The sequence below is a fragment of the Tachypleus tridentatus genome, chromosome 10 (genome assembly GCF_004210375.1).
Source record: "Tachypleus tridentatus isolate NWPU-2018 chromosome 10, ASM421037v1, whole genome shotgun sequence".
Lineage (NCBI taxonomy): Eukaryota > Metazoa > Arthropoda > Merostomata > Xiphosura > Limulidae > Tachypleus > Tachypleus tridentatus.
This window is the reverse complement of record NC_134834.1, coordinates 140,142,453-140,430,810: the sequence shown is the minus strand read 5'-3', so window position 1 is coordinate 140,430,810 and position 288,358 is coordinate 140,142,453. Positions and strand designations below refer to the sequence as shown.

Genomic DNA, 288,358 nt, shown 5'->3' with positions numbered 1-288,358 from the left:
TAAAGTAATACTATTCTTAGACCTTGTAATTATCACATTTTCAGCCCATAGGAGCACTGTAAATCTTTGTAATTGAAAACTGTAATAATTAAATTTAGATGCTAGAAATCAAATGAACCTTAGTAACAATGCATATATAGAATTTTAACAATAGCTTTCATCTTTCTTAGGCACGTGTAATATACTTACTAAACCTATCTGCCTTTGTAAAATGTATGAAACAAATACATAAACATTAGTTAAAATCTGTATTCAACACTGGTGACACTTTGTCGAAGTATGATGTCGTATCTACGTCGATACACTTATTTCGCCTTCTGGTGGGGTGGCTGGCAACAATTTCCCTAACTACTGCTTCCTGACGTTATTTAATCCTCCTTTTTGGATGTAACAAACTGAAAGTTTGTTTAGACTAGTCCACTGCACTTACAATTACCTTATATGCTTGGTGTACAATGGAAACTGTCAGCATTATATTTGAAATTGCATGCCTATCTATTCCTAAGGTTTTAGCTCTTTCTCAATAGATATGAAGATATTGACCTTCTTACTGTGTGGAACCTTTTAATGAGTCGTGAAAAAAGCCAGTTGGTTAAAGTAACGTTAATCCCGAAATAGTTCATTATCTAAAGTTCAGGTTAAAGGTTTTACACTATTGTAAATCCATGTATTTTAAGCCTACCTACTAAAATTACAATAATTTCCTGACTAAAAGGCAGACTATATATTTTTTATAGATTTATTTACATAATTAAGAATAAAAACGTTAATCATAATTTACTTTCTGTCAGTTTGATTTATTTTTTTAAGATAAGTGATTTCATATCTACCATTAAGTTGTAATGAACACAAAAATTACATATATCTTAAAACAAACAAAAACATCAGATGTAATTTCATTGTATAATGTGTACTTATGATTGTGTACGCTTTTCCTGAAACTGGCTTGTGTTGAAACACTGAAAAACAAACAGTGCCATAAGTTGTTGTTGCACTAATGGAAAGCAAACAAAAGACCAGCAGATCAATAGGCCGGAACTTAATCCACTGATACACTCAGCTCATGGAAGGAATGTTCTAAAGTTGTGTGGTACATGCAAGATGTTCATATTTCACCAATACACATCTGTTTGTCAGGTGTTTTACAACATGCTTTATAGCAAAGTTTAATTACGAAGTAAAACACAAGATAAGAACGAAATCTATATTGTTTAAAGTGGTAAAAATTAAGCATAAACTTATAACAACCTGTTAAAAATTGTTTTATTTAGAAACAAAAAAAAACGTTTATCACCTTAATGTTAATGCATCACCCTGTAAACCGGAGATCGCAACTTCAAGAAGCAAACTATGAACCATAGCTGTTGTTAATTTTGCCCAGAGTATCAGTGGGTATGTGTAATTATTAACCTAGTAGTTGCTTTTTAAACTTCCAAGAGATGCTTTAAGACGTAGCAGTAATATAATGTTTAGTTCAACTTAGATGTAAATATTTTCTTTTAAGATTCGGCTTATATATTACAAGTATACTCAGTATCTAGGGTTTAAAAGTGTTTGTGAAATATTTTAAAACACTGATTGCATATACTACATAGCCATAGTCATGAGGGACATGGTAATTATTGGACAATCATTAATGTTTTATTTCCTCATAAGTATAATAAAAAACAAAAATATATATTTCTTAAAACAAAAAGAAAGGAAAACCATCAAATGTAATTTAATTACGTAGTGTGTATCTATGATTGTGTATGCCTTTTCTGAAATTGGCTAATAGTTCAAAAGTTAACAAATAAAACGAAAATTATAGACAAATCTCAGTCGCATTATCCCTCTCACAAAAACCATCATAAACTCTTCAGCGAGTTGTTCTGCTGTTATTGCGGATTCGTTTATCTAACACTTGTTTTGAAACCGGTTTCATCCATGACCACATAGTTTATACAACTGATATTTTAATTTTTTAGTTTTAGATCCAGATGTCCACAAGTTAGAATTCAGCAGTTTCAGGTTAAATAGTAAAGGTTTTCATAAGTTTTGTTTGGCTTGCAATAGTCTTTCAGTATTTTCTCCAGGTATTATTCCGAAGCTTCAACTATTTGAAGCAATATGATGCTAAGTCAAGAAAATAAAACTTCAAGAATAATGAGGAGCATTTTGTCTTATAAATACTTAGAACATTTTAATAATATGTCTGTTTTTGAAGATGAAAGATCCACCTTTCGAAAGCGCTCAGATTATAGGGTTTTTATTTCATTAATAAATATCTATATAGAATGCTCAAGTGTGATTGTCATTAAAAATTGTGTATATTTTAGTGTAGTACTCTTACAAAGCTTACTATGAAAACTCAAGAAAAACAATTACTAAATAAAATATGAGCAAAATGCCAGTATTAATGTCATAAAAGTTTATTTCTAACAGATAACGTATTGATATTTTTGACGTGAACAACATTGTCTGATACATAAATCCTAAGCGACAAGCCCAAAGACTTATAGGGTTCATATCTAGTAATTTCTTAATTTTGAGCTCTTGATCAAGTGGAAATAAATCTGTAAAAAAATTTGTCCAGCTTTGAATAAAATAAATGGATTCATTGTCACCGTCGACTGAAAGTAAGGAGCACTTTCAGTGGCATCTTGAGGTGAACCGTGCATTTCGCAGCCCGGCACTTCAAGAACCTCACAGGTGCTCTGTGTGACTGCTCAGTTTGAGACGTTAGGAAATATCGGGAGAACATTCTGCATTGATGGAGCCGTGTACTGAATACAAGCATCTCCACGAGGGAATGTAGGTTTAGGGAAGATGGAGATTATATGATATACCTTCGTCGCACAATCATCATCGTCGGAAAAGTTATTACTCGGTAATATCCTTGTGTCAACCACACAGTGGACGGGGCTGTATTCTCTTGGAATCATACAGTAGCTAGATCAACCTGAAATAATTCTATAATTATTTCTATAAATTCTATGAATTCTATAATTCATAAAGCGTTTTCACAACTTCTGGTTAAAGCAAGCTATCTTATACAGGTAAAAACTAAAAGTTGACCCTTTATTGAAATAACTGATCTGGAGCACCACTATTATTAAGGCCATGGAAAGTTATAAAACAAAATTGGTAGTTATTATAGCGCTGTTAATGATTTTTCAGTCACATACTGGTAATATCTTACGAGGTTCGGCCATTTTAGAAGGTTTAAGTTAGTTTTAAATATGCCTAATTAGCTAAGAACGCTAAATTATCATAAGAATAATAATAAACAGTATATATTAAATAAATAAATAATAATAATAAATGAATAAAATAAATACACGTATTAAATATTGTAATCGTTAATTTAATGCAACTAACATTAAAATAATAATAGACCAGAATATGTTTACAAGAGCCATATAATATTTACTTCGTTCATATTCCTGGTCCCTTGAGAATCGTGAAACTATTATGTGTCTCCTGATCAATGAACGATCGCACTAACGACAGTGAAGTTTCATACAGCTTAACGCCCAGATAAATTACTACAACGCAAACAGTGACGTTTGAGTGTAAACATAATTAGGCAGTATAACTTCTATTTAACACGTTACAGTGCCTAAAGTAACCTTATGCAGGTAGCAGAAACAAATGTTTGTTTCGTAACAAAACTCACCAATCGATCTGGAATGATATGAATTATCTTAAGCTGTAACTTATTGTGAAATTTCAGTGAGACATTAGTAACATTTTGTTCATAGATGTACTGGAAAAAATATCTAAAAACAAACAAACAAACAAAACATTCATACGAAATCCACAAGGAAAAAACAACATGCTTGAGGTAATATCGTTCTCTACAACTTTTGTATTGGCACATCTTACTGATTGTGTCAATGATAGCATTTTGAAAAGGGTGCTCTGACAACACTGTTGTTAATTGCATTTGGCGTTTTCAAGCCAGTTATTGAATACACTTAGCAAGAATAAAGTATCTTAAGATTTAATTCTTATTTCAACGATAATGAAATATTTCAAAAGATTAAAAGGTTCACTACAATTTACGCTCTCTCGTCCCCTGTGGTTCAGCAATCCCCTCAGGCAGACAACTGTGTAGCTTTGCATCAGAAATAAACAACACTCTCTTTAAAAACGGTTTATGTTTTAGGCATTTCTAAAAACTTCAAACATTAGTGGTCACTATATGTTAATTATTTTGGAAATTAATGTTATAGTTTTCAGGCGTTTTTCATGTTAGGTTTCATCTTGGCCCGGCATGGCCAAGTGGGTTAAGGCGTTCGACTCGTAATATGAGGATGGTCGGTTCAATTCCCCGTCTCACCAAACATGTTTGTCCTTTCAGCCGTAGGGGCGTTATAATGTGATGATCAATCCCACCATTTGTTGGTAAAAGAGTAGTCCAAGAGTCCAAGAGTTGGCGGTGGGTGGTAATGACTAGCTGCCTTCTCTCTAGTCTTACATTGGTAAATTAGGTACGGCTAGCGCAGATAGCCCTCGTGTAGCTTTACGCGAAATTCAAAACCAAATACCCTATGTTAACATATTTTCTATATTCCAAACCTATTTCACAATAACAAGACGTTTATTCTGTTGACGACATTATTCGTATTTTAGGCGATACTCCTATGTTGGAAACATGTACATCGATGAAAAGCCATTGTCTCTAGGCGAAACTTCATGAGTTGAACAACTGTCGGCTTCTACCATGAGTAAAATGGATCAGATGTGATTAATATTTAGTAGTATAATAAAATAATATCATGCCTGGCAATTAAGTGAAATATGGAACAAGTCTTGTTTATTCTTAAAATATGAGGCCTTTAATTCGGAATATTCTTAATGAAGTCGAGTAGAATAAACTTGAAATTGAAAATTGTAGAACTCTGAAAACTGTAAAGACTGATGCTTGTCTTAAGAATTGTTTACATATTTAAAATTTTCTTTATATTGAAGTAATAATGGTGTTGTTATTTATTTTAAACTATTACTGTAGGAATCTGATCACAGTTTATGATGTTTGAACCAAGTGAGAATCGTTTGGTTGAAAATGTAGACTCAACTCTGTGATGTTTTATGGTGATGTTTCGATATTTTAAATCAGTCGTTCTCTAATAGTGAATGTCAGTCACTGAACGACCATGAAAAATACTTACGAGAGACCTGGTCTAAGTCAGAGCAACATTCGAAGAATCAATAATACGGATTTTTCAAATTTCCTTGAAAAAAGTTTTTTTTTTAAAGAGAGAACTTTCATATGTAAGGAAAGAAAATAGATAAATAAATTATTAAGAAATGTGTGTTTTCAACATTTTTCAGCAAAATATTTCATAATTTTTCGTGGTAACAAAATCTTTGTTAACCTGAAGTGGGTTTCTCGTCATTTCGCTCGCTCGAGTGACGCTTGTGACAATAACAATTTAGAATTAATATGTACGTCATGGATCTGGATCTTCGTTACAATATTCAGCCCTAAAAACTATCATTTATAATAACTATTAGTAATAACTGTTATTATAAATTGTATTGTTTTTGTTTATTTGTACATTGTAATATATTTGTATTAAAACAGAAAACCGCGTGTATCAATCTTGTTGGCAAATAACAAATTTGATATAGATTAACAGTTAATGAATTTCTAGATTCAAATTTTCGGCTATTTGAAATAGTAATAAGCTAATATAAGTAATATAAATCGGAGACCAGTAGGAAATAAATAGTAATACGTAACAGCAGATATTATCATAATGATTTACTGGATCATTCAGAAACTAATGGCTAAGTATAAATAGACTTACACTCTCCGCTTCTTCAGTATGAGCTACACGAAGTTTAGCTGTTTATGTGTACCATCTGATACCTCATCGAATTGTACATCAAAAGATTTGAGGATTTAATATTTCTGGGACAGATTAAATGTTGACATCCCAATATTTTGGATTTTATCTTGATTTATTATTAATCAGAACTTTTTCCTTTGCTAAAAAAAAGATACAGATTCGTGATTCAAATGTACCAATATTTCATATTCCCACTTACAAACTTAAAGTATTGTGTGTTCAGTGATAATGATGTGAAATCCATGATTATAAGTGTAATCTTAAACACCAACCAGACTCTATACTAAATTGTTTCATTTGTTTAACGACCCCGGACTTAAAGTACTATTTAAAATGTCATTAGTAGTTTTTTCATTAGTCCTGAATTGTGGAATTAATATACAAGTCATTCGTTGACTTTGAGGGTTTTTCTACCCTTCTTCTTTAAACAGTTTTAGAGCAGATATGGGCCATTTTGAACAAAATGTGACAATTAAGACTAAATGCTTTTTTCTGTCTTCTCTGGCATCAAACTTTATATTTTAGGAAAAAGTTGTTTAATGTTCTTTGGTCATATCAAAGAAAACACTGGATTTAAATGTGACAAAAATATCCACCGTTACCTAGCAAAAGTGGAGACTACAGTAAAAAAGTTGTACAGTCTCATAAATGGCTTAAATGGTGGAAGTGTATTTTATGTGACTGTTAGAAAAATTATTTCAGGTTTCTGAAAAAGGATTCATATTTGTAGTTTAGCTCTTGTTAGATAATTTATCCAAGAAAGATATATGGCACATATTTCTTAAATGAATGTGTCTTTACCGTTAGCATGGGCAATGTTTCCCAAGGAATGTTTACCAACATCCACAGAGATGGCAGCACTTTAACTCATGCGAAGGATCAGCCATATTGGCTCCAAAATCAAACAGGATTTAGAAGTGCACAAGAATCTGTCTGGTAAGTTGCTAAGGTAAAGTTGTCTCATAAATACAATGTCTTTAATGTTACTGCCAAAACATGTATGAAAACATATAGAATCATTGTAACATATATATATAATGAACATTTGTTATTTCCTCAATTACAAGAGAAATGTAGATGCCTCATGGCAAAAGGTCATTTAAATATATCTTTAATGGTGTCTTTACCATTACTAGGGTTTGTCTTTACCGTTACTTTTGTGAATTAACGGTAAAGATGAGATGGTAACAGTATAGACATCTTAAACTTTGAAGTTAAATACTGAATTAATTTTCCCAAACTTAAATGTTTATGATTCTTATTAATATCATATCAATTTCAATAATGGGTAATCTTGACTTATTAATTCTTAATTATAGTTAATATCACGTGGACAGGCCTGTTTTTTGTTCCTAAATAGAGGTTTCTAAATCCGGTATCTGGATGTTACCCCATAAGGTCAGTTTCCCCAACAGTTATTGGCATGTCTTTTGGTCGGGTGGGAGAAATGTTTGGGTCTGGTTGGAAAAAATCTCAACAGCTCCATTTTTCTAATCCATTTAAAGTTTTGTAAGCTTCAGAAATAGCCTCTCTCTTTCCATCTACTGAAAAATACTTCAACCCACTTATAAGCTGAGGTGAAATAGGCATTTAATTCATTATTCACCGACAAATAGTGTACACGGTGAACAAAGTGAAAATACTGCTGTGTTTTCTATTCCAGTGATTCAAGATGCCTAAATCAAAAGCAAAAAACGATGAGAGCTATGCGGGCTAGAAGGAAGGAAGATAGTGAAGCATATGCTGTTTGTCTAGCAAAATAGAGAGAGAGGTAAATTAAAATTGTAGATTGGTCCTGAGAATGGTTTTGCCGAAACTGAAAAATCGCAATGTTTCTTTGGCTGATTATACAATATGATGAACATAGTAAGTTGGATTTAAACTGTTTTGAAACAGATCTATTGGCCAAGATTGCCCAATACCCTATCAATAAAACTGGTACCATCAACCATTGTACAGTGGGGCCTCATTAATTCATAGTAAGAGGGTTCCAAAACACAGCATTTTAGGTGAAGCATATTTTACAGTTTTACAACCTAGAAATTGTTTGAAAAGTTGTAGTGAAATTAGTCAAAACATGTCAACTTTTACATCTATATGTGCACACTGGCGCCCATATGTAGAGTGCTTGTATGTGTGAATACTTATATATAAAACACAATGAATTAACAGATTTCAAGCCCATGTTAGCCATTTTGTGTGTATTTGATTGTTTACAATTTTTCAATCATACAAGCAGTCGACAATCAGGTTGCTGCATGCTGGCAAATATGGTGGCTTTCATGGAACAATCTACTTGTAAAGTTTTGGTATCAGAAGCAAAAACCATAAGAAGAAGTCCCATAAATTATTTAAGCGTAAATTAATGAGGTCTCTCTGTAATTGTGTTATTTTCTTTTTTTATAGCCATACGACTTGGGCTGAATTGGTAAGTTTGGTAGAGTGTACATGCACAGTTATTATTCTGTCATCAGTGTTAAATACATTTCAAACATCATATTTCAGGTATCAGCAATGGAAGGCTGAAGGGAAAATAAAAACTATACATAATCTCAGTAAAAGAGAACAGCAGGCTCAACGGCGTATATGGAAACAGGAGAAAAAAGACAATGGGCAGCTGTACAAGTAGAACCAGAGCCTCAGCCAGATTTTTAAGTCTCTGACCTAACACCTCCTGAATCTCCTTAAAGTCCTGAGCGTCCTCCATTTCATCAAAAAGTAGCGGGAAGAAAGAAGCTACAGAGAGAGACAAAGCGTGCTTACAGAAAAATCAGGAGCCAGGAGGAAACAATTAAAAACTTCAGGAATGAACTGAAAAAAATGAAAAGAAAAACAAGAAATTATTACAACAGCAAACAAATATACCTAAGGACAAAACAGGTCTGAACACCAGTGGTACAAATGCTTAGGATGCAGATCCATCACCAGGAAAAAAGGCAAGATTAATGGTTAGATTTGGCAATATGAAAGATATTTAAAAGCAACTGACATTTGGCTTTGCACTCTCAGATGAAATAAAACAAAATCTCGAGGACAATGCAATGGCTAGAAAAAAGAAGAGGTCATTTCGAGATGTAGTTAAAGGACAGTTTCTAAAGAAATATAGATTGATGAAGAAAGCTGAAACAGACCTGGCCATCTCAAGGAGACAACTAAAGAATAAACAGAATGAGATCAACAGAACACTGGGAATGGATTAGGATGGAATGCTAAACTAGCTTCCAATAGCAGTGTGAAAACTAGTGAATTACTTTTATCACAGGGATGATGTTAGCAGACCTGCTTCTGGGAAGAAAGAAACTATTACTCGGAAAAAAAGAAAAGAGACTCAGGTACTATGGTAACGAATTGTGTATTCTTTATCTTTACCGCATAATATTTAAACAATTATTGTTACGCTCACAAGTGTCAATACTCTTTTCTAAACGAATTTTCAACGGCATTATGGTCTGTAAGTGTTTTAGAACCAGTTTTCTTTAACATTTACACATTAATTCCATACTTCTCTAAGATGACTAATGTTTTAGAAAAAAAATCCATGATTATAGTATATGGTTTAATTAGATTAAATGTATACATATGTCAATGTTTCTTATATCAAAATGACGTCAAAATTATTCTTTGTTATTGCTTACTCACGGCTCCTTGGCTCAGTTGAGGTCATGAATCCACCAACAAACATCTACTGGTATCGAGATTTCAAAATAGGGACAATAGTTTGCCAATGTAGTTGTTCAGTTTAGAAAATAGCTGATATTCTATTCTAAACTTAATTCAACTAGAAAGCAAGTACATTTTGATTATTTACGTTCGACAAAAATTAGTAAAAATTGTTTAAGCTTGGAATTCGAAATTTAGAGACGTTGTTTGGTACGCTAACTACAATATTTTTAGTGGTCTTTTGTTACCTTTACTACGTCTTCTCAGTTTGGAGGTAAACCAAAGGCTTCTGTTTGTTCACGTTTAATCAGAGAGGTTGCAAAGGTTTATTATACAAGAATGCTAATGGAAGACCTCTATACATATTTAATTGGGAACTAGACGTACACCGCATTCAATCACTTGTATCGCGTGACAGTTTTTATGTATGAATGATATATATTGAGGTGCCATATTAACATTATCTGCTTACGTTTTAGCATTTTCTTCATATATGTGACACTCGATAGTTTGTAAAAAAATTAATAATGTGAATTGGTAACCTGGCGAAGCTATAACTAATTCATTGTATGAATTTTGTGAAGGGCAAAGGTAAGCATATAACATTAAGAGTGATACCAACAGAAGGTAAAACGAAATAAACTACCCTCATGCAAGAAAAAAAGAAAACTGTGATTGGTCTGTTGGCATTGAATGAAATTTGGAAGTGAATGAATGAAGAAATAATAAAAGGAAAAATGAGGAAAAGAAAAGAGGAATGAGTGGGCGGAGAGCGAGACAGGTGACGGTGGGGTAGTCTCACTCAGGCCAGAGATTTAAAAAAATTGGAGTAAGAAATATTTGCTTGTTATGTATTTTGTTATGGTACATGTATAAAGGTTTATACAACCTCATGTTCTGCGATACTTTGAATAATGAACCGCTGTATAACACAAGTACTTCTTATCAGCTGCCCCTCCACCAGTGGCAAAATCTCAGGATTCAGACCGCTAGAAACCGGGTTTCGATACCGCAGAGTACAGATTGTGTAACTTTGTGGTTAATACCAATCAATCTTATCAAGTGATGAGCAGACAGAAATGTCGAGATACAGTTCATCAAATGATGGCTGGGGCCGGATGCGTTTCGAAATCATCAACACCAAGTATCGAGAAAATACCAATATGGTTTACTTGAATCAAGAAAGTCGTTTTGGATCCTAAGAAAGATGGTGAGGAAGACGGTGAAGTAGGAGGCACTCCATCTTGTTCCCGAAAGGTGACTATTGAATAATGTGGAAAGATAATTTAAATTATTGCTAGTTACGTGAAAGTTGGTAATTACAGTATAGGGGAAGAGATTATTGGCTAGCACGTAGTTGGGATTAGAAAAGCATATCAAGAGAAAGAACTGAAGAAAGAGGTTAATGAGAACAAATTCCTCAAATCAGTTTATAAGGATGATGACCAAAACCGAGATATAAGGAACTTACAAATGAAAACAAACAAGCTAGTGAACGGTTAGATAAGGTGCTGGCAAGACTCAAGAAATTTTTAAGAACGATTATTACACAGACGGATGATAATTATTAAAAAGGATACTTAGGAAGACTATGTAATTGAATATTTGGTTGTGCCAGAGTCCAACACATAGTAAGCAATGTATTTGATACATGACAACTCAGTGTCGGGTCGTATAGGGATTAAAAAAACACAAGGGATTGAATTGAGCAGTATTTTACCTGGTCAGATGTTGCAACTGATGTAATTCAGTGTGTTAAATCATGTCCAACTTGCCAATGACAAAACTCAAAACAGAACATAAATAAAACAGTGCTACACTATTTGAGGAAATTTTAATGAGTATTGTAGGACCTGTTCAACAATGTTTGACATAAGCATCATAAATCAAATAAAAACATATGCAGGAGCTTATATATATATGATGTAGTTGTTTTTCTGAGACTTTGAAGAAGCATTTCGAACATCAAGTTAATGCTATAAAAATATGTAGACAGAAAAATTTTAAGGTTAAGCTAGAAAAGTGTCAGTTTGGTAGATCCAAAGTATTCTACCTAAGACGGCCCGGCATGGCCTAGCGCGTAAGGCGTGCGACTCGTAATCCGAGGGTCGCGGGTTCGCGCCCGAGTCGCGCTAAACATGCTCGCCCTCCCAGCCGTGGGGGTGTATAATGTGACGGTCAATCCCACTATTCGTTGGTAAAAGAGTAGCCCAAGAGTTGGCGGTGGGTGGTGATGACTAGCTGCTTTCCCTCTAATTTTACACTGCTTAATTAAGGGCGGCTAGCACAGATAGCCCTCGAGTAGCTTTGTGCGAAATTCCCAAACAAACAAAACTACATAAGATATATTGTGAGAGTGGCCTAGAAGAGCGAGATGCAACAAGAGTCACTGCCGTCTGCGAAGTTAGCTGTACAGTTACTAAAAGTAATGTAATGTATTTCGTGAGCTTGTTAGGGTATTGTTTCAGTTTCACAGCAATCTTTCAAAAGTAGCAGTCATACTGACAGACGTAACAAGAACAAATCAACCAGAGGTGGTTAGGTGGATAAATGAATATCAGATGTTTTTGAAATACTTAAAAGTACAATGTGTTCAGAAATAATTTTGCGAACCTCAGATCCTACTAACCTATATATCCTTCAAGTTAATGCAAGTGCTCGAGGCCGTTTAAGCCCCGTATGAAATAGAAATCATGTAGCTTATGCCAACAGAAAGTTACTGTTGTGGGAGACAAAGCACTTCATTAGAAAAATGAACGATTAATTTTAATGTGAGATATTCGATACTTTCATCCGTATGTGTATAGACAACGTATCTCTACACAGTCTGATCATAATCCTTTTCAGTGGATAAGTCTTTCTAAACCGAGAAATGACCACTTATATCGTTGAGCATTAGTAAAGCAGTATTATGATCTAAAGGCTTTGTAGTAAAAATGATATAAAAATATTAATGCAGATGCTCTGTCGTTTCTAGATATGAAACACATCCATTGATTATAGGTGTATTTGTAGTGATTTACAGTGTAACCCAAGGTGAAGAAAAGATATAGCCTGGCTCGTTCGATAGACTGAGACTGGAGAGAGTGAAAGGATGGTTTGAATCAGGTTTAGCACTGATTATTTTCTATAAATTATTTGTTATTTTTATATTCCTTCATGTGTTCCTCCCTCAGAACCCTGGGTAGGACATGTATAAAATTCACTCACGAGTGATTAAGGTATCATATTAGCATAGTAAAAATATGTTTAACATATATTTATGACATTCGATAGCTTGTGAAAACTGTAAGAATATGGAGTTGTTACCTTGCAAAGTTTAAACATTTATTGTATGAGAGTTTTGTAACAGGTAAAGTAAGTACCCTATTGAATGACCAGTCAGTGAGCTTTCAGATGCCCCAAAATAAGGTGTGGTATAACAAATCAACAACATTTACGGAATCAGGAGAGATTGCAGTGAATGGATGGTTGACAATGAATGGAATTTGGGGTGGTCTAGTGAGGAATGAAAAAAATGGTAGAAGAAGACAGAATAGAAAGGAGAAGGACAGAGAGGTGATAGTCTTGTTCGGGCAAAAGGTCTAAGGAAATTAGAGATAGAAATAATTGTTTGTTACGTGTTTTATGAGGTTTAGATAAAAAAATTATGTAATCATACGTTCTGCGATTTTTTCACTAGCAAAACATTATAAAACACAACATTTATTTCATTTATGGCTACTTTTCCATAACTAAACTTATATGGGGTTTTAAGTCCATTTTACTTCACCATACAGTAATCATGGTCGTCAATAAATGATGTATTTGTAAAACGTATAACTTTATTTTTTTTCGCAATTTTGCAATTATGGAGTTTCGCCAAGTACCGAAGATTTCAAGTATAATTTTTAAAGGCATTTGCTTGGCGAATCTGTCATTATTACATTAAAAATAATTATATCACCTACAGACTGTGTGTTTTATTGAGTAATAAATTATTTTGTTTTCTTAAGAAAGTTTGTTTGTTTTTTGAATTTCGCACAAAGCTATTCGAGAGCTATCTGCGCTAGCCGTCTCTAATTTAGCAGTGTAAGACTAGAGGGAAGGCAGCTACTCATCACCACCCACCGCCAACTCTTGGGCTACTCTTTTACCAACGAATAGTGGGATTGACCGTCATATTATAACGCGTCCATGGCTGAAAGGGCGAGCATGTTTGGCGCCACGGGGATGCGAACTCGTGACCCTCAGATTAGGAGTCACATGCCTTAACACGCTTGGCAATACCGAGCCGTTCCCAAGAAAGAGAGAAACTACTATAATAAGCCTTTTTTGATACTTCTAAATATACATTAATAATTTATTTGTAAACGCAGTATATTTTATTTCATCATACTGCTAACAAGTAGTTTAGGTATAAGATAATTTATTTTGTATTCCTATTCTAATTTCTATTTAATTATTTATACAATGTTTGCATTTACTAATTCTAAGGTATAGGTTTTTCTGTCACTCTTGTTGATAAGTAAAAATTCCTTATAACTTTATAAAACTGCTATAAATTAAATCGTACACGTTACTGAAATTAGCTTCCTGCTCTTTTAAAAGATTAATAGTAGAATTATGAAGTAAAATAAATGTTAACGGCTCCTCATTTAGCATATCTAATATATCTTCTAAGTTTTCTTAAACCATCCTTTGTGACCTTTAGAGATAGCTTCATTTAAAATTCTTAATTCTTAATGTTATACATTAATATGGTATTTTTTTCATTAATATATGCTTTATTGTCTTCACTTTTGTGTCCTCTTGTTTAGCTGTTCTATGTAAGACTTCTATGTCATTAGATTCCAATGCGATGTCTGAAGCACTAGTTACATACTTGATATTTAAAATATAGAAAAACATGGAAACTATCAATGATTTTAATTGGTAAAATAAAATTAATATTAAATTTTTCAATTCTTCTGAAAATAGTTTAGTGATACAAATATAGCATCACTTCGTGGTAGTAAGAGAGGTACTATATTAAGCAACTAAAAATAACGTATGAACTAAATAGGTCCTTTGAATATTTGCGAAAAGCTACAAAATGGCTATCTGCGATAGGTGTATTTTATTTTGAACTGATATAATTTATATTTTGTACTTATGTCAATGTTACTGATCAAACAGTAGGGAACCAGTCACAAGAACCCAATCACCCGCTATCCACTCTAATACGATGTAATCTTGGGTGCGAGCCACGGACAACCAGATATAAGAATCTCTTCAACTAATCTCCCACGCAGCTGTACTACGGTAAGTTATGTTTATAATCTTAGAAAAGACGTTATTGATCTATTGTTTGATGGGTACTTGTTACAGAAGTAGTGTTCTATGTTGTTGAACGCTGATTTTCTAAGTCGAGCGGCAATGATTTCCAAATTTTGTAGATCATTATTATTTCTGTTTTGTAAAACAAATTTGAGCTGTTGTTTAGATAGTTGAATATCACTGCATTACTTCGTGTTTCCTGTTACTAGTGGAATACAGAGGTCTTAACCTCTGATATTCTTTATAATTCTGCTGAAGCTAGCTGATGGTACTGAAGTTTACAAGTTGGACATATCTAGTAGTGTGTAACATAGAACAATCACATAAAGTCATGGTTATCTTTAAGTAAAATATAGTTCTTAGTTTATTTTGTGTTTTAAAAATAGAATTAAATTATACCTATGGATTTTTGTGTGTAGTAGATTGGAAATCATCGCCGTGAAACATAAAAAAAAAGCTCTCTAATGGAGAACAGGCTTTAGCCACAGGTCAGAGATGATGCGTACTTATTAATTAAGCGCACACCTGTTAAGGTATCTACATCGATTTCGTACAAGTCACAACCTATTTCTAAATAAACAGTCTTGCTGCATTCCACTCCTTTCTACGCAGGATCAACTTCTCCTCTCAGACACAAATCATTTCTACTCATGCTATTTAAGATACACTTTCTTGCAGTTGTTATGTGTTAGATAGATAAATTCTAATCTATTTGAAAGAACTGTGCATGGTAAAACAAACACATTCACGTAGACGTAACTTTATTTAACAAGTGTTACAAACATTTTGTAAATGTGGAACAATATAGAGATGGTAGTGCCAAAAATAATGCAAACAAGAATATAAGGTTGATACGTGACTTTGAACATTAAAATTGAGTATTATACTGTAAAATACACAAGTACAAAATGATTACGAGGTCGATCAATTCGACTGACGTTGTAGCGAGAGTTTATAATAACCAAGACATATTTTCCATGATGACGAGAAACCCTCTTGAAGTAAAAAATATATCTCAGGACGGCTGGTATTGTCACTATTACTAATAAAGCAGAGAACAACGTTTCGACCTTCTTTGTAAAAGTGTTAATACATATACCAGTCGTCCTGAAATATATCAAATACACGTTATGACTCAACTTAGTTTTCTTCTACATAAGTTCTAGGCTATATTGAATCCTACCCTGACATGACCATGATATTATGATAAATGAAGTGGACACAAAAAGTCGGGAATATATAACTTCCAAATGCAGTAATATCAAAGTCAGTTACGCATTTTACAGTGCAACGCTAACTTTTAACATTGAAAGTCATGTATAGCTGTATCATCCCTATATTTTTATTTGCATTCTGTTTTGACACCTATATCCCTACATGATTCTACATGCACAAAGTATATTTTATTACTTGTTTTACGACTTTTTTTTTTCTCTGATTGAAGTTGCCGTATTTTTAATGTATGTAATAAAGCCGAATATTATGTGTATTTTTTTACGTTTTTACTTTATAAATAATACAGGTGTTGACTTCTTAAAGACACTGACTGTGTAGAGTACATAGCATTGAGTATTCTACATGTTACAGTATTCAAATGCTCATTTATTATTGGATGGTAATTCCTGTTTCACCTTGTACATAAGCTTTCTTAAAGAGACACCAAATTGTTTACACTAACATTATGACTACTTTTGTCAAATTATTACGAGTTATTACAACTATGCAATGATATTGTGCAATACACAGAAAAATATATAGTGATTTATGTTTAAAATTAAGTGTTTCGGGGATTCTGGGGTAGAGAAACAAATGAAATGTAGTTACAATCGTCTTTCAAAGTAAAATTCTCTAACGTTGTAGATTTTATAGCATGCATTTTTGTATTATGCCAGTTAAGTACCTTGGTCATCCTTACATTTATAGTCTACTAGGATGAAATTACACGTAAAGTGAACAATAAAGTAAAGTAATTATGTTTATGATAGTGTGCATAGTATGAATAAATTATGAACATTCAGTACGTGACACAGTTTTACGAATTGAAAGAAAGAAAACAACAAAAATGTTACCTATATTAAAGAAAAAATTAGATAAAAGATCTTTATAGCAGTTTATGAAACGAACCGAAACAAAATTATTGCAATGTAAAGAAAATGTGCGTATGAGTATTTCAGATCTAAATAAGTCGAGGAAACCAATAGAAATTGTTTTTAGTCAAATGTTCGTTTTTGTTTCAAATTTCACTCAGGTTAAATATTGTTAGTGTGAAAAAAATTAAATAAAAACAAAAAGCTAAGATAGACAAGATTCGTCACGTGATGACAACGACATTGTGTCATGGTGTAGCGTACTTGTTACATTGAAAAGTTTGACCACACAAAATCACAGATAAGGTAATTTTGAATTGAAAATCAAGTATACAGTCTGGACTCGTCGAAAAAAGGCTTCCTAACCATATGAGATATATAGCGTTTGATCGAGAAAAGTTCCGGACAGGAAAACAGTAAGTGTATTATTTGTATAGATATATACATATAAATAGTTTTAGACGACTTATTTCATCTCACACTATAGTTTTGTTGGTAGAACTATTCTGAGCTTCATTCGCTTATTGTTTTAGTATTAGTGTCTGAAATGTTACTCGTGACTGATTAACAACTTTGTATGTTAAAATGTTTGTTTGTTTATTTCTGAATTTCGCGCAAAGCTACATGAGGGCTATCTGCGTTAGCCGTCCCTAATTTATCAGTGTATGACTAGAGGGAAGGCAGCTAGTCATCACCACCCACCACCCACCGCCAACTTTGGAGCTACTCTTTTACCAACGAATACTGGCGTTGATCGTCACATTTTAACGCCCCCACGGCTGAAAGGGCGAGCATGTTTGGTGTGAGAGAGATTCGAACCCGGGACTTTTAGATTACGAGTTGAGCGCCTTAATCACTTGGCCATGTCCATGCTAAAATTACTTTATTCTATTTACGCATGATATTTTTTCACTACTAGTGCATTCAAAAGATAACTGAAAACCAAGTCAAACGAAAACGTTTGATATAATTATTTTCATTAATAGAACATTAATTTTAGGTTGATAAAAGCGAATTAATCTTCCCTACTATAAATGAATATTACAACAGTTCAGATTACTACACCTTTTTGTTACATTTTCGTGTTAAGCAATATTCAGTTAAAAATTCAATGATTATTAAATTTTAAAACATAATCAGCTTCTGTCAAAATACTAGTGACAAAATTTAACGAATGAAAAAAAACTTTTAAGAAGTTTCACAGCTGCAAACCTAAGCACTTATAACGTTAAAACGTCGGTTTCATTATATTGTGTAGCTTGTACTTAACAACAAAACAAACAAATTATGAGAACTACATGCCTGAGATTAAAATGTCTCGTTAACGCTTGAAGCTAAATGACTTGACAAATCACGTTTAAAGGTTAGAGTCATTAACTTTTAACTAAACAAAACATTCATTAAAACCCTAACTTATCATTGATAAAATCTGCAATTAATCTATAAATTCATCAGTGCTTATTTCTAAGAAAAGGTGTTAACTAGACATTTTATTACGATAATTAAATGTTACTAATTGTCAACAGACGTATTTCTTTATAACAGAGGCAAACGTATGGTTCATTATAAAATAACAACCACAACAAAAATATCTCCAAGATTTACGTAAAAGTACATGTTTCATTAGGTCAGCGATAGGTTTGCTTGTTTGTGTTTATTTTAGAATTTCGCGCAAATGTATACTATGGCTATTTGCACTAGTCGTCCTTAATTTAGCGGCCCGGCATGGCCAAGTGGTTAAGGTACTCGAGTCGTAATCCGAGGGTCGCGGATTCGAATCTCCGTCACACCTAACATGCTCGACCTTTCAGCCGTGATCGCGTTATAATGTGTCGCCTAAGAGTTGGCGGTGGGTGATGATGAGTAGCTGCCTTCCCTCTAGTCTTATACTGCTAAATTAGGGACGGCTAGCGTAGATAGCCCTCATTTAGCTTTGCGCGAAATTCAAAACAAAATCAAACCTTAATTTAACAGTGTTAAACTAGAGGGAAAGCAGCTAGTCATCACTATCCACCGCTAACTTTTGGGCTACTCTTTTACCAACGAATAGTTGGATTGACCTCACATCATAACGCCCCACAGCTGAAAGGGTGAGCATGTTGGTGGGACAGGGATTCGAACCCGCTACTCTCAAATTATGATTGAAGCGCCTTAACTTATTTGGCCATGCCGGAATTCGATAGGTTTACAAACGTACAACACTGAAATCCGGGTTTATAAGCTAGAAAGTTAATTTTCCTGTTTTGTCACGTTAAAACAAATATGTGTTTTAACTGGTTATAAATAGTATATTGTTTCTATGAGGATGAAACTAATAACTTCAGAGTAAAAGAATCAGTTTTCTAATTTAAAAAACGTATTTTTTATAAGTTTAACATCTGTAAATTTCTCGAATGTTGCTAACGTCACGGACATTCAAACCAGAGTTTGGAAAGCCCGGTTTTAATGGCACTCTGGTCGAGGATTCCAGTGTTTGAGACGAGCCATGTCAAGAAAAGGCTGTCTCACCATAAAGTATTACAAAGTCTAAATCAAATTCTCTAATTGTACGATATTCAGAGGGCATGCACTTGATAAACTGCCGTTCTTGGCCTTATGAAGAAAAAAACAAACAAAAATAATAATATTCTGGAACATAAAGAAATAAATATTTATCATCCTAATAATTCTAAACCATTAAAGGATATTAGGATTTTTTTATATTCTATCTATGACAATAAAAAACTATTATAGGTTCATTTTATAAATCCAAAATGTCCATTGGCCAGTCATGAACTCTGATATGTAAATAAGAGTGAAATATAAAACATTTTCAACGAAGATGTTTCAAATGTCTTTACTTTTTTTATCCGTTGCCATAAGATAATGTATCTTCATGCGTTATGATGAAATGATATTTGGGCAATTGTTCACAAATGTATCATTATTTACACTGCAGATAGCTAACTATGAGGTACGCATGCATTTTAAGAGTGATTAGGATCATATCTATGCTCAGTGTCAGGAAAGAAACGTGTATGATGATGTTGACATACATATGTGGGTATGGAACAGTATTGGTTGAAACACTGTCATTTAAGGTTGCGACATGGCACTATGTAAAATATAGAAATGCAGCCTTGCAGATTCTAGTATGGTCGTGTGAAACTCTAGTTGGTAAGAACCTTGTTATGGATGATAACACGTGCCACACCGCGTCTTTATGTAGTTAAAACTTCCTGGAAGAAGAAAGTATTGATTGAACTGAATTAACAGCTCATTCATATAAGTTGTATCTGGCTGAACGTGTATGGGATGTTGTGGGAAAAAGCTTGACAGTCGGTGATTCATCGTCAGTGTTGATGAATTAGAAGGATTTCTGTTGGAAGAGTAGGTCAAGAGTGCATTTTCACTAAATAGGAAAATACCACATCAATGTAGGATTTGCATCATTGTAAATAAGAAGATATCAAATCGTTGTAGGATTTGTATCATTATAAATTAAAAAGGTATCAGATTATTGTAGGATTTGTATCATTGTAAATAGCAAGTTATCAGATCAGTATAGGATTTGTATCATTGTAAATAGCAAGATATCAGATCAGTATAGGATTTGTATCATTGTAAATTGGAAAATACCAGATCAACGTGGTATTTGTATTATTGTAAATAGGAAAATACCAGATAAATGTGGGATTTATATCATTGTAAACAGGAAAATGCCAGATCAATGTAGGATTTGTGTCATTCTACGGTGGACGTCTAGTAAAAACAAACATTTTCCACTCATTTTGAAGCTGCAAAGGTTATCATATGGACTGTAATTGTAGAATATTACTTGTTATCTTTCTGCTTTTCGTTGATGCCATTCAAAAACTTAAATCTGTCACATTAAGTTTAAGTTCAAGTCTAGGTTTATTGTTTGAATTACGGTATATTTACAAATAGTCTTGCCTTAGATAGCAAGTTTCTATTTAGGTTATTGTTGTTAGTTATCAGTGGTCGTTAAATGCATACTTAGATATAAGAAACTACAAAGCTATACGTAATGATATGGTTAAAAGTTAAAGGATTTGGATTTGCACTATGATCAGTTTTCGATAAAGTCTTTTTATATGCAGTTTTTATAGGTTAGAAACACGTCATTGTGTGAAATATAGTTCTGGAATATACGTGTGAGTTTTAAGTAATTGCTTCTTATATTCTGTGATTACTAAAGGACTAATATACTATAAAATGATTATTGTTTGCATTGATTGTTTTTATTACTTACCAGGTTGGATGTTCTCAAATTAAATAATAATATAAACATTTCTATCATTCCTATTTTGCTCTTGAAAGAAACCAACAGCTTGATTTAATTTGTGAATGATTGCACGCAGATATTCACAAACACAACCGAGAGACAACTTCTGGGTTCCTAACTGAACTTTCCCAATATAAGAGTAGCAACTGCAAAAAGATAGGGTCAGACAAGAATAACACAGTTTTAACAACACGATATTTTAACGTAGTTGTGCTTGAGGAAGAAGAAATAAAACGTAAATACAAAAAATAACAATAGAGAAAGTTATCAACGAAAGAACATTACTTGCATTTTTTCTTGTTGTTAAGCACAAAGTTACACAAGGGGATATCTGTACTGTTCTCACCCCAAGTATCGAAAACTGCTTGTCAACACTGGGAGCTTTCAGACTTGCCTCTGAGTTAATGGGGGCATGAGGTGAATCATTGTTTAAACAAGCTGAATTTAAAATACAACAGAATTTACTTTATATCATACAAGTTGATGTAGCCATTCAATGCACAGTAAAACTCTGAGGAATGCCCTTGGGATGTTAGAAATCAACTACCAAACCCTCAATGTCACTGCTAGTGGCCCTAAGTTTGTATGTTCAGTTTGGTTGATATCAAAGTAAAGGAATGAAGGACGTCACACAGACAGATAACTTCCTTCCGAGAAGTGACACATGGTTTGGTGTAACTCCCCAGAACTTTTTAACAGTGCCTTCAATGCAGAGTAGATATTAATAGAATATTTTCTAACGCTAAAGGTCGGATTTTAATACCTTTTGGTAGGAATTGCACAGGTAGGTCTTTGTGTTGCTTTGTACCTAACAGCAAACAAACTAAAAATAAATTAATCTGAAAGTACAATTTTTAGAGAAACTTTATTCTTTTATACATAATCTAAACTCTAGCATTTGGACTTCATTACAAAGAGATAGAAAAATATTAAGCTTTGGTTCAACAGTATCAACAGTTATTTTTTTTTTACACTCTGCCTTTGCCACCTTTACGTTTCATTTCTTTGTAGGGCGAGTAAACACTCTTTGATGTCAGCCCAATTACTTTGTTGATTAGATGGTTCTTTCAGGTCTTAAGCAACTTCCTACACCATATTTTTTGCTTGTAGGTTGGAAAAACGTTCTCTCTGAAAATACTGACTTCTTTGTATAAAAAAAAACGCCTTTCAAATTATTACAGCATTGACGGAAATATTAAAATCATATAGATATTCAATTACAAATTACAAAAGCACAAACGATGATGTTTTTCGTCTATATAACCTACATAGCAAACATAGTTCAACGACAATTTCTTACCCACCTCCTCTGAATATGCGTAAATAATTTTTCTCGGTGGTTCTGGGTTTGAATTTAATGCACATTTGACGATGGAATTCTTCCATGGCTTGATGAATATGGGTTTTAGTGTTATCAATTAGATTCTAAAAAAGAAAAAAAAAGTCATTTAGAGGTTTTTCCTGATAAAGTTTAAAAGGCAAAATTTGTAAATATGTTTTAGTTTTTAATTTGTACCAAACTAATGGAAGTTAAATCTCACCTAATTGTTGTAAACTTGCTTTTTACGGCGACATTTATACTACGTGCACAAAAAATAAATTATTCATTAAATTATTACCGAAATCATTACAAACCAGTTTATGTTCACGCAGTGTAATAGTGTCAAAGAATTTCATTCTCAGAATTGGAGTTAGATATACACCCTTGTGCAAATTAATTGAAACAAATGGTCATTTTACAATATTTTCAGCGTGGCGGCCGGTGTAGGCTCGCTGGACCTGCTGTCATTTTTCTTACACAGACGGCGTCATTAGCTGTGTTTTGCAGTACGGTCGATCCATTTTTGGGATATATGACGAAATTTTGAGAAATATTACGTCATTAGAAATTGCGTAAGAAGAGCAAGGAGACCAGTCAAAAAACAACTTCTTACCAACTCAATGAAGAAAAAACGGTATCAATGGGGTTTGAAATACAAGAATTGGACGCAAGAACAATGGAGGAAGGTGTTATTCAGTGACGAGACTCGTTTCTTCGTACAGGGTCAAAGAAGTCTACATGTTTGCAGATCTCCAGGTGAGAAACTTCGAGAATCTCAGATCAATCAGTTCGTAAAACATCCCTTGAAGAAGATGTTTTGGGGATTTTTCAGCTACTATGGCGTCTGAGGCTTACATATCGTTGAAGGTATGATGCGAGGACCACAGTACATCGAAGTTTTGCAGAGAAGAGTCGTTCCAGAATTAAAAAAGAGATTTCCAGATGGATTTGGCATTTTTCAGCAAAATCTGGCTCCGTGCCACACATGAAAACTTGTGAAGAATTTTATGACTACAACGCGAATAAAGGTGCTGGACTGGCCTGGAAACTCTCCAGACTTAAATCGTATTGAAAATCTTTGGGCAATTTGTAAAGAAAGACTTCGGGGAAAAGACTGTACTACGAAAGATAAGCTAATTGAGACTATAATTGAGGTGTGGTACCGCAATCCAAAAATTAGTAAAGATTGCAGTCAACTCGTGGACTCGATGCCAAAGTGGATTAATGATCTTCTGAAAAATAAAGGCGGTCATATCATGTATTAATTTGTGAGTAATTTTTGGATTCTCAGAAATAAAATGCAAAAAATTGAAAAAATCGTAATTTTCCGGTTTGTTTCAATTAATTTGCACAAGGGTGTATCTCTGGAAATAAATTTAACTTTAAAAATTAAAAATCGAAAACAAAAAACATACGAAAGTAAGATACGTGATTTAAGCTACAAAGATTCAAGTTATTTTGGTTTAATCTTCCTTTTCCCTGACTTGTATACAAGGAAGGCCAGTGCAGAGTTAAAAATTACTCATATATTTAGTTGATTTGTATGCTATAACAGTCTAGCAACAGTCAAACTATAGTTCTACTCCCTTCATTTAATGAGTCTCATCACAGCACGTTTGTCAGCACGCAGTCCAGGTAAAGCAGCGCTTTCTCTTAATCCAAATGCCACTGCGATTTGAATAGATCTTTTACTTTATTATAATATATATCTTTAAACATCAAGTACAACAATATCTGTATAAATATAATATTACCGTCTCTTTTCTATTGTGTGTTCATACAACTATTTCGCAGAATATAGATGGATCTTCATCAAAATTGGTGTGGAGGCTTCTCAGGTCCAAGCGAAAAACATACACATTTTCAGTTATGCATTTTGCGGTTTTCATGGACTTTTTGACATTTTTTACCACTATGTCGCTCTATGTTGATCTTTACTAAATTTGGTATAAAGGGTCATTGTGTCCGTGAGGAGATGGAAACGAATGTTCAATTTTAGGTTTTGTGTTTTGCAGTTTTTATGGGTTTTTTTACTATTATAAAGTAAACAACTTTTAATGCCCTAAGATAATATTTAATTAAACATGATTTCACAAAACATCAGCCTAGGGGGAGGGGCTCGTTTGTTGACGATTTTTACCACTATCTCACATCCTCTGGATGGATATTCTCCAAATTAGGCATTGTGGTTTACCGGGTTTATGGAAATAAATAAATATTCTGTTTTGCATTTTGGTTTTGCGTTTTTCCCAATTACATTTCAGAGAAGCAACTAAGATGTTTCATTAATCATGAGGTTACATAACTTCCGTTCAGAGAAGGGTATCCCAGTTAGTAAATACTGTTAATTTAATACAGTTGCTTCTAATATCATACGCTTGAAGAGTTTGGCGGCAACATCGACATAGGTTTTCCTACCTCTATTACTTTTTCTGATGAATTGTATCCTTTGTTATCCATCTGAATAAATTCACTGTTCTAGCATATAAAAATAAAACAAGTCACTTAATTGTGGATCATTGGTTTACGGTTCTTTTTGAAACCAAAGCCGTTGACCAAGACCAGAAGTGACTTGATCTTGTCAGTCGAAGATATAGAAAAAAATAACAACACAGTTTTGGACAAAAACTAACAATATAGAATAAGGAATAATACAGCTTTAGACTAACAAAACAACGACAATATAGAAAAAGTGATAACACAACTATAGACTGAGGAAATAACAAAAATATAAAAAAATGATACAGCTTTGAACAGAAAAGCAGCAACAATATCAAAAGTAATAACAATTTTGGACAGAAAAACAACAACAATACATAAAAATAATAACAGCCTTAGCCTAAGAAAACAACAACAAAATAGAAAAACTAATAATACAACTTTGGATAGAAAAACAACAACAATACATAAAAATAATAACAGCCTTAGACTAAGAAAACAACAACAAAATAGAAAAACTAATAATACAACTTTGGATAGAAAAACAACAACAATACATAAAAATAATAACAGCCTTAGACTGAGAAAACAACAACAAAATAGAAAAACTAATAATACAACTTTGGATAGAAAAACAACAACGCACACGTTACACACTTTTTGTAGATTGAAACAAAATTTTCATTTGTATCACAGAACGGCTGGTATGGGTATTAACACATTTATTAATAAGGAGAGAACAAAGTTTCGACCTTCCTAGGTCATCTTCAAGTTAAGAAAGGAAGGTCGAAACGCTGTTTTCTCTTTATCAATAAAAGTGTTAATATCCATACCAGCCGTTCTGAGATACATTTTTATTTCAAGTGGGTTTCTCGTCATCAAGAAAATTTACATTCACTTATTTTAAGTACAATACTTTGATTTTTTAACTTGTTTTATTAATTACGATACCTAATGTCCTTGTGACACTGAACACACTCACACCTCCAGTTCCGGATATAGCAAATACCAATTAATAAATAAAGAAATACTATCATTGGTAATCATCAGGAATGTAAGCCAGAATGAAGTTAAAACATATTAAAGAATACGTCACCTTTACTACAATGCTTCCTGATTGGCTCTATTACAACCGTGAGCTAGGTGGGAGGAGAGTAAACGACTCTCTTGTCCAGACTAGTAAATGACTCATGCATTTTTGTACAATAAATTTACAGCTGGTATTTTTATTTCCTTGATTATATGGCTCTTACTTTCTGCACAATATACTATGTCGATTTGACCAACAATATTTAATTAGTTGTACAATGATGCTTCTGTATTAATAATTTCTAACCGTCCCCAATCAACTCCCGAGTGATTTTCGATCCCCGGAAATGTCTCATCGACCACTTTGGAGTATGCCTTAGAGAGATTTGTAGAAGGTGGAGACGGAATATTTCTATAAATTAAAAGGTAATACCGATATTATACTTAAAAATCAGTACTTGCACAGAATTTTCCCAGTTATCCACTAAACTACTACAAATGGATGCATCTCTAACACTCGATATGTTACTGGGAAAATTCTGTACAAGAAGCAAAAATTCCGATAAAAGTGAAAGGTTTGCAGTTTTATTGAACAATAGTTAGGAGCAAAAGATACTAATTTATCAAATGAAGATAACTTTAAAATTAAAAAAAAGATCCTATTAAATCACTTGAAAGTAGAATTCCTTTGAATGAATAAAAAATGGTATCCGTGTAGTGCCCCAGCTAGTGAATAATCTATAACCCTATAATAGTTGAGTCCCAGAATGCAACGTCCTACTGAACATCATAAACCTTAATTGCCCCTTAGACTCATAGCACCTACTTAAGGATCTCCGACAGAAAGTATACCATGAGTTTTTGAAAGACTGTAGCACCCGTTATTGGACTTTATCCTTTCTCATGTGAACAGCGCAGATAATTTTGTTGAACAGTTACACAATAACTCACATCTATTTAATGATCATTATAATTTGTTTACGATGGACGTTGTTCAGCTGTATCGTAGTATTCCAATCGAAAGGGATAAATTGTGTTATGACTATGACTAGAGAAATTGAGATGATTAGACCTTTTAAATATTTTAACAGATTGGTTAGAACGAGCTCTGAGGTTTCTGTTAAATAATAGATATATAAGATTTAACGGGGGCGTTTAGAAACAAATAAGAGGATAGCTATGGGTAATAGGATGGCATTAGTCTTAACTGTATTATTTATGCACACAAATAAACTAAAAACACTTAATTTTTGAAAAAAAGAGGAGGAAATATTGGTCTATCAATCAGGTACAAATTCATAAATGACGTATTTATGAGTGTGAAATACTAATTTAGAGTCTCTTTATAGTTTTATGAGTTATTGAATACCATTTACCCATTCATAAACATTACACTTGTTTATGCCATACCAGGTCAAAATGTACCGTGTCTAAATACTACAATTCATGTCAGGAATGGGGAAATCACTACTGATATTAACAGAAAGCTCTCTCCTAAAGCTCTTTGTTTATATTTCCATTCATATCATTCCTCTTATGTAAAAAGAGGTGTATAACTCCATAGCATTGATAAACGTTGTACTAACAAAGAAATGTAGGTGGAAGCTAGGAAAACATGATTACTCTTTCAATAAAAAAATATCTATCCAAAGGAATTTATACAAAACGCAATAAAAATTTCATAGGCAAAATGAAAAAGGACATGTTCTCTTGAACCGTGTTAATAAAGCAAGCACATTTTAAAGCTCAGGCTACTTTGGTAATTCCAGAGATAAGTGATAATATCACCATAAAACTGAAGTGAAAAATTATAGGATCGGATTTACCCATTAATATAGTACAAAAACCAGACATCTCTTTCAAATCATTAAAAACAAGTTCACCAAAAAAGAAAGAAATATGTTGTAAGAAAATAGCTTTAAAGCTACTAAATAGGGATTACATAATAAACATTATAGTAAGAACATTTTTGAAGTAACTTGTGGCAGATGCTCTAATACGTATAAATATATGAGAAATTTGCCAGTCCGTACATGATAGAATATTTGAACATGTGCGTGACATTCAAAACCTCAGTACGAACAATGCTGCTTCACAAAGTTATGTAAAATAACATGGCTTATCACAAGCAGATAACATCTTATCGGAAGGTACATTCTAAATGTGAATTCAAACAAATTCATATTAAAGATTTAATTGTAAACGTGATTGAATTTTGATTAAAATGGAGTAAAATTCTAAAGAATTTTTCGGTAAAAAGCAAAAATTTTACATTGTTTAAAACTAAACGTATCTAAATATAAGATGGATATGTTTTTCAATATCTTTAAAAACAAAATAAAGAAAGTTCAAGAATAATTTATTTTTACCCCAGTTGATAAAGTTGATTGTCATTTTGGTTTTGTATTTGAAAACTGTATTCACATGTTTTAGTTGATGAAATTAATTCTACAAACAAATTTACAAAGTTAGTACTTTAAATATAAATACATTTAATATTAGCCTAAAGAAAGCCATCAAAAACAGAATATACACATATATTAGTATTGCTCTAACCCTGTCATATTTTATGCAGTTTCGTCCAAAGTTACATCATTGAGGATATCCATAATGGCCCTTCACACAGTTGTTTATTTACGATATAAGAATAAGTCTTTAAGAAGTTTAATATTGCTAAAACGTGTCCTTCATTTTCAGTTGTGTCTCCTTCATCATAACTCCTCTGAACTATGCTTTGGACAATTTTAAGTGTCAACTCATATCCAAGTATTTTGATATATTCCCTGTTTTTTTCCTGAGATAGTCGGTGAGTTTCGTTAATGCGGAAGAATTGTATTGTCCCATAAAGTTTTAATTCTAAATAAGCATTATATTTGCACACTTTATTCAAATGTTTATTGTTTCTTGGAGATTCACTTGTGCATTGTTTCTATGTATTGACCCCTTTAGACACAAAGGCTTTTTTACCTTAACATTTGGCGCCAGTGTTAAAATGACGAGAGATAAAACGGTAAACTTTGACAGTAGTTGTGAAATATTGAAGCTGAAGCTACGAATATTACCTATACCATTCAGGTAAGAATGTTCGCTTGCAAGACTTGGAAAATATAAGGTCTCATTAAGACCAAGTCGAATTGGTCTACTGTTGGCCATTCAGGATGCCAGCTGGATCACTTCTCCAAGAGTTAGCCCAGGCAGTGTTGATTTACTACTACTGCTGCTTAGCTCGTGTAATTCTACAATACTAGTGGGTTCACCCAATATATCTTTATGTTCGTGATCAAAAGTATCGACACTGCCTCTTTGGTTCAATAATCTATTCTTTATCGGATCTTAAGGTACGACTATTTCATCTTCATTTCTTAGGCACCTTTCGCCTGGCCCGCCTGTCTCCTTGATAGATTCAACTTCTTAGTAATCCCGTAATTTACGTGGGTTTTTGTAAAATTTCTTGATATCTACTTTTTCTACAGTAAAACTTGTTGTGTCTATACGAGGGCTGACTGACTGTGTGGGTATTTGGGTATTGATGTTGTTAAATACCCAGGAGGGTCAGGTACATTTGACCTCTTCCTCCCTCCCGAACGATTATAGCGTCTGTCTTTAGGGTTTTTTTTTTAAAGCTTTGGGCCAGAGTAAAAGTATAACATCATACTCAGGTCCATTTCAGGGCTCAGTCCATGCATGGACGAACAAGAAGTTTTTTTTTTCTTCGAAATTTGTGCTTCAGAACTCGTGAGTTTTTGGCCAAACACTCGATCACTGTTCTTCCCCACCCCCCTACTCACCTGACCTTGCTCCTTGAGATATTTTCTTGTTCCCCAAACTCAAAAGACCCTTGAAAGGAAGAAGATTTGAGACGATTCCCGAGATTAAGGCAAATGCGACGAAGGAGCTGGAGGACATTACAAAAGAAGCGTACCAGGACTGTTTCAACAAGTAAAAACACCGTTGCGATAAGTGTGTGCGTTGGGGAGGAGAGTACTTTGAAGAGGTCCCAGACCTGTAACTTCTAAATAAAGTACATTTTGTTTTATGACGCCAGTCCGCGTATTTTTTGAACAGCCCTCGTACATGCATGCAGAATACCAACTTCATGAACAGTTAACAACAGTAAAATGTGTTATTTAGAGATAACTGTAATATTTTGATCCAGAAAAGTGAAAAACAATCTCGCGATAAGTACTGAGACGCAAAGTAAAAGCCCCGAAGAGAACTTGTACACAACAAGCTGGTGATTGTCACAACTGTTTACCGCTAAACCAATCTAAAGCTTTATCAACGTTTTTGAGAATGGCAGGTCTCTTTTTAATCCTTTTACAGGAACCAGTATATTATTTTCATCGCTCAGGCAAAAATAATGTTCTAAGTCTTCAACTTTAATTAATTTGAAGGCTATAAAATTGAAAATCAGACCGCTCTTGCCACCCTCACCTGTCAGTCTTCTCTTTCGGAATTTGCCTTTGGTGTTATTTGACGTTTAATCCTATATTATGTGTAAATAATAGAAAGCAAAATGCTTCGACTTTGAAATGACGTATTATTCTACTTTCTCTTTTTTTAATATACAATGTGCATTTTCGGTTTCAGTTTTACTTTTGGTCCCACGGGAAACATATCAATCAGATTTTCTTAATCTCTAGTCGCGTTTGTGGCATAGTTAGAAAGCCAGAAAAATTGTGATGGTTATGGAACATATTCTGCTTTTCGCAAGTTATTATTCTGTGTTCTTGTGAGCAGTATTTAATTAAATAGATAATTATTTAGTGCATTATACCAAAAGCATAAAAAGTAGGGTTAAAGGGAATATTTATTATTGTAGGATATATTTGGTTAACTTCTAGCACACAAGAAAAAACAACACCCTGCACAACGGATGTGCGCGTGTCATCGTATTATTTTGTTGTACACATTACATTTGATTTAATGTGTAGAAATAAATTTACGGCGTGGCAAATTGAGGGTAATACCCTTCTTACCACATGTAGCTCTGCTATTGTTATAATGATTAATGTATCCCGCAGCCATTGTTTAATTTTTCTTCACTTTATTGGTCCTGAAGTTCATAACTTGCTAAATCAAGTTTCTTGCTGGAATAATGAATTTTTATTAAGTTAGTTCAAGTTCTGACTTGTTTAAATCCCTAGTAAAAGCAACAGTTATTGATGTCTGATTATAATATTTTAAATCTACAGAAACAACCAAGTTAGAATAACGGGTCAGCCGCAAAATGATGTGGTACAAAAATATATCAATGTTATGTAAAAGGGTAAACCCTCTAAAAATGTAAGTCAAAAATTGATAATTTAAGAAAGAAAACACTGGGTATACTTTTTTAAAGTAACTGAAGTAAGCAACAATGTAAATGTACAAAACAAGACGGCTAAGATTCCCCAACTTTTTTTCTTTGACTTACCCAATTTTAATTTTCACTTTACATCTTTATAGGGGTTATCTTTTTATATAACTTGAATTTTTGGGTAAATTCAGATCTTTATATGGTTGTTTTTTGTGAAATGTTTTAATAAGATGAATAAGTGATGAATTTTTGGATTGAGTAATACAGGCAACAATGTATTTAGAGAAAATAAACTACTCTAATTATTTAAAATGACTAGGGTACTAAAAGGAATGCAGCATTACAAATATAATATGTATAATACTAATGTCCTATGAAAAGTATACTTAATTACAATTATGCTTAATCAACTTGGAAAGACTTCACAGTATGACAAAAGATAATTATAAATCGAAATCAATTATTAACTGGAAAGGAAATAAGTATTTTTATTGTTGTTTGCTTTTTTGCAAAACTACAGTTTAAGTGTTTAGCGGTCTGTCAACAAGTAGAATTAAATCTTGGATTTCAGCGTTTAAGTACATAGATTTACCAGTTACCCTCTGAGATAAAGTAAATAGTACGCAGTAGATTAAAATATGAAAGGAAAGATGAGGAAAAGAAATATTATTTGCGAAGGAACTTATTAGTTAAATAATAATTATTAATAAAATCATATTAGAAAAGAAATTTTAAAGATATGCAAATAAAAAATTATTTATTACTGTATAATGTTTTTGCCAGCTATCAAACATCTTTATGGTAATATCTTTCCTCTGACAACATTCCTTCTTAAGTCACGGTCCGGCATGGTCACGTGGTTAAGGCAATCGACTCGTAATCTGGGGGTTGCGGGTTCGAATCTCCATCACACCAAACATACTCGCTCTTTTACTGGTAGGGATGTTATTATGTGACGATCAATCCCACTATGTGTTGGTAAAAAGTGGCCCAAGAGTTGGCGGTGAGTGGTGATGACTAGCTGCTTTCCCTCTAATCTTACATTGCTAAATTAGGGACGGCTATAACAGATAGCCTTCGTGTAGCTTTACGCGAAATTCAAACCAAATTCTAAGTGACTGATATATTTAACTTCTCGAATTGGTGTCCAATTAATATTGTTTCATTTCACATTGTATAAATCACCAGAATGGCTAGGGAACCCAGTAACCTAGTCAGTGTTTTTACAGTAACTTGTTACTGGTTAATAAAATATAGGTTGTGAAAAAAACCTTGTTGTTACTTTCATACATATCAATTTCCAGCAGTGTTTTATTCAGATATAGAGCCCTGTGTACGTTTTTATCGAATTAGGAGTATTTTTCTTGCTTGTAGCTTTGTTTGTTTTTTCTGATATTCCCAAGGCATCTCATCTTCCTAGTCTTAATTATATGTAAGGGAATGCCGCTTCATTCCAAGGTATTTTGTTGGAGCTCTGAACGTCAATGTGAGATTCCTAGGTTATTTGTCACTAGCAGTTGAGATGTAGATGGGCTGCGCTATGTTCGAAGAAGAAAGAAAGTTCGTGAATTAAAATATAAGCGTGAAGATGGTAGTTTATTTTAAATTGTTTTTTTTTATTTTTCGTCGCATTTATTGAATATATATCGTTAGTGAGAGCATGATATCACAGAAGACAAAGTTCAATTAGATCTCGTTTAAACTAGATATAAAATTTGGTTTGAGTAATAATTTGTCAGCATTGAGGTTGCACTTAAAGAAAAAATTGCAATATTAATTGTTCAAAAAATCTGAATAGAGCCAGGAGAAGACTCGAGTAAGATGTTAATTTATATTAATCTTCCACAAGTAAAACGTATTTTACGTCTGTATCAATGAACGAGTTCTAGTAATTTTAAGAATTACAGTATTGAAAGATTTATTGTTTTTTGCTTATTTTTAGTCTTATTTCGTGATTTATTAAATGGACATTTTGATTTAGCACTAGTCGGTTGGCGGTCTGGTATCAGAACGTTCTATGTAACCATTGTACATGCCACAAATATATGTGTGTGTGTTTAAGAATAAGTCGCAATGTTCAGCTTAAAACAACATTTGATCAGACTGTCTGTGAATGAGCTACAAATAACTATTTGGAATATATTGGTATAACTGAAAATGTGATCTATCACAAATTTGATGTGAATCTAATAGTAGTTCTATTAGAAATTATTATGAAAACTAGGGAGTTATGACGAAGTGCGGTTTACACTTTTATAACAATGAAATAGAAGGGTAACTATCCATATGACATAATATATTTATAGAGCACTTTACTTCTACTTTACCAATTTCAGTGAAAATGTTTTTTAAAATAGTAATTATTTATTAGTGGTGTCACATTCCAATGTATCATATAGAAAATAAGTTCTCTCACCATCCCCATTGAAAATTTTTTAATAATAGATTAAATGTAGTTTCATTTACAAAAGAGGAAAATGTTTTGATAAACCTCAATGAAACACTTCAAAGGAGAACTTTCCTCTGAATTTTAGGGATTAAACTCTGTCTTCTATAAATAGAACCTAAATCAGACTTCTGTTTTTGAAGTTCAAACTTGTAGTTTAAAATTGTAACAAGTTTACAAATACAGGCAGCAAATAAATTAGTTCGTACAAAAACGTCTAATGTACTTTGTAAAGTGTCTATGGAGGCTACTAAAGAGTTATCAGAATAACACACATTGGTCGTTTTGGAATTAGGGATACTTTAATGTGATTGTGGCCTGCCATGGCCAAGCGCGTAAGGCGTGCGACTCGTAATCCGAGGGTCGCGGGTTTGTGCCCGCGTCGCGCCAAACATGCTTGCCCTCCCAGCCGTGGGGGCGTTATAATGCGACAGTCAATCCCACTATTCGTTGGTAAAAGAGTAGCCCAAGAGTTGGCGGTGGGTGGTGATGACTAGCTGCCTTCCCTCTAGTCTTACACTGCTAAATTAGGGACGGCTCGGTGCAGTGGGCTAACAACCTACTCACTTAAATACTTGTTGAAGAATCCGCAAGCGATTGCGGCCCTATGTTCCTGGATGGAATCTACTGGTGATAACTAACTAACTAACTAATGTGATTGTCCAACTCACTATTAATTGGTAAAAGTAGCCCAATAGTTGGCAGAAGGTGCTGTTGGTAGGTTGTATTTGCTGTGATTGAAAGTTGGGAGTTGGGGGCGGCGGCATATAGCCATAATAGAATTGCAAACAAACACAAAACATAATAATAATATAACATCAAATTAATTTTTTTTTAATTAAGGAAAAAGCGGATTTTTCACAAAATCCAGACTGAGGATGGGATCCTGAATTTAAAAATTCAGCCATCTGTAAGTGGTATAAACAATTATAATCGCGCTTATTACTTCATTTATTGATATTTTATTTATATTCTTAAGATCCCTGTTGAAGAACTTATAACCCTAAAATTCTAGGCTCGATCCCCGAGGTGAATGCAAAACATAGTCAACTATGTTGACTTGCTCTAAAAGTGACGTATTTTCATAACTATGATATTTAAAGAATAAGTTACCCGTTCTACAGTTTTGAAAAACTAACACAGGGATTCGATTCTTCTCGGTGGATACAGCAGACAATCCGATGTGGCTTTGGTATAAGAAGAACACACACCCTCAAGCATAAAATAGTAAACTATGTTTAGTAATATTATTAAATATATATTTTTTTAAACTTCCGTAGATGATGAAATATAGTCATATTCTTCAGAGTTTTATAATTTCTCTATTCTATGTGTACTGTCATATTTCTAAACTACGAAAATTATTAAATTTACAAGGCAATTAAAGAAGATAATGATTTACCCATTTTAATGCCATAGTCAGAAGTAATGACCATTCTTTTAACATCGTGGATAAACTGGACAGATAGTGTTACCTACGTAAAAATAGACATGTAATATGACGTATTTATATATGCATACAAATGTATATTACTTTATTTGGGTTCCACAACCTAATGTGGCCTCATACTTGATCCAATGCACAAAAGAAATGACACAAATTTTATTTATAAAACTGAAGAGTTTCCACGTTTGTTTCAGACTGAAACCTAAATAATCGTGTGAACAAAAACTATACCAAACAATATTAAACTCTTCCACGCCTACATTGCCTCAACGATGTTACCCGCAGGGACAGCGATACGTTTATGGATTTACAACGCTAAAATCAGCGATTCGATCCTCATAGATTGACACAACAAATAGTCAGATGTGCTTTGCTATAAAAATACAAACAATATAAAACTTTAGTGCAAAGCTCTGTCATTGTTATTTAAACGGAATTGAGTGCTTTATATGTTATGATTTTGAATTTGCTACCCAATGTAAATTTATATATGTTGCAATTATTAGTAGTTGCGTTACTCATATCAATCTGTTTGTATGTTTTGGAATTTTGCGCAAAGCTACACGAGAGCTATCTGCGTCGGCCATCCCTAATTTAGAAGTGTAAGACTAGAGGGAAGGCAGCTAGTCATAACACCCACCGTCAACTCTTGGGCTATTCTTTTACCAACGAGAGGTTGGATTGATCGTCACATTATAATGCCCTCACGGCTGAAAGAGCAAGCATGTTGTTTGTGATGGGTATTCGAATCCGCGACCCTCAGATTACAAATCTAGCACCCTAACCATCTGGCCAATATACGGTCCACTGTTATTACCAGTAAAGTATCCATAAGAAGCTTCAATGCTGAAGCTAAATGACGCATAATGTCGATGAAGACTTTACTTAATTTTACTGACATTATAAAGAGTCATATAACACTAATACACACAACCATGTTACAAAGGACATTTATCTAAAGCTGTCTTTAAACACATTTATACAATTTATTGATTCGAATGACGTTACTCTTGCTTAAACTTTTCTTTTCGGTAACTTTCTGTAGAATGGTATCATCTTTGGCTGCCATGGTAATCGAAACTTTGTCCTTAGAAAATGTTTTACTACCATACAACATGATAGAGTCATTGTCGAAATTATCCAACAAACGATTCTGGGATGGTAGTAACCTTTTAAACTGATTTTCCATACCTGTGCCAAATAAATTAATATACAGTTTATTATGACCATGAAGCAGTGAACGATTCTAAAGTTTTTTTTAAAAAAAAGCATAGGTTGTACTGTATATACTCTTATCTAAGAAACAAAACTATAAACTAAATCTTAGGTTTATCTTACACAATGATTTTGTTTTTAATTTCGCGCAAAGCTACATGAGGACTATCTGCGCTAGCCGTACCTAATTTAGCAGTATAAGACTAGAGGGAAGGCAGCTAGTTATCACCACCAACCACCAACTTTTGGGCTACTCTTTTACCAACGAATAGTGGGATTGACTGTAATATTATAACGCCCTCACGACTGAGAGGGCGAGCATTTTGGTGCGATAAGGATTCGAACCCACGATCCTCGGATTACGAGTCGAACGCCTTAACCCACCTGGCCACGCCGGGCCTCTTACACAATGAGAAAAACATATCTGAAAATTAACTCGAATATCAAACCATTAGTCTTAATTATCTTTTCTTGATTTCAACTTAGAGATATTTTGCCATCTTTACGTTTTACATCCGTGCAATAAACGTTTCCCGCTGGTACAGCGGTAAGTCTACGGATTTACAACGCTAAAATCAAGTGTGCGATTCACCTCAGGGGACTCAGCAGGTAGCCCAATGTGGCTTTCCTATAAGCTAACACTCACTCCCTGCAATGAAACCAAGTTTACTAATTACTTTCTGTTTGTGAGTTTAAGTTAGAATTGTTCTCTTTGTACAATTTAGTTAATAAAGTGAGGTCACCTGAAAAGAGCTTACATTAATAAAGTGTCAAACACTTTCTATAGAACGTTCCAAGATTCAAATAATCAAAGTATGAGTCAACAAGACCTACATTTAAGGATTACATTGCTTCCGTCCTATCCTCTTCCGGTGGCACAGCTTATAATGCTAAAACATGGATTTCAATACTCGCTGTAAATACAGCACAGATAAACAGTTTGAGTAATTTTGTGTTTCAAAACATACATATTTCTGTTTTCTGAGGCATTTGAAAGTTTTTTTCAGAAATGTACTACGACAATAAACATTTATGCATTATTTATTAATGATCTGATCTGAAACACAGTAAAAATAACGTGTTTTCTAGCTTTTCGAAGCATGATTGAAATAAAAGTAAGTTCAATGTATTGAACTTCAATCAAATATGTTTAAGGTAAAATTGTAGAAGTTACTCCAAACTTTATTTATTTTCTCTTGTTAATTACTATTAAGTCATGAAAATCGATACATTCTTAGCTTACATAATAAAACAAAGCTAAAACTCAAAGCTTCCTGTTCATGTGATGGTATATTGTGAAATACATCTTTTGTTTTGTAATCTGTGTGAAAATGTGTGAATGTTCCAACTCGGTAACGATTTTGGATACAATATTTTTTTTACTAACATACCGGGTTTGATATTGTTCCAAAAGATGTACAGGTAGTCATCTCGATCAGATCTGCTGTGTTCGTGCCTGACACCTACAGCATGACCAAGTTCATGAACAACAGTTCCTAAATAGTCACATCCAATGCCCAGAGACAACTTTTGAGAGCCTATTTTTAAATCACCGACATACGAATAACATCTGAAAAATTGAAGAAAAAATAGCTTCAACATTGTATTAGTAAAAACGACAATGCGGCGGTACGTGATTAAAATATTAAAAAAAATGAACAATCATTTTCTTTGTTTGATTATTCCTGCAGAATGTAAACATAAAACTTAATTTATTAAAGGAACAAAACGAATTAGTTTTTCATGAAGACCTCATTTCTAACACAAATATAATTAATTAAATAAAATTCTGAATGTAATCAACCTACAGAAATGTTAGATGCATAATTTAATTTGTTGTTATACATTTTTTATTCTTATTAAGTATAACAACGTAGATATGCAGAAATAATAGGATATTAAAATTCGTATACTTTATATAGCCAGGCTAAATGTTCGAAATGAACCTAAGAGTAATAGTTGATTTTACTCTCCAGCAAACAGGATCTGCGTGCAGGTGATTGTTGTTGGCGCCATTTGCAAAACGTTTTTCATTACTTTGTACTATATTTCTATTAGTTTGTGTTATATTTCTAATTAATATATGAAAGACAGATAATTTCTTCTTCTGTCGGTAAGAAATGTAACTAAACCAATGTTTCTACATTTATAACATTTTATCAGTTTTCTCGAGAAAGTCCTAATTTGAGTTTATGTGTTTTGATATTGTTACAAGTGTGTATAATTTCCTGTAAGTAGTAACTACAGACGAACCTTAACTATGTTGAGGTGGTTGAGCCTACTTTGTTTATCAAACTACTAAAGGATAAGGTGCAAATACAGTTTGTTTACAAACCTTTGTTTAGATAAAATTATTAAAGTGACAACATACTCGTGGAAGGCACAAAAGAATAGCCCGTTGTATAGTTTTGCACAAACAGAGAGAATAGCTAGTATTATTGAAAATTACTAAGTTTAAAAACAGAAATTGCAGAATATGTATGAGCTATAAGCTTATAGAAATAAGTTTAGATTAATAACACTACCTGCTGGCAATAGTAAAAATTACAAATAGCATTCATCTCTAGAACTTAAATTTAGCAACTCCTGTGTTCAAAAATTGAACTACTTAATATAATACTAGCCAAGACTTTAAAGTTCATATAGCTTAGCATTTAGACACATTTTATTTACTTTAGATTGTCATCTCTCGCAGGGACAGCGGTTAATCTATTGATTTACAGCGCTGAAATCAAGGGTTCGATTTCCCTCGTGGATATAGTGGATACCCTGATGTGGCTTTGCTATAAGAAAAAACTAACACACACACAGACACATTAAACAATTCATATATTTTCCACTTTTCCCTTAAAGAAATGCCACCTTTCGAAAGCGCTTCGGTTATAGGGTTTCGTATCTTTCTGGATATTGTCAAAGTCAGTTTTGTAAGTTTATTAAAGGAGGCATGGCCAGGTGGATTAAAGTCTGCGACTCGTAATCTGAGGGTCGCGGGTTCGCATCCCCGTCGCACCAAACATACTTGCCTTTTCAGCCGTGGGGGCGTTATAATGTGACGGTCAATCCCACTATTCGTTGGTAAAAGAGTAGCTTAAGAGTTGGCAATGGATGGTGATAACTAGCTGTCTTCCCTCTAGTCTTACACTGCTAAATTAGGGACGGCTAGCGCAGGTAGCCCTCGAGTAGCTTTGTGCGAAATTCAAAAACAAACAAACAAACAGTTATTAAAGGAAAGGTTAACACAAATCGTTACCACATATGTCCAAAACTGCAATTAAAGCAAAAGAATCAAGTGAAAAATTTCTAGTAGCTTAAATATTCATGTTTTGATAAATTCTATAGATATGATAGTCAATATTGATCTTACCCTTCTCCTTTAAACACTCGAATGTAGTTCAATTCATTTGTTCTCTCCTTGAATCTAATGCAAGTTTTTTCATGATATTGGCTCATAGAACGTAGGATTAAGCCTTCGATCTCCGCTATAGAATAAAATGGTACAAAAAATGAATAACTTCACAAGTTTAGTCGTATAATTCCAATATAAAGAAGATCATGTTTCACTAAAGCAGCACAAAGGAAGAAAGACGGTCACAAACGATTGTAATAATTCTAATATGTTTGATAAAACGATAAATCTGAAATAATATTTTTACACATTTCTAGTTCAAAATCAGTAAAGACGAAATTGAAAGGAATGTGTTATTGGGATAGTTTAATGTGCTGGAAGCAGTTTAGAAGAATTTAATTCAATTAATTCTTTATAGATATGTGTGAAATATTAGACATCCAACTTACACAGTGAGGAGTCAATCATATAAGGTATAACTCCATCTGGCTAGAGCTGGTCGTCATAAGGAAGAGCATTTCTGTTCTGCGAACATAAGTATACATATAACAGAGATATGAGAAAAAAGCAACAAACGATTATCTATTTGCCAGTTGGTTCGTTTGTCTATCTGGGAACTGAAATCCTAACAATAATAAGTTTTTAACTATTAACCAAAGTGATCAATATAAATAAGCCTGTTTGTATTCTTCTTTTGTAATGAATTTCTTTTGTTTTTATAATAACTACCTCAAATACAACCATTACGTAGATAGTGAATTACAGCTGTCCACAAGGGGACGCTGTAGGCTTAAGTGTGGTAGCAATACAAGATGTTAGCTTACCTCAAAACTATCAATTCCCACTATATGTCCTTCAAATAGTTCAGGGTTGAGCATAGGTAGGTCTTCAATGTGAAGGACGTTTAAAAAAATAAATTATACGGTTTCGCATGAAATAAAATATATTTAAAAAAATCGAGATAAACTAATCGAGAGTCTGGGAGAGCTTGGTATGAATTTCAAGAATAAAACTTTGTCGTGAAAGTAACTTAGAGAGAAGTAATTGTTTTTTTCAGGGCGGAGGTTAGATCGTTACATTAAAACCTGCAATTATTTGTTGCTAACGATATCGCAAATAATGATGAAAAGTAAAACTGATTTTTTAGACCAAGAATCTTTATGCGAGAAGCTTAGAATAGCATATAATTTATAAATACAAAACAACATTATTGAATAGTGCGTTACGTAGAAATAATGAGATAAAACCAATATGGATAAAGCATAGGCCAACAAATGCATAAAAATGATATTGGACTTGTTTAACAGGATTTAGATTGGTTTATTTTCAGGCTTATACTTACTGGCTGATGTGATGGCTAATAGGAAACATAGATCAAGTACAGATAGACACATTTTCAGTGACTGTCGAGGCAAGAAGTCATGATCGATCCCTTACATAATGGATTGTATGAAATTTTATGTTTATCTCGTTGCGGATTTTGAATCTTGTCCTTGGCATTGCGTAATGAAAAAATAACAAAACACTTTAGGCTTGCTATATTGGATTAAAACGATTACTGTGCTATTGTAATTTGTACGGTTTCTTTAAAACGGATGTTTGAACAGATGTTTGATTTCGTTACAGTTATCATATTTTGATTTTAGAGAGCCTGATTAATGAGCATTGGAGTTAAACATAGCCACTAATATGTTGAAATGTCTCAACGTTTATCATTCTCGTTGTTAAGTATTAAAAGTAAGAAAAGTTATAGCCACAACATTTAGATTTAACTGACTTTACAATTAAAAATGTATTGCAGATCTTAGGCTTAATATTCGTATAAATCTTACAGATCGTACACTTTACTTATAACTAACTTTAATTAAGTAGAAGTTTGAGGAACTAAACTAGTTTTTAATATGAATTAGTTTAATATTTTAATCTTCACTCATGTGTCAGTTTGTTTGTTTTTTGAATTTCGCGCAAAGTTACTCGAGGGCTATCCGTGCTAGCCGTCCCTAATTTAGCAGTGTAAGACTAGAGGGAAGGCAGCTAGTCATCACCACCCACCGCCAACTCTTGGGCTACTCTTTTACCAACGAATAGTGGGATTGACCGTCACTTTATAACGCCCCCACGGCTGAAAGGGCGAGCATGTTTGGCGCGACGGGGATGCGAACCCGCGACCCTCAGATTACGTCATGTGTCAGTATACGTAGTATATGTTTAACTTATAATCACTAAATATATGTGTTGGAAGCTAGTATATGCGATTAAAATGCAGTATGTGTTATATGATAGGCAATAAAATGGCTTACATGAATTATGTTTATGGAGAAAAGTCTCAAGAGAAAAATCACAAGTAGGACCTACATGATTATTTAGTAATAGTAAACTTTGTCATACCTATATAAAAATCATTCTATACTTAAGTTGTTAATTTTAATAGCATTCTTAATTAGATAGTTGACAGAAGAGTGAGTTTCGAATTCGTATTAATCACAGTGTCTCGATTAATCTGCTTAATTACAAATATCACATAATTTCACACAGACACATACATATATATATATATATATATATATATATTTCAAACTCTTTTCACATAAACCAATTTTTAAAAAATCAAGATTTTGTTTTATAGTAGAAAAAGGATTATTCAGTTAAGACTTACATTATAGCTTCAGGTTGTTTATTTAGTGATTAACATATTAGTAAACGTATATATTTTTATTATGCAATTTTGAAGGGGTTTGACATGACATGTTAGTTTTAGCAGGTCCAAGGTTCGAGTCTCAATATGCAAATGAACACGTTTCACTGTGATGGTGTTATAACTACGATAATCTATCCCACTATTCATTGTAGAGTTGTTTAGTAGGTAGCTAGAGTTTCTGACTGGCTGAGCTCCCTGTACTCAGTAGTTCTAAAATAGGAATATCTGTGCTCGAACCTTAGATATCCAAATAAGTTTTCAAGATCTTATACTTCACTTATAACAAGCCATTTAATTAACTTGTCGCATCAAAATGCGTTTCTGGCAAAACTAATGATACCAAATTTCTGAAACACTGTGTTTTACGTTGTATGTTTGTTTTTTATAAATCGATACATTGTAAGTTTTTAGTCTGAATACATTTTATAAGCGATATACAAACTATTTATGTGACCTGAATATAAAGAAAACATATTCGCATTTTGGAGCAATTTACACTTAAAATTAAATTAACATTTTTTTATTTCTAAACCTAAAACATCAGATTTTTTTTTAAACTATGAGCATATACCAACAAATATTCATTAATGTAATGATTCTTGGTTTTCTAGCTCATTATAATAACAAACAACAGAGATAAGTTTACGCATTTTCTTCAGTAAACGAATTTATATTAAACATTTCTGAGAAAATAGCCAATAAAAAGTGTATAAGCAAAAGAATTATAGAGAAAAACAGTTAAGAATGAATCAGTAAAACATTTAAGGTAGGTACATAAAACTAAAATAATAACGTATTTGATTAAGATATTTTACATACGGCTGTAGACAAAAAAAATTAAAATGTTGTAAACATGTAGCCAGTTGGCAACTGATGGAGGAAGTTATTTGTCAATTACATCAACATTGATGGAAAATTTTGACACTTAAAATATTCTTGAGGAATAACCAAGTTCTGTGTGAAGGCCATAAGAGGACAAAATGAAAAGGGTTTTTAAAACGTGTACCATCATGTAAAATGTTTACATGATAAAATGGATTATTAGTTATGCATCCTATAAAAATTAATGTTTTGTAAGATACAATACACGTTAGGCCACACATATGTAAAATAGACTTGCGCTTGAGAAGAGTCTTCTAGTTAGATGTTTTGAGTTTTTATAATGGGGTCAATATTAAATATTTGCCTATAAACTTGATATTGGACTCTGCAAAACAGGTTATATGATTCAAAGAACAGAATAAAACATTTTATAAGGAAATCAACTGAAGCGATAAATCTGAAGAGATCCTTAACAGAATTGAGAAATAATACGAATAGATCAACAAGAAAATTTAGAAAAAGTCTTTTTCTGTCAAATATGCTTAAAAGGGAAAATATAGTAAACGAAGCCAGGTAGAGATGGAGCAGGGTCTTATAGGGAAGGCTATCTTGTTCAATGGTTATATTTCCAGATTGGTTTAGTAGAATTATTGAAAAACCGAGAGAAAAGCTTTTGATTGGCTTAATCACCACAAGTCAGAACAAAAGTTGGAAGAACCAACCTCCATGTCCCCATCAGGATGCAAAATAGAAAGGAAATGGGATACATGTTTTTCAATTATCTTCTGTGTCATACCCCAAGCAATCTTTGAACTTGTTTAAGAAGAAGAGACGCTAGAAGTAAATTTAGTGTATGAGTTCCCCTAGCTTCAAAAGCTAATTTATTGCGCCTCAACATTTTCTAAAATCCAAGATGGTAGGAAATAATAGAATATCTTCAGAAGATAATCCAGTTCCTATTCTATTCAACATTCTGGTAGGCAAGGCTCCGCTATAGAGAAGGAGTAAAAGGAAATGTGTCATATATTTGAAATAACAAGCAACGATGCATCGAATGACTCATCAGCATATCAGAAGGATAAAGTTGAAAGAACACAGGAAATTACAAATAATTGGCCTTCTTCAGTTTTATCATTATACTTGAGTCAAATGGGCTTGACTCCTGTTATTTCTGTTTAAATTGGTGGGAAATAATCACTACTATACGGATTATCACCCATGCTCCAAAACATGACGAAAGAAGACAAGATAAACAATAAGATCGGTTAATAACGTTAAAATCTGAAAATGAACAAGCTATTATGTCATTACATCAGGTTTGAAGAGAAATATATTATTCAGAAGTAGGTGCCAATTAATATGCACCTTTTATTTTCTCAATATTGCTTTATTTAAGTCTCTAATGATACAAAATGAAAATGTAACATGAACTATACAGTAATAAAGATGTGCGTGATTAATATTCTCTCCAGAGGATAGTAACAGAAATCAAACTTTGATCATACAGTCCATGTAGACGAGATGTCAATATCATCAACACTTTTCTCGTGTTTTTTTTCTACGTTGCCTCTGCTGGGTCAACGGTAAGTCTAAGGATTTATAACGCTAAAATCAGGGATTTGATTCTCCTCAGTGGACACAACAAATAGCTCGACGTAGCTTTGCTCAAAGAAATCGCACGCTTTCCACGTTATTAAAAAGTGAAAAAATGAAGAAAATAATGGAAGAGTTTAATATAATATAATATTTCTTATAGGGAGGTACAAGTGAGTTGAAGAAGTCATGTTGAGACTTTCGTATAATTTCGTATTAAAGCAAAAACCTTGGCAATTCCACTAAACAGAATTATCCATCATTACTTATAAGGTTCTAGGTTGAAACGTTTAGAAGTTGTATGTCCGTGAATAACATTTAATTATTCTTTTCGACAGCTTCAAAGAGATGTTAAGACTACACAATAGTTTTGCAAACAGAACCAAATGGACAGAAGTGACAAACCATGTGGAGTTGCTTACTACTAGAAAAATGAAAGCTGAGATAACGTTACTAGAAAATAGAGACTCTGGAGCTAGTAAAGCTTTCAGATTGGGTGAAGAAGATTCTGATGTGCAACAGATAATGAATGTTTATATCCCAAATGAAATGGTGGAAGTGCAACTCTGCCTCAGAAGCAATATTACTCCATTACATCCTTTTGCTTAGGATATGATTGTGAGAAAGAGAGGAGTAATCATTTACTGCTGACGTTCAGTGATTCAAAATTATACTTCTTGCAATCATGGTCATTCCAGGAACTCTTGAAAAGTCTGATATTTGGAATTTGAGAGATCCAAGAGAATGCATGATATATAAACATTCAAGGCAATTTAAATATCTTAGTTTGAAATTCGCAAAATAATGAGGTAAGAAGTACTTCCCTTGTTGGCTTAAATACTTTATTCTTATGGATAAGAATAAATTTCACAGGTGTGACACTTTGTTCTCACAAATTAAAAGTACTTCACTAAACCAAAAAGATTATATATATGTGTGTGTGACATTACTCTAAAAACGTTTAAGGTGGTGCGAAAAGTATTTAGTCAGGAAATACACCAGAGAGTCTTATAAATAAAAAGACTGTGGATGGTCTTAGGCTTAGTTGTTTCGATTAACAAATTTCCTGATCAAAGATTTTTAACTTATCTAGAGAAGTCAGTAAGTCTTTCTGGATAAACAAAGATGACAATTTTATTCCCACTTCGGTCTGATACGATTAAAAACTATTATGGTCCTACTCAAGATAAAAGGAACTAAAGTTTACATGAATAAAGGATAATATTTTGTATTTGCTGATTTCACTCATTACAGTATTATAAGAGGAAATTGTATTAATGGCTACTGTATGTAAACACACAACATGGGAGGTCCAATGAAAATATAAGTTGACTAGCTACCACAAACAGCTTATTGGCCCTGATAAGACACCCAAGAAACACTTATTTGCTGGAATTCAAGATCAACTAAAAAATCATGCCTATTTTAGGAATGGCTGAGTCGATGTGGACAGCAAACACACACATAAAAGCTAGTAACTTTATCATTAAAAAACGTATTAAAATTAATTTTGAAAATCCTTATTTCTTAAGAAGACATTTGATTTTAAATTATTAAATAACATAAATAACAGTTTTAATAGAAAGCCAGTTAATTAAAACGTCCACCGTTTCAGTGATTAATATTTTGATGAAATTAATTAAGTCAACTGTGTTTTAGCATATTCAGCATATTCATATGTTAACTGTTAAAGTAAATAAATTAATTTCAAATTCTGTGCACATAAGTATTTTGAAATCCAGATACGTCAATAAAGAGTAACATTGGCATGTAATCTTCAACACAGCAAAGAACCATACAAACAGAAAACAATATTCATTACAAAAGATTGAATAAATATAAGCTTAAGATGAATGCAAATAAGGCTTAGATAAAAATATATATTTAGCTTCTAGAATATAAATGTTTTTTATTTATCATATGAATAAACGCATTTTCTGTCTTTTAATTTCTATTATATAAATATGTTTGTACAAAAAACAGTTTCAGGGGACTTTTGAATAACAGAAAGTAATACAACTTTAGTAGTGCTTTACTACATTATGTGTAATGACGAAATTGATCAAATGTGTTTTTCTAATTCGGACTATCTGTTATACATTTTACATTCCAACAAAGGACATGAGAGAGTGGTGTCAAAACGAAAAAAAGTAGAAAATCAAGAATTGACACTAGACTTAGAATATCGAGGAGTTCTTATAGTTGGATCAAATCAAGTGTCCAAGATAAAGGTTTTAAGAGAAAATTAGAGTCAAGGTCTAATACAAATGCCATGAATTACATTTATTAATACAAGTGTGATTTCTTATATTCTGTAGCTTTCCCTTGAATAGCACTCTTAATTCACACATGAGCTAATTTTCGAGATTATATACCCAAAAGCTAAGACACAGATACAGTTAACTTAGGACTGCTGACCAAACAGAACTTTACCACTCATCAAGGCCTTTCGTCTATTCTTAACTGAATAACGAAGTTTACTGTTGTTGTTGATAATGCTCATAGCTGAAAGTACTGGACACGAAACCTAAACCTTTCGATTTGAAGCACAATATATTAACCGTTATCAGTGATGTCGAGAAAACCCACTTGTAGAGAAATATATATGCAAAAACGGCTCGTTTGGGTTGAGAAAATATTTTACATAGAAGAGCGAACAACGTTTCGACCTTCCTCGGTCATCGTCAGGTTCACAAAGAAAGAAAGAGGTAACTGATTGTACGAGAAGTGTAAGTCTTTGTGTTTCTCTCAGTGTATTTGTACTTACCTGTTACCATTATGTCTGAACTAGTTTACCGTACACCACTATTAACAGTACACGCTCACACGATCGTTAAGAAACTAAGAAGTTTAAACCAAAGAATTATCAATAAAAGAAATGACATCTGTTTCATTCAACAATGTAGAAAGGAACAACTAACCCCTAATTTTGTGAAGGCAAAACTTTCAAAAAAATTTAATAAATACACAAACATTATCCAAAATTTACAGAAAAACTAATTAAAGCCACGTTGAACACAAAATACAAAGAACTACATGACTTACAAAAACAAAAAATGAACCTAGACCATCAACTGGCATATTGCATTAAACCAGAGATTTACGGACTTATATAACGAAACATAAACCAAATCAATACAAAGAACGACAGAGACAAAAAGATTTGCCACAACAAAAAACTAGAAAAACTATGATGCAAACAACAGAAAAGACAACAACACGACAAACCGTTGACTAACCTCATAATTAACAGATCCGACCGACAATTAAACACAGACGAGATACATCTACTTAACAAAGGACTCAACTTCGCAATAGCACCGAGGTACATTCCAACCATAGAAATCAAAACATGTTTAGAAGATCTAGCCAGGGGACTTGTGACACGTTCTACAGAAAACAAAAACAAGAAAACAACCAACAGAAAGAAGACAACCTAGATAATTTTATTGACATCCAACAGCCAAACTTCCCAGAAAAAAATTAAAAATTTATATTTTCCAGAAACACCTAAAAACAACATCTTAAACGATTTTTTCAAAGAATTTTCTCACAAAACCATAAACATAATTTCACAAAACAGAAAACTAAAAACAATCTTACAAAAAGAGACATTAATTCCATTAAAAATCTAAAACAAGACAAAAACATAAAAATTCTAAAAGCAGATAAAGGTAACGCTATGGTCATAATGAACACGAATGAATACATCCAAAAAATGAAGAATATCCTATCAGACACGAACAAATTTAAACCAATACACACAAATCTAACAAAGACACACGAGATGCAACTGAACAAAATACTAATAAAAAATGAAAAAAGCCAACACAATTTCACAAACACTTTATCCCTATCTACGTAAAACCGACTCACGCACACCACAAATATACGGCATCCCCAAACCTCATAAACCAGATTGTCCATTACGACCAATAATGTCCACATATGAATCGTTTAATTACAATCTTGGTAAATACATAGCGTGGGCATTCTCCAAATATGTAACATCAGCCAGCTCATTCATCAAAGACTCTTTTAATTTCAAGTCTAATCTAAATCAACTTAATCATAAAGCCTTAATGGCCAGTTTTAATGTTATATCCCTCTTTACAGAAGTTCCAACCACTGAAGCCTGCAAGATAGCCTTAGAACTTTATATCCGAGACCCGAACCCAACTATAGACATTCCCAGCAACCAATTAGCAACCCTCATAGAATTCACCACGATAAAGACAAACTTCATGTTCAACAACCACAACTATATACAAACAAATGGCCTAAGCATGGGCAACCCAGTATCACCAGTTCTAGCCAATATTTTTATGACACAAGTTGAAACACAAGCAATTAACACAGTATTACATCCACCATTTTACTGGTACAGATATGTAAATGACACGGTTGCGGGATTTAGATCTACAGAACACATACTTAATTTTTTCAATCACATTAACTCTATACATCCCAACATTAACTTCACATGTGAACAGGAAGAAAGTAATCAAATATCATTTCTTAACCTCAAAATTACAATTCAATTCAATTCAAAACAGAAATCCACCGAAAAATCACCCATACTAGACTATACATTCCTTGGGACTCAACACATGAAACAAAACAAAAACTCAACATACTAAGAAACCAAATAAACACAGCCATAAAACTATGCTCACCAGATAAAATTAACGATGAATTAGACAAAATAAAACAATACTTCATCAACATCAATAAGTTTCCTCCACAAACCGTAGAAAACATTGTAAGCACACACCTAGACAGAAGGCAAAATCAACCAACAAAAGTAAATATATCTCACGAATCAAAAAATCACGAAACCATATACTGCTGTATACCATATATCCTTGACATCAGCAGACAACTAACATTTGGCAAAAACTAATTACAATATATGACATTCCAATTAATACCAAATTTATTCAAAAACCAAGCACAAAACTGAGGTCTATACTATGTAAAAACTACACTGACAAACACCACACCAACATTATTTATAAAATACAATGTGATTACTGCCACGACTTCTATATTGGAGAAACAAGTAGAAAAATGAAAACCAGATTCAAAGAACATAAAAAGTCACCTTCACACGTTTTCGAACATTGCAAGTCAAATAAACACAACATAACCATAGAAAACACTCAAATACTAAATAAAGAAAGAAACATAAACAAACGCAAAATTAAAGAAGTCTTACTTATACAACAACTTAAACCCAAAATAAACCAATATGAAGGAACGCCTTTATACCTATATTAATATAATAAAATAAATAAAATTATATATTCAAACATCTAACACCGCCCTCTACATTCTGACACTCAGTTACACAACCCCTTCCAAACATATGGTCAGCTTCCGGTCAGTTACCTCTTTCTTTCTTTGTGAACCTGACGATGACCGAGGAAGGTCGAAACGTTGTTTGCTCTTCTATGTAAAATATTTTCTCAACCCAAACGAGCCGTTTTTGCATATATGTTAACCGTTAGGTCAGCCGGACCTAATCCTTCCTCTACATATTCGTATAAATCTACATAGATTTCAAAGAAGTCCTTAATAACTTGGTTTTTATGTTCAACCATCATACTTGGGGTTTGAATGCTAATGTCAATGTTTTATAGTATTCTTCTTATTGATTATACTTGGAGCTGGAATGCTAATATCAATGTTTTATAGCATTATAATTATTGATCATATTTGGAGCTGGAATGCTAATGTCAATGTTTTATAGCATTATGGTTATTAATCATACTTGGAGCTCAAATGCTAATGTCAATGTTTAGTAGTATTCTACTTATTTGTCATACTTGGAGCTGGAATGCTAATAGTTATTATCTTTATTAATTTTTTGACCAGTCACCTTTGCACAGTTGACTACAGACAGCAAGAGGTGGCAAAAATGCGGAACACTCTGGGCTTGAACCCCTACACCTACTCCTTTCATCTTTTATTATAAGCATGTGAAGCCAGCAAAATTGAGGTTACACGGGTAGAGAGTGTACCCCCAATGTAATTTGTGTCTACTTCCGCTGGAATTCCCCAAACCAGAGCACAATACGTGATGATCTTTTCTATGACTGGGGCTCGGGTTCCGGATATTTGTTTTGTGATCTTATTTTTATTTTTAAGGCATATTTTTCGTTTATTATTTACTCATTTTTTATTTTCCATCAATACAAAATTGCATTAAGTTACACTATAGACAAAAGTATGTGGACACCGAATCATCACACCCATATGTGCTTGTTGAACATCTCATTCCAAAACCATGGGCATTAATATTGAGTTGGTCCCTTCCTTTGCTACTACAATAGCCTCCACTCTTTTGGGAAGGCTTTTCACTAGATTTTGGAACAGGAGCATTATTGAGGTCCTGCAGTAATGTCGTTTGAGAAGGTGTTCGATGGGGTTGAGGTCAGGTCTCTGTGCAGGCTAGTGAAGTTCTTCCACACCAACCTCCAAACCATGTCTTTATGGAAGTCGCTTTGGGCACGGGGATATTGTCATAATGAAACAAAAAAGAGCTTTCCCCAAACTGTTACCACAAAGTTGGAAGCACACAATTCTCTAGAATGTCATTGTATGTTGTAGTATTAAGATTTCCCTTCACTGGAACTAAAGATCCTAACACAAACCACGAAAAACAGCCCCTGACCATTATTCCTCTTCCATAAAACTTTACAGTTGGCACTATTCATTCAGGCAGATAGCATTTTCCACGCACCCATCAAACCCAGATTTATCCGTCAGACTGCCATATAGTGAAGCGTGATTCATCATTCTAAAGAATGCGTACTCACAGCTTATTTTAGTTGTGAATTGCAATCTGTAATAATAATGGTTTGTCTTTTATCATGAGAAACAACAAATTCAGTATTTTATCAAGAACTTTTACAGCTTTTGTTTGTTCCTAAAATCTTCAAGGATAGAATATATGCACATTATTTTTGATAAATCTTGGATGAAATCTTTTTCTGTACTAGTATATCAGAAAATTTCGTTAATAGGACGTAATAAGTGTAACTGGGTTGCTTTTTGATTAAACATAGATTGAACAATAAATTTACTCATGCTCGTCACTGCAGATCTCATATACAATCACACATATTTACCATGGTGTAACATGTCACAAGAATGATTAGTTTGATTAAGATCGTCTCTTTCTCTTGCCTAACAATATTTTTTATTCGGTACTTGTAAATTAAGACATTTTTGCAGTGTATTTATTGAAATAATCAATTTAAGCTGATTATTCAGTTGATTTACATTATGTTTAAGTAAATATGAAGATGTAAAATCTGTGTACATAAATCTTGCTATTCTGAACTTGATAAAACACTTATTAGTATTGATTTAATACTAAGATAATCAAATTGATACGTAAACAAAATAGAGGGGCTATTATTACCTTATTCTTCTGAAGAAAATGATTTGTTTAAACATACAAGATTTTAAATTCACAACATTCTGAGAAAGCAATGATTGCACGTCACCTGTACTGATGAAAGGATTTTATATTTATAATAAATATTATCATAAGTTATTGACTGATTTTTTAAAGATATTTATATATTTTTTTTAGCGAGAACAACTTTTTACACTATCGATGTATGTAGCTTTTCAAGTACTTCTCGATAAAATTACACCTTGTCTTATATAAGTTTTAGTAAATTTCATAAATGTTCATTTGTTTTGCCTCTCAAGTTTATCATAATTGGCTAACCTAGACACAAAATTAATTAATCTTTGATCAAGTCAGGCTTTGAGTATACTTGTTCAAAATGTGCTGCATTTCAGATTGAACACGAACTGACAAAACGAAACATAAAATTTGATGTCCTTAATATAAGTGTAAAAGATAATACATCATGTTTAAAAATCTATTCAAAATATCTCAAGACAAGTTCAGTGTTTGTTTGCACAAATGAAAAGATATCACTGATTGAAATAGTAACGTGAGAAAAATTTGTATTCAAATTAATTCAGTATTTTATAAGTTGTTTATTAGTGACACTTGAACATTTGTCAGTACAATTTTTCAGGATATATAATACTTGACAAATATTTACATATATTGAAGAAATATATTTTTTTACGATAGTTGATTATATTCGATTATTAACATGCTTGAACAACTTTGCACTTCAGTTATTGTTACATTGAGTAGTGAGTTAGTATTTTATAAAATAAAATGTTTTTTTGTAAATAGTATATTATTATGTCTTCAATTTTTGTATAAAACTTGAGTTTTATATAAAATAATAAAAATAAAATATTTTTCAAATAATCGTAGAATAATTATTTTACTCCTAAGAAAGAATGATTGTTTATTACTAATTAGAAATTCTAATTCCTTCATGTTCATTTGTTAAAAAAATGTATTTGGAAGACTAATAAATATAAATGCACATAAAGTAAACTTTTTAAATATGCAACAATAGAATTTCTAGTTTGTCTGTAACTTTTGTAGAAAAGAAAGAATTACTTATACTGAACAAATAGTAAAATGAACTTGACGTACATAAGTGGTATGAAAGCTAATTCAGTAGTTTATAAACTAAGATGTTTATGTTGAAGATTTGTTACTAAATGTTTCAAAAAGTCATCAGTATTGTTTAGAATTTGTGATTTTATTTACATGCATTACTTTGAAACATGAACAATAGGTTATGGAGTCTAACTGAATAGAAAGCATATAAAAATGTATGTTAACTGAAACGTTCTATTATCAAATATTAAACTCACATTTTTCTCTATCACCATATCTACTAACTTTTAAGTTCAGTGTATATTGTGAAATAGACTTGGTCAATGATCTCAATATACAGTATTTTAAAGTGTTATCTGCGTGTAAATGGATACTGATTTTAGAGGTTTCAAGTTATGTGCTAGTTTTGAAACATTATTACATGAAGTATTCAAAGTAATAATTAGACTGTAGACTGAACTTGTGACCAAACACTCAATCTAGATTATTATTATTCAAGTGCATAATGAATTCTCATACATTTAGCATGTCTAAGTAGATGATAAAATGGAAATGAATTGACTTTTCGTCATGGAAGTTTATTCTGAGTAATTTACACAGTCTGAACTTTGACCAATTGCTCTAAGATAGAAGAAATGTATATTACTCTTTATAAAGTAAGTTACTCTTGGTGCCTGATAAGTTTGATATAGTATAATAGAATTTCTGATTCGTCAACAAATATATACGTTTGAAAGTGTCATAAACTTAGTTTCATTTTTGGTGTAAAACCTAATATATAAAGAGAAATAGTAAATGTGCTATAAGCGTTTAAGAATAAACGTGAGAAACCTCGAATATTTTAAATTTGAACAATTTAAGTTAAAACTCATTCAATATAGTGTAAATATATTTCAGTGTATTTTATGTCTGGTGTCAGCTTAGCTGTTCTGAAGCTAGTTAAAATGTTTGATTTTAGGTTGAACACATTATAATAAGTCAGAGTGAACTATGTTCATGGTGTTAGTGACCTACAGGTATAAACTAAAATAACGTCTATATGAATCATTACTAGCATTTTGATTAACTTATGAAGAAAGGTTCGATTACGTTTGTTCCTTTAAACCACAAAGATTGATGAATTATAAAGTTAAACACAAGATTCAAATAAACGCCTTTTTCAGGACAAATATATGTGAGTTACAGAAAGAAAAACACCAGAATGATAATGTAAAAGTATGTAAAGTAAATTATTGGATATTATTTGCCTTTTTCAAATGATGTGTGATAAAAACTGACACTGTTTCGTTAAAATAGTTTTACTTGTAAATTTTAAAACATAATAGAAAGTAGACATTGCTGATATGTTGAGATGCATTGATATATTCTACGGTGAGATCATCATTGTGGCCTAGCAACACACCTTCTGATTCGACTTTATGACCCTACTAACGCAAATCTCTAAAAACTACTCACTTCTAAGCATTTTTGTTTAATTTTTATAACTTTAGTATAAATACATGTAAATTTTGATTCATATGATGTTTTATTCAGATCTTATGTAAATGAAAATGTGCAAATTTGCCCATTTTTACATAGAAAATAGGCTAATTTCTAAATTTCATTATCCAGATCACAAAAGCAAAGTTTGAAGGGAATAATGGCCATTTTCTGTACTTTTATAACATAAGGTATTAAGAAATAACACATACTATCCAGGAACAAAATTTGTGTTACATAGTGTTATTAATGCTACTACCGTAATAATTTAAAAATAATATATAACAAAAGATACGAGCGTCAGAGTATAAACATTCGTGAAACAACAACAACAGAAAGGAAAAGAAGTATAATCATATATCCTTAAAGATAAAGTACTACATAAGAAGACTATGAAAATCAAAGTTATTTTCTGATGAAAGGTGGTGAATATGAAACACTGCGACTATATTTTAATTGGAGTTATGATCACGACTCTATAAGGTTACGCGAAACCTGTACTGTTAATAATAGAAACAGATGAGGTAAAAACAAAATTTTCTATAAGTATTATATACCTCAGAATATTTTCTTTAAGGTCAGATAGTGAATTTTGCCAAAACTTATTATTTCGAATACAGTAAGTTATGTATATTAGCACGAGGTGGTTTCAACGGATGTGTAACTATCCGAAAATTACTGTTCAGAAAGGTTAAACCAGCTGAAACGTAGAGAGAGGTTCGAACCAGAAGAAAAACTGGAGATGAGAGTCTGTGCATATGAATCCAAGTTCAAGTTGTTCGGTAACATCTGTACAACATCTATAGTGAAGCCTATTTGTTGATCAATACACAAACATGGCAATACTATTAGACAGGCTCCTACGTAACTCGCTTCAATATTATAAGAAACATATTTATAAAATGTAACTGATAAGCAAATTGTAGAGTTACATAATGCATGATGAACGAAGCCCTAAATTCCTCTTCTCTCTAAACATCATATTTAATAATATTACAAGTGAAACAGTACTGGTTTAACTGAATCCTAGACACAAACGTAGTTTTATTTTAAAAAGGTTTTGTATGTAAAAATAGGATTGCATGTGTATGTATATGATTGCTAAGAATAATTGTATTGTGAACACGGACTAACAGTATGATCATACATAAGTGAAGCTAGTAATAATATACGAGTTAATATTACTTTATGAACTAGACATGGCATAAAAAGGGTATGCTAATTAAAACTATGGACAATAATAAAATTCAACATATTGTAAATAATGTAATAATATAACAAGGATTGTTATCTAGGATTAAGTAAAAGTGTAAACAAAATAGCAATTCCAGAGAAGGAGAAAGAGGTCAACACTGAACCTGACCCTTTCTGGTTCAAAATATGGACGAAATACCGACGAAGAAGAAGACACAATGGATACAAGTTCTAGCATACTAGCATTGTAGCATATATATATATATTATAAACATAAAATTTTCAAACCATAAACCAAAAATGTTAACATGAAATATAAAATATTTTATAAATATACGCCGCAAATGTGAAAGAAAGGGATCCTATCAGTCTGATAGACTGAGTGTATCCCCACCGTAATGTGATTCCCACTTCCGTAGTCACCTTCAAAACCTAGGATACATTTTAGAATCCCACGTTGTAGCTTGTACCCTAGGATCCCTTTTTTTAAAAATGTGCAGCGCATTAAAAAAAAAAATCAAGTTTTGGTTTATGGTTTGAAAATTTTATGGTTATGATATAATTAATCAGAGGTTGGGATTTGCTGTTTTTAAAGTAGTTCTTTCCCATGATTTTGTTTATTCATTTAACTTCATTTAAATATAATTATTAAATTTCGCTAAAATGTATTCAATGTATATGAATTGTCGCTGACTATGTCGTACCTTTCATTGCATTGTTCAAACTTTATGAAGTTAAGTGTAATAGCCTTAACTAGAGATATTAACTTAAACTATAATTTAGCCTAGCAAGCTGGTTATAGTAATTATATTGCTGCTAATGTAATAAAATGTAACTAGAAAAGATGTCTCACATGTCCTGTTTTAAATACGTTTCATCCTATTACAAAAAAGAAAACTGATAGACAGTGTATCTCCACTGCAATGTAAGTTCTACTTCCTCAGTCACCTCAGTCACTATTTATTTTATAAACCCACGTTGTAGTTTGTACCCTATGATCCCTTTTTTAAAAATGTGCAGTTTTTTTTTAAATTAATGTTATGTGTTCTGGTTTATGGCTTGAAAATTTTACGGTTATAATATAATTAATCAGAGGTTGGGATTTGCTGTTTTTAACGCAGTCATTCCTGTTTATTCATTTAACTTCATTTATAGATAATGATTTAATTTCACTAAAATATATATGTTGTAATTCATCAATTACAAGCCAGTAAGAAATGAACATTAGATGACTGTAATATGGAGACATTCAATGCTTTGTAAACTATGCAATTGGTTACTTGAGCCAATCCGTTTATTATGTATGAAATGAGGGAATAATATTATAAAAAAGCGATAAACATAATATTAAAATTTATTAAACACACTCATAGAATAGCTGAAAAGTTTAATTAAGGCGATGTGTGAGATGCATATGTTTCATTTCAAAAAGTTGTTTTCTTCTACTAGTAAAATTGTATTCGCTCTAACTGCGGGTTGTGTTTTAGTCTAGACATATATATGCTCATTGCTATGCATTACGCTTAGATAACTTAGATACGCGGAAGCTATAAATTATCAAACAAATCGTCATGATAATCTCCAACTGCAGCTTAAATTTTACATCTCGAACTCATGTCATCAAATAGTCAATAGATACAGCAAATCATCTTGAACCATATCAGTTAGTCTCTTACAACAGTCACCTCTAAGTCATAGTTTAAAAGATAGCAGCAAGCTCAGTTTCAAACATCGGATCAACAGTCATGGTGATTGCCGATCCTAAATGCCGAATTATAGCCAACTGTGTCTTATTACGAATTTTATAGATACTGCAGATTAAACAGTCATCGTTGACGGTGACTATAAAAAGCGACAAAAACTGTGCAAGCAGGAGATGGTTAAAGAGAGCCAGATATTTTGTAGATATATATAATTTAGAGTATAATTAGTTTCATATAAAGTATGCAGCAGCGGTGGTCCAGGGAATTTAGGGTCATCACAATGGAATGTAGAAGTGTCATGACCCAAACTCGACTAGAAATAGAGGGAGAGTTAGATTAATATAATCACCCTATAAATTGTTAATTATAGTGTTTTCGACCTTGTAGAGAGTGCAGAATATGAGTTGGACTAAAACTGCAACTGGCTTTACTGTGGTCAGCAGAAAGATGGAGATATATCAACTATAAGAAATATCAAAAACGATCATTATTTATGTAAGTATGTTATTATTTCTTATATTTGCAAAATATATATGCATGCATCTATACAACTTGAAAACTTCATACGGCTATCTAGACGTATGACTTTACAACTTAAAAACGTTAAAGCCTGCATGTATTTATACAGATATAAATACTAGACATTATGCATTTCATGTGTATGCGTGCATGCATAAAACTCACATAGTTACAAAATCCGATCCATGCACGATTGCAGTATAATTCAGTTTCCCTCCAATTCAATGTTTACATACTCCCTATGTATAAATATAGTATATAAGTATGGTATATGTGTTTTACAAGTATATAAATAAAATGTTGTATGTTGATCACCATGCATCATAGTAATATTGTGCAAATGGTATCAGGAACAATACCAATCCTGTCTGTTGTTATTGTTTCCCCACAAAGCATTATACACCAACTACATATTTCTTTAAACTAAACAGAATAGAGGTTGTAAAGAAATTCTGAAGCAAGATAACCAGGTTAAAGTGAAAACGCTGTCGCAAAGAAAGAAACAAACAAGCTTAAAGTTGTCAGACACAAGATAAAAAAACACTGGGAATTTAAAAGCTTACAAATGGAAATAGTAAACATGATAAACACACAAGACTGATATACTATAGAATTATTTACTCAAGTAACAAATCCCTGTTTTGACTTCACCAAATGTAATATAGCTAATAGTGTAGCGGTTTTTAAATTCCCAGTTTTTTATTTACTTTGTGACTAAATGTGAAGCTTGTTTGTTTTCTTTTTGACGATATAATTTTTACTTCAAGCTAGTTATCCTTTTACGGCAATTTTTATCATCCCTGTTACCCTTTTTAGATTAAAAATAGTTAATAATCTTGTGTACACTACATGTTCATATATGTTTTTCATTTGTATTATTCCATGCATACTAATTAGAAGAGGAAGTCATTGGGATTTTAATATTTGTATTTGTCAGCTCTTTCTTGTATATAATTAAGGGGTCTTTTTGGCCTTATCATAACTTAAGGAGCGTTGTTTGAAAAAAAAGAAGTACGTATATAGGTGACATAAACGTTTCTATAGAACACGTTTTTGTATTAATGAAAACTTAATACGAATAATGCTTTAGTGTGGAGAGTATTCCTTCAGAGTAATGTGGTTTTTTTTTTGTAAATTTAATTATTAGTATGTCCGTATCTTAATGTAAAATTTTTCTTGCAGGTATTTTATATAGGAGTTGGAATAAATGCCGGAAAAAAGGAAAAAAAAACACCATATCTCTTATTTTGTCAACTTTTCTGAATAATTTGTTTTGTTTTGAATTTTGTGCACACCTACTCGAGGACTAACTGCGCTAGCCGTTAACTAACTGCAGCTAGTAATCATCACCCCTGCCAACTCTTGGGCTACTCTTTCACCAACGAATAGTGGGATGCCCGTCACATTATAACGCCCCTACAGCTGAAAGGGTTAGCATGTTTGGTGTGGCGGGGATTCGAACCCACGACCCTCAGATTACGAATTGAGAGTCGAGCGCCTTAACCACCTGGTCATGCCGGGTCTTTTCTGAATAACGAAGACCATTGTTAGGTATTATAATTTAAAACGTTACGTAGTCAATGTACTACTATTTCAGATAACCGAAAATATGAATTTAGAAGTTAATAACATGTTAATACGTATCAAATTTATGTTATATGTGAACAAGATTGATAAATACATATTTCGTTTTTAACACTAATATATTTTAATGTACATACATTAAAATATTGCAATTTATTATAACGGTTACTACTAATAGTTATTATAAATGGTGGTATATATACAAGAGTTTTGAAACCTCACAGACAATACCGAGTTGTATCTGGTCTAGAACTGAATATTTTATCGATGATCTTGGTCTACGACGAGCAAATTAATTCTAAGTTGATATTGTTACATCTCGCTTAAGCCAGTTAACTTGGTTAGTCTCACGCCGGTTAGAAGTTCACTTTAATAATAATATGTCCGAGGTAATTCACTGAAGTTGAACATTTGGTAATATTCGAAATCTACAACGTTCCTGGTCAAATTCTGTAGTTTTCCGATTGATAGACATTACTCACAATTATAGCTTCCTAGGCCTATAGCGTAGCCTCTTTTCATAATACTCATGCGATTCTCTCGACACTTCAACAATAATGTAGCACGTTTTATTGAACAAATATTGCTGATTCTCACTTTCAAGAATGCTCTACAAATTTGGAGAACAGGCAGGACTTGCGCAGTATTCAGCCACGAATATAAGTCACATGCAAAAACAAACAAACTATACAGAAACAAGCGTAGGCACTAAAATAAATGTACAACAGTAAATCTGTTTCACCATATGAGTGAATGGTATGTGTGATCATAAAGTCTCATCATTGCCAATTTTATTGTGTTATACTCTAATACTGTTAGTTATGTAACATTTTTGTGTGCAGCTTATGTTTATTAAAAAGAGATTTTTTCAAACTTTCGTGTGATTATTTATAATTTTAAAAGTATATCACATTGCATTTGCTCGTAAGTTTCTACACTTTACATATAGAGAGAACAAGAGAGAGAGAAATAAGCAAATACCTAATGAATGTTTTATACGTAGGTTAGTACTGCAAGTTATATTCTTATCAAATAACTGAAGAACTTACACTATCCATGTGAGTTGTAATACAAAGGACAAAAAACATAACTTATAAGCAAGTATATCAATCACATAGATAATTATTAAATAGATAATATATATATACAGCTAAAATAGTGACAGTTAGTTTTCTGCAAAAATTTCGATTAAAATATTATTTTACAGTCTTGTAATAAAATAAATTTAAACCTTTTGATAAAATGTACTGTCAGTGGTTAGGGCAGCAGTTGCTAGGCTTGCCGCCAGTGGGTGACACACTGTGTCGATATTTGGCAATGGTGAAGAGATAGAGACGACGACGTCACAGACATTAGAGACTAAAACGCCATAGTTACAGTATGTGCCACCAGAGAACTAAGATAAGTATAAGAGAGAGAGAGTGATGTCATAGTTCCATGAAATGAAACCAAAGGGTCGCTTTTTAGTATTTTCATGAAGAGAACAAGAAAGCATAATGGTATGAAGTAGATGAATATGACATTATAGCAAAGTCTTAAAACTAATAATTAAACGTAATTTTATAATAATATATTTGAAGTTACACTGTATAAGTAAATCATTAAAAACAATCTCATAAAGCTGACAGTCTCGTAGAGTGGCATATAGGGCTTCTTCTTGGCTGTATCAACTACAAAAAAAAACAACTGGTAATAAAAAAAATGGGTTAAACTTTATTGTTATTGTCAAAAGTGATCGTCTATATATTATCAAACTGCTTTATATAAAAGATTTGAGTAGAATTTTGCTTAAAGCTATTTGAGGGCTAGCTGCACTAGCCATTCCTAGTTTAGCAGTGATAGACTAGAGGAAACTCAGCTAGTCAACGCGAAAATTGTGAGTTGAGTGCTCCACTCACCAAACTATGCCAGGTCTCATTAAAAACACTAGCTTCAATAGTATTCTGTATTTAGGGTAATCATATACCAACCATTACAGTAGAGGGATTAGACTGTGGTTTATAGAAAATAGGAATGCAGCATAATGACATGTGTAGTAGAAAAGTCAAAATCTGTATTATGACTGCTTGTGATTTATCATTTGATCATATAAAAATTATAATGTTACACAAAGAGCAAAGTAGAAAGTTCATATTCAATCCATAAACGTATTACAGTTCTCTGCAGATATGAAGTGATAGACAAAAGAAACATTATTGTCAAAACTCTCTCTGACCAAATTACCTCCACATTACTTAATCAAGATTCATTCCAATTTTTCATAATCCCTCTAATTATAGCAGCTAATAGGTAGCTTCAGGCCTTGTAACTCATCGGAGTTCAGTTCACCTAGAAGACACAGTACAGATATCCTATTGTATAGTTTTGCAGTTATAATAAGTTTTAAAATAATATTTATTTACTTTAAGTTATTAAGAAGAAAATGGTTAAAACGTTGTCCAATAAAGTTTAAACCTTTATACTATAGAAGATATATCAATGATACTTTTAAGTTTTTCAAAATAAATCTGTTGCTTAGGGATTTCAAAATTACTGAATAATCAACATAAAAATTAATTTACGATTGAAAAATATAAAGTTAACAGTCTACACTTTTTTTAGACACTAGGATTGTTAATTTAGTTAATATAAGTAAATATTCACAGGTCAGTATTTTAATTTTGATAGTTTTTTTATCTTTTGAGTTCAAAAACAACCTAATTTATAACTTTATTCATCGAACTTATGACTTCTTTTCATGAAGAAATGTAAGACATAAAGGTTGTTTTTCAAAAAATTAGTTTCCCTATACAGTTAATTTATAGTGTTAATAATAATTATTTTAAAGGTTTGTACGTTCCTAAAACAAAAAAAGTTGAAAATAAAGAAATAGTTTATTGTATTTTATATTTCAGCATTTACTATTAACCTTTCAATAGAAGGTGCCATATAAAAGGCTTGTATAAAAATTGTCTCTGTAGTTGGAGAGGGATAAGTTAGCAAATTGGATAGAAGAGTGATTGTATGGAAAAAGGTAGATGGTTGTTATAAATGGAGTTCAGTCAAACTGCTGTTTTTGATTAACACAAGTGACAAAGATGAAGGAATAGTTGATAAAGTTCTTAAATTTGTGAATGATATTGAGATATTGGGTGTTGCTAGCTGTGAAGATGCTGCTGCTGCTTTACGAAATGATTTAGATCATTTATTGAGTTGGGCAAATAAATGGCAGATTAGTTTTAATTATGGTAGATGCAAGATAATGCATGTGTATTTTCATAATTTGTGTTATAAATATAACTTGTATGTCACTAAAGAAATGGACCCTGGTGTAATAGTCTATTAATTTCTAAAAGTCTGTCAGTTTTTATTATATTTGAACATATTTTGTCGAGCGCCTTCTAAAGACATATAATTTTACATATTTTTCTGTTATCTAATAAAAGATATAACAAATTAACAACATTTTTCAAGAGGATTACTTTTTGTCCGCATCCTGTATATGTCAAACATTCTGAAGTAAATGTATTTTAAATAAAAACGATAAATATGTGTTTATTTATCTTTAATCCTTTTCCACAAGCATGACTTTCTTTTAATGTAAGAATTAAGTTGAAGAGTGTAAAACTAATGTTTAACGAATTTGTATTTTTAAATGTTTCGTACACATAATAATATTTTTTAAACATATATTTTACTGTGTGTCTGGTAATTAAGTTTTGCATCATATTTTTAGGATTACACAGCAAAACAGGTTTTTGAGTGTTCTAGTCAGATGGTTTCTTTGTTTTTTTGAATTTCGCGCAAATGTCTCTAAATTCCTCTGTCTCTAAATGTATTTTGGGACGCATTTGTCACCAGAAAGTTCTTTAGTTTTGCGGTATAATGATAACAATGGAAATACAAATGCATCTCTCTTCCTCCTTGTTGTACTACTTCTCCTGACAAGTCACTGAACTTTTCTTCTTCTCAATTTTCACTTCCATATTATCGATAACAGCAGTAGTGACTCCTGGTTTGGTTTGAATTTTGCGCAAAGCTACACGAGTGCTATCTGCGCTAGCCGTCCCTAATTTAGCAGTGTATGTCTAGAGGGAAGACAGCTAGTCATCACCGCCCACCGCCAACTCTTGGGCTACTCTTTTACCAACGAATAGTGGGATTGACCCTCACATTATAACACCCCCACGGCTGAAAGAGCGAGCATGTTTGGTGCGAGCGGGATTCGAACCCGCGACCCTCGAGTCGAACGCCTTAACACGCTTGGCCATGTCGAGCCCTCTAGTCCAGGGGTTCCCAACCTTTTGGCACTCGCGACTTGAAAATGTAATTGATGAAATAAAATTAATGTTATCCCAAGCTACTTCTAACAAGGCTACGCGACTTCCCTGTCATGGCTTCGCGACCCCCTGGAGGGTCGCGACCCACCGGTTGAGAACCCCTGCTCTTGTCAGATGGACTTTTACAGATAATGTTAGTCTTGTAGTTTCTGGGTGGAGGGCGCTCGCTGCATATTTGTTGCGTTAGTGAAGGGTGTTAAGTTTTAAAGTTGAAGTTGGTTGTCACTGAACATTTTTATTAAATCACGAAATCATTCACACATGTGTAATAGAGTAGAGATCACATAGACAAAAATATTTTTGTTACATAAAAGGTATGTTATTGTATTATGAAGTTTCAACAAATGTATAAGAAATGCAAGTCTAAACACTATTAAAAAAGACTACTTATTTTTTAAGTAAATAAATGTGAGTAAATCAGTTGTTATAAATGAAGCTTTAATACAGCCTACAATTATTAAAAATATATTATCATAAAGCTACTCAATGAGCTGTCTGTGCTTTGCCTACCACAGACGTCTAAACCCTAATTTTAGTGGTATAAGCCTTCAGATTACCGTTGATCTAACGATAGAGCATGTAATATACAGTGAAAAGGATGCATAATGAAACGCAATGTATTAAAAAGGCCTTTGAGTGTAACACCAATGTTTTCACAGAACTCTTTAATGCGTTTTTTATTAACTTTTAGTACTTCATGTTTGTTGAACAGCAGTTTTACGCACCAGTTTGTTCAGAATCTTCGTATCCTTTGTACAACAGCGGAAGGCGTTTCGGTTTCTATGTTGAGGCCTTTATTTGGTCAAGATATCTTCCACTCTTATACACTGAGCAAATGAAGCCCATAAAAACTTTAAATTCAAAATGATGTTACATGTAATTTGGAGTAATGTTTGTTTTGAACTGATTTCGTATTACTAATTCATTAATGAAAACTTTGAAACGTGAACAATTAAAATACCCTTATTTATTATTGTTATAGTGCTTTAGTAAGAAGCATGTAGGTTCATTATGTTAAAAATCGGATTTCGATATTCGCATTGGGCAGAGTATAAGTAGTCCATCGTTTAATTTTGCGCTTAAGAACAAATAAAATCAATGTTTCTAGCAAACATTTCATCGTCACAGTATTGTTCGCTTGTTTGTTTTTGAATTTTGCCCGAAGCTACACGAGGGCGAGGGATATCCGCGCTAGCTATCCTAATTTAGCAGTATAACACAAGAGGGAAGAAAAATAGTCCTCACCACCCGCCGCCATCTCTTTTACCAATTAATAATGGGATTGACCGTCAAGTCGAATAGCCAAACCAGCTTTCCATGCCGGGCCCAGACAGTATAGTAACAAACGATTCTATTCTAGCATAGCACTACCGGCACAGAAAGTGTTTATCAAAAACACTTTTATTTTTGTCATCATAAAATCAGACATATTTAAACAAAATGTATTTGTATCTGAGTCTTTTGGCTTAACTTCACTGATAGAAAAACCAATGCATAATTAAAAAGCATTATTCATTCATAGATTATAAGTTCATTAAAATATTGTAAACTCTTCTTGTAAACATTAAATCACGGCAATAAGCTTAATAGAACCGTAAGCCTAATTTTCGCGTTGTGTAAGTTAACAGAACAAATTGGTATTCGTATATACTTTCAAAGCTATTCATAGAGCTTAAGCCAGGTTCAAATTGTTAATACCTGAGCTTACAAATTCTAATATATACATTAGCTTAAGCCTTCGTTTTTTATTTAATATAAATAAGGCTTTCACCAATAGATGGCAGACGATAATTATTTTATATAATTTAGTATTCTATGTTACAGATTTTTCTATTTCGCTTGATAAAACTATTGGTATCTTTTAATTTGTTATGAAAATATTGAGTACTTAAAAAAAGATACTTAAATTTTTATAGGTACATTTTTGTTGTTCTAATCATACAACGTCTAACATTAATTAATCAGACGTGCAACTTATCAAATTTTAGGTCCTAACCTATTTCCAAAATTAATGAAAATATATTGTTTTTCTTGTCACATTAGGAAAGGACAATTTTATTTGTTTTTTAACGACATATACCTTTAATAAATAACAGCGTGTTTTAGAATCCGTATAGAAAAGGCAGTTTTTGGAACCGAGATTTCAAAACACAAATGCATACCGAGAGGAATCTATATATCTTCTATCTACGTATGACGTGACTATTACATAGAAAAGTATATCGACTCAATTACTGGTTGCATACCTGCTAAGCTCAATTGAAACCTTTAATATAACACAGCTTTTCTAATGTTCGCACTGTAAAGCGGGAATCTATATTGATTCTACCCGATCATCCTTCTGGCGTTAAATTTTCCGCCAATTGCCTTTACGCTTCTAATGTTTCCATAGCAACAAGGGAACCAATGTACGTTGGAGTGGCACGGGTAGAGTGTTCAATAGAATGAGATTGAGGCTCTTTCCTCCTTTCCTACTGAATCAGTCAAACAACAACTTTCGAGCAGACAACTAGCTAACGATATGTTTTACTGAAAATCTTGCGTACTTGCAGTCACCGAGCTAGTCTATATTTTCAGATTTTTATATTTAACATTCTATTTTAAACGTTGGCACTTTTGTTAAAAGGCGACGCAATAAAGTAATGCAGAAACTATTTATAAGAGTAGAACATCATTGATGAACCCAGCTTTTCCATTCTACGCCAGACTTTCGAAGATATAAACTTTCCTTCCCTCGAATTATTTTTCTATCTGTTTACGATGGCATTGAGGCTAAAACTCCAGCAGATAACAGGACTCAGGAGCAAAGGAGAACGATTGGCCAAAGCTACATTTAGAGGTACTTTGAAGAAACTCTTTATTCATTTGGTTGTTTAGTAACAAACCATTAGGAATTATTTGTAATCGAATTTATAATGACTCAAATAAGTACGGTATATAAACGTATTTTCGTGTTCTAGTACTAACCTAAAAATTCAACTTAATGTTGAAAATTGAACGAATGTGTTTGGCTTACAAATAACAAGAATTTTTAGGAGTAAGCCTTTTGAAATTACCCAATAACAACGTATTTTTCAAGTTATATTTGAGAAATTTATTATATTATCTTGTCATTTTATATTCCACTGGGTTATGTTAAGTTTCCAAAATAAGAACTTCTAATTGGTCTTTGTTTCAGCAAGTTTCTAACCTTTCAACAAGTTTTAATAAGAATGTTCAAAATACTAAAGTACAAACAAACCCTTAAGCTACAAATTCTTGCAATTAAAACATGAGGACAAAGAATACGATATAAGTTTTCAATGAAATATGAAAAATTAGCATTTACATCAACTTGATATTGGTTTAAACATTCTACATTATTTCATACCTTTGTTATAAAGCTTAATAAGAGAACCATATTTTTATTAATTCTTGGTTATGTATATTACTGTCAAAACAAACACAAAAGAAAGAGAAAACAAAATGTATATCGACCTGATTTGAAATCCAATATATTGTTTTAACATTTCATAAATAATTCAAAAGAAAAAATTCCCTTGTTGTCTATATAATGAAGGAAACAGATTCTTATTGTTTCAATAAAAAGCAACGAAATTTCCTTGCCTCCTGACAAGCCACAACCGTTGTAGGTGCCGTTGCTTTAGATTTAACTTGAAACATTTTCCTACAGAATGGGTGTAAGATACCGAATTCAATTTATACTGGTTTAAAATTATATGAATAGTGAGACAGATACTAATATCTCCAGAGTTTGACTATTTTCGTGTGATCTAAATTACTTCTGTGCTGTTTTGAGTAATCTGACAGTTACTAATAAAGCCTGATTTACTTTTTATTCGAGCTATGAGAGGATTTAAATGTATTAATAACGTTCACTCTTTACCACTTAAGTTTCTAAAAGACTTGAATACTTTTATTACGTGCTCTTTACGAGCATATCATTAAAAGAGCAAGGAAAGTTCTTAAAATAAACCTGTATAATTTCCAAAAATATTTTGAAAGCACGTACAACATTTCAAGAAGTATCTTTAATGGAATTTTTGCTGTTTTTCAATATTATAATGACAAATAGTTTTGTATACTAGCATTATAAAAGTCACAAAGTCGAAAAGTCGGTTAAAATAAAAGACCTCTTATAATTATTTGGAGTATAAACATAATTTTTTCTAACTTTATTGTAAAACATCTTTGAGGTAAATAATTGTAATTATAGGCAAATGACTAATTACATAAGGTTTTACTGGCTTGAACTTTTTCCATGATCTATAGTAATTCCTGTACGCTGAATCCGAAAATGTATCAATTTGTCTCAATCACGTGTGGTTTTTTCACAAAACATCATATGCACTTTAACATCAGTAAATAATTTTTATTGAAATCAAGTCTCATTTTGTTGCACTTATAATGTTGACAACCACTCGCTATTGATTTCTTTAGATCAGTCGCGAGGTTAGAGTCTTATCGATTGCTCTAGAACCCATGAGAAACACACCACTAGTATATAAACGGTTAACAGGCCTTATGACGTCTCATTTCTGGATAGTAGTTATTTGTGTGTGCACTTTTAGATTATTGATTTTTCTTTTTCGATATTATTTTTGCGTCGATATGGCAACAAGAGGTTGTGTAAATTACCCAAACATATTCTGTTATATTTGTGGTAAATTGGATGTATTTGTAAAAACCTTACGTGATGAAAAAATGCATATTAATTTGTTTCGAAATATGAGTAACTGAATAAAGGAAAGTCAAGTATTAAAACCTAAAAAAACTTTTATGAAATTTAAATTCGTAGGTCTGTGTTATTTAAGCATTTGTGGTGTATTATTCACATGTTATTTCATTGATGAATATAATGTGACATTTTTAATAAGTATATATTCTCTCATTGTAAAGTTACTCCCTGGAGTATTGAGGTAATTTTATTCAACGCATTTATCTTCGGGTACTACTAGTACTTTTATTTAAAGCATCTAACTAAAACAATATTTTTTTCAATGAATTTACTTATGCGTATGTCCTACAATATATTCATTAAACCCATCCAAACTAGAGTATATACAATTGTTCACTGAATGCTATAATATTTTCATTAAATCCGTTTAAAGTCGAGCATTGCGGTTGTTATCTTGGATATAAAAATATCTTTCATTACATAGTTTTAAATCACTATTAGTTTTTTATGTCGAACTCTACGTTCAGTAACAGATCCATGGCCGAATCCCTGGTTGATTTTCGTGTTGTTTCGGTAGTTTTTCGTCCACATTTGAAGTTAGAAAGGAAAATCAGACGCATGCCCCTCTTGTACATGCTGCAAAACTTACTCTGAGTAGAGTTGAAACAAGAGACAATTAAGACACCTTGTAAGCGATAAACATTGGACTAAATCAACCAAACAACGATAAGTTACTCAATATTCAGGTTCTAAATGTCATCGTGAAATTTCCAACATTTATTTCTGGACAATCTAACAGTTACTTATAAAAACGTTAGGGTTATTAATGAAGTGAAGAGACACGGTAGTGTGTCGTGCGGCCAAAACAGCCTGCTGTAATTTCTTGGAGTAAAGCTAGGCACAAGCAAGTCAAGCAGTGCTAACCACCTGGGTGCGATTGGAAGTACGAAAACGTTTGATAAGTGGATTCCACATGTGCTGACTGAAGACCAACAAAATTGGTGTTATGAGACCTGTCAAGGATGACGCTTCAAAAATTGAACGAATTGGGAATCGAGGTTCCCCCTCATCCCTCTTATTCCCCAGACCTTTCTTCTACATATTTTCATTTTTTCAAGCACTTTGACAATTTGTTAGACAATAAACGCTTTCAAACCCAGGTAGCTGCAGAAGAAGCTTGACCATAGAAACTTGGCATAAACAGCATCGTTACACGTTGGCAAAAGTGTGTTGAAACAAATGGTGCTTATTTTGATTAAAGCATGTTGTACAACACTGGTTTATACTTTTTCAAACTTCGCAGTTCAAAAACGACATTTATTTCTGGACACTTAATATATTGATCTTTTAAGTATCCACAATACTTATAAAGCAAGCCTAATATAATTATATCAATAGTCTTATGTTATTCTTCTGTAGATAAAACAATAATTTTGAGTTTGTAAATTGTAACACTTTCAAGAAAAAAAAAGTATTCGCTCTCCACCACCCAGTGGCACAACGTATGTCTGCGGACTCACATCGCTAGAAACCGAGTTTCGATACTCGTGATGGGGAGAGTGCAGACAGCCCATTGTGCAGCTTCATGCTAAATTCTAAACAAACAAATAAATTTCCACTTTAGCTATACATGGTCAATAGCTTTGACATAGTGAGAAAAATATTAGCTTTATTAAAACAAAATCGTTTCATTTACAATAATGTAGTTAAGGTTTCTCAGTGACGTATCTTAATTACATAATAACAGTAGTGTCAGATTTCTCCCACATGTAAATATTTTAACTAATTTGCACAGTTTTTAACAAGCACAACTTTGAAGTTTCAGGTTATGTGTATAGAAGAAGCAGGTAGAGAAAACACAATTTAGAAAAGTACTAAATACACTGCAATAAAAACGCTTCAGTGCTTCCAGTTTTTAAGCCCTTGGTATTTCATATTCTATTTTATTATTGACAATTAATCGTATGTTGAAAATTACATAGCTTTGAATGTGAAATATATCTTTATTAGTTGTAACTTTGTAATATTTTTAATGTATTGAAGATTTACTGTTAAACGTTCTTAGAAAAGGTTTAGCAAGAATAATTAGCAATATTCTACAGTTGATTTGAGCTTCTCCTTCAAGAATGCTCGAGTTTATACGTATTATAGTCTTGGCAATACGGTATAATTATGTTTGATGTGCATTCCATTGATTGATATTACGTAATTGTTCCAGTCCGCATACTGTTGCAAGTTTTAGTACCTCATTGTTTATTCTTTATTTTAGCGTTTTCAAACATAACGACTAATTTAACTTTTTGAAAGCTAAAGTAAAAATTTATGAGGTTGTGTTTCTCATGTATTAAGTGACAAATTTATTCCGTTTTTCACTTTCAAATATAAATTTCTTATATTAGAAAATGCTTGTATTCCAAACAAAATATGTCTTTTTGTAATATTCATTCATAAAATGAGTCAACAATTCATCCTATTACCAGAATCTCGGCGAGTTATGATCTGTTTATGGGTAGTTGAATTAAATCTTGCTTCAAAACCAGAATTTAATAATTAACCAGTTATTCACTTTAGGAAAAAATATATGCAAAGTTAGTTATAACGAATTGTGTGTTGCTGTAGTAACCCAAGTTATTTACTTAGTAAGAATTATGTGGCAGCAATTAAAAAAAAAAAGCATTGTGAGAGCTTTATCTACACAGCGCTAATAGTTATAAAGATTTGTTGGATAACCAAGTTAAAATAGTTCCGATTTTATGGTGCCATCAGGTGAAAAGTAAATCATAGCCAGTTGAGAATGAAAATTAAACATGCACAACACTTTAGACCGAAAGTGAAAAATCGTGTAACCGGAAGTTCTGACATGATTTTTTTATTAAGTCGACTTTTCACAAGTACTCACAAAAGAGTACGTGTACATGCTTTTACAAATATTTTCTATAAGTCTCTTTTCACATAAGTAGATTTTTAGACAGTTAAATTAGGAAAAAAAATCATTTGAGAAACCTATTCAAATATTTATGCTAGTATTGGGTATTACGATTACTTTGAATAACATCAAGTTCTTGCTGTTAAGGTCCGGCATGGCCAGGTTGGTTAAGGCGTGCCACTTGTAATCTGAGGGTCGCGGGTTCGCATCCCCCGTCACATCAAACATGCTCGCCTTTTCAGTCGTGGAGGAGTTATAATGTTACGATCAATCCCTCTATTCGTTAGTAAAAGAGTAGCCCAAGAGTTGGCGGTGGGTGGTGATGACTAGCTGCCTTCCTTCTAGACTTACACTGCTAAATTAGGGACGGCTAACGCAAATAGCCCTCGAGTAGCTTTGCGCGAAATTCAAAAACAAACAAACAAACTTGTTGTTAAATTTACGTTCTAGAGCAGATGGAAATACACGAACGAAAAACGATTTTAAAATGCAATCAATGAGTTTATATAAAAGTGAAATAGATAATTTTGGTCTTCTAGTCATATCAGATATAATATCAACAGAATATATTAAAATGAAAAATATATTGATCAACGTAAGATAAAAAAAGCATATGCACGTACGTTTATGGAAATACGCATAGACACCAGTAACCACTTATAAATGTGGTTGATATATATATACATATTGGTGTAGGAAATACAGAATGACGTACATGTATGTGTGAGTATACCGAAGTATTTACAGTCGTGGATTAGCAAAACTAAGAGTTCTACAGTTAAAACTTGTATATGGCTGTTGTAGAAAATCTATATCACTAAAGATATATTTCATGCATGGACTCGTACACCCATAATTCTTAACTCCAACAATAATTTTTCGTAAGATAAATTAGCTAATTTTCATCAATTGAATCATTATTAAATCCAGCAGTAGTTTTGTTAAAAGGTAAATAAACTGATATATATCAATTAAATAACGTTAATGCCGGTAGTAGTTTTGTTAGAAGGTAAAGACAAACTGATATATATCAATTAAATAATGTTAATGCCGGTAGTAGTTTTGTTAGAAGGTAAAGATAAACTGAATCATTTTTAAACCCAGTTATAGCTTGGAATAAGGTAAATATACTGATTTTCATTATCTAAATCAATTCTTAAATCCAGCAGTGGTTTAGCTAAAAGGAAAACAAACTTTTCTTCATTATTTCATTCTCAAGCCAAACAATAACTTTGTTAGAAGGTAAATAACCTTATCTGCACCGACTGGATAACTCCTAAACCCAGGAATAATTTTGTTAGAAGGTAAATAAACTGATCTTAATTATCTGAAGTATTATCATGTCCAGCAATAATTTTTTAGAAGGTAAGTAAACTGAATTTTACGAAATAAATCATTCTTAAACCCAACAGAAGGTTTGATAGAGGGTAAATAAACTTATTTTTACATCTGAATCATTCTCAAGCCCAGCAGTAGTTTCGACAAAAGATATATAAATTAATCTTGATCATCTAAAATATTGTTAAACCCAGTAATAGTTTTCATAGAAGGTAAAAAAAAACTGTTTGAATGATCCTTTAATCCAGCTATAGTTTTGAGAGAAGGTAAATAACCTGATTTTTACCAACTAAATCATTCTTAAACCCATTAATAGTATCACTAAAATGTATATAAAGTAATCTCCATTATCTGAATCATTCTCAAAGCAAGTATGTTAGAGGGTAGGCAAACTCATCTTTACCATCTAAATCATTCTTAAGCCATTTAATATTGTTTACAGAAGTTAAACCGATCTTTACTAACCAAGTCTCTCTTAAACGCCTCTCCGTTGCAGTTCCATATTTCTTCGGATTTACAATGCCAGAAACCGGGTTTCGAAACCCGTTGTTGGAAGAGAACAGATAATCCATTATGTAGAGATGTTATTAGTTACAAACAATCAGTCATTTTTAAATTCAGGAGTAGTTCTTTTGGAAGGTAAATAAACGAATTTTCTTTAACTTTAACCCAGCAAGGGTTTTGATATAAGGTAAATAAACTGATCTCATATAGTGAATCATTTTTAAAGAAAGATTTAGTTTTGATAGAATACGAATAAACCAATGGTCATTAACTGAAGCCCCTCCAATGGCACAGTGGTATGTCTGCGTACTTATACTGCTAGAAATCAGGTTTCGATACCCGTAGTGGACAGAGCACCCTTTGTGTGGTATTGTGCTTAATAACAACCATGAACAGAATTAGTTGAATTATTCTTCATTCCACCTATAATTCTGGTAGAAGGTGAATAAACTGATATTTACTAACTAAATTTCTTAAACTAAACATAAGTTTTATTAGAAGGTAAATAAACTGATCTGCTACAAATGAATGCTTCTTAAACCGAGTAACAGATTTTTTAGAAGTTTAATAAGCTAGTCTTCATTAACTAAGTTATTCCACTAATAGTTTTGTTGGAAGATAAATAAATTGACCTTTACCCATTAAGTCATTCTCAAACGCCTCCTAATGCGACAGCAGTATGCCTGCGGACTTACAATGCTAGAAATCGGGTTTCCATACCATTTTGGGTTGAGCACAGACAGCCCATTGTGCAGCTTTGTGCTTAGTTACAAACAATCATTCTTAAACCAAAGATTACTTTTGATAGAGGGTAAATAAAATTACCTTAATTAACTGAAACGTTCTTAAACCCAGCAGTAGTTTTTACAGAAGATAAATAAATTGATCTCCCACAACTGACTTGATCAGTTTTAATTCAGGCAGGTAGTTGTAGATAGTATAGATTTGCTAAACTAACTCGATAATTATTTCGCTAGAAGTTATTTAAATTAATATTCATTCTTGAACTCAGTAAAATAAATAAATAAGCTCTTGAAGGAGGAACTCGTATACTAGTTTCACTGAGTAGTATACTATTTCAAAGTTGTACTGCAATATGTAATACCAGTTGGGCAGTTGGGAAAGATTTGAAATTTCGTACGAAATTATTTATTAACTTTGGGATTTTTCTTATTACAGCTTAAGCACTTTAGAGCTTAGCTTCTGTGAAAGTTTATTTAAAAATTATGTAGTACATATACAAATATTCTAACGATCTTTGCTTTTTTATGCATAGAAAGGAAAAGAGAAGTATATTAGGTTCGTAAACTTTAACCTTGCAAAAAAAGGTAATCATTTAAGGAAACAGTTATGTTCAAATCGGAAACGTTTTATCACGTGCTAGAAACACTTCCTCGCACACAGTAATCATAGAGTTCGTACGAAATGATATTCTGACATTTGGAAAACAAAACATCATTTCGCTTATTCAAGAACATTGACAAAACGATACGATCCTGAAGTGGATATTATATTATATTATAATATGTTATACACAAGAATCTCCTCACACATGAGAATAAGTGTATCACCAAACTTACAGCAATTTCCATACATCTGAATAACAACAACAATAAGTTTTTCACCAAATTTACAGCAACATCCATCGGTCTGAATAACAACAATTATAATAAACACTGCCTCATCGTCGAACAAAGAAGAGAATTCAGCAGAAGTTATATCATTTTAACACTCTAACTATCTTTCTGCTAAACACGAAACGAATCACTAGAATAACTAAAAGAAATTTACAGTCGTACTGTTACAGTGACATTGGTACACTACTGTTTTATTGCATTTTTTGTTTGCCTGAAAGGTTACAGAGCTACAAATAATTGTATTTATTGAGGACAGGAAGAACGTTACATGCAATTCCTGTCCTGCTAATTTCTTACAACTAATATCAATCCCTTGTTATGGCGGAAGGGAGAACAATGACGCTGATTCTGTTGTTTTTTATTTCATACGAAGGAGGTAAACAGTTTCAAGGTTTCTATTAAAAAGGCCGAGTAGCTCTTGTTTTTGAATATTACAAGAGAATCACACACACTAATAGTAAAATCTATTTATTTGATAAAGTAAGATGGTTATTTTAAGAGCGATATCTTTCAAAAGTACACTTTTTGCAATTCTTTGACATGTAGTACAAGTTTTCACTGTCTTGTTTTTGTTATTGACAACAAATTTTTCCCAGTTAAATTTGATTTTCCTTCTTTTATTCGTTTAACATCATTAGACAGAGCATTTATAAATGAGGGAAAACTTTATTCTTTTCTAGTCTATCTTAACTTCTAGATGTTTGAAAACAAACCCCGAAACTTAAAAGATGTTATAGAATGATACAAGCAGTTGAAATTAAAATATTTTATATGTGTAAAAATCGGAAGAAATATAATCATAGATAAAACTTAGAAACAAAGTTTCGACGTTATCTGGCTTAAAAGGTGCTAGTTAAACATTATTGAAATTTGTTTAGCTTAATAAACAGTCTCAATTACTCCGGTGTTTTATCCATGTAAGTTTATAAGGCAAAAAAAAAATCAAAATCATATCTCGTGTCGTTTTGACTGTATATATTTTTAGGTCGACAGGTTTTTGTTTGTTTGTGGGTGTATGCGCAAAGCTATACAATGGGCTATCTGCTCTATACTTACCGAAGATATTAAACCCTGATAATTATTGTTATGAGACCACAGATTTACGTCTGAGCCAATGTGTGGTCATCAAATAATTTGTCTGTTTTAACGGATTGAAAAGGAAGTAGATTAACACCACCAGCCTTACGCCTACATTCTTGTACATGTATAAACAGTCATAATGCTAGAGGGCACGATCTCCAGGCGGAAACTGTTAAAATGTAGATACATGTTTATTGAAACATGTTAAGAATGTGAAAAATTACTCTAAATGCTAGAGTTTTTTCTGAATGTCTCGATAATTTATTACACTGGAAGATATCATGCTCAAATTTAGGAAAGTAAGGTAATTATCATGTGATCATGACTAGGAAAAAAACATTACCTGATTTATTTTAAAAAAATGTTTTGTAGAAGTCGTCCTCAGAAATCCTATGTTTTCTTTGAATTCTTCATCCTATTAGGATCTGGGGTGGTAGACAAGGATTAACGTCTGCTTGATATGAAACACAGAGAAGTAGCCTGAAACTGTAGCCCAATTAATCACTAACACTTGAATAAACCAAAACTATTATTTACAATATTTCAGTAGACCACAGAAGTTAGTTCTAGTAGTTTAGAACAGAAAGACACTTCACATCGGATTCAACAGGGAAACAAACATAAAGACAGACTAGTGTAAAGCACTACTTGCCATTAATAACACAAAAATCGTACAATAAGCTTGTGCAGTCGAATTACTTTTATAATTAAAATAGATGGAATTGAACGAACGTACAGATTTCATTAACCTACGTCACAATTGTTACAAATAATACTCTAATTTATGACTTTCATTTAACTTTTCAAATATTAAATTCTCAGTAGGTATTAAGAAGGCTTTTAACAATAATGTGCATCAACATATCTCTGAATTGTTTTTGGACACAAGAATTACATTTATATTCTTCCATTTTGACTTTCAGTTTACCACCTTTCAGAGAGTTCAGATGTATCATGAAAATATACAAGCGTGTGTTGGATGTAAACCCTATTCCATAAACAGCTTCAACGCCTCACCATGTCTGACCACCACGGCTAGGTCGATCATCAACGCTGTGTTGAGGAAATCCGACATGCTTGAATCTAACATTTAACAGCTGCTTATGATTTGATGTATGCTCTTTATTCAAAATTCCTTGCGTAGTAAAGCAGGATAAAGTTATTAATTATTTAACAAATCATTGTGTATTGAAGAAGGATAGGGTTATGTAATTATTCAACAAATCCTTGCATACTGAAGAGGGTTTGTTTGTTTTTTGAATTTCGCGCAAAGCTACACGAGGGTTATCTGCTCTAGCCGTCCCTAATTTAACAGTGTAAGTCGAGAAAGAAAGCAGCTAGTCATCACCACCCACCACCAATATTGGGCTACGTTTTTACCAATGAATAGTGGGCTTGACCGTCTCTTTATAACGCACCCACGGTTGAAATGGCGAGCACGTTTGGTGTGACATGGATCTGAACCCGCGACCTTCGGATTACGAGTCGAGTGCCTTAACCACCTGGCCATGCCGGGCCAGCACTGAAGAAAGATAGGTTTATGTAATTATTCAACAAATCCTTGCGTAGTAAACAGGAATAGGGTTATGTAATTATTCAACAAATCTTTGCATAGCGAAGAAGAATAGTGTTATGTAATTATTGAACTGTGTACTGAAAAGGAATAAAGTTATGTAATTATTGAACAAATCTTTGTGTACTGAAAAGGGATAAGGTGTGGTAAGTATTCAAAAAATACTGAAGAATCGTTGATTCAAACAATGCATTACGTGCTATTGTTTAAAGACGATGCTTACTTAAATCTAAGCTTTCAGCCATATAGATGCTGTTGAAGCCAACAATAGGCTTTACATTGAAGCCTTTGTTGTCGTTTTATATATCTGATAGAACGATATTTGACAATCCGTGTTGAGATCTCTGTTAACACAATTGGAAAAAGTAAGTATTTTTATAATATATCTGACAAAGACTGGGTACAGTAAGTAAGGAAGGGCAAATGGTAAAAGGAATTTTTGAACTTGAGCATCATGTTTAGCATTCTGAAGAATGTGCTGAATTAAAGATTCTCTTTCCAACATTCCATACGTTTCTTGGTTTGTCATGTGGAAAATCACTTTAATATATTGATACATGCATTACACTAGAACCAGTCTATAATTATTTTACATTAGTAGTATGCTATACTCGTTAACACAAGATATCTTTCCTCTACACGAATACTTCATTTATTTTATATTATAGTGATATAAAAAAATACGACTCTGGACATACCCTGTTACAGTTTAACACTGATTCTCAAGATATGGCTATAAAAGAAAATAATAGGTATACCAAAGTTTCTCACTCTTCCAGCTATTTCTCTTAATATTTAAGTTTTGAATAAAAATGCATGATGCGTTACGATAAAAGAAAAATGCCTCAGAATTAACAAATACAAGCATCGCTACTACATAACGAAAAATAAAATAGCACCAAGGTTGTTGTTTATAGATGCTTACATTCAAGTATACAGATTCAAACAAAAGTAGATCTGAACTGTCTCAGCTTGTATTTCATATGCAATGTATTTACTTGCTAATAATCCAAAAATAGTAAATATTAAATTAATTTAATGTTGTTATAGGACAATAAAGTAATTAATAAATAATAACTGTTTATTGTTGTTTTGTTTAGAATCAAAACACATACTTTGACATACACAGAGAACTGAAATCCTTTAAATAGTATTAATCTAAAATATAAGTTTTACAGACAATACTAGGACTTTTCTGAACAAACAAGAGAATAGGTAAGAATAGATGTTTTCTCATATTGTGTTGTTTTTTTCACTTGTAGTGGTATTTGCTTAATTGATTTTCATGTGTCTTTGTTGGATTTGTGTGTATTGATTTAAATTTCTTTGTATCTGATAAGATGTTCATTTTTGAATGTATTCATTTGTGTTCATTATAATGATAGCACTGCCTTTATTTGCATTTAGAATTTTGATGTTGTTGTCTTGTTTTAAGTTGTTTATAGAATTAATATCTTTTTTGGGTGAGATTATTTTTTAGTTTTATTTTCTGTGAAATTATGTTGGTAGTTTTATGTGAAAACTCTTTGAAAACGTTGTTTAAGATACTGTTTAGAGGTGTTTCGGGGGAAGAGATGTTTTCAGTTCTACCTGGAAAGAGAGGTTGTTGGCTGTCGGTGGAATTGTTGTCGAAGTTGTCTTCTTTCTGGTGATTGTTTTGTTGGTGTTTTTGTTTGTGTAGAGTGAATCACCAGTCTTCTAGCTACGTCTTTCAGGTTGGCTTTCATTTCGATGGATGGAATATTTCTAGGTGTTACTGCGAAGTTAAGTCTTTTGTTAAGTATATGTATTTCTTCATTGCTTAATTTTCGGTCTGATCTGTTAATTACGACATTTATTGTTTTCTTTTATTATGTACTTTGACATCTATCATCGAGTTAGCTTTTTGTATCACTTAACTAAATCTTCTTGTTTTCTTTTTGGTCAGTTCATGAATAAATGCTCAATATAGACAAAATGTTATATTTCGCTATAATTAAAAATAAACTTCCATCATGTTTCTATTTAGTATTATGTTATAATCCGCTTTTAACACATACTATACCTGAATATTGTTTTATTTTCAACTTTATTAAGACTATGCTTATTTGTGTTAGGAATTGACTCATACTAATATAAATAACAAATTGTTGTTTATTATCATAATCAATAATGCAGATATTCAGAATAAGATATTGTTTCTAACTTGCATTAATATTTTTTCTTCGCCTCTCTCTTGATTTATTCGGTTTCTCTCACATCATTTACTTTATTTACTCTTTCTCCCGTTACATTCCTGTCGCAAACCACATCGAACAAAGTATTTCTTTCTGACTTTGTACATCTATTTTGATTATAACATTTTATAATAATAGGGACTCCTGTTGTTTTCGGCCCCCCGCTAGTACAGCGGTATGTCTCCGGATTTACAACGCTAAAATCAGGGGTTCGATTCCACTAGGTTGGCTGAGAAGATAGCCCGATGTGGCTTTGCTATAAGAAAAAAAAAACACACACACACACTGTTGTTTTCATGCCACTGAAGAAGAAAGACTGCAGCTCCATTTAACACTTTCCTGCTGACTTTAACTGCTGTAATTCAATAATCTCTAAGTCGACCATTTTTTCACCTCTCTCAACGTCAGCCGATGTTCCTTACTATTAAAATACGTTATCAATACTCATCAACTGAACAAATTTTCGTTCAAAGATGATAATGCATGCGAGTTATTCTATCAGTCATACAACCCTGTAATTGAAAGTTAATGCCAGTAGTAGGTTGTTATTGGTGGTTTTTTTTTTAGCTGATTATTTAGTGGATTATCTATGTCCTGTATACCTCAAGCAATACTATGAAGGAAAGTTTGCGCGGCAAAAATATGTAATATAAGGGTGTTGAATTGTTTGTTTTAGCTCAAAGCTAAATAATAAACTGTATGCATTTTGATCCGAATTTTTGTGTTGTAAGTCTACCGCTGAACCACTGACAGACAACAGTGTTAAAATCAGAGACACGTATTGTTAACATTATTTTATTGTTAATTATAATTTATTTAAAACGATAACAGTAACTATGCTCCATAGTTAACAAACTATCTCCGTTTTCCTTGTTTCAGCAGCACATTATTACATGCACACGTGTAATGAAAGAAGGAATATATTAAAGTAGAAAAAACAAACTGGTGGAAAAAATTGTAAGTACGTAATTTACCGGCATCTTCATGTGGATCTTAAAAATATGAGTCATTCTGAAAAGATTTGATTTAGCAAAAAGAAAGACGTTTGGCACTATCATCGAGGCCTAGGTCGCTACACCAGACTAGTGTCCTTGACCTGACCCCTTTTCTAAGGGTTGTAAGTTAAGCTTGTATTTAAAGGGAAAACAATGTTGGAGCTATTCACTTCTAGTTGTGGTTATTGGATAAGTTATTCTTTGTAAAATACACGAGAACAAATACTTTTATTTATTTTCTATAAGCAAGTAAAATCTGAAAATATTTAACAAAACTACAAACACAGCATTGACAACTTTGAATAGTTTTGAATAAGTAGCGAAAATTATTCATGTTCTTTAAACTTTTCTACGTTCTTCATTGCACCAAAAGATAAAAACAGAAATAAATTCGAGTCCTGTGTAATGGTCTCGTATCTAATGACTACAATCAGCGCTAAGACTCATTTGTATCAACTGAACTACCAATTGTTGGAAATACACTGTCGACAATGACGAGCAGGAACGGAAAATTCTTAGAGAACGAAGTAATTATTTTGTTTTTTCTATAACTCCTTCTATAAGTTAGTATTTCCCTGAGGGATTTGTATAGTTAATGACTTTATCTGACAATACCTTACAACGATAAATTCTGTTTAACAAAAATGAAAGAAACAAAATAGAAATTCATAGCGCGTGATAACCTGCAAAATGGTTTCCATAGTAACATTCTTTTGTGCTAGAAAAACAAAATTTACTTTGAAGTATTTGTGTAACATAAATTCATATAAAGGGATATAATAAAAACTATAGAATTACATAGATATTTAACGGAATTGAAATTCGTATTGTAGCATTACGTAATTAATTTATAGAGGTAAGAGATGACTGCTTACTGAAAAAATAAATAATCTGAAATATAACAGCGATGGAAAGCTTCTGTAACATTTCATAATCTGCTTACATTGTTTGTATCAATTTCACATATCTCTTTTTTAATATTCCTTTCCAGACCTTCTATTTTTAAAGGAACGTAAAATTAAAATTTTACACAGCACGTTAAAGGTCTGTTACTCAACTGCAGATGAGTAATGCAGTAAGCTTATGCTATTTTCTGCAACAAAACAGTAAAAAATAAAGCAAAATAATGCTAATTTGTTCTTTCAGTACTTAGATGATGCATTATGATGATTCTGGGTGTTCGGTCTGTAACCTCCAAAAAAAATATGATGTATTAAGATTACAGAGCGTATTCTTTGTAGGATGGTAATAAAGGTTCACTATGGCTGTAGAATATATAGAGATTAACCGTATACGTCATTAATTCGATCGAAAGTCACGTGTACATTTTTATACATTATCACGTGCTCTTGAAGAATCACTCGGATATTGCAACTTCAGTATGTTTTGTTTGTTTCACTAATGATGTAATACGTTTCACCTATGGAAAGCAAATTATTCGAATGCTAATTTCAGATACTGGATAGTGCAAAGTTTTGTATATAGGTGTTAGGATATTCATTACCTGTCTACATACATGTATTTGTGTGAACGTTAGGCTACAGTTTACGAATAAAAAACGAAACCAGAAAATTAACAAAAAATGATATCGAGTATAATCAAAAACAGGAATAATAGCCTCAATCTCAATTTCTCAACACTGATTAGTGTGTGAAAGTTTAAGAGAAATAATTTGATGTACTATACGACACAAAAAGTGAATCTCTAAATCCATATCAAGAAGAATTTATGGAATTTATAGTTGATATTATTTTAAGTGAAATTTAAACTGCGGATCATATATAGCAGAAGAACAGTTTGTAAACCTGTTCAATTATGTACGTACTTAAAATGTATTTTCCAAGAGACAAATTTAAGAATTCATATTGAGAATGGAAACAAACAAAAAACCTTGTAGGAAAGGCGGAGTATATGGAATATCAATAACCTGTATTTACGAACTGTAGTATTCAAAAGGGGATATCAATAACCTGCCTTCATAAACTGTAGTATTAAAAATATTTTACGGCAATTATTTGTTCTTTGTTGCTTGTCAGATAATGAAAAACTAAGCTAAAGTAACATACTCAGATAATAAATTTGAGTAAAGAAATTTAACTGAGACAGCATTGACAAATTTAAGAATTCATATTGAGAATGGAAACAAACAAAAAACCTTGTAGGAAAGGCGGAGTATATGGAAAAGGGAATATCAATAACCTGTATTTACGAACTGTAGTATTCAATAACCTGCCTTCATAAACTGTACTGTACGTACAGAAATCGTGGCGACGATTCATTTTCATTACAATTTGATACTAATATTTAGTTATAAAATATTATGAGAATTACTTTAAAAGTTTTATAACGCAATTCACTTGGTATATTTTATGTTCTGGATCTTTAATGAAGGGAATGTTTTTCAAATTCTAGTTTGGCATATTTTATTCTATCAAATCTTTATATTTGCACTTGGATTTTCCAAAACTAATGAAAATTTAAAGGGCAAGTACAAAAAAACATCTGCGGTATCAAAAGATTAAAAGAAGTTCAATGTAAGTGATGCAAAAGCAGTTACGATTTATAAATACAGATGAAAGCTCGATGAACATAGATATGGAAACATTTACATTTTATGGAAATTAAATAAAAGTGAATATGGAAGCAGTTATCAGATTTTGAAACACTGATGGGCCAAGCCTGGCCTAGTGGTTAACGTGCTAAAACTGTGAACTTGACGATTCAGAGTTCGTGGTCCGTTATTGCAAACACAGCTTCGGCACTTTAAGGCAGTGGGTAAGCTACAGAAGTGACAGTTGAGTTCCGTTCTTTGGCCAAGTGTTCTTCAAGAATTGGCGGCTGTACGTTGTGTAGCCGCGAATATATTTACTATCTAATCTAAGTCCTATTTAGTGGTTTTTTTTTTATCCTCTCATTCACATTATATGTATCGATTGAATCCTGTATTATGAAATTCTCGAAATAAAGAAAATAATTATTGCACCAAAATGACACGTGTTTACATCCTCTCATCTCTCTTTCATGTTCATGGTATTCGCTTCATTTTCCTGTGGGACAGCAGAAGTATTCGAATTTACAACGCCAAAATAGAGATTCGATTCTCCCTGATGAACACAGCAGATAACACGGTGTGAGTTTGCTATGAGACACACACACGCTATTCGCTTCATTCCGGAACTTATAGTAGAAAGCCATTTAGTGCGAGTCATCGAAGTTCACACCAAACTGAGTTTAGAAGAAAAATTAATTGTGAACGAATCAAGAAACTTAACATTAAAATGATTTGTTTTAGGTACAAATCGCTTGAACGTTTTTTTTTATATCATTACACATATCCCAGTTTGGAAATATGGTAGACATATTCATAAATATACAATTTTTTATACTTTTTTGCAAAGGAATGAATGTTTAGAAAACCTTGGAGAGGAATACATGCTCTTTTTTCCTGAACAATATGCTAGTCTATAATTACTACATAAATTATTTGTAGCGAAACAGTAGTGTGGGAGAACTACAGGTCTTTCCCAGCTGATGCTGCAGTGGATAATAAAATCGATATATTTTTGAACGATTCACTTCGGAATGAGTTGATTGATCAAAGAATTTAGTAATTAGTTTCTTTGTGAGCTTAAACTGAGTCCTTTTTCTAGAATACATCTTTTAATTTAATAACTTTCATATGCGTTTCAAAATTAAACATTTTCTATGAGAAGTAACAAACAAAAGTGGCAAATATTCATGATGGTTATTTACATTAAGATACATTTATATAGATGTAAACAGAAATTTAGACTGGCAGATATTCATGGTGGCGTCTTTAAGATTCACTTATACTGTTGTAAAAAGATATCAAGGCACCATAACTCATGGTGATTTGGTTTGTTTTGAATTTCGCGTAAAACTACACGAGGGCTATCTGCGTTAGCGGTCCCTAATTTAGCAGCTAGTTATCACCACTCATCGCTAACTCTTAGGTTACTATTTTCCTAGCGAATAGTGGGGTTAATTAGGGGGGTTATTTGTCACATTATAACGCCCCCACGGCAAGCATATTTGGTGTGACGGGAATTCGAACCTGCGACCCTCAGATTACGAATTAAGTGCCTTAACCACTTGGCCATGCCGGACTAATTCATGGTGACCACTTTAAATATGATACATGTATTAGTAGTGAACATACATCAGGTTAAATAGGGTTTTGTTCATTGATGTGAAAATATAAAAGGATAACTGTTTATAGAGTGTTATATGTGGCGATAACTGAAATAAATAATAATTTAAAAGTTATTTTTCTGACAAGCTTAACAATAATTATATATGAAAAAAAATTGAATCAGTGCTTTATCTCCTGCTAAGATTTTTTCAACACAACAACTCGCTAGTAAATTTGAATCATATTACTTGTAGTAATAATATTAATAAACGACGTTATGACATCAAATTTCTCACTTTTCTTTAAATGGACGTTCAACGTTTCGTTTCACATCTTCTTCAAGAATGCTAGACACACAAACAAAACACAAAAACCCTAACTATCGGTACAAAGCTTCAGTTTGTTTAAATAATAAATTATAATCGAATATGTTAAGTATATATTTACAGCGTTCGTAGTCAGAAGTGTTTGATAAAACCTTTAAACTTTCTGTCAGTGAACTTGGTGAAGATTTATACGGAGAATGGTGGTTTAATGTCAGGTGTTATTTGTTCATGATTAGTTTAAAAATCAGTTTCAACTGCACTTCTTTCATGTTTTTAAAGAGTCAATATGTTCTCATATCTTTTTGTATGAGGTTCTTCCGGTTTTTTTCAATGTAAGTATGATTGCAGATGCTACATGTAAGCTGGTAAACAACACTGGAGACAAGAAACCAATTTGTAGACTGAAAATACGTTTTTGTTAGGCAGTTACTTTTGTTATATTATAGGGTAGTGTTCTGAGATTTTGAAACTTCTTTTTTTAGACATGGACCTGGCGATTTTATAAGTTTAGATTTTCTGAGCATAGTTTTTATTTTCGTGTAGATAGCTTATTCTATTAATGTACCGTAAAAGTATTTTTTTCTGTTGTATTTGTATTTTTTTTCATATTGGAGGTGTGATGTTAATTTTTGCTCGTCATAGTATTTGAAAATGTGTTCGTATGTGAAAAAGGTGGGAGTTCGTTGCTCAGAAGGAGAGATTTCAGTTTTTCACTACAAATGCAAAAGATGATTTTCAACCCTCTAATAATTGCACCTTTTTAAAAAAATATTCGGTAAAGGGAATTGAAAATAGAAAAAAAATGTTTTCTAAAGTGTGTGCAAAACAAAGTGAATTGTATATTATTATCATTATAGATCTTTAAGGTAACGTTAAGAAAGTCTACACCCATCTCGTCATTCGAGTAATTCAGAGCGAATTGGAAATCTAACATTTTTGTCTACCTTCATACATTCATCGGTGAAATCGGAACAATCTTACACAATAAGATATGAGAGCGTATTGATACTAGTTTCAAACAACAACACGAAATAAGTGCAGTTAAAGATGATATTTAAACTTATCATGGACAAATAACACATGAAAATGAAAGTACTATTCTCCATATATATTATTACCAAAACCGCCAAGTGCACTGTCAGAAAATTTAAGGAAGCTATTATATTCGTACAATAACGACCACAGATGAATAGAGATAAAATATGACGCTTATAACTATAATTATTTATCATCTTAACTTTTGTTGTTTCAATCTCTAACTTTGAAAGAGTGTTTTTTTTATTACCATAAGTAGCAACAAAACTCTTTAAATAATAAGGTTTACTAAGCTTTAGAAATGCATGCTAGTGATTCGAATAGAATTACTTAGTTAAACCAGTTGAAGATTTGTATAATTAGTTACAGTTTGTGCTTTGGAGTAACATTCCCGTAAAAGTTGAAAAGAAAAAGCATTGAACGTTCAATTCAAGAAAAATAACATATATGGTGTTATAATGTCTTTTATTGCTAGTATTAAAATATATTTTATGCACAAATATGCACTACAGATATTAATAATGAGCGCTCATAGTAATGTTTGATATAATTTTATAATTGTTATCAGTTGTTTGAGAAACAAAAGGTTGGGGAAGCCTGCGGTAAATGTTTAGGGCTACAGATGAAACGAAACAACTTAGTGTGACTAAGTTTTAAACAATTCACCCCAAGCTCATAGCGAATAAGATAAAAGTTACCTGACTGAACTTATGACCGCATGTTTTACTGTGAGAAAAGTTTTGTTTTTATTTTATTCTGGGAAGTTTACTTATTGTCTTCTTTACGTTTAATTTGATGAGTAGAATAGAAGCCATAAAAATAGTTTGAAGCTAATTTAGTAATGTTCTGTTAGAGAGGCTTTGATGAAAATTCGAATTAATATGTTAAAAAAAAATAATTCTACATAATGTACATTTTGGGCTGCAAATTTTTAATGGTCAGTTTATTTGTTTTTTGAATGCTAGAAACATTAGGTAGAAGCCCACATGTAGTCTTTTAAGCAGAAAAAAAATCTGTATTAATAGACGTTGTATTGTGTTAATTGTTTCCTTCAATAATAATTTTTTCATAAGAAATAACTTCATATAGACACATGCAAAATAAGTTTACATTTTCACATATATTATTATACTTTTCTCTTTTCATTTGCTAAACAATTTACTACTATGATAAAATAAGTGAAAAATTAGTATATATTAATTGTATCGGAAATTTGTAGTGTTAAAAGAGCTGATATAAGCACAAGCCTTTACCACCCTGTGACAAATTTGACATTTATTTTCTAGCGGGAAGTTTGTTTTTCGTAGCATTCATTAAGGTTTTCAACCAATTAAAAAATTGTCTCTCACTGAATTTTATCTGGCTGTTTGGAAGAATTTATACTGACATTTAGCTCAAAAACATACCTGAAAATATATGACTATTTTCACGCTTTAAGCACTGATTTATTTTTCATAATTTAAATATCACAGAATCTAGCGCAGCGCAAATGTGAGGTAGTTTTACATTCCGATAACTAAAGTGATAAGTTTCACCCATGTTGAACTTAGCAGCGCTGTCATCATCCATAGTCCGTTAGTGCTGATAGTTAGGGAAAAGGCTCCGAGCCGTGAAATTATAATATACCGTTTTTATTTTTAAACTTCCGAGCTCACCGCATTGTATATATAAAAAAGAAGTAATAAAATTAAAGGGCTTTATAATGTGACGGTCAATCCCACCATTCGTTGGCGATGGGTGGTGATGACTAGCTGCCTTCCCTCTTGTCTTACGCTGCTACATTAGGGACGGCTAGCGCCGGTAGCTCTCGTATAAGTTTGCGTGAAATTCAAACTAAACTGCAAAGTTGTCAAGGAGCAATACCGTTAAACCTCTCACAAGTCGTTTACTGAAACAATCGACACGAGTTTCAGAATTTGTTTAATGCATTTCTACTTAGATAATTAGTTTTATTTCCCAAAGATTAACAACAGTTATTTGTTTTCGTGACCATTTTGGTACCAATATAACTACACGTTTTGTATAATAATAACTGAATAATTTATTGTGGTTTGAAATGTTTATTTCTTCATTTTTTGATAACGAAACCATAGGTAAGTAATGTCTTGCAACAAGAAGTGTTGTATGAAATAAACGACATTCAACAAACAAACTAAAAAGTACATATATATGTATGAATGACATAAAACACAAACTTTTATCTTCAGTTAGAAAGACACGTTCTAACCAAATACATATTGATAGGAAATCTTAATACCAAATAGATGACACATATTAAGGGTAAGGTATGGGTGGACCTTGTGTTAATGCTTTTCGCAGTTGGCGATCCGCGTTCGAATTTATGAGATATCACAAAATATTTCATGCAATTTCAGCTTTGAGTATTATAAGAGTGAAAGTCAGTCTCTTAGCTGGAATAGTAGGTTGTAGAGATGCGCTTACTAGTTACATTCTATCTGCTGTGTAAGTAAAAATTAAGAACAGTAGCACATAAAGTTAGTAGCTTTGCCATAAATACAAAATACACTGTAGAAAAGTCTGATTAACAAACACTAGGGAATGTAACCCACTAAACTGGTGATTTATACTTAAATGAAAACGACAGTTCATATATTACAAAAATATCGCATCCTCTACTGTCCCTGACAGAGAAAGTGACATAGCAAGTTAATTACTTCTAATGAGAGAAATATATTATACTGAAAAAAGACATTGACAAAAGAACCACATTCAAGGCAAACAAATCCCATTCACTGAAAGAATCACGTCGAACAAATAACATTTAGAACAGACAAGTCACACGCTTAACAAATACTTTTATCAACACAAAGTTCTGTAGCAACCAAATTCTCCCAAAATAAACTCTTCCGACAAATAAAAACTTCAACTGACACAAAAGTGTCGCATATATCAAACAAATCATTTCCACTGATAGAAAAATCACACATCAAACAAAACGTAATTCTCCATCATATTTAGGTTTCTGAAAGATTTTTACATAGAGACAAGAGGAAAAAGTCATTTTGAAGTGTCCGCCTGTTCAGAAATTTCACCTAGTGTACTAGAAGCAATAGGACATAATAAAATACACCTAGTGTACTAGAAGCAATAGGACATAATAAAATACACCTAGTGTACTAGAAGCAATAGGACATAATAAAATATTTACTACAATGTGTTGTATGTTTTTGACAAATTTCATTCTCGCAAAATTATGTTCCAGTAACTAATTCTGTAGATATGTTTATACTTGATAAAACTATACAGACGTATAGAGAATAGCTTTAATTTGTCATTGAAGAAATACTTGCAAACGAAACCATTCTACCTCTTTACAGTTTGTATAGAGATTAAACACACTATCTGAGCCATTCAACAGTATTGTCAGAAATCGTCATGGCAACGGTTCATACGTCAAGAGAACATCCAATTTAAAGAGTTTTGAATTATTTATTTTATTGTGTACATATGGACATAAAATATATAACGAAAGTACTGCGTTCTCATTTTCACATGCTACATTTTTTTATACTTTTATCTACTATTATGTATTGTACAGTCGCTGACGTCAGTTTCACAACATTGAATTGAACGAAATATGTCTGAGGGATATTTTATGACTTTCTTTTAATTTTTCATAAATTTAGAATTAATCTATCGCCACTTTATTATTAGGGTCGTGAGTGACATATTACTTTTGTTTAAAATAAAATTGTTGGTTAACGAACATGTGGAGCACCGGTGATTGTGATATGAATAATCGTAGAAAATTATATTTATCTTTCACGTTTGTTTCTGATGATATGGTGCAATACTCTTCATTCTTCTTTAAACTTAATTTATTTCATCATCTTAATTATTACTAATTGTTAATTGCTAAAAATTATATAATTAATATAAGTTTAAAAAGAAGGCTTGAATCAAATATATTTTTAAAGTTTTAAGCTAGGTCCAAAATTATACGCATAATTATAAGTTCCTATAAGCAACTCCATAAAAGCAGATTGCCTGACATCTAACTGATAATCGTAGCACGTGTTTCTTGTTTTCGACTCGTATCAGTCTCTTCCAGAAAACTGTAAGACATGAAATACAATTGCATCTTGTTATTGCAAGAAAATATATTTTTGTATTCTTTAAAATTAATCCCCAAAAATTGTAACTATGTAGCTCAAAGGAATTGTTTTTGCTTATAAAAATGAAAAAAAAAACAGCAGTGTAGCAACACTTTAGTTTGTAACACTTCTAAATTTGGTACTCACCCTATAGAATACATTACATTATGAGAAACACAGTAGTGGCAGGGAAAGAGAGATAGAGGGCTTAGACAATGTAAAGTGCTGTACTTATGCTTGTATATCCAGGACAGTTGCTTTATCTCTGTCACTAACGATAGAGTCTGAAAACATATATGTATTGATAACCTGTCCGAAATAAGAATGATAAATTTGCTTGGCAGACAATATTCAACGATCTTTTCCTATTTTCAATCCAGTTTACAACATTCCCAATTTTAGTTTGTAGCTATGTTTATTATAAAGTAGAATGTTTGAGAGAAATTTAATGCCTTATTTATATTCTAGACACTGCCTTCGATTTATGTTTTTTCAATGTGTTAAAGCGTATGGTTAGTATGTAAAATAATGATATTCCATTGTATCAAGTTTCGTTATTTTAAAATTTAAGAAACATTAAAATGAAGAACTCTTGCCAAAAAGAAACAAACAAACCTAAAAAGAAATTATTATATGACATTGTCCTATTAAAAACAAGACTTCTCGAAATATAAATTATATGTGGTGTAGATATGTCAATAAAATTAAACTTAAAAGAAAGCGAAATATGTCCCCATCATTAAATAATGAAGTTTGTTGTAAAATAGTAAACGAGATATAGATTTCTTCAGTATTAATAGTCCTAAAACAGGAGATGAGAAACCAACTTACTATTTCTTATCCAACCTCAGCTTAAAACTGAATAACCAATGTGCACTGTATATGTTTTAGTCACCGAAATTACGTATTAAATATTGTTTGTTAAGTTTTTGGCTTACCAAGGTATGTTAGTTAATTTCTCTTATTGCCTTGAAGTCAGCATTTAGATTAATAAAAAATATTAACTGTTCCTTACAAATGGCTCCTGAGCAGGCATCTTAATAAAGTACTATGTGTAGTACTACTACGCTTCAAACTCCCAAAATACATCTGTAAAATAAATGAAACAACAATGCACTCATAATCTAGTTTTCAACTTGATTATGGCATAGGATGCGTAATAATAGCAATTACCAAGCGATTAACAACTTCGAGAAAAGCCCCCTGCAAGTACAGCGGTATGTCTCCGGATTTACAACGCTAAAATCAGGGGTTCCATTCCCCTTGGTGGGCTCAGCAGATAGCCCGATGTGGCCTTGCTATGAGAAAATACTTTATTATCATTAGCCGATTACCCATGGTGCCAGTGCTGTAGATCTGCTTGTGACGTATTTATGACGTCATGTCTGTAACATGCGTGTTTGTGAACAAATAGCACCGCTTCGAGAACATTTTGTAAAGTTTTTCTCAATGTCTAGCCACAAGTGGCAGTTTTTCGCTTGAATACTCGGTAGATACTTGAAAACCTGATAATACAGAACTGTTTCTGACGCTCTTCGTCGCTTTATATTAATAACTCCGTAAATGTCGAATCTGCAAGTGAAGTCTTAACCTTTGTTTTGCTTCACTACGTTGAAAATTCAGCTGTCAGATTTTTTCTGTACATTAGAATGGAGAAAAATAAAGTTATCCGTGACGGAAAACGGAGGTGAAACGGGAAAATCGTGATCTCTATTGCAAATCTACATACACACAAGATAAACATTTTTCGAAGTTGAGTGTTGCACATCTTGTAATAAAGTTTTTCTAGTATCATACATACACACAAGGATCTCGTTATTGTATGATGCCTAGTATAGTAGGATAAGAGGGTTTTTATCATGGGCTTGCTTAATAATTTTATATTTATTTTTTTGTATAAGAATACAGTACACATTGGATTTTTTGTTCTATAAGTTTACTGAATTACTATTATAACTTGGCATGACCTACAAGTTTTTGGCTCCTGGAACACGTTGTACTTTTCTTAAGGTTTCTTAGCAAAAACCTTAAGAAGCTCGGAACAACCATTCATAACGTGTTGGCCCTTAAATAATTCAAAATTTTATTAGTGGCTACAACTGTTTGTTTGTTTCTGTTTTTAGATTTCGCGCAAAGCTACACGAGTGCTATCTGCACTAGCCGTTCATAATTTAGTAGTGTAAGACAAGAGGAAAGGCAGCTAGTCATCACCATCCACCACCAACTCTTGGGCTACTCTTCTGCCAACGAATAGTGGGATTGACTGTACACATTATAACAACCCCACGATTGAAAGGGCGAGCATGTTTGGTGTTAGAGAAGAATTTGAACCCGCGACCCTCAGATTATGAGTCAAGTGCCTTAACCGCCTGGCCTTTAATATTTTATAGTTTCTCATACCTGTATAAGACAAATATTATCGTACTTTTTTTCCGAGTTGGAAGTATAGTACGTTGAAGCTGGATGTTTAAATGCTTAAACAAGAAAAATATAGTTGATATCAAAGAACTTGATTAGCAATAACTTAGTTCCTGTACACTTGTTAAGCTGTTTTGCAGAGATCTTTGTGGAAATTATAGGTAGTTGATGCAAGAAAAATCACGATCAACTTATTTTCGCTTAATCTAATTCTTCCTAAAAATGATTTTGTTGGAAACTCTGATAGCTATTTTTCGTGATTGAGTTTTTATTTGTACTTCCTTGTTATAAAGAATTTTATTTAATATACATAATCATATAAAAATCTTCAAATTTTAAATCTTCAAAAATACAACGTACATTAATTATTTCAGTGTCAACAAATAAAAAAAAAATGCTTAGACACTTCTATCTTTTAGCTGGGTTAATTGCTATAGATTGAACCTATTTCATTAAACCCCTTTCTTCTACTCTTAGGCTTAGCATGGCTAGGTGGGTTAAGGCGTTCGCCTCGTAATCTGAGGGTCGCATGAAATGTCCCCTTCGCACCAAACATGCTTGCCCTTTCAGCCGTGGAAAGTTATAATGTGACGGTCAATCCCACTATTTGTTGGTAAAAGAGTAGCCCAAGAAATGGCAGTGGGTGGTGATGACTAGCTGCCTTCCCTCTCGTCTTACGCTGCTAAATTAGGGACGGCTAGCACAGATAGCCCTCGAGTAGCTTTGTGCGAAATTCAAAAACAAACAAACAAAATATTCTACTCTTATGGAGTCACTGGAATATTAATATTCATCATTAACAACAATTTTATGGAACACGAAATTTCACCACTTACACCTTACTGTGGAGGCCATTACAAGTAAAACAATTTCTTATCACCTACACTTACAGGGAACCCTTTATAAGGAATATCTATTCTCATCACTTATACTTACAGTAGGTTACGTGAGGCACAATGTATATCGATTTTCATAGCTTATGCTTACAGTGGGCTAGTCTAGTTACAATAAATATTAACTCTCGTCAGTAATAGTAGACTAAATAAATACAAAATACATTACATAAATGTTATATACGTCTGTGAAGTTTATATTAGTGGTCAGTTTACACAATACATTGTAAAACAGATTGTTTATAATGTATTTATGTGTAAATGACATGTTGAAAAGAAATATGAACAACCTTTGATAATACTGAGACAGAATCTTTCTAAGGTTTAAATGAAAAATATTGATGAATTATAATTTTGTTTGAAACATGAAATCCAAGAGTAAAATAATTAGGGACTGTGGCAGAGTTGAGAGGGATATGAAAGAGCCAGATTTTTCATATAATATCGTATTTCTCGTGTGCAGTAAATAAATAGTTACATCACTACAGTAACTAGTTCATCAACATGATTTTGGGATCTAATTGTACCTGCATAAGAAAGTTGAACCATTTTTTTTTACCTTCAGATCTGAGGAGCGTTCAGAGTTTGTAATGTATAAGAAGAGAGACACTGCTTGAAATAATCGAATCACGTTCTGGCCTTTGCAATAACTCAAGAGTCCTCTATCTTTACCGTTAGAAGCAAAAACTGTTCACGTATTTCAGATATACTGTACTTAATATTTCTCGTGATGAGCATTTCAAGGACTGAAAATAAAACAAGAAGTGGTGGCCATTTTGAAGACTAAAGAACCTTCAAAGGTTCTGAACAGCCGCAACGTGTTTCATGACATCGGAATAATCCTATTGTGTCTTCATTGTGAACTTAATTATTACAATTGCAAAGAAAAAACATTAACAAGAAAACATTGAAACTTAAAATGTTCAACTTTAGTGACACCTTTTGCGCGTGTGAACTAAGACATCATGCCAGAGACCCCCTTGGGTTCAGGTATAGTCATCTCTAATTTTGAAAAAAAAACTGATCAATGAATGGGTAAATAGCCAGTAGCACCTGCTCCCACACCGGTTGTATTCTACAATTCATTGCCAATTATATACTGAGCCCTCAGATGAAAGTGCAAACATTATACATTCTAAACACTAACATTCATAATGAGGTAAACCAGTTACAAGAGCTACCATCTCTCTGCACTTATAAACTATATATCACAGTTGAAATTTTGAACCTCAGACTCTGCAATCTACAAACTGACACACAAAACACGACAATAATATAAATGTACATTACGCACTTGTTTATAGATATGTACAAAAGCCTTATCTTATTTCAAAATAATTAACTTATTTGTAAAATTTTAACGGTACCTCCTTGATTAATCGTGTTGCAGGATGTGAAATAAGGTTTTTCTTTTAAGTAGTTTAGGAAAAGAGAATCAAAAAATCTTGTTATATATTATTCTTGTATCTCGTTTATCATCCTTATCAAATAAATGTATTATCTTAAGAGAAGAACTATGGTTTCTTTTATAAGCTGAGAAAAAACATTTCGTGCAGTGATTATACTGTTATTCTTTTCTGCTAATAAACAAGGAATGATGTTTCTTAAAGTTTTATAAATTCAAAATTAATTGGACATTCATTATTTAATAATTGATTATTCTCTGAATATAAAATATATTTATTGTATACATAAGATGACGTTCAAGGACTCATTACATTTCAATTCTGAATTCATTTTTGATAATCAATTAATTAAACATTTAAAATGGAAATTTTAATCTAGGTGCTACCTACCCACGTTTTCTATTTTCTGACAGTTTTATTAGTTTTATAAATACTAGTTTCAGTTAAATTTGTCCTAATCACTCAGAGACCCGGCAAGGTTAAATGTTTAGGGCGTTCGACTCGTAATCTGAGGGTCCCGGCTTCGTATCCTCGTCTCATTAAACATGCTTTTCCTTTCAGTTGTGGGTGCGCTATAAAATGACGACAAAGAGAGTGTTCTTTGGTAAAAGAGTAGCTGGTCTTACACAAGTGAGTTAGGGACGGCCAGCACAGATCGCTTTCATGTAGCTTTGTGTGAAAATTCAAAACAAACAAATTGAAAATCTCTTGTAGCTCATTGTGACAATGGTGTCAATTAAAAAAATCTCTCTCTCATTAAATATACCTTTACCTCACTGAACAAGACGAAGAATTAGTGGGGGGAAGGGTTAAGTTATAATCGAACGTAATCAGGAAATGTGTGATATAATTTAACATACGGAAACTTCTAAGACTAGAACCCCGTAACAGTATTTTATTCTTAGTACAAAATTAACCTCTGTTTAAAGGAATAAGCACACTGATAAAAAAAATCTCGTTCAGAGGCAAATATTTTTGTGGTACAGTTGATAAATGGGGCAATTTCTTTACCAATATTCGTTTACTGTCGGTTCTTGTGTTCGAGAAGAAATTCCTGTGTTCCATATTTTAATTTTTTTAAAGAAAGTATAAATGATAATTTATCATATAAATTTACGTGATACGTCATCCGCTCTACGTGTGATCTTGTTCTGGTTTCTTTTGTGAAAGCTATTATCCAAATCATGTGAGATGAAAGAGAATCGCTACTGTGCATAAAGTTTTGGGCTTTACTGCTAAAAACATGTTAATTGGCTTTGTCTTTCCTCAGAATTATGTGCTTCACAGTTTTATTCGAGTTTGTAAGTTTCAATGCTGTGGTTGATTTTTCTTCTATATAAATGTTTATCTATATTTATTTTTCGTAAAGTACACAAGTTAAATAATACTTTTATTGTTATTACAACCATGATTTATTAATAAGATAGCTTATACATATTATCGTTTTCTGTTGTTGACTGGGTGGTTAATGTGTTCCGCCCCTTTCCTGGAATTAAACAGTTTTGAGTAGTTTACAATTGATTCCGTGTTTAGTGATATAAAATGAGTTCCTATGAAGCTACACAAACTGTGGGTATACAGTATGAAGAAAATATACGATATGAATGAGAAGAGAAAGTTATAGCAAAATTTTCATTATTTTTCCTGTCAAAATAATATATTAGTTATACATTACTTAAAAATTGTAAAGCTTCCCTTACGTAAATATTCTTAGTACAAAATTAACCTCTGTTTAAAGGAATAAGCACACTGATAAAGAAAATCTCGTTCAGAGGCAAATATTTTTGTGGTACAGTTGATAAATGGGGCAATTTCTTTACCAATATTCGTTTACTGTCGGTTCTTGTGTTCGAGAAGAAATTCCTGTGTTTCATATTTTAATTTTTTTAAAGAAAGTATAAATGATAATTTATCATATAAATTTACGTGATACATCATCCGCTCTACGTGTGATCTTGTTCTGGTTTCTTTTGTGAAAGCTATTATCCAAATCATGTGAGATGAAAGAGAATCGCTACTGTGCATAAAGTTTTGGGCTTTACTGCTAAAAACATGTTAATTGGCTTTGTCTTTCCTCAGAATTATGTGCTTCACAGTTTTATTCGAGTTTGTAAGTTTCAATGCTGTGGTTGATTTTTCTTCTATATAAATGTTTATCTATATTTATTTTTCGTAAAGTACACAAGTTAAATAATACTTTTATTGTTATTACAACCATGATTTATTAATAAGATAGCTTATACATATTATCGTTTTCTGTTGTTGACTGGGTGGTTAATGTGTTCCGCCCCTTTCCTGGAATTAAACAGTTTTGAGTAGTTTACAATTGATTCCGTGTTTAGTGATATAAAATGAGTTCCTATGAAGCTACACAAACTGTGGGTATACAGTATGAAGAAAATATACGATATGAATGAGAAGAGAAAGTTATAGCAAAATTTTCATTATTTTTCCTGTCAAAATAATATATTAGTTATACATTACTTAAAAATTGTAAAGCTTCCCTTACGTAAATTTGAACAAAGACTCTAGTATGTGAGCTGGGCTATAAATTATTATCTGTTGCAGATGCTAAGTAGTCACGAAATAAATTTAAATATTACTCTATAAACTGAATTTTAAAATACCGAAAAAATGCACAGCAATTTGCTGAACATGGTGAATACACGTCTGTAAATTGTAATTAAGATAAAACATTCTGGTCATGACTTTTATATAAATGTAATATAATTTGTTTTGAATTTCGCTCAAAGATACTCGGAGGCTATTTGCGCTAGTCGTCCCTAATTTAGAAGAGGTAAGACTAGAGGAACGGCAGATAGACGTCACCACCTGCCGCCAAATGTTGAACTACTCTTTTACAAACGAGTAGTGGGTTTGATTTAACATTATAACGCCTCACGACTGAAAGGACAAGCATGTTTGGTGTGACGAGAATTCAAACCTGCGACCCTTAAATTAATCCACGTCTTAAACCACCTGGCCATGCCGGGCCTTTGTTATATTGAGCGATCAAAATGAGAGTAAAATAACTATTTACTTACAGTTCGTGTGGTTTTGTTTAAAATAATAAAAAGGATATAACAGGCAGAAAAAAACTCGTCGAACTCTTAGGGCAAACAAATTAATCCAACACACAAGCTACAAAAGAGAAAAGAAGTTGCAGAGACATCTACTGTAATTACTTATGTGTTGTATACTGTTTCTACTGTGCAGATATTATAACCAACCAGCGTACAGCAAGACTTTTCTCAGTTTCAATAAATCATAGATGTAGTAATTTAATTAGTTTCCACCCCAGGTCAATTTTAGTTTCTAAGAAAACATTCTTAATTTACAGAGAGGTAAACTGCTTTTAAAGTTGTCTATATATCTGTGCTGTATAACCTTTTTCTCACTTCATACACAATATATATATATATATATATACCAATATAATTACTATGAGTACGAATCTGTGAACTTAATTTCGATCTATCATATATGCAATTGTAATTTTTAAAAAGAGTGGTATGAATTTTGTGGGATTTTAGTCTGTTTCCTAAATATATCACTTTGTAAGGGGGAGTTCTCATGGTCCCTCCGCTAGTACATCGGTAGGTCTACGGATTTACAACGCTAAAATCAGGGTTCGATTCCTCTCGCTAGACTCAGCACATAGTTTGATGTGGCTTGCTATAAGGAAAACACCCACACTTATTCTTCATTCGATCAAAATATCATATAAAAGCAGCTTTTTTTTTTACTTTAATATATCAGTATCATTGATTTCTCTCGTACTGGATATCTTTTCCAATCACGTGTTTTAGTCAATAGATATAATTATGTTTATAAATATTATTGCTTTTGAGCTTGAATAAAATATTATAGTACTTATTTTCAATAACTTTAAAATATATTATATAGTTAAATCTCATAACAAAAAAGTGTGCATAAGAAAGAAAATATTCTTTTTTATAATAAGTTCTGAAAACTGAGAAATGATAGGGGTGTGCATAAATATTAGTGAAAATTAATTTAAAATAGTTAAAAAATAACCTTTTTTCTCATTTTCACAAATATTTACTTAAATGAAATCATTTCTCATTTTTATTGTTTTGTGTATCAGGTTCGTAACATTTTTATTACTATTTCAGCAGCATAGATGCTATTAACACTTTTACTGTTTAAAATAAATACAGAATCACTACATTTAAAAGCCAAAGTAAATAAATTAGAATAAACACCTAAACTGCGTATCGAGTAGTCCAAGATTCGAGCCGTAATATGATTACTACCTACAGCTGTGACGATGTTATATTTGTGATAGTCAACTTTTTAAAATATCCAATATTCGAGTCGTGATTTGCTACTGAGTATGGTCACAAGTTTCAGCTGTGATGGCGTTATAACAATGACAGTCAGTTCTATTATTTTATTAAAATTAATCGCATGTGTAATAGTTTCAGACTAAAGAAGGGTATACTTAAACCTTGGGATCTGTTACTTGACCGTTGAATCCACGTGTCGCAAAATGTAACATTCACGTTGATAAAATAAAATAAAGACATAAGTTAGAAAAATTACATGAATTGCATTTCCTATTTGATTCAGGTGTTGGAGTTATTTGGTTTCAAACTAAGGTACGTTCATGCACAGAAGAAAGTCTTCAGTAACTCTATGCCAGAATCAACCAATTAAACATATCCTAGAGGTACTATTTACGCCATTAATTTCCTTAAAATCATCCGACCTCCTTGTAGAATGAAACTATTTACTTGTTAATGAAGTTTTAATTACATTGTGTGTTTGTAGTTTTGCTTTTAAATCCACTATGTGTCAGGATATAAAAGCCGAATAAGAGCTCTAACTTTGATACGTAATGTAAAGAAAACAAATTTAACGTTGTTTGGGTTACTTACTAGATGCGAGCTGATAATTTGTTTTATCATAACTTCCATAGATCAGTTTAATAAAACCCAAGTGTTATTTGGAGACTGAAAAGTATATACATGTGTATTTATCAATTAAAAATGTGCTGAAATTTGAAGATAGATTGCTCTGTATTGTCCAAAAAAATTGCCGGCATAAGTGATTTGATGACTCGAGAGGAATAATGATGAGATATCTATCTGATATTAACAGGTATGGATACTTCGCTGACAATTAAATTATAGCTGTGTGGACTTTAGTTAGATATCAGTTTTGTTACAGTAAGGATCGAGTGAAGAACTATCTCATTAAATCAGCTGGAAAAAGATGGTCTAATGAGCTGTACATAGACTCTCGAATGCATTGCTCTTCCTTGTAGCCCGTACACAATAATAAAACACTCCTGCTTGTTTCAAAGTTATGTAGATATTAGTTAGACAACTAAGGTCAAACCCTTTATTTGAATTTCTGATGTAGTTCAGTACATAGCATACAATAACGCTTATTTATGACTATAAGCGTGAGTGTGCATGTTGATATGTACCTAAATCAGTTACACGTATAGTTCAAACCCATTGAGCACTGTACTGTACTTACCTCACTTGAACATACAAGTCGATGTATAACAACGTAACTACACGTATAAAACGTTCATATATTGCTACGTTCCTACACATGCAGTTCGAGTATAAGGAACATAATACTTACCTTACCTGAACAACTACTTTAAACGTGATTTACATAGATTATGTGTACTCTGTAAACATTCAATGTCTCTAAGGTTTGGGCTTTATATGTGTAGTGGATGCTCATTCAGTGAAGTGTAACTTATTATGTTAGTTAAGCATATATTTTTTCAATCATATTTGAGTAAGAATACCGTAATAAATATTCATCAGAGAGGAAATGTTGTATATTGGTTGTTTAAACAGCCGAAGCGATCGATTCTCCCATAACTAACACAATGTATTATTATACAGTTACGACAAAAAGTGTTCGTACCCCTGCGTCCCGAGTAGTTTTTGGCTCATAATTTAAAAAGTATCACAATTAGGCCAGTAGAAGTATGGTATATTGTAAATATTATACTAACACACATCTACATATTTTTTTATGTAAATTAAACTGTTTATAAAGAAATAACCAAAAATAGGAGCAGAAAGTGTTCGTACATTTCAGAACGTGTGAAAAAACTGATATTCCCGTAAAAATTTTGTTTAGTTTGATGAATAAACTACATTATACCATTCCAGAACTAGACACTGGGTTCACAATTATTGGAATTTAGCCAGCAAAAAATTTACTTTCGGCAATTTAGCGCCGTCTCCGTCATTATCTGCTTGGTCATCGTGGCAAACAGGAAACAACTGTCCAGTGATTTAAAAAACCGAATTATTGTAAAATACAAGTCTCGTGTGTCTTTTTCCTGTATTTCTACACAATTTAATGTGCTGAAATCTACTGTTCAAAGCATAATTGCCAAGTTTAAACTTACAGTATCAACTGCTAACCTCCCTCGTTTCAGACGCCCCACCAAAATTCCAGAGAGAACCAAGAAGAGGGTTCTCAGAGAAGTTAGTAGGAACCCTAATTTAACACGTAATGGCATGCAGAAACTGGGGTTAAAGTAAGCACCTCTACAGGTACGAACATGTTACGCCCTTCTGGGTTCAAAGCATGCCGTCTCCAGCAAAGCATGCTGGAGTGGCCATCGCAGTCACCCGATCTCAACCCAATTGAAAACGTTTGGCATGAATTGAAACCAGGGTTCATCAGCATCATCCGAAAAACGTGCAAGAGTTGGAGGCCTTCTGTAAAGAAGAATGGAATAAAATACCAGTCGAGTACTGTCAAACGATCATGGAGGGCTATGAGGAGAGTTTGTTTGTTTGTTTTTTGAATTTTGCGCAAAGCTACTCGAGGGCTATCTGCGCTAGTTGTCCCTAATTTAGAAGTATAAGACTAGAGGGAAGGCAACTAGTCATCACCACCCACCGCCAACCCTTGGGCTACTCTTTTACCAACGAATAGTGGGATTGACCGTCACATTATAACGCCCCCACGGCTGGGAGGGCGAGCATGTTTGGTGCGACCGGGATTCGAACCCGCGACTCTCGGATTACGAGTCGAACTCCTTAACACGCTTGGCCATGCCGGACCCGCTATGAGGAAAGATTGCGCCAAGTAATTCACCTAAAAGGCTACACAACTGACCATTAAAGTAGACGCACGAACACTTTCTGCCTCTCCCATGTTTGTTTATTTGTCGTTCAATTTACATAAACATTTATGTAGATATGTGTTAGTGTAATATTTATAATATACTATACTTTCAGTATCCTAATCGTGATACGTTTTAAGTTACGAGGAAAAACTACTCACGACGCAGGAGTAGGAACACTCTCTGTCGTAACTGTATATGTCAAAGTTCATTCTTTATTAACAGATTAAAAAAAAATCCATGTTTGTTCATTGCGTTTCTCTCGCTATGTGCAACGTATAGTATATTAGTAAAGGCCTGTGTACGTGTAAGGTTTGAATTTGTTGCGTGACTAGATACTACATGAACTATACGTCTTAGTTGGGAAAACCAATTCCTCGTTCTTTAACGGAACTTGATAAAAGCAGCCTCGTGTCAACGTTTGTTTTACTATTAGTATACCTAAAAAACAGGCGAACTTATCAAGTTGATTGGAGCAAAAGCACCATCTCGCGCATTATATCTAACTACACTACTCGAGGGAGGAAACATTGTCTTCAAGGACATGCTTATTATGAAACAGCCGAAACTCTTTTAACGATGAATTACCTTTCAAATGTTCATTATAAGTGACGGGTAAAATAACTAAAATAGTATTTAACTTTGGCATTTTAATTACGTTCCCCTTTACACTATATTCCTGAAAAGTGTTTGTTAACAGACGACCTTGCTATATAGAGTCACAACTCTCCAATTTCAGTAGACATTTTGAACAAAGGGTCCTGCCCTCTACCGACAAGAAACTCAGGTTTTAGAGACGCTGCATTTGTTATTTGGCCCCATAGTTATTGAAACTTACTTGTCTTCTTACCAAGTCTTCATTAACTCCATAGACAAGAGAATCCACTTCACCATGGAGGAGAACAATAGGCTGTCGTCCCAGACACAATGATAGACTCACTATAAACTTACACATAACCTCTACTCTTACTGATAAATACTTACCATCAACGTCTCTTAAACTCAGTATTGTCAAGTTCTTGAATAACAGAAAACTTCTTTGAAACCAAATGCCGACAGTCCGTGTATTAAACAGTGTATTACTGGTAGCTTGAAGAATTGAAGAACATAAAAACACAAACTGATGTAACAAACAATAAACAAGGCCAACAATTTTCAATTATTTTTATGCAACAAACGACAAAACGTTGATTAGCAATAGTTGGTTGAAGTATCATAGAGTTTGTTAAGCAAAGTGACTTATTAAACAAACAATTTAGCTGGGTAAATACTATTCATTCATACATGATGTCATTCACAATGGTATTTGTGTTTTATTTTGTAAGTGCGTATAAGGGAAAAACGTTTCGTTAAGAAAACATATAACGCAATACACTTGACCAGTTAAATCAAGAACTTTGGTAATATTCAAAGACCGGGTGAACAAATATATATTAAAATATGTTAATCGAGCATTTTTTAACCATTGCATAGCTTTCACTGCACAGAACAGTTACATGAAAATATGTAATCACAAAGCTCCTAAGAGAAACAACCATGATAATATATCATAATATAACTTTTGCTTTACTGTAGTCAATTATTATAAACCCTAACTATTCTTTTGTAGTGTTTTGTATTGCAGATTAAGCATGCCTATCAAAGGTGCTAATATAATATCAGTAACATATGCATGTACCTATGTTTGGAAAATCTTATATACAGAAACAAAATGTACCTTCATTTTATAAAAACAGACTTTGATCTGAGGTATTCTCCTTGAATACACGAGATTCGATACTGCAACAGAAACACATATATGAACATCTCTTTCCTTGTTAACACAGGTTATTACTGTACAAACAGACAACTTAGAGATCTCAATCTTATTCCTTAGTTGTCTTCTCTTAAATGGAATAAGTTTATGGAAAAAGTTAGAGAGCACATCAGTAACATTGGACTTCAGATGGTTCAGTCGAATTATCCTTTTGTTTACTAGTGCAGCCCAAAATTAAAAAAATAAAACAGTAAGTGGAAACTGATTTTTGGTATTTGTTTTCAGTGTAGCTGTAACGTAAACCCAGTCAGAATTGTAAGTGGAAACAAGTACATTTTTATGTTTATTTACAAATAATCTTCTGAATGAAGGGGATGAAGGGAACCAAGATATTAGAAGGTCCACTACAACATTCTGTTAAACTTACACGGTTATAACAGCTGTCCAACCACAGAGAAACATACCTACAAACCATCAAATATTGATTTCAGGAAGTAAATCATGAAATTTACTTTTGGCTGTTAAATAGAAACTTTGAATTGCCTTAATGGAGCAGAAGGAGGTCTTATTGTTGCATAAACTCTACTTGTTAAACAACAGAAACAAAAATATCGTTTAGTTGTTGAAACGATACGAGCGCAACACAAAAAAATGGTAAAAGTTTACAACTTTTTTAATGTCACGAAGTTTAAAGATGAGTGATGTTCTTCTAAGGTCCGAGTTCGATTTTTACGTTATTATAGTATATGGATAAAAAGTACATCATAATCAAGTTAAAAAATAAGAATGAGACTTTGCTCTTCTTCAGGGACGTTTCAAGTGTATCTACTGTTAATTTTACCACTAGGAGCTACAGAAGAAAAGTCAGAGTAACTTCATCAACAATATCAAACAATCCCACAATTAACAAATACCCAAGCACATTGTTAGATGTTTTTCATTGTTGTTTCCCCACACATTTCTTCCTATTCTTGTACAAGTATTTTGGATAACAAATTCCACAGTTATTTAGTTATTCACATTTGGTTCTCTCCTTTTTTTTGTAGCCATTGATAAATAATTTGTCAATTCACGTGAACTAATATGCACTTGCATGAATGATTTCCATCAATTCTGGCATACCGTAAATAGTTAATTTATTCTCATTTTAATCACTCAATATGACAAACATCAAAACATGTTTTGTTAACTATAATTGTGTCTTTATTATCTGACCACGGGGTTATAACACTCGACCTATAATCTGAGGGTCGCGGGTTCGAATTCCTATCACACCAAACATACTTGCTCTTTCAGCCATGGAGGCGTTATAATTTGACGCTCAATCCCACTATTCGTTGTTCGTTGGTAAAAGAGTAGCCTAAGAGATGGCGGTGAGGAGTGATGACTATCTGCCTTTCCTCTAGTCTTAATTAGGGACGGCTAGCGCAGGTAGCCTTCGTGTAGCTTAGCGCGAAATTCCAAAAGAAACAAACAAACATCAATTGTGGAATTTAAACACATTCTTATATTGTTGAGTGTTGTTTTAAGTACTAAAACATTTTTTACTGTTAAAACTTGTAGGCTCGAGAATGATCTTTCCAATGATCGAAATGTCATACCTGTTCTAAAAACAAGTCTTACTTAGTGTAAAAGTTGTAATGTAATATAATTAACCCATACGTAAAGCCGACGAACTATTAGGAGCCAAAGTGTTGAATACCAATGTTTCAAAGGTGTAAACTCAATGTTTATCTGCGGCGTAGCGGTTCTAGAACAGCTCTGAGGTTTCTTGTTTTGTTTTCAAATACAAACTTTTAACTCATAGCTCCATCATCACTTGATTGATTTGAGATCTAATTACAATATTGGACTTAGGGGGTCAAGGTCTTTCAATTAATGTATTTGACTACGTCCAAGGTATCATAGGTTAATTTACTCAAGTTATGCTTGATAGAATTTCAATTTATGGTAAACTGGTAGAAAACCTGTTTAGTAGTACATGCGTCTCATGATTAATATTGCTTACAAAAATGTAGCTATTGAAGAATCCTTTGTGTTTTATACTTAAGAATTACAACAGAAAAAGACAGTAGCAACTTTTGAAAGCTAAGTTTTTAAACCAGGTTAATAGCTCACTTTATAAAATGTATTGTACCTAGAAAATACCCATGTACAGAAAAGCAAAATGGTAAATTAATTCGAAATATAAACAAAACACATTTGTTTCTGTCTCAGTTTTGAAGAGGAAACTTTAACATGAATACGTTTTTCACGATCTCTTCACAATACACAACAAAAATAATGATCCCAGGGTAATATTTTTATAATTCACATACAAAGGCTACATAACTTATTTAATGCTAGTCACTACTCTCAGTTACACAACGGGAACTAAAACAAACTATCATAACTTCAAGGCAGAGGATATACAATATCCGTATTAATTTTTGGTTGTGATAGTTATTTCATTAAAGATTCCAAAAATTCAATGACAACTGGACATTATGTGGAAATGCATTCGTTTCTTAAAAATTGTTATCAAACTGAAGAAATAAAAAGTTTTAAAAATTACAGACGATCGACAATTAACTGTTAAACGTTCTAATAATACAGTTGTAAGACGTATTAAGACAGTTGTAAGACGTATAATATGTGAAACTAATTTGTTGTTTCTTTTCCCTTCAGATTAACATTTTCAAACTCTTCCATGCGGGCATGCTATACATGTTTTACAGTAGAGAAACTAGTCACGATATTGGCTAACTTGTCAATGTTCTAGTTACTAACTGAAACTTATCTTTCCACTCTGATGTTGCTTAAGATCTATTATGGGAGAAGTTGCCATAGAAGTATGTATATTTTAGTGTCGTTAGGTGTGTGAGGGGAGGGGTAACGACACCTATTTTATGTCCTCACTGTTTTTTTCACTTTGGGTTGACAAAACTTAAAATCAGCACCGCATGCATTCTAGGAAAGACGACGCAATGGTTTTCGATATTTATTTATCATATTTAAATTCTGCCTCTCCTTAGTCAGAAACAAGAAAGTAGTGATGGCTGGTGTATTTGTTCATTATCCTGTTTTGATTTTTAACAGTAATTAGTTTGTACTTTATTTGGTTTATTTATTCAACTCAGTAAATGTCAAAAGTTGAGTTTTGATTTCATTTAATATTTTCTACAGTTTCCTGCTTTATGCCCCTCAGTGGTACAGTGGTATGTCTGCGGACTTATATTGCTAGAGATCGGTTTTCGATACCCATGGTGGACAGAGCAAGGATAGCCCTTTGTGTATAATAACAAAATAAACCCTCCGTTATTTGTGGTTATTATTCTTCACTGTAAAGTAATCAGTACAGTTGAGAATACTATAGTCATACTACAGAAAACTATAGTCATATGGAGAACTCATAGTCACACAACAGAATAGCATAGTCATCTAGCAGACTACCACAGTCATATGACATGTTTGGGCTTATTTTACTTCAACAGAATTCCATAAACTTTTAAAGTGACAAAAAGAAACTCATTAGCTCATCAAGGTGTCCCTTGCATCATCCAACTATAACCACACCTTACTACTAATGTATTCAGTTAATCTTTTCTTGAACTCAGTTAAAGTTTCTGTCTCCACTACCCTTGAAGGCAGATCGTTTCAAAAGCCAACCAACCTGTTTGAAAAGTAATACTGTCTAAACTGTAGATGAGTCCTATTCTACCAAAATTTGAATTTACGACCCCTTGCCCTATTAGTTTTACTATTAAACACAAAAGCATTTGATGGATCTATATTATCAATACCCTTAATAATCTTCAACACTTCAACCAAAACCCCTCTGACACTTCTTCTCTTCAAAGAAAACAAGTTTAAATATTTCAGTTTCTCCTCATAAGACAATCCCACTGTCTCAGTTATCATCCTAGTTATATCTGTCTAGTTATTTATACAGCGAAGCACTAATATCCCTTATCTTATATCCAATATTTTTGTAGATGCTACACAAAATCTTATTAGCCCTATTGCTAGCTACAATACAATGTTTAAATGACTTAAGTGATTTCTCAATCACAACACGAAGATATTTTTCTTCAACCACAATATTTAATGTATTCCAATTTGTAACAATAATTTTAATCGTAAAAACTTAGATTTTGGATAGTTAATCATCTGTAACATATCGACTCACTGCATCAAATGATCAAAATCTCCCTGTAAGTCTGCAGCATCTTTTATACATTTAGTCATCCTAAAAAGTTTAATGTCATCTGCAAATCCTCATCCTAACACTTTGCTGACCCATCATGATGCACTTCCAACTCTCTCGTCTAATCTATAGACGTCAGGTCTCGTTTCATTCCGTCAAAAATGGCTCTCCCTGAAATTTGGGATCAGAGTACTTTTTTTCTTCAATTTTACATATAGTAAATTTTTAAACGAAATAGTGAAAAGATCGCTTGTCCTTAAGTGCTCACCGACGATAAATATGTCTATCATATTCACATCAGGTGCTAATATTAAATGTAATAAAGCCTTTATGAGGAAGCAGTTTGCTCCTCAAATATATATATATATATATATATATATATAGCTACTTCTTCCCTTTTTCAATATTCTGTCTTTAGTAGGTAATCTGTAGCATGGTATTTCAAAAGAAATTCTTTCAACAAAATTGTTAAAATCCAGCCAAATGTTAATGAAGCACATAATATCAAAATCCTCAGTTTACACAATTACTTTGGACTCATCAAATGCCCCCCCCGCTAGTACAGCGGTATGTCTCCGGATTTACAACGCTATAATCAGGGGTTTGATTCCCCTCGGTGGGCTGAGCAGATAACCCTTTGTGGCTTTGCTATAAGAAAAATACACACACAGACTCATCAAATTTATTTCTAATATTCCTAGCGTTACAATAGTAAAAATTAATTATTGATTTTAAAATACATTCATGTTTTGTGACTGCTGTACATGTTTTCCTATCAGTTATAATTCCTATTTTACGAATATCTTAGCTCTCATTTCTGTATAGTCCTGATTTAAATCTAACATTACAGCTGATTTAAATAACCCTTGCTGAAATGCTAGTCTTTGTCTTGTTAAAGTGTAAGTCACCCATTCCAAAAATATTAAGTTTCCCATTGAAATTATCCTACAAATCCAACCAGCCATATATTAAAATTTTCCAATTGAATTACTTCTAAAAGCATTGTTAGGTTCTTTTTAAGACCGATACTATCAGTCAGTGTTTAACGAAAAATAAACATTAGACATTAGCCTGTATATACATTCTGAGCGTCGCAAACCTTTGTATCTTTATACCATTAACAATTGAAATTTCAATCCGAAATAGAACGAAAAAGTAGAATCTAAGCTTTATTCATGAACAGTTGTGGACAACTACACCAAACTGATTAGTGTGAATAACATTCCGCAATGAATAACGAGATCTAATGTCAAAGTGATCTTCATTTTAATTTCGTAATTATTGCTCTTTTTTGAAATACAAATAAATGCTTTCAGTTACAAATTAATGTAGTGGGTAAATGAAGATTCGTATATTAATCACATTAAAAAAATATTTCCATTTTATAAATGTCTTGTCACCAATACATTTATCACACGAACATTTTAAATACATTTTTATTTCTTTTTTGAATAAAACAATTCCCATATCATTGTAAGGGATAAAATCTTAACAACGTATTTCGACTTCCTATGCGTTAATCAGAATATAATTTATATATAAGGAACATCATGTTGTTACAGTACTTAGAAAATATGGAAACGTTCTATAAAGACACTTTGTAAGAATGAAATTAATCAAATATGAGTACAATAGTATTCTTAAGGTACCATTATACCATTATTGAACATCATTTAACATAAAGAGAAAAATGGTATGCTATTCATGATTTATCCCTAGACTTTATCATAAAAACATTTTACGTTAAAGATAAAAGCTGTTGAAACTTCTATCGTTAACGACAGTTTGAGTTATAAACATTGTGTGATTTACTCTCCCGTGACTAAACGGTAACCTTGGGGGCTTAAATATATACTAAATATCCGGGTTCGATACCCATCTTAAACACAGCACAGAAATTATGGCTTTGAGCTCAAACATAAACAGGTTAACCCAACTCAGTAAAGTTTTCTTGTTCTAATTATAAACCAAGACATAAACTTTCTTTATCCTGTATCTCTTATTATTTTAATCATGAAAAGTTTGTAGAGTTTCTTTGTTGTATTCATAAACCAAGTCGTAGAGTTTCTCTGTTGTAATAATAAACTAAATCGCATAGTCTCTTTGTTGTAATAGTAAAACAAGTCGTAGAGCTCCTTTGTTTTATAACACATTAGAAACATTTCCATACTGCTTTCATTACAGTAAGGAGAATACAGTGCTCATTTAATAATTCAGTTTAATTTATTATGAGAAAATGTAAAACAGAGGAACATATTCAGTTGATAGAGTGAAATGTTCGAATATTTAGAATTGTAGTGGTTAAGTAGTCCGTGAATATGTTTCATTTTGCTTCACCTACTAGGAGACTACTTTACTAAACTTATATTTATAATTAAACTGTTGTATTCTTCCAACATTATTTAAAAAAAAAAAGGTGGAACTGAATCCACATGGCATGTAACCTATTCTGATAATTCAATTGTTTAGGATCACGTTAATATTCTAGAAGCTATCAACAAATAATCTTAATAACCTCTGAGTTCAGGTTTATTTGAATGTTATTATTACTCAAAAGGCTCATAAGCATCTTTTGCTTTCTGAGGTATATACAGTAACTGTGGGCTTAAATTCAGGAAAAGGAAAGGAAGATAACAGCCACTTAGATCACGCAAATACTGCGCTACATGATCAATTTAACAAAGCATAACAATGGTAAATTGCTCCGAAAGTAACTACATTTTGATGAATTTATTTTTCAATCACAATTGCTTAAAATAAAAGTGTATTAAGTTTCTCCAAAATAAACAGTTTTCATCTGTAGTAATTCGGAGATCCGGTTTTTGGCGTAGGTAGTTCTGTTAAAGATAAGATATGTCTGGTGGGCAGACGTGACATTCTAATGCTTTTATAAAAGCCGCATTGGTGAACCACATAGAAAACTCGATAAATGTTTATGTATAATGAAAGTAGGAAGATAAAAGCAGAATACTGGGGTAATAAAGTAAATTAACAAAACTAAAATATATTATTTTTAAAATATAAAATTACATTAGATACCAGAAATTCCCTAATTTAAAATCAAGTGAAATGTGAAAATCTACCCCTAAGATTAAAGTAATTTACTCTGTTATGTTTCGATCACGAAGTTAATTTTAACCATCACTGCTCTTGATGCAAGAATTAGGCATAATCATACAAAATTAGTGTATGATTCAAACTTACGTGGATAGTCTTGGTTATAATGTTAGTAGTACGCAGATGATCACATCCGTATTTCAAATATTTTTCAAATTGAAAGTTGTTACTTCAGGTTATTCAAGTTTGGGAGATGAAAATATTTTTCTTTGTTGGTTTTTCTCGTAATTAAACACAAAGTTGCATGATAAACTATCTGTGTTTTGCTGGTATCGAACCCAGTTTCTAGCGCTGTAAGTCTGCAGATACACTACTGTGCCTATGAGGTTCGCATGTAGAGCTAACTTGATATCAAAAACAAAATATTGAAGCATTTTTCATCAGCGATAAAAGCTTTTCAGGTACCTATAAATATCTTATTATTTTATATTTCGAAAAAAAATCTAACCGGTTAATTGTACAGTGAAAGTGTACTTTATTATTATTATTATTACTTCAACAATGTTAAGTAGGAATTTTGCACTGAAAACATTTCCAGGATATCAGTAATATTCTTGTATAAAATGAATGTTTGTAAGAAAAAGTATTTAAAATGTGTATCTTGCTAGTATTTCTTAAAATGTGAACCAAAAAATAAGTTTTATTTAAGAAAGATGGAAAATATGATATTGGTATTTTTTTCAAAGTAATTGGAGAACATTTGGAAAATTACTTCTTCTTAGACATGCTCTTCAATACGTTTTTGGTTTCTAATGGACGGAGTAAAATGTAGCAATGTGGGAGTGAGTTAAGAAGAGAAATTTTTCATAGAGATGATGATGTATTTGGTGAGAGTTTAGATATCAGTATAACAAATACACACATTTTGTGACATTATATTACGGTAGAATATCTAATTCATCGTGATAAACAGAAGAAATATCTTAATAGAAACTCTGAACCATCCTTCATGCTAAATTACCTATACAATTTAAGTTTTGACGCCCCACAATCCGTATTCGTTTCAATAAACTAGCAGACATCTATTTATTGCAAACAACGCTGGGAACTTTGACATGCAACACATTTATTTTCTCTAAACTATAATTCCTCTACTAAAAATAAATGATTGAAATGGTTTTACAAATAAAACAAAATGTAATTAATGATTAAGCTAGATGCTCTTCGTCAATAACAGTGGTTTGTATGAAATATTACTACAAGTTATTTCACATACAGCTGTTTTAGCCAATTTTTTTAAAAATGAATTTCGGTAGTAAAACGTTGTAGGTGCTTTAGTTTACTGTTTTTGTACCTTAAAATGTTTCATCAGTGGAACATTTTTCTTAAACATACACAATTTAAACAATAAAAGTATGCTGCAAGGATACCACTTGACTTCAGAAAGTACTGAAGACAATGGAACAACATGAATAAATTACTGAAAATGTTTTGCGAAAAGGAAATATATCTTTTTTAACACTATTTATTGTCAAATTGTTGTGGAAACACTCTCAACAACAAACGAATGCTGCTAAGAGTTGTAGGTAGGTACATTGTAATTTTTAAACTTTGATCAATTCACTAGCATGAGCACAGTCTGTTACTATATTGATTATTATCGATGTATACACAGTTAAGTTTCGCTTATCAAAATATGCGGACTTCTTGGAGATGTATCAAGTCAATTTTTAAATTATTTCATAAAATTTTGGTTTATAAAAACCAACAACAACAACTACATAATGGGAAATCGAATACAATCTAATTAGTATATTTCACAAACCCAATCTCATTTGACTCAATGATCATTATTAGTAAGATGTTTTTAAATTATCACTTTATTCTTCTAACTTCAATTTATATTTTTGTAAATGTTGTATAACCTCACTTAAAAGAATTGTTGAGGTCATACCATTTTAGTGTTTCCATTGCAACAATATAAACGAGCAGTAAGAAATTTTAATGCGTAAACAGAATATAGGAAAATTATTAGATATTAATAGAAACCCTATAACCTGAGCGAGTTCGAAAGGTGGGTGGACTTTTTTGCTTCAGTGGCAAATAGGGAACACAACAATTTTTATTCATTTCTATCACGACTTCTTAAACCTACCTGTTATTTTTTAGCAAAGTTATTCAATGTTATGAAGTCGCTTATATCCCGTCTTTGGAACAGTAGCAAAAGTTTAATTACAACATTCATATATATGCTTACCAAGGAGTACATGTAAGTTTGCAGAAGGAGCATCTTATGACAATATTTAAACATACAGGAGGATGCAATATATTCGAATGATTTTTACTGAGGGAATCATGGATCAGCATAAATATTACAATATGTTATTCTGCTATGCTACACTCTCTCGGACGAGATTAATATAGAGTACAATAGCCCAAATCACACTCCATAAATGTTATTTAATAAAAAAAGTGCAATACATCTTTACATAATGAAATTGTCGCCTTAAAGTTTAGACCTTAACCGCGTATAAAAGGTCTGTATTCTATGCTTGGCAAAAGTGCCAACTGTATTATAGAAAACTTCTGGATGCTCCTTTAGAAAAAGAAACCAATTGCACCACGTACTTCGAGAAAATACATAGATGCATTGGTTAATTATTCTGAGCTGTCATTTGCGACAAAGAAGACCACATAAACTATTATAATTAAAGAAACATCAACACTTTATTTATGCACTAATGTTTTAAAGGTTTTATGTAAGGTTAATTTCTAGAACAAAGCAGTGACTTTTCTGTGTACGAAGTTTATAAAATGATCATTTTTGGGGTTTTCTAAAAAATGTGTACGGTTTTGTATGCACACACACACATATATATAATTTTTATTAAATCTAAAACGAGTTCTTTCTCCTACTTAGTTTATTTAAATATTAAACTCTGTACCGCTTTGCATCATGAATTTTAATGAAACAAAGCCCACATGTTTAACATTGGACTATCAAGCGGCTCGTTTTAATTAAGTTTACATAAACGAATTAGTCATTGTGTCTTCTCCAATTCTGAGAGTTTATGACTCTGGTCCTTCTCCATATTTCTTGCGGCTTGCGCAAACTTTTCTAATTCTAGTTTTTCACCTCCAATATATTTTCTAATGTCATCATATCAAGTGAGTATCTACCTGTTTATCGTTTTCCTTCTTTCCATTTTATATATTAGAACATCTGAAACTTTCCTTAAGATCTTCTTTAATGCCTAAGGTAACGAATCTTCTGTTCTCTACATATATCCAACAGTTGTGTTTTTGTCTTTGCACATTTCAGTATCTCCTTATTAGTTTTATTTCTACATAGCTCATTCGTCTATAACAAACTATTTCAGATTCTTCCTATTATTCTTGAAGAATAGAGCTGACCATACGTAAACTATTATTAATCTTTCCATCAGTTCTGGTTGGACATCAGAATCAAGCAATATTTAAGATAGATGAATTGTTTTTGCTGTGTTTGTTCTTCGTCTTATTTATTTGCCACTCTAACTTTTACTGCTATTATTTGTTCTAACTATCTGAACTTTCCTAGTCTTTGAACTATTTTCTTCTACTTTGATATATATTCTGAAAACATTGTCAAATCGGGAAGGTTAGGATCTTGATTTTGGATAGACCATTATAAAACGTTGTTACGGTTATCTTTAAACCGTGCATGAGGTTTACATATCACCATTGTACTTATATTTATATTAAATCTACACCTTTTCTCTTTATCAACAAGCCTGCCAAGTAGCCTTTGTCGGATTTAGTTATAAGTACTATATCATCAACGTATCTGTCATTATATATTTTATATCCGTTAACCACAATTCTTTAAGTAGCAAAATCTGACTCTTCTATCAACCACTTTTAATGAAAATTACGTCTATGACAACAGACACCTTCACTATATAATTCTTTTAACTACAATCTAACAACTATGTTCTGTTTTATTTCGAAATGATGCTTCTTAGCTTCTATATTCATTCTGCGGGAATCTGATGCATGCTTGATATTCTCGAATCTGCTGCAGGATCTTATTCAACGTATCATGGTTATCCATTCAAACGATTGTGCGTCCACCAGATGAGAACAACAATCCATTAAGTTTTACTTAAGGATTTAAGTAATTAAAATTCAAGAGCATGACTCTACCAACTATAAAAGTTTTATTCTAGAGCATTAGGAAAATAATCTATTAAAATTAATTTACAGTGAGATAATAATTGGCAGTTCTTAGTAGAAATATAATTGTGCTATTATTTTAAAGTATTTGATAAAACATTAAACATAGTATGTCTAAATGTTTTAATTCTTATATGGAGGCATACGTAAGATAAAGATAATCTGATATGTAATTACGATATAATATTATGTAGCACAATTTTTAAGTTCAACAATTAGTGCTGTCTTGCGGGTCATATTATGAACTATATATTACCAATTCGTATATGTTGATGTTTGAAATTAATTTGATGAAAAACTAATAAAAAACTTTTGTTTAACCTTATGAGTTGAACCCTTTCAATTGGAGCAAAAAATGTTAAATAAGGTTAGTATCCTGATTGTGGATAGACCATTTCAAAACTCTGTTATGGTTATTTTTAAACTATGTATGAGATCATATCTTATATCAAGGAACATTCACTTATACCGATGGAAGAATACAATAGTATATGCTTACTGTAAAACTCTGTTGTAGTCGTTGAATGTGTTCATAAAATACATTTGAATCTAGACGTACTAATATTTGAAAATATCTGCTTTATACCCACTGTACAAAAAAACAAATAATTTTGTGGGATCGCCAACAATGGTTTACAGTCGGCTCAACGTAATCATGGCACAATGGCTGAATTGTTCACTTACCTACTTCCGAATTGTTATTTGATTCTCGCTTAAAAACTGAATGAAACAGCTTTCAATATTCCGTGAAATTTGTACATTTGTTTTAAGATTTCTTACTGCTAAGCTTTAGTCCATTTAAGGAAGATGTGTAAAACTTGTTTGATTCAGCCCTTCTAACCTGATCACTGAGAGAACACTACACCATGGATGTCATAATATTGGTTCTAATATGTTAAAAAGATGATTTCTTGTACTCATGACTGTGTATTGTTGACGTTGCAACCAAGTGTTAAATATTTCAACAATTTATTATTTGTCCTGTCTCTTGAGTATTTTGAAAAAATAGTTTTGACATTAATAATACACGTATATGATTTATTTCTATATATATACTCACTTGATTCACTTCTATGATGATGGACTGCATTTCATTTTTAAGAGGTATTAAAATTCGCCTCTCAACTTAGTGAATTTTAAATACAACCCCTGAAGTAGAATTTCTGAAACTTATTACATTGTTAAAGCCAACGGTGATACAACACTTTACTTGCTTCTAAATCGGGAATAAAAATTGTTTTTACTCATACCCTGAAGCAACTCACTCTAACTAAATCAAACATTAAATTCCTAACACCAATGATATTTATCAACGAAACTTTATAAAATTGTTACGAAACTTCCATTGTATAAAAATAAATAAATACAATGTTATTATTTCCATCTTATTTAATATATATTTTGGTTGTAAGTAATACACATTCGACGAACTTGGAAAGTTTAGTTTAGTCCTTAATTCAAACACTAAGCTAGTGATAAAAAAATAAACAAAATGGTAAATAATATAAAATAGAAATCTATGTAATTAAAAGAATAATATTGTCAGTTAATACGTGTGTGTGTGAGTGGTAGCTCACATGGAAACCTGATATAGTAGTACTTTTACGTTTATATGAGTGAAAGGGAGAACGATAGCTAACATACATTGTTCTATATAAGTGCAATACGACGTTTATAACATTAATTTTAAAGACAGTTACCTCAGTAACGTAAACAAACATGCAAGAGAGCACATTAAGTTAATTCTCTACCTATTTTTGGCTTATAAATAATGCAGTATCACCACATCTCAACAAAAATTCAAATAGGCGTTAAACATTCACAATCAGGCATGAGTATATTCTTTTGTATAAATATGAAAACATTATGTATATTAAACATTATAATTAATATATAAATGAAGCTAACATTAAGACGGAATATAACTTACTATTTTCGCTCATATTAAATAGAAATTTTAAACAATGTGAGTAAAATATGAATTTTTTTAGGATATAAAAATGCATCAATTAATTTTGTTAATATATATATTTCTTATCAATCAATGGGACAAGACTGGTGTGATCGAGCCCTTGACTTGCAACATCGAACCCCCCCGCCCGATATTCTAATGTTACAATCAATCCTACAATTTGTTAATTAACTTTGGTTATTGTTATTTGTTATTAAATACAAAGAGCTATCTGTGCTTTGCCCACCACGAGTATCAAAACCCGGTGTTTAACAGTATAAATCCGCAGACATACAGTTGTGCCACTAAAGGCAGATAAATAGTAATTGGCGGTGGGTGTATTCCCTCTTGTCTGTCTCTTCAAAATTAAAGACAGCCAGTAGATGGCCCTCACGTAGCCTTACGTGAAATTTAAAAATAATGAAACAAACACTCGGTGAACATCTCGTGCAATATGAACTTTATTCACTTCTGGAAAATTGCATGCTTGATTTCTTCTCAAACTTGCACATGGTTATTGTATGAGAAAATTAGAACTTAAAACCAAGCTAGAATTAAATATATATTGGAAACCCTTGAGTAATTTGTGTTCGATATATTAATGTCTTCAACATTCTTCAGAATTGTCCATTAAAAATTTGATAAGGATTATATGCTAGAAAATAAAATATTTCTCAACATACAAGTTGCATGGAACATCTCCGACATGAACAGTAATAATAACTGTTAATGAAAGTCTAGTTTAAAGGTCTTAATTATACACATAATCTGCTTAATTAACTGTTTATTACAATACAAAGATCAAATAAAAAAGAAGAAGAAAAGACGGCCGCGCTATTCTTTCTTTTTCTAGTTGCTTCTAAGTAAGCACAATGCTATACAATGGGCTATTTGTGGCCACCACCAGTATCGAAACGCTGTTGATGTTGAAAGCCCGCAGATACACCGTTGTGTTATTGGTTGAGGCTTCTTATTTTCTGATGTGCATTAAAAACATTACTTCCTTCATTCTAAATAAATGAAATTAGTTACTTTTTGATTTCGAAAAGACAGATTTGTCATTATACTGCGGCATGAATTTGTATGGATCTAGAATTACATTTATAAGATACAACACTAAACACAGTACATAACTGGTGTTTTTTTATATAAATGATAGCAAAATATTTTCTGACAACTGCTTAGGTAAACCTGAATGAAAGTGTTTGATAACGTGCAACATTTTACACCAAAGAAATAACTTTATCAACTGCAAACGATTTGTAATGTAATGTTATCTCGTGTACAAGTTACTTTTTTCAAATATATGCTTAATAATTAAGTAATATAAAAGCAAAGTTCACATAGATTAAACGCCGTATATTGTTCAAAATGTTATGGTGCTCCGAGTTGTACTAACACGTTGGAGGGTGGTAACTCCAGCTTCCAAGCTGTAGAGTATATATATATATATATTTCCCCTTTTCATAGCATTTCATAGCTTTCTTTAAAAAAATAAGCCAATCAAACTACGTTTGTGAAAGTTAAATACTCAAATTTTTGTTTATTAGTTAGTATTTCTCGTTTTTTTTCTTCAGTCTTTCTAAAATATCTTTATACTCCTTAGAAACACAAAACAGTGAGTTATATAAACATGAAGAGATTGAAGTATTTTTTAATGAAAAACCGAGTCAGAATAATAATCTGGATTGAAAATGCTGAAGTTAAATAGCTCGAACTTTTAAAACTCATTATACTACACAGATATAAACACTTTTTATAGAACAGTTATGTATTCATGGTTATATATTTATGGAAGTGAAAATGTTAGGAATTTTTTAGCTGCAAAAAAAATAAACAAAAACTGACACATTGTAACACTGAAGGATATCCGTACAAGGATATAAACAAAAATGTACAATCGTGTTTATGTTTGTTTAAATATAAATTATATTACATTATCATATTTATATGACCATTTGTAACACGTGACGAAACTTATGGTAATAATATTGCTTCGGGTCAACAGTTAAATACCTTTATTGTTATTTTTTTTATTGGAAACCAAATATAACTTTACAAAGATCTTCTTGGGAAGCAAATGTATACTAGGACACAAGCTGTATAATTCCTAATCAGTAATATATGGTCTATAAAAAGAAAAGATAAACAGTGTGATTTGTTTCAGAGATTTAATAAGGTCGAAAATGAAATTTTGTTTCGAAAGTGATACATAATAATATTTGAAACCGTGAGTACAAAATTAGCATTTCAAACAAGTTAATCAGGATATCGTAACTAGTTTTATACAGTTTGATAGGAGTGATATTTTCTTCAGATAGATAATTATATCTTATTCCCTTGTTAACACTGTTTGTGATTTTAAAGGAACTTATCGACAAGATATTTCTTCATTTCTTTAATACCCTGAAAGTGATGATAAATAAATGTTATTATTTCTTTAATTTTTCGAAGCTTTTGATTAGAAAAATTATGGTAAATTTCACTTGGGTGATATATTTAATACTGTTTGCCCTAAAGTACTCGAGCAAAATTAATTGGGCGTGTGATATAATATAAGTCATGACGATATGAGTCGCTGCAGCTTCAAAATAAATATTGTAACATGGCAGATATAGCATTAATAGATACCTACTCAAAAAGACGGAGCTTCAGTGGTCATAGTTCGTACATTTCTTTTATCTATATTGAAGAGGTAAAGCAAAAAAAAATACTGAATCAAGTGTTGACGACATCAGTTGTTAAGAGTGTAAGTAATGAATTATAAACAGCATTACTTCGGCCCAATGGTATTATAAACTATAATATTTTGGTCCGTTGTTAATATAAACAAGAGTACCTTGGACCATTGGTATTATAAACAAGATTACCTTGGACCGCTGGTACTTTAAAAAGATTACATTGGACCGCTGCTATTATAAACAACAGTACTTTGGACTTTGAACAGGACTTTGAACAACACTATTTTAGGTCGTTGGTATTATAAACAACAGTATTTTGGGGTGTTGGTATTATAAACAACAGTATTTTCGAGTGTTGGTATTATTAAAAACCACTATATTTAACCGTTAGTATTATAAACAATAGTACTTTGGACCGCTGGTACTATAAACAACAGTGCCTTAGACCGTTGGTATTATAAAGAACACTACTTTGAGCCTTTGATGTTATAAAATACATTTTCTTGGGTCGTTGGTATTACAAACAATACTACTTTGAACCGTTAGTATTATAAATACATTTCCTTGGGCTGTTGGTATTACAAACAGCAATATTTTGGACCATTGGCATTATAAACAACACTAATTTGGATTGTTGGTATTATAAACAACATTACTGTGGACCGTTGGTATTATAAACAACACCATTTTGGGGTACTGATATTATGAAAAAAACAAACTACATTGAACCGTTGATGTTATAAACAATATTGCTTTGAACCGTTGGTATTATAAACAATAGTACTTTGGACCGTTGGCATTGTAAGCAACAGTGCCTCAGACCGTTGGTATTATAAACAACACAATTTTGGACCGTTGTCCAAAGTGGACGTCACGACGTCCCAGCAACTGTTAGAAGCATCTTAGTTTTTAATTGCCTTACGAAACGAGTAAGGGAATGTTGAAATAAAAGAGGATGCTCCATTTCTGTTTGTTATCACCAATAAAATTATTCTCAGTTGATAGATCGAACATATTTGAGGCCTTATTCGTGTTTTAAAGTGTTTAATTTAATACCACTTTTATATTTTGTATTCAAAAACAAATTATTTTAGTTTACTTTCGTCTGTCAAAAGTGAGCTTTGTTGTAGAAGCATATTTTAGTTTTAAATTTGTATTTATATGGGGAATGAATTAGACCTCGGAATTTAACTTTTCAGGAAGATCCAACATGAAAACAAATACTGGATTGCGTTATTGGAAAACTAGGATGTTTTGAGGTTATTGTTTACAATTATAGATGTAATAACAGTGTATGACTATATGAATTTAATGTTGATGGAAGCTAGAAAGAGAGTATCAGAACTGATAGAGAAAATGTTATATTTTGTATTTAAGTATGTATAGCTTATGTAGGAATTATCAAACTTATTCAGAACTAAATGGTAGTGTATTTCCAGTATTAGGTTACACCAAACAAACATAAAGTGATGCCAAAAATGATAAGCCGCTTTTCAAAATTATTTCCCGCAAGTTAGACGTATTTCATCCATTTTCCTTTGAGATTAGTCTCTGAATGTTTCTGTATTTCTTTCAACACAATGGCTTATCTGCTCTTTGTCCACAACAAGAAATCGAATTTCGGATTTTTGCGTTATAAGTATGTGAAATTACTGCTGCCATACCAAATACAAGCTTCATATTGCTGGTTAATAGAATGCAGGTGAGATATTATGAATCTAGTTGCATGTTGATATATCCATTAGTAAATTAATTAACTGACATGAAGACGTATCAAGAACTGACCAAAATTTGAAGTAGATTAAATTACTTTTTCATGAAGTAATTTATGAAAAATTACTTTCATAAATTTTATGAAATTTATTATAATAGATAATAATTTAATATTATTATTATTATTAAACAAATATTAATGTTTAGATTAAACATTATCTAAACCGTTTAATATCGGTTGATATTAAAAAATAATCGTCATAATTATTTATCTAATCGTAAATTAGATGACGAGGCATTTTGCTACCTTAAGAGAGTCATTTTTACTCTATGACTTTATGAAATTACATTTCATAATGTAATTTTTCTTGTTATTCATCAAATATCGTATTCAGTTAAAACTTAGTTCTCTAACCAGTGATTTTGATTCAAAAACTAATTCGTGACGCTAAATGTGGACAAAAGATTAATGATAAAATAAGAGTGATTCACCATTTATTTTTGTCTTTGGTCTAAGTTAAAATGATTTAAAACTAATGTGAACCAAAGTTTTGTCAAGTAAGATCTATTTCAGAGACTAGTTATGTTAATAAAAACGTATGATACTAGCTGTCCAAAGATTAATTATAAGCATGGTGGTTGACTGTTATCACTTCACATCTATTCAGAAAATACTGTCTTGATTTTTATCTTTTTCATATCGCTAATTGTGTCAACAGCGAAAGTGATGCAGAATACCTTATTGTTATAATCATTACAGATTCAACACTTTCAGTAATACACCAGTCATGCATTATGTATATGACCACTTAGACCGCTTTAAAAATGTCCAATCACCCTAAAAAATAATGAAACACCATCCTCGTCACTGTATATTTCCTAATAAACGAGGTATTTGAAAATATGTATTTTCACAATTATCGTTTGTTGCAAACTCTTTTTGTTAACCTGAAGATGACCTAATAAGGTAGAAACGTTGTTCTGTACTTTATCTTAATTAAAGTTATAATACCCGTATAAGCCGTCTTGAGAATACAATTTTACTTCAAACGATTATCGTTTGTTACGTTATTAAGTATGGCAGGCTTTTTGTCATTAGCTGCACATTTACATACTCAATGATATAGAATGCATTGCTATAGTTTTTGATAAGCGAGTGCAGGCTCTGTAGTTTCATAACATGGGTGCTATTTATGGAGAATAATGCATAAAACTATTTTTCTTCCACTTCTCATTTAATTATCAAACTTTCGGTTGATATTTCTTTTTCATCTAAACAACTGGTGACAAATAGCCATGATGACGGTTTTAAAATTTTATTTTTAAATAATGGTACCCTACATTGTCAGTATTGTAATAATACTGATAATTTCAGTGAGATTTTTAGCTTTCAGGAGTCAAGTAATCTTTATAGATCGACTATCGTTTAGTCACTAGACCGTAATACGTGTAACCAAAGAAAGCTGTGAGTTAAGTCTTAGAAAACACTTTCATATCATCAGCTACACAATGGCTTATCTTATTTATTTGCCACACGGTATCTAAACCCATTTGGGAGGATTTCAAGTCTGTAGACATAACACTGTGCAACTGGAATGTTTTGAAGGTTGAGAACGATAAATATATTTATCATATGTCTATGTAGACTGAGAAAGAGATAAAGATGTATGTATTCAATTGAAAACAACATAGCTGTAGACAAGGTGTTGCCAAAAACAAAGTAATTGCAAAAATAAGACGTGAAATCGAATTTAGCGCAACCTATTGTGACTAATCATTCAAAATTTTACAAAATTTACACAGTATGTATATCTAATCATATGAGTGGTTTTTTTTGTCGGTGCATATCTGAACATGAGACAACATCCTATAAACTGGGTACAATTTTGAATGCGTATTCGCAACAGCTTGAATAAAATTTAAAATAATCAATTTCGTTTTCATTTTAGTCGTAAAGTTTACCTTTTAATCTTTTTGTCGCATTTTTAGGCCTCACTTTTTCACTGCTATGCTCTTTTGAGTAAGATATCACTCTCTATGTTCTACATTAGGCAGTTGCTGTACATTAGGTAAAGATAACCACAAAAGAAATATATTTGACAGTCAGTTATAGCTTGGAATAATTAGTATTAAACAGCTATTAAATTTGGATGTCATTATAGTTGCATGTGGGTTACTTCAATACTTCTATAACATGGAGTTAATCTTTCAGTTGCTTGACTTTTTCGTCCTCACCTTTTTCAGCTAATGTTTTCAATAGATATGTTTCTCATATAGTTTTACACAATATTATAAAATAGCCTACCTATATGCCAGAAACGAAGGCAATCATATGTCTGGAAGCGTTATCATTCATTTCAAGCCTGATGCATAGTAGTATGCAACAATCGTATGAAAATTGTCACACGATGTTAGTTTTTGGTTCATAACTTTCAGTTTTCATACTCAGTTTTTATAAAATTAATAACTTTCCACGAGTAGTAAAAATTTCAGTGTGATCAAATTAGCCATTTTTCTCTACGTAAATGCAAACATTTACCAAACTTTCGTGTAATTTATATTTATTTTTTTATATCTCCAAGAATGTTTGAGCTAGCACAACCAAATTTTCTGTATAGGTAGGGAAACATATCTGCCAGCTGTGTTTTCAAGTTGAACTAACTTGATTTTAGGGAAGATTTTGTTTCACTGGTGCAAAGAAGACGAAGAATAATTTCAGGTTTAGCTTGCCCTGCTGTAAAACGATCAGGGTTAAGGCCTCAAATTTAATATGTAATATTATGGCAACTGGAAAACTTACCAAACAGCAACAACAACAAATGGGATATTTTAATTAACAGGTTCGACTATACTGATGGTTGAGAAACCCACATTTTCCATTCCCATTAATAACACATTGGATATTAAGCAGTTTTTGTTGTTGTTACTGCTTGGCTGCACAACACACTACCTTGATGTATCAAGGTAAAACACTGCAGAATATAAACTAAGAAAATTAAATAAGCCCAACAGAAATATAAGCTTTGGATAAAATACCACTATTCATTGGACGATTCTGTGTTTGCAGGAGAATATTATTAGTTTTTATTGTGTAATGGAAAAATCAGGAACTTAGTAATGTTTCAGTGGTACTATTTTATTTCTTTAGTTTTCTGTACAAAAATTCAAATATGACGGCGAAATTTATGAATGCGTTCTAAAAAAAACAAAGGCATTTTTCTATATTGTCGAAATCATTTGACTGAGGTGAGTGTTATTTTATGAAAACGTTTGCTGACATACCGACACTACAGTTATTGTAGCCTTTAAAATACCTTTAGATTTATTCCTTTATTTAAATAACATTTGTGTTGTTGACAGACGTCATGTAAGATTAACTCAAAATAAATTCAATTTTCTTATGTTTTATAGCTTCTGAAAAAATTCATCGAGTATACTTTATTTCTATTATTAACTTAAATAAAGTGATATGTACAGGACGGGTCAAAAGTACAGTTTATTTGTTTCTTTTGGATATTCGTTCAAAGTTATTCAAGAAATGTGTGTGCTAGCTGTTCCTAATTTTGAACTGAGAGGGAAGGCAGTTAATCAATATCACTTATTATTGATTCTTAGAATACTCTTGTCTGAACGAACAGTAAGAATTGACAATCACTCACTTAATACAAAAATGGCCCTAAAGGACGGAGCGTATTTTTGGGGCAGCGTAATGCAAAACATGAACCTTCGGATTCGTAGACTGGCACGTGTACCACTAGGTCTCTCCCCGTGACAAAAGTATTCAGTTAGAAGTTTTCAACTTGAACAATACATTAGCTGCACGTGGGTTGATCAGACAGTACAAGGATTCAAGTACATCTGTTCTTGATTGTAAACTATTTATTACAGAGAAAGCAGATGGATATCAGTATCCAATGTATATGGTGTTGGTCTGGCTCCTTGAACCGAATAAGGGGACTTATTATTACATTTATAAACCGATCAAAACTGAAAATTGGAGTGTATTATCAGCATCATGTCTAGAACGTCGGATCTCATTCCAAGCTCGATTTTAACAACCAAAAGAGCAAGTATTTTCATGTTATAAAATATTCGCAAATTTGCTATTTTTAACGCAGTACTTTCTTATCATTTTATTTATTTTACTATTTAACTTCATTAAAACGTAATTATTTTCACTAAAATATATTCAATGTATGTGAATGGTCGCTGACTATGTCACACTTTCCATTACATCGTTCAATCTTAATAAAGTTAAGTATAAATAAGTAAAATCGTAACAAATTAATAAAAATAAAATAACAAACCAATATAATTACTCACAGGTTTGAATTTCCTCTTTTTAACGCAGTCCTTCAAAAGGGCTTGACCTCTTGTGTCCAAAATGATAATGATTCTTAAAATCAGCCAGGACGGAGCTATGAGCTTAATACGTCAACTACGTGTTTTTGTACTTGAGAAAAACCAAAAACAAAATCGTCAGGGTCGTTCTATGAGCTAATCTGCTTCAGTTAAAAATTTTAGAAAAAGATAGTTATCGTAAAGTAAAAACGCAGTCGCAAAAACAATAGCAAACAAACAAATTTAAATTTTGAGAGACAAGTTAAATAGAAAATGGGAATTTAAAAACTGCAAATAGATATAGTAAAGAAAGTAAATACATAAAGATGGCAATACTGTAGACGTTACTTACTCAAGCCTTAAATATCTATTTTGACTGTGAGCTGGAAATATATTTTGTCCAAATAAAGATTTGTAGTTTTCCAACAGATGTCGATCCATTGATGGCGTGTATCTTGTTCTCAATGCAACATTCACACTTGTATGTGCAACAAAATCGTCGGTCATCTATGTTCTCAAATGTCGATTATGACATAAAAATCATTCCATTATATATTTAGTATCACTTTTGTATAATTATAATTTTAAAAATCGACTGCTTCAGTTATTGACAGTTCTAGCTTAACTTACATTTTTGGATCTTGCATACAGCTTCTACTAAAATATTGGTTGTTATTTATCACATGCGGTAACATTGACCAATTAGTACTTTGATTTCTACACGTTTATCATACGATATTACATTCCCTGGATCGATGAATGAATTCACGTTCTACTTCTGTTTTTAACGCAGTACTTTCTTATCATTTTACTTATTTTATTAGTTAACTTCATTAAAATGTAATTATTTTCACTAAAATATATTCAGTGCATGTGAATGGTCGTTGACTATGTCACACTTTCCATTACATCCTTTGTAGGCTTTGTAATGAATGACAACCAGTCAAAGAGCACACTATCAACAGGTGTTTATTTTTTAGTGTAGTTCATTTCTGCACAATAGAGAGGTAGAATTCATTCATTTTTTTCCTTTACATTCTTTTTCTCTCGTTTCGCAAAAACAAAATCAATACTGCATATATTTATTTTTATTACATGGATTAGCTATCATTGTTAGTTTAATATATAGCTTTAAAGCTAACATTAATCTTCTAACATGATCAAACCTCGTGACATGTTATTCGGATTGCGGCTGATAATATTGTTAGCCTTGAAAATTCCTCAAATGATGAATGAAAGCATTCTAATTCTTGTATTTTTTATTCTATGATGTGACGTACTTTTCGCTAGAGTGGTATATTAATTAGTCAGTTTATCTTTAGTTCTGGTCTAACTAGGCAACTTTCTTGAATAAGAAGTTGATGTTAATCGCTTATGAAAGATTGTTGTAATCGGAAAAGCAAAGACAACAATTCTTTAAATAAAAAGAAATGTAAACTAAACTTATATACGACTTGAAAAACTGAATAAACAAAGAATATGATCAAGTTAATCTTTTATACGACGTAAATAATGTAATACTCAAAGCATTAAATGATTATGACGATATTGAGTTCATATAAAATTCATTAGATGCTGTTTAAACACATTTTGATAAAACACATTTTTGTGGACAATTTACCGCTTTAGAAACACACAATGCTTGAAAAAACTCTATGTAACTGTTTTCAGATAAATTTTCTCTTCCCTGCATTTAAGTATTTTTGTTATTTATTTTTTCATTACCATTAGTGAGATAACATTAGAAGTGTTACTTTGGAATGTAATTTGCTTTTTTCATTCACTTTTAAAGTCTAGTAACAGTTTTGGAATTGAGAGAAAAAACGAAACATTTACTGAAAAGAAGAGCAGAAAGAGTATAAAAGTCATATTACTTGAACCTAGTCAAATGTGAGGCACTACTTTCAAACTGTACGTACGAATTCAGTACAATTTTTTTATTGCGTGCCAAGCCTATCCATTTATAGTTTTGTGCGTCTCGTAAGTGCATCTAACTCGGCAATATAACTTCAGCATCGAGGACTTGTACAAGGAGACCCTTATCGAATAATTACAACTAAGTGTAATTACTGTGTTTTAGAAATGAACACAGACCAGGAAATTAGAAATAAGGTTAGCTAAAACTACAATAATGGTGTAAAGCCCATTCACGGCACATTGGAAAGCAAAACCGGAGTAAGGTTTCCTCTCTGTTGCAAGATACAAAAGAAAGATCGGTATGTCAGTGCCATAGTTAATTGTATCAACCGCATTTGTATCATTACAACTACTTTAGTGTAGGTATTGGTAACGGACGCTTTGTTTTGATATATTTTACATTACTGCGGTTCCAATTAATGTATAGATGGAAATTTCATATTGCTTATTTATACGTGACATAAGCATAAAAAGTGTTATATTATCTTACTTTTGTATTTGGTAATTATTTAATACTTTAATACCTTTTATATTAGATCTTTGTAGCCTTTGCCAAATCACTAAAATGAGTTGTTTCAATAAAACCTGACCTCAAAACATACTAATTTTACATACAAACACATAATATACACCGTCGTGATTTTCACGATGTCTTCTTTGATTTTGTTTTCAAATAGTATGATTCTATTACACTTTGTTGCGGCCAAATGGAACACAATACTGTCATTACAGTTATTGTTGTTTTTATTTTTTCCTTAACGTTACTATTTTTATACAACATTATTAGGTAAAGTTTAGATTTTTGTGAACCATAACTAAACTATCTTTAATTAAACTTCTCATAAGACATTAGTATTAGGTCTATTATGTTTATAAAAACTAGTTTCAACACAGTATTTCTACCAATACTGCTTTGGTTGTACGCCAGCCAGTTTGAAGAGCTCTGTATTGAGCGAAACGCTTCGTTGGCAGTGGGTGTGACGAATATAGTTCGTTGAAATATTATTATTACACAGTATTCTAATCCTTAAAAGTCCCTGAGGGACTAGATAAAGAATATAGTGTTTAAAGGCATAATAAATGTAATAGTTATGTCTTATGACAGGTATAATTATAATCATGGTTTACTGGTTTATGAAAATTTCGCACACATCATACAATATTAAAATAGTTTATATACCAATCAGTGTTTATCAAACTCATTAGTCTTAAGATACTTTATACACACTCACATGCACTCGGTCGCTTCAAGAAATTAATAAATGCCATCAGCGAAACTAAAATAACATTTACTGCTAATACGCTAACCCAATGCATTAATTTTTTTTTTGTAAATTTTGAGCGTAACGACGTGTAACCAGGAAAACGAACAAATACGCTTTCTTTACCCAGAAGAAAGGCGTTTATCACGAAAACGTGCACTAGAAGAAACTGGGCGGATACCTTACTAACCACAACAACATTAACGAACATCACGTACAGGTGATGGACAATTTAAGTAGCAGCTACTGTATAGGTGTTTGATGCTTACATAAAGTGAACCTTGTAAAGCTTTTGGAAAGATCTTCTATTTTTCTCTCTTTGTTTTATCCTCTAATTCACTAAGATTCACATTTTTTTTTCACACAAAGCTTTCATTTCGTGTATACATATAATAGACAACTTACATTTACAGAGTTCAAAACAAGAAAAATGCTGTTTTTAGAGTAAACATTTTGTTTCATATATAAACATAAACTGTTTTTTCGTTTCTCTAATATTCTTTTAGATTATTTCAATGATCCGGAATAAAAGTATTGCTCTTGAGTTGTTGAGACGTGTAAAATATATTTATAACTGATTGTAGATGTTTAGAGAGAAATCGAAGTCCCCCGCTGGCGCTGTAAGTCTATGAATTTACAACGCTAAAAGCAGGGGTTCGTTTCCCCTTGGTAAACTTAGCAGATAGCCGGCTGTGGTTTTGCTATAAGAAAACACACAGACATAAGTCAAAATTAAGTTAAATATATATATATAGCACGAAGTTCATTAGTTGTTATGTACAGCCTACAACGTTATAAACTGTTATGTTCTGCGTGTAAATTATAATTATATTCTAAAGACAAACCCATTGCAATGAAATATTTTGGAATTAAAAACTATAATTTGTTTGATCACTTTTCTCTGAGAAGCTAACATAAAATTATTATTATTTTGACAGGAAATTATTGTTTTGTTAGAAAATTATACTTTTGTTTTGTGTAATAGCAAAATACAAAATTATATGTAAACTCATTGTTGTGTTCGATTTGAGGCTTGAAAACACCTGGTGCTGTTTTTGTAATGCCACACAGTGGCCAAAATAAGGAGACACGGGTATATATAACACTAGTTTGCATATTCTGAAGTAAAAGCTTGATTGAGCCCATTAGGAAAATAAGTTACGATTAAGTTTTTCCAGCTACCTATGATAGCTAAAGATTTGTTACACCAGTAGTCTGTCAGTACTACCAGGAAGAACTAAACCTGAAGTGAGTTAGTAATGCCTCCCCAGTGGTCCAGTAGTGTGTTTGAGGACTTATAACATACAAAACTGTGAGCACAGCAGATAACTACTGGATAAGTTTATGCTTAACGACATATAAACAAGGGCGTATAAAACAAATATTTATTGTTTCATTCTCAAAACAAATATGAAAGTTTTTAACGTCATTGTATAAGGACGTTTGAAAGTACTACAGTGAGTACTCCACATTGACTTTTAACTTTTACAAAGCTCCCCAAATATGTGAGTTTTTACTTTTAATAAAAATAGTTGACCTTCGTACAAATAAAAGGAATCATGAACAACTTTGAATTGCAGACAGAAAGGCAAAATAATATGAAACCTCACAAATGTAACGATTCGAATCAGTGAAATGTATGCAAAAATTTATTGAATATATAGTGTGACGCAAAAGTGTATATGTATATGCGTATACATATATCATGAACACATATATAATTAGCTGAAATACCCGTCACCTGAACGGAAGTTATGTTAACTCATGAATAATGAAAGGTTACTATGTAGATACTTGATGCAGTTGCTATCTTTGTATAAAGCCTTTATAAATTACTTCATCACACTCTGTTTTATGTGAAATAGAAGCAATAGGACTGTCTTTGCGTCAATCAAACTTTCACGTTCAGTGTTTTTCAATCCTGTTTTTCAATGAGCATCTTAGCTCTGCCTCTAAATTTATGTCAGAATGCCGAGATTTGTATGTAGACTTGAGAAAATCTAGCGTAAAATTGTTGACTCACGCACCCATGTGGATCCAAACATGAAAATTAATTTTGAAATTGCTGTCGTTAAATTTGGAAGACTTTCATTAATCAAAATAGTGAGCCACATCTCTCTGATAGAACATTTTTGTTTACCTTTTATGTGTTTTACACTTTGCAGGGTAAGCATCTTGTCTACAAAATCCACACTTATCCAAAGACAAAAAAGTTGTAATTTTGTTACTGAAATTTCCTAAGTCAAATTTAAATGGATCATGCAAAAATTCAAATATCAATTTCAAATTTTTAAATTCGGAAAAACGTGATTTAAATATTTGAGATAGATATTTATCCAGTTTACATAGATATCATCTCTAGCATCAGAGAAATCATTGTTCTTATTATTTTCTAGAAAACTATTTAACTTTGCAAAATGTGTCAAATCATTCTTTTGTAATTGTTCCGAGAGGAGGTTTAGCTTTAATTTTTTGATAGATTGTTTAGGCAGAGTATTCATGGCAAAACTTCTTAGAATGGATGGCAACTGCCTGTCGTGGAGACACACACAAGTGTAGAGGACGATGTTTCGAAAGCCTTTCGTCTTCAGGTCAGTGTATATAATGAAACAAAACCTCGGAAGGAGTTTAGTTTAGAGAGAGAGAAGTCTGAGTGTTCAGGAACTTTGTAGTTCCTTTTCGTTCCCGCTAATGGAATATTATCAACTTTGCAGTATCATTAACATCTCTTGACTCATCTAGTGCTAAATAAAAATACAAACAATATTTTGGTTTTTCAAACAACTGATTTTCTATGCCTTTGGGCCCGGCATGGCCAAGCGTGTTAAGGCGTGCGACTCGTAATCTGATGGTCGCGGGTTTGCATCCTCGTCGCGCCAAACATGCATGCCATTTCAGCCGTGGGGGCGTTATAATGTGACGGTTAATCCCACTATTCGTTGATAAAAGAGCAGCCCAAGAGTTGGCGGTGGGTAGTGATGACTAGCTGCCTTCTATCTAGTCTTACACTGCTAAATTAGGGACGGCTAGCACAGATAGCTCTCGAGTAGCTTTATGCGAAATTAAAAAACAAAACAAAAAATTATATGCTTTTCGCTAATTCTAGCATTCTGTAGATAAAATTTCTTCGACTAAAGTGCAAATTATTTACCTTTTGCAGAATATCATTTTTTATTTTTGAATCATAATTCTTCAACAGAGTTTCAATGACTATAATCAATATTTTTTACTAGTTCAGCATCAGAAAATATTTCTTTTTTGAGCTAGAATCCAAGCTGTTCATAGCTAGCTAACGTAACTAGTTCTATCGATGATTAAAATTTTTTAGGCCTCCTACTTGTTCATTAAGTTATGCTTTCAGACGGCTAATTTTATTCATACGACTTTTGCTATCTACTGGAAATTTTACATCAAATTCGTTGTGAAAATTGTTAAAGTGTTGCTTAAAGTTGTATACTTTATTATTCCTAAAACCTGGCTTATTATTTGCTTCGATCACTACCAATTTCAACCCACAGATTTATTAAATTCTCATTTCACGTTTTCCCAGTCACTCGTTATTCTCTTTTTGGCAGTAATGCCAGAATCAATTAAATTATCTTTATTTTCTATGTGTTTGTCATCATCTGGATTATTTTGTTTTCGAATAATCCACTTATCTTTATTATGGGATTAGAAACGAAATATATTTAAACACCTGAAAGTTGCACATTGCAAATATGTTTGCAAGCGCTTGCGGAACAACGCACACTCGATAACAAACATCTAAACCAGACTGACGTTACAAAAAGGGCGGAGTCTGTGACATTAGCGATGATGTGAGGCAGTGCAGTCGCTGATTACCAAAGTTGCGATAAAAAATAAATGATGGAAAAAGTTAATTCCTAAACTCGAGCTGACCACAATTGTGCTATCCACTGGCCACATGTGGCCAGTGTCCATGAAGTTGACTACTCCTGGTCTGGATCCTAAAATTTCTGAAGAGTCCTTTGGGAGGTCCAAATCTCTCACCAACTCCTTAAGTTCACCTTGTGTGAAAGGTTGTGGTTCACCAGATGTGTTAGCTTGAAGAATCCTTAAATTTATTTCTATTGACTCAGAATATGATGAAACTGTATCAAAAGTCTCCACTGTAGTAGGTACACGTACATCACATCTTATACATATCAGATTAAAAGTTCGGATAAAAAACTGCATTTTTTTATTTCGAGTGTTGTATCTTTGTAAGTTACATGGGCAAAAATAGCAGTCTTCTCCATGTTTTCTAGGATCATATCAGATAACTGGAATTTAAAAAAAAACAAAGATTTTGTCTCACCCTTAATACATTGTCTCAACTTTACGAGACAAACGATGCAAACTTTGTGTAGAACCCATGATTTGTCTTGGACCCCAAGTTTTATTCCAAAATACGTGTAATACGTTTTATTTTCATAAATCATGTAATTTTTTTGCCGTTGTATCTTTACAACAGATTTACCACATTTGTAACATATTACGTTTATGTCCTGTCCCGGTTTTTTGTTGCAAAATGGACGAATAAATAATATTGAAAATCAATAAATAATGTGAAAGTACATGCACAAATAAATACTATCCAGAAATGACGTGGCATGCAAACTGTTAACTTTTATATACTAGTGGTGTGTTTCTCGTGGGTTATAAAACGATCGATAAGAATTTTACGTCGCAATTGGACTAGGAAAAAATTTATAGCCAGTAGTTGTCAACATTTTAAACATATCAAAGTGTGACTAAGTTTCGATGAAAATTCTGATTGAGCTTACTGAAATTAAGGTAGAACATGTAAAAATTTTCAGGCCTTAAAAACTTTACAGGACTGCGTTATCTTAAGATGAAAAATTCGTTGCCTGATATATAATTGTAAAGAACACAAAAACGTCCATAAAAACTGCAAAACAAAAAAAGTAAAACAGTAGGTTTACATGTATCTCCGCATGGACCTCACAAACTTTAATGTCACATTTGGTAGAGATCCATCACCAAGGGCGAAGTTGTGGTAAAAAAGGCAAAAACGCAAAAATATCCATAAAATCACAAAATACAAAACTGAAAATTTGTATATTTTCCCTTTTGGACGTTTTGAATTTCCATACCAATTTTGGTGAAGATCATTTTACTCCCTGCGAAATAGTTACATGGATATACAACAGATAATACCATTAGATCGATATAGATAACACACTTAAATCCGAAGGAATGCTATATTTTAATTATGTTGTTTGCATGCGAGAATATAATAATATACACACAACACATGAGATGGGATTTGTTTCCTTCCAATACTATGCCCGGCATGGCCAGGTGGGTTAAAACTTTCAACTCGTAATCCGACGTTTGGCGGGTTCAAAATCTTGTCTCACTAAACATGCTTGCCCTTTCAGCCATAGGGACGTTATAATGTGACGGTCAATCCTACTATTCGTTAGTAAAAGAGTAACCCAATGTGGATGGTGATGACTAGCTGCCTTCCCTCTGGTTTTACCCTGCTAAATTAGGGACAGTTAGCCCTCGAGTAGCTTTGCGCGAAATTAAAAAAACAAACAAACAATCTTCCAATACCATTTTTTGGGAATTTAGAACTCCTTCTGAATTATATCTTCAAAAAAATTAGGACATAACTACATATTCTCTAAAGCTCAACGAGTTTGTCTCGCGCTCCTTGAAGTAAAAAAAATCACATAATTTACAATTGGAGTATTAGAGTTACGTTAAAAATATGAAGCTGAAATTGTTTGGTTTTTTTAAATAAATAAAAGAAATGTGTTGTTATGGCGGTTAATAACAACGATATTAAATTGTGTAGATTCCGTTGCTGTATAACTACGTTACTTAGAGTGTTTTCTACTTTAGACCTGAACATAAAAGAATCAATTTAAACAAATAGTTGTAAATTATTCATTACTCCAATTAGATATGTAGTAAAATATTTTTTCAATAGTGTAAAATAAACACATTTTGCACTCTATTAAGTAAATAAAATAAAATATTATTAATTAAACAATATATTATCACTACATTTCGAAGCTTCAGAAAATATTCAGCTTATTTTATTTGATTAAATATTTTCTTAGATAAACAATGAACTGTTAACTTGGGGTTATGAAGTTAATAAGTCTTAGGTACATGTTGCTAGGACCCGGCATAGCCAGGTGAATTAAGGCGTTCGACTCGTAATCTGAGGGTCACGGGCTCGAATCCTTGTCACACCAAACATGCTTGCCTTTTCAGCCGTGGCAGTGTTATAATGTGACGGTCAATCCCATTATTCATTGGTAAAAGAGTAGCCCAAGAGTAAGCGGTGGGGGTGATGACTAGCTGCCTTCTCTTTAGTCTTACTGCTAAATTATGAGAAGATAGCCCTCATGTAGCTTTGCGCGAAAATTCAAAAACAAAACAAAAACAAATGTGCGGCTAGTGGGATATTTGATATCAATACCGGATTGATGGTATATAAAGGTAAGTTGAACGTGTATATGATCTGACTTAACAAAAATAATAAGTCCAACGTCTGTAGCTTCAGATCTATGTTAGAATACTTCCATGTATAATTTTTTCCCTAATTTCAGTTGACATTTGACTTTCGGGCACGTATATTAAAATGATTTCATTACTTGTGTGTTTAAAATATATTTACATAAGTATGACAAAATACTTCTTATTATTGGTAGTTCTTATCTTTGTCTATTCTAACGAAATTGGCAAGAGAGAATGATGATAAGCTATTCAATCTGCTAAAGTGTTTACCCATATTGATTTTTCATTTTAGAGATTAAATATCCTAGAAAAACAGCCATTTTTTTTCCAGGTTGTACGTTTAAAAACAAATTGTTAAATTACTAATATACAAGTAAAGAAAATATTTTTGGAAAAGGATGTACATGTAAGGATGACTAATGTCAGTCTTTTAAAAACAGCGGAAACAAGATGATAGGGATGGCATTTACATCATCCTTACATAATATCACAAGCACACAGTGTAGTAAAATGTTAACAAACAAAAAAATTGTTCGTTTTCTTATATTAAAGCCACATCGCGCTATCTGCCATACAAACGTCAATAATGATAATACAGCAAATATGAGAGTTTCAAGCTAATCAATATAAATCAGGAATTTTGTTAATTAATGTCACATGAAGTAGAAACTGAAAAGTGTCGCACTTTACACATAGCACCTTAGTCTTTTAAAGCATTTGTTGACTACAAATATGATATAGGTTCGAATCTTAGGTAATTCTCTTTTTTTTGAATAGTTAGAAATTTCAAATTTATTAGTTTCAATAGCAATGCATGACAGCTTTAAAGATACTTTTTCTTAAGAACATAAATTCCTCATAAACCAAGGCCCCCAGGATGGCCACGTGGCTAAGGCACTCGATTCGTAATCTGAGGGTCGCGGGTTTGAATCCCAGTCACACCAAACATGCTCGCTCTTTCAACCGTGGGGGGCTTTAAAATCTGATGGTCAATCCCACTATTCATTGGTAAAAGAGTAGCCAAAGAGTTGGCAGTAAATGGTGATTACTGGCTGCCTTCCCTCTAGTCTTACACTGCTAAATTAGGGATGGCTAGCGCAGATAACTCTTGTGTAGTTTTAGGTGAAGTTAAAAAAACAACAACATATACATATATATTTGTTTCAAGGCAATGTTTCGACCTATGGATAATGTAACACAACCATGTAACACTTACTGCTGTTACATATATTTTTCAGGAACACATTCACTTAGAAAGTTAAGTATCAAACGATATCAAAGGATTCGTTTGTAATTAAACAAAAAGCTTCGTAATGAAATATCTGTGATCTCTCCACTGCAGATATCGAAACCCGGTTTGAAGCGTTGTATGTTTGCAGAAATACTATTATGCTAATGGAGGGCTTATCAAAGAAGGATACATCAGTGTTCTTTTTTGATTTGGGAAAATTCTCACATTACAAGATTTAGAAGAGCCTTAACTACGCTCCTTTCCACTAATTGAAGGCTACATTTGTAAATATATTTTAGGATAGTTATGAATGTTTTAATATCATTCCTAATGTGCTAAACAAACATAATGATAATAGCATAATGAACAAATACAAAAGATCGATTATTATTGTTATTAGTATGTGATAGATTCATAGATGAAAAGATATCCAAACAAAGAGAGTTTCTGATTTATATTTCTACATTCAATATTGATTAAGCAAGTTTTCAACACAAGAGAGAGACTTGAAGTGAATACCAAACTGAGATATTTTGTTATTAGTAATTTACACAACCTAACAATTTTTTAACAATAAAATGATTACTATATCATCCAGTTTCGGGGTTAATTTCTAGATTAATGAGGCTTTCAATGTTTACAAATTGTTTTCTTTTCTCCATTATGCACTGCATTTGTTGAAAACTCAGAACGACATATATATACATATGTGCTTTCAGCGACGTATTTGGGGTCAAAAAGAAAGTAAAGTTTGAATAACACACCATAATGTCCACAAAAAGTCTTCTTGTGGAATAATTTACTAAAAATGTTGTATTAGAGTTCAAAGAAAGTTGTCTCCCGCTAGTACAGCGGTAAGTGTTTCAGATTTACAACGCTAAAATCAATCGTTCGATTCCCCTGGGTGGACTCAGCATATAGTCCGATATGGTTTTGCTATAAGAAGACACACACACACTCTCAAAAGAAAAGCTACCTTAACGTGTGTTGTTGGCGTAAAAGTGTTTATGGAGTCTTATAAACATTTCTTCCTAACATTCAAACTTAGTCTAATCAATAAACTGTTTAATCTATAAGATAGTTAGAAAAGACAATAATTTTAGTAGGAAGTCAGGCTTTTTCTTGAGTTAGTAAATAAACAGAACCAATTATATACAAAGAGCAAGAAGCAAAAATGAGAAATATAACAAACAATTGAATATGATAACTTGTTGCTTTAGTGATATTATTAATATTTCCCTCTAATATCGAGTTGGTACAGCCTTAAGTGCAATTATTGCCTGGATTGAGAGGGAGATAAAATCCACAAAATACAGGAAGTTAAAAGACATCTTTGACTGTAGTTCATTCGTTTAAGAATATTGACTGCAATTGGTGTGCGGATGTAAATTTATGTCATTGATAAACAGAGGTTTTATAAACATATTCAACAGAAATTATGCACTTAAGTTTACAAGTCCATATATATACACACAGCTCGAAACTGTCAAGGATTTTTAATATTTTTTTTATACCAAAGTATTTTTATACTAATTTCATTAGGACTTATTGTAGTGTGACAAAAGGATAAACATCTCTGTTACGAAAATATAAAGTTAAAGGGAAATTCTTGTGCTCTTCTTTCAAATTTTGTAAATTACTATTTAAACAATCCAGACTGTTAACATTAGCGACTTACATGTCAACTTACATCTAGTTAAGGACATGCTTCTTTGGAAAGGTTTGCTTTTGGTTTAAAGTTATAGAAATTTGTAGATTATTAGTATTTTTTTCTCTACAGATCAAAACCAAGTCAACTCTGTATCAACGAATAAGTATTTTTAGAACACAGACACCGATATTCATACTATAGGCCAGAACCATGACTGATTAACAAACTACAGTACAGAGCAAACTGAATCTTCTAGTGGATTAAATAAAGATTAGCAGTTTCTCACATTGGTAATTTCCCGAGAAAAATAGAACACTTTGTTTTTCTTTCCTGAAGCAGTTTCTGCTGTCGTTACCAAATAGACGCACACACACACAAAAACAAAACAGCAGAACGATTCCAGCCTTTTCTCATGTGCGCCTAAAACTCGATTATACAAATTTAAATTATAAAATGTCACCGGCAGATGCTTGAATATGAAAAGTGTTTCTGAACTAGGCTGATAAAGACCGCTAGGATATTCATGTATAAATTACATTAAGTATAGCAGTCACGTCTCTGGTACAATATATATTTCGAAGAAGCTAGTTCAGCGCAGTCATAGTTATCTATTCATCTTTTTTGAAATTAAATTGAAAAAACAGTGTCAAATCTTCTAAAAAACTTTTGAGCATTTGACCAAATTCTCGGATTATTTCCGAGTTGTGTTTTCGAAAACTATATTGTATAAGTAAAACCTGAAAATAAACACTAAGTGTTGCACTAGTTCTATATTTTACTAAAAACTAATACAAAACAGTTTCAAGGAAGGAGTACAAAATTTGTAGATAGTTTAGTTCCTTTTTTTTTACGAAATTACTATGGTAACATTCGTTTAATAGACACATTAAGTTAATAAAAAACGGAATTTTTCTTCCTTAAAGGCTATTGGTTTCAAAAAATTAATGTTTTTTTTCCTTTTGCTTTTTTTATTCATCTGATTACTACATTATTTGCAATATATCACGTTTTTTCTATTTTATAATAGAATTTTGATTTACTTGTATGCTTTTTATATTACAAAGTATTTTTTTAGGTGCAAAAGCATTTCAAGTTTCCATTCACATTGATTCAAATTCTTGCATATGTTTAAAAATGGCATTTCAGTGGAAATATCTCTCCACATAATTTCACGAGCACGCAATTCTTAATTCATTCAATAATGTTATGTTTGAACCAAAGGAAAGTATATATATCAATATAGCAACACGCTGCAATGTGTTCAAGTTTCGTGTTTGTTTAACATTCTTACAAGCTTTTCTTTGCTTTCCTTTAAGTACGATTTTGTTTTGTGTCATTATTCAGTCATTGGATTTTCATCAATCGTTTTATAACAAAAGTGAATGTGAAACTGGAATTCCACCTCCCAAGGTCTGTTTTACTTTATTTGGTAAAAAACATTGTTATTATTTTCACACACCCTTTTGTGTTTTATCTTTTTCTAATTCAAAGTGAGATGAAGATGACGAATGGCCTTTACCATTGATAAATAACATAGAGAATGAATAATGCTGAAAATAACAACACAGTTATTACCATGAAATAGCATCTGTCAAGGTAAGAACCATGTAAAAAAATATTTACTTTGATCAAATAAAAGACGGTGTAGAAAATAATTGTATATTCATGAACCTCAGAAATTTCCTAGGTTAGCATGAGTATACTTACATCTTTGAAATGGTATGAGTATGCTTACTATTTTGAAACGGTGTGAGTATATTTACTACTTTGAAACGTACATTTTCAAAACGTTGAGCAATCATTCGCGATGCAGTGATAATGACGTCAAATTAAGAAACATAAAAATCAACCCATGTTACAAACTTGTTTTATTCTTACTTGCTCTGTATTCTCTATAATATTTCATGTTATATGACTTTTACTTGACTACACGAGACATTTTGAAATGGATAAAATATGATTTGAAATATCTTTGTAGCATAATTATTCAAAACAAATACACTTTAGTTTGTTTGTTTGTTTGCTAAATTTTGCGCAAAGCTATTCAACGACTATCTGCCAATTTTGATGTGGTAGACCATAAAAAAGGGTTGCTATACAACATCATAAACAGCCAACTTTTAGCCTATACTTTACCAAAGAAAAGTGGGATTTATCGCCACATTGTAACAGCCCACAGCTGGAAGGGTATACATTTTCGGTGATGGGATTTGAACTCGCGACCAATAGGTTGCAAATCGAACACTCTAGTCACCCTCTCATGCCAGGCTCAAGACATGCATCAGCAATGTGTAATTTTCAAGTGAATGCCAAAATACAAGGTTAACAAACGGTAAAGTTATGTTTACTTCTAATAAACTATCAGGTATATAAAATACTAATCTAAATAGCAGAACTTCTTACTTGTTTTGTTATAATCCATATGAAATGATAAAATAAAGTGGAACGACACCGTCTCAAAATGTGTCTTTACTTTTAAAATGGTGTAATTAATGCAGAAAACATTTAAAACTCTGTTACCGGCAAGAAACTCCATTAATGTGTCATTCGTTTTCCTGTTTCTGCCTTTAGCGAACAGTAAGTTTATTGATAAAAACGACATCACCATTAATGATTCAACATCTCTAATTTTGAAGAATGGACAATTCGCTACTTTTATTGATGGAATACAAAATAAAATGACGTTTCGGTATATCTAAGACTGACATTTTACGAGTACGTACATTAACAATTCTGTTAATCTCTTTTACAATGTTAGTAACCATACAAGTTGCTTTTGTTTTTATAGTTCACGCTAAACATATTTTACTGAACCGCCTACTGACGGACATGTAACTCCTTTTTACTCTAATTGTTTAGTATATTAACTATTATAATTTCCATTGAATTCTGGGACAAGTTTATTCTTATTACACTTTCTCGGAATTTATAAAATGTTTGCAGCATTGATTCAATAACATTTTTGGGTAACAAATATGAAGATATGCTTTCATATGCTTATTTATTTAATTGTTTGGTTATAAAAACATATTGTTGTATGTTTATTCTTTCATTATAATGTTTTAATCGGAACCTCCTCACAAAGAACTTTTCAGGTCTGAATATTTTTTTTTCCTGTTTCATTTGGCTCCCATGTGGGTCAGAGGTGTGTTTGTGCCGGACACACAACGATAAAATGTGTTTCTTTTTTTTGAATTTCACACAAAGCTACACGAGGGATATCTGTGCTGTCCGTCCCTAATTTAACAGTGTAAGGCTAAAAGGAAGGCACTTAGTCGTCATCACCAACCACCGACTCTTGGGCTACTTTTTTATGAACAAATAGTGGAAGTGACCGTAAATTTATAACGCCTACACGACTGAAAAGACAAGCATGTTTAATGCGATGGGGATTCGAACACGCGACCCTTAGATTAGGATTCGAGCGCTTTTATCACCTGGAGTCCTTTTTTTTTGCGGTTGACAGAACGCAAAGGGCCTATTATACAGTTTTGCGGTAAAACAAACAAACAAAAATGTTTATCGATACTATTGTTCTTCCTGTAAATGTTTAGGAATGTTGACATAATACCAGTCTATGAGAAGAAGACATTAAATGAAATAATTTATGAATAAAAATCATAATAATTAAAAAATGTAAAATATTATGCTTCATAAGTTATTACTAATGAGCTTAGATTTTTATTTCTAAACGTCCTTAAATTTGATGCAATAAATACCATTCAACACTGGTCCCCTTCCTCAACTGTTCCATTTTGCATTAAATTAAGTGAAAAATTCATAATAAGTCCCTGATTATCGTATTATAACCAAAACGTACTTTTAAGTTTCTACAGATTTCGAATACTTGCGCGCAAAAAACAAACAAACTAACTAAGGCTTCCCAAATATCATTATTTTATTGTTTTTTTATATTATTGAAACATTAAACAAAACCATCAAACTGAGACACAAAGATTGTCGTTCCCATATTTTAAAAAAAAAGATAATTATGTGTGAAAAACAAAGCTTAGGGCCAGTGTTATTTGTCTTTTAAATAAAAAGAAGATATTGAAGTTAAAGACTACCTAACTTATTTGTTTGGATATTAATATTTATGTATTGAGTATTTTTGGGTTTCGATGTTTATGTATTGAGTATTTCTGGGTTTTGGTGTTTATGTATTGAATATTTTTGACTTTCAAATACGATACTTTCTTCAACAAATGTTAAAGGTCAGAATCACACATCTGTTTATTGCCCTAAAAGCTCAAATGCCTGATGGCTATTAAGACATGAATCAATGTATTGATCAAATACACATTAGTGCGAAGACAGTGAATAAGTTAACGTGCTTATCACTTACAATATTGAAGTTAAATTTCGTGTTATTTTCTCGTTTTGTTTTTTACTTTGTAGCAAAAAGTGTTTTACTGAATTTGTGAATGAACAAACTACGCCTAAAATCTACATGCTAACCAACATGTGTTGTTCTAGTATCTCTTTTAATACCTATTGAAACCAACACAAAACGTTTATGCAATGCAATACTTATGGTATCATGTATCTCAACTAAAATAAGAACAGAGTAGATTAAGTTGACATAAAGTTTTCCTAACTTTGTTTAATGTTTTACACTTTTCGAGAATGGGCTCTTTATCGATTTTATGTAAGAAACCTTTCTCTTTTATTGTTTATTTGAAGTATCAGGTGGCTGGAGTCTGATAGTCGCTTAAAGCTCCAAGAATCCATATCTTTTCTTTACACCTTAAAATAAGTGTATAAAGAAAACAGAGCACGTAGACAAAAAGTTTAACCATAGAATTTGGCGAATTAAAGCTAAAGTGTGCTTATAAATAAAATTATTTATCTAAAATTATTATGCCTTAAAATCTATTTGCCTTAGGGAAACAAAATATCATCAGAGGCACATTGAGGAGCGTGAATTTTATTCAAGTTTAACGTATATTTTAGTGGGTGTTTCACAAAGTATCAGAAAAGTCGTTCGATATGCTGATTAAGAATGACATAAAACATGTAGAACACTCTTCTGAGCGTAGCTCTTGTATTTGGTTTATGGAATTTCACAATACCTTTCTCACTGATTCGTATTCTATTAACACACTCTGTTGTTGAAAGAAAGAAGAAAACGTGTAAAAAATTAAAGCTGTTTTGGCAGAATTTTTTATTTAAGTAAGCTGTTTAAGGTGATTTAAAAAGGTCAAATCTTTTGTGGAAGAAATAAATGATTTCTAATAGGTCCTAATGAGTTTTTACAAGTAGAATGTGTTCATTGTAAATATAGTTTTTCCTTACATTAACTCTGTATGTTAATTTTCTAGGAACAAGATACACATTAGTTCAAATTGACGAACCTTGGGCGTTTAAACCAGTTAAAAATTGTACTTATGAGTGAATTTAGTTCTTCTATGACCGCCCTATGTAATTTTATCGATTAGTTTGCATGTTATCGACTAGATTAAGCCGCAACTACACGACGCATGCTTTCCGTGATAGTTTAGATTTTAACTGCCTTAGTAAACGAAACAGTAGTAGCAACCCGATTAATTAAATGTTTTTAGTTTATATTACTCGAAACTGCAGTTCTTATCTGTATATTTAATTCAATGCAAAATTTCTAACAGAATATGTATTTTTTTACTCGAAATAGTCAGACAATTCTGGCGCACCTAAATAAAATTAAATATACTAGTTTGAAAATAGCGATCTTTTTCTTTTCTTTTTTACATGCACTGAAAACAGTTCTGAATACGTCTATTTACAGAGTTATTATCTTTATCATAAATTTTTGTATGTAGAGCAACTTATAATGTTTATTATGAAGGGGACTTTTTTATTGAATTTAAAGCGATTGAATTTGGTTTATATAATTAAAATGGTGAGATTCTCAGGAACACAGCTGTAAGTCCGAAGGCTTATAAAAGGTTATGATACCCGTTGTGAACACAACATAGGTAGTGAGCTCACTGTATAGTTTTAGCACAACATAGATAGTGAGCCTATTGTGTATCTTTAGCATAACATAAGTAGTCAGCCCATTGTGTATCTTTAACACAAATAGATAGTCAACTCACTGTGTAAGTTTAGTACAACATAGATAGCTTTCTTATTATCTACAAACAAATCCTATTATTTATTGGTGTAAACAAAATCCATATAAAAATAATTTTTGCGTTTTGATTAATAAATTATTAAAAGCCTGCACACAGACGTAAATACTGTCGTCCACGACAAGTCCATAACATCTAATTTATAAATTCTTCTTTATATTGTATGAAAGATCACACATCCGTCCGGTGAGACAGCAGTAAGCCCATGGGCTTACAACTCTAAAATCCGGGGCTTGATTCCCTACAATGGACACTGTATATAGCCTAGTGAGGCTTCGTTTTAATACAAGTGTTAGTACCTTTGTGTTGTGAGCCTTAAATACAACTATCCAGGGATTATAATTTTACAACTGTAGTGTGGAAGAAGGCGTCCTATTATTAACCGAGCAGAATTAATCAAAACTGAAATTTTGATGTAAGGAAATTCTTTAGTTTCCTATAAACAACCTAGAATGGCTTTCTTTATAGTCAAAGCCGAATAACATGATGTTCAAAAAATTCGAAAATAAACATGAGACCTGAGTTTATGTTTCCTGATACACATAGTAAAATGTAGTTCCTACGTTAACATATTTTTAAGGAGAGTACATAAAACGTTTACGTGTTTTAATCTTAGCAACAACGATTTTAGAAGTAAAATTAATGTTAACGACAATTAGTATTTACAACTAAACATAAAATAAAAGAACAAAGGAGAAAACAAGTCTCTGAATTTTTCTATTTTTACCTATTGAGTTGAAAGAAGTTAACTCACATTCGCTAAGCGTAGATCGTTCAGAGAATATAAAAGTTTGCAAGTTTTGTAATTAAATGAATTTGATTTAATTGTCTTGGATGCGTATATTTCCAGAAACGTTTGCCCACAGTCCACAAATGACTGAATTTCTGAGATATATGAAATGTGTGTTGAATTTATCCTGTTTTTAATGTTGGTTACTACTACATAAAACGATTTGTCTATGTCATTGCAGTGGTTTATAGCTATAGGTGAGATATGTAACACCTATGTGTTTAGATAACACTTATATATTTGGTTCACAGTGATTCCTCAACTATTTGATAATATAATGAAGCTATGGTAGACTTATGCTTGAAGATATCTTTTGATGAACGTTTTTGTATAGGTAAAGAGACAAAGTGCATAGTATTAAAAAGAGACTCTTAAATGTTTTTCGTGTAAGCAGAAAATGTCGCGCAGTACAACATTTAAACAAAAACAGCTTCCTAAACTACATCAAAAATCGACAGGAAGTAACGCTCTCATCTACTAAGGTTTTACGGTTACAAAATTAAAGTCTCCTACTAATTAAAAGCACATTGATGAAACTGACTATTGCCACTTGCTCTACTTACAAATGTTTACATACGCACAAGGTCAGATCGAAATCAACGGATGTTTGCATGAGAAAAATAGCAGAAGAAACTGCATTTAAGTTAACGTCATTCAAGCACTAACTTGTTAAGTTCCCCAAAGCAGCTCCAGTGGATTTTTGCTCCTTTTGTTTGGCTACGTCAACCAACTTGAAGAGCTGTAGAAAGTTTTTGAAGTTGTTTTTGTCAAGATTCACCTTGCATAATCTTGTTACAACAAAAAACTATTGTGTTATATAACTGAGGAAAGAATGAATATTATAGACGACGACGAAGGGAGTTTCAAGGGCTCTAAGGAACTTGAATAGCGTTTTTTTTTCATAAAATGATACTAACTCTTTAAATCAGTAGTTTCCAACCTTTTTCACTGATTACATCTTAATTCACTTACACTGATTTACACAACACTACGTGCAAACCTTTTTAGTTGAGTTTTCATGTTCTTAAATCCTTGTTTGGTGAAACTCTCACAACACTATTAACTTACTGCAACGCACAGTTTCGAAGCATCTTTTATAAGTAAATTTTTTCATTCACTTCGAAACTTCTTCCGAGAAATAAATTATAATCTTAATGATAGTGTTCGTAAATACTGTGTAAAGCGTATTAAGAAAAAAGATACTACGATCAGTTTCATCAATAATAAACATTTATCCTGGTAGAGATAAAGAAGTATAAAAAAGAACCGTTTCTCATAAAAAAGTTACGAGTATACAAAGTGTGTTAATAAAAATACATTTCTGTCATATTTTGGCATATTTAAAAAACATAAAAATGCTCTCTTTACGTTATGAAGTGGCAATGCTGAAACAACAAAAAAATCAATTTTTTTAGTCTGCTGTAGCAGATCTGTATCAGCAGGAAAATTATATTTCTGATAATTTATTGCCAGAATGAAACAGCATGAGTGATGTCATTAGCGATAAATATGCTACAGCTACAATAATATAAATACGTGTTGTTTTTCCAGTATTATAGCACGTTTCGCGTTGTATTGAAATGTCTATGCTTGCCATTTCTTAATTGTACAAATTTGTGACAATTGTCAAGTCTAGTATTATAGTAGGATGTACACTTTTGGTAAGCTGTGAGTGTGGACTATAGTAGTATAATATTTAATTCTGTCATGTTATTATAGTTTTGTTATTATAGTAAAAACGTCTTTCTATGTCATGTTTTACAAGTAGGATTATTTAGTATTCTAGTGAAATATCTATTTAGCATTTCAGACATATGTATAATTAGTATAGTAGTGAACATTACGTTTTGTTTGGGAATAAAATGTCTGTTCAGTGTTATGGAAGAGTTGTTATAAAATGGCTTTACCATATGTTTGATGACAAAATGCCTATTTCTCCCATGTTGTGATACATCTGGTATTGTTATGTAATTGCTGTTCTGTCATTTCTAAGAAGGATTTGGTATTGGAATATCACTTCCTGTATTGATGTAACAGCGACAGTATAGCATTTTAAAAGCTGCTGATATTTTTCCAGCTACATTCACACATGTCTAATGCCATTACATTTTACAAGTATTATATACTAGTTTTATGTACTAGGTTATAGAAAAACGGTTAGGCGCTTTCTCCAGCTACACATCATTAGAAGAGTTCTTGTGGTAAGCACAATCATACAAGTAAGTACTAGAGAGTACAAAACTTGTTATGTCATACCAATAAACACAGTACAACAAAAGCTCAAACATTAAAATAAACATGTCTGAATACCAGTGTTTAAAGTTGCACATAATCAGGGTTTGTCTGTACTGCAAGAGATAGTTTAATGTTTTTTATTGCTTTCATTTGTTCTTCGTGTTATCACAGAACAAACAACTCACAAGTCTTCTTCCTGGAGGAGCCAATCTCTGATATATAGAGAAAGTTATCGATTTTCGCGGCGATCTTGTCTTTTTTAGTGGTTTCACCTTTTGTATTAAAAAAGCAGAAGCACTTTTGAACAAGTGTCTGAGACATCTTAACTTATGTTTCTTTTTGTTCTTGGTAAAACGTGCATTCGCAGACACGAGAAATCTTTAACACACTTTACAAATTTGAAAAGTATCTAATGGCTCAAGTCTTTATTTTTTGTTTGTTTAACTGAGCTTTAGAAAGAAAACAACATGGCAGCTTTATTTACTTATTTAGCACATTCAGGTAAATACAACACTAGGATATGCTTAGCTTATTATGCGCGACGCAGTGACTTATAGAATGCCTCTGAGTTTTTCAAGTATGATACAAATGTTTAGCTCGTAGCTCCGTTTTCGTATTAATGATTTGAGATCTAATTATAGTTTTGAACTTAGAAGGTCAAAACCTTTCAATTGATGTATTTAATATTGTGTAAGGTCTAATGGGTTAATTTGCTCTAATCCTGCTTAAAAGAATTTGGCGGTAACCTACACAAGGGCTATCCACACTAACCATCCCTAATTTAGCAGTATAAGAGTAGAGGGAAGTCAAATAGTCATCACCACCTACCTCCCACTCTTTGACTACTCTTTTACCAACGAATAGTGAGATTCACCATCACATAATAACGTCCACACAACTGAAAGGTTTGGTGTGAAGGTATTCGAACCCGCGACCCTCAGAGTAGGAGTTGAGCACCTTAATCACCTGACCATGCCGGACCCGTAGTGGTATGTTAAAAATTATGTTATGCAGCAGGAAAAAGCCTCTCTTAATGTTATTCAGTTAAGGTTTGAGTTTCAAGTTTAGAAAAACGTGACTCTGTGTTCATCTTATGTTAACACGGACGACACACAGGCTTCATATCTAAAAGTATCAATAAATGTGCATTGATAGTTGCAGTAAGAAGATATTAACGCATTAGCCCAACTATGGAAGAATCTGAATATAAGGTGGCCCCCATTTTCAGAAACAACGAGAAAGAAAAAATAGTATGTGTCATAACATCCTTTTTAGGTTTTAAAAAGCAATATTATAACTAAACAGCCTGCAAATAGGTTAGTTGCAAGAAGTAACGATGACCTTGAGTAAACATTTGGCGCGCATACGCAGACAAATGCTATCTGTATATTCAGAAATGCGACAGGCTAGAGTGATGGAAAAGGGCCTGTGGTTGGCCGAGATTAAAAAGCGACTATGGATTTTACAATCTAGTCTAACAATTAATAAAAAAACGTCGCCTTATAATCGGGCCAATGTGGTGTTTTATTATTATACTGTTTCTTCAGAGTAATCTGTTTATATTTATAAGTACATATATAAATATTATATTTTTCACTTTTTTTTTCATTTTCAATAGATTTTAGTGGTGTTCCAGGCCTTTCATTCTCCACTAATTTATAAATCTTAGAATATTTCGAAAAATATACGGCATCGAGCGTAATTTAAAGAACTGATCAATTAGTTTGACGTATCTCTTTATCTATCTATATATAAAGCAGAAAAATCTGTTTGCTTTGTCCTTTATTTAACTACTCCTAAGTCACTGACCCAATCTCAACCAAACTTTGTGGGATGATAATTTGAAACAAAGGGTATATTAATAGGGGTTCGTAACCTCTCTACCCCGGTTATTGATGTTACTGAGGATTTATTATCTTTAACGCATAATAACTTTAATTACATTCATATATGAATAAGTTATTACATTAAACAAAAACTTTATTTAATTTTATGTCTCCAGGGAAGTAGTAAGTATTCAAATTTATAGCGCTAGAATTATGGGTTCGATTTCACTTTGGTGGATGCAGCAGATAGCTTGATGTGGTTTTGCTTTAAGAAAATGCACACACATTTTCTATAACAGTGTGGTGGGAGGGCACATGAACGTTTATTGTATTTCAGAGTGAATTAGCACTCTCTATGGAGGAATGGAATTAAAAAGAATGGCTGCCACTTTCCGAGTAATATATATAATCTCAGAAGGAATTAATAATACAACAGCCACCATAACGCTGACGTGAAGAGCTGTATTTGTGATTTTCCAATTTTTTACTTTCACCCGTGAACTTACAGCTTCATCACGTAAGACACTTATGTGTCCAATGACTGTTAATTAATTATCAACGTGAAACAGTGTGAAAAGAATTAAGATGATGTTGTTGAAAGTGGGCACAGAAAGCACCCAAAACATTCATTATTTTGACGTTGCTTCTTTGTGCAAAGTCGTCCTGCCATCACACAATGTATAGCATCTTTTAAAGGTATACATAGTGAATTCTTAAAGCTTATATAAAATGTTTGGTGAGGTAAGAATGAATACTGTAATAATATGTCAGGTTATAAATAACATGTTGAAAGCTAGAATTATTTTTTATTTATCATAGCATTCACCCCACATGTTTTCAAGTTCATAAGCCAGACATAAGACAGGTAGCTAAGCTTGTCATTATATTTTTGTTTGTTTGTTTGGAATTAAGCATAAAGCTATACAATGGACATTCTGTGCTCTGCCCACCACGGATATCAAAACCTGGTTTCTTGAGGTGTAAGTCTGCAGACATACCTCTGTGACACTTGGGGGTATTTGTTATTAAATAAAAACTAATTGTTACTATAAGAACTTCTTTTATACTTGTCAGCATTTGGTTAATGTTTCATCATTTTTATCTTACCCCTTTCTGATGCATACTTTTAAGTATTCGCTTTTGCCATCTTCAAAATATTTTAATGTAATCCATTCACTATGAGAGCTTATTACTTGGGAGAAGATATACTTTTCAAAAATTAAACATTGTTGTTGTCTGAACAAAGGTACACAATGGACTATTTATGTTTCGTCCACCGCAGAAAATCAGACCATGGATTTTAGTGCTGTAGGTCCGTAAACTTATCAATAATCCACTCGGGGACTTGTAAATTAATTATCTTGGTTAGGTGGTTAAGGCACTCAACTCTTAAACCGAGGGTGGCGGGTTCGAATCCCTGTCGTACCAATCATGTTCGCCCTTACAACTATTCGTTGGTGGTGGTGATGACTACCTGCATTCCCTCAAATCTTATACTAGTATATTAGGGTCGGCTAGCGCAGATAGCCCTCGGGTAGCTTTGCGCGAAAATCAAGCAATTCTAATTGAGAGCATGAAATTAAAATGTTTAGACACCAAAACTGAAAAATATTTGTTGATTGTTAAATTTATCTCCGTTGATTAAAAAGGTTCGTTGTTTTTCAAACATTGGTGATAAAACACAAGATAGCTTAATTCAGAAATTATTTAAGTTTAAAATTGAATCGATATTTTCCCTTTAATAGAAAATTTCATGCACTTGGCTCTAAGCTAGGTGATCCCACACTACATCTTAATTTAGGCTTATTATGTCAGCATTCACTACACTTGTAAGGTTTCACGGCATCCAATCCCTCACAATTCCCTTGCACTCCCGTCGTTAAAATTGTAATGGTGAAACAGTAATCAAACTATTCTGGATGAATAAATGAATGTTGGTTTTATGACGCACTAGCTTTTATATAGGTTCGATAAGTTTAAGAATAAGGAAGTAACATAAGAAGTAGAGTGATTGATACTGACATAAGTTGGTTAATAAACAATTTTCAGGCATTATGTAAGCACAGCATGTGACTAATATTAGCAAAAACTACCACATAACAGTAGCAGTTTTGTAGTTGCTTAACAAGAATACTACGTATTTCCTTTTTATAAAGTGTTTCTTGAAAAGTAACTTCCCAGTACATAAACATTTGTTTTGTAAATTTCACACTGCATGTCTTATCAATACTAAAACTAAATAAAATTGATATATTAAATAATTCAAGTAAACCTAGTTCTTGGAAATGGCAAAGAGAACCATATAAAGCATAATAATTCTTATAACTAATTTCTACCTATCGTGTTTACTGAAGTACACGTAAGTTAAGGCACACTTTAAAGGTCAAATCTAAGAGAAATGTAATCAAGAGTTTTGATATGAACACTTATCAAAATGTCGTGTATTACTTTCTGTTCTTTTACCCTGTAAAGTTTTAACCTGGTAAATTAAAAAAAATCAATCTAATGCTAATTATATATTGTTTAATGTAATTTAAAATGTTGGCATTTACTCTATAGCTTGCAGGTAGTATATTAGAAATGTAATTCTCAAACGTATGCACATATCAGTGTGATATTATTAGCGTCACTCAATTATTTTGTGTTAAATTAATCACTATTTGCTTCGTACAAATTTAATATCTCTCTTTGTCTGCAGTTCATTATAATAATGCATTCTAGTAGAACTGTATATAAATTATAGAAAATTATTATATAGGATATCTATTTGCATTATGTAGTCATTTTGATTTTTCTAAGCTAAAATCTAACAACTCACACTTTAAAATATAGACACTTCAAAATATCTAATGTATTTTATTTCTAGAAGGTTTGTGTTACCAATAATAAAATAAGCAAAATGTACAAAACTCATGTTTCTATCTTACATTTTTACATACGTTAACTGCTATCAGACACCATACACTCCACTTTGTAGCAAAATTAACAGACAGTTTGCCTATAACTACAATACAATGTACTTTTGTGCTATTTTGTGAAGCTAGTATAAAACAGCTTAATATAAGACAACTTTACATTTTATTTTATTATTACTTCTTACTAAGTCAATATTAGACAGCAGCCGTATTTTCCTGTTTTGTTCTACTATGTAAATCACAGTTTTCTCTTGCAAAAGTCAATATAAGTCAATAACCTGATGGCATGATTTCGTTCTATCAGTTCCAGATGCGTTTTTTTTATATTAAGTTCTATAGTGTCAATATTACTATTCTTTCATTCTTTTATGTAGAATCAATATAAGAAAATTGATCCTAACTTTTTTACATACAGTAAGTAACTCAATACAACTATTATTTAATTATTTCAATAGAAACAGAATAAGTCAATACTATCCAACTTATATATTGTTTTATAGAATTAATATATTAGAGTCAGTAGAGGCCAACATAAGCTTGGTTTTACAGTTTATTTTCTTTATAATTTGCAGCATCATGTTTAGTTTGATTAGTATTAAAACAACCACTTCACTTCCAGGTTTTGTTATTCGTCAATAAAAGTAACGACATGATCTCGTCATTTTGGTCTATTGGTACATTATAAATAAATCATACAAGTTCTACAGTTGTCCTATAGAGTTAATATAAGTTAACCTACCATCTTTTTCTATAGATTTGTGTACTATCTTCTACCAGAAGTGCTGCTATCAGAACAGTTAGGTGGACAAATAATTCTTCTCTTTCATTTAATGGTTCACTAAAAGGAAAGCATTATTCATTTTTTCTCCTAATAGATCATTATTTTTGTGAAGTGAGTAAAAATCGAGTTATTTTCTTATAATTTCTTTCTGTTGTGTCAGTAATAAAGCAGCAACGTGTATGATCATATTATTTTGATCTATTGATCCATTATAAAACGACGTGTATTATTCTAGCAACCATCTGTTCATGTTCTTTTTTAGCTGCTACAGAAATTTATTAGTAATGTTAGTTTCCCTTCTGTCAGTCCGTACTGTATGTTTGTTAATGGTAACATCATCCAACAAATGTTGCGCATCAGTAAAGTGTGAGGAACATCACGCGATTTCATGATAATTCCTGGCTTAACTATAAATCGTGATTCACAAGCAACAGACGCTGTAACATCCGAAAAACGTGCAAAATAAGATAAAATATTAACAGTAAGTTGTTTCCGTCTTTCTAGTACTTTCATAAAAGACTGCTAGTCTTGTACTTATCTGCAGACGACAGGAAAGCACGAAAACTTATCGATCGCTTAACAAACAACTACTATGTTGGGTCAATGGTGTATGTTCAAGAACGTATAATGTTAATATATGGGTTCGATTCCCACTCTTATATAGCCTGTTGGGTAGTTTGGAGAATGGCGATCAGATCATCGATTATATTCTAATGGAATTACAAAATCTTGCTATATCTACCTAGCTAGAATAGGACAAAGGAATTAGTAGTAGAATAGAAATAAAAATGAATTTTGGATATTAACAGCTAATATTTGTAACATATTTGTCTTAGTTTAAGACGTTAATATTTGAAGCAATTATGTTTTTACATTTTCTTGAATGAAATAGTATAAAATAATATCACACGTTCTCTATCTTGCTTGTTCTAATATAGCACTATAAGCCAAGCACAATCATACAATTTAGTTTTAACTAATAGGTATAATATAGTTATACAGTTTCTTTGCTTTATTATACTAGTATTTCTGGCACAATGTTGTGATAAAATTATATACAACATAAAGGTATTGAAATGTCCAAATGAATCTGGTAATAAAGAATAAGTGACCATTATCTGACGAACAGTAAAAACAAGCATGAAATATAAATAGCATATTTCATCAAAACAAATACTGTAGAATAGAGAAATTGATTGAATATTTCGAGTGCAGTACAATTTAGACATCATTCTTTGGCACCTGCCACTCTTTCAATGAAAAAAATAGAAATGTCAAAGCCACTAAAGAAACTTACGCTGATTGTTTGTTTATTTCTACAACGTTCCATAATGATTTGAGGAACACAACAACGAGAATATTTCAAACACTGTAGAAGATAAATGGACCTTGAGATAGAATATTGTTCGAACACCTGCTTCAATTTTTGCTTTCAAGATAGTGTTAAAAAGTTTAATCCATAATAAAATTAATTAAGAAAATGAATAAAGTCAAGTTTATGTAAAAAAAACTGTTCTTTTCATTCAAGTATGCACTCATAGAGCTTGGTTTAGTTTCGTTAGGTTCAATTTAAAATTTGTATTGAAATCACAAACATACGAAAAATAAGGTTCTTTTATTCTATGACTAAGAGATATTTAAAATACTCTTAGATTAGGTTAATGCGTGCTATATTAAGTCAGGTTATATTAAGCAAGTTTGGAATATCTTAAATTAGTCTGAGACTAAGTTAGCTTAAAATAAAATACGCTCTCTTGTACACGCTGAGAACAAAATCCGTTATTTGCATGTTGTTTTTTAATTTTATTCATACTGTAGTTTGTCACAGAAGTGCACAACGAAAAAGTACAGAACAGTTACTACCACAATAAGTTTTACAATAATATTATTGAAAATTAAAATAAACATTTACAAACATCTTTAGTAGTTCACAGAAATACTAAGATAATTATTGCTCTTATATTATCATAATTATGTAACATAGATGTTGCTATCTATAAATAAGTATCCCAGTGGCAAAGTGGTATGTCTGTGGACTTACAACGCCAGAAACAAAGTTGCTATGCCTGTGGTAGGCAGAGCACAAATAGCCCTTTGTTTAGCTTTGTGATTAACTACAAAAAACAACACAAACTCTGTGAATAAAATATATACCTGTATAGTAAATTATATTTTATCCAGACTTAAACGACCTATTCAGTCGAAATGATCTACAATCACCATGCAACGTCATAACGGGTTGCTAAGTGCTTCAAATCTTCCTTTAATGTTTAACCATTTGATCCGAATGCAATTATTTCGACTCTCATTATAATGCTGAACTTCTTAATCTTTATAAAATCTCTTTTGCAGGTATCGCGCAGGCAAACAAATGCTCAACTTGTTAATCCCAACTAGGATTTGTTTTGCAGGTATCGCAAAGATAAACAAACATTCAGGTGACAATGACTAAATGAATATTTTCTATTCTTTTGTTTGTTCATTAAGGTAAGAATTTTAACTTCAGAGTTGTAAATGATTTCTTTTATACTTTTCTATGTAAATCATCGCTTTAAATCTTTAAGCACCAAATATAATCACTCCACGCACTTGCAATGTATATCTTTGTATGGTCTCTAACTTAATTTTTCTCACTTGAAAATTCTTATTGACATAATACAATTCTTGATAAGACATTACAGAAGGCCATCTAGTTTATTTCACCTTCGCCTAATCTCTACTACAATGATGAGTTTGCTTTCTTGGTGTCCTTATTTTTAATAATTCGAATCTTGTTACATATATATTGGACATTAACAACAAAAGTGAAAGCCGACTTCATTGAATACTGTTCGCTATTTCCATTCAAACCAACGCTTTTCATTTGAGTAAAACCTGTGAGCATATACAAAAGGTACCTTATTTGGTATAGAAATGCAATCTTCTCATTTATCACGTTCTCTGTGAGTGTAGCATTTCAATTAGACTTAATGCCTCAACGCTAGCGCGCACTTTCATATGTCATGCTTGATTTCATATCCCTATGGCCAACGATTAAAAAAATTCATTTCTATGACATATTTAAAAACTAGAAAATATGAATAACAGTGTTATGGTGCTTATTATATATATTTTTCGAGAAAAGTAGGTTGACATTAAATTCTGTTAATTTCACTGCAAGGTGTTCTCGTTTGTTTAAGATGCTAAAGGAACAATATTTAGTTGAGATTTTAAGCACAGACTAGAGGGAATTTTGACATGACATAGTAGTATGTGATAACTAGATGAACAGATTTGATACAATTTCTCAAATTTTCAAGAGGCTTAGAAAATACTATAAGAACACCATTGAGTTACTTTTTGAGCCAATTAATAAGTGAGTTAGTTATCAAGTTATTTAGTTTATCATTTCAGTGCTGTAAATGTGTTTGAGTTTCTTCTGAAGATACGAAAGAAAATTTACCATGAAATTATTAAGCATTATTTGTAAGATATCTGTTGGTTGTCATATGTTTGTGAACCCGTGTAAGTTGTAAATTTTGAGATGAAGAAACAACTTTTTTTCGTTAAGTGAACTAGACCTTATATTAATTTTACAAAATAATTAGATCAATTCGCCTAACAAAAGAAGCTAAAAGACCAAAAATATAAGAGAGAACTACACCAGTACTTTCATTTCTTGACTGATATAAATATAAAAGTGTACAAAAACTCATGAAAGGAGATGGATTATTTTATTTAAAATTACTGTTACTGAGGGAACAGAAGTTTTTAATAAAGTCGTCACTAACAAAGACAAATTAAATCACTTCGTGTCCTTGTAACCTTTTAGCACAAAACATTTACAAGACTACAATGTATTTGGAAAGAGGGATGGCGTAGAAAAGAGATTTTCTTTATTAGAGGAATAAAAATTCTCCTAGAGTAAATAAAGTTACGCAGTCTGAAGGATAAATTTTTAGTGGATATAAATGCTTATTTTCTTATTAAAAGCTATATATAAGTTAATGTTTGAAACTAGAATTTTTAATAATTAATCATACGGTACCCTACTAAATAATGATCAATGGATGTGTTGTTGTTGTGTTTTTTTTATAGCAAAGGCACATCGGGCTATCTACTGAGCCCACCAAGGGGAATCGAACCCCTGATTTTAATGTTGTAAATCCGGGGACATACCGTTGTACTAGCGAAGAGCTGATTAATGGAGCTCTCCATATCTACTAATAAAAAAAAAAGGTATATAAACTCTACGTTTACGTAAGAGAAAGATTGACCGCCATTACAAACCACATTTATAATCATACTTTTTATGCCTCATAATGTTAGAATGCTAGACCTAAACGCTTGAATTGATCTGTTGACGATCTAAAGCCTAAAGTTATCATGCTAAAGGTTCCGGTTGGTGTGGATCGAAGATGGCTCATAAAAATCTAATTATTCTTGGAAGAACTGATTTCTTTGGTACCAGAAAAAAAAAGGTTACCAGTCGTGAGCACGAAATTTGTGGTTAGTATTATTAGAAAACGAAGACAATTTGTAACTTACTTATTATTCTCACAAAGAACCATTTTTATTTCTGGATTGAATAATAATTGCCAGAAAATGTGTAATATCTTTCACGTCAGGAAAAAGTTCAAGCTAGTAAAAAGTTGCTACAAAATCTCAGTTTGTAGCTGTACAATGTATACAAGATGATGTTTTTTGATGAAAATGGCCTCTATTAATATTAAATAATATTTATTATTTTAATTTCAAATTAAAACTAACATAAATACAGCTATACAGTAATAAACTTTTGTTTAAAATAGTCCTACTTCAAACGCTTTAATAGAATTGAATTAAATTACACTAGCTGGAGTGCACTTAACCTAGATGGAAGTTATGTGTGTGTTTTCTTACAGTAAGGCCCCATCGAGCTACCTGCTGAGTCCACCGAGGGGAAACGAAATAGAAGATATGACACGAAAAATTGTATTCTTTATATACAATTAAAAACACAACAAATGTTAAACCGTAAATATGCATTTCTCTTCTCATGAACCCAAGAAACCTTCATGCCAGATTTGGTGAATATCCATTAACAGGGCGAAGTAGTGGTAAAAAAGCAATCACAAAAAATATTCAGAAAAACCGCAAAATGCAAAATTGAAAATTTATATGTATATCTTCATGGACCTAATAAACCTCCATACCAATTTTGGTGAAGATCCGTCCATATCCTGCTATGTTTTACATGGGCATACAACAGACAGTACTATTATATTTATACAGATGGCGTAGTGCATTAAAAACGCGTGTGATATATTCAAGACGTCAAATCTGCACCCTGAGAGTGGAAAAAGATAAGATTTTCCGTGACAGAAAACGGAGATAAAACAGGAAAATCTTGACCTCCTATTGCAAATTTGCATGCACACAGGACAACAATTTCGCAATGTTGGAGGTTGCACATTGCGGGATAAAAATGTTTTTCTAGATCATATAAGCAGCAGTTTCATTACAATATGATATCATCATTTTTGTTATCGTTTTATTTTCAATTAACTCAAACATTAATCAATATCTCATTGAAAGCGGAAATTGAGCATAATTACGAATAAATTCAAATTAAAAATTATAAAAAGATGTAGAAGATTTCATATATTTGGGAAGAAAAGACAGTTCATTAAGAAAACAAAACATTCTGTCAATTATTACTATCATGTTACCTTACACATAAGAATCAAACGCACCTTTAATTGAAACTTTTCTTTTTCCAACTTTTACAGGGTTCATCAACATACCAAAACCACAATAATTTTATCATAATTCTGAGAAAAGTTGACACTGCAGTTCTCTGCTGGTCGTGGCATAAGTTTTGTTATCTGGGTGAAATTACTTAAGTATCAATTTGTCTTTTATACTTGTTATAATAGTATTAGGTTATACTTTTATTGCTAAGGTACATGATGTAAACACCATTGCTGAAAGGCAGTGTTACCAAAACGCACTGGCTTTTCTATACATTAAAAGTTGTTAATCTAACTGATTTATACCAATAACTGAATTATGCTATGAGTACGCCATGAATTCATTTCGTGAGTGGTTTTAATTTTGATTGGCTCACTAACGTTTGACTACCACGACTGTACTCCTTTGCTTATGTGTTGGTAAAGTTTGATTTTGTAAAATACGCATTTATTTCTGTTAGCTATGAAACGGGGGTTTATAATATACTATGGGGTGGGGTGGTAGTACTCTTCCCATAATATTTGACGGGTAATACACTATTGTTGTACAACGTTGACTATGAATGCTATTTTTATGGACACAAATAAGAATAACCCATTATTTGTTATGACTGGTAAGTTAAAGAAAAGATCTGAAATCAATAAAAAAGTATTTTATTTAATGAGACAGGCTTAAGTTTTCCAGTTAAACAGTAAATATATTTATTAATTAAGGAGAGAAATTTTACCTTATTGAAAAAGTTTATCAGACTAAAGTTAAGGCGATCACTCTTTTACGAACAATGGGTTTGTAAGTTAAAATTATAAGTTTTTTCTCCCTTCAAACATGCTAGCTATCATGAACAATAGGATTCGAGCTTTAAACAAGTGTTTAGAATTTAAAATAAAATTTTCTAAACTACTTATTGTTTTACATATTATTTTCAAAAAAGTGGGGCTCTTGCTTGAAATCATATTTGATATTTTGATGGTTCAATGCTTTTGAATAGTATTTTATTGTTATTTCTGTGATAAATCACTCATGATGGAAACAGAAGATAACCCAGGAACACTTTTATAAGTTTCTAATAATGTGATATTTATCCACCAAAGTTATTTTCCAGCTTTATCACCTGCTTGTATGTTTGTGAGTATGTACTTGGTGAACCTTGACAATACATGCTTCATCTTTTGATAAATAGTATTTAAAGGGTACATAATGCATGTCGGTTTGAGTTAACAATGTGTGGTCTGCTTATTTTCTAACACTGCCAATTTCAACTTGTCCAAATTCAAGAATTCTACAATCTTCAAAGTGCTCACAGTTCATTATACAAGTTACTCCAAAACTAATTTACGTTGATGATGAAAATATTTTAAGAATACCTGGCTGATTTCATGATAAATAGTTAAACAATTTAGTTATTTTGCTGTACCTATTCCCCGACACTTACATGATATTTTGCTATACCAAGTGGAAAATTTCTATACAAAAGAACTAAACTTAATCTATTAAACTTAGATCATCTGTTACCAGAGCAATAAACATTGTACCATCACACAGGAAACTTAAATCATCTGTTACTATAGCGATTTATTTCTACTGTTACTTCACATATGAAACTTAAATCATTTGTAACCACAGCGATAAGCATTTTGTTATCTCGCTTGTCATTTCTTTCACGAACACTTCAAACAGAAGAATTTTGTCCAAGCTTTTTATAAAATATATCTTTCTAGCTTTATCACTTATCCGTATATTTTGTTTATAACATAAACTTAACATTCTCAATTTACATGCTGTAGTCAATTTCTGTTATTTAAATAGTTAATAGTCAAAAATAATATTAGGCGTAGTAGAAACTTTTTAAAGTGGTCATTTGTTCGAAATCAAACACAAAGCTACGCAATCGGTTATCTGTGCTCTACCCACCACGAGTATCGAAACCTGGTTTCTAGCGGTGTGAGTCTGCAGAAATACCATTGTGTTACTAGAGGGCTTAAAGTGGTCATATATTAATCTTGCAGTAAATATTTATGTGGGAGATACATGATTTTAACAAGAGATCGAAATTGTACTTTTGTGTAGAATTTAGGATATTTCTTCTTATGTGCTTTTGAAATAAACAACGGAAATAAGCGCGGTTTTATGTGAAATTAAATGTTAAACGCAATTTAAATGATTTACTTGTTTTCTAGTAAAATAGATATTTTTCCTTTTGAAGAATAAAATCTTACAACCAGGCACAAAGATTTGAGATTTTGATCCTCTTTTAGTAGAAATATTTATATTATAAAATCTAGTTCATTTTATCAGTTGAGTTTGTTCAATAGAATATACCTTTAGAATAATTTAGAAACTGAAATAAACACGAATATGTTCGAAGTCTGTAGTTCTCTGGTTATACTTTAAAACCAACGAAACGTGCTTACGACATAAGCGTCTGAGGAGAAAACAAAGATTTAGTCACGTCCGACGTCACATTTCTTTTGTTCTTATCGCAGACTTCGTTAGAAGGTAAAATAGAAAACACAGATACTCCTTAGTGTTTTATGAGGAGTTAATCAACCAGAATAGTCTCAGAAAGTCCGCTCTGATGAGTGTAATTAACTAATGCGAGCTGTATACAGAAAGATGTGTTGGAAAGAAGGAAAGATGTGGAATTCATTGAACGGTGTGCATTCATATATTTTTGTTTATTACACGATAAGGCTCCGAAAATCTTTGGTCTTATTTCGAATTTACTTTGTTACCAATTTAATTTTCTACCTGAACATGACTTGTTGGTTATCTACATTTATTTTGATTTCGTTATCACGTGCTTCGAGATTTCTGCAGAAAAAAGTTAATTAAGTAGTAACTGTAGGTACAAGACAAGATTTCAATCATGTAAGTGTGTTATTGATAATTTTATATTGAAAAAATGTATTTCATTCTTTCATGGAGCAATTTGTAGTTAACAAAAGGGTTAAATGCGTTATGTTAAAAGGATTTTGAATAATGAAATCAGCAAATCACATGATAAACACAACCGATGTGATGTAGCGGTGGATGGATTGTACCAGAACTACATTACAACATAATGGCTTAGAGAAACAAATTCCTTCACTTTGAGCGCCAGAACTATCTAGCAAGAAAGCTGATGTGTGATGTGCGGTATATCAGTAGTGGTAAGATAAATACGGAGTTTTGTTACAGGTGAGGTTCAACTAATACAAAAATCAATGACAAAAGCCGTCCACGTACCCAGGACACAGTACACTACATAATCAATATCTCTCTCTAGAAAATCAAAGCAAGTCACATGTATACAAGTTCTATCATAGCATACTTGATTAATGTGCGACCGGACTATTGAAACGGGTATGAGAAATCATCCTTCTCGTACACTAAATGTAATATGGAAGCCACGAAGGGAGGCATTTTGTGCTTTGGACATGAAATTCCTATAAGGGATGCTTCAAAAAAGGTAACTATACTATGGAGCTATTTTCAAGATGCATGGTCCACGGATATAACATATAACCGTAGTCAACCTTTGTAGTTGTGAAGAAAATATCTTTGAACGTGGTCATAAATGAGCATTTGTTGTATTTCTATTATTTTTTGGAAATAAGGGATCTTATAAACGTTCAAGCGGTCATGAATTATACGTCCTGTTACTATTTCTCAAAATATAAACAAAAGTAACTAACAGACTGTGATAAAGGTTGATGGAACTAAATGAGTCGTGAACGACTACCCAGGTGTTTGCTATAGGATTAATTGAGAAACTGTTCTCTAAACCTTACCTACATTACTCCTAATGTACACATTATGTAATGAGACCCACAACGTTTGTTGTTTTTGTTGTATCAGCTGCTTGGGTTTCATTTTAGAATGCATTACATAAAGGTAGACTCATTATTAGCACAGGTTTCAGAGCAAGTGCATCGACCGATAAGTTTTTTTTAAAACATTCGTGATGGTAAAATAATTATCTATTCAGATTTTATGGCAATAAATGTGGAATATGCATTGCTTATTTATGTTGAATGTTTCGAAATTCCCAATGACATTGGTTAGAAAAATGTTAACACAGTTTTGAAGCCTGTGTTTCAAAAGAACCACATTGGAACATATTTATTATTCGATATATTTCAGTGATATAATATTTCTGTTGTCAGAATGAATCGATGTAGCTTTGTCCATCTATTCTCAACTGTACTTAATGAATTAAACAAACTTTAAAATATCTGTATAATGAAAATAAATGTTCCATGAAGATGCCTCTTTTCGTGGATATATATATACACAAGATGGATGGGTGAAATAAAAACACTTTTGTAACAAAACACAAAAATTGTGCTTCTCTTTTTTTCTGAACACCTTAAACATTAAAAGAGCAAAATAAATACATAAAGGTATCAATAATGAAAAGAAAGACTTACTGTGTTCAATAATTCTAACAATAGTGGTTACATAGTTCATTCTAATGTTGAAGGATGTACAGCACTAATAATCTTTCTGAAACTAGAAATGAAATTGGAAGAGAAGGAATCCAATCCCCACATCTATGACCAACTTTTCTCAAGTTATTCTGTATCACTGTGCCGATTTGGTAGTGGTTAATCAAGAAATGTGTAAAATGCAAGAAATAGACACACACAAACTAAAAATAATAAAAAAACAGTCTTCAATGAATAAATAGTATTTTCAGTCTACAAATGGATCACAATTATCTTAGATATTATGTCTCATTTGTTCTTCCATCCTAGATGTGTGCACAAGTTAGGTTTAATCAACAGCAGTGTGTATTACTTCAATACACATGAGATTAGATAAAGATACGTAATCATAATCAATCACATTTTCAATCTCCCATAAGATTCTACAACTAAGGCAAGAAAAGCAATAGAACAAGAGATCTAAACTCTGAAAACTCATTTTGATTCGACCATAATGTAATATTTTGTCATATATTTATCTAAACATATTTATTTTATCACATTTTAGTATCTAGTGTTAGCTGTCAGAAAAAAAAAAACCCTACATATTTTATCACACATTCTTATTAAAACATATCTTGATGACGTTCTTAAATCAATTTATAACGTTTTGCAAACTATTCTATTGAATGAATAATTATTTTCAGTTGTTAGCATTTGCTTATGTTAAGTATAATAAAATGAGTTTTAAGAAGTTTTAGAGATTAGCATTTATGTGAATCTACAGTGGTTTACTACGTTAATCTGTAACCCGTGTGCTTCGTGGAAGTAAAATTTTCTCTTCAGAGGTTAACTAGATTTAATAGGTTTTGTTGAAACAATCTGGAAACTCACCACTTTGTTAAATTTCATGTTGCCACGGTCGGATATGTTTTGTATAATGACCGTGCCTTTTGACAATAGCTCTGCAACGTAGTTTTCATTATAAAATGTTCTCTCAAAACGTTTTTACGTTAAAATAATACTTAGCCTCGCTTTCGGTTTTTCATAATCTCATCTAGTGTACGTTTCAACAGTTCAATCTCACAGAAATCCATATGCAAGCCATTTGTCCACCTTACCTGTATATTTTCTATATAATAACATGAACATCGTTTCATTTCCTAGCTGGTCTAAGTATGCGATGGTTGAACGGATATGTTAAAGAAGTAACTTGTATGCACTTGAACTGAGTTGTTCGTTAAGATTGAAATTCTTCTGACTATGTTTTGTACTTTGATAAACATGGACAGTTTTTGCCACTGATATGTGTATTCGTGGAGCGTCACATGTTACAAGATGATGAACTTTGCTTACTATGACTGAGGTACAACGTGTTGAGTTCTCTTTCTCTGCGGCCCTGGTTTCCCAAATCAATCCATATTCCTTTGTTTTCTAATGCCATTAGGTACGAGAGATATCCTCGTCTTGGAAACTGATCTGAACACATTTTTGTAATTTCAGTGTTCGAATATTTTGCGTCAGAAAGGGTTGTTACATATTCTACCTAAAATTAATAAGTTTCTGTGACTTACAACATCGCCATTAAATGCCAAACAATGCCCGAATATAATTGTGATACATTTATTTTTATTGCAACTTTGTATCGCATGATGCAATGTTGGTGACAATGTCAGGTGAATTATTACAATAGACGACAGATGGTGGAAATAATAGGAAGAAAATGTAAAATTATCTCTGAATATATAAGTGTACGTCACATACAACCAATATAAAATAATTCATTCACTCAGCTATAACTGGCGTTCTCATAACTGTTACCAGATGTGGAGAATAATTAAAAGTAACTTGAAAAGTGCAATTTTTCTACTGATATATCAAAATCCCAAACATAACAAATAGTGCACGAGTAAAAGTAAAAACTTAATGTTACTTCTCTGTTATTCATGTGCAAATAATAAGATTGAATAAAGTAGAATCAAACTATGTTGAATAAGGGACAAATGAAATCACTGGCACCTCAAAGTCGCTGAATTAATATATCAGAGATATATACAAATCTATAAACTAATGTTAATTTGCAGGCGTATTTAAAATCACTAACATAAAATATATCTAACGGATAAAAACCTGCAAAGCAGAATCAATCTACTGACGTATCATTTTTGTTTGTTTGTTTTTTGGAATTTCGCACAAAGTTACTCGAGGGCTATCTGTGCTAGCCGTCCCTAATTTAGCAGTGTAAGACAGCTAGTCATCACCACCCACCGCCAACTCTTGGGCTATTCTTTTACCAACGAATAGTGGGATTGACCGTCACATTATACACCCCCACGGCTGGGAGGGCGAGCATGTTTAGCGCGACGCGGGCACGAACCCGCGACCCTCGGGTTACGAGTCGCACGCCTTACGAGCTAGGCCATGCCGGGCCGTTGATAAAGACCATACAATAACTTGAAAGTTAAAATTCAGAAGGAATCTGTGAGTTTTCACCATCTGAATGTCACTTAAAGATTATTTTATGGAAGCATTTGTCTCGTCCAAAGTAACAACATTCTGCATCGAATAAAAAAAGAAGAAATAAATAAAATATACAAATTTCATATTTTAACATTTTCTGTTAAGTGCGATACGTAAACAACTATATATTTTTACATAAGTGTTCTGTACTTTATTATTACTTCAAAATAAAAACACTAAAACATACAATAAGGCTTTTGCTGTAGCCCTCAAATCCAGCATCGCAGGTAATTTCAGAGTTCTTCAATTCATATAGAATTTGACGTGGATTATTATAACTTATAAAAGCAATTTTACGCACATCTGTTAACAAATTTAGTTATATAACACAGCTTGCTCAAATAACTCATTGAGACCTACTGTTAGTAAAAATGTAAGAGGTTACAAGAGTTATTTATTCTATTTATCTTTCCACCTAAATACATCATTAACAAATAATTATTTCTTAATATGTTTTAATCTTTTAGGGATATTTTAATTTTTTGTTTTTAAGATTTCTCTTTCATTTTCTCTTAATACTTGTTTTGCAACGCTTCATGAAAAACTGTAAAATTATGAAACACTGATGATATTAAAGTTAGAATATAACGTTTATCTGAGTAGATTGTCGTTTCCTTTCACGAATTACAGTGGAAGATCATTGCTCAGTACATGAAGAATGAGCTAAATGCGAACAAATGATGAAAATTCCAGCCTTTATTAGATTCTGTTTGATAATTAATAGAAGAAATACTTTACTTAAACAACCATAAAAAACTGACTGAGAAACACGTTTCTTCGATGCATCTGTTCAGTTATAAAATATAACATTCCTAAAAATAAACAAACTCTTTACACATAAGGTGCATTTAGAATCATAATTTTATTTTATATGAATTGAGTATAAAATTCAACATGTTTGAATATGCTGATGTATTATATACAACATTATTGTGTATTAGAAAATTTCTGTATTTTTCATACCGTAAATAAAATATTTGTTTATTGTTTGGAAATTAAGCGCAAAGCTACTCAATAGGTTATCTATACTTTACTCACCACAGTTTCTAGCGCTGTGATTTTGCTGACATATCGCTGTGTCACCGGGAGACCATTTGAAACACCCCATTATTAAATTTCGATAGATTTCAGCATGCATTAGAGTATATGTATTTACGCTTTACGAATCATAAGAGTATAGAATTTTAGTATATGGCATACTTTAATATTAGTCATGCATTTTCTAAATCAGTTTTAATTATATTATTTAATCTCCAGAATATTATCCCAATCCAAAATGCTACTTCTTATTTTTGAAACTATCACATCCATATTATATTATGATTTAATATGGAAGTTCTCTCGTAGAAAATATACTGCGGGACAAATATAGAAATTATATTATGACAATAAATCATATTACAGTTTATTCTTGATTCATCTTCAAGTCATATCAAAGGGACGAGTTTCTGGATTATTTCATTATTCCAGAGGTATCTCTACCATACTGTTTGGAATTACCATACAGTAAGTCTTGGAATTTGAAAAGCTAAAATCAGCGTTTCGATTTCCCTTCATATAAAAGAAACATTCACTATGCTATATCGCAGCTTATCTTGGAATGTTTAAAATGGGTTACATCTGAACCAGGTCACTTGGTAGTTCAGTATTTAATTTCATGTCATACAACACTAAAATTCGGTACATGATTTCCCCCTCTTTGGACACATCACAGATATTCCGATGTGTAGCTTTATGATCAAAACAACCAAGCATCTTTATTAGAAGATTATTTTAATAAAACGTTTTGGTTTTAGAAATTAACGTTTTTTATTCAACTAAATTCTATTAAATGCTAATTTGAAGATGACACTTAAAATATTGAATGGCGTGCGGTATCATACAATCGTAAAAATAATTCATATCGTAAGCACGACATAACAGCAGGGATATACCTTATCCCAACATTACAAATGTTCCTTAAGTCCTTCATTAACAAAATAAACTAATAATGTATTCCAAAAAAATATGTAAATATATTTTACATAGCTGCATAATTTGTTACACGTTCATTCATTCAGGTACTAGGGGTACCAGTAAATTTAAAGATCACTGTTACGCTTTCAGGTAGATGTAGAAACACTGTCTTCCTTAGCTTCTAGTCTAGTTTCACATTTTTATTCTTTGAAGGTAAATAAGATTCAAAAAGTTTGATTAATACTTTAACGTTGAAAACATTATTATTTCTACATTAAAAGGAACTTCAGTCAGTACTTTTAATTAGACCAACAACTGAAATCTACTTTTTCCGATTTACTTTAATAATTTCAATATCATTGCAAAACTAATTAGATTCGATTGCTTGAGTTTCTGAAGTTGTGATTTCTTAAACTTCTGCCAGAGGAAACTTCAATTCATTGAAGCACGAGCGCCAGTTTTATTAAGTAGGTTTTTATTGATTTCAACTGCTTGCTTCGTGTTGTCTAGTCTGGAGAATTTTTACATAAGTACATTCAATGAACGAAATCAAATGAATGAATAATTATCAGTTTTATTAAGATATGATCTACCTTGTCAGCTTATCAGATCCAAAAAGAATGTTGCTGTCTCGTTCATATTTTCGTTCAACTACTTGCTTTAAAACAATTAAGTATGTTCAACAATAACAGAGATGACAATTAAAGACGGCTTAGTATGGCTGTCGCAGAAAACATTGAATAAAGGTGAGTAAATATGGCAAGTCATTTGACAATCTTAAGTAAAGTTGAGTGACGTACTATGCTAAAATGTTAGAACAAAGTTAACAATTAGATTTCAGGCTACCTTAAAAAACAATGAAAAACAAGTTACGGGTGAAACATCAAAATAGTATTAATCTTAGTATTTGGTAGAACAGAAACTCAGTGGAAGTACTTTAGTTCAGCAAACAGTTAATATTTTGTATGTATTCCTTTTATTTTAATAATTGCAGACAGTCGTTCGGGCATTATTGCAACATATTTTATTTGTAACTTAACTCCAAATGACACTAAAACACTCTACTAAAGTTTCTTTGAAAGTAGCTTTTGATTTTTCAAGTTTTGATCTATCAAATCCCATGTCTGCTCATTTGGGTTGAGATCGGGTACCTTGTGTTTTTTTTATAGCAAAGCCACAAAGGGCTATCTGCTCAGCCCACCGAGGGGAATCGAACCCCTGATTTTAGCGTTGTAAATCCGGAGACATACCGCTGTACTAGCGAGGGGCAAGAGAGATCGGGTACCATTGAATCAGTTGAACAAATCCGTCAGTTTTTTCCTAGTTAACTAATTTCTGCATAGGTTAGATAAGTGCTTGGGGTCATAATCTTTTTGGTAATAAATATTTTTACCAAACGACTGGATCGTTATCTGATGATGCTTGCGCTTAACCACTAATACATCTGTATTACAAATATTCCCTGTCGTCTGAGCAGAAAAACATTCCCAAAACATCTCACTAGTCCCCCCCCCTACTTGAACTTTCTTTTACTAGAGGTACAACCTAAACTTTGAATAAAATATTTCAAACTTGGAACTCATTCATCTGTAATACCCTTTTTCAATCATTAGCTGCCAGTTTTTGTAAGTTTTAGCAAATTTCAGTCTTTTGACAATATTTGGACATTGAAGTAAAGGTTTTTAAATTGCTACATGAATAAATATTCTATTCTTGATACTGCAGATCTAGACAGTTTTCAATCACTTGATACATGGGCATTAATCTCATGCTTAAGGTCAGTGACAGTTTTTCTTCTGTCCTGATAGCTGCATAAACAAAGATACCTAATTATCAGTCTTAATGAGTTTAGGTGTTCTGTCTCTTCCTTTTTTATTTTCAATTTCCTTATCTCGGTTTTACGATCTATAGTATACTTTGTTTAGGAAACACTTGAAGTCTGCAGCAATTTGTCGGAGAGTCCAACCAGCATCATGTAAAGCTTTTATTCGAACTCTCTGCCCTACTGACAGTTCTCTACGCCTTTTAGGCCTCAGCATGACAACACAACTAAATATATACTGTTAAACACTGGTTTTATCAATATTTATTTATGGAGTGCTATTAAATTTATTTCTCTTAGCATATACCCGTACCACCCGCTAGCTACTTACTAGCTTCTTTATACACAGTTAAAACACTGCAAGTTGTACTATGACAGTTATTTCATACCCTAAATTTGATCAGTATTGTCATTCAAGCAGAATTATTATGACATATCCTTCATACAAGTATATGGAAATTCTAACAAATGATAAGTATTCTCACTATGGTTCATTCAATTGTCAACAAGCTCAGTGAAGTGTTATCATAGTGTTGAAATGTACATTCTGTAATAGCACGGATTAATTAGTCCTATAAATTGGAAAAAAATGCTCTAACACATTTGAATAGTACTGTATAAAAACTACTTAAGAGGTAATAAGATGTTACTAACGATAGAGGATGACTTTCTGTTAACATATATTTTTCGTACATTATTTTGCAAGCGATATTTCACTTTCAATGTGAAAACATTATTTGCTTAATTTTCTGAAAATTTATTTCTGTTTCCTGAGGTTAAGTATTTGTACACGATTATGCTTCAAAATGTGTGCATTTTCTCTGTTTAATAATATCATTCACATTTTGAAGTTATCCTAAAATGCTTGTAACCAATGCATATTTGTTCGCGTTTTCACTACATTTTTGTTAGTCTAGCAGTGGCGGCGCCAAGGGGGGCTTGGGGAGCTTGAGCCCCCGCAAACGAGCCAAGCCCCACTCAGCGCCCAATACTGTTACCTACATATATTCATAAAATATGGAAATAACAATCGTCGTTGTTGCTTAACAATTAACATCAAAGAGACATAGATCTGTAGAACTCAACGTCTTCATTAAGACGGAAGTATGTGTCATGCATCCCATAGCAACGTACTGAACGCTCTGAAACTCATGTGCTGTATTGCCGCTCTTTGTGTGCCGGGAGACACACCTTCTATGCCATCATAGATAGGATGCTCAACGAGCTGAATAGAAGATTCTCCTTTGATGCCTGCAGTGTTCTGATGGGTGCAACTGCATTGAACCCGAAACACTCCACATTTCTGGACAAGCAAGCACTCTTAGGAATGGCAGCAAACTATGGTGTGGCAGAGGATGACCTCGCATTGGAGGTCCACCAGTTGAACCGGCTAATTACCAGGAAGAAAGACAAGGGGCAGGAAGTATCCACACCATTGGAACTTGCAACCATGCTGGAGCCATACAAGGATGCCTTCATGGATCTCCACAAAGTTGTATGCATCGCTGTGACACTGTCTGTCACTTCAGCTGCCTGTGAGAGAAGTTTCTCATGTCTGAAGCTTCTCAAGACATACTTGTGCAACAGCAGTGGTAACAACCACACCAGTAACCTTGCTGTCGTACCAGTAAACTCCAGGAGGGCAAAACAACTCAATGTTGATACTGTTATAGACACATTTGTTACAAATCACCAGAACAGGCGCATTGTTTAGAAGTAATATTGACTATAAACACAACATGATGAAAGATAGTTAGCCTGATAGTGACCTTACTTTTCCTCAGAGTGTATTAACTTCACATGGCATAATTCGTTTCTACTATGTAAACGTATGTCTTTATGTTATATTTCTTTTGATTTGTAGCTTTACTCTTAATGGTATATTAAATGTTCAATCTAAGCTAATCTTGATTTTCTTTATTTTTATGTATTATCTTTAGTGGAATTTAGGTGAGCTTCCTCTTTTACATATACGCATATTTTCATAAACAGATTATTTCTAATTTGTAATAATGAACTATTAATCAGAGTATGAGCTTCCAATGAAAACTGCATTGAATACGCAATTCAAAATAGCACACCTTTCTGAAATGTACCTTGGTATTTACATTACTATAATTTACCATTTACACTTCATATTGATGGCATTTTGGGAAGCCCCTCCACAGTTTACCTCAGGCCCTCCCAACGTAAATATCCTGGCGCCGCCACTATAGTCTCGAAAACTAAAGCTACAAACAAATGAAAATACTGTAAAACACAACCAGCTGGCTTTACAAGCGTGTTTGTACTGTAAACTAAGTTAAATAGGAATGAGGGAATTGGTTATTATCAACCGTAGCTTTACTTCTGTAAGTTTACTATAATAAAACAAATGTTATTATTTTGATCATTTACACAAGAATCAGAAAGAGTATAGTACTTTCAGTGAACACTGCAGCAGATAATTAATAAGTACGTAAGGTTAAATTCAAATGAATAATTCACATAATGTATCAACTGTTAATGATTAATAACAATCAAAAATCAAGTTTGTTAATGAAACATATTTTGTAAATCACAACAACAAGTGTTGTTTAAGATTAGAATAAACGCTAACACCTTTTCTGTGCCAAATTCACTTTGGAAATTGGGGCGATCACACACTTGGCAACATTATAGTTTGTAATTCCCTAATCGAGATTTAAGTTTGAAATACATTACATCTAATATAGTAATTTAGTAAAGTACCTGATAGATTGGATTAAAAACAATCTTACTTTTATCAACATACCATTATATACACATGAGGCTCAACGGATTAAACCTATATACATGTGAGTATATGTATTCTTCTCAAGCAGCGTCATCCTTATTCAAAATCTGCAATTTGAAATACGAAATGTGTGTGAAACAATCACTTGCACATGATGTATAGTAATGTCTCGAAACTAATACATGATGTATAGTAATGTCTCGAAACTAATTTTCTACGATGCTGACTTACAACTGCAAAGTTTGTTTATATTAGATTATTTAAAACACTGTTTTAAAAATTATTATTCGAATGAAGAGTTTACTACTATGATACATTATCACAGCTATAATTTTTGTAGCTGAATGATATGAAAAAATATATTATAAGCACTTCGAAATTCATCTATTTATTGTTTAATTTTGCTCAACTTTGGCACAACTTAAAATGTTAATCATTCTACGCTTCTTTATTGTATTTTCTAAAAGATAAAATAACCTAAATTTCTTTGGTTAGAAAGTAGACCAGTTGAAAAACAGCCTTATAATAGACAACGTACTGAATGGATTCTTCTTGGAAATTATGCTTCTACAAACGTTTTAACTAAAGTGTATTGAAATGTTGTCCTTTGCTAAAACGTTTTAGCATGATGTCCATTATAAATCTATTATTCAATTGTAAGATGTATCAAAATTTTTAAAGTAGTTAAATTTTATTACTGTTTGAAATAAAGAATAATTTTGAATTACAAAAAAAAGCGAAAACCTCATACAGGTAGATTACATTTGTACTTTATTTCTTTATTTATAACTTACATTGTACCAACGCACTACATTATTTGACATAGAGCTCTAATTTATACGAAAGTTTGATTTTTAAAGCTTTAATATTTTTTACTATGAATGCGATAATATTATGATGTTTGGGAAGGATGCTTATCGTCTGAAAAAGTAATGATATGTCGCACTTATAACAATTTTCGGCACTATGAAGATATTTTTAAAAAACAGTTTTAACTATTGTGCTTCTTACGTTAAAGATATTTAGTTTATCTGATGTAAACAATATTTAGCACTAACCCTGGAAGAATATACTTAAGATACAAATTAACGTTCTCTTCGTCTAAATACAGAATCTATCACCTTCGGTAGTCAACGATAAATCTAAAGGCTTATAAAAATAAAACTTAGCGGGCAAAGCACAAACTGTTTTGTTAGGCACAAAACTACACAATAGGTTATTTCTGTTGTGACCACCAAGGGTATCGAAACCACGATTCTATTATCATAAACGTCCAAATTTACCGCTGAGCCACAGGAGAGGTAAAGTATGAATAACCTATTGTATATAACAACAAGAGACACACAGAAAATGTTTGAGGGAACTTCTCTGCTCATATACAAAAGAAGCGTTGTTTTTGTACTAAGCTTTCAGGTAAAAATGGCTTTAAGAAAACCTAATTTAAAATTAGTATTTATTCTTCTCAATGCAAGTTACTTTAAAAGTAATAGTTAATAACACAAAAGGACTAAAAATATCAAACATTATACTTAGATTATTACTTTTTCACACGTAGCATTTCTAATAGCATCATTATCATGAAAAAAACTAATAAAACTGAGTGAAAATCGACTTGACACAATGTGACTCAATCAAGAATTTTATAAACTGAAAATAAATTATTTTTAATGTAAGCTTCACTTAAGTGAGTATTATGTTTATTTTCAGATTTAGAAAGAGTAAGAAAGAACTTCTACTAAACTTTTAATGAAATTTTATACTTAATTCTTTAGACCTCTTTAGTAGCTCAGTTCTAGTTATAGAAGAATATGAGAGGAAAGAAGAAGGAAATATAGTGTGTATGTTCAGATATTTAATGATAATCGTAAATCACAAGTTTAATGTTCGGTTTCCTATTTACAAAGAAGATTGTTGCATGAAAACAATAAATTAAGCCTGTAGTTTAAGGCAAGTGTAGATCAAGATAGTTTCTGAAAATAAAGTTTCCAGTGGAAAACATTTTCGTTTTCTACTAGAAGATTGACAGAGCAATAAGAAGGAAACTTGATAGAACCATTTTCGATTTTAGAAAGAAAATGCAAGATAAGTTATCCGGAAAGCAATTAAAACTAATTCCATTGGAATTTTAGGAGAGTTCTTCTTTAGAAATGATTTTATAAATCATATAAAACCTGAATTTAAACATCTACTTATATTTTTGGCTAGTGTTATAATTTCATATTTCTCTTGAGTTGTAAAACTTTGAGATTAATTATATTAATCTAACTATATTTGCACACTCATGTTTTATACTAATTCGATGCAAGAAATTTTACAATTATTAGTATTGTTGTTTATTAAGGAATACGGACGTAAGGTGGGTTGCTAAAATACTACGGATTGACAAAAATAATTACATATGTATATATACACACCAATGGATTAATTTTATCATATTTTTCAATAAGATTCAAAGCATACTGAACTCTTTATAAAGAAAAAAGATAACCTGTATTAGACGAAATTGCACTTAATACAGGAACAACGAACATGTTTATTTCTAGTAGAGAACAAACTTTCATGCAGTTTATAAAGTCTTCTTATTACGCTGTTTTATAAAGTTAACATCTATTTAGTGTATAAGATATCTGTTCGCACTGAGCTTTGATCAAATAAATCTTAATGTCAGTTTCAGCTGTACTTGAAATTTTTGTGCAACACATTAAAGTAAATGAAAAATAATAACAGTAGAGGCAAAAATATTTTAAGAACATAAATGTAACCACAAATATTTCATTTTCCATCTCAGATTCGTTTCACTATGTTCTCTGTAAATTGGTGCATTTTAAATTTTCCTTCCATCAGGAAATAAAAGCTGCTTTCGAAAAAAGGGAAATAAATATGTTTAACATTGCATGAAAAACGGTATCTCACCTTTTCTCACTGTTATTTGGTTGCGTTTTAGATTCCTATAATCATTAAAATAACCATCTATGAGTTTGAGCTGATCGATTAGAAAAAAAAAAGCAGCTAGAACACAACATTAGCTAAAATGTGTTGGGCTACGCTTATTTAAATGAATTGTGTTATTTTATCTTCAATATGCGAAACGTGTTTTATGAAAAAGTCTCTGGGTCGTGAATCTACTGATTAACAGGCTAGACAAGCTAAATACCAGTCAACACGCAGCCAGTGAACATTATTTTGATGTTTAGCACAAAGCCGGCCCACTGCACGGATCAAACCCAGAAATTTAAGATTGGAGCTAAATAATTGACTTGCAATCCTAAATTTTTTTATATATTATTTTTCTTCAGGAAACAAGACTTAAACTATTATGACGATACTCTCAACAGTCACAGTTGAAGATATAAACTGTTACAAAAGACTTGCCTTTGTAAAACTAGGATTAAAGAAAACAGTTCTAATTAATTAAAATAACCATTATGATCACAATATTTTTTTGATATTCCTTTATGAACAACGTCATTTAGATTATTTTATATAGATTAGAAATCACCATTGTCATGTGATCATTTGTACTTCGCAAATCTTGGAGACTATGGCAATTTCATTTCATACACCCTTTTTTCTACGGTTTAGTTTTAGTTTTCTCACACCTCTGGAATAATGTAGATATCAAACAATTCTATACTTAATTTGTTGGAGTCTGCATAGTTAAGCACAAAGTTTTTAGCTCCATGAGCCATATTATATGCCACAAAACAACTGGAGGCCTAAATTGTTTTGTTTTACATTTTTTGTCACACACTGAAATAATTAAATCAAAATTTGGAAAAAAAATAAGTAGTGTAATAGTGTTATTCTAGCAGTATTGTCGAGAAACGTATGAAGAAAAGGAATCGTTTTTGTTATCAATGTTTTGAATTCAGCACTTGGAATGCTTGTATTTTATATAGACTGTTCCATTCTTGGCAGTTTCTTTCGTTTCAACATTTGACTGCTAGCTCTCAAACATACCAGCGAGCGCTGTTTTGATTACTATTCACGAGTAAATATAAATAGCTCTGTTTGGTTTGTAATCATGTATAAAAATATGGCAAAAACAAGTTCGAATTTCCTTAATATATAAAATGACTCAATTATCAAGATTCGCTTTATTTCAAGCTCACAGTTAATGTATTACAAAGTTTATGTTTAAACAATTACAAAAACATTTTTTTCTAGAAATGCTTAGTAGCTTTGAAGTTCCTTCCGAACTTGTGGAGAAGTTTCATATTAACAAAATGAACTATTATATGAAACAAAACATTAAAAATACAACTAATATAACGTTCTTTTCAGGAGTTTCCCGCTATACAAAGGTTGTAGAAAACTCAGATGATATTGCAATATTTGACGAGGTATGTAGGAATATTTTAATTTCTCAACGTAACAGTATTCTTTAATATCTTAGTTGAAACTTTGTCAAGGTACCTTCAGTTGAAAAACGTATAGAACAAAACTCATTTTCTAAGTGTACGATAATAACCAAGAACTTCGTGATTAGAATTCGAAAAAGTTTTATTATTAATGTGTTGATTTTTAACACATCAATTTTGTTCATGTGCTTCGACATATGTTATTTATGATAACATTACAGTCCTTTTTTGACATTTAAATGGACTCATTTTACACTTGAAAAGCAGACAATTCAGCATCACTCTCGGTAGTTTTGAAAAATGGTGTTGATATAAATAAATTTATCATTATTGCGATAAAAATATTATTGAAGTGAAAGAGTTATGAAAACCTTCAATAAAATATTAAAATGCCTAGTATTTAGATACGTTTTGTAAAAAAGCCTTCTTGCGATTAAACAATAACTTTAATGTTTCAAATTGTAGGCAGTTCTGAATAAACGCAATGAATCTGAAAACAGAAAGAATTCTATGGATAAAAAATTGAAATTGAAGTTAGATATAAAGCTTATAGATTACGTACAAAATAATGACAATGTATGTCTTTATTTATTTTAAACAGGAGAGATAATACTTTAAAAAAACGTGTGGATGTTTTATATAAGGAATAAGCATGGAAAATGGCATAATTTGAAAAATCGAAAACACTTTCAGTAAGGAATAACATACACATACTAAGATTAGTTTCATAATTAAGACCCGTTGAGTTTCTTTTTGTAAGTCAGTTATTTTTATCACATTACAGGTGTTTGAGTGGCCTGTAGCCAGAGCTGTTGAAAGTCACGAAGTTTTGGAAGTTCAATTGCTCAATTACAACAAATACTTCACTAATAAGTATGTGACTGACAAGTTTTGAGTCTTTTTTTTTTTCATAGATCACTTATACTAGATATTGGTGAATCTTTACTAAAAAGCTTTAAAAATTTTTTTAAAAGAGTGTGAAAGAAGAAAATACTGATGTACTTCAAAATTTTTAAACAAAAATTTGTAATTTTAGAGATTACTTTTTCTTTCGTAAACTTCAATCCAACAATCTGGAGTAAAAACTTCAGATCGAACAAGGCAGCACTGTTGTTAAAATAGTTCATTATGTACTACTTGTTTGACAATTTATGACAGATTATTTACAACTTTAGAAATTTAACGGTAGGAAAAGATGTGAAACAGAATGTTCAATAGTGAATAAAACAGTTATTATGTTACAATTAAGTTTATGATCTTATAAAGGTTCTAACACTATTTTACAGAGTAACTGGATGTTACGGACTTGTTCTTCAACAGTTAATAGAAGACGGACACTTAACCCTCACAGATATGTTGTTAGATGTCAACAACATGCCAATTGGGGTAAGTTGGTTTCGCCATCTAGTGGAATAAAATACTTTGTAATCAGTATGGAAATAAAAAATAGAGCTAACAAATTTCTTGTATCACTAGGTCAGGAAATAGATACCATCTCTGTCTATATATATATATATACATATATCCACACATACTACTTTATTATTATTTATGAATTTCTTCTCACGAGACCAACGAAGCGAGGTTAAGTCTCATAGTATTCCCATTTCAATACGGATCCTACTTCCTTAGTCACCTCCAAAACCTAGGATACATTTTAAATCCCACATTATAGCCTGTACTGTACAGAACCTTTTGATTTGTGCAGCGCTTTTTATTTTTGTTTGATCTTGTGTTCATTTATTAGAAAATATCATTAGTCGGAAATCTGGATTTGCAGTTTTTAACGCAGTCCTTTTCTTTGATTTTGTATTATTTTACTTGACTGATGAGCAATAATAATCTATAATGAAACTTTGTAGAAAAGACGGCAACTGTCTGTCGTGGAGACACAAGTGTAGAGGACGACGTTTCGAAAGGCTTTCGACTTTCGTTTTCAGGTCAGTGTGTGTGTCCGAAACAAAACCTTGGCTGGGGTTTAGTTTAGAGAGAGAGAAGTCTGAGGAATTTTCTTCCCAACAGGGGCGTTCAGGAACGTTGTAGTTCCTCTTCGACCTTTCCCGTAGAAGATTATTTATCATTCTGTGCGTGTGAGATTTCCTATATATTAATTTGGTTTGTTTGATGCTATGAAGTGAGGGGGGCAGTATGGACCTGTCGAGTGAGAATTCCGAGCGAGATGAAGGCGGCACAAGGGAAGTAGGCAAGTCTGGACCCCGTAGTCCAAAAAGCCGGACAGTTGTCCCCCGCTGGGACAGCGATAAGTGTGTATGTAAAGTGTTGTTGATCCTTTATAGTGTTCTGGTGAATTGTGGAAACATGTTATGATTGGTTGGATTATCACTGTTTCTGATTGGAGGAAAGATTTACTGTATTTCAACCAATGGTAGCCATAGGTTACTCACCTCGAATACGGAATCTCTATTTAGTGAAGGTTTAATAGTGTTAGTGTAAATGATTTTTTGATTTTTTCTTGTCTGTATCGATTATTCTAGTTTTCTCATAGTTTATTCCGTGTCCAGTTGATATGAAGTGCTCTGCAGTGGCTGAATTTTGTGTTTTCACGAGTCTTGTATTATCTTTATGTTATTTTATTCTTGTCGTAAGTTTTCTTCCTGTTTCTTCAATGTATGCATCATTGCAGAAATACGGAATTTCATAGATGACGTTTTTGAGATTCTCTTTGGTAGGTTGCTGTTTTTTTTTTTTCCACCAGAACGGACCTTAAGGTATTGTAGGATTTTCACCGGACTTCTATGTTAAATTTCTTGGCTCTGTGTTTGAGTTTTTTACTGAAATGTTGTAGGTATGGTAGGTAGATGGTGGTGACTTTCTGATCTTTTCTTTCTGTCATGCTCTTCTATCAAAGAATAATAATCTATAGATATATTCAATGAACGTTAGTTGTTGGTGATTGTGTCACACTTCTCCATTACATTGTTCAGTCTTTATGCAGTTAAGTGTCATTGTCTTAAGTAATTGACAAATTGTGTAAACCATAATTTAGTCTTTCCTTGTAAGAGTTTAAAGCTTACCGTTAGCTATAAACAAAATATTCTAAAATCTATTGTAAACAATACTGATAGATAAATTATAATACTTAACTATACTACATCTTATCCACCTAAATGTTTTTTAAAAAGGAAGTTATTTTGTACTGAAAAATAAAATTTAAATTATTTCATATAAAATTAAAGAGATTTCGGAGAATAGGGTTATTGAAAATGACATAAACCCGAATATTTTTCTTTACCTTAGAGATATATAAATAATTTAATTAGTATAAATAATCCTGAGATAAATATTGCTTTTAACACTATTTGCACGTTATTGTTAATAACGTTATTAATATTATTGAACTATTTTCAATTTCTCATGTAAGGGAACATTTTGTAGATTTAGAAATTAAAATAATTGATAATGATACGAATCTAAATGTTGTTTGATAAAAGAAAATGTTTCTTTTGAAATGTATATTTACCCTCTTTTAACAGTAATGTACCATATTATTCTGATATAAGCATTATAACTTCACAATTATGTTGATTTCGTAATATGTGTAACAAATTATAATAATTTGTTATTAATGTTGAAATATTGATGCAAATATTAATGTTTAATTGGGTTTATTAGGAAAACTCTAAATAAAATTAATAAAATATTCTGTTATAAATATAAGAATGAATAAAATAAATATTATGGAAATTTTCTGAAAGTTTCTGATGACTATTTTTAGTTGTTAATAAGGTTATTTAAACAAATTCGCACTACTTTATGTGGATGAACATCTTCTCACATATAAAGGCTTGTTTAGAGTCTGAAATTTGGTAGTTGCAATCAACTTAATGGGTGGTGATTGGGTGTTATAGTAGTTAGTTTATTTAACTGGATGGTATCCTCTTTACAAGTATAATTGTCTACTGGGCTACTAATTAATGCCTTACCGTCATAATGAGAACAGGAATATCAACTTCAGGAGGTATTTTTATTTCTTTTTTTCTGCAGACAGTGAAGAGTGATATAGATGTGGGACGTTGTGAGCTTGAGCACCCACATCTCGCTCTCATAATATCTATTTAATTTGATTAATTTATTATTTGATGTTTATTATTTTATCATTATTTATGAATTTATTCATGTAAAACGGGCGAACGGAGGTAAAGACTAATAAACAATGTATCCTTACTGTAATGTGGGTCTTACATCCGTAGTCACCTCCAAAACCTAGGCTGGATTTTATATCCCACATTATACCCTATACTCTGGTGATCCTGTTGATTTTTGTTTTGGTTTGCTTTTGTTTATTTTAAGATGTATATATATATTGGCATTTTCCTTTCAAGTAAGATAATTCTAAAATATTACTTTATACGTCCAATGCTAATTTACAATAAAACAATCATATATCATTTTGTTTTAAATTAAAATTGAAAATTGGTTTGATTACTGTTAAGCACTAAGGTACATATTGGGATATCTGTGTTCTGCCCACCACGAGCGTCGAAATTCGATAAGGTAGCTGACTTACTGTTAAGCCATTAGAGGCAAAACTGAAAGTATAAAATAATAGTTTGAAATTCCTTTATTAGACTATAGAGCCGTCCCTAATAAAAAGTATGCTTTAATTTTACTACTCAGCTGATTTTGGTATTTTTATGACTTTTATAATGATAAAGTACCAAACATTTTGAGTTATAGGATTATATTCATGGTTAAATTTCAGTTGTACCATTTGATAAGAGAAATAAGTGTTTTGAGAACAATATTTTACGTCAAAACTGTGTACGTAAAATATTATTAGGAATAAAGGTTATGGACAGGTTTAAAGCTAAATACTAACGTCGTTACATTGACATTAAGTTGCTTATGGTATGAATTACAAATTTATGTAAAACAATTCACTTCATATTTAATTAAACAAGAAGATTAAGCCTCTTGGGACTGTAACATTTTAGTTGTACACACTAAATAAAACAGACATAAGAAATTAAAGTTGTTTGTTATTCCATAAGATCGACATAACATTTGAAGTGAGTTACACAGCACCAGATGGCTCTGTGGGCAATTGGAAGAGCAGTGGTTTCCAATATGGAAGCTTTGATGATGACAGGCAAGCACTCATCGACATTGAAGAGAATATTGCTAATCTTGAACGTAGCATTAGTCAACGAGCTGAGCTTGGAGTGGGTTCTCACCAGGGATCGCTTGCCAGTTTACTTCCTCCAAAATCTCCGGAGAGAAAACGGTATAAAGATACGTATAACAACATATGTATATACATATATCCTGTAACGATGTATCTTATTTCTGTGACAATGCACATTTTTCAGTACAGTGAGTTACTTTGTGAGCATTTGACAACTTTTGAATAAATTGATATTTCAGAATATTAAAATAAGGTATTTTGTAGTAAAGAAAGGAAAACTAAATTCATCTTGAGACAGTCATCTGTTTTCATCACTTCTTAGAGCGTTCTTGGAGAAAATGTTTCGATCTACTAATTCAGGTTATCATCAAAACCATAAGTGTGATGACAATCTTTGCCAATAGATAAAGCATCTTCTTCAAGTAACCTGATGACGAAATTCGTTGAACACTTCCAGCTCAATAACATTTAATTTTATTTCATTTCAAACATCAAATTACTTCAGTATTTGAAGTTAAGTAATTATTTTCTTTGTATGCTTGATATCCGTTATAATGTTGAAATATCTGACTTTTATCTTTATTTCTATTAATATTACTACTAACATTTAATAAGAGTTTTATTAAAGTTAAAACCTGAATTAAAAGTGACAATGTTGAAAGCTGCTGTCAGACAAACTTACAAAAAGTCTCCATCAAATAACCAATTAACCCAAGGATTTACTCTGAAAATGCGATTATTCTTTTTGTATGTGTGAGAAAAAAATTCTGGATGTGTTTTAGATGATAAAGCACAGTTTTCCTATATAACGATACAAATATTTATATTTTCCTCTTGAATTAGGAACGATGAATAAATGAAAATTAATGGAAGGTACGAGTGTATGTGCATGTGTGTTTTTATAGCAAAACCACATCGGGCTATCTGCTGAGCCCACCGAGGGGAATCGAACCCCTGATTTTAACGTTGTGAATCCGTAGACTTACCCCTGTATTAGTGGGGGGCGGAAAGGGATGATGTTATATAATGAAAACATAAAATGACTAGATTATATTAAGTTAGGTTCTCTAGCTGTTAAAAAATGTAAATTTTTCTGTTGTGATTTTTATAATATCTATGACAATTTAGCTAGCGCAGGAAATTAAAACAAGGCCTAAATTAATATTACACTCTTGATTATTCAGTTACATTAATTAATTTTATACTAAACCCAGTAATATGTTTTAAAAAATCATTTTTATTCTTGATTCATAATGCCCTCGAAGTTTAACCATTGTGTACAAAATGCTCTTTTTTGTTATCTAAGAAAATAAAATATACTTTGATCTTAAATGAAAAACTTATAGAAAAAGACAAGACAGTGATGATTTCAGTAATTGTCTTGCGTTTTCACTAGATCTCTTCCTGCTACAATGAAAAGTCTAGCAAGTATGATGAGATTGGGAAAACATCGCCCTTTGTCTGATGATGAAGAAAAGGCCTCCTTGAAAGGCTCGGAACATCTAGAATATGGTAACTTTCTCTGTTTCTTACACAGAAATGTAGTGTTTTTTTATTTCTTAGCTTATTGTATTACATTCTTTTTCTTTTATACCTGATGTAATTTTTAATGTCAGTATAAATTATTTGTTCTTGTGGTTCACTTTCAGGCTCAACTCACACCTTGACACGGAAAGTAAGTGATAATTTGATCTATATGAGCTCAAGCGGTGACGAAGACAACCAGGCAAAAGTACTAGAAGAATTAGTTGTTGATACGGCGCCTTATTCAATCACCACGCCAGTGGTCGTGAAGAGGTTAATTATCTAATGGTTATAAATTTAGCGTGTACTATATCAAAGGTCATTGAAATGCCACTAAATAATTAAATGTTATTATATCTAAATTTAATTCGTCACCATTTCAGTAATTGTGAATATGTTAACAATTGTCTTAAGGTGTATATATTTATTATATCATCCTATCAATGGTAGTTATAAGGATAATAATTATTCTATGATCATTAACGTTACTTCATCAATGTTCACAGTTTTAATGTTTATTTTTGTCTTTCCGCTTTCATCACTAAAGTGGTTGTCAAAAGTTATAGTGATCGTATATTTATCTTGTAATAACTCCTGTTAGAAGATCTGTGATTTCTACCAAGTTTAAGAGTTTGAAACAGGATCCCCACGGTAAAAACAAAACAAAAATCTACATCTGTAGTCTCAAGACGTGTCGGAATTTAAACGTATCATTGAAAGTGATCTAATATGTTTTCATACAATAAAGATATAGTATCAGGCAAAATTGTTAGGACAAAGTCAAGAATTATATTTAAGGTTACTCTCAAATAACAACGAAAGCTAAATCACAGGTACAAAAGTTTTATTACCCTTCATATTTAGTAGAACAGAAATTCAGTGAAAGTGTTTGAGTTCAGCAAACAGTAAATATTTTGTTTTAATGTAAAGGTGCTTTAATAACTGCAGACAGTCTTTCAGGCATTGTTGCAAGATATTTAATAAAATTGTCCTTTGTGATTTTACTTCAAATGTCTCTTATGTTTCTTGAGAAGTAATTCTTTATTTGTCAAGTTTTTAGCTATTAAATCCTAGATGTACTCAATTGGGTTAAGATCGGTGCTCTATGAAGGTCATTGCATCATTTTAATGACTTCAGCAGCTTCCTTCTTACCTAAGTAATTTCTACATAGGTTGGATGAGTGTTTGGGGTCATTATCTTCTTGGTTGTAAAATTCTTTACCATTAATACACAAACCAATATTTGGGTGAGTATTTAATGGTACTTGCACCAGTTCGTTATTCCATCTATTTTGGAAATATCTCAAGTTTTCTCATCAGAAAACACTCCCAAACCATTACACTGTCTTCTCCCTACTTTATGGTAGGTGCTATTTATTGAGGTACATATATTTCACCTTTTTACCACCAGCAGTACAACCTACGCTTTGAACTAAATATTTGAAACTTGAACTCACTCATCCATAACACAGTTTTCCAATCACCAACAGTCTAGTTTCTGTACTTTTTTTTTAGCAAGTTTTAGTCTTTTGACAATATTTGAAGATCGAAATAAAGGTTTTTCAACTGCTCATGACTAAGTATTCAATTTTCATTGAGTCTCGTTGATACTGTAGATCTGGACACTTTACTGTCATTTTATATATGATCGTTTATCTTATGATTAAAATCAGTGACAGTTTTCATTCTGTCCCGAAAGCTGAATAAACGAAGATACTCAACATCATTGTCATTGTGCTTAGGTGTTCTGCTTATCTTTTCCTGTTTCCAGGTTCACGTGCCTCGGTCTCATAATCTAGAGAAGTATTTTAAGTTTGCAGCAACTTGTCGGAAAGTCCAACCAGTATTGCGTAAAGCTATGTATGTGCTAACTTGGCCGGCGTGGCCAAGCGTGGTAAGGCGTGCGACTCGTAATCTGAGGGTCGCAGGTTCGCATCTCCGTCGCACCAAACATGCTCGCCCTTTCAGCCGTGGGGGCGTTATAATGTTACGGTCAATCCCACTATTCGTTGGTAAAAGAGTAGCCCAAGAGTTGGCGGTGGGTGATGATGACTAGCTGCCTTCCCTCTAGTCTTACACTGCTAAATTAGGGACGGCTAGCACAGATAGCCCTCGAGTAGCTTTGTGCGAAATTCCAAAACAAACAAACAAACAATGTGCTAACTCTTTACTCTATTATCAATTATTTATTCCATAATACGACAGCAAGACTTAATATATAGTGCTAAAACGGTTTTTATCAACAATTATCTATGCAGTGCTATTAAATTGATTTATTCTCTCATATATTGGTACCATATGCTAGTTCGTTGCTGGCTTTTTCTGTGAAGTTAAGAAAACTGCGTGGATTACCATCACAGTTATTTCAGATCCTAAATTTCATCATTATTTAGAATTCCCACATACTTGTACCAAGGGCGTGTCCTTAGACTTCTGCTAGAATGAAAATGAAATGACTCATGAAAATGAGTCAGTGAAACATTATCATGGTGTTGAGATTGGTATTCTCTAATTTCAAGGAAGAAATTGCTTCCAAAAATGGAAATAATGACAAAATATTCTCTTGTTCTAACACTTTTGCACAGTACTGTATATAACACACATAAACACACACATTTATTAAATGTGTTTATAATTTAACAAACTTTGTTGAGGAAAATTTCATATCGAGTTCTACCATTGTTGGAAATGTATAAGTAAAAGTGAATTCTCAATTGATAACGGGATTTTGATGCTCTTGTAATGTATTTTAAATGTTTTATCTTAAAATTATTGCAGGCTATTGTAATGAGGCTGTATTCCTCCAGTTTTTCCTTTGAAAACGTGGAAAACAAACACAAAATCTGCTAATAATGAACAAAATATATACGAGGATTTTCAGTAGTGTTGAATCTCCCAGAAAATTGTTGCAGGACAGGGTAACTCGATCTGAAGAGAGGAGGTGTAGAAGTCGAGTGAAGAAATAACAAAATAGTTGCATCACTTCTTTTTGAAAGAGATGTGATCTAGATGCTTATTGTTTGAACTTGGTACATTTAATGCAATGTATCTAATAATAATATTCGATTTTGCTTCTACGGAATCCCGCATTATACACCACGAAGTAAGAAATATCCTCAAAATATTATGATTATGAAATATTTCTCTAATTCCGGCTTAAGCACCTATTCCTAACTCTAGTATAAGCCGAAAGTTAAATGGTGAGAGTCAGAAAAGAGCGAGAAACTTAAACAGTAGCTATGTTTCTGTTCTCCACGTTATAGCTGATATTTCACTCCTGTACACTTTGGTTATTATGAGAAACAAGACAAAATGCTTTGCTTTGAAGAATTTTGTTATAATGAGTTTTATTCAAACTTGGCTATTTGCAATAGCTACTGCAGTAACGAGTTGATGGTTATTTTATAAAATATTTTTTTTATTTCTCTGTACACTGAGAAGTTTAATGTGAATTTGTTTTACTCTTGGAGTTCAAACCTAGTATGCTAGCTAAAGCTAAATGTTATTTTGAAAGTTCTATGGAGTAATGTTCTGTATTGATGAAATTTGAAACGCTCTGCAAATATTCTAGAAACCTTCAGTTATATCATGCAATCAGCGAATATAACTAATTAGAAACTTATACCATAATGTTTCTATTTGTCAAATTTTCCATCGCAAAGTTTAATCTGCAATGTAGATAATTATTTCTGACCTAATTTCATGCGTGCCATTTTCCGCTGAAACGCGGATTTCCGCGGTTTTCAAACGGCCAACGATCACCCACGAGATTCGTGTAAATTCGAGGAGAAAATATGAGCGATTTGGGGGCCGGGTAGGTGGTTTTTGAGGAGAATCGTATTTTTTCAATGTTTATTGCAGAAAAAAAAATCTGACCGCCATCTTGGAGGCAGTCTCGTTTCGTCTCGTTGCAGGTCTCGTGTGCATACCAGACGATAAAATATTCTGCAATGTAGATAATTATTTCTGACCTAATTTCATGCGTGCCATTTTCCGCTGAAACGCGGATTTCCGCGGTTTTCAAACGGCCAACGATCACCCACGAGATTCGTGTAAATTCGAGGAGAAAATATGAGCGATTTGGGGGCCGGGTAGGTGGTTTTTGAGGAGAATCGTATTTTTTCAATGTTTATTGCAGAAAAAAAAATCTGACCGCCATCTTGGAGGCAGTCTCGTTTCGTCTCGTTGCAGGTCTCGTGTGCATACCAGACGATAAAATATTCTCTACGCTCCAAAGAAACAACAGCGATTGATATGTTTAAAAGGAAAGATGTTCATTTTGATCCTGTAGACAAGAGAATGTGTAAGGACATTAGATCAGCAGCTTCAAAGTATACCTCAAAGCTGAGGGAGAATCAGAAGAAAAGGGCAGAAAGGCTTGAGGCCTATGGTTCTGTGAAATCTGGCCCAGCCACCTTGGCTAAAGAAAAAGTCCAGAAAGCCGCAGAGGCACAGAGAGCTGCCCATTCAGAGAAGGAGAGAAAAAAAGCTCGGAAGAGAGCACTGGAAACCCTTGTCTCGAAAAAGAGAAAAGTAGCCAAGATTGATTAAAGGAAATTAATTGATTTGAAATTTGACTGTAATTTATGCAGCAGAGCAGAAGTTGATATCAGTAACATTTTATTATTATCTGCAGCATACAGTGCCAGTGGTTTATTTTAAAGCATATCATTAATTTTATTTTGAAGCAATGTCAAAGTTTTCCTTGATTTGCTGTTTCAGTTTGTATTGTGAAAGAATGAAAAATATACTGATATTGAGGTACCAGTAATTTACTGACAAGACTGTATAGATGAACAAGTTTTACTGTAGGTAGTCATGTAGAGTAATTTTAAGTAATTTGAAATTTTAATGGAATACATGCAGCAGAGCAGTAGTTGTTGATGTCAGTGACTGTACAAAATTTAATTTCTGAGGCATATCACTGATATTAGTAGTTTAATATTGAACCATATCAGTAGTTGAATTTTTAAGCAATGTCATAGCTTTCCTTCATATGCTGTTTTAGTTTGTATTGTCAATTTGTGAAAGAATGGAAAATTCACTGACATTAAGGTACCAGTAGTATAATGACAAGATTGCATAGATGAACAATTTGAACTGTAGGTAGTCATGATTAGTCAAAAGAGTAATTTTATGTGAGTTGAAAATTGTATGGAATATATGCAGCAGAGAAGTAGTTATTGGCAATGACTGTAAAACATTTAATTGGCAGCATACCAGTAGTTGATGATGATGATGTTATTGATGACAAAAAGGATAATAATGAAATGATTTGTATTTGAAATATTTTTTTGTTTGTTTTGGAATTTCGCACAAAGCTATCTGCGCTAGCCGTCCCTAATTTAGTAGTGTAAGGCTAGAGAGAAGGCAGCTAGTCATCACCACCCACCGCCAACTCTTGGGCTACTCTTTTACCAACGAAAAGTGGGATTGACCATCACATTATAACGCCCCCACGGCTGGGAGGACGAGCATGTTTGGCGCGACTCGGGCGCGAACCCGCGACTTTCAGATTACGAAGCGCACGCCTTTAACGCGCTAGGCCATGCCAGGCCTTGGAATATTTACTGTGTTATTTTGGCTTTATTAACTCATATTACTAATATATTTTGATTTAGAAAAAAAATTAAACTGAATAAATAGCAAATAAACAATCTTAAATTTCATTTATTTACATTTTATTTTATTTGTTAATTTTAGATATTTTGATATATCTTCTAAAATATGAATGCAAATTAAAAGAATAAATCAATCTGCTAAAAACTGTAAATGAAAGTTATAGTTTTTATTAGTTTGATTTAGTCTTTTAATTTCCTTTTGTTATTTTATATGATATATATTGTGTACTTTTCCAACATTGCAATGTCAAAAAACATAAAGAAATTATGTCCCAGATTGCACCAAATCACACCAAATAGCATACATTTTTTAAAAATTTCCCGGGGGGGCATGCCCCGGACCGCAATAGTTAGGCGCTGCTGCGCCGCGCTGTGGCGCCAGGCTATATACCTTTTCCTCTTTTTTTTTTATAAATGTCATTGGCATGCCTGTAATTTATAAATTACTTTCTGTTTACTTTAGGCCTAAACTAACTCACGAGATGCAGCCGGTTGCCCTAAAGGCACAAGATTTTCAGGTAATTAAGTTCAATCGATGTTTTTGAATAGATCATTTATAACCAACTATGGTTGTTCAAAATGAAATGGATATTTACTAAATTGAAACCCAATGAATTATTATTCATAATTTTTATTTTTTTTATTTCTGTAGAAGCACATAAAGATTTTATTGTACCATTTACTTTCATATCTTGAGATAAGTAACATATTAAGACTGTTTTTTTAATGAAAATGTTACTTAACGCGCAATTACAAACCTTCGATCAGTTTAAGGTATGATTTCACAATAAAGTTGAGAAGCAATCATGAACATTTTTCATAAAATAAAAAACTGTTTAGATATTAAATTTTTCACAAATAAAAAAATCGTTTAAAATCAATTTAAATGAAAGAGGATTTGTCTGATTATTTTGAATCGTAAAGTATTCAATAACTGTAAACTTTTACGTTTACCTCAATTAATTATTAACGATATGCTGTGTAAATTATTTGTTGTGACATTTAAAATTCCTGATAAGAATGAAAGAAAATTGTTACGTCATTTAAAATATTAGATACGACTTATAAGAAAGCCACCTGTTGTTTTAAATTTACGTAAACAATAAACTTCACAATTTCACATTTTAGTTAATTATGACGAAAATATACAGTTTATATCGCTGTAGAGACAAAAAGATTCTTAACCTTTAGATCAGTCAACCTTTTTAGAAACAGTAATATGAATCTGAGAAAACTGATGTGCTTATGTGTTTAATATTGAAATACTCCAGCGAGAATAATATTTGCACTTAAACTATTTCGTTTATTTTGTCGTGTTAAATTTATGAAATGCTGGTTTTTTAAAACTATGAAATTGTGTCTTCTACAGAACTTTTGCGTCATGTATTATAAATGTCCGAAAACAAAGTACTGTCTTAGAAATCGCGCGTTTTGTTTTTTCAGGTATGCATTACCATTATTGAAGCACGTCATCTTGCGGGACTTAATATGGACCCCGTTGTTTGTGTTCAAGTAGGTGATCAAAAGAAATATACTAGTGTAAAGGAGTCTACCAACTGCCCGTACTATAATGAAGTAAGTTTCTTCCTTTTATTGGTCTATGAATATAAAAGAAATACTAGCTACATATCAAAACTTAATCTTTATCTACATATATTACATTGATTGACTTTAACTATAAATATTTTACCCTGTTATCAACTTTTTTAATTATTGTAATAATCAGAAATTCAAATTTTAATTTCCTCTTCAGTTAACTAACCTATATTTTATTGCAAGTATCACTGTCAAAGAACACGTTAAAAATTATTTAATTCTCAGAAATCCTGGAATAAGAAAGTGCAAATTTTTTAATGAAAGAGAAATTTGATTTTGAAATTATGAACTTTACATTTCTAAACACGAATATTCCAAATACATTATGTTACAATTTTTGCTACTCACACGTTATTTAAGACACTAGAATTTGTTCCACATTATAACATTTTGTCGCCAAAGCTCGTAACCACTTTCTCATATTTCATAAACGAGATTTCTTCTAATGTATGCTCAGCGAATTATTTTGATCTTGTGAGTAATTCAACAATTTATTTGCTGCTGATTACGACTTTAAAACATTACAATATTAAGCCCACAAAATCAGATAAACAAGCAACGTAAACACCACTTCTGCTCACACCAATATCAAAACTAATTACTTCAATTACTCAAATCCCACAAACACAATTATAACTATGCAGGAGCTGTGTACTCACCACATAAAAATTATATAAAATAGAACAAAAAAACACAGAAAACTAAGAAAACAATTAGATAACATCGCTTGAATAGAAATATAAATCTGAGAACTAACCAGAAATCAGCCTCTTAAATTAACCTTGTCTGAGAATCAGCCAAAATATCTTTATAGGATTCATCCAAAAATACCAGAATAAAAAGACAGACAGACAACATCATCTTACTATTCGAAATAGACACTTTAGACCTATAATAGAAACTTAATTAGAACAGTTATGAACTATTTTCTTGTTTAATACCTGATAATCGATTTTTACCAGAACATACAGTATTATTTTCATTAACGTATTGAATGTGTTTTCGTATGGTATTTAATGTAAAATACGCACTTAATATATATATATATTATGAAAAGTAATAAATTTCCAGCAAACTACTTGAGAAATGTTAAACACGACCAGATTAAGTAAAGTGGTAATAAATTACTAAATTATATTGTATTACATTCATGAACATGACCCTGGTAATAGAAGTAGAAACAAAAGTTTAAACTAAATGTGTTTAGTCCTGTGTTCGTGAACTTTTTAATAACAGTTGTCAGTTTAAAGTATAGTAAAGGAGGAAGAAAGAGATCTGAATTACATGTAATCCTCCGAGGTTTCCACCTTGTCACAATATAACAGACTGTTTAATGCGGATATTAATAATTAATTAGTTTCTTTTGTGAATGAATATTATATGATTGTTTGGTGCGTTTTTTATTCTAGTAGAGTTAACAGCATACTAGTATTGGAAATTGTGTTTGCAACTCATTGATATAGAGAATATAACAAGAAGACTGCTTAGTAATAAACATATAAATAATATGACATGGGCAGGAAACAGCCAGAGAAAAGTTTGGTGTGAAGTTAACTGCGGTGGAAGTGATAAGCCTAACGTTTAATATGTTACGGTAAGACTAACTGTAGAAAAAAAAAGACAAGAACAATAATTTATTCCGTCAAATCGTGGTTCTAAAGTAACTAAATTAGCGTGAGTGTTCTTCGACAAAAGGAACAGAAGACATTTTGAAGAAAGAAGATCAAACGATTATTGGAAGACAATATACGGCTGAGGTAGCTCGAACCACTTTGTAAGTGAATTATACACAGAATACTAGTGTGATAGAAACAGAGAGGTAGTTTGGCTTTACAAATGAAATTCTGAAGTAAATAACTGAGTAGGCCTAAGTAGACTTCGAACAAGAAGAAGAAAATCATATAGTGCTTATGGTATTCGTATGATCTCTTTAGCGTAAATAATTTCTTGTTCATAAGTTTAATAAGTGGCATGCATGCTATTTTTTTATTGTTGAATTTATTATCAACAAGTCATAGACACCTACTATATAATAATTTTAAGCCCAACAACAACAACACAGTACATATTTATACCAAAAGAAATATAAGTAAAGGCCTTCAATTGACAATGTTTTCAAACACAGCCTTAATCTCTGACAGACTTAAATACAGATTTAGACAGATGACGGCTTCAAAACTTTAATTTTGAAACTGTAAACGTTCCAGTTACAAACACAAGTATTCCAAATAAATTACAATATTTGCTACTCAAAGTTCATTAGAATTCCTTCAATATTAAAAAAAAAAACAATTTGTGGACAAATCTCGTATCCCAGTTTTCATTTTTCACAAATGAACTAATAGCAACCTTGTAACTGTTGTTTTCTTACAGTATTGGTCGACTATAATATACAGACAGTGTCGATTGAGCCGACGAAAAATTTGACACTCGTTATTCTTTCAATCCTGATAATGCAAGCTAGTGTACTATCCTCTGGGGCAGAAAAGACATTATCTATTATAGGGATAAAAGAAAGCAAGCAAGTGGAACGAAGCAATTCTGGATTATGTGTTAATGCTAAAAGTGCGTAGAGAATGAATGCTAAAACAAAAAATATATATTCTTAATTTCTATACATCTAAAGCAGGCAGAAAAAATGATATTCCTACATATCACAACTTGGTTAATTTCTTTCTCTAGTTAACTCAAGCTATATAATAGTACCATATATAGATTAGCATTATGTCATTGGTTAACTTACATTAGTTTCTGGTAATTACGTTACCATATTTACCATTGCTTTTCAGGGGTTCCATTCCTTTCGGTGGACTCAGCAGATAACCCGATGTAGCTTTGCTATAAGGGAAACACACACACACACCATTGTTTTTAATTTCATTTCTAATTTTTATTATTATCGTGAACATTTCAAGTTCGTATCGTGCTAATTTATTTAGTAAGCACTTATAGCTGCTTCCTGTTGCCTGCTCCTTGTGCGTTGTGAAGTGACAAGAGTTAAAATCAGTTAGCTGTGTTAACGTATTTAGTGTATTATTTTATTATGTTTATTTTAATTAGAATTATTACTTTTTATCTTATAATGTTGTTATTCATGTTATTGTTGTTTATTATCATATAGTATTTTACAATTCTATAAACATTAGTTTTCGCTGCACTGTCACTACTGTCCAACTATTCGACTCTATAGCTGTAACAGTGTGACATATCATGTTTTTTCTATCTCCTTACTTGCTAGATAATTAAAAAAAATTGCAATACGTTTTCTAGTTTATTTTTATTATAAAACACATATCAATGACACTACTAAGTTTTTACAGATTTAGTTATTAATAGCAATGCGCAAGTCACAACGGTCATCATTTGTGTTTTCTATTGAAGAAGACTGTTGTAGCATGAACAATGTTGTGAATAGAAACACTAGCCAGAATGTAAGAGCTTCCCCTCAATCACATGGATGGAGTCTGTATATATTGTAACGTTTTCCTTTATTTGCCAGGTTTACTTATACTATGTATTTTTCCTATATTGAAATTACATTTATATAGATTATACTTAACATAGCTTTTACTGGTGCTTATAGCTTAACATAGCTACACTGGTGTAAGAACATGAATAAAACTCACTAGTAAAACACACAAGTAATCATTAAAATGTTACCTAACTTTGTATTTCAATACGTATTTTAATTGTTTACAAACATATTTTAAGACTCTTTCTTGTTGTACAGAGTAGTTAGAGGCAAAGAAAAAGCAGACACTACTCTGTAAGAGTATCTGACGAATTCTTCTCTTGCTAAATATTCTAAGTGAAATTACAGTAATCTGAGAATACCACAAGTTATAACGTGAGCCACAATAACTTCCTCAGATGACAAGTTACTGAAAAGTTACACCTTTGAATCCCTTTATTAGGCTTTCATTGACAACAGTATATTGTAAGAGATGATAGTCACGGTTCGAATACAGTGATGTCAAGTTCTTCAAGGAACATAAAACCTACGGTTGTACATAAATCAAAGTAATATTTATCTGTTCCTTAAGTGTGTACCTTGTGCCGTTTTCTTAATGATAGGTATATTAACAGCATTGACAAGAATGTTTACTATATCTGTTTTTATGTAAAAAAAAAAAAAAATTCTAAGTGTTAGTTTGGTATACGAGACTATCTGAAATCTCCTAAGCTGATCGAACTCTATGAGATGTTATTGGAATAATGTACATAACAATCGAGCTGTATAATAGGTAAACAGACAGCTGGAGGTTAACACGTGGTGAAGAGAGGTGGGTATAAATATATATATATGTCACAGTTTTCATCGACGTCTGCTAGTGAAATCGTAGTTCAGTTCAGTACCGCTTCTGTGTGTCGCCTCAGTATGAGATGAATGTAACTTAACCCAGATCTGACAGGTTGATATTTATAGTTTACGTAGTAGGAAGCCTGCTGTGATCAGAAGTTAATGAAATTACCTCTTTTTTGTTTTCAGTACTTTGTCTTTGACTTTCATATTGCCCCAGCATTGTTGTTTGACAAAATGGTGACACTCACGGTGAGATTTCTCTTCTATCTTTCTAAATTAATATATACTTTACAGAAACTTGTTATTGTTTTTTTCTTGTATGAAGGTTTCTGTAAGAATGTATTATGATAGTTATATCTATTTGATGCTTAGCATTCATTTAATATAATTTATTTTGAAGTATTAGTTAGAGAAGCTGAGATGGTCCACGTGTTTATGCAAGTCTTTAAGTAAAAACAGTAAATTCACGAAATTTTTAAATCTTCTCAGTGTCACATTAAAAGTAAGTTGAATAGACAAATAAATTGATTAACTTACAATTCAAACATAAAATAATTGTTGGTGTTGTATTGAATTAAGCATAAAACTACACAATGGGCTATGTGTGCTCTGCCCACCACGACTATCGAAACCCAGTTTTTAGCGGTGTAAGTCCACAGTCATACCGCTAAGCCACTGGGGGAGTTACCTAAAATAAAGAAGTTACAGGTTTTAAGTGGAATCTCATCTATATCAGTTTCATTTTCAAACTAAACTAGACACACACACATATATATAAAAAACTCAGTAACTCACTTATTACCAAAACACTAGTTCTACATACTAAATTTGATTTGTTTAAACTAGCATAAATTTTAAAATTAATTATTTCTAAGACTATCGTAAAAACTTTTTTATTTCTAACTAATTTATCTTTTTAAAACAAATTGCGTCTCACATAAATTTTCAGTTTCGTACTGGTCTTCGAATCGTTTGTTGTTTTGTGACACATAAATTAGATAAAACCTATTATTGTTCACATGGTAAGAAGAGAACTAAATTTCTAATTTTATAAAATCATAACTCTTTCTTCTTATTCATTTTCAGAGAGAGTATGTTAACAAATAAAACATTTTATTGTATTTTTTGCCGTAGAAGTCTGCTGAGCTCAAAAGTCGACATCAAAACTTTGTTGCAGAGTTCATTAATGATGATCGTTAAATGGCGTATTATTATATACTATTATTATATATGCAAAAACGGTTCGTTTGGGTTGAGAACAATTTTTTTACGTAGAGGAGCGAAAAACATTTCGACATTCTTCGGTCTACGTCAGGTTCACAAAGAAAGGAAAAGGTAACTGAACCTGACGATGACCGAAGAATGTCGAAACGTTGTTCGCTCCTCTACGTAAAAAAATTTTCTCAATCCAAACGAGCCGTTTATACATATATATTTTTTTCTACAAGTGGGTTTTCTTGACATCACTGATTATATTATTATATACTATTGTATATATATATATATGTACTATTATTATATTATATTATTATACACTATTGTATATATATATATATATGTACTATTATTATATTATATTATTATATACTATTGTATATATATATATATGTACTATTATTATATTATATTATTATATACTATATGTACTATTATTATATTATATTATTATATACTATTGTATATATATATATATGTACTATTATTATATTATATTATTATATACTATTATACATATGTATGTACTATTATTATATTACATTATTATATACTATTATACATATGTATGTACTATTATTATATTACATTATTATCTACTATTATATATATGTATGTACTATTATTATATTACATTATTATCTACTATTATATATATGTATGTACTATTATTATATTACATTATTATCTACTATTATATATATGTATGTACTATTATTATATTACATTATTATCTACTATTATATATATACTATCATATCAATAATTACTTGTTATGCTTTTTCAAGGGATTTATGTCGTTATTGCCATTTATGAATGCTATTTGTTCAAACTGTAAAATAACAACGCGAAATATTGGTTAAATTTTCCAAGATTTTGAATAAGCACCCTGTAAGTTTGTTAGCTGTAAATAATATCAATTAATATTCTTGTACAAATGTTGAAGAAGTGAAAACAATACTTTTATAAAATATGGAAAACAGTCAACTGATTTTCTTGGCTAGATTGACAGAGGGGGAGAAAAGCATGATTTCCATGTGATTTCTGGAATATAATGTAGGCTAATAAAACGCACTACAATTTTATTGGTTTTTTTTTCTTCCTTTACTCTGATATTCAGTTAAAGCACTACGTTATATCAAAATTTATATGTGTAGTACATAATGCAAACTAACCGATAAAAAAATAGCTACGGTATTGGAAAGAATGTTCACCACAAATATTTTTCTTCTGCAGGTCCTACATTCACGTAAATTCTTACGCAAGGGTATCATAGTTGGTACATTCAAGTTAGATGTCCGGACTGTATTTTCCCAACCTGGTACTAAACGTTTCCAAACGATAAAATTCTATTTTTTTCTAAAGCTTTAGAATATACTGATTTTCCTAGTGCAGTCATTCAATCTCTTGGATTTCACGCCAATAACGTTAATTGATTATCATTTTGTTCACCTGAAATTATCTTTACCAAAGTATATGAATGTATTTGTTCGAAATAGTTTTACATATTTATAACATTCAGTAATTAGTATACGTTTAGTGTTTTACACAGTTGAAAAGTAACCTATATATACTTTTTCATGAATACAGTACAATGCAAGTCTTATCGGAAATCACTTGCAGTGTTTGATTATTAAAATTTTGGTTGAAACACTGTACCTGCGAGGAAAACAGTACTGCAACAGCTCTTTCTGAAACTATGCTTGAACTCCACCTGGCGCTCTTTATGCACTCTATCGTTACCATTATACAGTGTGTTGTTCGTCTTTACTGTGTTATTTTTTAGAGAGATCTTCCTGTGAATATTCCTTACTGCTACAAACTTTGAATTCTTATCGTTCTATAAAATTAAAATTAAAAATTTCGAAAGATAAAGAAACAAACTGAATATTTTTTTTTTTATTTTGAAATGACAAAAAAAGTTTTAATCCGAATCTTTCTTAGAAGTAGATACGACGTTACTATTGCTGTGATAAGTAGCAGGAGCTAGAGTAAGTTTATGTATTTAGTAATGATATGATATGTTGATGTGTCACATGCTGTACTTTCAAAATTTTAGTGGCCATGGTTTTTACTCGAAGGTCTCTATGTAAAATGTTTCCGGACAGAAACGTAGTGTGTTGTTGGAATCAAGTCACATCTTATAACAGCTAATTAAAAGAAAAACAATTCGTAAAGTAGATCAAATAAGTGCCTAACTTATTTTAGCATCTACTTACTATTCACTAACTAATATAACAGAAATATCTATGTCTATTAGATGTTCTGTGTATAATCATTATTACTGATCAGTTAGTGGATTGATAAATAACCATCGTTTTATTTTCATTTTATTTTTTATATATTCTTAGACAGTTTAAAAATAAACGAAATGTGAATTAAAACACTTTTATTCTTTCCGGAAACATCACACAACATTTTCTTACAAACCTCACAGCAAACAATTATTTTTCTGCAGCTTTATAATTTTACTGCATGCGCCAATCTTTCTGATAAAATGTCTCTACCTCCAGCAACGTTTTCTCTGCTTCCTTATTATTCTAGGCTCTTCATTCGAGAAATATTATAAGATCAGGCAAAATGATAGGCTGTTTCAAGCTGGATGTTGGGACAGTGTTTTCTCAACCAGGTAGATATTCTACTTGGATGTTGTCTGTTGTATCCGTTATGTGTCGCTAGTTTGCACGAATTGAGTGAAATAATTAATTCGTAATTAGCTATTTATATACAATATTTACTAGCTATTTCGTTCAAATTTGGTTTTGTTAGCAATAAAGAAATATAAAATATTAGTTAAAATGTGAGTTACTTTGATATACTATGTTAGTTTCGATTAACGACAATGTCAGGAAAAAAAAGTTACTTCTATCAACATTAGTTATTTTCTTATGACATGCAGAAATTACTCTTTAGTCTATTTACTATTTATATATACTTATTCCAATTTTAAAGATCACCAGTTTTACCACAAGTGGGCGTTGCTGACTGACCCAGATGACGTTACAGCTGGCCCAAAAGGTTATTTGAAATGTGATATTTCGGTTGTTGGAAAAGGTGATACGGTGAAGGTAAGAATCTTGGGAAAAAATAATTTAAATTAATTATAACAGAGTAGTATTTTATCTAGATATTATTTTTTTCAATTAAGAATATAACAGATTTTAGTTGTAATAGATGCGTGATATTAAATCTCAACGATACTAGTAATACTGGTAATTTAAATCTAACTATTTTTTGTTATCCCAGTACTAATTTTCAATAGCATAGGGCGTATTTTAGCTTCTTTTTTAAAAAAAGAATAGAACCTGTAAAGAGCCATTACGAAACGTTTGATTTGAATTATCAATAATATTTTGAGGTAATATTACACAAGTATTACTATAAAATAATATTATTGAAAATCATTTATAGATAAAGAGGAAAAATTTAATTTCAAACTAACTGATGTATTATCATCTTATAGTTAAAACATTTTATAAGAACAAAGAGGGTTGTAGATACAGTTACTTAATATATCTAATTCAGATGCTAAAATAAGACGTATTGAAAGAAATTAATATAGCTAAACCTACGTTTCGAAATGCGTAGAAATATTACAATAAGAAGTTTTCATCGATTTATATTTTTATGCTCTGATATGAAAATATTCTGTACGTATATTAAAGTGATACATATGTTTCAAATAAAATGTATTAATGCTTATTTTAATCACAAATAAGTTAATCTGTATACGCAGCCACCTCCAAAATCAGAAAAAGATGAAGATGATATTGAAGCGTAAGTTCAGAAACGTTTACAAATTACTTTTGCAATTTACTATATATCTCTCTACTTTCTTATGCTCACCTGGTTGCTTATATAACGATATTGTTTCTAAGTTATGGACAGTGAGTAATTTTAGTTGATTTGAGAAGCTATATGATATCTGTCAGTTAAGGGACGTTGTTTCGAATTGTTTAAGACAGTTTTACACAGTTGACGAAATACGTACAAAAGAAAACAGAAGAGGTTATTTACCTTTCGCGACTCGTTAATAAAACACGTGTTTTGCCCTGCCTACAATAAATTTATCGTGTTTAGAAAACAATAATATTCATGTGTTAAACGATGTGACTGTGTGTTTTCTTATAACAAAGCTACATTGAGCTATCTGCTGTGTCCACCGAGGGGAACTGAATCCCTGAATTTAGCGTTGTAAGTCCAAAGACTTACCGCTATTCCAGCGGGGGACAAGATGTTACTCCAACTCGCACATCCCAAGGCTCACAAGATGTCTTAGATTTGATAATCAAATTAAACCTTTTGCTTGGATTTTTACTCATCACCAAATTATCAATGACAACCATAACCCCATATTATATGATTTGAAAATAAACTGGAGCTATGCAAACTGTATTTCTACTTTTGAGTTTGCCAAAACCAATTATCTTATACTTTAAAACTCATCTTTATTATTCCTTTCTTCCTTACTGACGCTAAGCCTCCAGTTGATATTGGTAATGATGTTATATGTAAAGAAATGTATAGTTAACCGCATAGACGACAAAACTGTTAAAATTAAATAATAAGTTTAACAATCACCAAGTGTTCTTATATTTTTATATAACGATGATGACGTTTCAAACCAGCGCTCTTGGTCAAATCGTACAGATTACAACAGAATGCACACGCGCAGAATTTAAAAATTATGTAGTATTTTTTACAATGAGCGTGAAACCTAGTTGCAAAATTACGTCTTACACATAAATATTACTAGTCAAGAAACCTTAACACCGACTGAATTTATGGAAAATATCAGAATCTATAGAAAGTAAAATCGTTGATTCAAACTTGATGATTGTAGGTTTTCCACATTGTAGATTAATCTTCTTTCTCTTTTACGAATGTCTGTTAGAACAATAATAAGCCCCAGAATCAGAAAGTCCTAAACTGTATGGTTTTTGATGGCGGAAATGTTTGCTTATAGGTTTTTCTTTGTTCTTCAGTTTAATATAGTTTAGATATTCTTATGTTAGATCACCGAGTCCGAGGCCCGTTTGTTCACTGTATAAAGTACTGCATTTTTTATAAATCATTTACTAAATAATACGTTCAGTGGTACATGTAAAGGATTTTCTTATGTTTAAAGCTGTGTTTTTCATTGTATGTGTGTGATGCTGTTCATATGCCTGGAGTGTCAGTGAACATTGCAACCTCGAAACGTCGTCCTCTTCAAGTAAGATTATAAAAAAAAACAACTTTGCCCTTGTTTAACCTTTAATTTTCATATCTTAGTCATCTGTACAACTTCTGCACCATTAATATATCTGGAGCCAGATAGTTTTATAATTCCCTCCCAAATTTATTTGCCCTTTTTAAAAAAAAAGAAAAAAGGTTAAACTCTCACATAGTATTCAAAAGTAAATGTCTTCGTAACAGTTTAGTTCGCTATGAATTTCAGTTAAAATTTCATCCTCCTAATTTTTAGTTAGAAAATGTTCAACAATGTTTCAATAAGGAACTGCAAAATTCGTCATGTGATCTTATGAACTGCATATTACGGGCCATGTGCCACCTTTGGGATATAGCTTTTAACGACATGACACAAACCTTTTAACATTTGTAACGAACAGGATTCTTTAAATGTTTTGAAAAAAAATTGTGAAACCAACCGTAATCGTCATAATTTCTTTAAAACATAAAAAAGTGATATTGTAGCCTTGAAACTATACTTAAGCCTATATCGAATGCATCACTTTTAAACAGTGTTGTCAACAAAAGTTATCATAGTAAGCCTTTGGTATTTTTACACAATAAAAATTCAATGAATGAAAACAAAATATCAGCAAATTAGGCCTATAAACCTACTACAGCAGTTCCTCCAAATGAATATACACTCCAAGAGGGGCCCGACATGGCCAGGTGATTAAGGAGCACGACTCTTAATTTGAGGGTTGTGGGTTCGAATTCCCGTTGCACCAAATATGCTTGCACTTTGAGCCGTGGGGACGTTATAATGTTACGGTCAATCCCACTATTCATTGTTAAAAGAGTAGCATAAGAGTTGGCAATGGGTGGTGATGACTAGCTAGCTGCTTTCCCTATAGGTCTTACACTGCTGAATTAGGGACGGCAAGCGCAGGTAGCCCTCGTGTAGCTTTGCACGAAATTCTAAACAAACAAATAATCCAAAATTCAGATGTTCCCGTAATAATTGCAGAGACGAACCTTTTAATTTTTCAAGGAAGATCTCAGACATACCTATATCGAATACAACCATTGTCCCTCCACTTGTAACCAACATCTCAATAACTATTATTTCCGTTTCCAGTAATGCAAACATTTATTAAACCATGTAGGTTGTTACAATTTTAGTGAATTGAAACTCTTGTCCAACAGACAGAATATCCTAAATAAAGGACTTACGTTTGACCTCATCAAAAGAGATCTTTTGCGCAATGGAAGATATTGAACATTTTTGTTACAGACTAAGACATAAAACTCATTTACCCGAAATCTTGGAAATAAATTCTTCTACAATTACTCCATTTCATTAATTTCATTTCTATACTAAATAATAAAGTAGTCAAATGCAGTGAGCTCATGTGAGTGTGGTGTCCATGAGGAATATTTTAAGAAACTTTAGAGAAGAGATCACAAGAAATGGAGCTTATCAACAGATAAGCCATCGTAGTTTGGCGCAAGGATTATGTATATATAACTACAGTTTTGAGACAACAACAGTAATTTCTACACTGCCTAATATCATCCAGAGTTGATGAAATGATTTATACTGAGAAATTATCTACTATAGGCAAGAATTTCATCGTAAAAGAGCCTAAAACTCTCACTTTATATTTTTTCACTAAAATCCAAAACGGAGGATACCTATTTTATCTGCATGCGGTTATCCTGCAGAACCAACATTTTGTTAGTATGCTGAAGTGTTATTGCTATTTGTCATGAGCTTCTAAACTCACATAAATACATGCACTTCTACTTTTAGCCGAATTTGTATTTACCTTTAGTGTTGCTAGTTTTAATGGTAATTACTATAAACATATCTGTCACTATGGAAACTAAAATGGGCCCCACCTTTGCAAACATCTTTTTCGAATACACTAAAATTCGTTTGTTTAATCGATGTAATGGATCAAAACTCATGGCATATCCTCGCTACTTTAACAACACAGTAGATATTTAATTTGTGCTAATATCAAATTTAGAAACTTTTCTACGCTACGTTTCTAATTTCCAGTCTTTTTTAGAATTTACTTTGGAAATATCCAACACAATATTCCTCTTTCTTGGCCCTAACAAATAAATACAAAACGATTATCTTACTTCTAGAATACATTACAAAGAAACACATCCACACATGTACCTACGTTTCGAATCTTAACACCCGAATAGTAACAAAAAGTCAATACCTTTACTACAATTTCTATGACTATGCAAAATATGGAGTGGTCATAATTATTATAAATCTAAAAACATGAAAACTTCATTTTCCAAAATAGATTGTTCTCTGATATTTTCATCCACGTGCAGCTACCAAAGCTAGTTCATTTACGTTCTTGTACCTAGGAGGAAACGTTCAATCCTAGGAAGAAAGGACACACCAATCGTATTCCACTTTGTGCCTTGTGCTAACATTCCATCAAACCTACAAGATCAAATACTTTACATTAAAGAATTACAAAATATTTACTGAGGACCTAACCACTAGATCAATTTTCAGTTTTCATGTTCTTTCCTTCATAATTTGTCACAGACATTACGAAAACCTAAGTGAACTCCTGACGCACAATAACAGTAAATAAAAATGAAATGATACACTAGGCACTCACACGTGTAAATAAAACAGGTGTCATTTGTTCAAGTAAGAACGGTATCACATATGTGCGAGTAAAACATAAATTTTTGAGATAAGAAAATCCTTTACCTGTACAATTGAATATATTATTTACTGCATTATTTCCAAAAATATAATAGTTTATACACTGGATAAACAGATCACCGACTTAGTAAGCGAGTACTAGAACATCTAAATCACATTAAACTGGGGAACCACGATACATCTATAAACAAATCCTGCTCCATTAACAACCATAAAATGGGTCGTGGGACTTATTAATACTCCACACACATTCATAAAAGAGATTAATCTACAATCTGGGAATCCCACACCCATCTGGTTTAAAATATTTTTCCTTCCTATATATTCTAATTTTTACCTATATTTTATTTAATTTTAATTTCAATCTGTTTTATGTTTTTTTTATGTACAAGACGTAATTTTGCAGAGAAATTTCACACTCAAAGTTAAAAATGCTGCAAACAATTTTTTGAACTCTGCCATATTCCTTTTGTTATAAGCTGTGCGATTTGACAGACAGCACAAGCTCAAAACGTTATCCTCTTCAAATAAAAACATAAAACTTGCTAACTGCTAATCATGCTAACAATATAACTAAGGTACTTATAGAAACAATATAAATCCCTTTTTCTATGACAGTTGAAACCTGCTATCAACAACTGGAGACTAACCTCTTTAACACACTATCACATCATCAGATTCCCTGTGAAATAACAAATTAAGACTGAAGAGAATGCACGAATCTATCAAAAATAGTTTCTTTAGTTTTAAAAAATTGGATATTTTTTTTATTTACTGTACTTTTTCAATAGCTTTTTCCATGGGTTTTTGTTCCTAAAATATATAAATACATTCAGGCTTATTTATTTTTTCTTTCATAAAGTTCTCTCTACTGCAACTGTGGTTTTATTCTATACCTCTACAGTTTCTAAACTGAATCTTTGATTTATTTTTAGATAAATATTTTCTGTGCTATCATATCAGTAGCTAGGAGATTATTGCGCAATGTTCCGCTTGAGGATTTGTGTCGTCCTCAGACAACGACGAAGGGAGAGGTTGAATTGTCATACTTTCCAATGTAGAACAAAAGGACGTGTTACTAGGGTCACACTTCTACGCCAACATGATAGGCGTTATAATGCGATCGTCATAAATGCCTCAAGATACAAACAGTGACTAGATTTAATGCAGTCAATTTAGTTATGAAATACTAATTCATTAGTTCTATATTTAATCACGCTTCTTATCTTTCCTGATCTTTGTATGTAAACCACTTATCATTCTGAAGTGGATGATTATTCAAATCTCTAAATAACTTAACAGAAAAACTTACTGTTTTATGCTATCCATATAACTAGTTTCTAAGAGTAATATTTCTAAAAATGAAGGATGATGAGCTCATTGTCTCAATTTGTCAACAGTTACTAGATTTATTTACATTTAAAACTACTGTTGATTTATCATGTTCTCTACACAGTATTTTCTTATTACACTTTCAGTTCGGCTAATCCAAGTAATGCTTTTATTTTTACAAACTAAAAATTCTATTTTTGCATCTTTCATGCTTTACAGCAATCAGCTTTGAATAGTTTTTCAACATGTTAAATGTGTAATTCTAGTCTATAATACACAATTTAGTTTTATTTGAATTTCTCCATGTTATATTTTTAAAAGTAAAATATATGTTAAAACAATATCACAGTAACACTTACAATTATTGTATTTAACTTCAATGATATACGTTCTTGCTCTTTCTTTTACATTTAATATACTGTTGGAAAGATGTTTTCACTTTTGATCTCTTTATAAATATTGAAATATTTAGGATACAATTTATAGTTTTTTTCGATATCTTTTTACATTTTTTATCCTGAAAAAAACGCTTTTTAGCATAAAACTTATTGCATGCATGTAATCTATGTTTAACTCTCTATATTTTAAACACTTTGTTAATATTCATTCTGTAAAATAATTTTCTACATAATAAATATGTTTAATCGCAATTATAGAATAGCAGCACTTACCTTTTTGTTAGTAAGCCTTTGAGAACAAATACAGCTGAGCTTTCTTCTGCATTAGAGATATAAGGTACATTACTAACATGTTCAAAACCATCGTGTAAAGTGGGAAATATATAGTTGAACATATGTGTGTTCTTTCTAGCTGACATCATTATCATTGAAACAAAACTATCACCAAATGACAAATCACTTTTATTGCCTCACAGCTAATGGTATGTAAACCTTTCACTAAAAGAAAGAGGTTGATATGACTCAACGTTCAGTTTGGATATTAACATTGTTTATATTTTATCTGATAACCCATGTGTCTTATGTTTAAGACAGCTAATTGTCTTTCTAAACTTTGGTTTTAGAAAATACAGCGGTCAGGATCTCAAATTTCTTATGATAAAGTATTAGAAAATCCCTATCTTTTCTCTCACATTTTCTAAATGCAACATGTTTACAATAAAAAGAAGCTATTATATTCATAACACTTTAACAAAGTCTTAGTTAAAACATATAATACTTTCGTTTGAAAGTAGAACAGTTTATTTAACATACGGTTTCACTGAAAGAAGAGAGAGATGAATATGGCAGGAAAACATTTATTAAAATAAAGCTTGAACAAGTCAATGATGATACATTGTCACTATCTATTCATTTACATTACTAAATACTTAATACTTAAAATAAACAGCTCAAACATATTCTCAAGACAGCTGGAATGGGTATTAAAACTGTAATTAGAATAAAGTACAGAAAAGCGTTTCGTTCTTCTTAGGTCATCTTCTGGTTAACAAAGAGAGTTTACAACTGACCGTTGCTGGACACATACCTTAGGGAGGAGAGTGTAAACGGGTACGGGATTGTAGGAGGCGTTGCAGTTATATCTTAGGCTAGTAATTAGTACAGGTACAAAGGTGATATTTTATATTGGTTTAGTTTTGGTTTGCGTTGTTGTATAAGTCAGGCTTCTTTGATTTTGCGTTTGTTTATATTTGTTTACCGTTCTAGTCTCTGGGTGTTTTTTATGATTATGTTGTATTTATTTGATTTACAGTGTTCAAAAAGGTGTGAAGGTGTTTTTTGGTTTCTTAGAATCTGGTTTCCATTTCTTTTCATGTTTCTCCAATACAGAAGTTGTGACAGTTGTTGCATTGTATCTTAAAAATTATGTTGGTGTTTGTCACTGTAGTTTTTAGATAGTATGGACTTTAGTTTTCTACCTGATTTTTGAATAAATTTGGTGTATACTGGAATGTTGTGTTTTGTTATAAGTTGTGTCTAAATGTTGGTTATTTTTTCGCTAATATCGGGAATATATGGTATGCAACGGTATAAGGTTTTGTAGTTTGTTTCTTGGAATTTATTATTGTTTGTACCAGGCAACGGTTAGTTGCAAGCTCTCTTTGTTTACCTGAAAATGACCTAAGAATGTCGAAACGTTGTTCTGTACTTTAATTAAAGTTTTAATACCCATACCAGCCGTCTTGAGAATACATTTTATTTCAAGCGGGTTTTCCGTCATCATGGAACAGCTCAAACAGCTTAGAATAATGTTTCAAAATGAATGATCGATTAAATTCTACTTTATTTACTTAGACATCGACACATAAAGTACATGAAGTTTTATTATATAAATGACGGTAACAGATTTAATTGTTTTTGGGTAGCGTTGATAATTTTAGCTAGAAGTTCAGTCTACAATAAATTTTTGAATTGTTATTTTTAAACAGTAAAAGCTTCTGTTTACAAGATATAACTTTTCATTAATGTTTCAATGTAAAATCATAAGCACTAAATAAGACTATTCATCAGATACTGAAACAGTTATTCACATAATTAAAGAAAATCTCATATTTATGTATCACACACATATTGAAAAAAAATGCTAATGCATTATTTACGAAAAACATCTTAACTGACAAAATACTGACGTATATACATCTACTTAATCTTGTATGATAAATTACACTTGATGGATATCAGTTTCTAATCATACGTGCAATCATAGCTTTCTATATCTTAGGATGTGATGATCCTGAAAAGGACCTTTACATTTCATACATTTAAACAAGATCGTTTTTTTTTTCAGAAGAAGTATAGCCTTTTTCACTAACCTAACTACGAATCCTCATTTGAAATGTATTATTTTCGTTTTGTATTAAACTACCATATGTCCAGTAAAGTAGTAATTGAGGAATATTTAAATGATTAACCACATAATAACCACTGCTTGGAGATGAGGATCATGTGAGTTAGAATAGTCACCATGAAATAAATACTTTAAATCATGTCTGTAGGTATGTTTGTCTATCATTTTATACATATGTATAAGTAAGATCAGGTGAATTCTCTAAGAAGCGACACCAACGAATAAAACATTATGTTACCTATGTTCAGGAGTCACATGGTCACTACTTGAGAATAACAAATAATGCTTTTGTTTTTTTACAAAGCTGACAAACAAACCAGAAATTATGTTAACATTTCTTTCAACTTTCTTACGAAAAATAACAAGAAAATACATATCTTTTCTTTCACTGTTTTATAAATCCAACATGTTTGGAATCAATATTAGCTGTTACATTCACTATATTTTAACATTGTGTGTCACTGAACTTAACAGTCAGTAAAATAGTCAGTTATTTATTAATGAACTTTATATAATAATGTTAAAATCCAAATGCACATTTATGAAATTCTAAATATTTGATGGTATACTAGAAAATTATTTTTCTCCTTCTAAGTTACTAGTTTCAGTTTTTCATCTAGAACTCGTATATCTATCATTCAAATGTAACTTTACAAATACAACATACCAGTATTTATGAATAGTATAACTTTTTGAAGGTGTGTTTGTTTGTACACGTAAATAAATAACTGTATTGTCTTTATCTCACAATTTGGGCTATGGTCTCTGATTTTATCCAAGAAGTACTTTCCGCTGACAATTTAACAACTCGATAACATTTTATATTTACAAATAACATAAAATGACAGACTCATGAATTGTAAATATTGGATTGCCAATATTAATTTAATTTTCATAAAATGTTGGTACATTGTAGATAGTATAATTTTTTTTTGCATACTTTTCTCCTCCGTCAGCATTTGTTACTGATCTTTGCTCATTAGTCTCATCACCACTACTTTATAAATAATCCATTCTTTATCATGTAATGAGTACTAAAACTTAAGTCTGATATATAACAACATAGAACACTGATTGTGGAACTTGTACGACAGAGAGGACCGTGAATAGATTAAAGAGGAATCTAGCCATGTGGCGACCGTTTAAATCTATAACAATGTTTAATGATACTGAGTTTTTGTTTCAAAGTAGAATAATTGTCCACTATCATTTAAAATCTATATAGATTATTACATGCTAAGTTGGAATAAGCATAATTTGTATGAAAACTAATCCTATAAACCATAAACTCCAATGTATATAGCACCTGAAGTTTTGCTTGCATGGATTGTATACTGGTTACGTGTAGAGACAACTCATGTTACCGAAACTCTTTGAAATAATCACTTTACGCACATGTAAAAGCTCTTGTGTTTATTTCAAAATTAATAAAAAATGATATATATAGAAATAGATTTATTTGGATTGTATGTGTGTTTATGTTTCCCTTATAGCAAAGCCACATCAGGCTAACTGCTGAGTCTACCGAGGGGAATCGAACCCCTGATTTTAGCGTTATAAATTGGTAGACTTACTACTAGTAAGTCTTTCTTACTACTTAGTAGTAAGTAGTAAGACTTACTACTGTACCAGCGGGGGACTTTTGGATTGTATAACCCAAAGAGAAAGCGATACAAAAAGTATTAAAAGTAATGTTGTGTTGAGAACTTTTTACTGTGTTAATTCAATAATAGTTTTACACATAATCAAATTTAGTAATTGCTTATATAAGAAATATTCGAAGTAACTAATTATAGAGATAGCGTAAAGACAAGCTAATGAAACAGTAAATTTTATATAAAATTGTTTATGGATTTAAATAAGCATCCTTATCAGGATGTTGAAAATTTTACTAAATTTACTCTATAGCTTAGGAAATATAAAATGTATCATTAAATACATAACTAATGAATTAGTGTTTTATACATACATCAATTAATCTAGCCATTGAGATATGCATGATGGTCTCATCATGAATGATACCTTTAATGGCTTCCTAGCAACACAACCAGCAACATATCTTCTGGTTCTACTTCGTGAAACTATGACATTAACGACACTAGTAACACCATCGTCTCTACCACTCCATATTGCCTGAGGTTGATACACTTGTGGCGTTCTCTAGCAAGGTGTCATATAACAATACCTTTATCTAGTCATATCATTTTCATAATATAATTATTTTGAATATTTTATATTTTATTTTGTTTCACAAATATATGCTGTTTTCTTCTTTTTTTTATGCAAGTTGATATCCCAGGTCATATTTGAGTTCATATTTTTGCTCATTGCTGGAAAATAATTTCCAGGTAATTAGCCCAAAGTACCTCTTATTATATTCTATCTAAGTAACTTTGTTTCATTGAAACACTGATTTGTTACTCATCAACCTACAACGTTTTACAGAAACATGCTACTACCAGATGGTGTACCATCAGAAAGACAGCATGCCAGATTCATAGTGAAGATATACAGAGCAGACGGCTTGCCTCGGATGAACGCGAGCATTATGGCAAACGTAAAAAAAGCATTTGTTGGAAGTTCAAAGGATTTCATTGATCCTTATGTGCAAGTGTCCTTCGCAGGACTAACAGTTAGTATATATATCATCGCTACCTTCTGTACATTGTGTAATTTCAACTTAGCATGTTTAAATATTTTGAAACATGCTGACATGCTTCATGGTATGTTATGCAATAATTTATATTTGTGTGCATTCTTTGGTGTTAGCTACAGATTTCTTTTTATACATTTTTTATATATTTTTCTCTAATCAACTTGAACCTCCATTTGAGTCGGATACTTACGTTCGAGTCACTTATTTTTCTTTCCACGTAATAGGGCATGGTTTTAACTTTCTTCCTCAAGTTTTCATGTATCATCTCTAACAGGGTAAAACAACAGTGCGAAAAGGCTCGTGTTCTCCAGTTTGGAATGAACAAATCGTCTTCACTGAAATGTTTCCTCCCCTTTGTCAAAGAATGAAGATACAAGTCCGAGACAGTGATACAGTGAATGATACTGTGTTAGGGACCCAGTACATTGAGCTTTCAAAAATTTCTAATGAAGGAGAAAATGGTGAGTGTATGTGTACTTGCAAAGTGTGAGAAAATTTTCAAGTATATTTCTTTTGTATTTATGACTGGATATTTTATTAATTTAACAGTAGAGATGGCAGAAAAGTGGTATTTTCTACGATCAAGCCAAGCAGTATTCCAAGGTTCAGGTTTGGCCTAACTTAGAAACATTGAGTAGGTGGAAATCAAGCATTCAGCGTCACTCGCCGCCTGCACTGCTTGATTTAATCAAACAGTAGGACTGACTGTTACAGTCCAAATGCCTGCAAGTATGGAAATGCGAAGCGTCTTTAGCAATACCACACCTCGAGCCTGGGAACTTTGGAAATGACGTTGATTATTTTTTAATATTGCAGGTCTAAGGGTTTAATATGATTAATTAAACCGTAAATATATGTACATGTATAAATTTTAATATAACAATTAATTAAAATTATACACTATTAATGACTACAACCTGTGTGTAAGCCATATAGGGTTGATGGGAAAAACGGCCTATTCAACAAAAAACTACTCTAAGAAAAAGTTTTTATGTTTCTTCATTTTATTTTTCACTTTACTTTCTGTCATTTTATTTTTTGAATAATTATACCAAATTATGCCAAGAAGTTATTGCGATGAAAAGTTTCTCTATGAATTTAAAACCGGACAAATTTTCTATTAGTTATTTAGTTAAGGTTTTTGCTTAACTTTTCCTTTGTATTCGCGCATTTATTTTACAGATATCTTTTTCCAAACTATGTTGATATTGTTTCTCAAGGATATTTTAATTATTATTCCAACCCTTTCATTTTATTTCCGTTTAAGCAAGCTCACGTTTATATAAATCAGACTTTTCCTCAGGTTTTCTCCCTACTTTCGGACCTTCTTTTGTCTATCTCTACGGATCAACTAGAGAATACTCCTTATTCGACGAACATACAGCTCTAAATGACGGACTGGGTGAAGGTGTCATGTTTCGTGGTTGTCTATTAATAGCTCTTCGGACAGAAATTTTAGACGCTATGGACACAACTATTTCTGATGTCTATTTAGAACAAACTTTACCGATAAGTGAGGTGAGCTTTAATGGCGAAGAAATATTAGCAAATTTCTTGTTGTTGTTTTGTTTTTTCTGTATATTTTCAAAAACTCTGACAAGTGTTGTATTTACTGGGTATTCATTATTAATAATACATTTTTTTAAATAAAAGTTATAAATTAAAAAATTAATAATTAACAAATATCGTCAGTCTTTATCAGCAAATCATAAGAGTGATTTTTAAAATTTATATTGCTATTATTCATTTCAATAATTTTACAAGCATCTGACACTTCATTGTCTACAAACATCTTTCAATCAGAAGTGTATTTTTATTGCTAACGATGTAGTTTCTTCGTATAGTCTACTTATCAGTATTAGTTAATAACTTGCATATTACGGTTAGCAAATAAAAAACGCGCTGTGAATGTACGCTAGGGTAATTTAAGGACATTATCCCTGGTAGATTTCCCACTTAAAAAGTGAAAAATTTAATTTATGTAGTTATATGTGGTAGAATTATTTAAAAGCGAGATAAACAATAGTGAATTAAAGTAAGGTAAGGCAGAACCTACGTATGGATGTGTCACGAAAACGTTCATTGCATTCAAAGGTAGAAAGCAGGCTTAATACAAGTTAGTCCAATTTTACACCGCTATTGTGGCATGCTTATTCAGTTTCAAGAGGATCTACATATGTAATACATTCTCCACTAATTTAACTTTTCTAATGTTTTATTTATAGAACGTCTATGGAAGGAATGAGGAATTCTTTCTGTATGGCTGTTTACTGGAAGCGTGCATGATTGAAAGAAAAATTGGAGAGAAACCAATTTACTTCGAAGTATCAGTAGGTAAGACCGCCATTTATTTTTCTCTATACAAATACGCCTGTTTTAAGCTACAAGAATTTAGATGTAAAAATTTGTAATTAAACTCACTTTAGTAAAAAGATATTTTAAAATTAAATATTCGTCAAATTTCAGGAAATGCAGGCAATGTACTTGAGGGCCAAAGATGGGGATCTCAGAACCAGGATACTGACAGTGAATCAGACTCAGATTCTGGTCCTGAATCCGTTCAGAGCGATCTTGCTTGTCAGTCCACCACATCTCCAGTTCGACCACTTTCTGGCGATAGGTAAGGTGGTTTACATTTATTTAATAGTGTTTTTGAGTTGTTAGACACAACACATTTTCAAACTTACTCGAAGAGTACTATAATATTTGTGAAGGACAGACTTCAAACTTGATATTGTAAGCATAACATAACACTGAATCCCGAAGAAATCCGCATTTGATGTTTCTGCGGAAGTTTTGCGAACATAATATGTGTTCCTGTGGTTGGTTAGGTTTTACCAAATACAATTTATTTACTGAAATTCTTTCCGTTTACAGAAGGATTAAGATACAGTGATACACAATAGGATTTAGTCTGTAATAAGAGAAAGTAAAGGTAAATTTGGGATGAACTGGACTGAGTACTGAGTGCGAATTTGCCAGAGGAACGTTGTTGAAATTCATGAAGGTAAAATAGGAATAATAAAACTCACTTTTTGATTTTAAATAATGCGAAAGCATAGAACTCTGAAGAAGGATGTCATAAAGTAAATATATTGTAATTTCACTGATGTAATTCCCAAATACTTTAGCTGAGAGCATTGACCATTAGTTCTTCCTGGCTATCTGTAATATTTAAATCAGTTTAATATGTTTAATCTCACTACTAGTTTTCTTGATAATCTAGGGTGAACCTCTTTCTATATATATTATAAGATAAACGACCTACCCCGATTTTAATAAAAAAACACTAAATTTTCAGAATAAACAAGTTAACACATGTTCACGCTACTACTCTTAGTGATAAATACTACACACAATGCAATAATATTTAACATGGAGTTAGACATCAATTTTACCTATGATAATAGGTTTCTTAACAAGTTATGAATGGAAATTTGTTCTCTAAGCACTTATAGTACCTTCTGCTCTCTCTTTGACGAATGAATGATCTATTTAGTGTTTTAGTTTAAATGGATGGAATGGACCATTTATAACAAATTTACGTGGCTGCACTGTATCATTTATTTGTTTGAACATAGGGATTATCACGTGTCTTCACATAACAAGATAAACTAATGTACCTGATTAAGTAAACGGATAATGTAATGTTTTTAGTTGTTGTTTTTATCTAGATTATTTACATGGACAGAACTGTGACTTTAATTCTTTGATACTTGATATTTTGTTGTTTGTGAGTGTGGTTGAAATAATAAAGAAAAGTAATACTGTTCGTTTAACATGATATATTAATTCTATAACGGTTAGCTTAATATACATTCCACTATAGTAGTATTCAAAGAAATTAACAAACAATCATAAAACCAAACTTACACGTTATATGTGTTAGATTTACTTTCAAACTAATATTTTTTTTTCTCTAACTATCATCGCTGTGCAGAATACTAAAGAACGTAGATGAATAACACTTAATCCTAACACAATGTCTTAAGATCCTGAGGAATGTGTGTCATCGAGTTTTTGTCGAACTGAACTACGAAGTGTTGGGTTTCTTTTTGCAGGCAGTACTACTACTTACCTTACGGAGACGATAAACCTTGCATGTGGGTCCGGAGTGTGTGGCAGGACCAACGCCGAAGACTTTATAACTCAAATATAATATCTAAAATAGCAGAGAAGTTGGTAAGATTCAATATTTATGTTGCACAAACGTAAAAAGTATATATCGACAAAAAAGGGGATGAACCTTCACATATATTCTTATTAAAAGAATTTATATATTGGTGATAGAAGAGAAAAACATGTTTTAACATCTTATATACCTAAAAATCGTAATTGAAACATTTAAGAAACTCAGCTCGCGTTTTGTTGAAGAGAATAGTTTTATCTGCTTGTATTGCCCTGTTACTTATAAGTGAGTAGTTTTAAATTGAGATTTTAAGACAACGAAATAAAGAATTTTCTGTAAAATTCGCGTAGGCGTCGTTTTGTTAGTGACATTTTATTTGTAAGTCATTAACAGCATTAAGATAAAAAATGTAGACGTAAACTGCTAATCGTTATTTCAGAAATGGATACAAAAATTTATGTGAAAAATACTTTTTGTCTTTAGTATTTTAGGCTAAAAATTAATTTGTGCTGTTATTTATCGTAAGGTATTGATAAATCACAGTGTATTTGGAGAAAACTACCCTTATTTGAAAATAATTTTTTGTTGTAGGAAAGTGGACTTATTGATGTACAAGAAATGGTGCGTCTTGAGCGTCCCCACGTGGACCGTCGTTTACGAGGTGTCCTGGAAGAGCTTGCCACCGGTTGTAGGTAGGTTTAGCTTGTTATATAATATATTTTGACATAAATAAAATTCCTAACAATATATTTAAATATTCTTTGGTCAACCAGTTCATTACTATGTGTTAAAAATAGGCTGTTCTAAAACTGTTCCTTTATGAAAACAAAAACAAACATGAATTTAGGCTAAGAATGTTGAGCTCTTGATCATTATACTTGTAGATTTACGAGTTATGTATCAAAACTTCAATCTTCAAATTTCCGGAAGATCCACAAAGGTAGATATCTTGAACAAATTCAGTTAAAAGAGAGGATTTCCTCCAACTAAATGGACAGTTATTTGCAGCAAACACTTCGTGTTAGGTACGCATGATGTATTGGTGTTACTGTTATCCCAGGCCTAATGTACATCTTGTCACATCCGTTTTAACACTTGACTTATGAAAAGTATAAATTGCAAATAGTTTGGAAGTATGTTGATAATTTGAGTTTTATTCTTCACGTCCTATGTTAACGTACACTGCATGAGTGATATGGGATGATGTATGCAAGTGTAACTGTGATTTTATATTAAATATGAGGATAAATCGATTTTCCTTTGCTATCCGTTATCTATATTGCGACCAAGAACTAGAATGTCTATGTGGAATATTCGGAAGGTAAAAGTAACTAAGCTAGCATATTCAAGCAACACAATATTGTGGTACTATGGTTAACAGTACTCGTTCTCACTATTTTCGAAATTCAGTAATGTTTCTTAGATGTTCGGTACATAGTATGATATTGAAACACACTGAAAATATGGTAAATGTTTTAAGTGAACGATAACTTTTCATAGCGCCTTTGTAGTATACATCTTGACTTTCGATATGATATATGTAGATGTTAGACCTCTTAGAGAAATGTTCTGCTACCCAGATTACCAAGTTGGTAAGGTATAATTATTCATACTGTTAAGACTGTATAAGCTTCAGCATATGCACTACGAAATTAAATACTGGAACTCTTGGTTACTAGTTGTTTTTCACACATGAATACATATAATTTTTCCTTTGTTTAAAAAAAGAGATTTATTCTATATTGTCAAGTGCAGTATAAACACAGACGTTTCAAAACTATATAAGAAAGAAACAAACCTGTAAAATGGTCAAAATTTTGCTACCAATGGTAGGTACACTAACATAAAAACCATTATGGAGATTGATGATAGTGGAGAGTATAAATACTATCGTGTTCCCTAAACACTTAACAGTATGTTTATATGATTACTCTTTAGTTTGAGTTTGTGTTATGTGAAGCAGTATAAACACTGGCGTTTCTAGACTTTATGAAAAGCATACACCTATCGTCGCTCATTTGTTGGTTTGTTTTGTTGCTAAGCGTAAAGCTATTCAAAGTACTTTCGGTACTTTTCACACTACCGATTTTTAGCATTATATTCCTCCAGACTTATCATAATACATTGAGTTACAAAAATATAAATTTTAATATTTCCTCATATTAGTCTTTCGGTGGTTTATTAAAGCAAATAAATATTGAATTAATACTTCCTTGCACCACATAGAAAATTATAAGAATTATTTATTACAGAAATTTCTCACAAAGCTACTTACACTGACAGACTACATAAAAGGCGGCTAGAAGGATCCACAGCCAACTCTTAAATTACTCTCTTATAACTGAATACTAGAAAGTGAACGTCCCTGTTATAATTTACCCACAGTTCAGTTCCCATTTGACTATACTCGCACTTCATTTCCCTTCTCATATCTATCAACTTATTTATATTGAACTAATTTTTATGAGGAATCTATTCAAGCCAGTGTGAAAACAAAAAATTACGTTCGATACAACAAATCAATAATACATAGATTTATAAATAATATATCAGTTTCTTTCTCTCAGCTGTCGGCTTATCGGTGAACCTGTCGATGACCGAAGAAGGTCGAAACGTTGTTCGCTCCTCTACGTAAAAAAAATTTTAAACCCAAACGAGCCGTTTTTACACATATATTTTTCTCTACAAGTGGGTTTTCTCGACATCACTGACTTATCGAAAAGGTCCCTTTGTTTCAGATATTGCAATTTTTCCTTATATCTGATTTTAACGTACAATAACAGTCAACTGTTCCAGTCACTTAAAACATTGTAGTCTCTGGGAAAGCTATTTTTGAAACAGGGGTTTAACTTCCTCTAATATCCTATTATCTTTAGTTCCTTTCTTTGTCGTAGGTTTCTTCTAATCTCTAATATATTTTACCTTTGTATGTACAGAAGAAATTAATCCTTAAATCAACCATGGGAATTAGATACCATATGTAGTCTATTTTAACATCACGTTTACTTGGTTATGCTGTTAACCTTGCTTCACTAACTTTCCTTAACATCATTAGGTGCTCGTTTCTATTATTAGTTACAATTTGGTGACGAGGAACACACGTTATAGGAAATATAAGTTTGGAAACAACTTATATGTGTATCTGATGATGACATAATATTACCGAAACGCTGTACATTTATAAAAAAGTTTTTTTTCAGTACCTATTCAAGCATTCTAAAACTTTTATTAATAATATTTACTAGTCTTTATGTTAATGACATTTATGCAAGCTATGATTGACTCATTTGTGCTAGGTAAGACATTATCCATTAACCTCTGAAATGTTGTGAGTGTGTAAAGCATTCCTTTATCTTTCTCGTATTCCTCTAAATTGATTTTGAGAAATTAATTTTACTAATTTTCTGTGCTTGACTAACTTGATTTATTGTATCCTCCACGTAAGTTAATGGGAAGAAATCGGTCACAGTAACTTGTTACGTATCTTAATTTATCCTGGACGAGTCTCCGATTTTATATGCAACATCTTACGATTTCAAATAACCACAAATTATAATTTTAATTTAGAAGTTAGTTAAACGTCAATATGTTTTAAATTTATGATATTTTTAAACAAGACCGTTATACGCAGTTTTCTTTCTTAACATAAATTTTAATGTATGAACTATTTGAAATGTTCGAAATCTATAACCGTTCCTGGTCAGATATCTGCAGTTTTTTGATTAATAAGCGTTTATCATAATAATTGGTTCCGAGATTTAGAATATACAAAATGTAGCGATCGAACAATATACTGAACTGTCTCTCCACGTATTGATTTATAAACTTTAAGGCGAGATTCTAGAAAATTCTTTGGCAACAAACTGGCAGTCACGAATATTTTACATGCGTCATACATTTTTTATTTTTATGCTCGAGAACCTTCTACAAATTTACAGAACAGTGGAACTTTCGTACATTTAACAATATATATTAGTATCTCTACAAGGACATTAGATATCTATCTTCCTCTGTAAAATGTAAACTTTTAAACCAAACAAGGATAGAGATAGCTAGCATTCCCGTCAAGTGAAGTGCACTAGTGACTTGGCCAAATGTATGTGAGCACCCATTCTAATTAGTGGGTTTGGCTATTTCAGCCACACCCATTACTAACAGGTGCTTAAAATCAAGCATACAGTTATACAATCTCCATAGACTAACAGTGGCAATAAAATGGGTCGTACTGAAGAGCTCAGTGACTTTCAACGTGGCACTGTCATAGGATGCCACCTTTTCAACAAGTCAGTTTGTCAAATTTCTGCCCTGCTACTCCAGTCAACTGTAAGTTCTGTTATTGTGAAGTGGAAACGTCTAGGAGCAATAACAGCTCAACCACGAAGCGTTAGGCCACACAAGTTCATAGAATGGGACTGCCGAGTGCTGAAGCGCTTAGCGCGTAAAAATCGCCTGTTGCAGTTGCAACACTCACTACCGAGTTTCAAACTGCCTCTAAAAGCAACGTCAGTACGAGAACTCTTCGTCAGGAGTTACATGAAATGGGTTTCCATGGCCGAGCAGCCGCACACAAGCCTAAGATTACCATGCGCAATGTCAAGCATTGGCTGGAGTGGTGTAAAGCACACCGCCATCAGACTCTGGAGCAGTGGAAATGCATTCTCTGGAGTGATAAATCACGCTTCACTATCTGGCAGTCTGACGAACGAATCTATGTTTGGCGGATGCCAGGAGAACGTTACCTGCCTGAATGCATAATGCCAACTATACCAGTTTTGTGGAGGAGGAATAATAGTCTGGAAATGTTCATGGTTTGGGCTCGTTAGTTCCAGTAAAGGGAAATCTTAATGCTACAGCATACAATGACATTCTAGAGGATTGTGTGCTTCTAACTTTGTGGCAACAGTTTGGGGAAGGCCCTTTTTGGTTTCAGCATGACAATCCCCGCGTGCACAAGCGAGGTCCATAAAGACATAGTTTGCCGAGGTTGGTGTGGAAGAACTTCGCTGACTTGCACAAAGTCCTATCCTTAGCCCCATCAAACACCTTTGGGATGAATTGGAACGCCGACTACAAGTAAGGCTTTCTCGCCCGACATTGGTGTCCAACCTCACTAATGCTCTTGTAGCTGAATAGGAGGGAATTCCCGCAGCCATGTTCCAAAATCTAATGAAAAGCCTTCCCACAAGAGTGGAGGCTATTATAGCAGCAAAGGTGGGACCAACTACATATTAATATCCATGGTTTTAAAATGAGATGTTCAACAATCACATATGAACATGATGGTCGGGTGTCCACATACTTTAGGTCATGTAGTGTGTATTTGTGTATCAACAGAAAAGTAATTTGAGCCTCGAGAATCTGGACAGTCGATAAAATATTAATTTCCAGACCAGACAGAAGAATGAATATTATTTGTGAGTTTGTAGCATTTTGGGCATAAATAATTATTTGTATTAACTATTTGGGATAATCGTTATTATAAATTTTATTGTTTCTTTTGTATATTAAAATATATTTATGTTAAGAAAGAAAATTGTGGGTATCATTTTTGTTGACAAATTTTGATATATATTATATTTTAATTAACTTCCCAATTAAAATCATATTTCCTGTTATGTGAAATCGTAATACGTATCATACGTAACATAATAAATCGGAGACTCTTTCGAGATAAATTATAATACGTAACACTATTTAAATGTCTCACTTGTCGTTTTTTGTAATTCTCCGAACTTTCTTCAGTAAGTCTCCAGTTTTTATTCATACGTCTTTAGGACAGCTAATTTAATTACATTGCGCTTTAATTTGTCTCTTCTTCTAATTCATTGTGTGCTGCTAATGTCTTTGCAGATAAAGCAAAAACTAGTTTCCTTACCATATCCTGTGGCTGCCATTACTCTCCTCCTGCTATTTCTTTTTAAATATCAGCAAAAAATAAAAAAAAACTCTACATCGCTTTTGCAAAATTTAGTGAACTATACAAGGATATCTCTATCATTTATTTCAGCCCTGTCACTGGAATTACTGTTTTTCTTGTTTCTCAGAAACTAATTTTTTTATGCTGATGCTTATGTGCTAGCTCTCTGTTTTTATCAGTGATTTTGATTTTCACTTCTATTCCGTGCTTACATTAATTTTTTACTCTTTACAAATGATCCACAAAACGGATTAGAATTAACTGAATCATTATGAAAATCAAAACAAACAAAATAAAAACAATGGAAAACCAGCTCTCTTTTGTGATTTCAGTGCTTTTTCCTGTTGATTTTGTTCTCTTCGGATTTTCTTGAAATAGTTCCACATTCAAAGTCCTCCTTCGTTTCTGTTTTTCCATCGATAAAATACTGATCAATCCCTCTTTTGACATCTGAGGTGTTATACTTTCCTCTTCCTAACTTTATTCATGTTGTATCTACACTTTTCAGGAAGTGATTCACACCAATGTAAGTAAATATAAAGATTTCCTATTTAATACTGGTAACAAATAACATATATATTTAAGCTTCTTACATTGAAATTTCCAATTCATTCAAGCCTTTCCTTTCCTTCCCTTCTCTTTCTCTCTCTTTTTCTTATCGAGTTCTTGTCTTTGTATCTCTTTCTCGTACCACGCTGGAACAGAGGCAAATCTTCGGATTTCCAACGCTAAAATCAAGGGTTCAATTTTCCTCAGTAGACAAAGCAGATAGCCCGATGTGGCTTTGCTATAAGAAGAGACACACACATTTTTTTCTCAAATACAGGCAGAACATGTTTTGTTTTAGACATTACAACTTATTCCCCCCCTCCCAGTCCATCTGGTTACAACATTTCATAATTATATGGGTCTTCAGGTGTTTTTACTTTAGAATAATAAAGATAGCCGCTACATCCGCTTATTCTGGTCACTTCTAGCCCCTTAGAATAAGTTGGCAAATAGTTATTAATAAGCATAGTGAAGTGATTTTTTTTAGGTAACATACTGTACGTTTCCACAGAACACTGGTCTGTCTTCTTCAGGTATCTGTCGAAACGCGTAGTATGTTTGTCAAAACAAATCCCTTCATTATGCTTAAAAAGCATTGTTATTATATTATCTTAAAGTGCTTCATTACTCAAGAATCACTTATAATTTTTAATTTTTTAGAGACTGATTAGAGGCAAGCCATTTCATCCAATTTATAAGTAACTTCAAATAATGCTACCTTACATCTCACTTCGTAATAATTAACAATTTTGAACTGGCAGGTTAGATGAAATCAATGAATCAATAGATTTTAAGATACACCCGTCTGGTTCGTTAATGGAAGATCATTGTCACTGTTATAACACGCCCATGGCCCAAAATGCGTAGCAAGGTTTTGTGACGCATAATCGCAAATTCATAACTCTTCAAATTTAAGTTCAGGTATATTAATCACTAGACCACGCCTTGCACATATTATAAGCACTACAGATTGTAGATTTACAATATATTGTCCATTGGCTAAAAAAAATCGTGTGTTCGAAAGTTCCTGTAGTGATAAAACAGCAAAACATAGTCATTACGAATTATTCAATCACAACTATTTAAGTGATTGTTTAAGAACTTGTAATGAGAATTGTAAGAATTCTTTTCAGAACACTTTAATATGAGTATTCTCCCCTGTTTTTCTTCCAAGTGAGAATTAAAGAAGATTATGTTTTTCTATTGCTCAGTAACATGAAACTAAACCTAATTGTAAATACTTCAACTTCACTGCTAAACCAAAGTTATAGAGAACCTGGAGCTTATCTGCAATACATGTTTCGCAACAATTTTTGAACAAAGGAATAATGATTGTTTTTTGAACATATTGTATGTTTTGTATTGAAGAAAGTGAGAAATATGACTTTATTTGCATAGCCAAAACTCTAGTTTTCTTTGCTGTTTTTAATATTGACTCATTTTACCTTCTTTAAATAATGACAATATATTTTGTAGTCGATATCTCACAATTATGAAGGGAACGGGAGGAGGAGCCACTGGTAAAACAAAGCTCGACAAAGAAAGATTAAAAATGTGTCAAAGAGAAATGGTAAGAGTTTTCAAAACATTATAGGGTTATATTAATTCGGTGGTTTACATAAGTAAAATAACTAAATTATTTTATTTGATTTTAATATCTTACATTAACTGTGTTACAAAATCACTGGCTAGATATGCTTTCCAAACATGAGAATGATTGTAGTACAAGAGTAAATCATCAGTTAAACATGCTTTCCAGACATTGAAATGATTGTGATACAAGAGTAAATCATCAGTTAAACATGCTTTCCAGACATTGAAATGATTGTGATACAAGAGTAAATCATCAGTTAAACATGCTTTCCAGACATTGAAATGATTGTGATACAAGAGTAAATCATCAGTTAAACATGCTTTCCAGACATTGAAATGATTGTGATACAAGAGTAAATCATCAGTTAAACATGCTTTCCAGACATTGAAATGATTGTGATTCAAGAGTAAATCATCAGTTAAACATGCTTTCCAGACATTGAAATGATTGTGATACAAGAGTAAATCATCAGTTAAACATGCTTTCCAGACATTGAAATGATTGTGATACAAGAGTAAATCATCAGTTAAACATGCTTTCCAGACATTGAAATGATTGTGTAAAAGAGTAAATCATGGGTTTGATATGTTTTCCAAACATTATAATGACTTTGGTACAAGAGTAAATTGTCGGTTTGATATGTTTTCCAAACATTATAATGACTTTGGTACAAGAGTAAATTGTCGGTTTGATATGTTTTCCAAGTATTGAGATATGCTTTCTAAACAATGGAACGTTCATGTTCACAATAGTTCACACAGTTTTCAAATCATTAACGAAGTAGTAAATATTTAATTTTTGCTAATTGGTATAAACACCATGCAAAGGAAACATTATTAAGGGTTATAAAGTGTTGGAGTTGTGCACTTACTTGAGGAACCAACCACCGTCATTACTTTTTGCTCTTACAATATGTGTACATTCTAGATAATTGGTCAATATTTGAAAGTACTTTATGTACACGTACGTTTCCTGTACTGTGTAATATACTAAACAGAAAAAATAATATGTGAAATGCATTGTAAACGTTACCAACATCTAAAAATTTATTTACAAGCAAACAAAATTCATATTCAGGATCATATCGCTACTATGGCCAGAACAATGAAACCATTAATTAACAAAAACTCAATCACTGAAAAGCTGAAGACCACACAAGGATTCCTCCATAAGCTGAAGGACATGGAAGACGTAAGTAATCTCAAATATCCTTTTAATTGTTTAATTTTCATTTAAAAATTGTTGGAAAAACATTACGTAGAATTTCAGGTACTTAACCACTAAAATACAGGTGAAAGTAAATGTCATGTTATGTTATTAAGCATATTTGTTCCGATTAAGTAATAGATTCCTTACAACGGCAAGTTAAGAACAGCAGATTTAAAATGTATTAACTAGGACCATGACAAAGACTACAAGAGCAATATTTTGAAGCTACATGAACCGTAGCTCGGTCGTTAATAAGTTTCTAACGGTTTCTGGTCTGCGGTTGACTCATCATTTGTTGCATTATGAGTGATCCCTGTATATTAATCATGATGACATCCTACGTACTTCGTAAATAATTTCACATTAAATCCTTATTGAAAACTCAACGCTTTTAAAAGCTTTTATTCATGGAAAAAACTCATGACTAAACATTTTATATAGTAAGTCTCGAATCAAAAAGACATTCTTATAATTTCCTTACATTTTATAAACATTCAACGGATTAAAATTTAATATTAAAACTAAGATTGTTCCAATTTCAATTAAAAGAAGTAATAAAATTTCCGGGCAAAATTGAAAAACCTTTTACAGTCATATGCCAATGGAATAACAATGGTAAATGAAGACATTCCTTGATGACGAGAAGCCCACTTGGAATAAAAATATATCTCAGAACGGCTGGCATGGGTATTAATACTTTTACTGATAAGGAGAATACAACGTTTCGACCTTCCTAGGTCATCTTAAGGTTAATAAAGAGAGGAAGAGAACAACGTTTCGCCTGAAGATGACCTAGGAAGGTGGAAACGTTGTTCTCTCCTTATCAGTAAAAGTGTTAATATCTGTACCAGCTGTTCTGAGATATAAAGAGTTTCATTTGTGATGAAAATTTTAAATTTCAAAATGTAAAGGAAGTGCAATCCTTTTTGAAAGAATACAAATCATGTATTTAGTATTGATACAGATATATAACTAGTGAAGTGCTTGGATTCTAGAAGAAGAGCACTTCAGTAAATCCAGTAAATTATCGAATATCTTTATTCAGAATCGTTTCAAGGTCATTCAGTTTATGGTTATTTTTTAATGAAGATAGTTTCATATTTCTCTAAGTATATGATAAAAATTAGCGCAGGCTTTATTTATACGTGCACTTTATTTTTGCTACTTTGTAACAAAAGTGTGTTCGATGCTTTTTTGCTTTGTGAGGTTATAAAATGTAATATGTGATATACACCCACGTATGAACGTGTTGTCTTGTTGGATTCCTGACTGTTAAATGTAGTTTAAAGGATAGATAATCTCGCTCACACAGTGGAAGAGTAAAAAGTTGTATTTATCAAACGTTTTCTCCAAGTTTCTAAGTCTGATGTTGCTTTTTGAGAAATGATTTACGAGTATAACTTAAATTCGTGTTATTTTATAATTATTTTTGTAGTACTTTTTCAAAATTACTATAGTTTATTCATCGTCTCTTTCAAGATTTGTGTAAGAAATTCTTACCGTCGTAGATGAAATAAATTCATCTCATTTCAACTCATTGAACATATTTTTTTAAATAGTTTACAAACTTATTGTACAATTAAGTAATGTTGAAGGATGATACTAACATTTTATTTAATTCTTGTTAGTTTAAATACGTATACTTTTATTTACTAAGAATTAACTCTATTACTTTTGAGCAGTATGGTACAAAATAAATTGTTAAATTGGGCTGTATTGCTTACCCCTAGCCTCAACATGCGCTTCCTGATGTTTTTGTATGGATGATAAGTGGTGGAAAACGTGTCGCTTACTCTCGACTGCCTGCTAAGGACCTTCTGTTCTCTATTGTTGAGGAAGAAGCAGGAAAACTTTGTGGCAAAGTTCAGACCCTCTTCCTAAAGGTGGCTTTCGAAAAACATAAAACGAATTCTTGTGTAATACAATAGTTGTTACGTGACTTTCTAGTGCTAAGACGCCAACTCATTGTTGAGCCAAAAGTTATAGTTTGTTTGTCGAAATGTTTGCATGCGAGAGAATGATTAATAATTCTATATTATTGCATGATGTAGTAAAGCAAATGAGTTATTTAATAGCTATAATTATTGCTTTTTCACACAAATTTTGATAAAAGATATGAATATCTGTCGTGTACCGAAATTGTAATAACGTAATTGCTTGGTTGTGACATTCTACTGTGTATGATTTATGATAATTAAGAACCTAAGGTAAAGAGAACCCTTAGCTAAAAAAAAAAAAAAAAAAAGAGAATGTAGCATTTTACTGATGAGACTGAAACCTGTTTGTTTGAACGACTGTAAGTTCCTGTTTAGGTATAACACGAAACTGATAAAAGTTTGTTAACAGCTTATTTTTTGTTAATTATTCAGTGAGTTAAAAAGTTTCATCATTGGCATATTTTTCTTTGGTGAATGAATTATTTTCATACAGTGTTTTATCTGTTAGTATTCTGGTGGAACTGCCTTCTAATAAGTTATTCACACAGTTCTCAGAATATCGTTTCTTTTTAATGGTGAGCTCAACATTTGGTAGCGATAAGGTGAAAAAAAGATTATTACCAAAACAGCGTGCTTTATACGTAAAGAGTGCTTGTGTTACTGGAAACATTCCATGTCTGTAAAACTATATTCTATAACAAATTCAAGATGATATTTATGCCTTAATTTTTTAAATATGAAGGTTCATGCAGCTCTGTAGAAACGAATTTTTGGCTCTTCGTGTTTTATTCTGTACTTAAATATTTCCTTGAGATTTTTTGGTTTTTATATAAAGTTTCTCACTCATATAATCAAAGACTTTTGACATCTAACCCACAATACAATATTTATTTACAATTTGTTTCTATCAATGCGTATACATTGCTTTTTACGGAATTATTGAAACAAGTTAATAAAAGATATAATATAGTTGAGGTTTTCCTAAACAGTTCTTGTGCTTAAGCTGTAATTCATTTTTAAGTTTCTTTGTTAATTATTTGAAAATTTGTTATATTTTTGAAATATATTTTACTCACTTTAAAAGAAATTCATAAATATAATAGCTGTAATTATTGTCAAAAATATATGACTTTCTTAATGCAATGTAATTTAAACTCTTCTAAATTAAATGGTTAATATATTGATAATATTCCGAAGTTCAGGTTCAAAGCAATTAATATTTTTCTTTTGGTTCAGCATAAAATCATATTACTCATTCTTTAAGAAAAACAAGCATTTCATATCATTAAGGTATAAATGGAAAATTTGCATTTTTTTCCTATATCACTAAAGAAAAGTTTAATTTTGCAATAACGTGCAACAATATTATAAAGTGAAACGAATGAGATATTGTATAGTTACCAGGTAAAAAGAGTAACGGCCCTGGCGGTTGGTCAATACAGGCAAAACTCCAAATATATCTTTGGTTGGGCTTAACAAAGCACAAGAAACATTACATGAAAGGACTTCCAAAAGGATACAACATTACATCAGAAATTAGAAACGCCGACAAACCACAGGTGTCTCCGCCACTGGTGCTCCACTATTCTGGTAAGCTGTTAAAATTCACATGTAGAACATAAATGAAGAATAATTTCAAATCATGGATCTTCGTTTGAAAATACTGGACCATTTGTAGATGCAGTTTGGCGGTAATAATAATAACATAAATTTCTAAAAGTAAAACTCATAGAGAGATCTATAACTACACATTACATTAAAACGCTATAACTTTATACATTGGATTAAATTGTTGAATATAAAATTATTTATACATTGTGTAATTGATGAGGAAAGAATTAAGTAAAAGCGATGTTACAGAAACAGTTGTCAGTTATGTCATGCTTACGTGCCAAACTATTTTGTAACATCTGCGTGACGAAGGGATATGTTCAGAAACACATCAGTCAGTTAACTTATCCCAATTAGTATTATATCCGTGTTGGAAGTTATGATTTAAATTACAACAGAATTAAAATTGTAAACTACCAAAATGTAAAACAGCATGAGTTTATATATATATTTGTATCTCATAAAACTGTGAACTATAAGGTACATTTACAGGACATTGAAGCCGGTTCACTGTGATAACAGGTCTGTAATAAGTTAACATATACATATAAAATCCAAGTGAAACAGTTTAGAGTACAGACTACAGTGTTGAGAAGGTAAGCGTACTTCGTATTAAAAGAAGAAAAAACATTCAAGCCAGGAAGGACACAATTTTTATGGGTGGAAGTTGGGAGGTTACATTTTTTGTAAGAAAATTATAAAGAATGGTAAAATAGTTTCATTATATTATTGTAAAACTTACATTTTATATTCTATTGTTCTTTGGCTGGTGGTTGGGTATATTAGCTGATTTGGATAGATGAAACATAAAATCCACAATTAAATATATGCATTTCTTATTTCTCAATTTTGCAATTAACTTTTATCAGGTTGTCAATTTGTTCATAATCAGCCGCAACTGATGAATAGAAGGTTACCTTGAATTGTTGTGTGGTTATCAACTTGTTCATAACTAGCTGCAAATAATGAATGATAGGATAGCTTGTTGTAGGGTTTACAATTTTATCATAAGCAGCTGCGTCTGGTGAATGATGATGGGCCAGCTTGAGTCGTTGAGGGTGTATCCAAGCGTTATATCTATTTTTGTTTCTTGTTTGTTTGTTTTTTTAATTGCTTATATTGATTTTTCTCCTGCAGTTGAGAAGGTAATTAAAGAAACAAGATATCGCCAATAAATTTTGTGTGCTATTTCTACTCTTATGTTCTTTTAATTTATATATTCAGCAATGATCTCAATAGATTAATTATCGATTATTTTAGAATCCATATCCGTATGAATAGGTAAACGTATGTTTATTTCTGTTAACTTATTTGACAGTTTTTACAGTCTGTAGCATTTTCATGTTTTATTTAATATTTAATAATTTAATTTTTATTCACTAGAAAAACAGGTTTTTGAATTACGGGCTCACATGTATCAGGCTCGATCGTTGATTGGATCAGATGCTTCGGGTCTTTCGGACCCATTCGCTCGAGTCATCTTTAGCGACCAAAGCCAAACCACCCAGGTAAAAATTTATTACTGAATCAAAAAAAGAAATTATATTCTGTTATGTAAAACTTGTTTTTAAATATTGTGTGTAGCATTTTCGTACAGTGAATATTGTTGATAGCTAATAAATTTGTCAATCGGTAAATAAATATTCAAATTTACTGATAATGATAACATCTCAATTGAAAACAATTCATAACATAATCGTGGTCTCCTGGAGAAAATATGACATTACGTGATATATTTCGCTTTCAATTAATTTGCTTCTTAAGAAGAAAAACTGCATTTAATTAATTTTTTGAGGAGAAGGAAACATTAGAGTTTTTTTTTCTAAATATGGAAGCGAAGTCAGTAAGAAACTAGGACTATAGTTTTGTTTTGTGAGAAACTACTTAAATAAATTAGAATGACGATTTTTGTAAGTTTTGTTGAATCCATGCAACTATATTTCGATCATTACTCTCGCTGTCAGCAAAAGAGTATAAACAGAGGAAAGATGTCTAATGATGTCGTTTGCAGAAAAATATCAATAGAAAGCTTATCTTTTATTTTTACAATCGCTACCGAAGAATGAAGCATGTGAACGTATACACTTTAAAAAGTTTTTCTTTCTTCTTTATAAAGAAGATGATATGACGGATCAGTCAAAGAGATATAACAACGTGCACTAATAGTGAAAAATCTAGTGATTGTTATCATTCAATAGTCGATACCTTATACCTGGCTGCATAAGTTAATATCGATTATCAAATCAGTCATAATCAGTTTAAAATACAATATTACAGAACCTAAACGATTTTGTTAATTTAAAGCAGATACATCGCGACATGATTCTTAAATAAAATCCACTTAAAACAAAAAAACTATTAATAAGAAAGATCTGTTTTAGTTGTGTTGTTCTTGTGGAGATAGAATTATCTTGTTTCGTTTATTTTACTCCTTATAAACCTCATCTTTAATTTGAAAATAATTCCTGAAAACTTCAGTCAGTGTTGTTGTGAATGTTTTAGGTAATTGATGAAACCTTGAGTCCCACGTGGGACGAAATGCTCATATTCTCTGAAGTTGTGGTATACGGGAGCAAAGAAGATATTAAAAATGATCCTCCAGTCATTGTTGTTGAAGTTTTTGATCAGGACAAAGTGGTGAGATTTTAATGTTTTACTGCATTAATATTCACGACACACTATGGCGAGTTTGATCATAATGTTTAATGACTTACATTTGAAGTTTTTAAAATAGATTATATAGTTTACAGTGCTATAAAATAAGATTGACAGTAATATTTGACTTAAATTCTAAAAAATAAAATTCAAAAATTTTATTGAATCATCTTTAAAACGAAAACGAATGATAAATTTAACCGTATAGTATATCTCAAAGAATATTACTTGTAGTACTATTACTGTTTAAGAAAATTTTATATTTTTATATCTTTGTTACACGATTGTAATATCATTTTGTGACGTGAAACGATTATTGTAGTGTGTATTTATTACTTCTGATTTATAGGGAAAATCTGAATTTATTGGACGAACCTTAGCGAGACCATATGTGAAATTCAGGGACGAACCTTACGCAAAGCCTAATTTTCCACCTAACCTAGAGTGGCACGACATCTATCGGGGCTCGGAGCAAGCAGGAGAGCTTTTAGCTACATTTGAACTCTTACAGGTATTTAGCATTTGTTAAAAGACTGTAATAAGATATGTTCAACACATGTAATGTTTTTGAATAGTTCATTACTACAGTTTCTATTTCGTTATACACTAGTAATTTGACAAGAAATATAATTTTAACCATATGTTTATAAAGTTGCCCGTGTTTCCAAGAAAATTAATATATTTTCTTATTTGCAATGGGAAAAAGTATAAAAAGATATTTCTATGGTTTTACTAGTCCACAGATCTGTGTGATAAATTGCACTTACTTATATGAGACTCGTCTAAAAGAAATCCACCTCTTCATGATTTTCATGAGAAAAATCAACAAGACAAAGAAACGAATCAGAAAGAGAAAAAGCATGCTAATAATGTTGCATTTCAGTTGAATGACAGCTGCAGGCCGAAGCTTAACTTACACGAGGGCATTTTTAAAACGTGTTTGCGAATAAGAAAAATAACAAAAAACCTTTTGGCAATTGTTACATAATTAATAAATAAATAACCCAATTTACAGCGGTCTTCAAACTATTACTGTACATGAAAATTACCTTAAAGACATGTAATGAAAACCAACGATTATTAATGATACACTCAGAAGCTACTTTATTAGGTACACTTATCTAGTACCGGGTAGGACACCTTTTGCCTCCAGAATAGCCTGAATTATTTGCAACATGAATTCAACAAGGTGCTGGAAACATTTCTTAGGGATTTTGGTCCATGCTGATTCGATAGCATCACGCAGTTCCTGTAGATTTGTCGGTCACACATTTCTCGTTCCACCTTATCTCAAAGGTGCTTTATTGGGTGGAGATCTTGGGACTGTGCAAGCCAGGCCTTTGGAGTACACCGAAGTCACTGTCATGTTCGTGGAACCAGCTTGGGATGGTGCGTAACTTGTGACATAGTGCATTATCCTGCTGGAAGTATCCATTGAAAAACAGGAAGATTGTGGTCATAAAGGGATGCATATGGACAGCAACAATGCTTATGTACGCAGTGGCATTCTAATGATGTTCAGTTGGTATTAAAGGGCCTGCACTGTGGACACAAAGCAGGATGGATCCATGGATTCTTGCTGTTCACGCCAAATTCTGATCCTATCATCTGCACGTCGCAGCAGAAATCAAGATTCGTCAGACTATGCGACTTTTTCCCAATCTTCAATCGTCCAGTTTTGGTGATCCCGTGCTCACTATAGGATCTTCCTCTTCTTAGCTGGCAGAAGTGGAAACCGGCATGGTCTTTTGCTGCTGTAGCCCATATACTTCAAGGCTCGATGCGTTGTGCGTTCAGAGACGTCTTTCTGCACACCACTATTGTAAAGAGGGATTACACTATGTAACACAAATTTTGTTCCTGGATAGTATGTGTTATTTCTTAACTACTTATGTTGAAGAAGTATAGAAAATGGCCATTCAAACTTTGCTTTTGTGACCTGGATAATAAAAATTTAGAACTGTCACTAACTAGATGTTTTTGTTTTTCGCACCATTATTTTCAAATTCTAAAGGCTTTTATGAGTGGAAATCCCAGGAGGTCAACAGTTTCTAAGATGGTGGAGTCACCACATCTAGCACCAACAATCATTCCACGGTCACAATCGTTTATGTCACGCTTATTCTCCATTATGATGTTTGGTTGAACAACTACTGAACCTGTTAACCATATCAGCATAGTTTATATATTTAGTTACCGCCACTTGATTGCTGTTTGACTATCTGTGTTGAAGAGTAGATGAACCTAATAAATGGCCACTGAGTGTATGCTTCACACAGGCACTTTTCTAGTAATGTTATTATGATGAGTGATTTTAGTAGAGAATAAACATATATTGACAATTAGTTAAATTAAGACCCATGATCGTCTAATTAGGTGAGAGTAAAATAAAAATTTCTTATTTTCTTTTATTTTTATCCAGCTCTCTGAATCAGAAGAGAAAGGTGATATACCAGAGCTTCCGCAGCCGAAGGAAAACCTCTGGAGGTCCGATAGAGGTCCTGTGCTTCCTGTTCCACGAGGTATCCGACCTACGCTTTCAAAATATCGTATTGAGGCAAGTTGTTATAACGGAGTTTTCTCTTTTACTGCTTGGATTTTTTTTCCAAAGAAATGGCTGTATTTTAGTACAAATATAGATTTACTTTAAGAAATGAACACTGTAATAAAAAGATATCAATTACAGAGAAGATGACACCTGTATGTTAATTTCTGATTTATACTTCATGTTATTTGTATAAGTAAATAGATGGCGCAACATAACTAGTATAATTACTACTACTGCAAATACTCCACGCTAGTACAGCGGTATCACTTGGGATTTACAACATCAAATCAGGGGTACGATTCCCCTCAGTGGGCTGAGCAGATAGCTCGATGTGGCTTTGCTATAAGAAAAACAAACAAAACCACTACAAATAATTTTTATTTTTCGATTATCCATATGATTAATACAAGCTCAACTAAATAATTAACCTGGTTCTTATGACAGTTTACCATTTATTCGATTTTTACTGAGGCATAAAACAGAAGTAAAAAAATTCATTTAATTATGTTAAACTTTATTCAATATAGCAGTGTCACCAGGGGGTTCAAAATGACTAGTGTTTAAGCATACGTGTGTTCTTAAACCATTTACAAGTGGTATTTAAAATTCGTTACATTCTGAGAAAATATGCTTTGCATAATATCAACCATTCTGTTTTCAGGTTCTCTTCTGGGGCATGAGAGACTTGAAACGTGTGCATCTGATGACAGTAGACAGACCTCGTGCAGATATCGAATGTGCGGGAAAGGTACTGCAGTCGTCTGTAATTCTGAACTATAAGAAAAACCCCAACTTTACCACGCCAGTCAAGCATTTTGATGTGGTCAGTATAATGAATTATTACTGAAATATTTGAAAAATCATTTTATATAACTGTCGATTCTCCACTAAATCTTTTATTATTACAATGATAAATTAATTGTGGCTATTACAATGTTACTAATAATTTATGCTATACAGGGGTTTTGCAATTTTAATTACGTGATGTTAATGTCAGAGTGTGATTTTATTATGAAGTATTTCTAATTACCACTATTATAATGATTTACATATACCCACGTTTATTAAAATGATTTTACGAGTTAAATATCAATATGTATATACTGGTAAAATTATAAAATATTCTTTGTAAAATTTTATTTTGACAACATTTACTTTCTTTTGTTATTTTCAAGGACAATTTTACATATTAAAAAAATATATATTTTTTTTCAAATTCGTTACACCAATATATCTTTTAGCCTACAGTGGGGTATCAAATTTTATCTAAATTAAAGCCACATATGCATAGTTATTTAACAAAAAACGCTCCGTGTTGACCAAAAATTTTCATACGCCTAAGCAGAGAGTCACGTGAGCTACTGATCTGATATTTTTACCAAAGCTTTTCTTAAAAGTAAAAGTGGAGAGTTTTAAGTTTTTTTGTTTTTCATTCGAGTTAAATATGCCTGATGTAGAGCAGCAAAACTATATATGTGCAGATAAGTAAGTATTGGTAAAGACCAAGCAAACTAGATTACCTTGTTTTTCGCACTATTATGCTTCAAGTTGAACAGGAAATGCGAATTAGCTACTAATGAATTGATACACAGTGTAAAATTCGCATGAATGCTACAAGTGTAGCTACCAGCTTGGTCGTCAATTTTGATTGCATTTCTTTAAGTCTCAGTCCTTTTTTGGTCGTACCTTTTATCTTCACACCTAAAGTATTTTTGATTAGATAGCATTACAGCAGAAAATGTCTCAATAGCTTAAATAAAGTTCTACTTTTATAAAGTTTAAGCTATTTATTTATTATTTCGTATAACTTTCGAATGGTAAAACACAACAGGTACCTTTCCAATGTAATATGTTTATATAATTAATCAAATACTCATATATTAGATAAAAATATATTTACGTCTTGGAGTGACAAACATTTGTTGATAGAAATATATTTAATTGACCAGGAACTACCAGATCAAGAGCTTTACTGTCCTCCACTAACTATTAGGGTGATTGACTGTAGAAGTTTCGGCAGGTTCACCTTAGTCGGAACCCACTCCATAAGTTCTCTTCAAAAGTTCATGTACAAACCAATTACTAAAAAGGACCGAGAGGGGGAGCAGAAAAAATCCCTTCTTTTGACACCAGGTAGCGTTTTTATTGTTCCTATTATCATTACTCAACTTTTAACTCTACCTGTATTTTCACAGACACATTGAAGGTTTCTTTTTATTGATTGTTCTGAGTGTTGAGAGAAGTCTTCTACACGACATATTTCGATTATTATTATCCTAAATTTTCTGTCTCAAAAGTAATAAAAGGCATTGAATTAAACATTTGTAAAAACGCAAAATTACTCTATAGGCTAAATGTGGGGCTATCAAATACAGAATTTTAACAGTGTTATAAGCCCGCGAGATTACTACTTAGCTCCAAGGGTTACTTCACATTATATTATAAATGACTGAAACTTTTGTTGTTTATAACAATCATGTTTTAACTACACAGAATTCACGTATAGGATAGAAAACAAATATTAAACATAGTAATAGAAAGTTAGAACGATAATGCTAAAATTATTGCGATGAATTGATGGCGTTTAAAATGCTACCCTGTGTACATCTAAATACATGTGTGTGCGTATATTTTCAAAATGAAAGACCCAAAGACCATGTTGCATTATATTCTTTTTTATGTTTAAGTTATATCTTTGACCAACATCTGCCTTATAACATTTCATTATGAGTGTACTGTGGTTGAAAGCGATTGTAATATGAAATTCTCCCCAGTTTCTCTTAAGCGAGGATTCTTAAATTAATTCCAATTTCATAGTCAATAGTGTTCAAACCAAATTGTTTCAGGTGTGAAAGATATCAACAATGTGTTTTCTTCGCAAGCGGTTCACTTCGAAATTAATTCAGCATTGGTTACGTTTCTTTACATGTTTAGAAGAAAATTTATTTGTAAATAACTACACTTCTCCATAACTATTTTTTCGGTAAAGTTTTTGGTTCTCAATTCTCAGATTCTGAATTCAATTCTTACTTTTTCTGTAAATATTTTTACTTTGGTGCAGGTTATCAACAGACGCTTTCCGTGCCCGCGATGGATGCGCCAATGGAAGTGGATAATGAAGATAATTCACTGCTTCCAAGAGAAACAGTTATTACTCTTGACTATGCAAATGTGAGTGTTTGGATAATTTTTCCATTACAACTTGTTCAGCAAAAACTTTGCTAATTACTAATGAAAATAGTTATTACGACGTATTTAATATCTATATATCTATGGTCATTTAAGTTAAATTCATATTTAGAAATGTACTTGACGTATACTCTTAAATATCTATTGCGAAATTCTCGCCTACTCACTAAAGTTGTAGAAGATTCTCGAGTGTAAGAATCAACAACATATGTTTCTACGTAAACACTGGTGTATTATCACTGTTGTTGTGCAGGCTGAATTTATAGAAACTCCTCTCACGCATATAAATGTAACCAACGTGATGCACCAAGACACAGTATGTATTAGTGGTTTGCCCTATAGTTCGTGTACTATAAACCTCGAAACGATAACTGCAATTAGCGCTTATTAATCGCAAACTTCAGATATTTTACCAGAAACGTTTATAGATGTCAAACATTATAAATTATTTAACTTTAGGGGATTCTCATCGGTCTTTAGTATTTTTACGAAGACTTAATATAACTTTAGCGATGGCAAACTTGATCTGTAATTAGAGTGTGACCAGCAAAGAACAGAAGCTAGCTAGCTCCCCGTTTAATTGCATCTACTTCATGTGAAGATTCAATCGCTCAACGTGAATTCTCGATAAGATATCCAGGAAGTGCTCAGTTCTGTTTGAAAGTTAGTAAAACGTTTGTACATTAATCATTATTTGTAATCAGAGCTATTGTAAATTGTGTCATTGTTGATGTATTAAAATATACTTCTATCCGTCTATATGAATCAGTCTTGTTATCAAATATTATATGAAGTGGATACATATCGACATTTATTTAACTACCAAATCTAAATTACAAATTAACTTAGTTTCAAGCTATTAAAAATGATATTACGTAACATAATAAACTGGGGGCTTGTGTCCAAGATATGAATAAGAGAGCAAACAATATTTGATCAACTAGAAGGATATATAAGTGAATTGGTAGAAATTCCCAAAGTTTGAGAACTAGAAGTGAAGAAATTAATGAGAAAAAAATGAACTAAAGAAGCATATTATTGAAATATTAGTTGATAATTTGTTGCCTGAGAAAGAACTAGGGGAATATACTATTGTTTTGTTTTTTTAGAAATAGGAAATTCAGTTATAAATTGAAAATAATGTGATTTGAAAAGCTCGTCTTAAAGCTAGAAAGAGAAAGAACAAGTTCATATCGAAGACGAAAAAAAAACACAACTAAACGTTTTGAGACCGAAAAAGCTTGCATTGAAGCCAAAATAGAAATTAAGCTGAAACAAATGGAAACTCTGATCGATCAAGGCAAAATGACAACTTAAATTTAACCGATGTGTTAAAATGTCAACATTTAATTAAAATGAAGTTGATAAATATTTCCAATATTTTGAGAAGATTACCCAAATCATGGGATGACCTACAAAAATGTTCATTATTATTACAAAGTATTTTAATTGATAAAGCAGAAAAAAACTTATGCCACTCTCTCTCTAGACAATTGTACAAATTATCAAAAGATTAACATTGGTATTATCAGAGCATATGAACTAGTACCGAAGGTTTATCACTAGTATGATAGTCAAACTTATATGGAAGTTGCTCACGAAAAAGTGGTATAATTTGATCAATGGTGTAATTCTATGCATTTAGGCAACAGTTTCTACAAACTAAGGCAATTATGTCTAATTGAGGAGCCCCCCGCTAGTACAGCGGTATGTCTCTGGATTTACAACGCTAAAATCAGGGGTTCGATTCCCCTCGGTGGGCTGAGCAGATAGCCCTATGTGGCTTTGCTATAAGACAAACACAAACACACTAATTGAGGAATCAAAACGTCGAGAACATGACAACCTCAAAACTTATTCATTTGGGGAGTTGTTAGGGTTTAACCTGTTTTCGTTGGTGTTTGGTCATTCAGTGCCTGATCCTTTGAAGCTGCTGAAGGAACAATGGTTGGAAGATGACCCAAAATAAATGCACTTATTGGATTACGTTTTCAAGTTTTATTACAGACTCTTATGCGCTTGTGAATTGGTTCTAGAAAATTTGAAGACATACCAAGCTAAAATGAAAGATGTTTATAATCGCAAGGCAGAAGAACATAACTTCTGTCCTGGTGACATTGTTTTAATATCGTAACTCACCATGGGGTATCCACTCAAAGTCAGGTATCATGGTCTCTATGACGTTGTTCGGGATGTTAATGATACGGACCATGTTGTAAAAACACCTGATCATCGAAAGGTTATCTAGCTGTTCCACGTCAATATGTTGAAACCTTATCACATCCGAGATCCGCCCGAAAATATTTTAGCCTTTGAGCGTTCTTCTGATACTGATGCCATTCACTTTGTCCTAGAGACCCGTAACTTTGATAGTATCGGAGATGAATGTAACATCAAACAGAGTAATTGTGACATTAAAGTCAACTCCTACCAACAAGAAAAGTTAGATGAGACTTTTGGGAATGGCTTGTTATAACAAGATGTTTCGTAAAAACTTTGTTGACATCACTGTACTTTTAAACAAGCCCATTGAAGAACAATTAAAAGTTCAAGTGGTCTGAAGCATGTGAATCTGTTTTTTTGGAAAATTCAAATCTTTATTCTGTACTTACACTGTATTGATGCCACATGACTTTTCACATGACATAAGCCTTTCATCTTAACGATTGATGCCAGAGATTATGTTTCTGGCGCCATTTTATTACAATCAGACGACAATGGCATTGAACATCCCGTTTGCTATTTTTCTAAAATGTTTAATTCCAACCAAAAGAATAATTGTACTGTAAAAAATGAAACACTGACTTTAGTGTTAGCTTTAAACGTTTTAGTGTGTATATATTTGCATCACAACAACCTATTATCATTTATATTGACCATAACCAGTTGATGTTTTTAAACCAAATCAAAGACAAAACCAGAAGGCTGTTAACTTTTAGTTTAACATTACAAGATTATGATTTGAGAATAAACCATGTCAAAGATGACATCAAGAAGCTGCAATCATTCTCCAGACGCATTCTGCTGTGTATGTGACCAATTTATAACAATGGACCGAGTTTTCTGCGGGGAGGCACGAAGTCAAATGTGAGCCACTAGTGGACCTCCAGTCGGTGTTGTTTCCACCATTGCACTTAAAAGTGGGTCTTGTGAAACAATTTGTCACAGCCCTTGATAAGGAGTCTGCAGCCTTTAAGTACCTTCGAGACTTCTTCCTTAAACTGTCTGAGGCAAATGTCAAAGCTGGTGTCTTCGTTGGACCACAAATAAAGAAGACCCCGGAGTGCACAGAATTCCCCAAGAAGCTCAGTAGGAAGGGAACAAAAGCTTGAGGCAGCTTTGTCGCAGTGGTTTGGGTCTTTTTGTGCAATCACAAGGCCGAAAGTTATGTGGAACTGGTTGAGGCTCTGGTAAAGAACTACGGTAAAATGGATTGCAGAATGTCTCTAAAAGTCCATATTTTGACGCTCATTTTGATAAATTCAAGGAGAACATGGGAGCATGCTCAGAGGAGGAAGGCAAGCGCTTCCACCACGATATACTGGACTTTGAACGCTGCTACCAAGAAGCGTATAACGAAAACTTGATGGGAGACTATATTTAGGAACTGATACGTGAAAGTTATTTACATTACAGTCGCAAATCTCGACAAACTACTCAATTCTAAACATTTTTGTATAACTTTAGCATAAATACATGTAAATCTTGATTCATATGTTGTTTTATTCAGGCCTTATGTAAATGAAAATGTGCAAATTTGCTAGTTTTTACATAGAAAATAGGTTAATTTCTAAATTTCATTATCCAGGTCACAAAAGCAAAGTTCGAAGGAAATACTGGGTATTTTCTGTACTTCTACAACATAAGCAATTAAGAAATAACACATACTATCCAGGAACAAAAATTGTGTTACATAGTGTTATTGGTTTGTTACAGTTGGTGTACTATAAACCTCGACAGCTATAACAGTGCTTAAGCTTATTAATCGTGAAACTTCAGACATTTGACCAGGAATGCTGACAGATTTCGATCGTTACAAACCATTTAACTTCAGTGGATTAACATTTTCATTTTTACTAAAACATTACATAATTTCAGTGGTAGAATAGCTTGGCATATGGCTGGTAGAGAGAGAAGAACAGAAAACTAGCTAGCTTCCTGTTATGTGAATTGTACCTATATAAACTCGAAATTAATTCGCTCATCGTGAGCCATCGTTAAGATATAAGGAAGCTTCAGACCAGATAGAAGATTCAATATTATTTGTAAGTTTATAAAACGTTTGTACATAAATCATATTTTTAAGCACAATTATTGTAAATTGTGTTATTGTTGCTATATTAAAATATATTTGGATTAGAACAAAAACTGTGTATCAATCTTTTTGAGAAATATCATAAATTGGATACATATCGACCTTTTTTTAAATCATGAATGAAAATTACAGTTTATCTTTGTTTCTACTATTTGAACTTGTAATACGTGACTTTATAAAGCCTTAGACGTTTAGTCTATCAAAGAGTGTTTTAAGACTATAAATAAGAAATGAGAGATTGTTTCAGGTAGACGTGAAAAGGTTGTAAACTGCTTTTTATATGTTGTGCAATAAAATGTTCTTATTAAATTGTATAAATGTCATACGTTTTGAAAGTTCATTTTTACATTAGTCTGCTTGTGATATGTCAGTATGGATATGTCAGTAATACAAGCTTTCTTGAGCTATGTTTATGCAAACACTTTTCCAGTAATAAAGATGCCAAAGTATTAACTTTTTAAGGCATAAAAATAAAACCAAGTAAACAGTTTGTTCCCAGTCGAATCAGTTACATCATGTAGTATTAGAGGTATGGTTTACTTCAAGCAACCTGTAGCACTTCACTTGTTGAAATATCGTAATTAATTAATTATAGATTTCTAAATTTTTGTTGTATGTGTGTACTTTTTCTTACTTTAAGAAAGTATAAATCCACACAAGAAAGGTATTTGAAACTTGAACAGACATATAGAAACTTTTGTCTTATCAATGCAAAGACTAAGCTGTAAAAGTAACAAACCAAAAACTAACTATTACTTGCTCTGATGTATATAAGACGTAAATATGAAATTGTCGAAGTTGAAATTTAAAAAAACACACTTCATTACCAAATAATGTATTTCCATTTACTTTATTGTAAAGCACATCATAAACATTTTAACAACGCTTTGTTCATTGTAGAGCCTTGACGAACAAACTTTCATTCAATATTAGAACTCGTTCCATTTGAGCAATAAATCTATTAATGCTATAAATTTTTCACAGCAAGGATAAAAGAAAGAACACCAAAATAGAAAAACAACGAAAAAAATGTAATATTATTATTTTGTATATCTATAATTTCAAAAGAAAACATTAGAAAACAATAATGAGTTTGAAATTGGTAAAAAAAAAAGAAATTTGAGAAAATAAGTAAAATATTTAATCAGGCTGAAAGCAAATGAAAAAAACTAACTGTTATAGTAAGCATGCAAAAAGTATAATTTATTTAATGTATTGCACGAAATGTGGACAAACGTGAGAATCGTTTTCCCTCAAACATTTGCAGAAACATAAAGCTACAGAATTGGCAGAGCTAAATATTACAAACTCTGACAATTCCTTTTTTCCAATTTTACTAGTTTACACTTTCACATGTAGATGTATGAAAATAGCTGACAGGTCCGATTGAACACGGCAAATTCTAATATCTAACAACCTGTTATCCATCAAAACTGTTTAACATTCCCTTAATGAAAACAAAAGAAAAAGTTGCAGTCGCTAATGTTAGTTGTTACAATATGTTATATTTAATTGATTTTGTAGCATCACCATATTGTTACAGTCTATAGAGTTACGTCCACTCAACATTATTTGACGATCTTGTACTTCGACTTGCAACTCGTTTTTATTGAAAAGACTTTGTTGTAAAGCCGTCTTGTCTAAATTACATCTTTCCTCCCTGCAAGCTTTCCATAATCTATGGGGTGTAAGAGGATGATGGTTACCAACATCTGTTTCAACAGTCAGGTTGTACACAGATACTGTGTCTTGTATCTCTTATGGTATAATATAAATACGTTTTTCTTTCTCCTGTTACATGAGGTATATGACGGTTGAAGGGATATTTTGCGAAAGGAACTTGTGTGCACATTACTTGTGTTACTTTTTTAGACAGAAATACCTCTTGACTATATGAGGTACTCAGTGATGTGGAGAAAACCCACTTGTAGAGAATTATATATGCAAAAACGGCTCGTTTGGGTTGAGAAAATATTTTACATAGAAGAGCGAACAACGTTTCGACCTTCTTCGTGAACCTGACGATGACCGAAGAAGGTCGAAACGTTGTTCACTCTTCTGTGTAAAATATTTTCTCAACCCAAACGAGCCGTTTTTGTATATATATATGAGGTACTGTTGGCTAGATAAAATGGACGGCCTTTCACAGTGACTTTGTGTTTGTGGATTCTCATCTCTCAAAAAACACCGGACTTTGGTTAACACGGCTGTAGCATGACTTGTTGAAAGTCTCTTTTTTGTGGCCTTGGAGCTCCGAGTTCATCAATATTTCTTCTTTTCTTTCAATGTAATAAAGTACGTGTTATATTAAAGTCTTGAAAAATTTAAATCTTCGATCAAAACAATTTTTTTGTTTCATCTGATTATATGGATAATTTGCGACAAATCAAGTTGTTATGTATCCTTCTATAAAAGCGATCGATTTTCGTGCCATTTCGCTATCTACGAATGCCAAACTTGTCAAAATGTCATTCATATATGTCATTCTATCACGATGTCTTGTTGATCATGGTTATTGAATGACTGCTGTCTTATGTATTCAAACTTGTTTAATATACAGTACTCAACCATCTGTATACTATATACTTCATAGAACGAGAGATCCAATGAACTGAAAGCTTTCAGAAGATAGACCTTTTTTGCTTCAGACATTACCATCCAAAAACTACTTGGTTATTTGTTTTTTATTCTGTGATTTGTCTATATTTGTATGATATGTTATCTGTATAAATATAATAGTACTGTCTATCCATGTACGTCCTTCGTAGGGTGTGTATGGATTTTCACCAAAATTAGTATACAGGTTTGTTAGTCCCATGCAGGGGTACACATAAATTATCAGTTTTGCGTGTTTTTTTTTTATTTATGAGGAAATACATATACATTTGCGATTTCATATTTAATATCTTGCAGTTGTATGGACATTTTTACAATTTCATACAAGGGAAACAAATTTTCATGTCCTAAGATAATCTTTCGTTAGTCATAAATTTACATAACTTCCCTCCAGGAGACAGGTACTCCAGCTAGTTTATGATATCAGAAAAGTAATATATACTTCATAATTAACTTTCCTTTTTTTATTCCCAAACTTTTCTGTCGTGTATAGTTTTACAAAATCCATGCTGAGTCCCTTATGTTGTTGATTTTATTAGAATAATATTTGTAAATTTGTGACAAAACATGTTTAAAGTATTAGTAATTATTTGTCTAAATTACTTAAATTATAAATACCTGTTTGTTATTAGTGGTATTTGTTATTAATAATTCTCTTCTGGTATCCTCAATACAAAATACCTATGATAGATACTTATAACGCCCCTACGGCTGAAAGGGCGAGCAAATTTGGTGCGACGGGGATTCGAACACGCAACCATTGGATTACGAGTCGAACTCCTTAACCCACCAGGCCATGCCAGGCCGTGATGACGAAAAACCGCTTGAAGTAACAATGTATTATGAAGACCGCTGGTATGGGTATTAAAACTTTAATTAAAATAGAGTACAGAACAACGTTTCGACTTTATTAATCATCTTCAGGTTAACAAAAATAACATAAGAAGGTTGAAACGTTGTTCTGTGCTCTATTTTAATTGAAGTTTTAATACCCATACCAGCCCTCTTGATAATACATTTTTATTGTCTTTGTAGAATAAAACATAACTTAGATATTCACATCGAAGAAGCTGTTTGGGACAAATTATTAGTTTATACATTATTTGTGACTAGATTCCTAAGTCGAAGAAAGAGGTTAAAAGTGACTTGAACAAACGTAAGAAGAAGCAACGTGTGGATGACGTAGAGGAAGATGAGGAGAGCCGTGATTGGTGGACGCGATATTTTGCATCAGTAGAAGCAGCGATGAAAGTAAGCACAATTTGTATTTAAATTTTGTATTTTGTGTAGAAGACATCATTTAATTAAATTTATATTTTTTCAAAAGATGCTATCAACTCCCCATCGTATTTTGGATTCATTATTCAGTATTACGTTTTGATATTTTTACTGTCTACATTGTCCACCGTTGAGTCATCGGTTCGATTCCCCTTAGTGGACAAAGCAGATAACCCTCGAACATGAACAGTAGGTGTATGAAAGAAGGTGTATGAAAGGTTGGAAGGCAGTAACTTGTCAACTAATGAATACATAAAGTTGACTAAAATAAATTATTTCACTCTGATATGAAAAAGTTGTAACTGCTCTATGTTCTATATACATCAAGCAGTATAGATGTACTTGTTTGTAACTTTACTAAAATGTATATTGATGAGCTCATCAAAATGCAAGTGCATACAAATTTCCTAATTATATATTTAAAGAGTGACACTTATATATCTACAACAGACGAGTTATGTTTTTGTCCCATATAAATAAAATAGTGTGATTTAGAACAAATAATTCTTTCTTCCAACATTTTACACATATTTATTCATGATGCCCAACATTATATCTAAACGAAACATGCATTATACATGTATACTTATAAAGCGAAACATAAAACTGTATGTTAAATGGTTGCATCTGATAAATATATAGAAATTTAGATAATTATATTAGCATAAAAACTATCCTTTTTCAGGACAGATAATTGTAAAACAGAAAGTACTTTATGAAAATAATGTAGAATGCTGAAGTAAAAAAAAACAAACTATATAACCAATGAAGTTGCGAAGTGTTTTATACATAAAGTAATGAATAATTTTAAAAGGTAAATTATTGGTTACGATATAATATCCGTTTTGTTGAAATAACAGGTAATTTAAGACAATATGCGTAATAAAAACATTTTACATATCATATTTAGCACATGTAATCTAATCACAAACACCTTAGGTCTGAAAAAAGGTGCGGCCAGTAAGAATAAGAATTGAGTGTGCGATTTAAAGGAATGAAATAATACTGATAGCTACACTTATAACACTGATAAGAATTTTATAGGAAATATTTATTCATTAGTTAACTAAGCCGCATTTTTCACTCAACTTGGGGAATGATGGTGGGCTAGTTACATCTAGCCCATTGTTTGATGAAGTATTTTAAAAACAAAAATCATTTTCATGACATGTAGAAATTTTATTTTATCTGTCTTTGTACACAAATTATCCTGTACGGTGTATTTTAAGCAATCACTAAAGTTTCGGATATGTTTGAAACCGTAACTTGAGGCTCTTCAAAGTGGCCTTGAAAACTTCCTCGTTATCTGGAAAAGTAATTAATGTGCTACTATTTATTTTTTACCTCAGAATATTTTTGGGCTAAAACATTTTTTTTTTCAAGTGTAAAAAATGAAATTGGTTGTAGACTTCAGAGCAGCAATAGAATAATATTATAGTACATTATCAAGGTAAATATAGAAAGTGTTGTTGTTTTGAATTAAGCACAAAGCTACACAATGGGCTATCTGTGCTCTGTCAACCAGGGGTATCGAAACCCGGTTTATAGCGTTGTATGTCTACAAACATACCGCTGAGCCACTGAGGGCTACAGAAAGTGAAGTATGAACAAAATATTAACTACAATCGGTGTCTTTAACTTGTTAAATATTTATAATTGCTTGAAAATAACTCTCTATCTAATTAAGCATTGCACTTGATTTTCCAGTGTTAAACACTTTCTTTAATTAAGTGTATCAGTTGATATTATCTATTTTACTTTCAAATTCTGGATTAGTTTTTAACTACTTTTCATTTAATGTAGGAAAAGAAAAATATCAGCAGTGTGATCACAGACCCACATGATAACAAATTTATGTCATCATTATCACCCGTTTCTGCTAATGGGGAACTGTTTAGTCCAGAAGGAGGTAAGTTTATATTATAATAATATGTAAGAACCATCTTCTTAAGTTGCCCAGACTTGTAGATGAGGTAGAAGTCTGCCCTCTTTAACTTACAACGACTGAGTCATCTCACTCAATCCGATTAATAGGAACTGTTTTAAGTTAATTATGAGGACTACTATTATCGTTTTCTTTATGCGTATTATTATTATTTTTTCAACGTTTCAATTAGTAAATTCTCCAGTCGTCGGGTGTTACATCAGACTTTTTTCTTTGCATCACAATCAGGATTCGATATCACTGGTTGTTACGTATATAAGAATTTCTTTTATAACATCTGACCATGGACAGAGAATCCACTGATCGAAATGTTGTGAAAATAATAATACACATGAGAAAGACGATAATAGTAGCCGAATAATTATACCATTACTAACACTAATTCCTTGTTTCAATCATTCGTCAAAGGTAAAAATTCTACTTACAGAAACTGATATTTTCAGCATCAAGAAGAACATGTTTGTTCAGTTTGATTAAAAGTAGTTGTCAAGGTAACTTTTATCATCAGCCTTAGAGGCCTCATATTTTTAGTATAAGTTTTCTGTAAGAGTGTTTATCGCTGTCTCTATCGCATAAAATATGCATCCATCTTTTTATTAATTTTTGTTTTCGTTTGTTTAGGAATTTAGCACAAAGCTACTCGAGGGCTATCTGTGCTAGCCGTCCCTAATTTAGCAGTGTAAGACTAGAGGGAAGGCAGCAAGTCATCACCACCCACCGCCAACTCTTGGGCTACTCTTTTACCAACGAAAAGTTGGATTGACCGTCACATTATAACGCCCTCACGGCTGAAAGGGCGAGCATGTTCAGCGCGACGCGGGCTCAAACCCGCGACCCTCGGATTACGAGTCGCGCGCCTTACGCGCTTCGCCATGCCGGGCCTTTTATTAATTATTTTAGTAATATCCTTCAAACAATACTCTGTTCGATCTAAGCATATTATGCGTAAGCAATTGTAATAACAACTTCAAATATTCAATATTATACTCTTCAAAAAAAGAAACGCAAAAGAGATATTTTTGTTATTTTAAAGAGAAATATATATAATAACGTTACAAGCTCAGAGTATGTGATGTTACACGTGTTAAGGCACTGATTGTCAGACCAAAATGACAATAAAAGTTGTGCACATTGAAAACGGAGGAAAACATCGGATTTTTCGCCAAAACGCATTCGTGTCCAATAAATTTGTTTGAGAGATCTGCATGTTCTGCAAGTGCAACATGTGCAAAATCCCTTTAAAAGTGACGGGTTCTCGGTTTCCATAGCTCAGTGTTAAGCCACCGACACGCAATACAGTTACGCCAAGACTGACTGAAGCACTTCGCAACATCGCCATTGGTCGCTTGGAAGCAGGCGAATCTCGATCAGATATTGCCAGAGCTGGGAATATCCACCTAAGCACCATCACGAGGCTATGGAATCGTCACCAACAACATAGATCAACTCGTGATTGTCCACGATCTGGCAGACCTCGTGTGACCACGCCTGCACAAGATCGCTACATCCGGTTACGTCACCTCCGGGATAGGACCACCACTGCGACGTCTACTGCCTTAACAGACCTTTTGCACATTCGAGGGAACCTTACGGATCAACGATACGTCGATGAGATTCTTAGGCCCCATGTGCAACCCATCATGGTGAACGTCAACGTCGTTTTTCAACATGACAACGCCCGTCCTCACACAGCCCGACTCACCACTGTCTTCTTGAGACACCACAACATCAACGTTTTTCCCTGGCCCTCCAGATCACCAGATTTAAACCCCATCGAATATCTTTGGGACGAGTTGAACCGACGTCTGCGACGGCGACAACCTCAACCGCAGGCTCTACCTCAGCTTGCAGCAGCTTTGCAGGCTGAGTGGACAGCCATTTCACAGGATGTGATTCGTCATCTCATCGCTTTCATGGGCAGGAGATGCCAAGCAGTTATTGATTCTCACGGGGAAGCATACTCGTTATTGATGTTGAGTGACGTTAAACTTCACCTTGTGAGCGTGGACTTCGCCTGTGGATGTTCAGCAGTGAATGTGCAAAGTTTCACACATGTCATACAGAACTACCCGGAATAAACTTGTTAACAATATGTCTCAAACTTTGCCTTTTGCGTTTCTTTTTTTTGAAGAGTATATATTTTAATACTGTATATGAGCTCCTCAATTTTAATGCTTGGGATTAAATTTTTCATCCAAAGTGTATCTCCAGAAGGCAGGTATGGGTACTAAAATTTTTATTACAACAAAATAGAGAATAAAGTTTCGACCTTCTTAAGTCATCTACAAGTTAGCAAAGAGAGAAGAAGATCTAAGAAGGTCAAAATGTTGTTCTCTACTTTATTGTAATAAAAAGTTTCATTGCCTATACCAGCTGTTTGAGATACATTTTTACTTCAAGTGGGTTTTTGTAATCACGAATTATTTCATCCACAGTATTTTTTACTGTCTCTTAACTTATTTTTGACAACCTTGATTGTGGAGGAAACCTTAACAATGTAATTAAACACGATTGTTTTTGCTGAAATGATATGGATACTTGCTGTTAAAAGCGGTTTATTACGTGATTATTTAGTGATAATTAAACTGTATAAACTTAAAGTATATACGTATATACTTTGCTATAATATGTGTAATCGGCATTACGGCCGAATATATCTTTAACAGCGAGAGTATTCAACTAATGGTACAATGCATTCTAATCCTTATAAGTAAGAACGTACATTAATATTTAATTAGTAATACTCATTACCAAGTTAATTTTTTTAGATTAAATCTAAGTAGGAAGCTTACTCTGATCGGAAGTTGATATTAATTAATCTTTTACTAATATACTTTTAATCCCTGAGAAACATGTTTGAAAAATCCTGGTCTGCAACTTTCTCTTGTCTAAGATAAACATCTAAAAAATTCTGAAGAATTGGTTTATGGCAAAACAAGCTATAGTTTGATATATGTCATTTGATTTAAATGTTTTTAGGGCTCAAAAGTAGTTTGCTTTCAAAGTAATGAGATTAATATCAAACCTATTTATTTATATCAATAAAATATTAATAGAAGTTTTTCGTTAAAACTAATTGCGAGGTTTAGATACATGCTAAGTGTTCGCAAGTTCCAGGAAAATATGTGGTGGATAGAACAAACAGAGGTACATTGTTAAATTATTTGAACCAACTTTTATGCAGTTGTTTATTTACTTTATATATTATGTCATCTCACGGAACTAGGGAACAATCTGAGTGCGAAAGACACAAAACGTATGGAGAAGGAACTAGAACGACTAGAACACGAGTATAACTCCTCCGATTCTGAGAAGAAGATTAGATCTTTCAAATCTACTTCAACAGCTGTTCGTTTTGTTCAGAAATTGTCACCAAAGTCCCAGAGAAAACACATGAATAATGAATCACTACTAAAGGTAAATAAAGAGTGAAGTGGTAACATCCATATTATGTATTATTTAAAAAGTTTAAACAATAGCATGAATTGTGGCTGAACTTCCTGAATTAATTTTTCAGTAAATAAATAATCTCACGTTTTACGCAAATGAAATATCTTCTGTTTTTTGCATTTAAGTCACCATGAATAAATGTGTTTTTATCTCGTTATATTTCGTGTTCGTCATGACGCTTTGTAACATTTCTAATCCATTTCAGGTTTATTCTCATGAACTAGAACTAGTTCCAGAGTTTAACGGCTTCAAAGAATGGCTTCACTCCTTTGAACTTTACCGAGGCAAAAAAACAGGTTATGAAACGGATGACCAGAGTCGGATCGTCGGAATATTTAAGGTAAATTTTAAGTTTGCCTAGTAGTACTTTCTTACTGAGCATTATAACCTTCAAATAAATATTAATGTTCGATTTTGATGTAATGTTTAACCAAATATTATTGATACTCTTAATGTTTACCTTCTGTACGACACCTTTTCTTGTAAATATTTGCTGAGTAATTATTCTTCTATCATGCATAGTGGTGTATCGAAAGTCCAAGTTAATTACCAGGACAAGGACAAACAGTTAAGGTCGCCTAAAGTATCAATAGCTGAAGTTTTATCTTGAATAGTAGCGCATAGAAGATCCAAGAAAAACTGTTAAGATAGTTGATTACCAGGGAATAAATTACGGAAAGGACAAACAGTTAATATGTCGTAATATATAGTGTACAAGTTTTTATACACAACACCGATGTACACGGTATCGCAAAAGTTAGTTCATAAGAAAATTATATTCCAGTGACAACATATCGATTAAATTAATTGAAAAATTTATTTTCTTTCGTAGCCATAGTTACTTAAGAAAACACAAATATTACACATGTACTACATTTACACATATGTAATTTTCAATCTAAGTGAGTTTACGTATACAACTCACAGATAACTAACTAAATGAATAAAATGCATTCATTCCTTTATTGGATACTTTTGGAATTTCCCAACTATAAAACAATTAATCAAAAAAGAAGAAAATGTCTGTGAAACTGAAGAAACAAAACTTGTAAAAGTAAAGTAAAACCTAAAAGTAAGAAGTTATTTTGTTCACTTCTCATTAAGAGATTGGAAATGGAAAAAAGACAGAGTAAAGAAAATGGATAAACGATACTGTCCAGATATTCATGTATCTCTTTTTTCTATATATATTCTTTCTACCACAGACGAAAGAGAGCAGTTTGGTACTTAACGAAAAAAATAATGCTTTTTACGTAAAATGAAGGTTAACTGCACTTTGACTGTGGTCTTATGCTGCACGTAGGATTACTTCTTATGCCACTTTCCACACTCAGTCTCATAGCTACGATTAACGTGCTGGAAGCCTATAAACGTGATATAAATATTAACAATCTTCTGTGAACGATAGTGAGGTCAATATAACCCTTAAATTGGACTAATTGCAAATATCACGTGATTCTTGGCCATCTTTACTTTATATTTGACAACACTGATCTTGACCGAGTTTGTGAAGAGGCAAAATGAACAAAGGTAGCAACTTCACTTGTTAACTCGTTCTTTAGCTACCACGAAAAACACCTGTTAAAAGATTGTCCTTTTGGTTTCAAGTTTGTATATTGTCAAGTCTGTTGATAAATATGATTATCACTTTTTGAAATATCTTAATACAACGGCACATGTTTCAGAGTAAAACCTAATTTACAACCCCAACTTTTTCCTGTATACATTAATAAAAGAATAACATGATGCGTATGACAAAAATATATTTACAAATTTAAACTTTAGCTTTACCTTTTTCTTGCAGATGTCTTTAAAACAAGTGTGAGTACGATGCTGATGCATCAAAGTTATAAAATCATTAAACATATTAACTCTTACATAAATAATTTAAAATTAATAGAATCTTTTTTATTTACAAGAGTGACCTTCTATAGAAAATTGGCCCGGCATGACTAGGTGGTTAAGACATTTGACTCGTAATCAGAGGGTCGTGGGTTCGAATCCCCGTCCCATCAAACATAATTGCGCTTTCAGCCGTGGAGTCGTTATAATGTGACGGTCAATTCTACTATTCGTTGGTAAAAGAGTAGCCCAATAGTTGGTGGTGATGACTGGCTGCCTTCCATTTAGTCTTACACTGTTAAATTAGGGATAGCTACCGCAGATAGACCTCGTTTAGCTTTGCGCAAAATTCAAACCAAACAAAATAGTTGATAATTTTAAACAGTTAAAATTATATGTTCCTTAACAACATATGTCAATAATATTGCCAACTACTACAAATATAGAGTAATTATACAAAATCGGCATGTATTATCTTTGTCGTGGGATTCATCCATTGTTATAAGATTTATACTTAAATAATTGATACATGAAACTTGGTGAAACTCCATAGTTACCAAATTTAGGAAGAACAAGACATTAGTACGTTTCGCAAATACATTATTTATTTACGACAATAGTTTTATTAGTAAAGGCATCCTCAGATATACTCTTCAAAAAAAGAAACGCAAAAGGCAAACTATGAGACAAATTGTTAACAAGTTTATTTCGGGTAGTTTTGTATGACATGTGTGAAACTTTGCACATTCACTGCTGAACATCCATAGGCGAAGTCCACGCTCACTAGGTGAAGTTTAACGTCACTCAACATCAATAACGAGTATGCTTCCCCGTGAGCATCAATAACTGCTTGGCATCTCCTGCCCATGGAAGCGATGAGATGACGAATCACATCCTGTGGAATGGCTGTCTACTCAGCCTGCAAAGCTGCGGTTGAGGTTGTCGCCGTCGCAGATGTCGGTCCAACTCGTCCCAAAGATGTTCGATGGGGTTTAAATCTGGTGATCTGGAGGGCCAGGGAAAAACGTTGATGTTGTGATGTCTCAAGAAGACAGTGGTGAGTCGGGCTGTGTGAGGACGGGCGTTGTCATGTTGAAAAACGTCGTTGACGTTCACCATGATGGGTTGCACATGGGACCTAAGAATCTCGTCGACGTATTGTTGAACCGTAAGATTCCCTCGAATGTGTAAAAGGTCTGTTCTGGCATTGTAGGCGATGGCAGCCCACATCATGACGCTGCCACCACTAAATCTGTCAACATCCTGCACACAGTTTGCTGCAAAACGTTCACCTCGGCGACGGTCAACACAGGTCCTTCCATCCTGCCTACGAAGCATAAAACGTGATTCATCGCTGAACCAAACATGCCTCCATCGTCGATGAGGCCATACCCGATGTGCCCGAGTCCGCTGCAGCCGTGCTTGACGATGTTGCTGGGTGAGGATGACGCCTGTGACTGGAAGTCGAGGTCGGATTCCTGCATCTCGTAGACGGTTGCGTACGGTCTGATCTGAAATTCTACGCAGCCCTCGTATGGTTGAGGCAGTAGACGTCGCAGTGGTGGTCCTATCCCGAAGGTGGCGTAACCGGATGTTGCGATCTTGTGCGGGCGTGGTCACACGAGGTCTGCCAGATCGTGGACGGTCACGAGTTGATCCATGTTGTTGGTGACGATTCCATAGCCTTGTGATGGTGCTTAGGTGGACATTCACAGCTCTGGCAACATCTGATCGAGATTCGCCTGCTTCTAACGACCAATGGCGTTGTTGCGTTGTGCTTCAGTCAGTCTTGGCGTAACTGTATTGCGTGTCGGTGGCTTAACACTGAGCTATGGAAACCGAGAATCCGTCAATTTTATAGGGATTTTGCACATGTTGCACTTGCAGAACATGCAGATCTCTCAAACAAATGTATTGGACACGCATGCGTTTTGGCGAAAAATCCGATGTTTTCCTCCGTTTTCAATGTGCACAACTTTTATTGTCATTTTGGTCTGACAATCAGTGCCTTAACACGTGTAACATCACATATTCTGAGCTTGTAACGTTATTATATATATTTCTCTTTAAAATAACAAAAATATCCCTTTTGCGTTTCTTGTTTTGAAGAGTATACTTTACTGGCGAAACCATTGTCATAAATGACGTGTTTAAGAAACACTTGTTTTTCTTCAATTTTGTATTTATATTTAACCTAAAGTGTATTACAACAAATTTTTAGGTTAAAAAATGAAATGTCTAATGTACTTAAATTAGATATCCCAGATGCAATATTACATAACTGAAAATGTGATCTATGAGAAAAGCTTGCATATAAAAAAAATTATGGCTACTAGATTGATGGAATTTGATAGTAACTTTGAGATACTAGACGTAATTTATTGTGATGAGTAGTCGCGTCTGGGGTCAATATGAGACCTCTTCTTTACAGTCTTAACACAGAAATTCTGCTTACATAAAGCTGTTAATATAACTTTTAAGCAGACTAAAGACATAAACGTTATTCGAGCTGCAGTGGGGGAGATGACAGGCAAGTGTGTAAATGGAATTTTGTTTTTAAATAAGTTTTGAGTCTTGTAATGAAATGACATCAGTTTTAATCTGTGGACGTTTACGTTATGCTCAGATCAATTACAGAAGTTTTCTGTTGGAGGAGTTTCTTTGGTTTTCACTTTGCAGATGGTAGTGTTTCTCCCGATTGACTTCTAGTGTGGTTTCGTCGCCCTAAACGTTTCGTTACATTATTTTTGTCATCTTTCATTGACAGGTCTTAAGACTCCATTCTTCAACATGTTATGTTCTTTGGCTTAGCATCATATTATGTCGCGAATACCCTTCCTTGAAAGGAGCTGTAATATTATCTTCACACATTATCGTGTAGGTATTAGATTGTAAAATAGTGGAGATTTTACCATGAACCAGATATGTACATGTATTTGTAAACAGATGTCTGTAGTAACATGTCATTGCATTAGCATTTTGAATCTGTATCATGATTAATGATTACCTTTAGTGATAGGAATAGAAGAAGACTTGCTCTGTAGCCAGCAAGATGAAATAGCTGATTTTTCAGTAACACGAACATTGGAGAACTAGCCATCATTATTTCGGATGAATATTTTATTATCTGTTGCACAAAGAAGATGACAGGAGGGGAATACTTATGTTTGTTGTTAATGTTTCGGAATAAACTTTAATATAAATTAAATAACATATAATAGTTTCACAAGCAGTTATTCTCTTGTTTTTAATCGAGAAACACGGAACTACGTAGTGAATATATTTTCCTCCAAAACGTTATTAAAAGTAAATAAAATAAAGCAGTTAGCTACTTTTTATGGTTCTTGGCAATGATTTTTAATCAGAATTCGCAGAATTTCTTCTTTTATTAAAATATGCGTTATCAGTTTATCGTTTTGTATCTGTAGATTTTGATATAATAATAGGGAAGGTGGAATTAAAAAAATAAAATGTAATAACCTTTGTGTTTCTAGGGATCTTTGAAAGTCTACCGTTATCCTCTTCCAAAGAATATTCAAGATCACACCATCACTGGAGCCGACCCACAATATGGCCTCTTTCAGGGCCTGCCTAGCAACGATCCAATACATGTTTTAGTAAGAGTGTATGTTGTCAAGGTATGAAACATTGTAATCATAATATTCTTTTATAATCACTGTATGAACTACTATTTTCAACCATTAAAGACAAAAAGATCAATGATTAGGATGAAAAACACAATTATATGCATAATCAAACATTCCAGAACGCATTTCTATCATCGTCAGTGAATTCTAAGAATAAAAATAAGGACTGAACTGTTGTATATTATTGTATGTTAGAATGTTTTCTTTCTTTCCTTTCCTTCTAAAATACTGGAATAAATATTTCAAAAAGTTTGGTATAAGTATGTTCTTTCGTCATTAAAATAATTTTTTTTCATCCTTACGGATGGTGTACATTGCGTACAAAATTCTATTTTTTTCTGAAGATGTATGAACTGTCTATTGTTTTATGAAGTATTTAGTGCACCAGGCTGCTGACCGTACAGATCGAAAATCTAAAACCTGTTAAAAACAAAAGCTGAAAAGATTTTCCAGTTTGGTTAGACTCCCCGTAATTTTTTTTTTTAGTTTATTCGCTATAGGCCCCGAGTGGCACAGCGGTATGTCTGCAGTATTATACTGCAAAAAACCGTATTTCGATACCCGTGATAGGCTTAACACATATAGCCCTTTGTGATTAATAACAAACAACAGCAGCAACAATTATTCGTTGTTCACTTTGTGAATACAGTATGACATCTGATAGGTTTGTATATTACATTAAATAAAGATTTCTATCTTATAAATTGTAAAAAAATTCATATTCGTTTGTATTTTACCGACTTGGTAATTTTGAAATGTTAATATATTTTATAAAAGGCTTCAGACCTTCACCCAGCGGATCTGAATGGAAAAGCTGATCCTTACATCGTTATTAACCTTGGATCAAAACGAACTAGTGATAAGGAGAATTACATCTCCAAACAACTGAATCCTATTTTCGGAAAGTAAGTGAATTTAATTTAAATTTTATAATATATATGTGTTATAGTAGTAACAAACATCAATGATTCCATTTGATTTCTTAACGTGTATTTGAAATAAAGTAAGTATGCTACCTCTTTCTTTCCACATGTCACTACAATAAAATATATGCAAAGTTAATAATAATGAATAAAATTAAAGCATAGATTGCATGTGACAGTTTTAGGATATTTTGTTAAAAACAAAGGTGAAAATCTATTAAATTCTAAACGACTTAAATATTTTAGCATAGTTGTCTGCAAACAGGGTTGATATTCTGACTTCCCCAAACTTCTGTGTTTATGTAAAATTAATCATAACATTTTGGTATAGGTTAGAACTTGCTTGTTTGTTTGCGATGCAAGTCATATAGTTTCGTCCGCGCTTTTTTGGCATTATAACGTACGAGGGCACTTATTTCAAAGGCCTCGCAGCATACATATATAGATGTTCTTTAGGACAATCTATGATATCAAAATGTTAAAGACTGGCTTTAGCATTATTGAAGATTAGTGACTGTCATCTTACAACACGTTAAACAATAGTGTATACTCTCTGAGTATTTTGGACTTTTTAAAATCGTTTATGGAAAATATTTGACCGATTTTGAAACATTAATTTTCAAGAAGTCTATGGTGTACGTCGAGTTGACGTTTTCTATCTTGAAAACAAGATTGGTATTGAGTTATTTCATGAACTAAAAATATACCTTTGGAACTCTTTTTAAAATCTACGGATTGTCAATGAGATTACACTCAGTATGTGAAACCTTAGCTAATTTAAGGGTTCTTTTTTGTCAGTGATTTTGTCTGCAAGCAATTGTTTTCATAGAATTATTCTTCCTAGATATTAAACTTTTCCTATTAATAATTCTGAAGAAAGTAAGATAATCACACATCGCACAGCCAATTAGAAACAACAAGAATCCCTTCTGAAGTGTAAATCACGTACCAATCAGGTTCAGAAAGCTCAGATCTCTAGCCAAGATAAATTCTTAGAACCATTTGTAAAAACAGCACAACACAATTAAGTCTCCTGACAATTAGTCTGAAAAATACCTCAACTTAAAATATAAAACATCGTTTTTTTAGAAAGAAATAAAAAACATGGAAATGAAAAGTCCAAAAGAAATTACTTCCATATTTTTTTTCTTTAAATATCTTTCATAGGATCAGGCATAATTGTACAAAAGATAAAAACTGTAAGGTCAAATAGTGCTTATATGTTTTTAGGTGAAATATTTTGCCAAAGTTCTAATTTCTTACAATTTACATAAATATAACTTACATATTTATAGAACATAAAAAGTGACATTTCATTAGCTGCAGTCTTAATGCTGTCAGAACTGGAGTCATACTTATCACATTCCAGTGAAAAAAATCTGCTGTTAATTGAAATTTTACGTTTGTTCTATAAAACCTAAACAGTAATAGGTAATAATTATTACCAAAGACTAAATCTTCAGCACCAGGTACTAAACCTTGACAATGTATTTCAGATGTTTTGAGTTTGAGGCCACATTTCCTCAAGATTCCTTATTGACAGTGCAAATATTTGACTGGGACCTGCTAGGAAGCGATGACTTGATTGGAGAAACAAAGATTGATTTAGAGAACCGGTTTTATAGTCGTCATCGTGCTACCTGTGGTATTGCTCAGCGATATGAAATGTAAAGCTACTTATCTTATTTTAGGTTGAACACAAATTTAGCTGTGTACCAATTTCAAAGAGATTTTTAAGACTACAATAAAGTTTTCAATGTAACATAAGTAAAAAATAAACAAGCTATGGCATTACAGAAGACAGACCTCAATTCCATCCTTAAAACTTCTTAACATTATATGTAATGAAGCATTTGTTATGATAAGAAACAAAGCGAGTATGTATATCTGTCGATACAGAAAATAAGTATATATATATATATATTCTTCAACACTAAACACTGGAACCTAATGTCATTCATCATTAAGTTATTGTAGTCTGTTCTTGAAAAGAAAAAAGAAAAACTTTAAACCAAAATTTAAAAACAGTAATTTTCACCAGTAGGACAATGTTAAGATATACACTTTGTCCATACGTATCAACTTTTATACCGTTAGATGATTTAAGGCGGTCTTATTTCACATCTAGTTTTAGCACTTGAGGTTTTTTTCATGTTGCTTGTTTTAATTTAACATAAAGATACATATATTTATATCAGCTATTACATTACATACATACTTCATTAGAACTACTGCTTTTAACATTCATTTAGAACACTGTACTTCTAAATCACCTTCTTTTCTAAGTTTGATCTAAGCTTGATCATTTAAAATAATATAAACAAATTATTTCTACTTTTTGGTTACGACTATTTCCAGTACTATTTTTAAATCTCTTTGGCTTTTATACAATAATATTAGTTTATGTAATAGCTTATTATTGAAGATCAAGTTAAAAAAAATAATTATTTATGAACAGGTCCGGGCCGAACCAGTGGCGAGATCCTATGAAACCTACACAGATTTTAACGAAACTGTGTAAAGACAACAAATTAGATGGTCCACATTTTATGCATAACCGAGTGCGAGTAGGAAACCGCGTTTTCACTTTTCACGTTGAATGTGAGGACGAAGGTAAGCAGTAAAATGCGAGTAGTCATCTAAGAAATTGTTCTTAATAAATGACTATTAATCTAATTTCCAGCGGATACAGTCACCCAGGAAATATTTGAGTGTTAATGCAGATTCTTTGACGAATTTTGTTTTGAATCCTGTAGATATATATATATATATATATGTATATATTTATATCTGTGTGTGTGCGTGTGTGTCGATTGGGAAATAAAAATTATAAATATAAACATATACTTCATAAACGTACATAAGATGCCCACAGTTTAAATGGTGTTGTTGTTTTTTATTTCCAATCATGCCAACATTTATTATTTCCAATCATGCCAACATTTAATTAAAGATAACTTAACGTTTGGGTAGCGAAGTTACATTAGAATATGATGTTTATTCGACACCACAATCATTGTAATTGTATGCTAGGGAGAATATGTGTCACTGAAACTTCACATTTTAAATCAACATCAGGATTTGGATATTCAAAAAATACGGGTTGAAGTACGCCAAACATTTTCATGGGCTTTTCAAAACGTATTTTCAGTTTTGACAGTAAATAGGACAGTAAAGGCGCTCAAAATCGTGTTCCACTGTTCATAAAAAAACGTCATCATATGTATCCTGTATTGCAGGCCGCTAGAGAATCGTCACTCACTTTTAAACAGTTGCCCATACCATCTGATGTGTCCAAAGTTTAAACCTTTAGATAACTGTGTTTCATTAGGCAGATTTTGTGGTTTTGTAACCTTCTAAAAATCACAAGTTCAAATTCTTGTTTCTCCCTTCTTTAAATTAACAAAATTACGTATTTTAAGAGTAAGTTCGAAAAAAATTGCCTCGTAAAGTGATAACAATAATTTAAAACAACCTTATTTCACAATTTCATTTTGTTAGCTTGGTTTCACCTTTCATGTTAGGAACGAAGGTAAATGAGGAACATCTTGCCTTAGCTGTTATTCATCGATGGGGAGAAATCGGTAAATTTGGGTGCAGTTTGGTTAAGGAGCATGTGGAAACTAGACCTCTTTATCATCCAGACAAGCCAGGTATCGAACAGGTAAAGGAAACTGACTTCTATAATAAAATATATACTTAAGGTGTCTCCCAATAATGTATTACTGTAAAATTTTCTAGAACGTTTCATTTAATCTATATATTAACCAGATGTCGTACATTTCAAAATAAGCTTCATTGTATTCTCAAATTCTATAAATTCTTATCTCACGTTGAAATCACGTAACTGAAACCAAGGCATCTCATAGACAAACTGAGCGGCATTCCCTACATAGGCGTTTATCATATTTGGGAGTGGGGACTCGTTTAACCATCTAATAAAAAAGTGTAAATCTCAAAAGTCACTATGTTTGTGCAAAGTAGATTACGAATCATTAAAGGTTATTAAATCTATAAAATCCTATCCGACTGTCTATTGGGGTCGACTGAGATTGGTGGAGAATGTATTATCAAGACGGCTGGTATGGGTATTAAAACTTTAATCAAAATAAAGTACAGAACAACGTTTCGACCTTTCTAGGCCGTCTTCAGGTTAACAAAGAGAATACTGGTGGAAAATATTTTGTTACTTCTGGATAATTCGGCTGCACTGAAAGGGTAAGAGAAAAATTACACCTTCTGTCCATTTTTATGAAGTACTTTCGATTTGTTCTTTGTTTGTTTCCGCAATATTTATCGCGGCTCTCACCTTACTTCTCCCAGATAGTCGGTTTTTATTGAGTTCTTCCCAGTTATCAATATTGATTGAGTTGATATTTCCATACGTCTTTACATCGAAAGGTTATGTCTGCACTCATGTCTGGGTATGAAATAGAGAACAGAAGTAACATCTTATCGTTACAGTTACATTTTAACATCTGCACTCTTATTTCATAAGTATCCAACCGCATAAAGTGCTGTTATAATTGAGATACAGATTTTTATTTCAGTTATTAAATAACTCCAACTACCTCGATCCTTTTGGTATCAATTTTGCATCACATAACAATAAATGACTGCTATATATGCCTTAACAATTTTGACGATTGATCTAATACAATTAAATAGCGAATTTTTCGAAAGGTAGAAGTTATTTATTATTCTAACGTAATGTTCTAAATTGTCTAGCCGAAAGTTTAAGCAGACAGTTTGGTTTGCTTTGAATTTCGCGTAAAGCTACACGAGGGCTATCTTGCGCTAGCCGTCCCTAATTTTGCAGTGTAAGTCTAGAGGGAAGGCAGATAGTCATCAACACCCACCGCCAACTCTTGAGCTTCTCTTTTAACAACGAATAGTGGATTGAACATCACATTGAAGGGCGAGTATGTTTGGTGCGACGGGGATTCGAACCCGCGATCCTCAGATTCCGAGTTGTATGCCCCTAACCACCTAACCAATGGGGGCTTTAAGCAGAAAGAAACAAAGAAATAGATGTCATGAGTTTATTGTTACTTGACACTGCACTTTGTATATCAGTCTAAATTATTTGTGCTTACAGGGTAAGCTTGAGATGTGGGTGGACTTGTTCCCAATGGATATGCCACTTCCTCGACCTCCAACTGACATTTCGCCGAGAAAACCGAAGAGGTAGTGTTTGTTTCTATTTAATTGAAAACATACGTATATATTTAAGTTAAAACATATTGGACAAAACATACATACTAGTCGGGTAAAAATACAATCTGGAAGTTATAATACGTGCTTTAGCAAGATTAGTTTTTTTGAAAATGGGGCGGTTGATATAACTGATAAACAGTGTATCTCTACCGCTGAGTGGGCACTATTTTTTTCCTATATGTACACCTTGTGTATAAATCTTTGTTGGTCTGGTTGTTTGAAATACTTTGAAATAAATTTATGAGCATATTTGTTTAAGTAATTTAAGAATTAGCTGGAGAAAACACCAGAGCAGCAATAAAATACAAGCTACCATGCTGTAAGTTAAGATGTGTGTATTGATATGTAGTGGTACTTATTGAATCGGATCCATTCAATAGTAGGAATACAACTTTATTTGCGACTCGTACATTGCATAAATTAATTAAATGAATAGACAAAATTATAATGTTCCACATCTTAAAAGTTTCGGAAAGTTAAATAGAGAATGCTACTGAGGTTGATAAGACAAATTATTTCCGGTGTTGCTAATAGCCCATCGTTCACAACTGCCAATTAATTATTAAATAATAAACCATAAGGTATATAATACTGATATGAAAATAGTTCAGATCGGAATCCTCAAAACAATAGTGTTACGCTTTGTCTACGATAACGCCCTTGTTGACTAACAAAATAAAACTGTCTACTTATAAGCACTAGAAGATGTTTTGGTATATTCGCCTGGTTAGTAAGCATCTTCTGATTAAATGTGAACAGAGAAGGGTACTTGATACTTTTAGTGAAGTGAAATTAAGCAGTTAATGGCTTCATTAATTATTTAGTCGATGTTTTTCTTATTTAAATAACATATGATCTATTTGGAATCATTTCCTGTCAGTATATGATAGCTGTATTTGCAGTTTAATTATATGTAATGTACATAAGAAAGCTATTTAAAATGTTCATAGACCGTAATCATAATTTTTTTTTTCATTTGATAAATAAATTTAAAGCGACCAGTTTCTACTACCTGCAACATATTAACAGATACAATTACCTGTGCTGGGGAGGAATACATACCTATTGTAACTGTGAACAAATATTTAGACTTATTTAGGTCTATTGTAAACGTCCGCTGATGGGACAGCATAAGTCTAAGGACCTACAATTCAAAAATCCAGAGCTCGAATACCCCGCGATCAACACATGAGATGGTCTAATGTGACTTTACTCTGAAATAAACTATCACAAGTACTTGTTAACAACGAACGTTAAAGTACTCTATTATTTTATTAGCTACGAACTGCGAGTTATCATCTGGAACACTGACGACGTTGTTTTAGAAGACGATGCTTTCTTCACGGGTGAGAAAATGAGCGACATCTATGTAAAAGGGTAAGTTCTTTCGTAACATTTTATACTAAAAATAGCAAAGAAAGATGATAACACATTACATTAGTGAGGTAATTCGTGACATTTTAATTACTTTATTTCAGCTGCATCAGCCTATATTCAGTTGATTCACATTGTTTTAATTTGAAACTATATACTACAAGTTATAACTGAGATCCGACAAATGTTTCATATAGTTTATATATACAGGTTATTTCATTTCTATGACCTGACGTGCTTTCATCAACATCATGGAAAGTAACTTACAGTGAGGTTTGTGTTTATGTTTAAACAAGGTTTATAATAACTAGTGTTTAATTACATACAGGTAAAATTTGTTAATAGCATCAGCTAATACGTTTTCAGGCCCAGCATAGCCAGGTGGATAAGGCACTCGACTCGAATTCTCTTCACACCAAATATGCTCTCCTTTTCAGCCTTGGGAGCGTTATAATGTGACAGTCAATCCCACTATTCATTGATAAAAGAGAAGCCCGACATTTGGCGGTGGGTAGTGATGATTAAATGCTTTCCCTCTAGTCTTACACTGCAAAATTAGGGACGGCTAGCGCAGATAGCCCTTGTGTAGCTTCGCGCGAAATTCAAAACAAACTAATAATTTTTTACAGTTCTAATATTTTACTGAGTGATAAATTAAGCTCTCCATGATGACAACAATTTTCGAACTTTAGATTAATTTTTCGACAGATTTGGTAAGCCTGCGACCTCTGTTTCAACTTCTTCATTGTTTTTCATACAAAAAGGGAGATAGATGGTAAAAAGATAGACAGGTGACTACGATATGAAAGCACTAAATACATGTTGTAATGAACCCACTCGTATAACAAACTTAACCCTGCTTTTTTTACACCGTTGTTTTGTTATAATTTACGTGCCTGTCTAGTTGGTGCACAGTAAGAAACGATAAATGGGTCTTCCACTGTAATTTACGTGCGGTCTAGTAGGTTCACAGTAAGTAATGATAAATGGTCTTCCACTATAATTCACGTAACGGTCTGGTTGGAAAGTAACGATAAACAGGTCTTCACTATAACTTACGTAACGGTTTAGTTGGTTCACAGTAAGTAACGATAAATGGGTCTTTCATTCACATACAGGAGCAATTTTTTTATTTTGTTTATTTTTATACTTGTTAACCATTTTAGTAAACTCCACAAAACAAAAACTGGAATTACCATTGTTTTAAAAATCTAAGCTAAACAAATAACCAAAGTTTAATAAATTAACATATTAACTTAACATCTAGCTATATGTTGTAAAAAAAAGTCCAGAACTAATAATTCATACCTATCAAATTGAAGCTGTTAATACGAAATCTCACGTTGATGGTTTTTCCAACTTCGACTCGTTATCAAAGAAAAGTAGGATTCTTCTATTAATTGATGTGACACTTAATAAGGAAAGAAAACCTTGTTCCTTCGTTTGTGAATCATGTTTTTTTATATTACTCTCGGAAAAGTTAAGAAATCGAAGTATTAATTAGAAACAAATAATCTTATAAACGAAATCTTCAATGTAATAATTGCTAAAAATCTGAGGTATTTTAAACTGTGATAACATTCATGATAATGTTTCCTGTTTTTTTTACCTGATAGTCGCCGAACCATTGCTGTCTAAACTGAAGCCACTGACATGAAAATAAATAGTTGGTTATTCTTTTCTCAAAACTTAAAACACGAAAATATGCTTCTCACTAGTTTACGAACAGTAGGAAGTCTTTCAGAAATCGAATACCGTCAAACGATAAAACATTACCTTGACGTATTATAAGATCATGGAATTTGAGCACAGAACATTTTCGTTTCCTAGAAAGAACAGAACGTTAGGAGAAAAACCTTTTAACTTTTGTATTTCTTCTTTCAGGTGGCTAAAAGGACCTGAAGACACTCAGTGCACTGACATCCATTACAGGTATGTCAAGAAGTATATGACAAAATGTATGGATAGCAAAAGTACCAGCGAATTTTGGTAGAAGAATAGTAGACATAGAAGACAAATGGGAATAGAGTGGTTATCAAAATTTATATGCAAAAACGGCTCGTTTGGGCTGAGAAAACACTTTACATAGAAGAGCGAACAACGTTTCGACCTTCTTCGGTCATCGTCAGCCCAAACGAGCCGTTTTTGCATATAAATTTCTCAACAAGTGGGTTTCTCGTCATCACTGATTAGAGTGGTTATCAAAGTTCATTAAACTACTAAAATGGAATAAGAAAATATAGAAAATAAATGTCAAGTTAACAGCATATGGTCGATTGCGCTGATATTTTTATCTCTTTCATCCCACTTTAGCTGCGTAATAAAACGTTCATTATCTTAATTGGATAATAGATACCTTAGCAGACATGGAGAGACAATAATTATGTCGATAGATTACTTCTGAGATAGATAAGCTAGCGATAAACAGTTTATATACATCTTAACTATTATCTCTTTCTATTCCTTTCTTTAACTAGCGTTCCGTTACATATACAGTATATCAACTGTTTCAGGTCAACCCGATTTTCCGACAATTTTCTCTGATAGAAAATTTGCAAATATCTGCAGGTGCAGCCGAGTGATTTTACTTGTCGAATGAGTGTTTGATTGAGATTTTGAAGTAGTGTGGTAATAAAAGAATCTGTGCACTAAATAAAATAAGGTAAAAATCTATGTGTTTATTAAAATATAACACTGAGCACATAAGTACGTGCGACGACAGCCAGTCTTCAGTTCAAGTTATGTGACCACTTGTATGAACATTACCTCAGCATTAAAGTACTGAACTAATTTCGAAAGGTCAAATATATCCAGAAAAAGTGATACAAAGAAAGCGCCTGGATTTAAAACATGAGCTTGACATCGTGACCTTTGTTCTTTGACAACATTGGTCAACCTTCGTATTCAATTGAACTCCTTCTTCGACCGAAGGGTACCCAGTTCTAAGTAGTTTTAATTCGGGCTCAACATACACCAAACTATTCTTGAGAGCGGAAAAAAACCTCCAACGAAAGAACAAAGGGCTGAAGTGATCACCATGGTAGTGTGGAAAGTAATCAATCAATACTTTAATCAGCAGATAACCCGATGTGACTTTGTTATAAGAAAACACACACACACACAATACTTTAAACAAATTCTATCGCTGTAGATACCCCACTCCCAGTGGCTCACCGACAAGCATAAAGGCTTATAACGTTAAATAACGGATTTTGATACTAGCGGTGGGCACAGCTCAGACAGCCCATTGTTAAGTTTTGTACTTAACTGCAAGCACTACTGATGGTAGGACAACGCGATATGTTGACATTACCACATTCTGATAGTTTAATAACTGAAGATAAGAAACGGAATAAAGAGTTAAGATATACACTAATATATCGATAGGAAAAAGTGGTTAATATATATCGATGGATTGGTTTACAATGGGGATCACGATCAGAAGTTAATAAATACACACTGTATATTGATTTATTGCTAGTTCAATATAGGAATAGATAGATATAAGTAGTTAATATATACTCTCTTTATATCGGAGGAATAGTAGCCTAAGATAAAAATATACAACCTTAATATACCTTGATAATTCTATAAGTTCAAAACTTTATTTTTAGATGGATCAAAGAAAAGCAATAATTGACATTTTGTGTTAAGTATTAGACAAAGAACTCCTGGCCTTGTTAAAAACGTGTTACAAAAGTTAATGTTAACAAATTATTATTATTTAAAACTCGAATAAGAAATTTAACTTGCTACGTAAATATTCTTACAAGTCATTTTGATGGAGATTTTAACAGGAAAATCATATATTCAGGTCTTTAACTGGAGAAGGAAACTTTAACTGGAGGTTTATTTTTCCATTCGATTATTTGCCTGCGGAGGAAAAAATCGTCATCTCACGGAAAGAGTCACTATTTTCTTGGGATGAAACAGAGTGTAAGATCCCTGCTCGGCTAGAACTCCAAGTATGGGATGCTGACCATTTCTCTGCCGATGATTTTTTAGGTATTTTAGTTGTTTAAAATTATGAAAGACTATGATAATACTTTTAATTGTTAATAAACAAAATTATGAATTTATTTTGTTTTTAAATCTGTAAAATCGACACGAAACAATGTTTACTGACGTTTTGTCTTGAAAGAAGATTTCAGAAGCAACAAATATTAAATTCAACTCTATGCCTTCATTCTGTCAACTAGCTTTTCTACCTATTTTAGTGACGTACTATATCTAGAAACTCATCAAGTTCAGTTCACAAAAATAAACATCACCATCAACTCGCTCTTCCCCGAATTAACAAAAGTAATACATCTAATATACTGACATCGAGAAAGTCATCTCTATGGGCCTCCTGGTGAATTATGTTTAATATTCTTTATTTTCTCTAACTCTATTCTTTTCTTCATTTGATGAGGCCTGGCATGGCCAGGTGGTTAGGGTGTTTGACTTGCAGTTAAGGATCACGGATCATTCTACTAAACATGATCGCCCTGTCAGCTGTGGAGGCTTTATAATGTAACGGTCAGTTCCACTATTCGTTGGTAAAAGATTAGCTCAAGAGTTGGCGGTGGGTGGTGCATGATTAGTTGTTTTTCCTCTAGTCTTAAACAAATCAGTGAAAATTTTCCTTAAAATACTGATGAATATATATCAATCCAATCCAATATGATTGCTCAATGGACCATTTAAAAGTTTTCTTTTGTAATTCCAAGTGTTATTTCAATAAGGAAAATTGAATTACGTTAATATTTAAGCGAATGAGATTGACTGCAGTGCACTGGCGAAAATGTTTAGGTTTTGATACAAGGGTCATCCAAGACCACAGAGTAGACAGCATCACTCAGTTGTCGCGAGGATTTTTTCTTTCTCTAGATGCTACTGTTCCTTGTCATTTTACAGAAGATCAGTACCAAACAAAGCGCTTTTAAACAGTTCTTATTTCTATAAGTATCAAAAGGGAGATTTTCAATTACATATATTTGACGTGGTACAGTAAAATAATATATGTAATAATACCGATATGAGAAAGAAATCAGTAGTATACGAACCAGACAACCATAAATATATATTGAAACATGTTGTTTTTCTGTTTATATATATATTTATATATTGTTCATGCTCCCATTTTCGAAACATTTCTTTTAATATGTCGACGGAAGATATCATGTTTTTATAATGAAATTCACTCATAAAAAGAAATATTTTTGGTTTTACTCCGATTTATATTCGACATATACCAAGACTGTCGGATCGACGTTGAAATTTATAGAAAATTTTAGGAACTGCAGAAAAAAAATGACATTTATCTGTAATGGCTTTTTATGGCTTTTTCTACGGGAGAAATAGAGCATAACAGATTGTTAGATTTGTATACACGTTGACAATATTCATTGTGTGATTTATATTCATTCTAATTCATATTTTGAATGTCTTTACATTGTATTAAAAGTGGAATATTCAATGAATAAATGAATGTGAAAGTCAGTAATTAAAAAAAAAAAACACACTTTAATGCACAATCTCTTGAAGTCTGGATCTATTTCTTTCCTTTTCTATACTAAATATACCGAACCAGTGTTAACCAAATTAATTTGTAAGGTTAACATTTATATCGTAACCGTGTAAACCTCTATAGTAAGACTGATAGAGAAACGTAGATGTTAAGATGACAATGATACACACGATAAGTAAAATAACAAGTTTCATATTCATATGTCATAACTAGTTTTCACTGCAACTTGGTTTACAATATCTGCTAGTCTGTTACGTAGTAGCGTTGCTATGAGTGGTATTGATTAGTTGGCTACATTTTTATATCATTGTACAAAGATTGTTTTCCATTTTCTACCAATGAAACACATTATTTTTTAAACAGGAGTTGCAGTAAGAAACCAGCCAAAAATAATGACAAGAATAATTCTTATATAAAATATTAATACGTTCCTGCGCTTGTTATTTTTTGTAAGTTATTTTAAACAATTTTTCAGCCTTTCAACCGTTCAAGTAACTTAATCTTTTTTCACTAGGTGCCATAACCCTTGATTTGAATCGTTTTCCACGTGGAGCCAAATCTTCGAAACTCTGTACTTTAGACATGTTAAAAGCAGATGGCAGTGTTCCCACTGTTTCTTTATTCAAACAACGACGTATAAAGGGATGGTGGCCTTTCTATGTCAAAAAAGAAAATGAAGAAATGGAGCTAACGGTAAATTTAAAATTTCGTTTCAGATTTTCTTCTGTAAATTGTATAGTTCCTAATAATTAAAAAGGACCAAACAAACACAATACAAGAATTTTCAGTGTTTAAGAAACTTGTTGCTGACTGGAGATACGTGTACATGTTTGACAAATAGGAACGACTCAATAATTAGTTTATTTATCAACGCTTCGGTTACACACCTTTATCAAAAGACCATATACGGGAGTGATAACTCTCTCTGCTACAACTGCAGGTTATGGTTTTGAATGCTGTTGTCTCTTCAAACCATATTCTTTAGCTGTGTCTTAGTTATTATTCTCTTGCATAGTCAGACCCGGCATGGCCAGGTGTGCTAAGGCGTTCGACTCGTAATGGAGAGTCGCGGATTCGAATCTCAGTCGCACCATACATGCTCGCCTTTTCAGCTGTGGGAGCGTTATAATATGACGGTCAATCCCATTATTCGTTAGTAAAAGAGTAGCCCAAGAGTTGGCGGTGGGTGGTGATGACTAGCTGCCTTCCCTCTCATCTTACACTGCTAGATTAGGAACGGCTAGTGCAGATAGCCTCCGTGTAGCTTTGCGCGAAATTAAAAAAAAACAAAACAAAATCTTTTGATAAACATGTGTTAAAAACATTCTGCGACAAAAGAATAAACCATTCTGAAATAAAAATATGGTATTTATTTTTTCATATAAAATAAACAAATTTGTATATCCTGTAAGTTCTTTAAAACTGTATTCGAAATTATCAAATGTAACATAAAATCTAGAACTCCCGTTAAATTTCTGTGTTGAGTATCTGGAGAAACTAAAATAATGAATCTAAAATAAGCTTTGTGAGTTGGAAGTAAATACACTTTGTTATATTTTATGTTTTTACTGCACATCTTATTTGTAAACACCAACGTCCTGCCTCTCGAAATTATAAAAGATGTGAAGTAAAAACTTGTTTATTTATATTTCGTGCCACATAAGCTATTTTAGGGCTGTACAAATTCGTATATTGTAATAGATACTCTTGAATTGATTGCTTTTAGCTCTTTAGTTTTACAATTATGGCATTTATTGTATGTTCTTATTACTGTGTGTTACAATATTTTCAATGTCGTGTTATATTTTTTACATTTGACTAATATATATATCAATGTGCCATTTTCTCTTTGTTTTTAATATTAATTGGCAACTGGAATTTAAATTTAAATTGTATTTAAAAAAACGTTTTATGTTAAAACCATTTCGACGTAAAGTCATATCAGATTAAGGTTTCATATCGTTAACTGTTGTTATTTTGATAGCAATAAATAGAGCTTGACTAAGAACAAAATAAAGATATAACTCGTTACAACAATATGTGATGTTTTCAATGTTTATATATGTCTATAAGGCATCATTATTTGTAGAATAGATAAGCTGGTCATAAAAGTGGTAACTCTTAGTTTTCGAAAAATAATGCTTTTTTAAAAGTTCGGAATTTATAGGAAATTCAAATGTTACGATACAAAACATTTATAAAAATATATATATTGTAAACATTTAATATATTTAAAACCATTCACAAATATATGTGGATTCTTTTATATATTAGCTTAGTTTTATTATTATTAGAATTACCTATTGTTGGTCATCACCAGAGGAGTATAAAATCTCTAACTGCATTTCTTATCCTCAGAAGATATAAATATGATTAAAGTATTTTAATTTTGTAACAGGGCAAGGTAGAAGCTGAACTTCACTTATTGGTTAAGGAGGATGCTGAAAAGGCACCAGCTGGCATGGGCCGTTCTGAACCTGATCCTTTGGATAAGCCCAAGTAAATATGAGTTATATATTATTATTTTGTCGTTCGATGTGCTTATAACAAAGAGTACTCAATTTTTATTTTAGTTTTGTTCTCATTTCTGTTACCTCTTGTGGATTCTGACATCAATTACTCAAAATCTTTAGAGAGTGAAGAGCTTTGGCTTATTGATTATTTATTCATTATGAAGAAGGAAGCATTTAAGAAACGCAGTAAGATTTATGATCCGTTAGTCATTTTGTAACAATGTACTCTATAACAATGTCACTCTAAAATGTTCTTTCGGAAGTTTTTGATTTTGACGTTTTTAATTTGATCAATAGTATTCTCCAAACGTTATCATCGTATTTAATATTTTGTTATGACTACGGATAAAAATGTATATTTTAAAAAAAACTTTTAATGTGTTTTATTATATTACATATCTATTTCACACAGGCTCAGAGTTTAAGGATAAAAGTACTTTTAGTTTGTGCAAACTATTCATGTTACTATATTTTTTTTCAAACTAGAATGGTATTAAAATCATGTGCATTACATGGTGCACAAAAATTATTAATGCTAAGTTAGTGGGAGTCATTTTTGAGCAATTCAAGCCAATTACTTGTTTATATTTTTCAAATACTTCGTGCATTTATTTGTTTTTGTAACTTCAAAAACAAGAAATCTGATAATCAGGACGGTTTGTTCTCAATAAATTTTTCCTATAAATTTTAAAATTGTTCATTCCAGATACATCGCTATTAACAATTAAAAGAAACAGCAAAATCACTGTCATTCAATAATTTCAATCAACGCGTCAGTTAATTATGTAAACCTGAAATATGGTTATCAGTTGTGTAGTCTGAGCTGCAAATGATTGAACATTCAGCTTATGCTCATAAATGAATATTTACTAAATGTAATTTTACATCTTTAGTTTATGAAATATTTAATACAGTAAGGGATATGAAAACAATATTGGCAGACAAAACTGTTCCATGCTTAAAATCAGGGTGTTGATAAGTTCCTGAAGTATCCTTTAAAGAGGTGGAGGTGCTTGACGAAAGTGAAGCCTGGAATGTAACAACCAATGTAGCATCGTTGATGATAAGGGAATATGTATGTGTTCCGTTGGGTACAGTAAAGACTGACTGTACAATATACGATAGCACACAAATTTTTAAAGAACTTGGTCGCGTTGTAGAATGAATAACCAATATTAACCTTAGTCACAAAACAATGTGAGTCAGGGAATAATTTATTTTTTGTACAAGTAGTTTCTGTTTTATAGTAGAAATATCATCCATTACAAGTATTCTTTTCGTATTTTTAGTGTATTATAGGTGTACACAGATATTTACATTAAACGTCTGTTATCCATCTTTTTCAGTCGACCGGATTCGTCGTTCATCTGGTTCTTGAATCCTCTGAAGTCTATAAGATATATTGTATGGCATAATTACAAGTGGGTCATCATCAAAGTTATTATTTCTTTTCTTTTGATCCTCATTTTAGCTCTCTTCGTCTACTCGATGCCGGGTTACACAGTGAAGAAGATGTTTGGAGCTTAATAACATTTTGATTATTTTCAGATATCAAAACAAATTAACAATGAAATTGAAAACTGGTGTTTCAACTTAATTACTTCTTAAATTTTTACTCACGTTTTTCAAGTTCAATAAGAATAGAAAATATTGATACTTACTAAAATGAAATATATATATATAAAGTATCAATATTGTTTTTTTAAATTGATGTTTTAATGTGTATAAAACAGTTGTATATTTCAATAATTTATGTATTTACTACCAGTAGTACTAAGTGAACAGGATGTTCTGAATGTATGTGTATATATGTATTCTATGAACAGCTTTATATATTCGATTTGATCTTTTTAATATAAGACCATAGATTTATTCCTGATGTATTTTAAAATTCTTTACTAATATATATATATATAGATCTGTAGATGTTTAAAAAATATGAGTTTTGAGTTTTCCCTTTGTGCAAGTTTAAAAATCACTCAATGTTTACTTGAAAGATGGAATTATATTTTAATTTAAGACTGAAATAGCACATTTGAAGTTTATTAGTATCTAAAGAGAAGGTTTTTATAATGCAATATTATTGTTATATATATATATGTGTGTGCTGTATATGGTTTTCCCAATACCAATAATCAGTTTTGGTTATTACATTAAAAGTAGTGTTGGTCAACCGCACTAAGATGAGCTCAGTCAGCGCCAAAGGTAACGTGCTTGTTAACGGATTAGCTTAAAAAGTTATATTTATTTATACACAAAAATCACTCACTCCTTCCTGTAAAATAATTTAATTATGCAAGATGCATAGTGTGGCCTACTGAAGAATCAGAGTTTCTTATTTTTTGTTGTAATTTATCATTCTTTGTTCTCTGAAGACTTACTTTAAGTAAATTGTGTTAATTTTATTACGGGATTTAAACCCCACACACATGACTTTTCTTTTACATTAGAAAATGTTAGTAATTTTTTTTTATTTTAGAAAAAATGTCGTTTCTTGAGGACCATTTATATTGCTACTAATTATGATTTCTGAAGGGGAAATCGTGAAATATACTAGATAGATGAAAATCATTTACAGAGGTGAATTGTTAGTTACAAATAATTTTAATACTGCAATTTTCTACACATGTAAGCAACTATAAACGTTTCACAAAGAAACCAATAAACGCATAGTTTGTAAACAAATTCCAAATCGAGATGTTAATAACAACATGATGAATTAGCTTTTTGTCATACATTATTTGTATTTTTAATAATTACTCATTAGTATAAAATATATAACAATAGCAAAAAGCAATTGTTAAATTAATACAACTGAATGAATTCTGTTCTGAAAACAAAATGTCGTCAGCACAAAATTTCTCATTCTTTTTGTAAGAGTTTATATCTTCACTTTTTACATAAGGCTGATAAACTTTGAGCATTTAGTGCTCAATATCGTAAAGCACCATTGTGTTTTGACGTAATTAGTACTACTTTCAAGAAAGAACACTGATATATTTATTAAGCAGTAAAATATTTTCATTCAAATTTCACACTGGTGATTGCAGTGAAAGAAGATTTTGTGTAATTTTGTTCAATGACCTGATGATGGCTTATTGGATAAAATTTCTTTGTGAAGTTTTACATAGTAGGGGAAATAATGTTTTCAATTTTTGTGAAATAGAATAAGGGAAATAGTTTGAGGAAAATATATATTATGTCAAAAGGAGTAACTGTAAATAATATAGTATTATATAAATATATAATTTATCTTACCCGTGTGCCTTTCCCTATTACTTTCTTTTGTTGATAACTATGTAACTGATTAAACTCAAATAAAAAATAAACATTAATACTGTAAGGTTTAATCAGTATGTTTTATATCTTACATATTTATTAGAATTATACAGTGGTCATCCTTGTACATGGTGAACAAAAAATAATTTACAAATGCCAAGTCATTATAGGGCGCTGTTCTTAAAATTTAAAAACTAAAAATATACTTTCGTAAAAGTAAAATGAACCCTAGTGCGATTGTTTTTTTTTTTTAAATTTCGCACAAAGCTACCTGTGCTAGCCGTCCCTAATTTAGCAGTGTAAGACTAGAGGGAAGGCAGCTAGTCATCACCACCCACCGCCAACTCTTGGGCTACTCTTTTACCAACGAATAATGGGATTGACCGTCACATTATAACGCCCCCACGGCGGAAAGGGCGAACATGTTTGGCGCGACGGGGATGCGAACCCGCATTACGATTACGAGTCGCACGCCTTAACACGCGTTGGCCATGCCGGGCCAACCATAGTGCGATTTACATATGGAACACAAAATTAATACAGGATTCAGCGATCTTGGTCGTTATGACAACATTAATATCTATACTCGTATTCAAAACAAATAGTTGAGATTCCCATCATTAACATAAAATTACAAGAAACATCACACTCACACAAAGGCCCGGCATGGCCAGGTAAGTTAAGGCGTTCGACCCGTAATCCGACGGTCGCGGGTTCGAATTCCCGTCGCACCAAACATGCTCGCCCTTTCAGCCGGGGGGTGCTATAATGTGACAGTCAATCCTGCTATTCGTTGGTAAAATAGTAGCCCAAGAGTTGACGATGGGTGGTGACGTCTAGCTGCCTTCCCTCTAGTCTTACACTACTAAATTAGTGATGGCTATCGCAAATAGCCTTCTTGTAGCTTTGCGCGAAATTCCAAAACAAACACTCACACAAATAACTTGTATAGGTACAAATTAAATGTTATAAATTCTTGATGACGAGAAACCCACTTGAAATAAAAATATATCTCAGAACGGCTGGTAAGGGAATTAACACTTTTATTGATAAGGAGAGAACAACGTTTGATCTTCCTGGATCATCTCCTTGTTCTCTCCTTATCAGTAAAGTGTTAATACCCATTCAAGCCGTTCTGAGATATATAAATGTTATAAAGTTTTAAAAGCTGGTGACATTATTTTTAATATATTTTAAGGTTATGTCTTTTCAAAACAAAAATGCACGTAAAGAACGTGGCAACTTTTGATAGTACTGGTTTATAAGTAATATATTACAATCAAGGTCTTATTGAAGAAAGATTAAAATGAAATGTTCAGGTACACTATACTACACAATAATGAAAGTTACACGTTTTTTAGATACTAAACACCATCAAAAGAGGAATATGTTCTAATGTTCTCTTGTTCGACAGCCCTTCCTCAACTGACATACAACTTTTTGCTTTTCTTAAGTATTACCTGAGTGTACAACACTTCTAGACAAGTGATGTTTTGAAACACCTGCACCGGTATCATGAAGTCACAAAACAAGGAAGGTGAAAATTAATATTTGTCTTTCCACATCTGCAAAACAACTGGTACAAGTATATGATTGGTATATTAACATGGCTTAGCTATTAATATGGTTAACTACGGGATATTTACTAATTTTTCTGATCATTCCTGTTTATGTCTTATTTAACTTTCTCACCTTGAGTTCATAAACTTTACGTATGTTGTACTTACGATGTCAGGAAATGACATAATGCTGTAAACAAAACATACCGCTTTTTATTACTGGCAATCAATAACACATAAATTTAATAACCAGTTTTTCTTTCTTTGCTAACAGCATATTAGTTGTTATCTTTATCTGTTCCCATTATTTCATTGAACTCCTCTATATCCCTTTTTATCAAACCTACGTCGATCTAGGCTCTTCTCTTTTTCACCTTGCACCTGTTTCCCGTGTTTCGGATTATAATGTTTGAACAACTATAGAAGGTTTTGTAGTCCGTATAATGTTGAAATTTAAAAGTTAAGCGACCACTTTACTCTAATAATTTTCTAAGGGGTTCGAGTACTATAATTTTCTAATTCCTTAGAGACTAACCAAAGACCAGCCACTTTCAACAATTTTGATTGTACTCAGTCTCGACTGTGTACAATCTAATCTCGATGTTATCGCATTCTCTAGTGTGTCACCACAATCTTCTTTAGATTATTTCACAACTAACAGTTTTTGGTGAAATACCGATAATTTCATTCTTTACATATCTCACTTTACTGCTCAAGTCTTTGTGTAGATATTTTATAAACTTTATTATTACAACATTTAAACAAGTTCACGATCATTTTTTGTTTATATAACTAAATATATATGTATATCCATCTACAATTATTAAGGAAATATCTTCTGTTTTAAATACACCTTTATTTTTTAAAGTTCCATCAATACATTCACAAATTCTCACACTTACATTCATTTCAAATACACAAACATTCACACGCAACACCTTCCTTAACCCTAGCTGGATGGATTTTAATCCTTCTAATCTATATACAATATACACAAGTTTTAATTACAGCAAGGTCACACGTTTATATCAACAACTCAAGTTCAAGAGGGTGTCTGCGTTTCGATGACCACTTGCTGTTCTATAACATAATGTAAAATTAAACCCCTCTAGTAACGTACTCTATTAGAGCAGTTTTTTTTGGTTTTTTTTTCACTCTGAGTAACCGTATTAAAAGATTATGGTCCGTTTCTATGACTAAAGCTTCACCTTGCTTCCAAAAGGGAAATAAATCCTTTACCCACCATATTACCTAAATACCCTATGCAATTTATCTCAGACATGCATTTACTTGGTTTTGCATTTAAACTTGGTTTAATAAACTTGTTTAGTACTTCCTACAACACTCTCAGATGCGCATCCTATTAATTAGTGTTTATGCCAATGTCATTTATGCAAGTTGTGGCAAACTTGCCTAAGCTTCGTAAGATATTATCTATTAACATCTGAAATGCCGATGAAACATTCATTGCAATTATGGACATTACATTAAACTCAAATAACACAGGCCAGCGAATCTAAACTTTATGAAAATTGCTTTAATCTTAATAACGGATTTCCCACAATTGAGTAGGCGCATTTCAAAAAATAATATTCATTTTTTTTCTATCACGCAAAAATGGAAAAAATAAAATGTTACTTAGATCAAATTTAGAAAAAGGATTACCACAAACATAACAATATGTTTTTGTCATTTACATACAATATTTATCATACTAAAATAATGACAAAGTGCACGTACAAACAAATTATTTCCAAAAATGACACGTTATACGGCCTGTTAACCACTTTTATATACTAGCGGTGCGTTTCTAGAATGTTTGTTTGTTTTGAATTTCTCAGAAAGCTACATAAGAGTTATTTTATAACGGATGAAAGGGCGAACATCTTTTGTATAACGGAAATTCGAACCCGTGACTCTCAGATTACGAGCTGAGTGCCCTAACCACTTGGCCACCAGGTTTCAGAGTGATTGCTGAGACTCTCACGCCACAATTGGTCTAGACTCTAGAGAAATATACAGCCTGTGATTGTCAACATTTAAAGCATGACAAAATGTGACCCAATTTCAACGAAAATTATTCACTTATGTAAAAGTACATATGACATTTTGTGAAAAATCTATACGCGATGGAGAAAAGTCGATATACGGATATCATTTTCAGATTCAGGGTAGAGGAATTACTGTAAAATATGGAAAACGTTCAAGACAGTAAAACCATCGCAGGCCTGTGTAATCTAAAAAAAAAAGAAACATTTTTCTCTTTATCTTCTTCTAACTAAAGAGTTATAAACGGAGACAGCAGCTTTATTAACTTCCTCAGGTCAATACATAACCTCCTCTAGTCAATCTAAATACTGACACTAAAGCCATTATATAAACGTTAGAAGATTCTATAATTTTTCATCGTCATAGCAATTCCTCTACTTCTTATTTTATAGCTTTCTTCAGATGGTATGACACTCCTCTTTTGGTTCCTCTACCACAACATTAGTGTATTTTTTATTGCTTACTTAGCTACTCAGGTTTGCTCTCGCCTGTCATCAAATGCACTCTCATAATCTCTCACAATCTTCCCCATTTTCTCCTCTTACTTAGATGTTAATCCTTTAAAAAAGTTAATATATCCTGTTAGCTTATCAGTTCTCTCTCATTGCCATTTCTTCCTAGTGGTACAATGGTATGTCTTGGGGTTTACACTATTTGAAAGTGAGTTTCGATACTGGTGGTGAGCAGAGCAAAGATAATCCTTGGTGTAGCTTTGCGTTTAACTATTTACTAAATCTCCTTACTTTTATCCTCTAAACAATTTATCACAACAATTTCAGGTGTGGCTATAATGTACCTTGGATTAGGTATTTAAATTTAAATAAGTATTTAACAACCTTACCATACAGTCACTCAAAGAATGAAAATCTTGTTATAGTTTGGAGAATAACACCAAAAACAATATCATTTCTAAGACAACAGCTTTTCCTGTAACAGTTAGCCTTAATTGTCCCACTTGCTCTCTCATTCATTCCTTTTCTTTGGCCCCATTAGCATAGCGATATATTTACAAGCACACACCACTATATGCCGGGTTTCGATACCCGTGGTGGGCAGAGTACAAACAGCCCATTGTGTAACTTTGTGCTTAATTCCAAACAATCAGTCAAACAACTTTTTGAAATATATAAGGACTAGTGTATTTCACTTTCAGTATTGTAGCCTTCCATGATTATTTCATCATCTTCAGTTGAACATTTCTTGCTAAACCTGATAAGAATTATTCGGTAAAGCCGACCAATGAGAACATCGCGATCAGTTCCCACGCTATTTTATCTGCTTCATTAGAATATAGTGTTATCGCTTTTATATACCTAGTGACAGATTTAATCATCATATGGAATATATTTATTCCTTGCTTTGGTACTGGAAATATTTCAATACAATCAGTATTAAAAGAATTAAATAGTTCACTAATATCTGGTAAATTAACTATTGACCGTTTTTACTTTCGTATCCCTCTTACCATCTAACTGACATACGGGACAGCTCCTTACACAAATCGCTGAATCACCAAATATACCTGACCATAAGTAGATTTTGTAGATCATATCTTTCATATCAGCTGTGTTTAAATGTCCTTTCAACTTTGCGTCATGACATAACTTTAATTCGGTCTGTCTTTTTTTTATTTGGGAGTATTATTTGATCCATATCATGCGCTGCATTACATTTATATTTCACCCCTCCTTCCCGCCAATAATAATACTTTTGCCAAATTACTTCCGTTTCATCGACCCCAGACTTATTGCAAAATTTATTCAACTCTTCATCTTCCAAGAGTTATCCCATTGTTTATTCTCGATCCGTATACCTTATTCATTATGAGTCGAGGAATCGTCATTATTTATGCTGTTTACTTGATTTATTTCGTTATTACATTACATAAGTTTTTTTCAGAGTTTTTGTAATGCCATTTTGTTTACTGTTTACTTTGACTAATCTTACTACTGCTATTAGTGTACTTTGTGTCCCAACAGTTTCTATCTCAGCGTCTCCAGTCCAGATGGATCCCTTGATTACTTATTTAACAACTCATGCAGCATTTTTAAATGTCTCATTTGACTTCGTTATCTCTCTGAAGCTTCTGAGTTAATTCTCTTGTTTTAACATGCGTAAAATAGCTTATTTAACTACATCCTGTTTTAAATCGTCTCTGAACCTAAACTTATTTAATGCTGTTAAAGCTTTCATTATTCTGCTTGCTATTTTTTGCAAGGAACAGTAAAATAGAAGAATACATCTACATCACTTTCGAACATTTTTGGTATCTGTAAATAAAATGCAGAACAACGTTTCGATCTTTTTTGGTCATCTTCAGGTTAACAAAGAGTTTCCAAGTATTTACATAACATTGAGAATAATAAGAACAACAGAAGTTGTGAATGCGAATACGGTTTTAACGAACTTGGGACTTTAGATACATACTCTTTATTATATTTTAGGTTGAATTGTCTTGCTTTGACGCATGTGCATTATTTCAATAGAATAGACATAGAAAGAGTGATAGACACCTTTGCTAGAAAGCACCCAGGAAAAATGTTAATGAAAACATTTTGAAAACACTTCCTAAACACAAATTGGAAAGTAATAGCAGTACTTTTCTACCATTATATTCAGGGATGAAAATGATAGTTGCTTGAAAAACACAGAAGTCCAAATAAGTTTTAAATGAAATAAAATTTTACAGAAGGTATTATGAGATAGCAGATATTACACAAAATGTTTCAAGTGGCTACAAAAGGTTATTCGGTAGTTAACTAAACACAGTTTATTTGACATTCAAAACTTGTCCGTACTGATCCTTTTCAAAGTTAATACTTCAGAATTATACTTGTTTCCGGAGAAAGGTCGATTTGTTTTAGGGCTCAACTCTAAACATTTTTGATTCCGCCACTGATGTAAGTAGCTGGTTTTGATCAGAAGTTGATGTTAACTACTTATACACTTTATTTACATTAACATTTGCAACAGGTGTGTGATCTAACACAAAACGTACAAACATTTTTAGAACGAGAAAAATACAATTTTCTCATGTTCAGTGCTTGAATGCTCTCAAATATATATGAGGTAATATTTTTAGTGTTAGTTATTTTATGTACTTTATTGAAAAAATACTCAAACAAAAAAAAACAACATGGTCTAACTGATAAGAAATTCCTCATCTATTCTGACTATTCTTTCTGAAAACCATGCTTATTGTTAGTCTGTGATCAGAATGGAAAAGAACCATGTTTCCAATATCTCATTATTGTTTAAACTATGTTTATATTGTTCTATTTTGTTTTATTTACCTCTCATCTAATAAAACCGTGTGTGGGCCTAATTCCTTTGATTTGTACAAGTTTATGATGTGGAATAAAATACAAGAAGTGTTTAAAAACATCTGCGTGCAATCGGCATATCAGTGTTTCAACTATTGGTCAACATTTGTTTGTATAACTAGTGAGGTATGGACAACACTCATCACGAGTAACTGTCTTATAATTACGTCCTTACTAACAGTCACTTTTAAAGCTCAAAAACAATGTGTACACTATTCTAGCTTAACATGCGCAAATATCCGTGAAACTGACATAATGTGACCAACGTTTCGAAACTTTTTTCACAGACACATAAAGATATTGTAATTTTCTACAAATCGTTTGATTTGACGAAATATTTTATCCCATAGAAAGGTAAAAATATGCAGTTAAGAGCAAGTTTACAAATTTTTCTTTGCAATGTTTGTTTGGGATTCCTTAAATGGATTTCAGTGACAATGTCAGAAGAAGTCATTTAGTCCGTAGTTAATCTTACTAGCCGATTACCCTTGGTGCCAGTGCATTAGATCCGCGTGTGACGTATTCATGACGTCGTATCTACACCTTGAGAATAGAGAAAATTAATGTACTCCGTGGCAGAAAACGGGGGCGAAACTGGAAAATCCTGACCTCTATTTCAAATCTACATGCACCTTGAGGGTTGCACATCGACTAATAAAACAGTTTTCCAATATCATATAAGCGAGAGTTTCATTTTAGTATCATGTTGTTCGTGACTAAGAGTGACCTCTTACTCGAGTATTCGTAATGTTATTATTTTTATATCGATACAAAGCACAGTTCTAACGAAATTGTACAGTTTAGTATACATATGTATATATTTATCACTTGTTTTAATATGTTAATTGAAACTGTTTGGTTATAAATAACAGCTTAAAATATTTCTCACGTTTGAACCAGTTTGGTTAAATGATTTTGATAAAAATTCGTGACCTAACGGACTTCTAATTTAGAATGGTAAGACTATATACTTCATGAATTGGTTGTATCCTTAAATGCCATAGTCATACCAGTTCCATTCTTAAGATGATCATCCAGGAATCTCTGTAAAAGATCCCTCCGGCCTTTCCTGATTAATAATATTAAATTACATGCTGATACTCAGTAAAAGTTCAACTTTCACACATTCGTTTACACAGAGAATTATAATTATTTTATTTGCAAACATGACATAAAAAACTTTTGTTCCATGCTTTAATGAATTATTCGTGATGGAGTCGCACTATTGAATAATAACAAAATTATCCATTACCTGCAGATATGAAAAAGTTTCTAATTATGTGGATATCATTTACCGAAGTAATACGTCGTTCAGACTGAGTGATAGAAATATGTAATAACTCCTCAAGAATGTTTTAAACTTAACAAGCAAGTAATAGAAATAGGATAACTAATTTCTCCATCCATCTCTGTTGCTGAGAGCAGTTTACTATGAATGTCTTAAGAAAAATAAAATATAAAATTAATATCTTGTTGTCAGTCGTCTTTAGTATTACCATACGTGGAACACAATTTAATTATCTAGAGTTTTATATTTAACAAGATCGCCTAAGGTAAACTATGCCATGATGTCTAAAGGCAGATATACTGTGTCAACAGATTTCTTAATAATTTTATTACGCATAAATATTTAGTTACATATTCATACTAAACATTAGACAGTTTGATTATACCAGTAAGAAAAGAACTCTTGTTAATTAATTGAAATTGAAACTTATGCACATAATGGATTAAATGACCAGGTAAGAGCTTCATATGACAATAATATATACTTGACCCTAATTTTGAGTTGTGCACAAGAAAGAAACAAATAGCTAAAGCAGCTGTTTGTAACAAGATAACACAACTGATTGTCACTATTATAACACAACCACAGATAACAATGCAAGACGTGCTTGGTAGTACCATATCTCGGACCTGAAATCCTCAAATCGTTTGCTATATACCTAACCACTAACAGGCACAGAAAGGTAAAGTTTCTCTAAGCTAGATAAGTAAATGTAACAGCAATTAACACTCCTACGAAAAGTGGGGCCTTTTTTGATTTCATTTTATTAAATGAAATGGCAATTTCATTTAAATACAAAATTATTAACCTAATATTAATAACCTTTCAAGTTGCTCTGGGGCCTATTAGGCCCCACTTTTCGTAGGAGTGTTAAAGATCCACACGAGATGCTATTCATTTTATGTGTGTGTGGATTAACATTGAAATAATTTTTTAACGAAAAACTAAAGCAAATAAAATCAATCTGGCGGATGAGTTCAAAGCACTTTTTAAAATGAAATTGGCGGTAAACGTTAAGAGGTCTGCTGAATGGAAGGTTAGTTTACTCTACGGTTGGTTAATTTCTAAACGATCTGGAAATTAGTTAAGAACAATAAACTAATGGAAATATTTACATAACAGTGGAAAGAACTGATTATCAAAATGTAACTATCACATGAAACTAAGAAACTAAGCTAGTTTCAGTGAGTTATTATGAAAAAGGTAACAAACCTGATTGTTCAGAAAAGAAGAAAAAATTCGTAAATACTTTGCTTCACCAGTTTTCGAAATTAATTCTAAGTTAAATAGAAAGTAGATTTTTTAAATTTTAGATGGATGAAAAGTAAAAAAAAATGCTATTTGGCACATGTTTTTTTGTGTTATAGGAATATTTATATCAGTAAGAAGATCGGTTGTCAGCGAGTTGTTCGTTGTGTGTACGTAATTTTTATAAATATTTCCGTCATTTCTTTACGTCATTTCATTTCAATCAATCAAAAGTATCTTTGTCAAACAGAACGTATTTTCATTAGTGGAAACTACAACGTGACATTTCTGCACGTGGCCTTTGCACGTGACACTGCTGCAGAGCAGGACTGAAGTATTATACAGATTAACGTCGATCACTACTAAAACGCTCGGTCGAGTTGTTATAGGGAAATATTAAGAAACATCATAAAACTTAAATTTATTGGCTACTTTTCAAGCCAATCGGTACACGTATAATATTCTCATATATATATTTCTAGCTTAATCTTTGTTAATATATTGCCTCATTTGTGTAACGTAGAAAAAATCGAATCTTCCTTTAAGTCATGGACTGGTTAATAACTGTTTCTCGTATTCAAAACATTTGGCAACAGTGTAAGCAAGCTGGATTCACTGGCAAAATTTGTCTAAGGAAACACAAAATAGGAAGATAACAATATACATGGCATTGTTTTGAAGACATAGCTAATATAATAATCCCCATAACCACAGAAATCAAAACAGAGAAGGGAGAAGATAAAAATCAGAAGAGCATGTATGTAACTCAAGATGATTGGAGCAGTCCATCATCCATCATAAAGGTATGGACCATGACAATTTATAATTGGTGAAATTAAAAAAGAAAATTTATTAGCTAGTAGTTAAGTAACAATATTTATATGGTTTATTTTTCTCATTGACATTTCTGCTTCTGTCACAGTAGCCATTCTTGTGAGATTCGTAAGTGTAAATAGCAATTTATTACGTTCTCTTAGCGTTAAAAATATGTTTTTATATAATATATTTATTTGTAAATTAAACAGGAATATATTAAAAATGAGTAATCATATGTTAGGGAGAACTGAAACGTTATATTGAAAGAGTTCGCTACGGTTCATTAACGGTGTAAATCCTGTCACATACCCAAAGCACAATACAGGCTCTGTGTGTGTGTTTTTCTTATAGCAAAGTCACATGGGACTATCTGCTGAGTCTACCCAGGAGAATCGAACACCTGGTTTTATCGTTATAAATCCGCTGGTACAGCGGGGACAATACAGGCTCTCCACAATTCATTCGTCTATTGCACTAGTGACGTTTCTCAGCGCCTGTTTCAACAGTCTGTTGGCACGAAAAGCTTTTGACTCGATCAGTATTTCTTTGTATGAAATAGCATAGATATGTGTTCAATTTTTATCTGCTTAGCTGTTAGCCTCGTTTCCATACAAATCCAGTATGTATCTCCTGATACCTAACCTGCCCCTGGATTAGCATCTGTCATTGATCAAGAATCCCTTCAAAATAGATTTACGAAATATCGTGTACCACTTTTAAAATTTTCTTCACCCATTTACTGGTAAAAAAGGGTACAAAATTTGTTACAGCGTACTATTTGTGGAATGCCATCATGTCCATCTTTTTTTTCATAGCCAGTTATAGTTTTCTAGAGATTATCTTCCTTTTCTGAATATGTCGTAGAAATGCGACTCTTGTTTCTTTTTCAGACCACATCATTTTGTGTACTGTTATTTATGATACATAGACGTGTTTTGTCACTGATCTTTGTGTTGGTGGATTTTCAGTTGTTACAAATGCAACATTTTACCACGGATTTGGTATGAAGTTTTGCTGGTTTCTTTTGGACAGTCCTGTTGGTCTAATTGATTTATAATCCTTTTTTTCAGAGTGGTATTAAGTAGTAGAAAAAATTCCATCTTGGAAATTCTAAATCTTATATTTTAACACGTTTTTATGGTTATAGATTATGAACATTTCGCATTGGAAAGAACTATTACACACTATTTCCAAAAGCAACCAGTTTTCGGTGCCACTATGATACTAACGAAACTCCAAATTATGTCAAAAGCTAGTTCTGTAACTGTAATCGTTGCAATGACTTGCTGAGATGCATATTAAAAGTAATTTTGCTATAATGTATTAAGCCCTCTACATTGAAGAATAAAGTTTCTTCTAGGTAATTGTTTCTTGTATATATTAACTAAATACCAGTATTAAGAATTCATTTAAAACTTCATTGCCATGCAATTTATTACTTTTTACAAAGTCATCTAGAAAAAGACAAAACAAATACAAATATTAATTTTATAAAAACCTGGGGGAAATCAATTACTTTAGAATTCAACATTTTTATCGTATTTATATATATAATTACTTATTTTATAAAAGGATTTTTCTTTTTATCACCAGTTTAAAAATAACATAAGCGTGAATTATGTAATTCTCTATCACTTTTATTTACTCTTAACAGTAGCCAAATGTTATTAATAGCTAAAACTGTAATAAGTTCATGGTCGTCAATATATATTCCTTTAATAAATATTTATTAAATAAACTCCAAGAAACTATTCTTGCTCTTAATAGTATGTTACCTTCTTCAGGTTGTTTTCGATTATAAAATGATTACACCATACAAGTGACCTGTAAATGCAGATACGGTATTAGTTATCCAGCTTTCGTGACTCACTACTAAGCTTGAGGAAAATATAATGATAAAATTGTGGTTGTATACTTGCGGTGAGTACAACGAATGTTGTCCATTGCGCAGCTTGTTCGTGAAAAACAAACAAATATATAATAAACTCATAAGTTACACGTTAAAATATTGAACTGGATTTTAACCCGGATTATTCATTTTTAGAAGGCATCAGAAGAATGCAGCAATTCAATCATAATTTTTTGTTTTATAATACATAACATTTCCTAGAACTTTTATCATACAGAAGCCTCATAGTTTTCTCAGATTCACTTAAGTCTACAGAGATGCCAACCATTACGATTTTAGCGTAATCATTACGATTTTGGTGTATACATTACGACTATACGCTCATACAGACAAATATTACGACTTGCTGGAACTCCCAAATTATTATATATTATATAGGCCTATACAATAAAGTGATAAATTGTTCCCCCACGGCTTGAAAGCGGTGAAAAGAAAATTTATAGTGAGATACAAATAAATTTTGATAACAAACAAAAGACATAGTGCAAATGGCTACTTGCGATAATCATGTTTGTGCTTGAAATAATAAAAAAAATATTTGTATCTCCGACGTCTACCAATAGTTTGAGTGCGGTGCTTCTCCATACTGGGTATGTGATGGGATCTATAGTTACGTCACCAGTGTATGTCAGCCAATCAGCGCTCGCGTAGATGGGTATTTCTCGTTTTCTAAGCGGCATAGAAACACCAATGCGATCGTTCACAAGATGGAAAAAAAGAGGCCTCGTTCACCGGATTGTCTTGTTTCTGGCAAATCTAAACGGACTAAAACTGTAAATCAAAAATTTAGGAAAGAGTATAACGCAAAATATTCGGTCATTTCATCAAAAGTCAGTGACAGTCATGCGTTTTGTACAGTTTGTCACATCGATTTTCTGTGGCGGGATAAACGATTGTTCCAGACATACAAAATCGGCATTCACCAACAAAAGGCTGAGACGAAGACAAAAACAATGCAGATAACGACATTTACGAGTAAGAATTCAGAATATGAAACCATAAATGCAGAAGTGATGTTCACGCAATTCGTCATTTCTCATAATTTACCCCTAGCTGTAGCCGATCATGCAAGACATCTATTCAGAAAAATGTTCCCAGACTTTGATATAGTGAAAAATTATGGCTGTGCTAAAACCAAAACTACAGCTATTATACAAATGTTGGGTTGTAAATATAACATAATGATTTCAATCATGCTTACTAACAGTGTTTACAGTTTAGCCACAGATGGATCCACAGACATGGATGACTCAAAACTGTATCCAGTGGTTGTACGATATCTGTACGGGCTCTGTCTACAATCATTACACTCAGTCATTTGAAATAGTTGACATCCCTGAAGTCTATAATAATATACGGTCACGAAGCTTTATTTTATCTGCATCATCCTTCTGTTTAAGAGAAATGTTTGTAATCATATTTAATACTATACTTTATTGACAAACCCATTTACATCAATGTGATTTGGAAACGCTTTGAGTAATGTCAATAACAGCGTTACTTCACGCTCGACCTTAAAACCAACTATAATGGAAGGTTAACAGAAGTAAGAAGTACTTTAAAAGCAGATTTTTACTTAGTGATTCATCTTAAATAGGATCTGAGAGCGTCAGGTCCTATGTAGATCCATTTCTC

The 288,358-nt window shown here is 32.1% G+C and overlaps 2 protein-coding genes across 4 annotated transcripts; one reads left to right on the top strand and one right to left on the bottom strand.

Moving 5' to 3' along the window:
- Positions 1–36,118: 36,118 nt before the first annotated feature.
- LOC143228523 (astacin-like metalloprotease toxin 5) lies at positions 36,119–40,590 on the bottom strand. The gene is given in 5 exon segments (XM_076459767.1): positions 36,119–36,342; positions 37,758–37,936; positions 39,731–39,845; positions 40,162–40,237; positions 40,537–40,590. Coding segments are annotated over 5 exon segments (648 nt in total).
- Positions 40,591–66,598: 26,008 nt separating this feature from the next.
- On the top strand, positions 66,599–274,599 carry LOC143230453 (otoferlin-like). Of its 3 annotated transcripts, XM_076464035.1 has the most exons (48): positions 66,599–66,971; positions 140,508–140,612; positions 177,129–177,187; positions 177,990–178,078; positions 178,492–178,591; positions 182,218–182,450; positions 183,748–183,863; positions 184,001–184,148; positions 189,960–190,014; positions 190,940–191,071; positions 195,582–195,644; positions 197,847–197,931; positions 199,563–199,678; positions 200,347–200,387; positions 211,072–211,258; positions 211,557–211,743; positions 212,586–212,800; positions 213,508–213,616; positions 213,749–213,902; positions 215,344–215,464; positions 216,003–216,103; positions 223,354–223,447; positions 224,549–224,662; positions 226,411–226,563; positions 228,015–228,207; positions 229,612–229,736; positions 230,731–230,865; positions 231,233–231,394; positions 233,306–233,440; positions 234,093–234,254; positions 235,381–235,564; positions 236,493–236,602; positions 244,665–244,802; positions 246,633–246,738; positions 250,001–250,191; positions 250,430–250,564; positions 255,561–255,704; positions 256,491–256,618; positions 258,133–258,303; positions 259,095–259,249; positions 260,161–260,300; positions 261,735–261,823; positions 263,132–263,230; positions 265,112–265,159; positions 267,042–267,232; positions 269,254–269,432; positions 271,138–271,238; positions 272,599–274,599. In XM_076464035.1, the coding sequence occupies exons 5-48, from the start codon at positions 178,559–178,561 to the stop codon at positions 272,777–272,779; spliced, it is 5,859 nt and encodes a 1,952-aa protein (XP_076320150.1). In that variant the 5' UTR covers positions 66,599–66,971; positions 140,508–140,612; positions 177,129–177,187; positions 177,990–178,078; positions 178,492–178,558; the 3' UTR covers positions 272,780–274,599. The 3 variants fall into 3 exon arrangements, with proteins under 3 accessions (XP_076320150.1, XP_076320149.1, XP_076320148.1); XM_076464034.1 differs by lacking the exons at positions 140,508–140,612; positions 197,847–197,931 and adding an exon at positions 199,155–199,239; XM_076464033.1 differs by lacking the exon at positions 140,508–140,612.
- The last annotated feature ends 13,759 nt before the right edge of the window (positions 274,600–288,358 follow it).

What these genes read in the sequence shown, in the direction of transcription:
- LOC143230453 (XM_076464034.1), top strand. Translation starts at nt 66,893, where the DNA reads ATGGCATTGAGGCTAAAACTCCAGCAGATAACAGGACTCAGGAGCAAA. An exon ending in CTCGGAACATCTAGAATATG is followed by an intron (nt 183,864 to 184,000) that starts GTAACTTTCTCT and finishes GTTCACTTTCAG; the next exon opens with GCTCAACTCACACCTTGACA. An exon ending in GATGAAGATGATATTGAAGC is followed by an intron (nt 200,388 to 211,071) that starts GTAAGTTCAGAA and finishes AACGTTTTACAG; the next exon opens with AAACATGCTACTACCAGATG.